At 45.0% G+C, this 224,533-nt stretch overlaps 1 protein-coding gene, 1 long non-coding RNA gene and 1 other non-coding gene across 5 annotated transcripts; all 3 read left to right on the forward strand.

Moving 5' to 3' along the window:
* The first annotated feature begins 3,106 nt into the window (after window positions 1-3,106).
* On the forward strand, window positions 3,107-24,225 carry LOC112813859 (uncharacterized). 3 transcript variants are annotated; one of them, XR_012380462.1, is made up of 5 exons: window positions 3,107-3,484; window positions 4,871-5,100; window positions 14,656-14,874; window positions 19,173-19,318; window positions 23,668-24,225. It is a non-coding gene; the product is annotated as an uncharacterized lncRNA (long non-coding RNA). The 3 variants fall into 3 exon arrangements; XR_012380461.1 differs by lacking the exon at window positions 19,173-19,318; XR_003205598.2 differs by lacking the exons at window positions 14,656-14,874; window positions 19,173-19,318.
* Window positions 24,226-44,039: 19,814 nt separating this feature from the next.
* ADCY9 (adenylate cyclase 9) lies at window positions 44,040-161,674 on the forward strand. Its single transcript, XM_025859060.2, has 11 exons — window positions 44,040-44,595; window positions 44,872-46,607; window positions 125,882-126,072; window positions 137,099-137,203; window positions 138,078-138,295; window positions 142,426-142,528; window positions 143,462-143,670; window positions 147,502-147,661; window positions 148,608-148,756; window positions 151,652-151,693; window positions 157,230-161,674. The coding sequence occupies exons 2-11, from the start codon at window positions 44,915-44,917 to the stop codon at window positions 158,416-158,418; spliced, it is 4,059 nt and encodes a 1,352-aa protein (XP_025714845.1). The 5' UTR covers window positions 44,040-44,595; window positions 44,872-44,914; the 3' UTR covers window positions 158,419-161,674.
* On the forward strand, window positions 48,818-48,981 carry LOC112813871 (U1 spliceosomal RNA). The gene has a single exon (XR_003205602.1). It is a non-coding gene; the product is annotated as a U1 spliceosomal RNA (small nuclear RNA).
* Window positions 161,675-224,533: the final 62,859 nt, after the last annotated feature.

Below are 224,533 nucleotides of genomic sequence, written 5' to 3' on the forward strand. Positions count from 1 at the left end.
GAATTGCCCCGCCCTTGTCGGTCCGGGCTAAGCAAGCTGCTCGGGTTTGATCTCAGGAGCTTTTGTTCCCTGCAAGCTCTCGGTACAGCCTTGGAGGACCAGGGCAAAAATGGTGGCCTCCCAATCTCCACCCGGAGGAGCTGAGAATTCGGGGCCCCGCTCCTCAGTGTGCCCCCAGAGAAAAGCAGTCACTCCCGTGTCCCCGGTCGCTCTCCGCGCTCACCTGGCCTGTGACCGAGCGTTGCTATCTCTGGCACCCGACCCCGTGTGGAGTCTCCAAACCCAGCAGATCCCTGCGGTGCGTTCCTGCGCCGCTCCTCCCCGGGAAGGAAGGGGAGTCTCCCCTGCTCTGCCTCTTGTTGGGTCCCTGCTGGAGGAGCAGTGGCCCGACTGGGCCGCGGATCACAGTTTATGGCAACCCCGAGCTGAGAGCCCGCACCTCAGCTCCGTCTCTGCAGCTGGCTTCCCCGCTCCAATACCTGGGAGCTCTGGCGCACTCAGGCACCCCTGGTCTTTCTGTGACCCCAAGGGTCCCGAGACCACACTCTCCCGGGAGGATTCCACCCTCTGCTTAGCCACTGCAGCGACGTCCCTCAGCAGAGCCGACTTCTAACAGTTCCGATTTTGTGCTCCGCGGCTCTAGCACTTGCCAGAAGCTGCCGACGGAGGCCCCCTCCCCCGCCGTCTATCCTCCCGAATATCGCCTCAGATTCACTTCTCCGCATGTCCTACCTTCCCGTAAGTGGTCGCTTCTCTGTTCAGATAGTTGTTGCTACTCTCCTCTTTGATCTCCTGTTGAGTTCGTAGGTGTTCAGAATGGTTTGATCCCTATTCAGCTGAATTCCTGAGACCAGACGAAATCTAGGTCTCCTACTCCTCCGCCATCTTGCTCCGCCCTAAAGGCAGATGCTTAAGCAACTGAACCACCCAGGTGCCTGCATTAGAAAATTTATTAAGGCGGGGCACCTGGCTGGTTCAGTCCGTAGAGCATACGACTCTTGATCTCAGGGTTTTAAGTTCAAGCCCCATGTTGGGTGTAGAGATTACTTAAAAAAATAAAATCTTAGGGGTCTCTGAGTGACTCAGTCAGTTAAGTATCTGCCTTCTGCTCAGGTCATGATCTCCGGGTCCCTTGTTGGGCTCCTTGCTCAGTGGGGATTCTGTTTCTCCCTCTCCCTTTGCCACTCCCCCTGCTTGTGCACTTTCTCTCTGTCAAATAAATAAAATCTAAAAAAAAAAAAAAAAGAAACCAAAATATATTTATTTTTTTAAGAATTTATTTATTTATTTGAGAGAGTGATTAAGAGGCAGAGGGAGAAGTAGACTCCCAACTGAGCAGGGAGCCTGGTGCAGGGCTCGATCCCAGAACCCTGAGATCATGACCTGAGCCAAAATCAGACACAACCCACTGAGCCACCTAGGCGCCCCTAAACCATCTTAAAAGAAAATTTATTGAGGATTATTTCCTGAACAACAAAAAAAGAAAAAAAACCAAATCCTTAACTCCATTTCACATTTGATCTTCACTCTGATCATGTTATAAATTAGATGGGGCAGGCATATTTATTATCCTTAAATCCAAATCCAGCGTGGGGAAGCTGCGTCTCCAGAGAAGTTAAGTCCAAATTCACCCAGCTAAATAAAACATGACAAACCAAACTAAAGGGCCAATTTTCTACCCATCCCACTATTCCTTCTATTACAGTCAATCACACTGATTTGTGTTAACCTGGAGCTTAGAGCAATTGGGACACTACATTTTTCTGACACATGAAAAAGAGTGATTTTGTATTTGTGATGAGTGCAAAATTATTTGTTGGTTATTTTTACATATTCTCCAAACTTCTGATTTTTTTCCCACCAAAACTTCAAAAGATTTGGAATTTACACGTTTGTTCAGGCATAATATCTGTCCTAGGGGGGCTAACCATCCAGTTAGGGACACAAGGCATGGAACTGGAGTGACCAGGCAGATCCTGGGGAATGACAAGCCCACATGTCCCAATCATACTACAAGACACATGGTCGGGCAAAGGATTTTCTTTCTCACTTGTAAATGTAATTATTTGAAAAGTTCTACCCATGCACACAGACTATTTAAACATTTAACAGATTACCTTTGGGGAGGAGAATCCCTTTACATAGTAACATCAGGACTCTCCTGGGAATACTGGGACACCCTGGGGGTTCCAAGCTTAGAAAGGGAGTGGAATTCTAGCTCCACTCTAAAGGACGGGCGGTTTGGAAGGGCAGGGACCAGGGGGGCGGATCCTGGGGAAAGACCAAGGACCCAAACTCAGAAAGGAAGACATCTGTGTATGGCTAGTGAGGAGTCAAGGTGAGATGAGGTGGGTTAGGGAAACATGGCCCTTACATGGAAGCTCAAGGAGTCTGGGCTTGAGGCCGCTACAAGTTTCTGGACAGAGGGGGGCCATGAAGAAGCAGGGAAGGTCCGGCGGGCAGCAGCACCGGGACTCACAGAGAGACCAGAGCCTTGGCACCAAGGAGTCTCTTTTGGCAACCCAGCCTATGTGGTCCACGGGCTGCTGCTTGGGGGGCATCTGGTCCCTGTCCTCCCCAGATGCTGCCTCACCGCTAGGAGGGGGGACCAGTGCTGGAGTCCCGTAAGGAGGCGGTGGAGGAAGCCCACCTCAGCAGTCCGGTCCTCCTTAGGAGCTCCTCTTGGGCCCTGGCCCCCACTGCTCCTGGCCCCGGCCTGGGGGTGCAGATCATCCAGCGGGACGGGCTTCCGGGCCCGCGTCCTCACGGCGGCGGGGTCCGCCTTCCCCGCTGCACCCCCTCGCGTTCGAGAGGAAACTGAGGCCCCGAACAGGGCGGTCTGGACGGGGGACGAGAGGATGGGGGAACCTGGCCCCTGGCCGATCTTGGCCTCGTCCCACAAGCCGGCTTCTCAGCACATACGGCTATGCCAGAGGAAGGTTAGTTACGGCAAACCTGCGGACACACCGCCGGGGGAGGAGAGGAACCCAGTCCCCGCCAAGCCCCGCCCGCGCGAGCCCGCCCCGCGCATGCGCCTCCACTAGGGGCCCGCCCCCACCTCCAGAGCTGCGCGCTCCCGAGTCACGCGCTGAGGCTCGAGCATGCGCAGGCGCACGGCGGCGCTTCCTGGGAAGAGGTGCTCCGCGAGGCGGTGTGCGCGGTGACTCAGCGCAGAGGTCCTCCTCCGCTCCCGGTCTTCGGGCTTTGCTCTCCTTGGGCCCGAGCCGTCCTGTGCGCTCTTCGGCCCCTGGAAGCCCTGAGTGTCTCGGAAGTTTTGATTTGGAACCGGGAAAGGCTTTGAAGTTGCTCAGAGTTATGGGGAGAGACCACCGGTTTCCGGAGGCCTTTGGGGGAAGTGAAGAACGTCAGAGAGATTGGTGTTGGCAGTTTTCAGGTTGCGGTTTGCACCTGCGGCCAGCCCAGGGACTGAGATTTGAAGAGATTGTCTCACCTCCCTTACCCCGCCAGAAACTCAGAGCATTTGGTATCCAAACTGCCCTTTCCTCCTGTCCTTGAGGATTAGAAACCCAGTCCTCCCTTGGCACTTTGCGCTATCTCTGGGTGAGGGTGGATTGGGGCAGGTGAAACTCCAGATTTGGTGGGGGGGGGGGGGGGCGACGCTCGGGAGGGTGATATTCTCATTGGAATGTCTTTCTCATGGATCTTGGGGTTCCCTGAGTCACTTTTAGAAGCCAAAACGGACTCCAGAGATTCTCTACTATCCCTTCAACTGGTCCTTAGCCTCTCTTTGAAACGTGTCCCGTGATTGGGATCTCAGTTCAGGGTTTTCTGACCGGATGCTGGTTTGGGTGGCTCCCTCTGCCCTAGATACCATTTGTGAGAGGCCATGTCCCTCCGCAGCCCTGTGGAGAATGCTCACGGGCAGTGTGTACCTGCTCCTCTGCTTGGCCCCCTGGGCATACCAGAACCTGGGAGGGGGCCCCTGTGGCTACATCAGGGTTGGCCAGTTGGTTACTTGTAATTTCCTGGGTTTTCTTGGCTGTTGCTTTGGAGTGGAGACCATTTGGGCACCTGGTTCCCAGGGAATCTGGGAGGAAAAGGGAAGTCCTTGGAAAGACGTGAGGTGCCCCCTGGGCAAGAATGAGTTGGGTTGGGGCTTAGCTGGCTAACCTGCCCTCCGCACCAGGAAGCCTTATTCCCTTATGTGCATCCCTTTTCTGGGTTTAACTTCACAGAGCAGCCAGTAGTGGTAGGGAATTGTAGCTCCAGAGAGCCATGTGGCCCCATCTGTTCTTTTTACAGATGAAGAAGCTGGACACCTAGTAAAGCAAAGAGCATTCAGGGTCACAGAATCAGCTGTGGCAGAGATGGGACACAGGTCTCCTGATTCCCAGGCCTGTTCTCACTCTCCTGCACCATGTATGTTAGGGGCCAGCACAAAACAAATGGCACATTTCGAATGGGTAATTTGAGGCAGGGTGTGGGAAACAACTCTGGACAGTGAAATGTTCTGGAGCTAGTAACAGTGGGGTCTTAAACACCTGGAGGCAGAGAGGCCGTGTAGAGAGTCATCTTACTAGAGTTGGGACTTCAGGTCAAGGGGCTTAGGATGGCAGTTGGGGGAATAAAACCCCCACTGATTTGTCAAGGCTCTTCATGGACCAAACCCAGTGGGAAGTCAGAGGTCAAGGGAGTGTTGATTAGCCCATGCAGATTAATTCTAGGGCACAATACAGGTGGAAAGGATGCAAAAAGGACCTGGAGGAGCAAATAAAAGACATCCAGCATAAACTGCAACCTTACTTCTACTGGTTTATTAAGAGTTTACAAGTCTTGAGTACTTAATCTGTGTGAGGTATGTCCATTATCCCGTGCATTTTCTCTAAACTCCGTTTTCTCCATTTGACAGGTAAGGAAACTGACTAGTGAAACAACTTGAGGAATGGAGATGTGAACAGCTAAGCTGCCACCTGCCTCTCCGGGATCGTATCTTGTGTATGGTGCTTCCTCTGTGGACGTTTGTGCAATGGATGGATGAATGAATGAATGAGGAGCAAACACACATAGGATTAGATGGTGCATCTCCCTGAAGATCCTTAGTGTGTCTATTCTCCATGGGACCGGAGGCTCTCTGCAAAGGTGGGTCCCGTGTCTGTTGGTATCTCTGTTGCCAGCTTGTAATGAGCCAGGTATTCAGGTTAAAAGAGCAGGTATCTAGATCTGAAAAAAACCTTGGACTTCTGGGCTTTCCTAGTGGAAGCCCTTGTAAGTAAGCAGTTTTCTCTCTCTGAAGCCATCCCGATCCAGTCCTGATTTCTGGTGCCCCCATCTGGGCAGGGGTCCAGGGTGCTGCCTCAGCTCCTACCCATTGCTCCACCCACAAGCTCAGTTCTGCTAACTGCATCGCTGGTGCTGCTCTTGGAACACGGCGTTCTTCAGGGATAAACTAGCTACCAGTGGGGTGGGGACTTTTACCAGCATCCCTAAAATGGCCTGCTGTGGAGCAGAAAGCTCAGCGTAAAGATATTGTTTCCTTTCTCTGTTGTCCCTCTTCCTGCACCATCTCCTGTCTTTACAGTCCCCTTTCCTTGGTCTCTTTCTTCCTAGAGAGCCCCACCCAGTCTTGCACTTGTCGCTCGCTCATTGTCCCAGCTCCTCAAGCACGGAGGAGGAAGCTAACATAGATTGATCACCTTCTGTGTGCCTGCCACTATGCCCCACGGGTGCTCTCCATCATCCCATTTCATTTCTTAGTGAGACACTAGGTAGGGAGTGCTAGGGAGGGGCCTTGCAGATGGAAAACCAAGACTTTGGGTGGGTAACCAAACCCAGCTGTTCAGGGTAGAGCTGGCATTTGACTTCTGGTCTGATTCCAAGGCCATCCTGGTATACTTCTCACCCAGAATAAAGCCTGCTGCTGCACTATTTGGGTTCGTGTTGACCCTTGCTCTTTGGAGACTTTTCCCTGTGCTGTGGCCTGCGTCCCTGGACTTGGGCATGTCGAATGTGCTGTTTCAGCCCACCCTGGTGGGTTTCCGTATGGATCTGACTAACGTTTGATTCCATCCACAGTCTGTGTGTCCTCCTTCAGTCCTTTGCTGATGACGCCTCCTCCACATGGTAGGCCAGTTGACCTGTTTCTGAATGGCAACATGCAACCCATTCTCTAAAGCCCACAGATGTGCCACCTCCCTGATGATGTCCCTCCAAATTCATTCACCTCTAGATTCCCAGACTCACCTTGTGAGCCTCCCCTAAAGGACTGAACGCATTATTTCCTGTATTTACAGTACTTCAGATATGCAACTTATTTACTTTGTTGAGGGCAGGGACTATCCTGCAACAGTGTTCATTTCTCCAACTTCTCACAGAGGACCTTACAGCTTAGTAAGCCACCAGGGGGTGAAGGTGTCAAGGGAGCTCTTTGTAGTGAAAGGGGTTTGTAAAATGAAGATTTATCCCTTGACTTTACATGCTGACTTTGCTTAAAACAAGAGTCAACTGCAGGATAAATGTCTGGGTTGAGTCTGGAGGATGGGCGGTGGAGGACAGCTTGTGTTTTTCTTGAGGAACTTTGAATTTGGGGAAATGAAGAGATGATGAGGGCAGGCAGTGGATAACAGGCTGGGCAGGTGGATGGCCCTACACATCTGTCTGTCCAGATGGGATCTCAAGAGTGGTTAGCTGTGTCCCTTGACCTTTATCATGGGCTGCAGCTTCTCTAAGGCCATCCCCTGTGCTCCCTGAGTCCCTTTATGTTTGCTGTCATAGATAAAGGCCGTCATGCCTGCTTTCACCACCAAGGGTGGGGGAGTCCTTGGCCAGAACAGCAGCACCCCCTCCCTGGGACTTGAGTTGGCTCAGAGCACCCATATCCCACGTGACCCAAGATAGACAGATGCTGGGGCCCTACAGCAGAGAACGGGTGTGGGCCGGCATGACTCACCTGCTCTGTCGCCGCCTACAGCTGGGTTTGAAGCACTTGGGGATCAGATCTCTTCCCTAGGAGAGGCATGCAAGGCTCTCTTTGTAGTTAGCAGCTTGGGGTCCTGCTCATGCAAATGCCTGTCGCTGTCCTGGCATCTCAAGGTCCAGATGAGTGGGGAGTCATCCAGTTGCAGGGGCACAGGAACAGGTAGAAGCAGCAGCTGAGAAAACAGTGCCTTGATCTGGGCATCAGACAACCTCGGTAGTAACCGGGCCCCGCCAGGAGCTCACTGTGCAGCTCTGAAGGAAAGGGGTTTGTTGTTTCAGGAAACATGTTTTTGACCACCTACTCCTGCTGAGTGAAGTAAGGACAAGGGGGACCACGAGAAGGCAAAACCTATCCCTACCCTTGGTGGTTTCTCAGTCTCTATAAAATCAGCTCGACTCAGGGTGATAAAGGCTGTAGGGAGGTGTTTGGGGAGGATGGAAGAGAAACTGACTCGTCTTTGCTGGGGGGATGAGCCAGTGCTGGAGGCATTTGAGCTGGGCCTTGAAATTGGGATCCTCCCTGCCGACCAGGGGGAGACTTGCATCTTTGGGGAGTGTTGTGCAGTAAATCACCGGCAGCGGGGCCACGTGGGGATGAAGTCAGGGGGACACCGAGAGGAGATTAGACTCGAAGGTCTGTCTGGGTCTCGCAGCGAAGGGCCTTCGTGGGTCATGCGGACATCAGACCTTCTAAAGGTGGAGGGGAGACACTGAACTGTTCTGTGTTGTAGATAGATCACTGTGGCAGCAATATGGAGGATGGATTGGAAGGTCAAAGTTGCAGAGAGACACTGGGTAGAACAGGGTTAGACTATCACAGGAAAGAATGTTTGAGGACCTCACCTGTGGGGTTAGAGAAGAGGGTTGGATTAGAAAGTTCCTAAAATGGAAGTTCTGTGCCTCCGAACTCACTTGGGCATTTGGGTCTTCCCCTGCCTCCTGCCCCCGGCTCCTAGTTGATTACCTTGATTGCTTACTTGTGCTCCATTCTAGGGGTGCTGTTACCCGTTTGGGTTTTGGCCCTATTCAGTCTCCCTGGTTGTCAGTTGTGTCCACCCAGCACTTTAGGGGAGACTGCAGCACCTTGGAGGCCAGCTGGTAGGAAACTGTACTGTGTCCCAGAGTCCTCCCCACTCCCACCCAGGCCTCGACTCCCCTCTCTCCTCTGGCATCGTCCTCAAGTCCCCAGATTGGAAATGTCCACTGCACCATTTCCATCACTCTTTCCAAGAGGAGGAATGAGACACTATGTCTCATGGGAAGATGTTGACAAGCGGGGGACTAGAAAAATGGATTAAAGGGACCCTGGGATGGTGGTCTCGGAGAGAACCGAAGGTGAACTACAGGGCAGTCCCACAGAGTGACCCAACACATCTGAGCCCCTTGATTTAAATTTAGATCAGTTCTGTGATCTTAAAACCAGAAGTGTGTGTCTTCTCCTAATCCCGTCCCAGGCTAGGGATACAAGCACTGCCCCTTCTCGCTCGACTTGTTCGTTCAACTGTCGTCCCATGATTCTTGGGCCGATAGATTTTGGCAGCCAGCCAGCAAACAGGTTGTTGCACCTACTCTGTTCCCACCTCATGCTGGCTTGGATAGGATACAGACAACCCCTGCTCTGTGCTCAAGGAATCAGGAGACCGGTATTTTAGTCTAGTTGGGAAGGCAAGATGCATGGGAGAAACAGCCAGAGAGCAGAAAAGGTGAGTAGTTAAGAGGGTGGTTAAGGTTTGAGTGACGTGCTGCAAGTCCACAGAGCCTGAAGAAGGACAGAGCAGATGGTGCCAGGGCAGGAACCAGCCCAGAGCTAGCTGGCGGTCTAAGCTGATCCCAGCCAGGCTCAGTCTGAGGTGGGGGGCCAAGGTGGACTTGCTGCTGCCCTCGCAGGGAGCTGTTCACGCTGTTTCCTCAGTCTGCATCTTCCTACTTGTCAAGATTCTCCATTCATCCTTCAAGGCCCAGCTTCATTTTTCATGAAGACTCTTCCCTTCCACCAGCCAGCATGGTGCTGATCTTCCACAGCCCTTTCCTGATAACTTCCATCTTGTTGTATATTTGTGGTGAGCAAGAGTTTAGCAGATTCCATTCTCCCCAGTGTACGGGTTTGATAAAATCAGTTCTTTAAAAGCAATCCTAAAACCGGAAGGGGGAAGTGGCTGCTTTCTGGGGCCAGTTTCTGGCAGGGGACACACGGTGAAATGCAGGGTCACTGTAAGCTGGACTTGTGTGGCCACACAAGAGAAGGGCATCCAGTGGTCTCTCGGTCTTGACCTTTCAGGACCAAAGGGACAACAGGAGGGTGTAAGTGGCAAGAATGCCCTCCCTTAGCTTATGGAAAGGGTCTTGGAATCAGGAGAGTTGGGGACTAGTCCTGATTCCAGTTTTGGCGACGATATACTTGCCTTATGGACCGTCTGGGATTGTTCTGTGAACCAAATGAGGTAAGAAATATGTGAGTTCTTTGGAAAGTATCAAGTGTTACTAGAATAGGAGGCATCATTGTGTTTTCTTCTTATTCCTGATTCCCTACCTCTCCTCCATTCTTTCTGTGAAGAAACTCTTAAGTCACCAGCGGCTCGGGCCAGCTGGGAGGGGCCTGGCCCGTCTCTGCTGACTTCTCATGTAGGCCCAAAGACTAGCTCCAATGCCGAAGGATGTGGTTTTTTGGCTTCCAGACCAGGTAACTCTGGGTAAGTCACTTCAGCTCTCTATGCCTCCGTATCCTCATGTGTAAACGGGAGGTGATAATGTGCTCCTCCCACCTCCTAGGGCTCCTGGGAGGATCAGCCGAGACCGTGAATGTGACAGCGCCTTGTAAACTGTAAAGGTCTATCCAAATGCTATAGATTTACTTTTTATTTATTTATTTATTTATTTAAAAAGGTTTTATTTATTTATTTGACAGAGAGAGACAGCTAGAGAGGGAACACAAGCAGGCTCCTGGCCGAGCAGGGATGCAGGGCTCGATCCCAGGACCCTGGGATTGTGACCTGAGCTGAAGGCAGTCGCTTAACAACTGAGCCACCCAGGCACCCCTGGATTTACTTTTTAATCCGTGCTTGAGGTCTCTGGATGGAACTTGCCAAGACTGTTGCACATCTAGACAGTGACATCATATGCATGTTATTGGCGCCCAGGGTGGGGCACAGAAGGCTGCCCCAGAGTCTCAGGGGCAGGGTAGAATGCAGAAAGGAGCCCCACCCCCTGCCTGCCTGTAGTCAACCTGATACCCTGGTCCCATCTAAAGAAATGCCATCTCCTGGTTTCCAAAGTATTAGAGGCTCTGCCATGACCTCTGTACTTAGGGGACACTTGGACCACAGCTCAAGAGTAGGGGCTATTGTGACTTAGTTCCCTGTCTCTGGGGTCTCAGCTTGGTGCCTGGGACATGGCAGGCCTTCAGGGCAGAGCTGTTGCTGAACAAAACACAGGTAGTATGTTTTGTGGGAGCTCGAGTCATTGTCTTCTCACTTCCTTTGTTTGCAAATTCCAGTTGTAGAAAAACATTACAGAAAAAAAAAAAAAAGCTTCAGAGAAATGGTAGCCTGATGCATGCCAGGAAACTGAGTGGCTAGTGTTAATGGAAGGTCAAGCTTCTGAGGTGGGGTGTCACCATCTCGGTGCTTTATTAATCCCAGGGGGTGGTGAAGCCCGTCTAATGGGAAAGGCTCTCCCCCCGAGTGTCTGTGTCCACCTTGGTTTTGAATCCCTTTGTTGGCCCTGCTGGTCACTGGAGCTGAAAGGAAATGGTTTAGTCACCAGATATTTGTGAGTATCTATTTGTGCTTGGCCCTGTACTGGGAGCTTTGGGGAATATGAAAAAGGTCAAGTTTTGGCTTCTGTGTTGGATGCACTTAGACCAGATTTGAGGAGACAAGGCGAGTGTGGAGGAGCAGGGGGTTCGGGCTGGCAGGCCTACGTGCGCAGGGCCAAGGGAGTGGTAGATAATTACTGACAGAGGAAGGCAGAGGCAAAGATCCTCAACGGCTCTCAGGGGCGGGTAAGCTTTCTGGAGGTGGTGAAGATATGTGAAGAAGACAGAGTCAATCACTGAGACTCATCTCTGCTCCCTTTCTGGCCCTAATTAGGAGACTGAATCCGTCTTCTATTGCTGCCTAACAAGTGCCCCAGCGTAGCAGCTCAACATGGCACCTGCTCGTTATGTCCCACTGCTGCTGGTCATGGGTCCAGGCAGGCCACGCTGGCTGCTGACTGGGGGTTGCTCTCGGCTTGGCTCCCGGAGGCCACTCAGTCTTTTCCACGTGTCCCTCCACCTTCAGTCCAGCCGTGGGACCTCACATCCCCCCGTGCTTTGAGTCTCTGACTTCCTCTTTTGTTATCAGTGGGAGAAAACCCTTTGCTTTTTTTTTTTTTTAAGATTTTATTTATTTATTTGACAGAGAGAGAGACAGCGAGAGAGAGAACACAAGCAGGGGGAGCGGGAGAGGGAGAAGCAGGCTTTCCGTGGAGCAGGGAGCCCGATGCGGGGCTCGATCCCAGGACCCTGGGATCATGACCTGAGCCGAAGGCAGACATTTAACGATTGAGCCACCCAGGCACCCCCCCTTTTTTTTTTAAGATTATTTATTTGAGAGAGAGAGAACAGAGAGCATGCGAGTAGGGGGAGGGAGAGGGAGAAAGAGAATCTCAAGTCCACTCCCCACTGAGCACAGAGCCTGACGTGGGACTTGATCTTACGACCCTAAGATCATGACCTGAGCCAAAATCACGAGTTGGATGCTTAACTCACTGAGCCACCCAGGATCCCTGGAAAACCCTTTGGTTTTTTATTTTATTTTACTTTATGTATTTATTTGAGAGAGAGTGAGAGTGAGGGCGAGAGAGATCACAGAGGGAGAAGCTGTACAACCATCACCACCATCCATCTCTAGAACTCTCCTCTTCGTGGAACACTGAAACTCTGTGTCTATTAAACACTGACTCCCCATCCCCCAACCCCAGCCCCTGGCAACCACCATTTTACTTTCTGTCTTTATGAATTTTAGTACCCTAGTACCTCACGTAAGTGGAATCATACACTATATTTGTCTTTCTGTGAGTGTCTTTTTTCACTTAGCGCAATGTCTTCAAGTTTTCTCCGTGATGTGACATGAGCCAGGATTTTCCTTTTTCAGGCAGAATAGCATCCATTGTACACATAGACCCCATTTTATTTCTCTACTCATCAGTTGTTGGGTCCTTGAGCTGCTTTCATCTTGTGGCTATGCAGAATAATTCTGCGTATATAATAATGATATGAACATGGGTGTGCAACTCTCTCTCCAAGACCCTACTTTCCATTATTTTGGGTATATACCCAGAAGTGACATTTCTGGATTATATGATAATTCTGTTTTTAATTTTGGGGGAGGACCACCGTACTATTTTCCATGGTGGCTGCACCAGGTTACATCCCCACCAACAGTGCACGAGGGTTCTGATTTCTCCACATCCTCGCCAACACTTGCTAGTTTCTGTTTTTTGGACAACAACCGTCCTAAATGGGTTTTGAGGTGGTATCTCATTGTTTTTATTTGCATTTCTCTAATGATGAGTGATGTTGAGCATCTTGTGCTTGTTGGTGATTTGTTTATGGGTCATGAGATCTTACTAAGATCTTACCACCCTCGTTGTAGGAAAAGTATGTAAAGGGGCAGAATGCTATGTGGAATAATGTTTGCCCAGGGCTGGGAGGTGGGGAGGAGCAGCATGGGCACTGAGTGTAATGGGCATGGGCTTCCTTTTCCGGGGTAATGAAATGTGCTCACCTTAGTCGTGATGGTTTCACAACTCTGCACACATACTAAAAACCGTTCAGTTGTGTGGTTTAAATGGGTAAATTTTATGCTATGTGAAGTATCTCTCCATTAAAGGTGTTCTAAAATGCTGCCTTTTGGAAGTAGAAGTAAAACAGTAAAGGTGGTAACAGCGATTGTTGCTGTTGCATTAACCAGCTCTGTTGAGCAGGAGTGAATATGACCCCCTTGAGCAGAATCCACATTCCTCCCCAGAGTTTCAGTCACCCTGTCTCCCTCTGGTTTCCCAAATCAAATTTTGTTCCTTCAAGTCTGATTCTGTCTTAGGTTCTTCTAATCCAGGAGACGTCTTTTGTCATCTATTTGGCAGAGATGGGCAGAATCAGCCAGACTGGGGTATCTCTGGGCCTCACGCCCTCATGCCGGACTTGCAGAGGCTCACGGGAGGGAGAATGTCACGGTTGGCGGAGCCCATCAGGAATGCGGGGGAGCAGTTGCCTGAGCTGTATTACATAAGGGCCCTAAAAGTGCCCCCCCCCATACCCACACCTGTCATAACCCCTTCATCGTCTGTGGTGCATGAAGTCACACTGTTTGTCCGTCTTCTTTGTCCTGTCAGTCTAAGTGAAGCTGGGTTTTGAGGGCATAAGAGTCACGGGTGTCATGAGTTGGGGAAGAGGAAAACTGAAATGGAAGGCAGCCTTGCATATGTCACTGTGGCCTGAGGCCAGACCCAAGCCGGCCTGGAAGCCTCACCAAGACCTTGTGCTTTCTCAGGCTGAGAGCCTTTGGGCTTCAATCACAGAATTGCATGAGTACGGAGAGCTTTCCTGAGGCTTCACTCTGCATGACTCCAACTTCGCACATCTCCCCTGGGTAGATCTGGAGGCCTCCTTGCACGCTTACTGGCCCAGGAAGAAAGATAAGGGGCTAAGAAAGCTAGAGAAAAGATGGCAAATATCTGAAGGTGAGAAGTGCCAGCAGCATATTTGGGTAGAATTGGGGGGAGAGGGTTGTCAAGCCCCTCTCGTCCAACGATGATGCTCCCGGAGGTCCTAGGCATTACCAAAAAGAGTGTCAGCCCTCCACCCACCATCCTTTTCAAAACGAGGTACCGGATCCAAGAGAGGAAGTGGCCAGCACAGGGCTGCATGGCCAATTAGTAATAGAGATCCTAGCTCCTCGCTCTCCTGCCTGTTCCTCTCAAGCTCCACACAGCTCCTGTAGCCCCACCAACAGCTTCTGGTTCCAGAGCCTTCATGGCAAAGGCGGAGCCGGGATCATGGACCTCAGGGCACCTCTATGCACCTGAGCTGCAAACATTCGCCCTTCCCCACGTGACTCCTGTGGCTTTCTGTGGAGCGGGCTTCTCTCCTGGTTTGCTGTCTCCCTTCTCAGCTGCAGCGCCCCCCCCCCCCCCCCCCCCCGCCCCCCCCCCCGGCACCATCTGGAATGGAAATTGTGCTGAGGAGCTCCGCAACTTTGCCCACTCCCTCCGCCATGTTCTGCCGAGTGTGGGCCCACACCAACGCAGACTCACTCAGTACAGAGAGTTCTCCTTTTTATTTATCTCTGATTGCTTAGAATAAAATGTTGCTTCTCAGACTTCAGAGTCTTTGCACTTAAGTAGTGACAATTAAAAAAAAATTATTTGCAAAATCTTCCCCTTGGTATTTAATACAGTTTCTCATGCTCTCCTGCTCTGATCTGCATGATAGATAAGGTCTGTGGCCTCAGTGGGTTAGATGCCTGAACTCTGTCCCTGTGGCCTCAGCCTGCAATGCTGCCGTGGCCCAGATTTGTTCCCTGAGGTCAGGGATCCTAAAAGGCTTTCTCTGTCTTAGAAAGTCTGAACTGCGTCCCTTGTGCAAGGGGAGATGCAGTTCCTGCTTCTCTCCACCTCTGTCCCGGTTTCCCCCCTCTCCTCCCCTTCTGCCCTTCTCTTCCTTCTTTCCATCCCCAGATTTCCTCACCCTTGGGACCAAACGTCGTCTGGTCACTCCCCAAGCGCAGTGCTGTTTCAACAGCGGGGCTGTTTTTTGCATCCAACTATGACAACCCAGTTGGCTCATTCATTGTCATCAGTGATGTCAATCATCTGGGAATGGCTCAGGTCAGAAACCCGCTGGAGAAGCTAGGCTACTCCCAGGGCAGGAATCTCCTCCTCCTTGTGTTCCTGAAGGTAAGCAGTGGTAAGATTGCGTTGCCTCTTGGTGCAAGGGGCGGCAGGGAGCCCGTGGCCCCTGAGGTCTGCGTGTTGTGGCCGTGGCCCTGCAGGGGGATGAATCCCAGGATGAGGTGTCGCGTGGGAGGAACAGGGTCAGAGGGCTTAGCCCTGGGGTCTTCCCCACCTGGACCATCTCTTTTGGGTACTGGAGCTTGGAATTTGAAGGTTCAGGTTGTGTTTGCACAGGAAGACTTTCCCTAGAACCCTTGCCCATCTCTGCCATGAATCTTCCTGAAGCTCCTGGCCCTGACACAGGGCCTGACCAACACAGGGCCTGACCAACACAGGGCCAAGAAAGCAGCCATGAAGCAGTTGTTTCCACCTTGTAACCAGGAGCCACCTATCCCGGCCTCTGGCCTCTGTTCCCCCAGGCGAGCCATATCTCCTGCTGCCTCCGTTCTGCTAAAGGCAGTCCCATCTGCCTGTCTTCCCCCTCATCCTCCCTCTGCCCAGCTGAGACCCACTGTGCTGGGTGGGCCATTCATCCTTGGGAAGCCAGGCCAGTTGACTCTCCTTTGTGCTGCTGTGTTCCCCCCTGCCTACCTCCTTGGGTGGTGACCAGCTGTTGACACGTCTGTACCCCTGACTAGACTCTGAGCTCGCTGAGGGCAGGGATATGGGTATGGATCACGGACCTTGCTCTGTTCCTGTCACTTGCTAAGTGAGTGGATGAAGGAAGCAGCAGCTAGTGGGACCACATTTGCTAACCATACTTCTGCATCCCGACTCTTTTTGGTGGCATGATGTTTTGGGAGGGAAACGTATCTGCTGAGGGTAGGGAGAGGGGATAGGCAGGGGGCTCTGTGTAAGTTGCTTTTCCACTGATTCTGCAAAGTATGAGGTTCCCGTTGCTGCTGTAACAAATTACCACACTCGGTGGCCCTAAACAACACAAATATATTAGCCTGCAGTTCTGGGGTCAGAAGTCTGAGATGAGTCCCCCTGGATGAAAACCACAGGGTCTGTAGGTCTGTGTTCCTTCGAGAGGCTTCCATCTCCTTGTCGTACAGAGTCTGGAGTCAGCTGCCTTCCTTGGCTTGCAGACCCTTCCTCATATTACCCCAACATCTGACTCCCATGGTTTCATCTACTATGCACTCTGATCTCTTGCATCCCTCTAATGAGGACCCTTGTGGTTATATTGGGCCCACCAAGTCATGCAGGGTAATCTCTCGTCTCAAGATCCTTAATCACCTCAGCAAAGTCCCTTTTTCCACGTAAGGTGACATAGCCACTGGATCTGGGGATAAGAATGTAGACATCTTTTGGGGGACATTGTTCAGCCTGCCCCATGCAGGACACCCAGCTTCTGCTGTGTGTTCCTTTTTTTTTTTTTTTTTTTAAAGATTTTATTTATTTATCTGAGAGAGCGAGCATGAGAGAGAGCATAAGGGGGAAGAGGGTCAGAGGGAGAAGCAGACTCCCTGCTGAGCAGGGGAGCCTGATGTGGGACTCGATCCCGGGACTCCAGGATCATGACCTGAGCCGAAGGCAGTTGCTTAACCAACTGAGCCACCCAGGCGCCCTGTGTGTTCCTGTTTGCACGTCTTGCTTCTTCCCTATCATTCAGGAGCTTGTGCTGGCTCTTTCAGGTGGTCTCCCCCAACCCCCTCTCCCTCCAGCTAGATGCACTTCAACCTTGGTTCCTGTTGATGAGCGTGACTACGAGCACTTCTCTGGTTAAAATGAGACCTTCCTTTGTCTGTGCATCTTTCCACTTCTGTGCTGATACTCCGAGAACCTTTTCTTTCTTCTCTCTGGAATGTCCCCAGTTTGACCCAGCCTGTCTCCCCCTTTCCCCCATGCTCCCCCCACTCTCAGGCAGAAGCCCTAGATTGGCAGATGCCCCTCCGTTTAATGACTACCCCAGTGCTTTCCAGTTCTTTGTTTGCAATTGAGTCTGTGCCCCTAGACCACGAGGGAGCATCTTGGAGCGTGGGGCCACACGTGATGAATCCCGGCATCCGGAGCCCTGGCACGGAGCACGTGTGGACAGAATGGTGGGAAGCAGCCTCTCTGCTGTTGATCCTTCACGGCGAGCACAATCTGTGGCCTGCACTGGGGCAGCGCTTGGCGTCTGCCGCCTATATCATGAGTTATTTTTTTCTGCATGTGCCCTGCTTCCCACCCCCACCCCCAAACACAATTAGAACAGAGGTCTCCAACCCTGCACAGAGTCTTGCAACCACCAGATGGTCTCAAGGTTGAGCCAAATGAAAATGCCACTGTTTGACCATTTTTGTCCAGAGTGTCCAGGTGCAAGTGGTGGCCAAGTCTTCAGGCCTCCTTCCCTGCCTCTTCCTCCCTCCCTTCTGACACGGCTGCCCTTTGGACCTAAAAAATATATATATATTTTTAAATGGCAAACTTGACATCAATTTATTGATTTACATCAAGAGACAGAACTGCCAGACTAACCAGCTACATCTCCCTTTTGCAGCAGAAACATCTCCCCATAAAGGCATCTTGGCATTACAGAGTTGCTTTGTAAGCAGCAAACTCAGATGATCTCAAAAAAGAGTGTGCTCAGACTCAGGGGCCTGTGCGGGGATGGGTCAGCCCAAAGCAGATGCCCTGCTGCCCAGCTGGGTGCCCTCTCGGGCACGCTGGCCTCACACAGTGGGTTTTCTCTGCAGGACAGGATGTGCCCTGCGAGGTGTATGCTCTGATTATCGCAGGGTCACAGGCAAGCCTGGCACAGCCTGATCCCCACTGAGAGCAATTGCTATAGCCCACAGGGAAACCAGTGCTGCTGGCTTGGGTGATTGCTCATCCCTCCCTCCCTCCTTCATTTCTTCCTTTCTTCCTGTATTCTCTCTTTCTTTATTCTTTTTTTCCTGGGGCCTCTTTTTTTTTTAAATTATTTTTTTTAAGATTTATTTATTTACTTAGAGAGCTCAGGGGGCAGGGACAGAGGGAGAGACAGTCCCAAGCAGACTCCACGCGGGGCTCGATCTCAGAACCCTGAGATCACGACCTGAGCCAAAATCAAGAGTCAGATGCTTAACTGACTGGTGGTGACTGCACCACCCGGGTGCTCCTTAATTATAGTTTATTCATTAAAATAAAATGCACAATTAAGTACACAGTTCAGTAAGTTTTGACCAATATATACACTCATGTAGCTGCTATGTTAATTACCCACGAGAGTTCATTCCCTTGTGCCTTTTCCAGTTAAGCATCTCCCCAAATGTCCATCAGCTGCAATGATAATGGATAAACAGAATGTGGTGTATTTGTACAACAGCATATTACTCAGCAGTAGGAAAGAAGTATGGACACCTGCTACAACACAATTAACTTTTTTTTTTAAAGATGTATCTATTTATGGTAGAGAGTACATGAGCTGGGGCAGGGGGAAGGGGAGAGGGAGAGAAGCAGACGCCTCACTGAGTGTGGAGCCTGATGAGGGGCTTGATGTGGGGCTCGATCTCATGACCCTGAGATAATGACCTGAGCCAAAACCAAGAGTTGGATGCTTAACCGACTGTACCACCCAGGCGCCCCTGGATGAACTTTGAAAGCATGATGCTGAGTGAAAGGAACCAGACACAGAAGGCTTCAGAATAGATGAATCCATTTCTGCACAATGTCCAGAACTGGCTGATCTATGGAGGCAGAAAGCAGATGGGTGGTGGACAGAATGGTGTGAAATGGTCTCTCTAGGGCTGGGCTGGGGGTTGGGGCTGAGCTAGTGGGTATCTGGTTTCTTCTGCAACTAGACAGTAGTGATAGTTGCATAACTATGAATATATACTAAAACCCACTGCGCTGCCCCGATTAAAAAGGTGAACTTTATGGCATATGAAATATATTTCAATAAAGCTGTTATTTAAAAAAAAAAAAGATATGGAACATTCCTGTCACACCAGAAAGCCCTTGCTGCCTCTTCCCAGTCAGTCCTGCTGTACCCTCAGAAGAGGCCACAGTGGCGTCTTCCCAGCAGAGATGAATTGTGTCTGTTCAGGAACTTCCTATAATTCGGATCATGTATCAGGTGCTCATTTGTGTAAGGCTTCTTCCAGCAGGCGTAATGTTTTTGAGATTTGCTCATGTTGTTATGACAGTAGTTTGTGTCTTTTTTAACCCCCTGAGTAGAATGAATGACTTTACCACAGTTTCTTTCAGATGGACATCTGGGCTGTTTCCAAGTTAGAGCTATTATACATAAAGCTGGTATGGATATTCTTGTAAAAGTCTTCTCCTGGACATATGTTTACTTTTTTTTTTAAGATTTTATTTATTTGACACAGAGAGAGCACACAAGCAGGGGGAGCGGCAGACGGAGAGGGAGAAGCAGGCTCCCCGCTGAGCAGGGAGCTGATGTGGGACTCGATCCCAGGACCCTGGGATCATGACCCGAGCCAAAGGCAGACGCCCAACCTACTGAGCCACCCAGGTGCCCTCATTTACCTTTTTCTTAAATACCTAGAAATGGAATTGCTCAGTCTATGGTTTTATTTTTAGTTTTATAAGAAACTGATAGACTTTTTTCCAGAGTGGTTTTACCATTTTACACTCCCATCAACAGTGTATGAGAGTTTTGGTTTCTCCATATCCTCACTAACATTTGGTGTTGTCTGTTTGTTTAATTATAGCCATTAAGGTTGGTGTGTTGAAAATTTAAAATTTTTATGAATTTCAGTTGTAAATTTTCTTTAAAAAGATTATTTATTTCTTTATTTGAGACAGAGTGCATGAGAGCATGAGTGGGGGAAGGGTCAGAGGGAGAGGAAGAAGCAGACTTCCCACTGAGCAGGGAACCCGACATGGGGTTTGATCCCAGGACTCCGAGATCATGACCCAAGCTGAAGGCATATACTTAACTGACCAAGCCACCCAGGTGCCCCTAGTTGTAAATTTTTTTAATGGTTAGTGCTTTTTGTGTTTTGCGTAAGTGATATTTGCCTACTTCAAGGTCAAGGAGATATTTTTTCATTTTTTTTTTTAAGATGCCATATTTCATTTAGGTCTAGGATCCATTTCAGCTTAGGTTTTGGTGTGATGTATGGAGTTGTGGTTCACTTTTTTTTCCCTCTTAGATAGAAAATTATCTCTATGTCTGTCCAAAAATGTTGAAGATATTTGTCTTTCCCCATTGAATATCTTGGTTCCTTTGTTGAAAATCAGTTGATCATATGTGTAGGTCTATTTCTGGACTCTGTTTGCTGTTCCATTGATCTATTTGTGTACCCTAATGCTAACGCCAAACTCTCTTTATTATTATTTATAGTAAATCTTAAAATCAGCTACGGTAAGCCCTTCAACTTTGTTCTTTATTAAGATTATTTTGGCTGTTCTAGTCCTTTTCATTTCTACTTAAATTGTTTAAATTTCTATTTAATTGACTGGTTGTTAATTTCTGAAAAGAAAGCCTTCTGGAATTTTGATTGGGATTACATTGAATCTGTTGATCAATCTGGAGGGAACTGACATCTTAACAATATTGAGTCCTGTAATCCATGAACATGGTACATCTCATTTATTTAGGTCTTCTTTTATTTCCCTTGATAACGTTTAGTAGCCTTTAGCATAGAAGTCTTATATGTCTTTGGTTAAATTTATTCCTAAGTGGCATTTTTATTTTAATAGAGGAAACTGGAAACCACAGAGTGATGAAAGGGTGATAGGTGGACAGATACTGGGGCTGATGTTTGGGGTTGAGGACCTGTTCACAGCCCCAGGTGATAACCAACAAGAAGCAGCTGGTCACACAGTGATTCTCACTGAGTCCCCTCCATCTGGATTTCAGAATCAAGCATGACAGCCAAGAAGTCTGTGTTCTCTTATTCCCCCTTGAACTGAGATGAACACCTTTTTGTTCTCCCTTTTGGACACCAGCTGTACTGTGAAGGTCAGGCACAGGCTGGTCCTGCTCACTGTCGCCTCCTGAGAGAAACTGCAGTGCCTCCAGCTCCTGATGAGCCTCCTTAGGCTGTTCCTTGAGCAACAGCGGCCAGCGACCTCCACGAGGGCCCGGCTTCGAGAGCCATGCTGTAGTGACTGGGAAATGTGGCAAAATCAACCACACACTTGGAAAAGGAGGAGAAAAGAAGAGATGGATGGGAAGAAGCAGAGTATGAGAGGGGAACTGAATGAATGACTTTGATGGCAGAGTGCTCCTGGATCAGGGGCTGTGAATGCCTGCTGCCTGGGGGTCTGCCAGATTGCCAGGAACACCCACTAACACATCTGGGACTCCGTTTGGGTCTATTGTGTTACCTCAGTTTGGAGCCCTTTGCTTTTCTCCCTGTTACTAGGATGTGTGTGTGTGTGTGTATACAAATATCATACACAGGGAGAGGTCTTACTGATAATTTGGAGTGAGTCCATCAGAGGCATCCTGGAAGGGGGGATGTGTATTGAATGTCCTGCCACAAGCATGACAGAGAGAACAGCAGTCCTCAGGAGGTGCTCGGGGCCTTGGTAGGCAGCCTTGAGGAAGCACATTTATCCTGTGCCATATAGGGAGGGGAAGAAGCTGTGGGAAAATATTTTGGCTTAATATGAAGAACTTTACAGGAGCTGTACAGCCGTGGAATAGCCTTCCTTGCCTGATTATGATTTTCATATCCCTGGGATATACAAGCAGATACTGTCAGAGATTCCTGCACTGGGCAGGATCATGTGACCTCCAAGATCCATTTGATTCTCTGCCTAACACTTTATCAGGAGTTGATTAATGTTCGCCTCCCAAGAGGACTTCTGGGGAAAGGAAGCTAAAGAAAGACTTTTTTGTTTAACTCTAACACTAGTTACTGAATAGTCCACATTTTTCCCAATATTCATAGCCACTTCTGATATTTATCAAGTTTCTATATTTGTGATCATGGTATCTCCCCTGCCAGGTAAGTATCAAGTTTCTATATTTGAATGGGTTTTTGAGTTCCCTAGTCTGTTCTCTAGTGTGTTGTCTATCCCTCTGCTATTAGAACCGTGCCGTCTTAATCATTATTTCTCATATCAGGATGTGATGTCCGGGCACCTGGGTGGCTCAGTCAGTGAAGCATCTGCCTTTGGCTCAGGTCATGATCCTGGGGTCTTGGGATTTAGCCCCGCATTGGGCTCCTGGCTCGGTGGGGAGTCTGCTTCTCCCTCTCCCTCTGCCCCTACCCCTGCTTGTGCTCTCTCTCTGGCTTGCACTGTCTCTCTCAAATAAATAAAATCTTTTTAAAAAAAGGAGTGTAAATTCTCCCCACTTGGTTCTGCTGCAAATTTTCTTAGATATTCTTTAGTCCGTGCTCTTCCATATGAATCTAGGGTGAATTATGTCATATCCCATGTTGGGACAGTGACTTTGTGATTGTTATGAGGCTGATAGCCTTCTGAGAAAGACATTTTTAAAGGTGAAATCTCAGAGGCAGTGACGTGGAGAAGTATTTCTGGCTGGGACTTGCCATTGACCCTCAGATTATCCTGTGGCCGGTGTACAAGACTAGCCACGATCCATTTCGCCATGTGGAGATGTCTTCCCCACCAACATCCCCAGCAGTTATTTAGTTGGCCAGAGCGAGCTCTCCCAAAGCTGTTGGGCTAGGCCTCCTGTTTTTTGCAGCTTCTATCCACGAGAAAGTGCCAGAAGGTGTGGCATCAGTATTGGAGGAGAGAGTGGGGGATATGGCTGCAAGAGACGCCTACTCAGGCACTTTACAGAGGGCACCCTTCTCTCAGAATCAGCTTGGAGCCAACTTTTCCTTCTTTGTATGACTCAGCCATCGTTTATTAGAAAAGCTGCCTGAGTGTTCTTCGTTTCAGTCAGAAGCCCTGCCCATGCTTAAACTTGGTGCTGTAGGAATTTTCTCCTTTCTTATTTAAGGGCTCTTAGAAATCTTGTCCTTTCCAGATAGACTTCTTTGGAGGGACCCCCCCCCAGCCCCCTTTATGATCCCTGCGGGGTGGAGGATAACAGCTTTCCTTGTGCTTTCGGCTGGTCCTACCACTGAGACATTTTCCCGAGATGTAAGTCTGGGGTCTTTGATGGAGGAGCAGCGTGGGGGCTGGAGATGAGGAACGTATTACTCCCTGTCACGGAATGAGAGGCATCATGAGTGAAAGAAAAGAGTGTTGAGGTTGACAAGCCTGAATTTGTTTGCCCAATTCTGACACGAATTAGCTGTGTGACCTTGGGTTGTCTGTTAGCTCACCTGAGCCTCCGTTTCTGCATCTGTACACTTGAGGTGATGGTGTCTCTTGGATTTGGTTGTTCAGATTATTCAATGGGATACTATGTGTGGAAGCACCTAGTGTGCTACTTGGCTTTGAGTAGGAGCTCAGTGGATCTTCAGTCCATTCAAGGCCTTCTTGGCGGCCTCCCAGCAGGTGCACCAGGGGTGGTGGGTGCCGAGGGAGCAGTCTTATTGTGTGGAAAGTCTTGGCACCTCTTAGGATTTCTGGAAAGAGCCATAGACTGTCCACTTGATGTTCTTCCAGAGCATGACCCGAGGAGTGGATAACCGAATCTATCAGTTATTTGTTTGTTTGCTACCCCAGTGTGGCCTGAAATTCCTCCCATTAGCCAATTCCGTTTTTAAATTGTCTTCTGGAATCCATGATTCACCTGGGAAATAGGCTATAGTCTGTAGGCTGGAGTGCAGAAAGCTGTTCTCGAGGGCAGAGAGGAAGGCCAGCTGTGTTGGCTGTCTCTCATTTAGTAACACGTTGGACCCTTTAAAAATGAGATGAGTTGTCTGACACCTTGGAGCAGAGACTCTATCGTTTACTTTTTTGTTCTGTTCTATTTTGTTTTAGCTAGAACACTGAGTACCAGCCCTGCTTGCAACAGAAGGTCATCAACATTTTCTGATGACCCAGTGAATGTCTGCTAAAAATTGTGTGATTCTGGGGCACCAAGCTGGCTCAGTCAGAAGACCACGCGACTCCTGATCTCGGGATCGTGAGTTTGACCCCATGCTGGGTGTAGAGATTACTAAAAAAATAAGCTTAAAAAATTTTAAAAACTGTGTGATTCTGACACATGCTGCAACATGGATGAACCTTGAAGACGTTATGCGAAGTGAAGTGAGTCACACATAGAAAGACAAATATTGTGTGATTTCACTTATATGAGGTCCCTGGAGCAGTCAGCGTCATGGAGACAGACTGTAGAATGGTGTCTACCAGGGGCTGGGGAGGGGACACGGGGAGTTCCTGTTTAATGGGGGCAGAGTTCCGGAGGTGAATGGCGGTGATGGTTGCATGACATTGTGCATATGCTTCATGTCATAGAACTTATACTTAAAAATGGCTAAAATGGTAAATTTTATGTTATGTGTATTTTACCACAATAAAAAAAATATATGCTTGTAATCCAATGTCCTAATTTTTAAAACTGTGGCGTAATCAATGATTACTCAAAGGAAAATTCTGTGAATTACCATTGCAAGATGTAAAAATATCACCTGACTTGCTCAGTTATTCACCCAGCGCCCCTCGCCTGCTGGCTCCATCCAAGCTCCTGAGCCAAGCCTGAAGATTCAAAGATTCGATCCCACTTTTACTCTTCCAGAGCTGGATTCTGAGTGTGAAGGCAGAAAGCTTCTGATTCCATGAGTGAAGCATTTGCTCCAGCCGGGAGGACTGAGGAAGAACAGGTTAATGCCCCTGGTGTTTGAGGCAGGATCCGTGGGGAGGCAGAGTATACGCACACACGATAGATGGGTCAGGGTGGGAGAACTCCGAAGGTCTGGAAACAAGTTTTGATTATTTACAGGTTTCACTTCTCTGTTTTTTGAGCAGGGTGTTTTGGCTCTGGGGAGTGGTGCAGACATTCTGGGTGTGTCGGGTGCCCGAGGTCCCCCAAGCCCAGCCTCTATGTCACAGGATAGCTGAGAGTCTGGGGCCCAGGGTGGAGAGTGCGGGTAGGGACTGCGGGTGTCTTCGGGGGGGATGTTGAGGCTGTGGGAGCCCGAGGCTGGCTCTGTCATTAGCTACCGTGTTGGGGTACAGGTCAGAAGTCCAGTCCCTTGGGTGGGCCAGTTTGCTTTGTTGCCGTGGAGACCACACTGTCTCTACATGGACACATTCCTCCTTCCTGGAGAAAGTTAGCACTTGCTGTATGCCAGGAACTGCACAAAGTATTTGTATCTATTCATCTCTTTTTTTTTTCTTTTCTTTTTTTAAGTAAGCTCCACACCCAGTGTGGAGTCCAACATGGGGCTTAAACTCATGACCCTGAGATCAAGACCTGAGCTGAGATCAAGAGTTGGACACTTAACTGACCGAGCCACCCACGTGCCCCTATAGGTATCCATCTTTATAGATTGGGTGGGAAAAATTACATCTTTATCTTTATCAGCTCCTAATGGATATTTTGTACTTCCTTCAAGTATAAGCAACAGACCACATACTATTATCAGACCACAATCTTAGTATTTGCCACCCTGAAAATCACAGATGCTGAGTCGAAGAGGACCAACACTGCAAATCGGTGAAAGGACCTGGATTGTTTTCTCTATGGTGGTATTGCAAGCTAGGTGGGTGCAAATGGAGGGGTTTCTTTTCTTCTTTCTTTTTTTTTCCCATTGCTTTATGAGCCATGTCAACATAACCACAGAGGGAAGATGCCTGGAACATTGCCAAAGAGGAGGCAGTATGAGCAAAAATTTCAGTTTATCCCCAGTGGAAATTTCCATGGATGTGTCTTTGGGCTAAGGGGTCAAAGATTAGACTGAGATGGAAGTCTGAAGGGGCTCTGAGTAAGTAGTTAGTCTCCTTTACTCTTGTTCATTTTATGTTTTTCTTCTTCATTCACTCTTTGTTAACTGAGATATAACTCACATTCCACAAAACTCATCCTTTTAAAGTGCACAGTTCGGTGGTGGTGGTTATATTCACAAAGTTGTATGGGCATCACCACCATCTTCCCAGAACATTTTCATCACCCCCAAAAGAAGTGCCCACCCCTTAGCATTAACTCCTCACCTACCTCAAGCCCTAGCCTGGGAACCACCAATCTACTTTCTAGTTTACAATGTTTTATAATTTTCATGGTGAGAGTCTTGTACTTCTTTTGTTATATTCATTTACTTTTTTTTTTTTTAAGATTTTATTTATTTATTTGACAGAGAGTGAGAGAGGGGAGCTGGAGAGGGAGAAGCAGGCTGGAGAGGGAGAAGCAGACTCCCCGCTGAGCAGGGAGCCCAGTGTTGGGCTCAATGCGGGGCTCGATGCAGGGCTCGATCCCAGGATGCCAGGATCATGACCTGAGCTGAAGGCAGACGCTTAATGACTGAGCCACCCAGGTGCCCCTATATTCGTTTACTTTTAAAGAAAAGTATTTGCCAGAGGAACTTTTTGACTGATGAGCTTCTTTGTTTTAACAATAACACTGCAGTTTTCATTGCCTGTGAAATGTATGCGGATTCTTGAATTTCTCAGAGTTCTCATGATTAATACTTTTCATCCAATCCCCAAACTTTAATTTCAAACTTTATTTTCTTTAACTGTCTCAACCAACACAATAAAAACCATATGCCAAGGCCCTATCCCATAGCTGTGCTCTGTAGGGACCAGACTTAATGTACACTAAGACAGTGTGGGGGTGCCTGGATGGCTCCCCTGGTTGAGTGTCCGACTCTTGATTTCAGCTTGAGTCATGATCTCAGGGTTGTGCCCTGCGTCGGGCTCTGTGCTCAGTGGGGAGTCTACTTCTCTCTCTCTCCCGCCATCTCTCCCTGCCCCCCCACCCTGCTTGCGTGCTCTCTCTCTCTCTCTCTGAAATAAATAGTAAAATCTTAAAAAAATATTAAGACAGTGTATCTTTGGAATGCATATGGATATAAACAACAGAAAACCCTACTTTCCAGACTGATACCAATAAAAAACTATTTTTTTCCTATGTAGCAAAAAGTTCAGGGGAAATGTCCTGGGGCTAGTATCAGTGATCACCAGGAACTCAGCTTCTTTCTACTTTTCTGTTCCTCTATCCTTAGCAGAGGCCTTTATTCTCAAGCCTCTTGCCTCATGGTTGCAAGATGGCTGCTGCACCTCCAGGCCTCACACTTATGTTCCAATCAGGAAGAAGGAGGGAGGGTGAAAGGATGCAGAGCTTTCCCTTAGCAAGTCCTTATCTTCTTATTTAGGAGGAGAAGGCCTCCCCTGGGCTTGGGAAAGCCAAGTGGTTTATATTAACTATCTTATTTAATCCCTATTTTAAACATCTGAGGTAGGTCATATTTCCCCTGCTTTACAGATGTGGAAGCTTAGAGAACTTAGTAACTTTCCCAAGGTCACACCGTCAGCGGCAGAACTAAGACTAACCATGATAACACACTGCGTTTTTCCAGCCTGTGTTTCATCATTGCACACAAAGCAATTCCCTGTTCGTTTTTTTTCATTTGGGTCTCCTGAACCTCGTGGAGATGGGCAAGGCAGGTATTAGGATAGCCTCATGTCGCGGAAGAGGAAGTGAATGATGACTTGCCCAAGGCACCCAGCCAGCAACTTTCATTGAACTGGGTTTAATCTCCGGTCTCGTGTCCTGTCTTCTGGACCCTGCGGTCTGTGTGTGGTTGAGGAGCTCTCGATTCGCTGAGGGACATGGACACACAGAAGGAAAAGGTGCAAACATTTAAGTTTGCACAGGCTCAGCTTCTAGGGGTTTTCTGCTGATTCTCCCCCTCCTTTTTTTCCCTATAGTTTTCATCCCTCTGACATATTTTATTTTCTAACTGGAAGTTTGTACCTCTTCATCCCCTTTGCCTGTCACCCAACCCCCCGCCCCCATCCCCTCTGGCAACCACTAGTTTCTTCTCGGTACTTAGGAGTCCACTTCTGTTTTGTTTGTTCATCTGCTTTGTTTTGTTTTGTTTTTGGATTCCACATATAAGCAAAATCATATGGTATTTGTCGTTTTCTGTCTGACTTATTTCACTTAGCAGAATACCCTCGAGGTCCATCCACATTGTTGTGAATGGCAAGATCTCATTTTTTTATGGCTGAGTTATATTCCATCGTGTGTATGTATGTGTGTGTGTGTGTGTGTGTATGTATATCATATATTCTTATCTGTTCATCTACTGATGGATACTTAGGTTGTTTCCATATCTTGACTATTGTAAATAATGCTGCAGTAAACATAGGGGTACATACATCTTTTTGAATGAGTGCTTCGTCTTCTTTGGGTAAATACCCGGAAGTGAATTACTGGGTTGTAGGGTAGCTCTATTTTTAATTTTTTTGAGGAACTTCCATGCTATTTTCCACAGCGGCTGTGCCAATTCACATTCCCACCAACCGTGCGCAAGGGTTCTCTTTCCCCCACATGCTCGCAACACTTGTTCTCTCTTATCTTTTTGATGGTAGCCGTTCTGACTGGTGTGGGATGACATATCACTGTGGTTTTGATTGGCGTTTCCCTGATGAGTGATGTGGAGCATCTCTTCATGTGTTTCTTGGCCCTGCCCTGCCCCTTGCAGGGATGGGAGGGTGAGTCTGGGACTACGCGGTGATGCACACCACTTTGTTTCAGAAGAGACCCTGTGCACAGAGGGGTCTGCGTTGCCTTTCTCCACCCATGGGTTCCACTCTTTTAGTGTGTGTGCTTTCCAGTTTTACTGCAAACAGGTACCTGCTGCTGGAAGGGGAGTTTCCTAGACCGAAAAGTCAGACTCTATCTTAAGTATTCTTTTCCTCTTCTTGAGCACAGGTCACAAAGGAGGGGATATTTCTTGAAAATCCAGTCTGATTACATGGTAAAAGGAAAGAAGAAAACCGATTCCAAGTGAATTTTCTGTTGGCCTCGATAGAATTAAATAAATTAATTAAATAAAACCCCCAGTAATCCATTTTTTTTTTTAAAAGCTTCTGCGTAACATGACGAATGTGGCTCTGAGCTCTGACCTCAGTGCTTGGGTCATGGGTCTTTGAGAAAAATCTGTAAATGATTTATAGAAGAGCAGACACGAAGGCTCCACCTGCAGTGAATAGATGAACATGATGGGTTGCAGCATTTGGATAAAAAGATACCCATTTTAAAATAGAAGTATGATATTTTGATGTTGTGTTAAGTAAGAAAATGGTAATCACAGGGAGCAGGTTGGTATTATGATGAAGCCTTAACTTGGTTCTCGATATGGAGGCACATAGTAGGTACTCAATAAAATATTCACTGACTACCTCTGGGAGTCAAGCCAACTTAATGAATTGATCACTGGACTTTTGACACCACAATCAGATAAACAATTTTAAAGTAGTCTGTGTATTCTGTGGTTATTCCATGACTCCAAATGATCTCTAAAATAAGCCATTATCAAACTGGTGTTGCGAATTAGAGGACAAAAGCCCAAACTTAAATCCACTTTCACGGAGGAAACCTCACGGGGTAATCATTTCTCCCCCGCTCTTGCTAGTGGTCTGAAATGTGAGCAGCATTAGCGGATGACACCAGCAAGCAGGCTGCCTGCTGGGTCCCAGTCGGCTTGGGATCAGTGCAAATCAAGGGGCTGCCCAGGAGCTAACCACACAGACAACGATGTGCTGTGGCTGGTGGTCCACTGCTGGATGCAGATGGAGCGTTTTTAAGGGTTCCTAGCTGCTCTCTCTTACGAGCACAGAAGCAGCAGCCAGGATAGAGCCCTTCTTTGGGTGTGTCTTCTCCATCCTCCTGTCCTTCCAGCTGCTCGGGCTGATGACCTTGGAGTCGTCCTGACTCCTGTTTCTCTCACATTCCTCGTCGGATCCGTGAGCAAACCCGCTGGCCCTGCTTTGAGAACATATGTGATGTGTCACCACTGTCAACTGCCTTCACTGACACTGTGCTAGACCAAGCTATGGTCATTTCACACTTGGGCTCCCGAAGCAGCCACCTTGCTGGTTTTCCTGCTTCTGCCCTGCCTTCTTACGCGTGATGTTCAACACAGTGGGCAGAGGGATCCTTTCTACAGGCTTAAGACCCATCATGTAACTCTTCTCCATTCTTCTCTGAATTCTCCGGATTCTCATCCTGCTTGGAGTAAAACCTCAAGTCCTTCCAGTGGCTTGTCACCCCCATGGTTTCTCTGAATTGATCTGCCACTCTCCCTGCTTTCTGTGCTTAGGCCACATGGGCCTCCTTCCTGTTCCTGGAGCACATCAGGTGGGCTCCTGTCTCCATGCAGTTCTTGCTACCTCGATCCCTCTGCCTGTGACATTGTTCCCCAGATATCCACATGGTCCCTTCTCTCACATTCTCCAAATCTCTGCCCAAATGTGTCCTTCTCAGTGAGACCTCATCACCCTGTTTAAAACTGCAGCTATGTATTTAAAACTATTAGGTTTGCTGTAGTTTTTTTTTGGGGGGGTAGGTATTTTTTTATTAGGTTAAGGAAGTTTCTATTCCTAGTTTGCTGAAAATTTAAAAAATGGGCAGTTACTGAATTTCATTGATTTCATTGATTTTTTTCCTCTGCCTACTGAGATCATCATGCCTCCTTTAATGTGGCAATGTGGTTAATTGCATTAATATATTTTCTAATATTAAACGAGACCTGTATTTCTGGAATACCCAAGTGGCCCAATAGGGGGAATGCAAGCAGAGCATGGCAATCTTGCTGAGTTGAGGAGACAGATATAGGCATTTGGAGAGGCTGAAGCAGCTGGAATTTGCAGAGCAGAGTCCCAGAGAGGAGGATCCTAGGCAAAGAAAGAGCTCTAAAAATCTGGAGATTGTTACTGAATTCTAAGCCACAAATACACAGGGGGAAACTCCATGAAGCTGGTCAAAGGACAACTGGAGAACTGTAAACTGAACAATACCTGGGTGATACTCGAGTTCTAAACAGCTAGCGTGGAGAGTCGTCACTGGACACATGGGCATTCATAGACACCCCAGAAGGGTCAGTGTCACTAGTTGAGCTGAAGTATTTCTACAGGAAAGGCTATTAAAGATCTGTCCAAAAAAAGCTTAAAAACATGCTTTGAGAGAATTAACCTAATCTGCAAATAACCTAACTTCCTGTTAGAACAAAGTCTGATACTCTTGAAAAGAAGGCAACAAACTCTAGCACTCAACAATGCACAATTTACAATGTCCAGCACCCAACAAAAAATTACTTGACATGAGAAGAGGTGATCAAATGTGATCCATAATCTGGAGCAAAATCAGTCAATAGAAACAGTCGGAAATGACAGAGACGAAATGACTCACAGACAAGGACTTTAAATCATCTATTTTAAGTATCCTCAAAGACTTAAAGGAAATCATGTAATATGGAGAAAAGTGTAAGATACTTAAAAAACCCCAAATGGTCCTTGTGGCACTGAAAATTTCAATGTATGAAATGAAAATTTCACCAGATGGGATTAATAGAAGATTAGACTCTGCAGAAGAACAGATCAGTGAACTCATAAACATAGTAATGGATACTACTCACACTAATGCACAGAGAAAAAAAAGAAAACCCCACCAGATCCTTTCTGACCTGTGGGACAATGTTGAGCAGCCTGTGTATGTGTGATTGTGTGTAATGGAAGTCCCAGGAAGAAGAGGGTCAAGAAAGAAATAGATTTGAAGAGGGCACCTGGTGACTCATTCGGTTAAGCATTTGCCTTCAGCTCAGGTCATGATTCCAGAATCCCAGGATTGAGTCCCGCATCGGGCTCCCTGCTCAGCAGGGAGTCTGCTTCTCCTTCTGACTCTCCCCCCTCTCAGTGCTTTCTCTCTCAAATAAATAAATAAATAAAATTTTTTAAAAAAAGAAATAGATTTGAAGAGCTAATGGCCAAAGTTTTTTCCACATTTAATGAAAACTGTAAAGATAGTTATAGACAGATCTAAGACACTCAAAGAATCCCAAACAGAATAAACATAAAACCAAACCAAGACACATGATAACCAAATTGCTGAAAACCAGTGATAATGAAAAAAATCTTGAATTTCAGAGACAAAGATACATTAAATATAGAACAAAGGTTAGAATTACTCCAGATTTCTTGTCATAAACGATGTAAGCCAGAAGACATCAAAACATCTTCAAAGCAGTGGAAGAAAAAGCAATCAATCTAGAATTTTGTATCTAGTGAAATTATTTTTCAAAAAACTCTTTAGCTAGTTGGTTGGCTGTATGACTGTTCTGGCCAGGGAGATACGAACAAAAGTGCTGTGTGCATGCCTTTCTTCTCCCTCCTCCTCCTTCCTGTCTGGAGCTCCAGAAACTATCTTACACAGAAGGGGGACCTTTAGATATAGGACAGTGACTTTTCCTTTGTTGGACAATGAAAGGGCAACAGGATCTAAGGAGTCTGGTTCTCCAACACCGTGGATTGCCAGACCAGCCCCAGACAGCCTTCAGGAGGTATCACAGTGAGAAAGGGTTAAGCTGTTATTTGGAGGTTTTCTCTAACCCTGAACCCAAGTCTAATATGATTAGCTATTTGAAAGAATAGCAGTTGGTAAGTCTCTGATGAGATCTAGAACAAAGAAGACACAAATAAATAATATGAAGATTTTAGAAGGGGACATAACCATAAATGCAGCAGAGATGACAAGAATAATAAAAGATTATGAAAAACCTACCAATAATTTTCACGTTCAGGAAAAAAATACATTTCTAGAAAAAAAATCACTAAAACTAAGTCAAGAAAAAGCAGAGACTTGAAACAGACCCTTGTTCTCTGATGTTCACAGCAGCATTATTCACAAAAGTAAAAAGGTGGAACCAATCCAGATGTCCATTGATGAATGAATGTGGTATAGACATACAATGGAATCTTCTTCAGCCTGAAAAAGGAATGAAATTCTGACACCTACTACAACACTGATGGACCTTGAGAACGTTAAGCTGAGTGAAATAAGCCAGACACAGAAGGACAAATATTGCATGATTCCTCTCCTACGAGACACTAGAATGGTCAGATTCGTAGAGACAGTAGAATAGAGGTCACGGGGGCCAGGCGGCAGAGAGGAAACGAGGAGTGAGTGTTTAACGGGGACAGAGGCTCAATTTGGGAAGAGGTAATGTTTTGGATGTAATGGATGGTGGTGATGGTTGCACAGCAGTCCAAATGTACTTACTGCCACTGAACTATATGCTTAAAAATGGTTAAAATGGTAAAGTGTATGTCGTATGTATTTTGTCAGAATAATTTTTTTTTTCTTCTTGGGTATTGTGGAGCAGGAGGATGTGTCTGTACACTCAGGCCTCCCCGTTGCTAGAAATCCAACACTGGCCCTGACATCCTAAAGCTTCTAGCTTAATGACTTCTGCTCGTACTTCTCCTTTCTTGGCATTTCCATAACTGGAAGAATGGGTGCAAATATATAATATTATAGTAACTAGCTATTAGAGATTTTTTTTTAAGATTTTACTTACTTATTTGGCAGAGAGACACAGCCAGAGAGGGAACACAAGCAGGGGGAGTAGCAGAGGGAGAAGCAGGCTCCTTGCTGAGCAGGGAGCCTGATGCGGGGCTTGATCCCAGGACCCTGGGATCATGACCTGAGCCGAAGGCAGACGCTTAACGACTGAGCTACCCAGGCACCCCGCTATTAGAGATTTTTAAAAAAAATTTTTAAGTAATCTCTACACCCAATGTGGGGCTTGAACTCACAACCCCGAAATCAAGCATTGCATGCACTACGGACTGAGCCGGCCAGGCGCCCCAGGAACCAGTCATTAGAAGGAGCAGACATAACTTCTCCTCCCAGCAGGAAGCCTGTTGATAAAGAAGAGGAGCCCCTGGAACAGCATGGCTGACCCTTGTCCCCAGACCTTTTCCTCACGTGAACTGGCAGGTGAAGTCTGCTCAGCTACCTCACGTGCTCCAGGCTTACAAAGCAAGGTCCACTTTTAGAGCTGCCGGTGGGGATGACATCTGTTTGGCACTGGGCTGTGGGCCGGGCTCCCGGGTGAAACTGGCTCCCAGTGCCTGTCTTTCAGAGCCCGTGTCTGCAGGATGCTGTTTTTCCAGGACAGCCTCTACCTTCAGAATCACCTGAGCCTCACAAATGCACCAGGAATTCACCTTGCAGCCTGGCACATTCTGAGTCCCTGTGTAGGGCGGCCGCTCCCAGATTCTTCGAGAGAGCCTCAGCAGACCCGCCTTCCACTGCACGCCTCCCCCAGCCCCTCAGGTGTTTCTGCCTCGGGATTTGGAGCTGTGGTGCCGCCAGGCAGGGATGTGTTTGCATTTGTGTGTGACATCATTGATCCTGGATGGGAGGTAGGTTTCTTCCTCACCCCAAGCACGTTTCTACAACTGTCCCGGTTCCACCTTCGTAAGCAGATACAACTGGGAGGGTCTGCTGATGGGCTCTGTGCAGGGCCTCTCCTGCAAGGGCAGCCCAGGCACCCACATGGTGCCTCACGGATCTCCCAAAGGCTTCTGAGCCTCTTCTCCACATGGTCCCACTCTGCCCATTATGCTTACGTGGCTCATATCCCCTGTGCCCTGCAGCCCAGCTGGCCTGCTCATCTCCCCCAGCACAGCCCCCTCCTCCAGAATCCCTAGACACTCCAGCCCTCCCTGAGCCCTCCTGGGACCTGCAGGTCTTCAAGGCATTTTCTCTCCCCACCCATGTCTGATCCCCTTTCCCTGCTTGCCGGGAGCAGACAGTGGGTGTGTTGAACATAACTAAAGTCCAGAACTGCATGTGACTGGTTGCATCTTGGACTTCCACTTTGAGCCTGTGAGGAAGGAGACGTGCCAGCTGCCTGCATGTCCCTGTCTTGGCAGCTGGGCACTCCTGCATCGCCACTGTCCCTGGCTGGGCACGGGTGGGGCCACACCTCCTGCAGATGGTACTGTGACCACAGCCTCAGCTGATAAGGAGTCAGAAGGAAGCCCAGCCCTGGGCTGAGTTGTCATATGAAGTTAGCCTGCTACCTGCCACCCTCGTAGGGCACTGTGGCCTGGCTGTAGCAGAGACGATTAACACAACCTCTATCTTCTTAGGGGTACTGAATCAGCCCAGGAGGGCAGTTTTAGGCTGTCCTGGCAATGCTGCCCTGGCTCTTGAGGATTTTCTTGCCCCAATCTCCCTGAATCTCAGAAGCGCTGATTCTGCCCTGCCTGGCCCTGGGCTGTGCTTGCTCTATGCTGCTCCGGGAATCAGCACACTGAACCTGCCCCCAGTTCTCAGGTGATGGGCCCCACTGCCTGCTTGTCTGAGGTCTGCCTGTCCTAGCCACGCCCCCATCCCCGCTGAAGAATGGGGTGATACTGCAGACCTAAACCAGCCTTGTATGAACCAGGAACCCAGTACAAAGGAACCGGATGGAATGGGAGGACATTGAATGCAGCTGAGTTAGAAGGTGGCATTCGGGGACACTCCTGAGTTCAAATCCCACCCCCTCCCCGGTATTTGTTGGCTAAACCTTGGTTTCGTCAAAGGGTGGTTGAGGATGGAATGAGACAGTAAGTGGACATGCCAGACACAGAGCAAGCGAGCATAGTGGTAATTATTGCTATCAGGCTGGGGCAGAGAGAAGAGTGAGCTAGACCCACTTTGTCAAGGAATGGCTCTGTGACCTCCAGGACCAACCCCAGCCTCGGTGCCTGCCTCTGTCCCGGGGCTGTTTGTCTTGTCCCCTGACCTCCCAGCACTGTTCTGAGGATCAAAGGAAGGAGTACAGAGGCAAGCCTCCTGCAAACTGTAAAGTATTTCATAAACCCAAGATGTTTGTATTACGATGTACACAGTGTCCCAGTGTGCGTATACCCTCGTGTCTTTGAATGTGCCTTTGAGTAACTCAAGATGGGGGAAAAGGTGGTTTTCTAGCTGTTAATGTTGCCAGGCTTTGAAACGTGCTTACACTTGGCTCCCACACAGGCTGAAATTAAACTGTGAACACACGTTCCCTGTTCAGTGGCCTGCGATTTTGCAGCTGGGTTGTTGCTTTGCATGGCTTCCTGTCTGTCCTCCTGTGATTACCGACTGGCTTCTGGAGGCAGGTGCAGAGAGAGGGAGACAGTTTAGACAAGGGGGACTCCAGACCCTGCAGCCTGGGTACCAGCCCTTCCTGCACCCCATTTCCTCCTCCCAGGAGTGAGAGCCTTCGAAGAGCGATCCACACATCTGATTTTAAGTTGTGGTATGGTTGATAATACAAGCAGGTTCAGGGGCGCCTGGGTGGTCAGTCGTTAAGCGTCTGCCTTCGGCTCAGGTCATGATCCCAGGGTACTGGGATCGAGCCCCGCGTCAGGCTCTCTGCTCGGCGGGAAGCCTGCCTCTCCCTCTCCCCCCCACCCCCGCTTGTGTTCCCTCTTTTGCTGTGTCTCTCTCTGTCAAATAAATAAAATCTTAAAAACAAAAACAAAAAACCCCAAGCAGGTCCAAATTGCTAGGGAAGCACAGAGATGATCAACTTCTTAGTTTTGGGGAAGGGGGCAAAAGGCCAACACTTTCCTTGGGGCCATTCCTGGGGTAGATCCCATTTCAAGAACTCGGTATTCCTGTCCCTAAATATCCTTGGCTGGAGAGGTACAAAAGGGGTCATTGCACAGGGTATATGTGGAGGGGATAAAGTCACAGAAACAACTGGGCAGAGGAAGTGGAAAATTTAAAATGGATTCATTGTTTTTTTATTCTACTTGCATATTCATAGGCTTATGAACTATTATTATTATTATTATTAATTGTGGTGGAATACTTCTAAAAAATGTACCATCTGTATTAGTTGGCTAGAGCTGCCATAACACAGTACTGAAGACCAGGCAGCTTGAACAACAGAAATTTGTTTTCTCCCGGTTCTGGAGGCTGGGAGCCTGAGATCAAGGTGTTGGCAGGATTGGTTTCTTCTGAAGGCCCCCTCCTGGGCTTGTGGATAGCTGTCTTCTTGTGCTTCTTCACATCATCTTTCTCTACATGTAAGTGTCCTAATTTCCTCTTCTTTTGAGGATGCCAGTCATCCTGGTTTAGGGCCCACCCTCATGACCTCATTTTAACTTAATCACCTCTTCCAAGAACTTATTTCCAACGCAGTCACATTCTAAGGTACTGGGGGTTTGGACTTCAACATACAAATTTGGCGGGGAGGGGGTTGGCATGATTTAGCCTGTAACTCACTAAAAACTGCCTATCACACCTAACCGCCACACAGTAGGAGGGCCAGAGAGGAACCGGCCTGCAGGTCCACTGGCTCCTCCTTCCAGGCTCCCCACCTCACAGTTCTAAGAGAGGATATGGATGTTGCCCCAAATTATAACGATATTCCTGGAAACTGTGGGCAAATGGGACTCTTAGAACCAAAGACATCTTATGTAGGTAACAAGAGTTGCAGTTAAGAGCACTCTTTGGAAATATTATAGAGTCTTCATATTTATATATTTATTTAGAGAGAGCAGGCATGTGGTGGGGGGGGGATGGGCAGAGGGCGATGAAGAGGGAGAGAAGCGGACTCCAGGCTGACCACCGAGCATGACTTAGGGCTTGATCTCATGGCCCTGAGATCATGACCTGAGCCAAAATCAAGAGTCGGACACTCAGCTGACTGAGCCACCCGGGTGCCCCTATTGTAGAATGTTCTATAGGGACTGCACACGAGAAAGGCTTGTCTCTTGCAAACAGTCCCAGCACACTATGGCATGGTGGGTTTTATCATGACTTGTGTGAGAATCTCATCATGAAGCATTGAGACATGAAGCATAAATGAGAACAGCAGAGAAATCCAGAAAAAACTGTGCTGGTTGCATACAGCCTGGACTCAACAGTGTGGAGCTTCTCAGATATTGAGTATTGTAGATGATACTGGATACTTCCTCCTGGAATGTTTCTATATTTGAAAAAAAATGTATTTATTGGCATTGTGATAATACTTGTCTAGTTCACCGACTTTCTTTCTGAGTAGCGTTAGTGGTAATTTGATATGATTGTGTGCCTAAATATACCCACATCATCCTAACAAGTATATGGGGTTCTACCATGGTGGATACCGATGGATGCGGCTAACAATTTGCAGATTCATTGTGCAAGGGACTGTCCTAGGAGGGCTCCTGGGTAAAAGCCAGCAGCAGTCCACCAGGATCAGAACCGTCCCGGATAGTGTTTTGCTTAAGCGAAGGTTTAGATCCTGAATGCTCAGCTTTCCAGCCATTTTTACTTCTCAGATGAGTGGCAGCCAGCCTGGAAGAGCCTTCTTTGGAAAACCTGATGAATGCAGGGAAAAACACTTGGAAGTACTGACATGGGAGAGGGTCTCCTGCAAAATGACCTGACCAGAATATTCTAAAGCAGTAAATGATCATAAGAATCACCTGGGGAGATTTGAAATGCCCTCTTGTACCCCTTCCTATACCCAATGATCACATCAGAATTTCTTTTTTTTTTAAGATTAATTTATTTATTTGAGAGAGAAAGAAAGAGAGAAATAAAACAAGCAGGGAGAGGGGCAGAGGGAGAGGGAGACTCCTTGAGCTGACTGCCCCCTGAGTGAGGAGCCTGGTGGATGCGGGGTTCAATCCCAGGACCCTGAGATTATGACCTGAGCTGAAATCAAGAGTCGGATGCTTAACCATTTGAGCCACCCGGGCTCCTCCCTATCAGAATTTCTGAGGATGGGGTCAGGTCATTAGTGTCCACAAGCATCCCAAATAGTTGTGGCACGTGGCCAGGCTGAGAAGCACTGTGTAAAGGGAAGCCTATGGTTGGCACGTCCCACCACCTGCTCTGAGTTTCTAATCAGCTTTTTAGTGACTCCTCTGAACTGTGAATGGACAGCCAAAGCTGACCAGACATGTAAGAAAAGCCTCTAACTTGAAAAAGGCCAAAACAATGAGAAAAGGTGAAGACTATGGAAAAAATTTAAAAAAAAAAATCTATCTTCAGTATCTTCAGAGAGATGAGAAGTTATTCCACTGGTGAAATGAGAAAAGGATGAGATTTTAAAAATTCAGAAGACAGGGTGCCTGGGTGGCTCAGTTGGTTAAGCGTTTGCGCCTTCAGCCCAAGTCATGATCCTAGGGTCCTGGGATCGAGCACCAAGTGCAGGCTCACTGCTCAGCAGGGAGTCTGCTCCTCCCTCTGCCCCTTTCACACTCTCCCCTCGAACCCCGCTCCTGTTCTCTCTCTCTCAAATAAATAGTCTTAAAAAAAATCAGAAGACAGAAAAGCCCTTGGATATTAAAACATGACAGTAGAATTATTATTGTGCAAAGTTTTTGAAGAGAAAAGGAAAAAAAGATGGAAAAATCTCTATAAAAGATTAAAAGGTAAAGTTAAGGAAATCTCCCAGAACATTGAGCAAAAAAGTCAAAGGGAGAAAAAGGAAAGTCACAGAGATGGAAAAGATAAGAAAATAAGAGGAACAGACAGGAGGTCCGCATTCCAACAATAGGCATTGCAGAAAGAGAACAGGGAAAACAGAAGAGAGAAATCATCAAAGACACAATTTCATAGAAGTTCCCAGAAATGACGAACATGAGTCTTCTGATTGCGAGGGGCCAGCCAAGACCTAACACAATGGATGAACACAGACCCATGCTTCACCAGCATGGTGAAGTTTCAGAGCTATGGGGAAACTTCCAGAGAGAAACCAGGTTTCATACTTAGGATAAAGAGTCAGAAGGTATCTGAGCTCTCAACACAACACTGGAAGCCACATGATGCTTGACGATGCCACAGCCGTGGGCAACATGCTCTCTCGGCTCACGCTCCTGGTCTGTAGAATGGGCACGGTGTTGTGTAAGCCAAGTTTCTGCAGGCGTCTCTAGAGGCTTTTTAAACAGAACTGACCCGATTCCTCCTCTTTCTCACCTGCACTGGTCAGGGCTGACATCCACCCCCCTGTGTGTCCTTGGGGTCTCCTGCAGCTCTGCAGCTCTCAAGATGCTGAAGGTTTGGTCTAGTCTGCTGTGAAGCAGAAAGAGCCCCTCCTGCCCTTCGTCTTTCATGTCTACGCGTTGGAGGGGTCACGTGCAGTGCTAATTGTACCTTCGCTTGCGGTTTGTGATGAAATAGTTTGTGGGCGTTTCCTGGGGCTGCCATAACAATGACCCCAGACTTGGTGGTTTCAAACAACAGAAATGTATTTGCTCACATTTCCAGAGGCCAGAAGTCAGAAATGAAGGTGTCAGCGAGGCCGTGCTCCCTCTGAAGGCACTGGGGGGAGGGTCTTCCCTGACTCTTTCAGCTTCTCCTGGCAACACTTGGCGTTCTCTGGCTTGTGGACACATCACTCCAATCTCTGCCCCCATCGCCTTCTCCTCCCTGTGTGTCTCCATGTCCCCCGTTGTCTTGAAAGACATCAGTCACTGGATTTAGGGCCCATCTGAATCCAGAATGACCTCATCTTCAGTAATTACATCTGCTAAGACCCTATTATGGATTCCCAATTAGGGAATGGGACCTGAGTAACAGTCCAACAGGAGCTGGGCCAGGTTGCAAATCTGAGGGACAGTCACCATGCTTTACTCAGAATCTTCACCCTCTGTCTCAGTCAAACTTGCTGGGTCAACCAACCAGCTCCTCCTTACTTCAAAATGTGATATGCCCCTGGACTGGTCCTCCCTGGCCCCCCTGGGGTCATAAATATGCCCATCACATATTTTAGCTTTAGGTTCAAGCCAGAACCTCTACTATATATGTAGGTGGAAAGAGCTTTAAACTCATAAGCATTACATTGAATATTACTTATTCTGCTTATTAAAAGCAACCAAGAGCTTAACTATTTAACACGCATCTTGTCTCTTATAATTCCCATATGCATTCATTCAATAGGCATTATTGAGCTATGCACCAGGCACAGCAGGATCAGGAATTTATATAGTTGGCTAGATCAAAGACTCCTGGGTTGTTGTGGAGCCTGCCAGGGATTTTGATGATCTTCCCTAATCAGCCTTCTTTTACTTTGCCTCAGTACCTGATCCTCTGCCAGTGTGGAGGCAGCTGCCTGAGACCTGTGACCACCACTGATGGAGGGGAAAACATGTGGGTCTATTCCTACAAACTCACCCTTACCAGGCCAGAGAAGAAGGACTCAAAGCTTGTTAACTGCAGCTTGATTGGATGAGAGCGGGGAATCCCCCTTCCAGTGGGTGGTTCTCCAAAATGATTGCCCACCCGACCACCAGAAATAACGTGGGCACTGCTGAGACCTCAAGGACCAACATGATGAGAATGGCCAAAGCTCCATCCATGTGTTTTTTATCTTGAAGCCAGTCATGTTATTACCCTGTGCGACTTCTAATAGTTTGGAGCCAAGGCCCTCACAGGTCAGGTGAACGCGCATGTGAGGGAGGGTGAGGGTGATTTGATGAAGCTGGCAACATCTGCAGAAAACTTCGGTAAAGTCTGTGTGGACACTATCTGATGCACGCTGTGTTGGGGTGGAAGTTCTGTGCATATCACAGATGGAGAGAAAACCTTACAGACCTGGAGGCAATGTGGTTGGATGGTTGGAGAAGGCAGTTGCATCTGTCCCGTATCTGCTGAGTATTAGGCAGCAGTATGCTTTCTGGGAATCAAGGAGAAGGGACCCAGGGCTTACCAGCGACTCCCCTCCAGGTCTTGGCATTAGGAGAATGCAGTTAACCTTTTTTTGTAGCATTCTTCCTCATGTACGATGATTCCATTTTCTTAACCCATTGCCTTCCCCAGTATATTTCCCAGCTAGAAGCCCCTTGAAGACACAGATGGTGCATCATTGGACACCCAGGGCTTAATGCACAGCTCCGGGCACATTATCCCCAGTCCCAAGGGTTTATGGAATGACTTACACCCTAACCTGGAAATTGAGGAGGCTTTGGCAGGTTACAGGCTTCATCAACAGGGAATGTTGTCCAACTGCTTCCAGGAGACATACGGGAGAGAAGGAGGGAGGTCGGCATGATCTAAAATCATGCTCGTGTCTAAAAATCTGACATAACTAATTAATTTACAAATGCCAAAGTCACCACAAGTGGTGAGTGGACTGAAATGATTACAGGAGGAGAAGAAAAGCACAGACAGATCTTTCCGATTACTGAAGGAAACCAGCAAGTGGGGAGTGAAGGGTTGCATTAAATTTTGGGGGGAATGTAAATTGTTGGCACTTTCTCCGAGGGCTTCAGGTCCCGGGCGGTGGGTTGGCATGTGAGACGCTGGGGTATGTGAGGGGCACCATGAGTCTTAGAGAGGGTGGTGTCAAGGCTTATCAGGGCACCATGGCCTCTGGGGTCAGACCTGGTTTTGAATCTGAGCTCAGTTCCTAGACTTTCTGTGAGTTGGGACACGTCGCTTGTCAGTCCCCAGTTTCACATCTCTAAAATAGGGACAATCACATGTACCTCAGAGGGTTGCAGTAAGGACCAAATAGGTCACAAGTGAAAGCGTCCAGTAGTTTCTGGCAGTTACGACACGTTCAGTCAGTGTAAGTTTACTATTATTATCTCTCTTACTGGCTTGTGCAATGTACTCCATCATATCTCTGTTTCTTCGTCTGTGAAAAACAGAATACATCAGTTGTTGGGCACATAGTTGATGATCAGTATAGGTTTTATTTATAACTTTTTCTGACTTTTTGTTTGGAAACAATTTTAGACTTAAAGTTGCAAAAATACTAGAGCGTTCTCCTTCACTCTACAGCAGGCTTCCCCTAATGTTAACATTGTAATCATAGTGCATTGATGAATCCAGGAAATTTACACCGGCAAGAGGCAATGCCATTCATTAAAGTGCAGACCTCTTTGAATTCTCCCAAATGCTCTTTCCTGTCCCAGTTTCCATACCAGGATCCCATGTTCCGTTTAGTCCAATTTTTGACAGCTTTTTGTCTTTCACGACCTTGACACTTTTGACGAGGACTGGCCAATTACTTGGAAGAGATATTTCTCAATTTGGGTTCGCCTGATGTTTTCTGGTGATTAGATCAAGGTTATGTACTTTTGGCAGGAATACCAGTCATGATGTTGTGTTACTTTTGTTTTTCTTTTATCTTCATCACGGTAAAATACACATAACGTACAACTTACCACTTTAAACTATTTTAAAGTGTACAATTCAGTGGCATTTAGTACATTCACAGTGTTGTGCACCCACCATGTCCATCTAGTTCCATCACCCCCAAAAGCAACGCCTTCCCAACAGCTGCAGTCCCCATTCCCAGTGCCCCCAGCCCCTGACAATCACCTGTCTGCTTTCTGTCTATGGATTTGCCTATTCTGGACATTTCATGGAAATGAAATCATACAATATGTGATCTTTCCTGCTGGCTCTTTTTCACTTAGTATCATGTTTTCAAGTTTCATCCCCCTTCCTTCATGGATTAGTACTTCATTCCTTTTTATGGCTGAATAATATTCCATTATGTGGACAGGCGACATTTTTATTTTCTAAATCAACTGTGAAACCTGGTGTGGGCCCCAGGGCTGGGCCTGGAAAGTGAGGGGAGGAGGAAGGAGATCCTTGTGACTGGCAGGAGGTACTGAGTATGCGGGGAAGGGCCAGGACTGGTGCACGGGGGAGTGGGGGAGTATATATGGGGACTGTATGACACATTGCAGACAACACTCAGGGAGGCCCCCGTGGGACTGCCCTATGGATAGCAGACTCCTGTGAAAGTTTCATTTGTGGGAAGGTAAAAGCAGTTGTAGCAGATGGCCCAGGCACGGGAAAGGCAAGTCTCTGGGGCTGCAAGAGCAGGCCTGTGGGGGCCGAGGCACCAGAGCCTGGGGCTCCGACTGCGGTGGTTGCGAAGAGCACGCTCAGGGAAGGGCTTGTGCCCCCGGGGCCCGTGCTCATTGCTTAGAGAGGAATCGGTGCCTCCCTTTTGGCAAATGCAATGGTTGCAAACTTGCATGTATTAAAAAAAAGGTGTGCTGACAGGCAAACATTTTCGTCTCCTAAACGTCGCACCCGCGCTGCTCCTTAACTAGTAGTAGCCACCGGTTTTCCTCGAGCGGGTTTGGGGGCCCGAGGCGGGAGGAAAACGGGTCTCGCAGAACCCCGTCACCTCCGCAGTCCCCGCAGCCCCGCAGCCGCCGCACGTCCCGCAGCCCCGCAGGGCCTGCGGTGGCGGTCGGGGCACCGCGCCGCCGGGGGCGGCGGGCTGAGGACTGAAGGCGGAGCCACAGCTAGCCCGCCCCGCCCCCACCCTGCAGCCGCTCCAGCCCGGCGCGCGCACCGTGCGCGCGCCCGGGGTCCGGCGGCGGCGTGCGCGGGCCACGCGTGCGCGCTGCGGTGGGGCGAGGGGCGGCGCGGGCGAGTCTGTCAGTGACAGCGGGAGGGGGAGGGGGCCGGAGATGGTGGCGGCGGCGGCGGCTGCTCTTCCGACATGAGGCAGCGGCAGCGGGAGGCACGGCGGCGGCCGCGGCCGCGGCGGCGTCGCTAGCTCGGGAGGCCGCCCCGGGCGTGGGCGGGCGGGCGTCCCGGGTCGGCGTCGCGGGAGCGGGCTCTGCGGCAGCGCCTAGCAGGGCGGCCGGCTGAGGGGCTCGCGCCCGCCGCGCCCTGAGCTCGGCGCCCGGCGTCTCCCGGGGCGCTGGACATCCCCGCCCCGCTGGGTCGGCCCCGGAGGCCGGGAGCAGGCCCCGCTAGACGGGCCGCGCCGACGGGGGTGGCCGCAGCGCCGCGGGCTCCTCAGACTCGCGCCGGCGCCGGGGCCTCGCTGCCGCCCCTCACAGCGTCCGCAGCCTCCCGCGGGGCCGCCGGCCTTTGACGCAGGGGAGGCGCCGCTCGGCGCGGTATGAGGGGCCAGCCGCCGCCGGCGGGAGAGCTGTGCCGGCGAGAGCGGCTGGCGGCGTGAGAGGGCTCGGCTGGACTTGCCTCCACGGCCGCGGCGGCCGGAGCAGGCGAGTGCGCGGGGCGGGCGGCGCGGGGGGCCGAGGGGCGCCGACGCCTCGCCGGCCCGGGGCTGCCGGGTCCGTCCCGATTGCTGCGGGTGGCCTCGGGGCGGGACGGTGGAAGTCCCGGTTAGACGTTAGCCGCAGCTTTCGGGAGCATATGGTGCCTCTCCAAGTAGACCGCCGGGGCCACCGCCGAGCAAACCGGTGGAGCTCGTGGCCTTCAGGTGTGTGTACCTGTGTAGGAATCAGTGCCAGTGTAACTCTGGTTGTCTTCGCCGATAGGTACCAGTGACCCCGGCCGGGAAGGTTCTGAGCGCTTGGCAACATGGCTTCCCCGCCCCACCAGCAGCTGCTGCAGCACCACAGCACCGAGGTGAGTTGTGACTCCAGCGGAGACAGCAACAGCGTGAGGGTCAAAATCAACCCCAAGCAGCTGTCCTCCAACAGCCACCCCAAGCACTGCAAGTACAGCATCTCCTCCAGCTGCAGCAGCTCTGGGGACTCAGGGGGCGTCCCCCGGAGAGTGGGCGTTGGAGGCCGCCTGCGCAGGCAGAAGAAGCTGCCCCAGCTGTTCGAGAGGGCCTCCAGCCGGTGGTGGGACCCCAAGTTCGACTCGGTGAACCTGGAGGAGGCTTGCATGGAGCGCTGCTTCCCGCAGACCCAACGCCGCTTCCGGTATGCGCTCTTCTACATCGGCTTCGCCTGTCTTCTGTGGAGCATCTATTTTGGGGTCCACATGCGGTCCAGACTGATTGTCATGGTAGCCCCAGCTCTGTGCATCCTCGTAGTGTGTGTGGGCTTTTTTCTGTTTACCTTCACTAAGCTGTATGCCCGTCATTACGTGTGGACCTCTTTGGTTCTCACCCTCCTGGTGTTCGCCCTGACCCTGGCCGCCCAGTTTCAGGTTTTGACGCCTCTCTCAGGACGTCTTGACAGCTCCAATCATACCCTCACAGCCAAGCCCACAGACACTTGCTTATCTCAAGTGGGGAGCTTTTCCATGTGCATCGAAGTGCTCTTTTTGCTTTACACCGTCATGCACTTACCTTTGTACTTGAGCTTGTTTCTGGGAGTGGTCTATTCTGTTCTCTTTGAGACCTTTGGCTATCATTTCCGAGACAAAGACTGCTTTCCCCCACCTGGAGCAGGGGCGCCACACTGGGAGCTGCTGAACCGAGCCCTGCTCCACGTCTGCATCCACGCCATTGGGATCCACCTATTTATCATGTCCCAGGTGAGATCTAGGAGCACCTTTCTCAAGGTGGGACAGTCAATTATGCACGGAAAGGATCTGGAAGTGGAAAAAGCCCTGAAAGAGAGGATGATTCATTCTGTAATGCCAAGAATCATAGCTGATGACCTGATGAAACAGGGGGATGAGGAGAGTGAGAATTCGGTCAAAAGACATGCCACCTCGAGCCCCAAGAACAGGAAGAAAAAGTCTTCCATACAGAAAGCCCCTATAGCATTCCGCCCTTTCAAAATGCAGCAGATCGAAGAAGTCAGTATTTTATTTGCAGATATCGTGGGCTTCACCAAGATGAGTGCCAATAAGTCTGCTCACGCGTTGGTGGGTCTTCTCAATGATCTGTTTGGTCGCTTCGACCGGCTGTGTGAAGAGACCAAGTGTGAGAAAATCAGTACCCTGGGAGACTGCTACTATTGTGTGGCAGGGTGTCCAGAGCCCCGGGCTGACCATGCTTACTGCTGCATTGAGATGGGCTTGGGCATGATCAGAGCTATCGAGCAGTTCTGCCAGGAGAAGAAAGAGATGGTGAATATGCGTGTCGGGGTTCACACGGGGACCGTCCTCTGTGGCATCTTGGGCATGAGGAGGTTCAAATTCGATGTGTGGTCCAATGATGTGAACTTGGCCAATCTCATGGAGCAGCTGGGAGTGGCGGGCAAGGTTCACATTTCTGAGGCCACAGCAAAATACTTAGATGATCGGTACGAAATGGAAGACGGGAAAGTTACTGAACGCCTTGGCCAGAGTGTTGTTGCTGATCAGTTGAAAGGTATGTGCATTTCTTTGCCTTGTCATCGCCCTCCCCAGTCCTGTTTGTGTTGAGGAAAATAAAAACCAAACAATCTTTTTCTAGTGTATCTGGAGGCAGATCAGTTGTCTCAGGACACCTCACCATGGGGGCATCTCAGGGCTGGTGAGACTTTTCCTCTGGTGAGTCAGGTATCACAGATCTGTTCACACTGTGACAATGCTGACCTAGATGAGACCTTTAGGAGGAAGGAGAACCTTGGAAATGCGTATCCTGCCAGTCAGCTGTTATTGTTTCTGAAATTCTGGGGGCAGGTCCGATGAATGTATGGGGGGGTCAGAGCCTCTTAGCGGCAGAACTTTGAAGTACTTTAACAGATTGTCCTTTGTTGCCCCTAAATCCCATCAAAACATTTCTCTATGCCTTTTTCCAGAACTGTGGAGAATAAAACCTTTCTCGCCTTGAGGCCTCACTTTGCTGGAATAAGGGAGTTGGCTTAGCCCTGCAGGACTCTTGAGAATTAGATGGAATTGTATACTCCCAAGTACACACTGCCTTTGCCTAGGTCTCTTTTTTTAAAATGTATTTTCAGCTTTCAACTTTCATTTTGATCGTGATATTTGTCTTCTATAGACCGCAGCGTTTTAGAAATACACCTGAAATACACCCAGAGCAGTGTTTAGACCCCCTATTCCCAACCCCTTGGATTTGTATCTTGTCTCTTATCTTGGTCTTAAGCTCTTACTGCTGTTCTTGATATTTTCACTGGGCTTCTTTGGTTTTTCTTATTTTCACGTAGGACAAAAATTTTTGAGGCCTGGAAAGTGATGTATAAGCAAGTGGGACCCAAAGTAAGGATTCTAAATACCTAACACCCATCCTCCCCCCTTTTTAAAAACAGTCCTTATGTTTTACTAAAATCTTCTGGGTTGGAGGGGGGACATCTATTTTGGAAGTATGTAGAGAAAATAATATTGATTCTTAAAACCAAATTTGTAAAGCTTATTGTGTTTTGTGGTGCCCACGCGTTGCATGATTACACAGTAAAAAGCTCCAGGAAAAAGAGTTTGTCGGGGGAAGGAACAGCTTAAGTCAGAGATGAGAGAAGTAATACTGTAAATCAGAGACAGTGAGTGGTTGAGTGTGGGGGCCTGAATAGGTTGTCAGGCTTGACGTCATCCTGTATGCTCAGCTGATACTTCATTTCTCTCCTTGTGATTGGAGTTCCCCATGTCATTTGCTTGTTATTCGGTGAGAGCACTTTATCCTTCTCCTGACTTTTCTTTATTAATTTTGCTAGGAGTTGAAGAATTTATAGGTGTAGTAGAAAACTATTTTCACCTGATACTTCCCTCTGTCTAGAGAGCTGTAAATGTTACATTGAGGAGGTCAGAAACTACACTTTGCAGTTCACTTGAGAGATTCTGCCGTGGCGATTGTCTTTCCCTTTAGGAGGGTGACTCTTGCTCTCAGAGTCCTCAGAGTCTAAAGATGCCGGTGGAGTGTGGGGTGGATGTAATCCCTGCTTGACACTTTGGCATCTTTAAGATCTGAGTGTTGTAGGCTCTGTCCTCAGGGGTTGTGGGACAGATTCCAGAGAATGGAGCTGTGCTGTATGACATTATGACAAGAATAGCAGTTTTGTAAGTGGTAGTTTGAACAGTATATTTCTTGAATATCAAAAATAAAAACAGATGTAATCATAAAGTAGGTCTGGAAGTCACCAAGTCTTTGACTCTTTGGCAATACCCATTTTTTTAAATTTATGCGTATTTTATTTTCAATTTCAGTTCAAGCCAAGGGTCTCAGAGACACTGACAAAGTATGCTAGAATGGGTTTATTGAGTTTTTAAACTTCAAGTAGTGTAAATTTGGTAAGTTAGCTTTTTCTTTAAATTGGTGTAGTTGTATATTTAAGGGAAAAGTTTTATTACTGGATGGGAGGTAGAGAAAGATGGAAGGGTTAGCTAAAACGGTTATATTTTTATATGGTATTCCCTCATTTAACTGTTTCCCTGAGACCATGATTTTTGCTTTATTCAGCTGATTTTGAAAACCTTTGTGGACAGGACTCCAGTAATATAGGATGTCTGCACAACTTCCTGCCTCTTTTTGAAGCTGCCCAGTTCTGTTCTCCTGTCATTGTACAAATCTGCTAAATTGGGAAGGTAGCACAGTTTGTAGAAAACCCTTTTTATACATGAGGTTAAGGTTATATATTTAAAATTTCCATACTTATCTGGCACTGGGGATACCATGATCATGAAGGCGGTTTTCCCAGGGTGATGCTTATCCATTGCACCCCAGGTGTGCTGACCCCTGTGATTTCCCCAAATGTGGGAAACTCAACTGCATAATTTGTGGTAGTGGGGGACTGCGTTTGTGCTCTCTCCTTTTTTAAAAAGATAAGTAAATAAAAAATAAATTTCTTTTAGCCTGTCTTAGGGTTTGTGGAGATATTTTCTCTCTACAATGTTGGGCATTAGCCTTTACCTTTCATCCCCTTTTCTGACAACGGGGTTAAAAATACCCAGTAGAGGACTCTGTAGAAATGAGTATCAGTAGACTGGTCACTCCAGAACTAGCCTGGCAGTGTGAAAAGTAGCTACTGCTCTGTAATTTATCAGAAAAGGTTTGTGGAAGGGTGGACTTTCATTATTTCTGCACATTCACTCACTCTTCAAAAATCATCGTGCTCCTATGATGCGCCCCATGCTGTGGATGAGCAGATGGAGTCCCGACAGTTCCTGACGTCAGTGAGCTTACAGTTCTCAAGGTGATAGCGTGTGCAGAGAGTCAGGAACGCTGTTTGGAGGTGCACATACTGAGGTGGATCTTGAGACCGGGCGGTGGCTCTCCAGGTAGATAAAAGAACATTCAGTGCAGTGGGAGGAACACGAGCAAAGGCTTGGGGTTGTTTTTCTTGGTGGGCCTTAAGTACAGTAATTCATGAGGACAAGGAAGGCTGTGGGTCACACGGGAAGGAGTTTGTATTCGATCCTGTAGTAATGGGGAGCCACTGGTAGGCTTTAGGCACGAGGCTTAGGTGATCTAATTTGCAAGTTTAGAGGGCTTACTTTTTCAATTCTAGGGAGTGTCGGTTGGAAGGGTATGAGATGGGAGATTAGGCAGGGTAAATGGCCGGACTTAACCAGGGTGACGACATGGCAATGGAGGTGGTGGGACAGATATGAGCCGTAGCAGGACAGACTTGATAAGTAGAGCCAGATTTAAAAAGACAACTTGGGGGTGAGAGGATAGATTGTCTGAATGGGAGATGGCCTTTCAAGGTTTCTGGAGTTGACCTTGGGGACAGTTTGCTGTCAGGAACGAGTGAGACCTTTGAAGTTTCTGTGGTATGAATAGAGAATGCAGGATTGAGTTGCAGAATATGAAACAGTCCAGGAACCCCTGGCTTGTTCATTCATTCATTCATTCATTCATTCAACAAGTAATTTATTTTGTGCTGGGCACAGTTCTAGGTGCTGAGGATATAGCAGTGAACAAACGAGACAAAAATTCCTGCCCTCATGGTATGTCGTCGTGCACTGAAAGTTCTCAGACACCAGTCTGAGCAGCCATGCAGGGCTGCCTCTGCAAGGGAGAGCAGCAGTGGTATTCTGTTCTAATAGGGCAGTCAGACAGTAGACAAATAAATATAAAATTTATTTTGCATTAAGCTTTAAGGAGAAAACATAAAGCAAAAAGGAGGATTTGGAGTCTGTGTGTATGTGTGTAAAATTTTAGATAGGGTGGCCAGTCACTGAGAGAGAAGGTTGAAGGAATTTTCAGCACAGGACTAGGATTTTGGAAATGATCAAAAAAGTAAGAGGCAATTATTATTAAAAATAGGGAGAAATAGTGTGATATGAGTTGATGGGAAGAAGCATCCTTTCACACCATTTGGGACAAACCACTGGGCCCAAAAGAGTACTGGCTATTCTCTTCTGCCTTGGGCCACAAGCCAAAAAGGTGAGGAGGATTGTCTGGAACTGTTGTTTTTTTTCCTGTAGTAGGTAGAGTTACAAAGACAGAAGGTTAAACTGTCAGAAGATATCTATAAGTGTCTTATATTCCCCTCTGAAACATTAGGAAGCTGAAACAGGGTGCACAGTCACTCCAAACTGACCGCAACAACCATGTCTTTACAAAGGGAATATCTGGTAGCTATTGCCAACCTTTTAGGCTCATGAGCAACTGGGGGAAAGATCTGCTGATGTGCATTGGAGCAGATCATCACCTGCTGGCCACAGCGACCAAGACCTTCCCCAAGTGCTAATAGGTGGTACTTAGAAGAGTTCCTATCTAGCCCCCTGCTGGGGCCATTCCTCAAATTGACAGTGGCCCGAGGCACTCTGAACTTTCGCCTTTACTAACGGCTGTCCCAAACTGGCAGTCTGGGCCCCCTAGTTCCCTGCCAGCTGGCAGCTAACAGCCCTACCTAAGCATGTACCCTTGCCACCCACTGGAGTGCTAGCCTACAGCTGACAGCTCAGTGCTTCCTCTAAAGTCCAGTCAAGAAATTCTGTGCTCACCTGCACCCTAGAACGGGCTGTCTCATGCACTTTGAAACATAGCCTCTTGGATGGCAAGTGGCAGAGACAAGATGAAGCAGAATTTAGCTTGACAATCAAGATTGGAGACAACAAACAGCTGTGAAGTTGATGCTCAGGCAGCCCTTGGTGACAATGTATTCAGGCTTCTTCAGGCCAAATTACATGCCTTCCAGCAAGAAGCACACAGGTGTTAATTCTGAGGACCAGCTTTTGAGCAGAATTAGCCTTTGGCAAAGAATCAAGGATATAGTTTGCAGAATGGCAGGTGGAATAAAGAAGGAAGGAAGGTAATCTTCTAGATAGAATTAACTAAGAAAGGGAAAAATTAAAAAGAAGTAAATAGCATAAGTAACGAAATTTCAGGGACTAGCCAGCCTGGTTCAAATAATGATTGTGTTTCTGCCTCCTGGTCAATGTCACCTGTGGACTTTGCTGTGGAGTAATAATCTTGAAAGAAAACATTGAATTTTCTCTCGTGTGTACATGTGCCTAAATTTTCCTCTTTTTGGTTGGTGATTTCAGTATTGGTATTTCTGTTAGGATTCTTATAAGACAGTGATCATTAATCATTAGAATGCATGTCCCCTCTCCTGGTGGTGATAGGAGGCTGCTGACCACCAGAGGAGTGGCTGAGTGGCTCCTCATTCATTTGACTCTTGGCATCATTTGTACTTTGCACATGAGACACCTGAAGACCTTTTTCCCAGAAGGAACTAGCATCCTTGGAGGGAATTTTATAAGGAGATGAGGGTTTTTGAAACAGGAAGGGCACTGCCATGTGAGGTCTAGACCGTCCACGCTAAGACGTTAATGCAGGATCGCAGTGAGGGAACTGAGTGCCTCACAGGCTGACCGGGGCTACCAGGCACGAGCAGTGGGCAAAGGGCTGGGGTAGTCTTCCTCTAGAAAGGCTGGATAAGGCCGTGACATTCATCGGTCTTGCTCATGCCCTGGTAGACTGTATTGGCCAAGCCACCCCGTTGCCAACCTTGGGTCAGGTTTGGTGAAACTGTACTTTGTAAAACTTGCTTGCTCTTGTAAATCAGGTTTTTGTTGTTTTCCCCCAGCATTTGCTGCATTGCACTTGTAGGAAAATGCCTGGCATGCGGCATGAATGCTCTGCTGAGGTTAGGAGAGAGGCTCATTTCCTTAGAATAGGCTGGAAGGTCAAGCCCCCCCAGAGACTGGTGGAGGGAGTGGCAGGTGGCAGAACCAGAACGGGAGTGAGGGACCGGAACAGCTTTGGGACGGGGTGGGACTCTGGGACTGAGATGATCAAGAACAGCTGTGACCAACCAAGAGGCTTTCCATCAGCCCGTGGTTCCGTTCTTTTAAACTTTTTGGTTTCAGGACTCCTCTACAGCCCTAAAAATTATTGGAGAAACTAAAGAGCTCTTGATTAGGTGCCTTACCTATTGATATTTATCATATTAGAAATTGAAACAAACTGAGATGTTTAAGAGAATGTTTCCTTATAATTTATTTCAAAATAATAATAAATCCATTGTACCCACTGCATGTTAATAATATAAAGAACATTTTTATAAAGATAATTATATGTTAAAAATGTAACTAATTTTTAATTATTTTAAATTTCAGTATAGTTAACCTACCGTGTTATAATACTTTCAGGTGTATAGTATAGCAAGTCAACAATTTGTATTTTCAAAGTCAAAGAAATTTGGTGAGAAGAGTGGTACCATTTTACATTTTTGCCTTTACATTTTCTCCTTCATGTCCAGATAAATAAAAACTGCTGGATTTTTAAAAAAAAATTTTAAATACACATTGACAATTTATTAATTTAACCATTTTTAAGTGTGTTAGCTGGATTTTCTTAACTGCTTTAGCATTCAGTCTGTTGCAGTATGTTGAAGAATGTGTAGAAAGTCTGGCTTTACAGAGTTACCTAGTTCGGTAATGGAGGAACATTTTAATAGCTTTTTTTAGGTAATGGTGGATATTTTTCTTTGATGCTCTATCAATACCCAGTAGTTTCTTAAGATTAGTTAAATGGAATCTGAAATCCTATTAGTCAATTTTTTGGTATGCTATTAAGATCACACCCCCTTTTTTAAGTAGGCTCCACACCCAATGTGGGGTTTGAACTCACGACTCTGAGACGGAGAGTTGCATGCTCTATTGACTGAGCCAGCCAGGTACCCCAAAACCCCATTTATTTTATTATTTTTTTAAAAGATTTTATTTATTTATTTGGCAGAGAGAGAGAGAGAGAGCACAAGCAGACAGAGCAGCAGGCAGAGGGAGAGGGAGCCTGAGCAGGGAGCCCTGGGATCATGACCCGAGCTGAAGGCAGCCACTTAACCCACTGAGCCACCCAGGCACCCCAAACCCCATTTATTTTTGAATGAATCTTTACCGAGGCATGCTTTTGTAACGTAATGCATTGGTCATTTGGAAAATATTGGCTTCTTGAGTTAATGTAGATCTTCCAAATGTTGACATAGCCGTCCTTAAATACCGGGAAGATGCCGACTTCACAGGGGCAGAAGTTTTCTCATTCTCGTTTTCACTTGAAAGTTTGAATTTTATCACTGGCGACAAATACTGTCCATTGTTTCCCTTTAAGTGATAGACTCATTTTGTTCATATTTCAGGAACAGTCTGCCAAATACGCTAGTCTGAGTGACCACAGTTTGTAGGTCGAGCATAAATGATGTTCCATCCGAAAAGCAGCTAGTTCAGCCTGCGACCCAGACAACTGTGAGGGTGCTTTTCTCAGCACCCTTGTCCTTGTGTGTGTGGTGGCCATGCTGTGGCCACGCTTCCTATTTTAACACAGTCACTCAGGGTTTGATTTAACACAATTATTCATTTTTACTGCATCATCAAAGGATCTCCTTAGGTGAAACTATTTTTTTTTCCTTCTGCAAGTGTGTGGTAGTCAAGAACACACTGACAATTAGAATGGTGCCACCACCTTGATTACTAGTGGTTTTACCCATGATTACTTTTGCACCATCAGTTCTGATGCTGACACCGAAAAAGGCAAATAATCTCCTAGTGTTATGATGAGAATAGTTTTGACCCCACAGATGGATGTTCTGCAGAGGTCTCAGGGATCCCTGAGGGTCTGCGGTAATATGTGGGGAACTGCTTCCCTAAGCTGTAAGATAGGAAGCCTGAGGGTTTTGTACATACTACCCAAACACACATTCTCATGTATCTGAAACTGTTCAGTCTGGAAGTGCGATGGACGTGGCGCATTTATTGTGGAAGCACCGAGTGACTTTAGTTCATACCTTCTTTTTTTTTTTTAAATCAAAGAAATCCTTTGTGCCTCTGCCAAATTTTTGTTGGTGGTGTTTAGGGTTCACAGTGAAGACTATCAACTTTGTTTTTTTAACTTTTTTTGCAGGGCTTACTTACCCTTTGTCAGTATAGTTTAGTGGATGATGGCATGGATTTTGGTTTCTGATACATTTGCATTCAGTTCTCAGTTGTGCAATTTCTGAACTGGGGAGCCTTGGGCAAGTATGTAGGGACTCTCCAATTTACAGGAGTGACAGTAGCTCTGTCAGAGGGTTATTGGGAGAATTGAGTGAGAGGATTGAAGGAAAGCACTTGTTAGCGTAGTGACTCTCCCATGATCAATTTATTTGCTTGCTAACAACCAACTCTTCTGCCTGGGTGAGTCACAGTTTGTCCTGTACTCAAGGGTGTTTCTTTTTCCCTACACTCTGTTTGGCGCAGTCGTGTATAATTTGGTACTGAAACCCAAAACACACCAGGGACTGTGATTGTGTCAGTTTCTCCAATTAAAAAGGGCAAGTGTCCAAAATACAAAAGACTGATAGCTCACCCTGGTTAAACTGTAGCTGCCAAGTTTGGCAACTTCTTAACTGAAAACCCCCGGGAGTTCAGGCAGTATTGTTCTTGGGCTGCGTCTAGTCCCTGGAGCTTAGGGGTACTTAAGATGATGTGGCCCTTGATAATTGAGGAATTATGGGGAAATCTTCAGCTTCGTGACTCTGGAGATCCTGGCTGAAGATTGAACTAGAACAGTTATTCAGCTTTACCGCTTTCTACGATAAACTCCTCTATTTACTCAATAAATATCAAATGATTTCCTGCTATTTGTGAGGCCGGGGCTAGGTTCTGGAGAGAGAGCCCTCTGCTCTCTTGGAGCATACAGCCTAGAAGGGGAAGTAGACATTAACCAAATTATCACCTGAACAAATACACACTAGACTTGCTTATCATATTACAAATGGGGCTGGGAGGTAGGGACACTTATCATTTCCATTTTATAGGTGAGGGTACTGAAGCACAGAGAGATTAAGTAACTCGGGGTGGCCACACAGCTAGAAAGAGCTGCTAAGTGGTAGAGCCAGTGTTTAGACCCAAAGGGGCTGTATTAGGAAATACTAGTGCCCACTTGGTAGAATTGCGGTGAGGATTAAAGGAGAAAATGATGTTAAGTACGTAGAAAAGTACTTGGCACCCAGTGACACTCAACAGAGATTAGATGCATTAGCTAGTGAAAGTGGGGACAATTTTCTTAGCACCAACGGTAGGAAAACAACCATACCTTTGTGTGGCTCTTTCCAGTTCTCAGAGCGTTTGCATGCACATTGTTATCTCAACCATTGTGAAGTCTTAGGATCACGGGAACTGTGTATGTTTAGGAGTTTATGTTTTATTTGTTTGCTTATTTCCCATTATAGGATTTTTTTGTTTTATTTAGTTTTTTGCTTTTTGGGGGGGCAGAAGGAGATGGGGAGATGCGGGGCTCGATACTACATCCCTGAGATCATGGCCTCAAGAGTCAGATGCTTAACCGACTCAGCCACTCAGGTGCACCCCCACCCCATTATAGGGTTTCCAGGCTGAGTTGGTTTCTTAACATCTTCCAAAGGTGACCAATGACTTTTTTTTTCAAGTATCTTTATAAAGTCTTAGATTTTAGCTTATTTGATGTATTTTACTCCATTACAGAGGTCACAATTTTTGATGCTCAAATTGTCCCATCTTGGGCCCATGGAAGCCCCCTCAGGTTGCCCCCAAGTCCTTTTCATACAATCCCGAAGTTTTTAATAGCTTTCTTATGCATTTAGTAACATTTTTAAGGAGTAGAGAAATAATAGTTATTAAAATCTTGTTACTTCTTTTTGTCTCATAGGTTTATTCTGAGAGACTGAGCTAAAGTTTTCCCTCTCCTTTTTTTTTTTTTTTAAAGATTTTATTATTTATTTGACAGAGAGAGACACAGCGAGAGAGTGAGAACACAAGCAGGGGGAGTGGGAGAGGGAGAAGCAGGCTTCCCGCGGAGCAGGGAGCCTGATGTGGGGCTTGATCCCAGGACCCTGGGATCATGACCTGAGCCGAAGACAGATGTTTAACGACTGAGCCACCAGGCGCCCCTCCCTCTCCTTTTTTGAAAAGAAAATTAATAGTGTATCCCTGTTTATATGAAGAAACAGCGCTGCAGAAGAAATGGTTCATGCTGCTTCAAGTTCTTTGGAAGCTTTAATTTGCGTTCTTAAAATTGAGAATTATAGAGCAATGCAGCATTTCTTTGAACTCTGTCTTCCCACTAATGCCTGTCCAGGGACAGGTGCCTGTGAATGTAGATAAGTAGAGACAAAGAAATATAAAATGAAAGGAATCCTAAACCAAAATGTAGACTGTTTGAAAATTGAAGAGTGCCCCCAGCCCAGCAAGCTCCATCCCCCAGCACAGCTGTGGAAGGCTCCAGAAGGCCCAACTCCAGGAATTCCCTTCATGGGAACTTTGTTCTGAATAGTGCTTCCTGGAATGACTGCCCTACCACTCCCCTTTCCATCTTGCATAACATGTATTTGACTTACTTATTTTTGTTTATGATCTTTCTTCATCCCAGTAGAATGTGTCTTGAGAGCAGGGATTTTCTGTATTCCTAGCGCTGGGAACATAGTCTGGCATATAGTAGATGCTCAATAATATTTGTCTTAGTGAATGAATGAATGAATGAATATTCTAACTACTTACACTCTGCATGTGGGCACTCTGTTGTTCGAGAAACCACACCCCGGACATCCACACAGAACAAACCAGGAGGCACACGGAAGGCATTGACTGGTTTTTAAGGAATGGTTGAGTGGTTTGTTAAATAGAGGCTGTAGGTAGGATCTTGCAAGGATCTGGGGAAGGAGGCAGAGAGAGAGCTGCCAATGCATAGTGCCTGGGAATGTGACCTAGGGCATGGGTGCGGGAGAGCGGGCAGCCTCAGGACTGAGGGCTCCAGGGCACTGCCAGTGAAGGCTACCAGGTGGGGGGGGCTGGGCTGTAGGGCAGGAACTCAGGTCACTGAAACCCAAGTGTTTATTTAGGGCCCAGGAAATGTGGGCTTGAATGGCTTAGTTTAGGCAATCATTTTTAAGCTTTTTAAAATGGAGATTTCAAGAAGTGTATTTATCTTTAATAATACTGTAGCTCCTTATAATTCTTATTTGATTATCATTTATGCACATGAGAAACCAGCATATCCTTTTTTTGGCAAAGCTCCAGCATAGTCTTTGTGCATAATTTCCAGGATTTTTATGTAATGCTATTAAATTCATTTTTTTTCCTTCCACAGAAAAATGTGCTACTGAAAGCAGCTTTTGAATCATTTATATTCATGTTTGAATTGTTTGGGAAATATTAACTTCAGCTTTTTGCCATTTAGTTTGTAGAGAGGAAGAAAACCCATATGCATGTGATTTATTTTTTTGTATATGGGATATTAAAATACAATAAACCATTAAGGCTTTGACATTTTAAGTAAAAGAGTCTATTGCACATTGGTTCAGTGAGTTTTACTCTGCTAAGTGTTAATATTCAAAGTGTGAATCGCATTGTATTCTGTAACTTCATACATGAGTTCTTTTCCCCATGAGAAAATGCTTCTTATGGTCATTAATGTTAATTTTTGTTTTGTCAGTGAGCTGTCTAAAATTTGGGAGAATTAGCTTTTTATCTTAAGATGTTTTCTCCACTAACTAGTGAAATACTTTCTGGTTCTCAGTTTCCTCCTATTCGTAAAACGTAAAAGTTTGAACTAGACACCCCCACTCTTCTCTAAGAGCAGCCCAGCTTCAACGTGACTGGAAATAGTACACGTTCTTAATACGAAGTAGTTTCTTCTTCATCCATCTCTTTAAACCGTGAGCCCTCATTTAGGCAGATATAACATATGGAAACTCGGATTTACAGAACTGTTACATTGCAGGGCAGGTGTGGGATTCTTCACTTTCTATAGAGGATTCTTTACTTGCTTTACGTATAAATGAATAAGATTAAGTTACAGGAGTATAATTTACATGTGATTTTTTTGGATCACATTTGTTACATAAAGCAGAGTATCATTAGAGGAACCCTGCTTGATTTTGAAAGTTTGAGGAACACTCTTGAAATGGCTTGGAGAAAATGTGAAGTGATTAATTTTTTTAAACATATGCTTTAATTCCTGTTTGAACATTATTTTGGAGAGAGATTGGAAGGTTAGTTGCCAATACAATTAATTTCACTGTTTTGGCAAATTTTTCCACTAGAAAAACAGAGCAAATACTGGATTTAATAATGTTCTTACTGATTATTCCATTAATAAAAGACTTGCTTGCTCTGGATGGTGAGTTCCTGGACCTGATGACTGGATACTTAGTGTACCAGGGTCCCATATATTTACTGTATATTTAGTGTGACTCTTGTAGTTCAAAAATTAATGTACTTGGAAAATGTCTACCTTAGACCTTGCAATTAGAAATTAGAAGTCACCAGTGATAAAAAGAAACCCTTGGATTTAATTATAAAGGATTTATAAAAGATTTTGAATGGTCTTCTTATCCTGTCTTAAGAACAGCAAAGCAACTCAGGGAAAGTAATATAGTATTTGCTGTAATGTCCATGACTGGTGAAACAAAGTGGGAAAGGAAAAACACTCTACTTTGTCCTCAAAGACAGTGTTGTCATTGGCTACATGTGTCATCTGACCTGAGAGAGAATTTCATCCCAACAAAGACCCACCTTGTGAAACTGTAGCTTCCCTTAGAGAAAGTGTTATTCGCAGCCTGTTGGAGTCACATGTTTCCAGTACTGAAGTGACTGACTCAGTGTGTAAGTAACTGCAGAAGGTCAAAACTCTTACAACTACCATGCAAACAAAAATTTTTCTTTTTTCTTTTGTCTTTGACACACATTTCACAGCGAATTTCTCAGCTGGAATAACTTCACTAACTCTGTGTTCTTTCTGGCTCCTGAAAGAAAACCGTGATTCTGAACACTTTCAGAGCTGATGATTCTCAGATACCAACTTTGTCCCTCTGCCATCTGACCGTTCACAGGGAAATGTTTGGTTTCATGGCTTCAGTCATGATGTTACTTTATTTAGTTGCTATTAAATTTCCAATTCCATATACTCCCCTGGAGGTATTCCAGTTTGCACTAAGGTTTCTGTTTCTTTCGGCAGCATTGCTATGGTGTGTGGAACTTTCCCGAATGAGGAATGTGACCAAGTTTCTCACAGTGGATGATTTTCAGTTTTTCTTTGCTTTTTTTTTTATAACAGTTTTTTTTTTTGGAGATATAATTCACATATCATACAATTCATTCATTTAAAGCATGTAATTTGTTCATTCTTAGTATATTCACAGATCTGTGCAACCATTAATACAAGCAATTTTAAAACATTTTTATCACCCTAAAAAGAAACCCTATACTCATTAGCAGTTATTCTCCATTTCCCCTAAAACCTCTACTCCCTGGCAACCACTAGTCTACTTTCTGTCTCTATAGATTGGCCTGTTCTGTCCATTTCATAAGGATGGAGTCCTGCAATATGCAGCCTTTTGGGTCTGGCTTCTTTCACTCAGCATACTGTTTTCTGGGTTCGTCCACATTGTAGTATGAGTCAGTGCTTCATTCCTTTTTATGGCCCTATAATATTCTATTGTGTGGATAGACCATATTTTACTTGTCCATTCATCAGTTGATGGAAAAGCTCTTGTTTGAAATTGATAGGTTGATGGTTTGAAAATAAGTTGAAAGGATTAAAAAAAATCTATTATTTAATAATACACCTTGATTAAAATTTACTTTGTTTTCACTGTTTATAAGTTTTCCCAGAAAGCCTGATTTAATGAAACTGAAACCGAATTATACTTTAATATAAATGTTTCACGTAATCAGTTTTGTTTTGTTTTTTTTAAACAGCTATCCTCTTTTCTAAGCTTGATCCAGGTTGATTAAATGTTAAATTCTCTGATCCTTTTCTCCTATCCGGATCCCTAAAAGACAGCTTGAGAGGAAGCATATGGTTGAATATGAAACCAGCCTCATTTAGTATGCTGTTAAATATAAATATCAATTAACGTAAGCCTTTCTGGATTTCCCAAGAGCTGAGGATTTTCCCCTTTAGTCAAGCAGACATTTTCCTCTTTTAACCTGATTAAACATTTGGTTTTATATTTCTGAAATGTATATAACACTTTTTTACCTTCATAAAAATGAAATATGTCAAATGAATTAATTTTTTCAATGACTCAGTTATTTTTACCTGTTACTCAGCTTTTACTGATATAGCAATTTCCACATGAGAATAGGATTTTTTGCTTTACTTTAGATAAACTGAGTTGCTCTGTTTTTCCATTTCTTACATTTTAAAATAGTTTTCCTACTTGCTTTCTTGCTATCAGTTTATAAAGCTATTGGTATTGCTTTTCTGTAATAGCTTTGCTTCTGGTTTTTACTTTATTCCATAAAGAAATCCAAATAAACCAAGCTTATTAACTCCGCAGATATAGTTTGATTAAAAGGACTAAAAATTAGGTCTCCAGCAAGTTTTTGGTTTCAAACAATCAAATATTCTGAATAAGTTGCCAGGTACTTGAGTTCAGGATGAGTAAGATGTTATGACAGTTATTTTTAGCATATTAAAGGGGAGGAGAAAGGGAAATTTGAATCAAATTTGTATCTTCATAAACAGAGCATGTTTTCCACAAGACCAAAGTAGATTTCTTTTGACTATGTGGAAATAGAAAATGGGAATAACAGGTTGGATGATGAATTAATTAGAATTAATTAACAATTAACTCTATAGTTACATCACAAAGCTAAAATGTGAATGTTAAAGTAGGGAAGTATTGATGTTGAAATTTACCAGACTTTTGGAAAAGTACTTTGCAGACTTTCCCAAGAAGCCTCTGGTAAGAATGACTGTATAGAGATTTTGTGTGTTCTCTGATACACCTGCCAAGGAAGAATAGGCCATATTTCTTCTTCTTTGGCTTAAACTGAAGGTGTACATTGGACTGTTATCCCAGAAATTTAGTAGTCTGGCATTCAGCAATGCTAGTTAAGTGTTGTTGCTTGTTTTGGGGAGGTTTGTTCTTCCTGAAGGGGCTGGTTGGGTGCTGGACTGCCCAGCGGGTGCCCAACCAGGTCTGAGCTCTGCCCCGCACTCCACAGGTTACTCAGACGTGCCTGTCAAGTTTGCTGAAGCATTGGCCCACCAATTTGGTAAGGCTGTTCTTTTAGATTAAAAATTAAAGTAGATTCAGGTTGCCTGGGTGGCTTAGTCGGTTAAGCATCTGGCTCTTGATCTCAGCTCAGGTCTTGGTCTCAGGGTTGTGAGTTCAAGCCCCATGTTTAAAAAAAAAAATTAAAGTAGATTCAATTCTTAGGAGTATGGATTGTCAGCTCTTGATTTTTAAAGTAATTAATATGTAATTACTTAATAAATGGCAGTCTGCGTATTGGTTTTCTCTCTGGGGGAGCAAATTGCCTAACCTGAAGGGTTTTGATTGGGATTAAGTGAGATAATGCACATAAGAGCACCTGGCACATGGTAGGTGTTTAGCAGTTGTTGGTTTTTGCCCTACTCCCTGCCTCCCCCAAACTTGTTTTCATCAGCATTGAAACCCATGTAATAGATGTTACCCCATAAGCAGCTACAAGATTCAGGGGGCACAGTGGGAGCATGAGCCCTGTAATGCCAAAACCTCATGCCCAGCAGGTGCTAGCGGCAGGAAGCTCTGCCCCCCCACCAATGTGATTCACAGGGGATATCAGCCGCCGGCTTCCCTCATAGCCAGAGAGAACTCATCTCTGGTACTCACCTGCCCTTCCTGTGTGCCTCGTGGATTCCTGAGCTTCACCTCCTCCAGGCTGTGAATATGAAGTACAGTGTGATCCCAGTACGGGAGAGTATAAAAATAGGTAGACCAGAACCCGGAGACCGTGTCCTGTGAGTGGTGGGGCTTCACAGGAAAATAAAGCCAGGTGAGAACAGCGTCACGGATACAAGTGACTTTATATCTGGTGGGTGAAAGGTGCGTTCATCTCTCTGAATAGTTGTGAGTTAATATTATGGCTGATTCAGAATGACCATGAATACAACACTTGAATTTCCTCTTCCCGCCTTCTCTGGATAAAGAAAAATGTATATTCACATATCAGATCTTTAGTTCAGGCTTCTCCGTGGGGAAGCATGAGCTGCTTGTCCAGTGCCTGGACTCTGGGGGGTGGGGGGCAACATTTCTTATGTCAGTCTTTGTAAGATTGTCTGAAAAATCCTTGGATGGGGGACTTAGAATTTATGGAAACCTACCTTGCTTCCCAGTCTAAACTGCAGGCCCAGGGGTGCCTGGGTGGCTCAGTCATTAAGCGTCTGCCTTCGGCTCAGGTCATGATCCCACGGTCCTGGGATTGAGCCCTGCATCGGGCTCTCTGCTCGGCGGGGGGCCTGCTTCTCCCTCTCCCCCTCCCCCTGCTTGTGCTCCCTCTCTCACTCTGTCTTTGTCAAATAAATAAATAAAATCTTTAAAAATAAATAAATAAACTGCAGGCCTGGTGGTGCTGTCTTGATTGCTTTCATAAACTTTCTCTGACACTGGTCCACAGATGGGCTTCTTGTGCCATATCTAGAACTTTCTAAAGCCTCATATTCTGCTCCTTCTCTCCCACTCCCACCCTTGCTGTTATCCTACAGTTTCCTGATGCTCTGTTCACTTTTTTTAATTGACATAAAATTTATATAACAAAATTAATCCAGTGGCATTTAGTACATTCACAGTGTTGCACAACCATCACCTCTGATTCTAAAACATTTTCATCACCCCAAAAAGAAAACCCTGTGTCCATTAGCAGTCACTCCCCATCCCTCGCTCCTCCCAGCACCTGACAACCACTAATCTCTCTGCCTCTATTCATTTGCCTCTGCTAGATACTTCATATGAATGAATCATACAGTGTGTCTGGCTTCTTTCACTTAGCATCATGTTTTCATGGTAAATTCACATTGCAGCATATATTGGGACTTCTTTCCTTTTTATGGCTGAAAAATATTCAATTATATGGATAGACCACATTTTGTTTATCCATTCTTCTGGTGATAGACATTTGGGCTGTTACCACCTTTCAACTGTTGTGAATAGTGCTACTCTGAATATTCATGTACTTTTTTTTTTTTTTGAGTACGTGTTTTTAATTCTCTTGGGTATATGCCTAGGAGTAGAATTGCTGGGCCTTATGGTAACTGTATGTTTTTGACAAACCTCTACCACTTTTTAAAATGAGAAACTCAAAACTTATAAGAAGAACCCTGTAAGAAGCCACATCTAGCAGTCAGATATTTCCAAAACCATCTTCCAAGTTGAGTCAAGCTGGTAATAGGTAATACTATGAATTATGTATCTTGATTGAAATAATGACTTTGTTCACTGTAACTTGCAATGGTATTGTGGTTAAGGTAAAATTATAATGTAGGTACAACATGTTTAAAGACCTTTTCTTACTGATAAACATATGGATTTTGGCTTTCCCCTTCAGGCTGGCATTGGATTTGGCAACTTTGGAATTGTGTGTTAGATAAATAGTTGGTATCTAGGGCAAGCTTTAAAAAAAATAGTACTATTTAAATATTGACCAAAAAAAAAAAAAAAAACCACCCCACCCAAAACAGCTCTAGGAACTTTCTTGTTCAAATGAATTTGAAACTAAATACAGTGTGGTAAAATTAGTCTTCTCCTCCGGTTTCTGTGGGGTCGAGTGAGCCCATTGGTCTCTTGTGCCTGTCTGGGACACACTCTGCTTGTTAGCTATCCTTAGAACATGGGGATGTGGGATCCACAGCCAGTAGTGTTCCCACAATTCGGCCTTAATATAGAACATTTTTCTAAAAAAACATTGGCTACTGAAAGAGCTCAACTCCCAAACATGGTCTTCGGTTCATAGTTCATTTTTATTTGTTTTTATGTAGTTAAAAGAAGGAAGAGTATGTAAACTTGTCAGTGTTACCAAGTGTCAGTGCTTTTTAGGGTAGAAGAGGAGAAAACTGAGTTTCTAATCAGAAAAACAGTATTCCTCCTTTAGGGCAAAGGGAAGGCAGGGTCCCTCTGTGGCTAGATGGGTGAGTTTGGAGGTCAGCCAGACTCTATCCTGCCATTTGCTGAGGAGGTGGAGTGGGTGGGAAATGTTCATGGGTGCCAAGGAGCCTGTTTTAGAGCCAACCTCAGCCCTCCCCTCTGGGGGCTGGTATGCTCCCCAATCGTGTTTATTGGTTCATCTGAAAAGTTTCCCTCATGGGGCGGCTTGGGATGTCCCATAGGACACCTGTATTATGATTGCCACAAGTAGATGATCCCCAAAACTATTAGGAAGCTCTCAGGCCAGTGGAGTCCCACCAAGTGCCCTTTGCCTTTCATTAGGATGTTATTTATTTAAGTCTGTAGGTAGGCACGTAAAACTATTCTGGGTAAGTCAGTGTAGCTTCTCCAGGGGACAGAAGGAGCACAGTGTGTATGTCAGGAGCCCATTAGGGAGGAAACCAGCCCTTGAAAAGTGCCCTGTGACTCTGCTGTTGGCTTTCCCTCTTTCTCTCTTTTTTAAGATTTTATTTATTTATTTGAGAGCGAGTGAGAGCAAGTGTGCATATGAGCATGGGGAGGGAAGAGGCAGAGGGAGAAGCAGACTCTATTTCAGGACCATCCTTGAGCTGAAGGCGGGCGCTTAACCGACTGAGCCACCCAGGTGCCCCTGGCTTTCTCTTTTAGCCACGTTTGCTAGCATACATTTGTTGAACAAGGTTTTTGAGTACCTACTGGAGATGGAGGATATGAGGGCAAGCAAACTGTAGTCCTTGTCTCAGAAATCTCCGAGACTCTCCCTAAAATGCTGGTGGAAATACAGAGTGGAGCGCCTGCAGGCTGTGGGAAGAAGCCTGGCAGCTCCTTGAAACATTAAAGTTTTCGAGTGACCCAGCAGTTTCACTTCCAGGCGTACATCCAAAAGAATGGAAAACATAGGTTCGCACAAAAACTTGTGTGTGAATGTTCACAGCAGCATCTCTCGTAATAGCCAAATAGTGGAACAACCCAAATGTCCATCCAGTGATGAACAGATAAACAAAATGTGGTCTCTCTGTACAGTGGAATATTGTTCAGCCTTAAAAAGGAAGGAAGTACTGATTCATGCTACAACACGAGTGAACCTTGCAAACTGAAGTGAAAGAAGCCAGTCACAAAAGGCCACATATGTAATGATTCTGTTTCAAGTGTCCAGAGCAGATAAATTCATAGCAACGGAAAGTAAATTAGTGGTTGCCTAGGGCTGGGGGCATTGAGGGGCCTGGAGAGCGAATGCTAATGGGTCTGGGGTTTCTTTTTGAGGTGATAAAAATGCTCTGAAATGGACCAGGGTGATGGTTGTACAGCTCAACTCTGAGTGTCCTAAGGAATCCCTGAACTGTATACTATACATGGATGGATTGTATGGTATGTGAGTTACAGCTCAGTGTTCAGAGTTGTACACATTTCGGAGGACTGATTCATGCTGATCGTGGGGCTGACTATAAACTAGGTGTCCGTGCGTTAGTTTACTTTTGGGGAGATGCTGTGCTTTTCCAGGGGCTAGAATGTTCATATCTACTACATGGGGCACTTCCTCCAAGATATCTGGGAGGGCCTAATTCATAGTAACAAGATTGCCTAAGGAGTGTAGTATCCGAGCAAAGGATCTTAAAGAATGTGGTATTGTATTTAGCCATGGGGAAATCATAGCACGTATATCTTACCAGGGACGAGAGTACTTATGTCCGCCAGATTGAGTACCTTCCCTGAACTGTGGAAGCTCTGTCAAAGCTCTTACCTTGTGCCTTCCTTAAAGAAGGTGAGTTGTTACAGAACAAACAAGGATACCAAACAAAACCTCACCATAAGACAGAAAACTCCCTGTTTTATAAGGAATGCAAACATATGTAAAAATGCTTAAGAATAAAGCCAAGATGGCTTCAAATTAAGTGTGAGAGTTAATGAAGATTTAACTAAGAGTAGCTAAAAAAAAAAAAAAAAAGAAATTTATTATCTCATATAGCAAGAAGTGCGTTAGTTCCAGGGTTGATTACGTCAGAGTTTTGATGCCATTTTCAAGGATCCAGGTGCTTTCTGCCTTTGCTCTCTGCCATTCTTGCTGTGTGGGAGATGCCTTCCCTCATGGCACAAGGTGCTGCAGCCATTCCAGGGGACACAATGACATCTAGCGAAGAAGAGTGCCTTTTCCTCTCATGCGTGTCTTATTTTATGTATCATGGGCCATGTCCTCACCCGTCACTGGCAAGGGGAGTGAGGCCCCAGCAGCCTGGACTTACCCAGCTCCATCCACTGGTACCAGGTGGAGGGCAGGGGGGTCTCCTTCCTGAACAAGTGGAAGGAAGATCCCCCGAAGAGAATCAGGCTTCTGATATAGGAAGGATGGGGGCGTGGGCATGAAGAAGGCAATGGTCCTTAGGGAGGCAAAGCATTAAAGCTGTAACTTTAGTTAAAACATGCAGTGTTTTTAAAATGAAGAATTAGGTGCTTGTTCTTAGGAGAAACTTGTGAAATTGGATCATGCAATCCATTCAACCTTTGCATTTCTCTTCCCAGTTCTCTGAGATGGTCCCCGTCCCTCACCCTTGCATAGTGGTTCTTCCCCCCTAGAATCCACACATCTACCACTTGAGTTTGCTCAAAGAGCAGCGCTGCTCTGCAGCCCTTCCCTCTACTCAGCTTCCCAAGTGGAATGAGTTGCACCCCTTCCTCCTTCCCATTAGCTCTTACCTACCCACCCCTGCAGACACAACCACCCTCCTCCCCCGCTGGACTGGGGACTCACTGCAGGTGCTCCCGTGTTGACCTCGTGGGTGTGAGTGAATGAAAAGAAGACATTTAGACTTGATGTGGTGGGTGGTAAAGCACTCTTGAAGGTTTTTGATGGTGCTTTATGAATGTCAAAATGAATGTGGTTTTAACAAGTTTTAAGGATTTATTTCTGAATATCACCTGTTAAGTGTCTTAGATTTCACTTCTGTGTCTTTTTAAAAAACCTTATAACTTTCGTGTGGAGCTCTGAATAGTGCTGGCTGTCCTGCAGGGATGATGGAGTGTCTAGAGCAGAGCCACTCTTGCGGGGTTGGGGAGCATCCCTGGTTCTCTGGACGGCAGTGGGAGGAGGAGGGACAGTTTCATGGTCTGGTGTGAGCTGTTTACAACACTTTCTTTAATGTTAAGTGAATAGAGTCCTCAAATACTCTGTAATTATTGGTCCTAATTCATATTCCATGAGAGAAAATATGTGAAGTGCCCGCGGTTCCTGGAATATAAACATGCAGTGAAAGTATTTTCTCTTCTCAAGTCTCCTATCCCTACTCTAGGCTGTTCCATCGACATACATTAGCACGCCTGTCTTCCTTTTCCATAAAGCACAGGCCTATAAATATTTCTCAGCTTAAAAATAATGTTTTCCCTACCATGAGTCAAGGTTCAGTTCATGTCTAATTTTAGTTTCTTGTTTTTATGCACTTGAAAAATGTTTTCCTTAACCAGAAAATAGAGAAAAGCACACACAGGAAGAGATGAAGGAAACTTTTTGCTTCATTTCCGTGCAGTATAGACATTTCCACCTGAAATTTTCTTCTTTTTAGAACAGGTTATTGAAAAAACAAACTTGTAAGTAGGAGTTTAGAGAAGACAGGAGGGGAACAGATTGCTAACTATGGGCCATTTGTATGTTGAATGTTTTTGGGCAGTAATGTTAGAGATCTATAGAATGCTGAGTGGTTCTGGAAAGTGTGTATTTTTTATTGCCTCTGTTAAAGTAATTTTATATGAATAAGTAATGAAAAGGTAAAAGCAAATAATTATATGAAACCTGATGCCTTAATTGACCTCTCTTTTTAGGATTATAACTTCATATTCTTAGGGATAGACAGTTATTTTTTCTTGGTTAAAATTGATGTCAGTCAAGTTGTGTTTTCATTTTCTGTTGATTTTCTGTGCATTTCCATATTTCACATATTTTTATTTATAAGGAGAATGTAATATTCCTTGGAATGAATGACCATCATTTGTTTAAGCATTTCCTTTCTGACCTTTTAGATTGTTCCAGGATTTTTTCCCCCTTGTAAATATTGCCCCTTTAAGGAATGTGTGCCTTTAAAAAAAAAAAAAGATTTATTTACTTCTTTGAGACAGGGGGAAGGGACAGAGGGAGAGGAAGAGAGAGGGTCCCAAGCAGACGTCATGCCTGGCCCAGAGCCCGACTCTGGGCTTGATCTCACAACCCTGAGATCATGATTGAGCTGAAATCAAGAGTTGGACACTTAACAGACTGAGGCCACTCAGGTGCCCCGGGAATGTGTGCCTTTTGAAGACTTACATTTATTTATTTTTTTTAAAAAAAGATTTTTATTTATTTATTTGAGAGAGCGAGAATGAGAGAGAGAGAGAGCACATGAGAGGGGGGAGGGTCAGAGGGAGAAGCACACTCCCCGCTGAGCAGGGAGCCCGATGCAGGACTCGATCCCAGGACTCCAGGATCATGACCTGAGCCGAAGGCAGTCGCTTAACCGACTGAGCCACCCAGGCGCCCTTGAAGACTTACATTTAAACAGATGACAAGGTGAGTGGGCACTTTATTTTTATTTTTTATTACAGAAGTGAAATACGTGATCTCACTTTCAGAAAAGACAGATGAGCAAAAGGAATACAAAACAAAACAAAAACAAAAACAAAAAAACCCTCTTTCCACCCAGAGATAAGCCCCTGGGATGTTTTGATACGAGGCTGTTAGACTTTTTCAATGCAGACATACATATCAATAATGATCTCTAATCACAGTGTTGTCCTTTTAAACATAGTGTTTTATAAGCTCCTTCTTCACCTAATAGATCATGAACATCTTTCCACTGTTCATTTGTATATACCTCTATATCATCATCATTTTAAATGATTGTAATGTTTTGTTATAGGGGTGTATGTTGGAAATTTAGACTGTTTCCAGTTTTGTACTACTGTATATCATGATACTAGGATGTAAATTTCCTAGACATCCCTCAAATTGGGCGGCATCATACAGTTTGATTATGGCAATGTGACAGACGTTCTTCTTGGGAATTGTCTTTGCTCACAGGAATTACGAGACAGGCCAGACCCTTTTTTCATGTATGTTGCTGTCATTGTTTCTTCTTTTATGAGTTGGCTGTGTATCGATGGATGGCTGTTGTCTTTCCCTTATTAATTTGAAAAATTAGGCTAATTTTGTCTTTGTTTTTATACGTTTATTTTTCCAGATCAAAGCTTGACTTGCTGTTTTCTCACAAACTCCCTTTGGTATTTTGATTCAGTTTCTTTTAGGTTACAGATGATTTTGACATCTATACAATTTTGGGTCGTCCAGCAAGCTGGTATATATATCTCCGTTTATACAAGGCCCTCGTATGTTGCTCAGTAAAGTTTTGTAGTTTTTCATGAGGTCTTACATATTTATTAAAATTTTTTTAAAGATTTTATTTATTTGTTTATCAGAGAGAGAGCAAGTGCACGAGCACACAAGCAGGGGGAGCGGCTGGCAGAGGCAGAGGGAGAGGGAGAAGCAGGCCCCCTGCTGAGCTGGGAGCCTGACACAGGGCTCAATCCCAGGACCCCGGGATCATGACCTGAGCCAAAGGCAGATACTTAACTGATTGAGCCACCCAGGCGTCCCTCTTAAATATATTCTTAAATTTTATTGTTTTTCATTGCTATTATGAATGGGATCTTTTTTTCATTGTATTCTGTAGGCAGCTACTGTTGGTGTATAGGAAAGTTGCCCATTTTTTATAATTTCTGTAACAGTGAAACCCCACCCATTTTAAGTGCACAGTTCAGTGAATTTAACAAATATTTACAGTTGCATAATCACTACTATACTTGATAGACAGCGCATTATTTTCACCCCAGAAGTTCCCTTGTGCCCCATTGCAGGCAGTCCTGCCCCCGTTCCCAGCTCATGGTGACCATGGATTCACTTTCTGTCACTGTAGTTCTGCCTTTTTCAGAATGCCATAGCAATAGACTCACACAGCTTGTGGCCTTTGGTGATTTGTTTCTTCCAAATAAAATAATGCTTTTGAGATTCATTCATGTTGTTGCATGTATCAGTAGCTTATCCCTTTTTATTGCTAAATAGTATTCCTTTATTTTTATTTATTTTTTAAAGATTTTATTTATTTGAGAGAGAGAATAAGAGAGAGAGAGAGCACATGAGAGGGGGGAGGGCCAGAGGGCGAAGCAGATACCCTGCCGAGCAGGGAGCCTGACTCGGTACTCGATCCAGGGACTCCAGGATCATGACCTGAGCTGAAGGCAGTCGCCTAACCAACTGAGCCACCCACGTGCCCAATAGTATTCCTTTATATGGATATCTCACCATGGGTAAAAAATCCTCTCATCAGGGAATGGATGTTTGGGTTGTTTCCAGTTCTTGGCTATGATGAATAAAGCTGCTATGAACATTCACAAGGTCTTTTATGGACATATATTTTCATTTCTGCTGGTTAAATGCATAGGAGTTGAATTACTGGGTTGTATGGTGAGTATGTGTTTAACTTTATATGAAACTATACAGCTGAAAATATTTTTCTGTGTGACTGGCTACTTTATTGAATGCTTTTTGGTTCTGATTTTTTTTTTTAAAGGTTTTATTTATTTATTTGACAGAGAAAGACACAGCAAGAGAGGGAACGCAAGCAGTGGGAGTGGGAGAGGGAGAAGCAGGCTTCCCACTGAGCAGGGAGCCCGATGTGGGGCTCGATCCCAGGACCCTGGGATCATGACCTGAGCCGAAGGCAGACGCTTAACAACTGAGCCACCCAGGCGCCCCTTGGTTCTGATTTTTAAAAGTCAGATAGTCGTAGATTTTTTTGGTAGAAAATCATATAAATTTTAAATCCTTTCCTTTTCAGTCTTTATATCTCACTTCTTCTCACTGAACTGAAGTGTGAAGGGCAAAAATAGGCCTTTTCTCTGCTTAGAGTTACAGTAACCTACGACTGTGGCCTGTGTGTGTGTGTTTGTGTGTATGTGTGCATTTTCTCTCCCTAAGAAAAGAAAGGGTGATGTAAAGTGCAGGAAATAATCATAAAGAAGGAAATGATGTCTTCTTTTTTTTTTTTTTAAGATTTATTTATTTGACACAGAGAGACACAACAAGAGAGGGAACACAAGCAGGGGGAGTGGGAGAGGGAGAGGGAGAAGCAGGCTTCCCTTGGAGCAGTGAGCCTGATGTGGGGCTCAATCCCAGGACCTTGGGATCATGACCTGAGCCGAAGGCAGATGCTTAACGACTGAGCTACTCAGGCACCCCTGATGTCTTATTTCTTAAGTGCTCATTGCTGCTAAACCAGCCATTTAATTTCTAAAGGAGTTTGGGGAAGGGCATTTGATGTCTCCATAGCCAAAAGACTTCATATGCAGACCAGAAACAAAAACTACCCTTGAGAATGTTTTCCCCCCTGTACTCAGGTATCACCAGGAATTGTCCTCGGTGCTGTTTTTCTAGAATAGAATGAGTCTGTGCTACACTGTACATTCATGATTTTGGGCCATTTCCCATGTAAGTAAGTTTGAACAAAACTATGACTCCCCTGAATAAGTCCTAAATTTTGGTCCCATTTTATACCCAGTAATCCAGTTGAAATCCAATTGTCTGCTTGCAGGCCATGGAAAGCATATATAGAAAGCAGACTCATTCTGAATTTATTGCTGTCATTTGGATCTCTTTGGGGTGTTATGAATAGATGTCTCCTTGATTGGTCAATGCGTTGCATAGCCATCAAATGGACTGAGGGCCTGTGGCGGCCATAACTGCTGATCAAGGGCACTTCTCATTTTTTGTAACCATGTGAGGTACTTTCTTCTTAAATCTCCAGTGTGCCTCACCTCTTGCTGATTAGCACCATGTCCAATTAGACCCCGGAGGTGAAAGCTGGAGCATTGCTCATCTGCAGGGGATGTCACTCATCCTCTGTGTGACCTGACAGGTGATGTCAGCCAACAGAATGGGAGGTAACAATGGAACTCTTGTCCTTTACCAGAAAAGGTGCAGTCTCCATCTCCTGTTGAATTTTTAAGTTGATAGGTTTATAGATTTGCCACTATAAATTGTGGGTTGACTTTTGAATTTCTCTTCTTAGCTCTGATTAGCTTTTCTAGCAGAGCTGTCATAGACGAACAACCATGTGTGAACCCGAGGGACTGGGCTCTAATTCTGTTCTGCATTTGATTTGTCGTCAATTAGTGCTTTTGTGCCGTACTTTTCTCCTCACTAACTGGGTATCTGTCACTGAAATGAATTAACACTGATGCATTTCAGGATGATGGGACTGAGCCAACTTTTCCAGACTCTAGAATTGGTCACTTTCTCTAAAAACCCATCTGTATTCCTTCTCAATAGGGCAGGCTCTCTCATTAGCCAAGTATTTATGTGCATTGAGCCCCTGCTCACCTTCTGAGAACCAGCTCTAATATCTTTTCCTTGGTGAAGGTTTCCTAAGCCCCAGACAGAGTGCATTATCCCTACCTCTGTGTTCACTCAGGACGAAGTCTAAACCTGTATTTAGTTCCTGTTGCTTTGGCAGGTTGTTGGAGTTGTCTCTTCCCTTAACTGGACTGTAAGCTCCTGAGACACAGTTGACAATGTGGCTGTATCCCCAGTGAATAGTGCTTCGTAGGTATTCAGTACTTAGGTTCATGGGGTTCATGCTTTCAATAAAGTGCTTTGTAAATACATCCAGTTTCCTTTTCTTCGTCACTTCTATCATAAGTTCATAATCTTCTGGGCCTTAAAATATTAATTTAGGGATTAAAAGAACAGGGTAAAAGTCAAGCATTAACAATACTCAAAATATTATCGACTTCTGTTTTTTTTTAAACTACATAAATAATAATAAAAATATGTGCCTGTGTTGCATGCTTCTCAGTATTGGAGGTGAGATCTTTTGACTCAGTTTGTCAATATTCTGCATAAAGTGACTTTTAAAAGTAATGGTTTTGCTTTAGTTTTTGTTAATTTCAAAATAACCTTTTAGATTTTTCATACAAAGAAATATTTAGTTTCTGTTTCCTCTGTCATTTTTTTTAAAGATTTTATTTGAGAGAGAGCGAGAGCAAGAGAGAGCACAAGTGGGGTGAAGGGCAGAGAGAGAAGCAGACTCTTCACTGAGCAGGGAGCCCGATGTGGGGCTCAATCCTGGGACTCCGGGATCATGACCTGAGCCGAAGGCAGATGCTTAACTGACTGAACCACCCAGGTGCCTCCCCTCTGTCATTTTTAATCCTGACTCTTTGTAGTCAGTCTGATGGTACATTTTCTTCTCATGTTGTTGGACAAGAGGGAGGAGGCAGGAGGCTGGGGATCAGTGCCCACTTCTGGTGCGGAGGGTGCCTCCCTCTGTGTCTGGGACATCAGTTGTCCAGCAACCAGGGAAGGTCTGACGACAATCACCCACGTGTGCCTACATGGACTGGTCTGTTCCCAATCTCATGTCTTGTTTGATCAACTGACAGCTGGGTGCCCCATTAGGATGACCAGCGCACCAGATGCATTGTGTTTGGCAAAGTGCTAATCACATAGGCATTCCCAATGCTAGTATCAGGGCAAATAATCATGTAAGACCCCTACCCTGTTTTATCAAGAGCCGACTCTTGAAGTGCAATTGTGACTCAGTTCATAAACATCAAATACAGAATCCTTTGGATTTAGTAGAGTGGATTTAGGGTGGACTTTGGGGTTAGATGAATCTGGGCTTAAATTGAATCCTAGGTTTACTGCTTATAAACTGTGATCACCAGCAAGGGCTACCTGTATTTGCACACTTCATGGAAATTTTGCTGTCCATGAGGCAGCCCATACTTTTCAAATACAAAATAATTCTATATGTAATAGTGAAGTAAGTATTAAGTCTTATACCTCTGTTGTCGTGCCAAATGGTGTCCTTTTATCGGAACAGAGACTCCTTCGTTATTTTTTTTCTCTGATTAAAAACAAAACTGGTTTACTGAGGCATAATTTACATACATACGCTAAAATTCAGCCTTTTTTTAGCTATATAGTCTGGCTCTTGGGAACAGATGTTATGCCTGGCCCTATGTGTTGTTTCTTTTTCTTTCTGGATTGAGTGTTTTATTTTTTATTTTTTTAACTTTCTTTTTTAAAGATTTATTTATTTTAAAGAAAGAGAGAGAGTGAGCATGAAGGGGAGGGACAGAGGGAGAGAGAGAAGCAGTCTCCCTGCTAAGTGAGGAGCCCAATATAGGGCTTGATCCACAACCCATGAGATCATGACCTGAGCCGGAACCAAGAGTTAAGATGCTTAACCAACTGTACCACCCAGGAACCCCAAGTATATTTTTTTTATGATTTCATTTTTGTATCCTCTAGTAATTTATTAGTTGTATCTACTTTTCTAACCCATTTCAGGGATTGTCCAAAGCTTACAATATACATCTTTCGTTTATCATAGTCTGCTTTCAAATATTCTACTACTTAATCTATTGTAGAAGAACCTTGTAAGAATGCTTAATGCTATTGTTGTCATAATATTGTATTTTACATGTTATAAATCCCATAATACATTGTTATTTTTGCTTTAGACACTAAATTACCTTTTAGAGGGTGTTGTCCAATTGAACTTTATGCAGCTCCAGAAATACTTGTATCTGTGAGGTACAACATGGTAGCCGCCAGCCACATGGGACTACTGAGTACCTGAAAGGTAGCTGGTTGTAACTGATGAACAGAGTTTTAAAGTTTATTTTAATTTGTTTTGTACTTTCTTCTTTTTAAATCATTTCAGGACCTCTTAGTTTCTTGTGTAGATCTAGGTTTCTTCCTCACATTATCTTTTCTTTCTTTCTTTTTGATCTATATGTGATGATGGGTATTAACTAAGCTTATTTTGGTTGTCATTTCACAGGGTATGTAAGTTTAGTCACTGTGCTCTACACCTTAAACTTTTCCAGTGCTGGATGTCAATTCTATTTCAGTAAAACTCGAAAAAAATAGAATTACCATATGATCCAGTAAATCCACGTCTAGGTATATGCCACAAAGAATGGAAAGCCAGGTGTCAGGTATATTTGCACACCCACAGTCTTAGCAGCACTGTTCACAATAGCCAAAAGGTTTGGAAGCAACCCAAGTGTCCCTGATGGATAAATGGATAAACAAGTTGTGGCATATCCATAGAGTGGATTTTTTTTAGAGCTTGCATGTGCACGCAAGCTGGGGGGAGGGGCAGAGGGAGAGAATCTTAAGCAGGCTCCATGCCCAGTATGGAACCTGACGTGAGGCTTGATCTCATGACCCTGAGCTCATGACCTGAGTTGAAATTAAGAGTCGGATGCTTAACTGACTGTGCTACTTGGGGGCCACCCGGGCGCCCCATACAGTGAAATATTATTTAGCCTTCAAAAGGAAGACAATTCTGAGGTGCATGGTGGTGATAGCTGCACTGACTAATGCCCCTGAGCTATACACTGGATGCTCACATCTACCATGGGAGTCTGGGTCACACCCGAGGCTGAAGACTGGGGGCTTATGTGGGCCCCTGTACATGGGACCCTGGCCATGGAGATGCTGTCTCCACCATCAGCAGCACACAGAACAAACTCAGCAACAGTGTGGATTCAGCTGTCTGTTGGCCCCATGGGGCCTGGCCCTTACTTTCCTCTTCCCTTTCTGTAGTGTTCTACTTCTGAACACTTGGTAGCTCCAGTGGCCTGTTAACTTTTCCCTCTTCTATTGTTTCTCAGAACTTTACCTGGCACTGATCTGGAACTGGACACTCCAGGTTTCCAATTCAGTTGCAGCCATTTACCTTTGTGGCCTTAGGGAGGTCACTTCACCTCTCTGAGCTTCTGATTCCACATCTGAGGCCAGGCCTCAAACCTGCAAACTCTGAACCTTGACCCCCAGGGGGTCTGAAGCACCTGGCATATGCTGCCCCACCCCAACCCCACTTGCGACTGTCCAGTGTGCTTCCCCTGCTCTCCCACATTATCTTTTTTTTTTAAGATTTTTATTTGTTTATTTGACAGAGAGAGAGAGACAGCGAGAGAGGGAACACAAGCAGAGGGAGAGGGAGAAGCAGACTCCCTGCTGAGCAGGGAGCCCGATGTGGGGCTCGATTCCAGGACCTTGAGATCATGACCTGAGCTGAAGGCAGACACTTAATGACTGAGCCACCGAGGCACCCCTCTCACATTATCTTTTGACTGAACAACTTCCTTTAATATTTCTTATGGTGTGGATCTTCTGGGAATGAATCCTCTCAGCTTTTGTTTGAAAAAGTCTTAATTTCATACTTGTTTTTAAAAGACATTTTTCAGGGCATAGACTTTTGCATTGAATCTTTTTCCTTCAGTATTTTAAAGATGTTGCACCATCGTCTTCTAACGTGCGTTGTTTCTGATGCAGTGTCTGCCATAATTCCCCTCTTTGTTGCGCTGAAGGTAATGTGTCTCCCCGATTCCTGCCTCTACCCCAGCAGTTTTTAAGGTTTTCTCCTTATTTTTAGTTTTCGGCAATTTGAATGTGATGTGATTTTGGTATTTATCTTGTTTGGGGTCCTCTACCAACCCTTGGGTATGTAGCTCGATGTCTTTCGTTATGCTTTGAAAAATCCTTGGCCATTATGTATTCAGATATTTCTACCTTCCCATTCTTTCTTTCTTCTGGGATTCTTTTAACTATTTGCACCTTTGTTGATTCTTACATCAGCTTGGTGAATCTGTCTCTGGTACTTACTATCTGTGATACTGTGTTTTATGTGTCTATCATTTCCATTTAAGATTCTGTCTTAGCTTTTCTGTCTCTCTGCTCTAACTTTAAATCTTTTCATCCATGTTGCCCACCTGTTCCACTAGATTAGTAGGCATGTCTTTCTTGTGGGCTATACCACTATTGGGACAGTGCATGTGTCTCTTCTCTCCTAATGTGGGAGTTATCTAGGACTTCAGGCTACTTGGTTGCCTTTGTGGCCTTAGTTCTTTGTTGGGTTCAGGAAGAGTTGTGATTTTGTAGCTTTTTTTGGCTTTAATTTTTATTAATATGGGATGATGCTCTTTCTAGCTTTCTTAAAATAACTTCTTGGTTAGTTTTAAGAAATTTGGTTAAGCTCAGACAGTGTATGAGATTTATAAGATAATATTTTAAACTTTTATTCATATCTTATTTTTTACTGGTAGAAGAAAAGTCACATATAAGAAATATGTGTGTTTATTTATAAATATATAATACTCAATTTTTTAGTTACTGCTTGTAAAAGAAATTGTTTTTTTTTCAGTTCATAAAACTTGATAGGTGGCATATTGTTGCTAGTTAATTTTTTCTCAAGAATAGAAGGAAGAACTGTAACACTTTTCAAATCCTTGGAGAATAGCCTTAGAAAATAGTCCTAAAGAGACAAAAGAGCGATTTACTCAAAGAATGTAGTGCAGTTGATAATAGCAAACATTGAACAGTGCTCGAATTACCAGCAGTGGTAATCGCTGAGGTCACTCTGGGAAGTCTGCCTGATAGAATATTATATTTGCCCCATTGTTCAACAAATCTTTGTTGTTCAATTCCTACTGTGTGCCAGGCTCTGTGCTAAGTGTCCTAGCTGCCTTATCTCATTCGATCTTCACAGTCCCCCCAGGAGGAAGACATTACTCTTATCCCCATTTGAAAAACAAGGAAACTGAGGCATGGACAGATTAAACACCTTCCCAGGATCACAGATCTGGTAACATGGAAAGCTAAATGCACAACGTCCCTAGTAATTAAAAGGACAAATTGAAATGAGCATGATGACTTTTAATCTCTTTCATTTGCAAAGGTGACAAAGATTGGTGGTGGTGGGGGACAGGGAAACCAGGTGGTCTGAGATACTACTGGTGTTTGGGAGTATAAATTAAAAAACCTATTTGGAGGGCATTTGACCATATCTGTCAGAATTTTACATGTCACACCATTTGACCAAGCCATTCCACTTTTAGGAATTTACCCTATGGAAATACTTGTAAATGTGTGCAAAGATGTATTTAGGAGGATCTTGGTTACCTTCTTACTTGTAATATCAGGAAACTGGAAATTACTTGAATATCTATCAAGTGTAGATTACAGTTAGTCTGTCCACATAGTGGAATACTTCTCAATATTTGTAAGGAGGGGGTAGATCTGTGTGTATCAATGTGTGCAAAGTAGCCATCACTAATTGTTAATTGAAAAAAGCAAGTGACTGTACTATAGGTGAAACATGATTTCACTTTCCATCAAAAGATATGTTTTAAGAGTCTGTGTACATAGAGCTGATGGCATATGCATTAAAGGGTGTACATAAATCTATAAATAGTGGTTGTCATTAAGGTGGGATTAGAGGAACTTCTAGTTTTTTCTTTTATACTTTTTTTAACATATAGGTGTTAACTTTTATTAACAAAAAGAAACTATTAATTAAAAAGAAGCATTATCTCAGTTATCCTAATTGGTGGGAATGTGTGTTAAAAGCACGAAAGTGAGGAAAAGTGAATGTAAGTTAACTCTGACAGTGTACTGGGTGCAGATTGGCTGTGAACTTGTCTTGGTGTGAGAGTATCACATTCTATACATTTTTTCTTTTTTTTTCAAAGTAGGCTCCACGCCCAGCATGGAGCCCAATGTGGGACTTAAACTCAAAACCTTAAGATCAAGACCTGAGGTGATATCAAGAGTCGGATGCTTAACTGATTGAGCCACCCAGGCGCCCCTGCAGTTTTTTAATTCCTTAAGCTGCTTAAATTATAAATCATAATATTGAAAGACTTTGTTTTCCCCACAAATAGAAAAACCCTTAAAGCCACTCAAATCCCAAAAGTGAAAGAAGAAAAAAATATTTCTGTTACCTTTCCCCCTTCTAGCCTATTTAACTGGAGAATCGATTTTTCACCAAAAGTGCAACTGTAGAGTTAGTTCAGCCACCAGAAAAAGCAGGTTCAGAGATTTGATTCTGCTGACTCAGTGATGATATACAAATTGACAAAGTAAATGTTTGCATACTTAGCTCACAGTGGGGGCGTGTGTCTAGGGGGATGACATCTCACTTGCTGGTGATAGAGACCCTGTCCTCTTGATCAGTTCCGGCTATAACTTAACCTGCTCTTGAAGGCCACCTGGAAGCTGTGTTGATTTTGGAAGTCCTCTGGGGGTCCAGTTCTGTTTAGGGCAGACCATAAAATGCAGCCATCCGGGATGTTCAGGGTTACCCCACAGCAGGCAATTAACCTTGAAATGGACTCAGCTGCCTGTGTAGGATGACTCAGTTGAGCCAGACTATCTTAATTTGATAACTATCCTAATTTGAACCAGAAGTCTTGGATTTGACCCAGAACCATTTTGGTCTGTAGTGGAGTTGTGGTGTGTATAATGCTGTCAGAATATGTTCATTGTTAGAAGCCTGGAGAGGGGAAGTGACTTGCTTGGCCAACACAAAAATAGCCAGAGTACAAGAAGAAGGATTTTAAAAATTAGTATTTTACTATACTTGTAAAATAATGTTGGTTATAAATATTATTTCAGTCTGTTTCTTAAATCCATTAAAAACAACAACAACCCTGCACTTTGAGCAGGAGCTCATGTTTCTAACTTGGAATGAATTTTTTTTTCTCATCCCCTCCCTGACATCCATTATTCTTTTTTTTTTTTTAAAGATATTATTTATTTATTTGACAGAGAGAGACACAGTGAGAGAGGGAACACAAGCAGTGGGAGTGAGAGAGGGAGAAGCAGGCTTCCTGTGGAGCATGGAGCCTGATGCGGGGCTCGATCCCAGGACCCTGGGCTCATGACCTGAGCCGAAGGCAGACGCTTAACGACTGAGCCACCCAGGCGCCCCCCGACATCCATTATTCTAATGGTTTTGAAGCCATCATTTCAGTTCTTAAAACTCTTTTTCATAAGAGCTGAGCGTCAGCAAGTTGTCTAATTCTGTCTCAGATGATGATTTGCAGTTTAATTGTATAGAAGATAAGGAAATTGAATAGTAAAGTTGCATTTGCTTTGATGTAATAAAGAATCTTTGCTGCATCTAAAGAAAATTGAAATTTATGGAAAAGTAAGTCCTTTCTTTTAATTATATGTAAATGAGAAAGCTGGGATGGACAAGATTATGTTTCACTGGGCATTTTTGAAATTCTGATTCCTCTTACAAGTGGGAATCTTTTATAGCTAAGTGTTTTGATATGAATTATTTATTATTCTAAAGAGTGATATTTGCCTTTTTCATGGATCTCATGGAAATGTTGGACATATGATCTGTCTCATTAAAAAGTAAAATTATTGCTCTAGACTAGGGAGAAGAGAGAGAAAATTAAACATAGTCAACGAGTAGAAGGACGTTTATAGTTGTAGGTCAAAATGAGAAAACCAAGTGTGCTATGGAGTATTCTATGTTAGAACTATTTAATACTTCTTAAAACTTGAGGATTGTATGTTTTTGTAAGTTATTTTTTGGGTTCCATGATGAGGTGTAGGTGGAACTCTCCACTTGCCCATCACAGACGATTCAGGCAAATTCTAACTCATTCCTAGAATAGGGCCTCTTCATCTGTTGCTGGCAAGTGACCCCCATGCTTTGAGAGGCAGCACAGGAAGTGGAATGCACATCCCATTTGTTAAAGTCATGGACTGGAGGGAGGCTGGATGCTGCTATGTGACATTGGACTTCTGCCATTATTTCAGCTTTAACACCTGCCCTACGTATGTCATGGTGGTTTGGTAAGGATCCTAAGAGGAGATGAATGATGCTTTATAAGTGTAACGTATTATTCCATTAGGGAAGGAAGGTGTAAAATTGGAAAGCACCAAATATTTGGACGGAAACTAAAATCGGCTTTGCTTTCCCTCTTGGCCAGGGCTTTATACTGTGCACTTGGGAATAGAAAGTGAAAGGAATGTGCAGGTGTTCCAGACAGGATGGGGTTGGGCAGTGAAGATGGCAACTTTGAAGATCTGGATGCTTTGATCTTAGGGTACCACTAATTTGTACTTAGCTCAGATCCAAGTAAATTACTGTGCAATTGTCATAACAATAGAGGAGCATTTTGTAACAGTTCTCTGGTAGCTTCCAGTCTGGCACGTGGATCATTAGAGATTGACATGTGCAGTTGTGGAGTTGCCGTTAGCTGCCAAAAATTTAAGCCTGGCGATGGATTAAGCCACAGGAATGGCTGTAGCAAATGCGTATGATCTTTCACTTAGGCTCCCTTTGTCAGCCTGTGTGTTTGCTCTCTTAGTTTTCCCTTTGTATGTACCCATGCATTAGCCATGTGCACAGAGCGTGGACTCTGAGCAAGGAGGAACCTGTAGCTAAGTGATGAAGGCAGAGGATGAAGAACAAGGAATATTAAGGCAGTGCTTGGAATTCTGATTGTTCCTCATTAGTTGTTAATTTTTTCTTTCCTCCAGTACTTTTTTCTTAACAAAAAAACCCCACTTTATTGTGGATAATTTCAAACATACAAAAATGAAGAGAATATCATAATGAACTGTGAAGTACCCATAACCCAGCTTCAAACAGTTATCTACTATGGCCATTCTTGTTAATTTCTTTTTTTTTTTTAAGATTTTTTAATTTATTTATTTGAGAGAGAGAGAGAACGAGAGATAGAAAGCACAAGAGGGAAGAGGGGTCAGAGGGACAGAGGGAGAAGCTGACTCCCTGCTGAGCAGGAAGCCTGATGTGGGACTCGATCCCGGGACTCCAGGATCATGACCTGAGCCGAAGGCAGTCGCTTAACCAACTGAGCCACCCAGGTGCCCGTTCTTGTTAATTTCTATAAAAAACTTCCTGGATTGTGTTGAATCTGTAGCTCTGTTTGGGGAGAAATTCCATTTTAACAATACTGAGTCCTCCAATCCAAGAACACAGTATCTATCTTCCACTTATGTAGATATTATGTAATATCTCAACAATATTTTTCAATGTATGATCATTTGATACTTCTTCTGTTATATTTATTCCTAACTATTAATTTTGATGCTGTTGTAAATGGAATTCTTAATTTTATTTTGGATTGTTCATTGCTGGTATATAGAAATACAGTTGATTTTTGGATATTGATCTTGTGTCTTGTGAACTTGAGTAACTCACTTATGCTAGATTTTTGGGGGAGTAGACTCCTTAGGGTTTTTTTTTTAAGATTTTATTTATTTATTTGAGAGAGAGAGAATGAGAGATAGAGAGCACGACAGGGAAGAGGGTCAGAGGGAGAAGCAGACTCCCTGCTGAGCAGGGAGCCCGATGTGGGACTCGATCCCGGGACTCCAGGATCATGACCTGAGCCGAAGGCAGTCGCTTAACCAACTGAGACACCCAGGCGCCCTAGGGTTTTCTATATACAGGGTCACGTCTTCTTTTTTTTAAGATTTTATTTATTTATTATTGACAGAGAGAGAGAGCGGGAGAGGGAACACAAGCAGAGGGAGTGGGAGAGGGAGAAGCAGGCTTCCTGCCAAGCAGGGAGCCCAGTGCAGGGCTCGATCCCAGGACCCTGGGTTCATGACCTGAGCTGAAGGCAGATGCTTAATGACTGAGCCACCCAGGCACCCCTACAGGGTCATGTCTTCTGTGAGTAAGGAAGTTTTGCTTCTTCCTTTCCAATCTGTACATTTAAAATTTTCTTTTCTTGCCATATTATACTGGCTAGGACCTTCACTACAGTGTTGACTAGAAGTGATAAGACATGAGTCAGAGAGTCCTTGCCTTGTTCCTGATCAGAGCATGAACTTTTGGTTTCATTGATTTTATTTTTTTCTAATTCATTAGTTTCTAGTCTAGTATTTATTATTGCCTTCTGTCTGCTTTTCTTGGGTTTAATTTACTCTTCTTTTTCTAGTTTCTTAAGGTGGAAGTTCATATTATTGACTTGAGTCTTTTCTTTGTCTTCAGCAGGCTTTTAAAGTTAAAAATTTCCTTCTCAGCACTTTCCAAAGCTGTATTCTGTAATTTTGATCTGTTTTTATTTCCATTAAGTTTGAAGAAGTTTCTAAGTTCCCTTTGATTTCCTCTTTGACTCTCAAATTATTTAGACGTGTTTTCTAATTTCCAGATATTTGAGGATCCCCAAATTTCTTTGTGTTCTTGATTTCTAATTTAATTCCATTGTGGTAGAGAATATGCTTTATATTAGTTTAATCATTTTAAATATATTGACACTTGTTTTTTGGCCTAGCCTGTTGTCTGTCCTGGAGAATGTCACATGTGTGCTTGAAAAGAATGTGTATCCTGCTGTTGCTGCTGGAAGTGTTCTCAAGATGTCAGTCAGGTCAAGTTGGTTGACAGTGTTGTTCAAGCCTGTGTATCCTTGCTGATTTTCCCCTCGGTTATTACATCATTACTGAGAGGGGGATATTCAAGTCTCCAAATACTGTTTTGAGTTGCCTATTTCTCCCTTCAGTTCTGTCAGGTTTTGCTTCATGTATTTTGGTGTTCTGTTGCTAACTGCTTATGTGTATATAATTGTCATATCTTCCTGATGAATTGACACTTTTATAATTATAAAACTTTTCTCTTTTTCTCTGGTAACTTTTTTTATCTTAAAGTTTATTTTGTCTGATATCAGTATAGCTAACTATAGTTTTCTTATGGTTAATGTTTACATAGTACATCTTTTTTTTTTTAAGATTTTATTTATTTATTTGATAGAGAGAGAGGGAGTACACAAGCAGGGGGAGTGGCAGGCAAAGGGAGAGGGAGAAGCAGGCTCCCCACTGAGCAAGGAGCCCAATGCAGGGCTTGATCCCAGGACCCTGGGATCATGACCTGAGCCGAAGGCTAGTGCTTAACTGACTTGAGCCACCGGAGGCGCCCCGGTACATCTTTTTCTTATTTGTGTTTCTTGTAGACAGCATATCGTTGGATATTGTTTTTATTTTTTATCCACTTTGACAGTCTTTGCCTTTTTTTTGGAGTGTTGAATCCACTGAGATTTAATTATTGATATGGTTGTACTACATCAACTATTTTGCTATTTGTTTTCTCTGATTCATGTCTTTTTTGGTTCATTGCTCCTCACTGTCTTCTTTTGTCTTAACTAGATGATTTCTAGTGTTCTACTGGATTTAATTCATTTGTTGAGTTATTACATTTTTTCTTGAGTTATATTTTTAGTGGTTAGAGATTGCAATATGATAGTATCTCATCGTGGTCTATTTTAGATTAATACTGACCCATTTCCAATAAAATATAGAAATTTTTCTCCATTAAAAAACAAAGAAATTTTTCTCCACTAAATCTCTCAGTTCATTCAGTGCACAGTAATATTAAACACAAAGATGCCATTTTGAACATTTTGTGTTATAACCACATTTTAACCGATAAAGTGTACTTTTCCAAAAATTGGGTATACACTGTTTTGATTCTGGCAACTCCCAACTATCAGATCTCTTCTGAAGAGTTATAACTGATGCTCTTTTGAAGTCAAGGTTAGCAGCTTTAGGACTTCAAAAAAAAAAAAAAGACATTATTTATTTTGTATAAATATCTTCCTTACCTGCCTGGAAAATTTCTTTCTTTCTTTTAGATTAGTAGCTTATACAGAGAGAATCAAATGTAAGAAATCTTCCCACTCTACACATACCATAGATAAGTGAACTCCATCCTGGCATTCCCAGGATCAGAGAATTTTGAAGAGCCAAAAAAGAACACTGCATCAAAAGATAAAAAAAGTCTCTTTTTTTGACCTCCCTTCTTTTTGGTGTTATTATCATATAATTACATCTTAATATGTTATGAGTCCCAAAATAAAGGTCTTTAGTTACTGTTTTATATGCTTTTAAATCAGTTACCTGTAGAAAAGAGAAGAAAAATATTTATAATTCTCTTTTTTTAATATTTTCCTATGTAATTACTGTTACTAGTGCTCTTTATTTCTTTGGTGGATTCAGATTACCACCCAGTGTCCTCTCCTTTAGCCTGACGGGCTTCCTTTTGTATTCCTAGTAAGGCAGTTCAGCTAGCCACAGATTATCTCAATCTCTGTTTATCTAAGGATGTCTTTATTTCTACTTACTTTTTGAAATGTAGTTTTGTTGGATATAGACTTCTTGGTTAACAGTTTTTTTTTTCTTTTAGCACTTTGAACGTGTCATGTCACTGCCTTCTGGCTCCTGTCATTTCAAATGTAAAGTCAGCTGTTAATTTTGTGGTTCCCCTTTATAAGTTGCGTCCTTTTTCTCCTGATGCTTTTAAAATTGTCTCTTTGTGTTTGGCTTTGAACAGTTTGACTACACTGAGTCCAGCTGATCTCTTTGTTCATCTTCCTTAGAGTTTGTTGAACTTACTTCCGGCTTGTTGGATGTGAAGATTAACTTTTTAAAATCAAATTTGGAAAGTTTTGGCCATTGTTTTTTTCAAATACTTTTCTGCTTTTTCTCTTCTTTTGACTTCCTTTACAGTCATATTGATATTCTTGATGGTACCCCTCATGTCTCTGAGATCTGTGCATTTTTCTTTATTTTTAATTTTTTATCAGGTTGGATAATTTCAAGTTTGCTGATTCTTCTGCCATCTCAGATCTGTTGAGCCCCTATAGTGAATTTTTCTTTAGTTATTGTACTTTTGAACTCCAGAATTTCCATTCCTTTTTATAATTTTTATCTCTTTTTCGATATTCTCTATTTGATGTGTCATTGTCATCATACTTTCCTTTTACTCTTTAAACATGGATTCTTTCAGTTCTTGACCGTATTTATAATAGCTACTTTGAATCTTTGTTAAGTCCAGTATCTGGGCCTCCTTAGAGTTTGTATTGGTGGCCCTTTTTCCTGAGTATAGTTCCCAATACTTTTTTTTCTTTGCATGTTTCACTTTTTTTTCACATTTTATTTTTTAAACTGGATATTTTAGTTCATATATTGTAGCAACTGTGGATTCTGACCACCCTTGGCAAAATCCAGGTTTGTTGTTGCTTTTTGTTTATGACTTGTCTGTATTAATTCTGGAGAGTCTGTCTTCCCAGCAGTAGGCAGGTGCTGATGATCCTGCTCATTTTCCCCCCCTGTTTTATATTTAAGCCCAGCATCCTAAGGATCATCCCTGGACCAGTATAGCTTAGTGATTAGCTAGTGATTGTTTAGAGGTCTGCTTAAACACCTTAAGCCAGTAAAGCTTCATTGTTCTGCAGTGGATCTGTGTATAGGTTGAGAAACACATTCAGAAGCTCAGGTTATTGACAGTTCTGTCTTGGCTTACTTTCTGCCAGACCTTCTTATGCTTCCTCTGTGCATGCACTAGGCCTCATTTTACCTAGGGTGAGTTGATAACCAGGGCCGTCTTCAGTCTCTCCCATATATGTGTACCCTTCCAGAACACCGGGGACATGTGGCAGCTTATCACTATGGTTCTGTTATTCTTTGCATCTGCCTGTCAATTTTTTTACTTGTCTGCTGGTTTTTTGCTTGCCTCAATCAGTATGACAACCTGAAGGTAGCTGAGATGTTGGTCTATAATTGTCCACGACCACTGTTGTTTATGACAATGCCCTTGGGCTTGTTTATTTTATGTCAAGTCAACCCCTCCAACAGAGGATCCACCAGTTTTCACAGCTTGTCATGCCCTGGTGGCTCTATCACCATAATAAGCTGGGCTGAGGGGTGGGAGCATCCCAGGCTAAAATGCCACACACTGTCACTGTTCCAGCTTGAGGCTCTCTAGTTCTTCTTGAATAAATACTCCTCAGTCTGTTGTATGACTCTGGTTCACTTCTAGTCCTGAAATGGTTGTTTTTGACAAATTTGTCCAGTTTTACCATCGCTTTTTGGGGGGAAGTTTTTGCCAAGCTTCACACTGTTCCAGAAGTTCTGCCCCTCCCCTCCAGACCTTCTTTTGTATAGATATTTTTTCAACTTTCTAAGTAATATAAGCTTGTGTAGAAATTCACCAGTATGAAATGTATAAAATGGAAATGAGAAGTACTTACTACTCCCATCCCTTAAAGATAGCTGCTGCTAATAGGTTAGTGAATTGCTCACTAGACTAAAGCCTTAACTTTAATCGTTGCATTTTTGGTTGTATCCTCTCCCCACACAATTTCCTTACACCTTACCACAACAGTTTCTAATTCCGAGGTTTCTTTTAGCTCCCCGATGCAAGGAGATAAACTTAATTAGCAATAATTAGTTTGACTGCAAGGAGCCCAGGGCCCCTCTCCTGGTGGGGATAGAACACTAAGGCTGGTATGACTCTTACCCTTGAAGTAGACCTGGTTCTGGCCATCCTCATCTAGTGTCCTATGTACAGTGTTCTCATTCCCCTGCCCTTTATCCTACTAATAGTTCATCCTTTCCCAGGCTCTCCAGACAAGTCCTTGACCAGTCATTTTCCCACACGATGTCACTCTGACTCGACTCCATTTAGAGAGTTCTCTCAAGGGAGGGGCAGTGTAGTATAGGGTTAAGAGGGCTGAGCTTGGTGTCACATTGCTTGGGGTTCAAATTTCAGCTCTCCTTCTAAGCCTTTGTGACCTTGGTTTCTGTGGGCCTCAGTTTTCTCATCTCTACAGTGGGGCTGGTAGCCGTTCTTGCTGTATCGGGTTGCAATAAGGATATAATGGGATACCCTGTGTAATGTGTACAGAACAGTGCTTGGTACTCTGGAGCACACAGTGAATGCTTTCCTCTGTTGTCATTGTCCTCATTGTCTTGATGACATCAACATTATTACCCTTAGCAGTGACATTTCACATAGGACAGAAAATTTTGAGTGGGTCCTCTTCTGTGCTCACAGAAACTTTGGTTATTAATAAACCACTGAGCGGAGTCAAGACTTTCCAACAGGGCATGGGGGTGGTGCTAGCTGGGAGACAAGCCAAGATTTGGGAGTGATCACTAAAGGGTGCAGAATGTCGTTTGAGGATGTCAAAAATTTTGTAAATTGATTGTGCCAGTGGTTGCACAACTCCTCAAATATACCAAAAATCACTGAATTGTACATTTTCAGTGGGTACACTGTGTGGTATGTGAAATCCACCTCAATAGAGCTAGCATTAAAAATTGTGGAAAGGAAATAAAGAGGAGTTGATCTCTCTGGCTGGGGTACTGATCATCTTTATTTTTTCATTATACTACACTTTTGGCTCTTTCAGATATTTCCAGCAAAAAAATATGTATTGTCTTTGAAATGAGAAAGCAAGCATCAGTTTTTGTCTTGTTTTGTTTTTTAAAAAGAATGTTATAGGGGCACCTGGGTGGCTCAGTCAGTTAAGTGTCTGCCTTCAGCTCAGGTCATGATCTCGGGGTCCTGGGATTGAGCCCCTTGTCTGGCTTCCTGCTCAGCGGGGAGCTTGCTTCTCCCTCTCCCCCCCCCCCGCTTGTGCTCTCTCTCTCTCTCTCACGCACGCTCTCAAATAAATAAATAAAATCTTAAAAAAAAAAAGACTGTTATTCTATCTGCCCAAACTCACTGCAGACATAAAATAGCAGAATAAGATCGAGGTGGGTTTCCTCAGTGCAGGTTACCTGAGAGAACGGAGTGCTTAGGTAGAGCTCTGCAGGAATAGCCACGTCAGCCCCGGGCTGGACCCTCAGAGGAGAGTCCGGTGGCTTGCACTGGTCAGGTCCCAAGGCCTGAAGCAGGAAGTGGGTGCTGTGGTGAGGCAGCTTCACACATTGCGGCAGGAGGGAATGGGTATGGTGAGTGTGACTGACTTGTCCACGGGAGCTGCTACTGGAAACACACACACACAGAAATCTGCCCATGTCTGGTCTTCGTCACCCTCAAATACACGACGGAGCGTGGTGCTGAGTGCTGTTGACGCAGAGGTGAGCGGTCTGTCCGGCTGCCTCTGCAGGTCACGTGCTGCCCCTCAGTGCTCCCAGACCAGTTTTGAAGTCAGAATTCTGCTTTTTTACAGGGAGAGCTGGCTTTGACTCGTGGCAGGACTAATAATTCCCTTTTAATTTTGCTTTGTAGCCACAGAACTTTGTGCAGGTAGGAAAACAGCTGTGCAGGAAGCAGTTGTTCTGTAAATGTTTTGAGATCTGTTGAGGAAATTTTTCAAGAATCCACAGATTCTTTCTGAAGACAACCTCTGAGGGGCCAAAAGGAAAAAAAAAAAAGTCTCTAGTGGAACTTGACCTGCTCCCTCTTAGCCGCAGACTCTCACATTCCCCAGCCCTGACTGGGAGCCCCGACTGTGCGTTTCAAACACTTCTTGCTGATGTCAGGAAGGTGGCTTCAAAACCATTTGCCAGAGGTTCTCGGTAAACGTCCCGGCCATTGTAGCTGTAGGGGCTTTCTCGCTCCTCAGGCATCTTTGATAAGGAGTGACTCACGCTTAAACGACAACTTTATTCTGCTAGTGAATTGTTCCCCTTCAAAAAGCATTACTAAAGGCTTCTTGTGAATTCTGAATAGAACCAGCTTTCTGAGTGTGGCCGTCTGTTTATGGAGCAGAAGAAAGTCTTTGCAGAGTTCCCAGGGCAGCCCTTGATCCTGTCCCCACTTGGTCTCCTGTCCCCCGCCGCCCTGTGTCCCCCCTTCCCTCGGGGCTCTGCTCTGTGCCTCTTTCCGACCTTCCAGAATTTCTGAGTGGTGGGCATACCATTGGATTTTATTTACCTAAGATAGTTAGGTTTTCATGATACACTGATGTAAAACCCTGAAAAAAACTGAAAACCTCAAAGAGTTGTACATAATACTGTATTCTTTTGTGTGACTTGATGATCTTTAAATACTTATTTAATTAAGGCCATACTTCATTAACTCAGGGGCTTTGCATGTCCAACATCTCTAGTAAGAAGGTTTATCGGATGGACACACTGTGATCTAAGAGCTCCAGGGACACAGTTTGAGTGAATATTGTTATTTCACAGTTGGGCCCCGTAAGGTCCTGGTCTTTGCCTTCTACCACAGTTTGAGAAAATCCAGTATTTTAAAAGTCCATTTCTGATTTTACATGCCTTAAATGTGTGAACAAAACCCAAATGTGTATGATAGGGGGAGAGGGCAGCATCGAATTCTGGAGTCTAGTATTACTCATCGGTGTTCCCATGTGTTTCCTGTAGCCATTGTCTCTGCTGTTTAAATTAGGTAATTCCACAAGTATGCACTCTGTAAATATTATGTGTCAGGCACGAGTCTCAGGTCTGTAGATCCATCAGTGAACAAAACAGACACAAAGCCCTGCTTTTCTGGACCACATATAATAGAATGAAGGAGTTGACAATCAACGCATATATTAGAAAAATATGTAGTGTGTCAATGGTAAGTGCTTCGAGAAAATTCACGGAAGGGCAGGGGCTTTGGGGTGGCATGGGGTGAGGGCAGCAAAGAGGCATGGTGGTAGTGGTTACAATTGTAAATAAGGCAGTCAGGGAAATCCTTGTTTTCTTGGGTATTCCCTATCAGGGAGACCCTCTGCAAACTTCTAGAATGTGGTTTTATTACAGTGGAGGAGGCGTTGCTGAGCTTTCTGAAGCTGGCATTGGCAGGATGTTGTGCAATCGAGCCTGTTGGCGGAGTCCCAGACCGCCGCATCTGAAGTGAACCACAACTTTGCAATCATTCCCCGTGCCATCCAAAAATATTTTGTGACCTTGCTGGTTGGCAGTTTTTTAAATGTTATTTTAAATCTCAAAAAAAGGGAAACATCAAAGTGCAGGCTGTCCACGGCTGCCCTTCGTGATGCACACTCACAGCCGCACAGTGCAGTCAACTATTGTGGTGATGCGTGCCTCACCATTATAAACAGATGCGAGGCTTGAACCTGAAACCTTCGAAGGGCAAGTCCTCTCTTGATGAATGTGAACTGCTGTTCCCTTCTCAGACATCAATATTTTTTGTTTCTCTGACTAAATTAAAAAAAAACTGTGTTTTCTGCAGAAGAGTGCCGTGTAATTTAACTGTTGCCAATATTGTGATCCAGATGTATTTTTTTTCTCCTTACTGTTAATCAGAGTTTTATCTTGCCCACTTCACTGCATTTCAAAATTTCCTGTGGCCCCATTTTAAATGATAGACTTATGTATAATCGTGTTGTGTATGCAGTATGATTCATGGCTGGAAACACGTACCTCTTAAATATGTTCATTCCCATATTTTTAGCTTCTATTCCAAGAAATTTTTACTGTAGTTTATTTGTAACATGTCAGAACATCTGAAGCTCTGCCATTCATATAGCAGGTTGTCAGTAATTTAAAAATCAGTGTGTCTCTTAAGAAAAAAATACAGCGTGCCCCTCTTTCTGGTTGCTGACTTTCTCCACCGGGCCAGTGCCGAGTAAGAACAGCTTAATGTTATAAAGAAACTATACTTCTGCAGTGCGTGGCTTAAGATGCTGTAAGTCAGATTCATTTAACTGAAATATGAATATGTTAACATGATTTTACCTTTAATGAAGTTAACATGTTAAGTGAGGTTTTAGTGTAGGTTGAGAAAGCCACTTTAAGTGTTCTTTGAGTAGTATATTCATTTCCTAGGGCTGCTGTAATAAAGTCCCACAAACTGGGTGGCTGCAAACAAACAGGAATTAATTCTCTCATAGTTCCGGAGGCCAGAAGTTGAAAATCAAGGTGTTGGCAGGGTTGGTTCCTTCTGGAGGCTTTGAGGGGGGATCCGCCCCCTGCCTCTGCCCTGGCTTCTGGTGGCTGCTGGCAACCCTTGGTGTTTCTTGGCTTACAGACTCATCACTATAATCTCTGCATCCACCTTTTTTACTTCACCTTCTTCTTAGTGTCTCTGTGTGTCCCCTTCTGTCTCTTGTAAAGGATTTAGGGCCCACCCTAACCCAGTACAATTTCATGTTGATCCTTAACTAATTACATCTGTAAAGACCTATTTCCTAATAAAGCCACATTCTGAGGTTCTGAGTGAACAGGAATTTTGGGGGAGACACTATTCAATCTACAATAAGTAGCTTGCATTCAACATGTATTTGTCGCGTGCTCATTATTTGAACATTTATAAGGCACTAAATATGACATGGCAGTGGGATTCAGAGACAGATGACATAGCCTTTCCCTCAGGAGTCTGTGGCGCCCTATTCCTCACCTTGGCATTGATGATCCAACGCCATTTAGTGCTGAAAGTGAGGAAGGCACCCCTAACACGCTTTTCTGTCTAGTGGTCTAGCCCAAGTACATTGTCTGAAGAGCTGTGCCTGGTGGGCATAACCACAGCTGTGTAGCTGGGGCATCTGGCTGCCAACTCTGTGCCGACCCTTCAGCCAGGTTCCCTCAATTGTTAATGTCCTGGCACACTTGTCTCTCTCCACCCTCACACACTTGCTCACACTTGTTTTTTCTTCGAACCATTTGAGAACAGATTGCAGACAATGTCCCTAAATGCTTTGTGTGTATGCCTCCCTGGGGAGCTGCCGCCTACTGTCGGGAAATGAACACTGCCATCCTACACCTCCTAATCCATAGGCCCCCTTTACATTTTGCTACTTGTCCCAGTAGTGTCCTTTATGGGCCCACAAGCCCAGCCAGGGTTGCACAGTGCATGAATTGTCTCCAGTCTGGAACAGTTCCTTTGTGTTTCATGACCTTGACATTTTTGAGGAGAAGAGGCTAGTTACTTTGTAGAATGTCCCGCACCTGGGCTCGTCTGGAGCTGGTGCTCCCCCACGATTAGATTCTGCTTGTACGTTTTTGGCAGGAGGGCCAAGAACGTGAGGCTGCGTCCTAGGTGCAGCTAACAGGCAGGCTCACAGTTTTGATTTGTCCCATTTCCAGAGATGCTAATTTTTATCATGGGTTGAATAGGTGTCTGCCAGGTTTCTTCATGGCAAAATTAATGAACAATCATTTTGCAACTATTAAGTAAGTATTTTGTGGGGAAGTATTTTGAGACTATGTAAACATCCTGTCTCTCATTAAACCCACTAGTTTTAGCACCCTGTGGTGAGTCCTACCCGAATCAATTAGCATGACGGCTGCCAAATGGTGGTTTACTGATTGCATCATTTATTTTACACTTCTTAGTTGGTAACCCACCGCAAGGCAGAGCTTTCTTTCCTCCTTCCTCCTGTCCCATCCTCCCTTCTTTCCTAGCTGCAGACTCACAGGTTCCTCTCTTATTCATTGGGTTTTAATCCATTACTATCATTAACCACTTTGATGCTCAGATTATCCCATATTTGGCCTGTGGGAGCCCTTCAATCTGGCTCTTGTGCACTTTTGACACATGTGCATCATTCTTTGAGCACTTGCTTTTTTGGCCCAACACGTGCAGTTTTATCTCGAACCTTCCTTGTCCCAGTCCTGGAATCAGCCATTTCTCCAATAAGTCCCAGTTTGTTTTAGTGAGGAATGGTTTTTAGAAACCCAGATGGGAACACTAGATGTGTCTGCTGCCCCGGGGGCATTACAGCTACTAAGCCTTCTCAGTGGGCATTGTTAGGAAACTATATGTACATGCTCCCCTCCACACACAAGTATGTGCATATACACATGGGCGCACACATACATGTATTGTTCTCTGTCCTCCCACCTAGCTGTAAGAGCTGTGACGTGTCCAATTACAGTTCAGATCCCCTGGTTCCCATTAGCTTTTCCCCTTTCCCTGCTCATACCTCTCTTCTCCCAACGATGAGAGTAACAGGTGGCTTCTGTCATCTGTGAGATCTTCTTTTATTTGATGAGCCCCCTTGAGTGTAACCAGCCTTCTCCTACACAGGCCCTCGAGGCCTTGGTGCTTACCTCTGGCCCCAGGAACATCCCCTCCCCCTAGCTGTGCCCCCAGGGGTGGGCAGACTCCCTTGAGCCTGTGCCAGCAAGCACTACATGCACTTTTAAATCTCCGTGTTTGCCTTAAAAAGGCATTCTGTTAGTCCAGGGGTAGTTCTTTATAGCAATATCCGCAGGGGAACAACATATCCAACATAAGCGGAGTAAAAGGCCTTCCTTCTCAATATTGATTTCCAAGCCAAGTCAGAAGGTGTTGACACTTGGAAGAATCAGCTAACTCTGTTGGTGTTGGGCCCATCAAGGCGAAAGTGCTTTTGGAAGAGCTGGATTGGAAGTGTGAGGTGAGCTCACCAGAGGGTCTGAAGACAAATCTATGTGCACCCAGATTGGGTTAGAAGCAGCCTAGAGAGTTGACTGCAGAGATTTAAGTTGACATTTCAGTGACTGAGTTTGAGGGCAATTTGGCAGAAAGTGTCCAGTGTCTTGTTAGCCCATATCTGTGGGTCTGATGGGGTCAGGAACACTGTGGGGAGTGTGTCCAGCATCAGTGGGGTGCCACTGCCTCCCCCCGACGTGTTCCTTCATCTCAGAGAAAGCCTGGAGCTGTATTTCCCTGGCCCCTTCCCTGACCCCAGGTTAGGTTCTGCTCAGCTGGGAGTCAGGGGAGATGTTGCTCTGTTGTTTGTGGCCTCTGAAGCAGACACATGGCAGGTGGCACATGTGAGGGTCTCTGAAGCCCCCTGCTTCCCTGTATTGAAAAACTTTCTGATCTGGGGTTACTCCTTCCTTATTCGAGTCGTGACTAGTACAGGACCCTTGGTCACCTTAAGTCCTGATGGTCCCAGGGTCTTTCTGGACACTTGTGTGAAGTTCAAGTCATGATCTGGAGACCAGAGATTTCTTTTTCTTTCTTTCTTTCTTTTTTTTTTTTAAGATTTTATTTATTTGACAGAGAGAGAGAGAGTACAAGCAGGGAGAGCAGCAGAGGGAGAGGGAGAAGTAGGCCTCCTGCTGAGCAAGGAGCCTGATGTGGGGCTCAATCCCAGGATCCTGGGATCTGACTTGAGCTAAGGCAGATGCTTAACCGACTGAGCCACCCAGGCACGCCCAGCGATTTCATATGATGGGGATGTTGTTGGGTTTTCTCCAGTGAGGCCCTGCCCAGGTGACTCCTGGGGAACCCCAGGGTTATGAGTGGTCTGGGGACTGGAGCAGCCCTGCTAGAGGGTCGTCAGTGGAAACACTTAGTAACACTGGGAATGAAACACTTCCCAACGTTACTGAACTCTCACCTGGTGCAAGACGCTGTGTCAAGCTCTGTGGAAAACAGAGTGGCGAATAATGACACATGTTCCTAACTTCGAGGAATTTCCACTTCATCTAGAAAGGGCAGAAATGGGTAACCCTTAGGAAGGTAAGGAGGTGGACATGGCCATGTTCTCTGTTTCTTGTGTGGGTCTCCCTCTGCGGGGAGAATGAGGTGCCAGTCTAAGTGGTTCTTGAGGGTGTGCCCATGTTTCTTTCCACCTCACCCATGACCTTTGGAAAACAGCAGAGTTGTAACATGTTCTTCTTGGGTAGGTTTTAATTGATCCATTTTCATACCAAACTCCATCTTGACCTTGTACCGCCATTTGATGAACAAAGAGAAGTTAAATAAACCACAGAAGGGAGAAGCGTGACAAGGGACTAGCCTGCTCTGTTTCATGGTCTGTGTGTATAACGAGCTGAGGATGGTTTATCAGTGACGAAGTAATCGAGATTTGGGCAACACGTAGTCGTTTTCTTTTAACAGAGACTTCATTTCAATGTTATTAGTGTTATCTCCTTTTTAAATGGCAAATACAACTTTAAAATGGTCTTTATGATTAATTAGATCTCTTTCACATCTGCCTATTTCTGATTGTTGAGTATTTCCTTTTCCCTGCAAAATAACGGGGAACAGAAACGATGAAAGATCTCTGTTTGGCGCCCTTCCCAGCCTCAGACCTGTTTCCATCCAGGATGAGCACACTGGAGACCTGGGTCCTTTCGTGGGGCTGAGGGGAGGATGGCATTACAAGTCCAAGTGGGTCAGGGTGGGGCCCCAGCGAGAACAGAAACCAGCTTGAGAGCCAGTGTCGCCAAGAAGCCTCATTGCTCCTGAGTAAGAAAGGTTAGGGGGATATCTGCACTTTAAACAATAGCAGCAAATATTTGAGGGGATGTTCCATCCCCAAAACAAAGATCTTTTTCTCTTGTATTCTTAGAATATACTCTGTAGTTTTCAGACACTGTAAGCAAGATCTGTGGGGTAACCTTGGACCCAACTCCCACCTTACTGTTCAGGAAAACCTGTGCCAGGCCTCGAGCCTGCTGTGTGTGCAGAATTGGAAGCAAGGAATGGAAGGTGTCCAAAATTCTATTTTTTTTTTAAAGTGTGTGTTGGAGGGGGTAGAACTGTTGTAGGGAAACGCTTCAACCAAAAGCAGCTTTATGACTACTTGCAGGCAAAGTTTTAAAGACTCATTTTAGGCCTCCACGTCACGTTGCTTTCCATTTGAAATGAACACCAGTACATGTCTCAGGCTCCACACACAAAGGGATTGGTTGCAAAGGAATCTTCTTTGTCAATCCAATTCCCCCCCCCAACTAAGAACAGAATTTTTTTACCTAATGACTTTATAACAGATACATAAATCCTCTGGTCCTTACCTGGAGAGAAATGTTACCTTGATAAGGGAGACCTGTCAGAAATCTTGGTTTAAGAAGACATACATTGATGACCAGCCTAGAATTTCTGGAGAATCTTATTTTCTTTAGAGCTCTACTGGAGAGACACACTAATAGATGTCAATGAAAGGACAGTAGAAGAGCCTTTGTGCCCTTCCATGAAGTATGCACATTTGCCTTGCCTTGGAAGTAGCTACTAGCCTCATTTAGAATTAATGATTCCTTCTGGATGAGTGGAAACATTATTGGTTTCTTCACTAGTATCATTAGTGCTCAAAACACCAACGTAGGGCACACACGCACAAGCAACAAACTTTGCTGGCCAATACAATTTTTTCCTTATTTACAAAGCTAGTAAGAATTGTAGCTGTGCTCACAGATGAATCTGCACAAAGTACATTGATTAACGTAAGTTTGGCAAAGATGAGAAAATGCATGTGTTGTTCAAGCTAAGCCCGCCCACTCACTACTTAGGTGACCATGGACAGTGACTTCAAGCTTAGGCTCACTTTCATCATTAACATGAACTGTAAATTCATAAAGATTTTCAAAGCTGGTTATTCCTTGAGTTTTTTTATGCTCTTGAATGAACCAAGAAAATTGGGAAGCAAAATTGTTGGCTCTTCCTTAATAAAACAGTTCAAACTACTTATTCGTACCTAGGTTTCACTTTTTTCCCCTCGGGAACCACTTTATTTTGGTCTTATTTTCGTCCTTAGATCCCCTCAAATATCATCAAAGGATCTAAAAACAGAACTGGGATTCAATTCAGGACTTTATCCGAAGAGTCACTTACAACACATTTGTAATTTGTACTTAAACTCATAAATTAAGAAGATTATATTAATTTATATGAGTTTATTTTAACAAATATTTATTGCATGCTTGCTCCATGAAATGCAGAGCCAGCACAGTCTCAGAATTTATAATCAGCTAGGGGAGCCAGGGGCCCATCACTGTAATGCTGGGAAGTGGAATGTTTGTCTGGGGAAAGATTTATTATTCTGGCGGCAGCAAAAGTGGGATGGAGAGAGTTCATCCGCCTGTCCAGAGTGCTAGAGTGGCCTCTGAGCTAGGTCCTGGGAAATTGGTAGGATTTACATGCAGGCTTTCACTCTGGAGACATCATTTAATTGAATGAAGGTTCAAAAGTGATACTCTCCTGCTGTGTTTCTCTTAAAATAGAACAGGCTTCTAAATTGGGATTTATGAATATCCAGAGACAAAGCTGTATCCCTTTGTTTGCAGGTTAAATGCAGTTATGTTTGCTGATGTTGCCCTGTGCTGTTACCAGTGGCTACTTTTTACACTCTGTGATTCCATAGGTTTATGATGAGACAAGTCTCTTAAGGTGTAAGTCTAACTCCTTAGGGACTCTTTCTTGGATCCCCTTTGACAGGCATTTCTTAACGTCTTGGACAAAAATGACTCCATCAAATCATAGAATTTTATTTTATAAATCCTACATTTTGGATTAGTAAATGCATTTTTGTAGTTTAGATGATTGTAGTTAAACTACCTCATTTTTTAAAAAGGGAGAAACGGAGGTCCGTGGAACTGAAGTGCCCTGCCCGAGGTCACAAAGTATTTAGTGGCATTGTTATTTGAACTTAATGTGCTCATTCTTGCAATGCACTGAGTCTAAGCAAAGAATAAAAGATTCCAAAATTATTAGAAAATAAAGGAATCTTCTTTTGAGTTTGTTCTATTGGTATACATCTCTTCTTATAATGATGCTTTATGTTTATATGTAAGAAATTCTGTGATTCTCAAAGCAACCCTGTGGGATGCAGTTTCTTCATCCTGTTTTACAAAAGGGAGAAATGAAGCCCAGAGAAGTTAAGTAACTTGCTGAAGTCAGATACTTTGTAAGTTCTCAGACCCAAACTAGATATGTCTAAAACAATTTGCCCAAATTATATTGTGTCCAGAAAGCCCAGAAGAAGCAGGCATTAACTACAGCATGGGATCACATGGCTCTCGTCTTGCCACTGGTCTGGTCCATTTTTCCAAGTTTGGGGGAGGGGAGAGGTCAGGTATTATACTCTAAAAACACTGTATGTTTATCTCCTCTCTTTCAGGTAATTAGTATTTACAGATCCTGGTAACTAGAAAATTCAGTTCATACAACAGTTGAATGCAATGCAGGTCCTCTGGGAATTTATCTAAAATTAAATCAAAACAGAATCAGCCAGATTAAGGTGCTGGTATAAAAATGGGTTTTGAAGAAAGAAAGAAATAGGGGAAGTATGCTAAGAATTCAGTTCATAAACTCTAATCAAACAATAAGGGAGGGAGGGAGTCATATTTTTTCTCCTTTTTAAAAAAATGAGTTCAGGGTCGCCTGGGTGGCTCAGTTGGTTAAGCATCCAACTCTTGGTTTCAGCTCAGGTTGTGATCTCAGGGTTGTGAGTTCAGGCCCGGCTTTGGGCTCTGCTCTGCATGTGGAGACTACTTAAAAAAATAAGAAAAAATTCAGATAAATAAAAACAAAAACTTTTAGATTCATGAACAACACTCACTTTTTCTTTACACATCATTTTCTTGTTTTGGTAGTAGCCCACCAGCAAAATGATAGTAAGCAAAGATGGAATTTGCTACTACTTTGTCATTTCAGAGTTGCACACTGTTGCGATCAAATGTTCCTTGAGTTTGACAATAAATCTGAAAACTTAGAAGAGTCTAGCCTTTTAGAAGGAAAAAATAAGGGCAGAAACAGAATTATGAGGGGGGAGCAGTTCCCATTCTGAGAGTAAGCTCCTACCCAAACTTAACTTTGTTCTAGAACTTACTGTTCTGTAGGAAGTCTTTCAACACTGCTGGTCTTTAACGCTCCATATATGACTTTCCTCTCTGGGCTTTGTTTTTCTGCCTTTATCTTGAGTGATTTTTTTTTTTTTAATTCATTTGAGAAAGAGAGCGAGTGGGGGAGTGGCAGAGGGAGAGAAAGCAGGCGGGAGGGGCAGAGGGAAAGAGAGGAGCAAGTTCCCCACTGAGCAGGGAGCCTGACGCGGGTCTCCATCCCAGGACCCCAGGATCATGACCTGAGCTGAAGGCAGACACTTAACCCACTGAGCCACCCAGGCATTCCTTGTCGGATCGTTTCCATCCTGAAGTTTTGGATGGATACTTACCTCCAGCATAAAACCAGAACCTTGTGGTAAAGCCCGTCTCCTGCCACTTTGTGTGACCATTGTCATGGGAGGCAGACTCATTTCACTGGTCTCACTGGAAAATTGAATGATGTAATGGAAATGCGAAGTACCTCACAAGCACAATAATCAAAGGCAATTCAGTCAATAGGTAAAAAGACTTGTAATACTTTATGTAACCTGGAATCAGCATCTTATACTTAGTAGACACTCCATAAATGTTTGTTTAATTGAGTGTCATTTTAAGGAGCAATCCCTTTTTAAGTAAGAAGAAGCCAGGAGATACGATAGTCCTCAACTCCTTCACTAATTGTTGTGAAAGTAGTGATATCAAGTGAAGAAGAGTTCCATAGAGTATTACTTTGCAGCTTCCCTGCTCCTACAGAAGCTTTCTCGATTAAATACAAATGCAAAAAGAAAGGGGGAAAAAAACCTTAACAGCGACACAAAAACCACCGTAGTTTGAGCTGATTTGTATAGCTTTGTGTCCTAAAGCCTAGATTCTTCAGACACTTTCAGACTCAGGGGCTCTGATTTCTATCCTGGAGCATCAGGGTGACTGTGTAATTATTAGTAAAATGTTATGTCCATGGAAGAGAAAATGTTAGACTAGATTAAAGCCATCATTGGAGTTACTTGTGTGAAAAGACATGGTAAGCTCAGTTTTATTCTTTTAGTAAAAGTAGAATTTCCACTTTCAAGTGTGAAATCTTGCAGTCAAAGCAATTTTTTGAGATTTTATTTTTAATCTCTATACCCAACGTGGAACTTGAATTTACAACCCCGAGATCGAGAGTTGCATTGTCCCACTGACGGAGCCAGCCAGACGTCCCTCAAAGCAATTTTTAAGTGTAATTGGAACACTTAAAAAGATAAAAATTGGAACATTAGTGGAACCCCTAAAAAAGGCAAGCAGGGAGCCCACACTAGGGCTGTGACGCTGTGACAGAGCACGGGGCGCTTGGGAAGTAGTGCTGTAAGTGCACAGGGAAGAGGTGACGACTGTGGGCATGGGAGCTGGGCGTGGAATGGTAGCCTGGGTCCAGGTGGTGAACAGCTTTCCACGACACACTGGAGTTTATACTTTATTCTGTTATCCATTATTTGTAACAGCACCTACTTCATAGGACTGTGTGGGCTCAGTGTGATAATCATGCATGTCAAGCACTCAGCACGGTGTTTGACACACAGTAAGTTGTTCTCTAAGTGTTATAGTAGTTGTTGCTCTTACTGTTTTTATAAGAGGACCGCTCTCAGAGGTTTTAGAGCATGGTCTGTCGGGTGACAGTGTAGGCCATGAACTGGAAGAGGAGAAACTGGGAGATGGTGTACTAGTTAGGAAGCTGTTGGCTGGTGCCCGAGGTTGAGACAGAGGGAGTGGAGAGAAGGTGGGCTCAGCAGGAGGACTGGACAGGGCTTAGAAAGAGAACAGTTACATGGAGCCCTCTGGTTGGGATGACTGGAGAATGGCGACCCCTAGGGAAAGAGGGGAAAAGCGGGTTTGTGGGGCTAGGACGCAGTGGTTCTGTTCATCCTACACAAATGGTGCCGTGCAGCCTGCATGCTGTCAGGGTTGTGCAGTTACAATGCCTAGGACTTGTGAGGGAGTGTGGCATGTCTGCGAGATATTTTTTTTTAAAGATTTTATCTATTTATTTGACAGAGAGAGCGGCAAGCAGAGGGAGACTGAGCAGGGAGCCCGATGTGGGGCTCGAACCCAGGACCCTGGGGTCATGACCTGAGCCGAAGGCAGACGCTTAACTCACTGAGCCACCCAGGCGCCCCCATGTCTGTGAGATCTTAAAGAAGCTGGAGAGGACCAGACTTTGTGTTTGATATGGACAGGGTGGCCTGGGGTCCCTTGGAATTTTTAAGGCCCAAACTGGGGAATTAGGAGACCTGGCAATTACAGTCATGAAATGAAATCAAAAGAGAGCCAGGAGATGGGAATGTCCTCCGGGGGAGGAAGGGGGAAATGAGGGTTCCGTGTGACAGGGAAGCTGCTCAGAATTCTTTTCTTTCCCTGTGTGTGTGTGACTGACTTAGCACGTACACAGGCTTGCAGGGTAACCTGAAAACGTATGTACATGTGTTTCATGGGTTTGTCTGTAATGCATGAGTGTGGCTAACTTTTGAGTGAGTGTGTGTAATCACTCAACATGTCCATTACACCTCTATCAATGTACTCATCAATTTCAGGATAATTAATACATAATATTTAATACCACACATTTTTTAAAAGATTTTATTTATTTGACAGAGAGCAGCAGAGGGAGAGGGAGAAGCAGCAGGCTCCCCATTGAACAGGGAGCCCAACATGGGGCTCCATCCCGGGACCCTGGGATCATGACCTGAGCTGAAGGCAGACGCTTAACCGACTGAGCCACCCGGGCACCCTTAACACCACACATTACTGCATATTGTATGTTAAGTAATTATTAAGGTATAATTCTGTGGTTTTTTTCCCCCCCCTCCAGTTCTGTAATGTTTAACTGAAATATACACACGTACATTGGCAGAATTCTGACATCAGTTCCCTGGAGTGTGAGCTATTATGGTGTGAAAGGCCAAGTGGAAGCCACTAGAACTACTCTACTCATCAAAATAGTGCACTGGAAGCAGTATCACATTCCTGGCAGGGTTGGCAGAGATTAGTGCCACCATCAGGACTTGAAAGATGTAAGGGTGGTGATTCCTGCCACATCTCCAGCCCACCTGCTTGGCCTGTGCAGAAGGCAGGTGGGTCTTGGAGGATGGAGGTGGGCTACTGTAAGCTCAGCCCAGTGGTGGCTCCGGTTGCAGCTGCTGAGCCAGATGTGGTTTCTTGCTGTAACAGATCCACTGTTTGCTGGCAGGTGGTATGCTGGTGAAAGCGTCTTTCTTCTGTGCCTGACAGGGCTGGCTGTGTTCCTTCACTCTTATCCCTCGGGGTCCCACCAGCACTCTCGCCTGGGTCAGAACACGATCGCACTCTTCATCCCAGGGGATATTGATCAGAGCAGCAGTAACTCCTCTAGAAGAGAAATGAACTATAAAGGTACTTGGGATCCTCTTTTGGAGAGAGAGCTAGCATGTTTTTGGCTGTGAGAGGGATAAGGGCATTATGTTAGGTGGAAGTCTGATTTTACCACTGACTTTATTTGGAAGTGAAGTATGGTTAAAGAGGTGTGTGTCTGGATCCCAGGCTGGCAAGGGGTGGACTGCAGTGGATTCATACTGAGTCAGCGTGGCTGGAAATCTGCGTGTAGCTTGGGCCACAGGAGGCAGTGTTCACAGGCTCTAGAAAGCAGAAGTGAGGCAACAGCCATATCTGTTCACACTCAGAAACTCAGCACAGAGGCAGCTGGAGCCCACGGGCTTACCTGCTGGGCTTGGGGCTGCTATAAGGCCTACAGCTCCTCCAGCACCCACGAGCCTTTGTTTGTTCCTCCCATCTGCATGTGTGATGAACAGCTTTCCTGTGTCTTCATCCAAGCTGTTGACCGGTCGACAGTACAGTTTTTTGGCCAGAATCAGATACATGGCACTGTTTATTTTATAGGGCAGTACAACACAAACACACTGGTGTAATAGCAGCAGCAAACACTTATTGAGTGCCTACTGTGTGCCAGGGACTGTTCCAAGCGTTTTTCATATCATTATTTAATTCTCCCAACAACCCTGTGAACTGGGACCTTCCACTGCTCCAGCTTTACAAATGAGCAAACGGGCACAGAGAGGGTTAAACAGTAGCTGGTTTCAAGGTAGTAAAATTGCTGCCAAAAGCCAGACCGCTTGAGACCAGGGTCCATGCTCTTAAATTCTAGGGCAGCGCTGTTCTCTGAAGTCCCTTCTTTGCAAGCTGCCTGTGATCCCTTCAACCACATTCTCTGGGGGTTCTCATGGTGTTGAGCCTGCATGTTTCTTTCATTTACTTCAGTCCTGGCTTTGAAGAAGCATTGATACCACACTTTGTGCCAGTCGCTGTTCTAAGCACCTGCTGAACACTCAGCAGGAAGTCCTTGTGACAACCCTGTACTGTAGGTGACGTCTTCCTGTCCTTTCAGATTAAGAACCAGAGCCACGAAGAGGGGAAGGGATTTGCATGAGTCACACGGGCTCCATGTAGCAGAACTGGGGTCTGAGCGCAGGCAGTGTGGTTCTGGAGTTCTTGAGCTGACATACAGCACAGACGCTGCTGTCAGCTTGTCAAGAATGACCTCAGCAAGAGACTGTCAAGGGTTTCTCCATCCTGTAAATGGAAAAATTTGTCCTCAATGTGGAGTCTTGCGTATTTAGTTCTGCAATAAGTGAGTCTACACACCAACGCATTTGGAACCAAATTCCAAGCAGCTGTAAACAGTAAATATTTTGTTTCCGTTATCTTTGTAGCAATAGCACGAGAAAAGAATTAAGGACCAAAACTATGGGAGTTTTAAATATTTTTTGTTTGGTGTTTATATGTGATTTATGGGAAAACAACTTCCTGGAAAACAACTTTGTTTCACAAAAAAATGACCATCTTGCCACACCTTTCATAAATCAATCTGCAGTATAAGTTAGGTGTGTTTTCCTAGCAACCAAATTGTGAGAACATTTGGCAGGTAAGAGGCAGCCGAGCTGTTATGATTGTGTAACGGTGCCGGAAGCTACACCACGCGGCTGGCAAGACCCATGGCAGCCCGGAGCTGAGCAGCTGAGCCGCCCTCGTCCTCTGCATCTGACTGTGACTGCCCCTCACACATGGCACACGCAGCTCTGCCTTGCTCAGTGTCGTCCTTAGTAAAACCACAGTTTCATAAAAGTAGTAAAATGTGAGAAGATACAGGAGACTGCATAAAGCTCATGTACAGCCTGATTATTCTAAAGTGAACACCCTTGTGTCTTAACTAGCCAGACTGAAAAAGAAAACACTGTCAGCCCCCCAGATGTCCCTTCCTGTCCCCTCCCTGCCAAAGGCAACCATGGTCTTGCCCTTACTTGGGGTCACTTTCCTCTCTTTATGGTTTTCTTACCCAAGTGTGCATCCTTAAACACTTGACTTCGGTTGTTTGCTTTTGCCAGATTTGGGGTTTGATTTTGCTTTTGCTGCTTTCCCGACTTTTTGTTTTGAAGAATTTCAGACTTGCAGAAAAGTTACGTGGTATAATGAACACTAATACGCCCTTCACCTAGATTCGCTAATTGTTAGCATTTTGCCAAATTTGCTTTCTCTCTCTCTCTCTATGTATGTGTGTATAAATATATATATACATGTAAATCTTTTACAGTTATATGCATATATATATGTCCTTTGTGTGTGTACGTGTGTGCTTCCTTTCTCTTTCCTGAGCTATTATTAAGTTGCAAGCATCAAGCCCTGCATCCTTAAATTCTTCAACATGTATCTCTTCAGAACAAAGATGTTCTCCTATGTAGACAAAACAAATGGTCACACTCAAGAAATTTAACGTTAACAAAATACTCTTATCAAATATTCAGTTCATATTCACACGTCCCCAGTTGTCCAGTAGTATCCTTTAGAGCTTTTCTTTTTTTTCATCCAGGATCCAATCAGAGATCACTTATTGCATTTAGTTATCACACATCTGTGTCATCTCCTTTGATCTAGAACTACTCCCAGCCTTTTTTGTCTTTAATGATACATTTTTGAAGAGTTTGGAAGCTTTTTAAAATAAATTTTTGCATTGAAGTATAATATGCATAAATAAAAATGTATTAATTATAAGTGTACGTTTGAAGAATTATCACAAAATGAACACAGCCACATAACCAGCACCTAGGTGAAAAAATCCTTCTGAGACAGGATCTCAGAAGCCCTTCTGTGTGCCTCTCAAGACTACCCACCACCAGCTCCTGCACGGAACCACATTGTGGCCCCATTAATCAGTTTTTCCAGTGCTTGGATTTCACATAAGTGGAATCTGCAATATGTATTCTTTGGGGGCTGCTCCTGTTACTCACTGTTAAACTTGGGAGATTAATCCCTGTTGTCCATAGTTGCAGTCAGTTCATTTTCATTGCTGTGTTAGTGTATCTCAGTCTGTCTATCCATCCTCCCGTTGACGGATGTGTGGCTTGTCCATCTTGGCTTCAACAGAATTCAGACCCAGCTGGATGTCCTGTACTCTGTTGTACACTTGTGTGCGTTTCTGTTGGGTAAATAAACGTCCAGGGATGGAATTGTTGGGTCCCGGAGTATGAATGTCTTCCACTCTCATAGATAATAGCAAACTGCTTTACAGACTGTGTTTGCAGTTCCTCCTCTGACCAGCTCTTGCTGCTTGGCATTCTGACCTGTCAGCCTGCCTGGTTTCAGCCGCTCTGGTGCGTGTGGTTTCTTTTGGTAGCTTTAATTTGTGATTCGCTCATTTGATTTGCGTTTGCCCTGATTGAGTGTCTTTTCTTACTTCCGTTGGCCATTTGGGTTTATTCTTTTTCCATTGGATGGTCTTTTGTGTTTTGTGTTCTTGTTGAGTGTCAGGTGTTCCTTAGTTTCAGGTTACCAGTCCTCTCCCAGTTGGATGTGAGGCAAATAACTTCACCCACCCTGGTCTTGCCTTTTGAGTATGAAATTGCCATTTGTGTAGATCAGAATGATCAGATATTGGCAATTTCATGTGGTTCTACCTACCGTGTATGACGTTTACTAGTCTTTCCTTTTGTTAGGTTAATGCTTTTTGTGTCCTATTTAGGAAATTTTCCTCTACCTCTGAGGTCATGAAATTACTCTTCTGTATTGTTGCCTAAATGTGTTATTGTTTATCTTTTTCTTTTTTTTAAAGATTTTATTTATTTATTCATGAGAGACAGAGAGAGAGAGAGAGAGGCAGAGGGAGAAGCAGGCTCCCAAGGAGCAGGGAGCCTGATACGGAACTCGAACCCAGGACCCTGGGATCATGACCTGAGCCGAAGGCAGACGCTTAACCATCTGAGCCACCCAGGCGCCCCGTTATTGTTTTTCTTTTTGGATTTATGTGTATGATCCACATAGAATTAAATTTTTTGTGTATTCTATGAGGTCAGGTCAAGTTTTCATTAAAAATATGCATATCTAATTGAGCACTATTTTTAAAGTTTTATTAAGGTATAATTTACACGCCATAAAATAACCTCTTGAAAGTGTATAGCTCACTTACTTTTAAAAAATTTACAGAATTGTATGAGCATCACCGTGATCTGGTTTTAGAACATTTCCATCACCAAAAGGCCTACTGTGCTTCCAGACCCAGCAACTGGGAATCTACTTTCTGTCCTTATAGACTTGCCTTTTCTAGACATTTCACATAATTGAAATTATGCACTATGTGGTCTTTTGCATCTGGCTTCTTTCACTTAGCATATTATTTGAGGTTCATCCATATTGTAGTGTGGATCAGTATTTAGTCCTTTTCACTGATGAGTCAGATTTCATTGTATGGATGTACCATTGTCCATTCACCAGCTGATGCACATTTGGGTTATTTCTACATCTTGCCTGTCATAAGTAAAGCTGCTCTAGACATTTGTGTACAAGTCTTGGTGGGGATAGATGTCTTAATTTCTCATGAGTAGAGACTTGGATTAGAATTGCAAGGTTGTATGGTAATTCCTTTTTGTATAATTTTATTTTTTAAATCATTGTGCATTGACTTCTTTTGGTGTACAGTTCTATGAATTTTAACACATGTGTAGATTTTGTAGCATCCAGTATAATCAGGATACAGAACAGTTCCACCCCCAGTCTTTTTCTTGTGTGGACCCTTTAGAGACCCACCTCCAACCCTCTCTCTCCCCTCAGCAACAAATAATCTGTTATCTGTCCCTATAGTTTTGCCTTTAGGAGCAGGTCATTAAAATAGAACCATAGAGTATATAAAATTTTTTTAAGATTTTATTTATTTATTTTGAGAGAGAAAGAGAGTTTATGCACGTGCAAGTGGGGGGAGAGCAGAGGCAGAGAGAGAGAGAATCTCAGGCAGACTCCCTGCTGAGCACGGAGCCCGATGCAGGGCTCTATCCCATGACCCTAAGATCATGATCTGAGCCGAAATCAAGTCTTGATGCTTAACCGACTGAGCCACCAGATGCCCCTAGAGTGTATAAACTTTTAAGACTTGTTTCCTTCACTTAGTGTAATTGAAATATTGAGCTTCATCCTGGTTGTTGCATGTATCTGTTCATTCCTTGTAATGCTGAATGGTATTCCATCCTGTAGATGCCCCCGCCAAAGGACATTTACGCTGTTTCCAGATTTTGGCAATTATGAAAAGAGTTGCTTTAAGAATTTGTGCACAACATTATGTATGAACATAATGTTTAATTTCTCTAGGGTAAAATATCTAGGTTTGGAGTTGCTGGGGCATATTATCAGTGTATGTTTAGCTTTATAAGTAACTGCTGCAGATTTTTCCAGAGTGGCTATACTTTTTTGTATTGCTGCCAGCAGTATATGAGCATTCTTGTTCGTTGTCCTCATCAGTACTTGATATTCTCAGGACTTTCATTTTAGTCATACTAACAGATGTATGGTGATGTTTATTTCCTATTTTAAATGTGCATTTCCTAAATGGCTAGTGATGTTAGTATTTTTTTTCATGTGTGTATTTACTAGCCCAGGGTCTTGGGGGGGGTGTGGCTGCAAAGGAAGCAAAAGATGTCCACCCTGAACCAAGCACTATTTTTGAAAAGGCTGTCCTTTTCCCATGCTCTGTAGTGTCTCTTTTGTCATAAATTATGTCCATATGTGTGAGAGTCTGTTTCTCAACTTTTTGTTGTTTCATCCGTTTGTCTGCCCTTATGTCGATATCCACTGCCTTAACCACTAGAGCTTTGTAAGAGCTGTTGGAGTCCTGCAGACCAGGTCTCCTCCTGGGTTTTCTTCAGGACCTTTCATAAAGATGGAATCATGCAGGGTGTGATGTTTTCGAGGTTCATCCACATTGTAGCATGAATCAAAACCTCACTCCTTTTTATCACCGAATGCTATTTCATTGTATGGATATACCATTCAGTTGATAGAACTTTGGGTGGTTCTCACTTTCTGGCAGTTATGAATAACGCCGCTGTAAACACTCACGTACAGGTTTGTGTGTGGACGTATGTTTTAATTTTATACCTAGGAGGAGAATTGCTGGTAACACATGTGGAAGCTCTGTGTTTAGCATTTTGAAGAGTTGCCAGAGTGTTTTCATTTTACATTCCTACCAGCAGTGTATGAAGATGGCAATTTCTGTTCATCCCTATCAACACCTGTTTTCTTCTTTTTCATTGTGGCCATCATGGTAGGTATGAACCGGCATCTCATTGTGGTTTTGATTTGTGTTTCCCTGATGGCTAATGATGCTGAGCAGCTTTTCAGGTGCTTGTTGGCCATTTGCATATCTTCTTTGGGAAAATGTCTATTTAGATTCTTTGCCTTTTTAAAAAATGGGGTGTCATTTTGTTGTTGGAAGAGTTCTTTATACACTCCTCTGGGTGTCTGTAGCATATCACCCCACTTTATTCTCCTGTCTCTTCTTGTTCTGCTTTCATAACAGGCTTTAATTTGTGAGTTGATTTCTTGGTGAATCAACTCATTCATCTATCCATCCATTTTGTGTTTATTCAACAGATATTTAAGTGCCTTAGTTGTGTCTTTGCTATTTCTTTGCCTTCTCAGTGCTGTTCTGAAAGAGCTAGCTGCCACTATTGTTTGTCTGGCTGGTAGCACTATCATCTGGAAGATTCTAGATAATTACCCGTGAGAGCATCTGTGCCAGTCTGAACCACACATCACTTGACGTGACATCCTGTCAGCCACAGCTATACCTCAAGAGTCTTACTTTTCTATCCCCATTCCCACCAAACCAAATGCACCAACGCCTTCCCCAAATGTCTACCAATGGGTGTGTCTTTTTTTTTTTTCTTTGCTTTACAGTAGAAGTTTGCTTTCGTCTGGTAATGCCCAGTCCCTTCACTTGAGGTAAGGTTTCTATCTTCTTTCCCCTTTTCGGCAACTTTCCTCCTTTAGCTGCCTTTCCTTTTCCTGCATCTTTAATCTGTCCCCTCTACTGGAACATTCTGTCATCCCACACCAGTCTCTAGTACTTCCACCCTGCACATATCCTCCCAGGATGCCACGTCACCTACTTCTCTGCCATACTTCATGGCCAGACTTCTCTCAAGGATTGAACGCGTGGGCTTTCTCCACTTCTCCACTTACGCTCACATGTCACCCCCCACCTCAGGCCTGGCCTGTGCCCTCCACCACTCACCTATGTCTCTACCTGTCACGGTATCAATAGTCTTCGTACCACCGAGGCCAGGATCATTTTTCTAGTCACATTGTACTCGATGCAGTTGCCCATTCCTCCTCCTTGAGACACTGTCCCCTCCTAGCTTTCTTAGAATCCTATTTGTCTGACTGTCCTCCAACCCCACTTGTCCCGCTTCAGACTTTATTGCTGGATCCCCCGCCCCACACCATTTATCGACGTTGAAGTTCCCCAGACTTACTTCCTAGCCCTTTCCTTTCTTGTCATCATTCCAGGGTGGTAGTAGAAACACCCCCCTTTAGCCTAGATCTTCCCTCTGATTGGGATGATGTGGCTGCGCCCTTGACATCTTCATTTGGCAATTTCATAGGCATCTTTTTTTTTTTTTAAAGATTTTATTTATTTGACCGAGAGAGACACAGCAAGAGAGGGAACACAAGCAGGGGGAGTGGGAGAGGGAGAAACAGGCTTCCCGTGGAGCAGGGAGCCCGATGCGGGGCTCGATCCCAGGACCCTGGGATCATGACCTGAGCCGAAGGCAGATGCTCAATGACTGAGCCACCCAGGCACCCCTTGTAGGCATCTTAAACTTAAGGGGTCCAAACTGAGCCTCTGATCTTGTTCCTAAAACCTTTACCTGCCTCAGTCTTACCCCAGGAAATACTTCATCATCATCCACTTACTATGGGCAGAACCCAGGGAGTCCTCCTCATTCCCTCTCCTCACCCCGTACATCCAGTCTGTTGGAACGTCTTAGCCATCCTGCTTGGATATCATATTGTCAGTCTGTCTGCTTCTACTCTGCTGTCACCTAAGCTGGGCCACACTTACCCTTTACCTGGGCCATAGCAACAACCTGGGAATGAGTCCCTGCTACTACTCTTTTTAATTTTTATTTTTCTTGCTACTGCTCTTGATACCTCCCAAGCCATTCATCACCTATTAGCTGAGTGGTTTTCTTAAAAAAGCAGGCCAGCCATGTGGGCTCCTGGATAGGATCCCAGAATAGAAATCAGACCAAAAATTGTTGAAATTTGAATAAAATCTGTAGTCTAGTTAATAACATTGTACAGATATTAATTTTCTTGACATATTACAATAAGATGTTAACATTAGGACAAGTTGGGCGAGGAATATAAAGGAACTCCTTGTACTATATTTGCAACTTTTCTGTATGTATAAATTAGTTCAAATTTAAAAGTTTTAAAAAGTTAAAATGCAAGAGTAGAAGGAAAGAAAATCACATTGTGCATTCACGAGCTTAAAACTCTGCTGAAGCCTTCCACAGGCCTAACACATGACTCTGAAGGCTCTTGATGGCTCCAGGGACCTGCCTGCCCTTCCAGCTTCATGGAACGATGCACTTTCTCCCTCACTTGGCTTCAGCAACTGTGGTCCTCTTTCAACGAGGAAAAGAGGTGATGATCTTTCCACACCCGTCCCCCATCCAGCGCCATCTGTCCCGGGCCCACAGTGTGACCAGCTCCTTCTCATCATCAGTGTCTCCACTTCAGTGCCATTTCTTCATAGATACCTTCCCTGCCTCCTATCTCCCAGCCAGCCTTCCTGTTCACTTGCTGTTCTCTGTGGCAGGAACCCTTCACTTTCTTCAGGGTCCTTAGTCACAGCTTGTGACTTGGGCCCTTGCTTATGCTCCCTGCTGCTGGTTCTGTGGCATCAGGCACGACGTATACCATGCTTGCAGTTGTATCGTGAGTGTTTGGCTGGCATAGAGTGGGCGAGGGGCTAGAATCAGCAGACAAGTAGCTTCCTGTTCCTCGTTGTGTAAGGAAAGTTACTCTGTAATTCAGCCTCCGGAGAAGTACGGTACTTGCAGCATTTTATTCTGCCCTTCCTTGATTTTCCCACTGTTTGCAAGTGGACTGCTGCTTTAGAGAGGTGACCCGATTCTTCACATATCTGAATGCCCTTTGTGTGAGACCTTCAGCTAGGTGCTGGAGGGGCTGAGGCACAGTCAGGTGCAAGGTAATATTGGCCTTTGTAATAGAACTAACCTCATTCTTGGCAGATCTCTGGAGCACTTTATTTGTTAAAAGAATGAGTAGGATAAGTTAAATATTTTCCTTTTTAAATAAGGCAGATACACACACACACACACACTCACGCATTATATATCCAATCATGTAATAGATGCACACATACAGGATTGTGGAATTTTTAGCCTTCAAATGTCCTTCATGCTGGCTCTGTCTTGGCAGGGAGAGTCCTGGGAAGAGAGCCACAGGACGGGAGGCTCTGCTGGTGTCCCGCCTTTGCCAGGCACTACTGCTGTACCCTAAGGCAGCTTGAGGAAAGGCTCCACAATGGGGTGTTTGGGAAATTGATAGAGGTGTTTTTTTAATGGTCTCAGTGATGAAGGGTTATAGATTGTCCATGAGTTTAATTTTATTCAGGATGGTAAAGAGGACATTACAAATTAAGTGTGTAATAAAAACATAATAAAAAGGACCATTGGGTCTGATCGGGTTGAGAACCTGTGGTTCATTGTCTGGTTTCCAGAAGGTGCTATTATGGGTCCTCAAGGAATTTAAAGTATTTCAAAGAACCCAACAGGAATGTCATGATTCATGATGATCCCAGGTGAAGCAGAGCTTTATGCTGGGAACTGCCAGTTTGGTGGGAAGCACCATCGTGCGGTGCGTTGCTGAAACTTTGCATGTTGGTGATACAAAAATTTCTGGGATACAGCCAGGCACTAGATGTTGTCATCTGCATTCAGTTCAGGAGGGCATACTGTGCAGATCAGTCAGGTGATGCCGTAGCTTATGGAAGCAGAGGTCCTCTGGCTGCTTGGCGGGTGTTCACACTGTTGGTTGGCTGGACGGAGAGGACCCTGGTGGCAGTGGGATCCTGGAGAGGCAGAAAGAAAGGGGAGGTTGCCCAAGGTGACAAGAGTTTGTTTATCTGCTTTTCAAATTTGCCTGGGGCTGAAGCCTCAGCAGAAGGGTCAGTAACTCCTGCAACATTCTCCTGGCCTGGCTCAACGGTGTGTGCCAAATCCTATTAGCACTGCGGCCGTATGCTTAGTTAAACATTCAGGCCCCATGGAGTCAGAGAGAACCCCCACGAAATAGCAGTTTGTTCAGTGGTGTGTTTTACTACATGTGTTGCTCTTAATGGGTATGAAAGATCAAAGAGCTCCCGCATTCGTTTTACAAAATGCTTTTAGGAATCATGTAGTAAAATGTAAAGTGTGTAAAACACAGAAAATGTGTCATAACTACAAATATTCACATTAAAAACATTTTTAAGGAATAATGTATATCAAGCAAATGAGCTATATATAAAGATGGGGTCTGAATTAGATTTTTGAACTAATTTTTCAACCCATTTTCATCTTCTTTGGAATATATTCAGTGTTTGCAAGCTCTGTTTTTTTTTTCATTCTTTATTTAAATTGTATTTAGTTAACATATTCTGTATTACTAGTTTCAGGGTTAGAATTCAATGATTCATCATTTGCCTATAACACCCAGTGCTCATTATATCAAGTGCCCGTCACCCAGTTATCCCTCCCCCCACCTCCAGCAACCCTCAGTTTGTTTCCTAGAGTTCAGCATCTCTTACAGTTTGCCTCCCTCTCTGTTTTCATCTTATTTTATTTTTCCTTCCCTTCCCCTATGATCCTCTGTTTTGTTTCTTAAATTCCACAAATGAGTGAAATCACATGATATTTGTCACTTAGCATAATACCCTCTAGTTCCATCCATGTCATTGCAAATGCCAAGATTTTATTCTTTTTATGGCCGAGATATTAGAAGTTATCCTACAATTTTGTTTGATGGAGTATCCCTTCCTATTCCATTTCCAATTGCTACCCTGCTATTAGTGTACAGGGTAGTTTCTCTCTTATATTTGCTACTAAATGTCATCTGTAATAAATAAAAGTTAATACTTAACTGGTTTCACATGCAGTTGTCCTCTTTATCCCACCTACTCTTCTTTCCGTAGTTCTTATACCTCTTTTCTATTTTAATAAAGTTAAGAAAAAGCTTTCTGTTGCTAGTCCATTCCTTTTCTCTAGTAAAGAAGGATCTAGATCTTCACTGTTAAGTACAGTAGCAGCTGGCCGCACGGAGCTCTTGAAAATGTAAATCACGGGGCGCCTGGGTGGTTCAGTCGGTTAAGCGGCTACCTTGGGCTCGGATCATGGTCCCAGGGTCTTAGGATCGAGCCCCGCATCAGGCTCCCTGCTCCGCGGGGGGCCTGCTCTCTCTCTCTCTCTCTCTCTCTCTATCAAGTAAATAAATAAATAAATCTTTTTTTTTTTAAGATTTTATTATTTATTTGAGAGAGAGAGGGATAGAGCACAAGCAGGGGGAGCAGCAGAGAGAGAGGGAGAAGCAGGCTCCCGCCGAGCAGGGAGCCTGACGCGGGGCTCAATCCCAGGACCCTGGGATCATGACCTGAGCCAAAGGCAGATGCTTAACCGACTGAGCCACCCAGGCGCCCCAATAAATAAATCTTAAAAAAAAATGTAAGTCACAGTGAAAAAAAAAACCATTAGAAATCCATCTCTTCACTCACACTAGCCACGTTTCATGTGCTCAGGAGCCACATGTGGCTGGTGGCCACTGCACTGAGAGCTGTCGCACATTCCCATCATGGTGGATGGTTCTTTTGGACAGCTGGGTCTAGACGCCATATACACTCCATTAGCCCACATCCTGTATTATCCCCTCACCTACAGTTGCCCTCAAGGGTTTGTTGAAAGCCTCTTCAGTTTTCTGGAACCATCTGGAACTTTCTCCTCCAGTTCCACCTCTCACACTTCTCTAAGCCCAACTGTGTGCGGCTGAAATACCAGGCCAAATTGTATTGCCGGTTAGGCTGCTCTCTGCCCCTAACCTGGTCACAAGTCACCCTGGTCCTGATTTGTTCCTTGGGGCCCTAGGTCCCTTCTTAGTTGGTGTAAGTGGCAGGCATACTGGCCTGGATCTGCAGCAGTCATGAGGACTTTCCTGACCAGGGATAATGGAGTTTTTACCTCTTAACCTCGTTAACTCGACAGTTTGAAGAGCTCTGTATTCCTTGTATTTTATTTCTCTCTTTTGTGTTTTTCCACTTCAGTGTGATTTTGTGGAGCCTAGCCCTGCCACTTTGCCTTAGTTTGATTTGGTTGACTTTTTTCCAGCAACTTTTCTTTCATCCTTGAGCTCCTCCCCTGATTTTTTTTTAAACTAGTCTCCACAAGTTCCATCTCTTCATTAAATTTGTATTTATGATGTATTCTTGGTTCAGTGGTATTTTTGTGTTATAAATAAGTTTGACCTATTTTTCATATTTCTTTCTTATTTTTGACAGAACATAGTTTGTAATTGGTGTTAATTTAATACTTTCCCATTTTCCTTTTATAAATTGCGGTATATATATTCAGTGGGAAACTTCATAGTATTGACAATAAATGAGTGCAGTTCATGCACATTGATATGAATGAATCTCGAACATAATGCTGAGCCAGAAAACGCAGCTTTGAGAAGAATACTTGTAAAATGTCATTTATTTAAATAAAAAAAACCCTGTTAATGCTGCATATTGTTTAGCATTCCACAATATTAGCAGCCTGGCACTCAGAATAGTTATGTGCTTTGTTGGGGGAGAAGGACTTGCCATGGATGAAAGTCCACAGGGCACCTGAACAGGGCAAGTGACCTTTGATTTCTTTGACTGGTGAGACCCTGAGAGCTCAGCATATTTATCCTTACGTGTTTCTGTGTCTAAAATATTGTGTAATTATTTTTAAAAATTCATGCTTATTTTAAAGATAAATAACAAAAATATCTAATATACAAAATGTTTTCCATAATCCTGTTTTCCTATTAATATTTTGGCCTATTTCGGTGTGTTTCTTTTCTTTTAAAATATTTATTTATTTGAGGGAGAGAGAGTATGAGTGGGAGAGGGGCAAAGGCAGAGGGAGAAGCAGACTCCCCCGCTGAGCAGGGAGCCCAACACAGGGCTCGATCCCAGGACCCCAAGATCATGACCTGAGCTGAAGGCAGACGCTTAACCGACTGAGCCACCCAGGTGCCCCATGTTTCTTTTAATTAATTTTTTCAGCTTTGTTGAGGTATAATTGACAAATGGAAAAATGTAGGATATTTAAAGTGTGTATTATGACTCCCTGTCGTGTATGTGGTGTAAGAACATTTAAATCCTACTCTCTCAGCACATTTCAGTTAGACTGTACAGTGTTGTGACTCTAGTCGCCACGTTTTACATTAGGTCCTCAGGCTGTGTTTCTGTGTTTTTAGTCTAGTGTTGTTCGGAATAATTCTTTCTTTCTTCCTTGTGATGTTAGCTGCTGCTCTTCCTGTCTTCCTTCTCCAAGCACTCAGTTGTGTGGTTTGGGGCCAGCACCTCTGCTGGGCAGCGAGCTGCTTGCTGAAACGTCTGGAACTTTCCTTCCTGGGGAGTCTGAATCCACTTCCCGTCTTTCCTTCAGGTTCTGTACAGACCTCCACTTTCCAGCCCCAAACAGGCGACTTCTGAAGACTCCTCCACCTGCTTTTGTGAACGAGGGGCTGTTGGTTGTCACCCCAGCTGTGCATGTCCATGTGCCCCGTTTCACATGCTCTTCTCTCATATGGGCACTCATTGCTCACTGCCTTGGTTTCGCTTTCAGTTTTGCTTTTTCAAGAGTGCACAACACCGTTGTGATTTTCTGGAGGCATAGATTGCAGTCCCACGTCATGCAGCATGAGGCTGGTGTGGGAGAGCGGAACACCCAGCCCCTGGCCTCCCAAGTGGCAGAGTGGCCCCACTCTGGCTTCGCAGCCTACACCTGGCCACACTTTCAAGGTTATTAAAAACAGACCTCACAAACACAACTATGGGTCTTCTGGAGAAGGTCTAAAAAGGAAAGACTGCCTCCAGTACTGGAATGAAATGAGAAATTGGAGATGTCAAAAATGATACAGCTTCTTGATCAGAAAATAGAGGTTTTGGGTTTCTCAGCTATTATGGCTTGAGCAAGTCTGCCATGTGCTCTGTGGGAACAAGGAAATGCAGTTTGGGAAACTTTTGGTCAGTGATCCAGCCAGCATGGAAAAAACACTCCTAAGAGGAGAGAAAACCTTCAGCCTTGATGTGAGCTGCAAACTGGCTTGAAAAGTGAGGAAAAGCACAGCAAGCTCACAGAGGTACTGGAAATGGGACTTGGGATCATGCCAGAAGCCTGCATCAACATTTCCACGGAGGAACAGGTGCCGAAGGCACCAGTGTGGCCCCTCCCAGGGAAGGCTAGTCAGGAATTGTAAGCATTGCATGTTTTTCTTTGATGGTGGGATGTTTCCAGGGTCGGTAGGGTGAGGCTGGCTGTTACCCTTCTTCCCAGCTGAAGATGCTCACAGGAAGTGTCCTGCGGGTAGTCTGCCCCTGCGGCAGAAGGAAATGCCTCTGCAAATAAGTCTACCCTGGATGAAGTCTAGCAGTGTTGAAGGTGGCCATGGAAGCCCGAGCCTTCGGCTCTGTTGTTGCCAAGCAAGTGAGCTAGCGGCAGACGAGGTGCCTGGGCAGCCACGCTGTGTCGCACCATGTAGAGTCATTGGTTGGCAGAAGACAGCCTGGGTGTGGCCCGGCTCTCTGGGATTACACTGCTGTGGTCAGGGGTGCAAATCCGATGATCCTGGGAGGTAGCTTGTGAAGGTCACACTGGTGTTTTGTTTTGTTTAATCTCTCCCAGACCTCTGAGCTCTTGCCACATCGACTTTTTGGTTCTTCAAGGTTATTCAGCCTTGTTTCTTATTTATATATTTTCCTATCCTAACTCTAGCAAGTTAGCTACTTCCAAGCCTATCTTTTTTCTTTTTTTCCTTCTACCTGCCACCACCCACTCCTTTACCTTTAATTCCCAAGGATGGTGTATTCATGACTGGCTCTGTGTCTCCTCTAAATCTCAGAACGGTTGCATCTTGAAGCTCACATATACCTTGCTTTCTTTTTTTTTTTTAAAAGAGCTTCATTGAAGTATGATTCACACCCTATACGATGCACCCCTCTGACGTACACAATTCAGCGGCTTATCATATATTCACAGAGTTGTGCAACCATCACCACTCACTGTAGAAGATTTTCAACCCCCCAGAAAGAGGCCTTGTGCCCGCCAGCGGCTGCTCCCTATTCCTCCACCCCCAGACCCCTGGTGACCACTCATCTCCTTCCCGTCTCTACGGATTTGCCTGTTGGGACCTTTCACAGATGCAGGGTCATAGGCTCTGTGGCCTTTGGTGACCGGCTTCTTTCACTGAGCATCACATAGCTTTATGTCTATTTGCAGTGTTTTCCCTTTGTTTGGTTTTCTTTGTCAGCTATTTAGTTGCCCCCAATCTCAGATGATAAATTGAGTCATTTATCTTCTTCCTGGAGTCTCTTTTCAATTGTCTTTGTTCTGTACTTAAATCTGCAACTTAGAAATTATTAACTTTTAAACTATTAGTTTAAATATTAACTATTAAAATCTTAAAATTAACGGTCATTTGTCAGTTCTCTGGGGGAAAGAATTCAGTGTGTGACTCCTCTTGTACCTGCTTCAGACGTCTGCTAACTCCCTCTGTCTGATGTCAGTCTGTGTTACCCTCTGGCGAATAACCGTCGATGAGCTGCTGCTCTGTTTTGGCTCCTGACACCTCTCCTTTTCGCCCTCTCGTTTCATAGCCTGCGATGATTTAAACTCTGTTATATTACTGTATTGCAAGGCAGTTACCATAGACCTTCATTTTTTTGGTTTGTTTTCTGAAACTCCCTGTAGAAAGCCTTTGTCCCTTGTGAACATCCCGTCAGCACAGAGACCTGAATCTGTGTAAGTCTCTCTTCCTGTAGATGTGTGTCATTACTTACTTACCTCCTGTCCTCATACTCACTGCCATCCCCCCATGCCATGATTTAATGTTTTGTGAACATTACTTCATGCCTTTCCTCGGTTTACTGAGTTACTCCTGAGTGTGCCCCTAAGGACGCTCTAAGAAAGAGCATCATCTCTCCCTTTTTATGTGCATTAACTCATGTAATCCCCACAACATCTCTGTGAAATGCTGTTATTGCTGAGTTCCTAGTGTTTGCATTTTATTGATGAGGGAACTGGAGTGGAGTGTTTATGTCACACTTTTCAACTACACTCAGTCTCTAAAACTGGAGTATGCTTTCTTCCCTCTTCATTCCCTTCAACACTCTGCCCAGTTAGTTCCTCACCCTCAGTAAGTACTCGATAAATAGTCAATTTGTTGGGTAAGTAAATGAGTGAATGAGCAGATGAATGAATAAGATAGTACCTGGCGGGTTCCTTATGGGTGTGTCAAATGTTTTCCTTCAAAGAACTTGTTTCTGTGGCCTTTGTGAAGGCCTGTGGCATGAAAGCATAATTCAAGAGTATTTTAGAGGTGGGAGGAGTGGGTCTCTGAAGTTTTCACCACCGGGCTTTCTTGTGTTAATACTTGGCACCATAGCACGTAACAGGGTAGGATTTAGTAAAGGCCAAATACAAAAGTGAAGAAGACAGAACATGGGAATGCAGTCACTAAGGGCCTGGTCACTGGCCTTTGGCTGTGATGGCAGCATATTTACTTCTTACTGGTAGAGAGAGGGACACGAGGTGCAGAAAAGCACCTGTTCCAGGAGCAGGATGTAGAGCATGTACATGTGTGTTCTAAAGTTTGTTTTGTTAGCTAAAGGTTTAGTCAGAACCAAGTTAAACAGGCACCGTGCCCACCCTTTGTTTCTTTTACCTGCTTGAGTAGCTGTTTCATATTTTATTATTTGGGACTTCATTTTTTGAAAAGAGGTTCAGTTTCACCAGCACCCATTTGCTGCCGGAACTTGTGATTTATTGTCAAGTGTAGTGACAACCAGGATGAATCAGTCCTTGTGATTAGTGGTTTTACGTAGGAGCAGAAAGGACAGAGACCCATCCAGAGTGTTTTCATGTTAACAAGCTGCAAAATGTTTTATTTTGTTTTCCCCACCAAAACTTCTGGTCTTCTTAAGCAGAAGCAACAGATAATTATGAAATATCGTATCTATAATTTTGTAGAACCTGTTTATTTGATAGATGAATCTTTCAGTATTTATTTTCCTTATTGACTGACTACATTTTATTTTGTTTATTTATTTTTAAAGATTTTATTTATTTATTTGAGAGGGAGTGAGAGAGAAAGCTTGAGCAGGGGGAGGGGCAGAGACAGAGACTCTCAAGCAAACTCCATGCTGAGCACGAGGCTCAACACAGGGCTCGATCTCCTGATCCATGAGATCACAACCTGAGCTGAAACCAAGAGTTAGATGCTTAACTGACTGAACCACACAGGTGCCCCGACTGACTACATTGTAGTTTAAATAATTCTCATGTTTCTTGGCCGTTACAGACCTGGTTATGAAGAAAAATACAATACCAAGTGGAGTAACTTTTTAGAATGTTTATGAACTAGGCCAAACTGATTGCCTCTCTTATGTTTATTGTTTCAAATCATTAGCGATGCAGACTTCTAGGCATTCGTTAGGTTATGCTGCTAACTCTCAAGGTCGCGTCTCAAAACATCCTTTCCTTCCTGAGTATTCTCCTCTTTCTGCTGAGCTGACATTCAGGTCCTTGATGCTGGGTAATGGAGGCTGTCTCACTCCAAAGCAAGCGCCATGCGGCAAAAGACCATGGTAAAGAAAAAGGCCGGAATAGTCTGTCTTTTCCAAAATGAACTTTGGCATACACTCAGATTACACTTAGTTCACCAAAACTAAGCACCAGTCTTGTGCAAGCCACAGTTTTCGTCCTCAAAGCTTAAGAATGTTAACCACATCAGTCTCCTTGGTGCACGCAGCCACCGACCAGCCCCCCCCACCCCCCCATCAGGTAGGATGGTGGTAGGAATTGTGTCTTCCTCCTGTAGCCTCTGTAAAATGAAGCTGATGAAAAAAGGCATCAGTGCTGGTGAGGTTTAAAATCAATTACCAGGAAGGAATGTAAGAAATCTTATTAATCTCCTGTTTATACTTAACAAAATAAATAATTTAGTTGCCTTATTATGACCTTCTGCTCCAAGAGGGTCATTCTGACGAACTTGGTGTGTTGTGGTTACTCATTAAATCCTTACCTCATATAAACTCCTTTGACTTGAGACTTTGAGGAGGCCAGAACTCAGTCATCCAGCCAGGATACATTTCTAGGGAATTTCACACTGTGCTGCCTTACCTTACTGGGCCACTTTAGGTTTAGCTTTCCACGTGTAAGCATGGATACCTAATTTGTTGGCCGATTTTGCTTGCTGTGGACACCTACATACATCTGACTTTTGGAACACTAGCAGCGTTGTGTTCTCAGCACATCATCAGTTGGTCATCTGGGGCTCCCTAAAGAACAGTTTGCATTAGAAGCACATTTGGAGCAATGTTGATTTAACAGTTCCACAAGTGTTTTTGTACGTGGAACATGAAGAAGACTCCCAGTGATAAGCAAGTCAGACACCCACATTGATAGTAATAGCTCACGTTACGAAGTTTCCACTGTGCCGGGCACTGTCATAAAGGCTTCACGCGTCTTCCTCATTTCATCTTTGCGTCAGCCCCATGGGGCACGTCTGTTCTTAGCCTCGTCCTACGATAACATATCTTACTCCAGGTCACCCGGTGGAGAGGTGGCGGGGCCTGAATCTGAGGGCTCCTCTGCAGAACCCATGCCCTTACCTATCTCTGCATGGCTCATTGTAGAAACACTACTTCTGCCACCATGTTTGGGGGAGAGCAGGTTCCTGTTCCCACTGTGACGTCTGGACTCCCAGATCCCCTAACTCATCACCCACTATGACTAGCATTTCCACAGCTCCCTGGCCTTTCCTAAGTCTCATGCCTCCTCCTTACCATCTCCCCCCGCACCCCCGTTGCTCCCAGCATGAAGACTCCCAGAGCTGGTGTACGTGGTGTCCTGCACAGGCCCCTGCTCATCTCTGACCATTGCCCCACATGCATTCCCTGTTCCAGCTGCACTAAATTCACTTCCGTCCCTTGACTATGCCTGCCAAAGGCTCTTTTTTTGTGGGGCCTGTTCATGAACTGTTATAGCAACACCCATGGCTTGATAGCAGCTGCTCTAGCCCCTGGCCCTGTTGGCTTTCACTGGGCTGACCTCTCTTCATCTTTCAATCCTCAGCTTGGAGGGCACTTGATCCAGGAGGCTTCCCTAACCCCCAGATCTGTTAGGGGCCACCCTCCTGTGCTTCCCAGGGCACCCTCACTTCCTAGTCCTAGGATTCTGTACTTATGCCTGCTTGCTGTCTAGATCCCTCCTCCGGCGACCGCCCCATACAGGTGGGGGTCATGGTTGACATGTTCACACCTGTCCTCTCCACACCTCTCACAGTGTGTGATAAACAGGAGGCACTTGATGAGTGATGAATGAGCAGCAACTGGGTCGTCACTGTTGAGAGTAGCAAGAACAGGCCTCAGCGATGTGCACCCTGAGGCAGCATCAGAGTTTGTGACTACAGAGCTGCGCCGCTGTCGCTCGCTCACGTCCCCTGGTGGAGGGCATGCCTCTGCTTTGAAGTTCAGCTCCATGCATGTATCTGTTGGGCTTAGTCTCTGCTCTTCTGGTCTGCTGGCTCAGCCTGTTCTCTGCTTGGTTGTCACACCTCCAGGAAAGGCCTCCTTGCTCTGGCAGGTGTGGAGCTGCATGGTCGGGGGAGAGGGGGATAAGCAATTATCTGAGCAAGGACTTCCAAGAGCAGAGCCTCTCTGGCTGCCCTGGCTTTGCCTTTCCTGGGGAGTCCTCACCCATAGGGAGCAGAAGCCTCAGGCAGGGGAGCCACCAGCATCTTGCAGGGAACGCTGTTCTGGGGTCAGGGCCAGCTGCAGACATAATGAAAACCTCTTCCTGCAGCAGCAGCTCCTCCGCACTGCCTTCCTCCTTCCTCCTTCCGCTCCCCTGGGCGGCCCTCTGCATCAGCATGGAGTGCCAGCCAGGGCCTTCCCCGCTCACTGCAGGGAGACTCATAGGCTGTCTGTTGTGCTCTCGGGAGAGCCCTTTCGAGCAGCTCCAGGGAATGGGCCTTTCCATGCACTTCTTTCACGAAGCCAAAAATAAGCCTACCAGCATGGAGACTCCAAGTTAGGTCAGAAATAGCACTTTTCTCTGGTTAGCCCACAGAGGTTGCATTCTTTGACTCTCCCAAGGCAAAATGGCAAGTGAGTTTAGTGTCTTCTGTGACGGAGTCTGAGGAATTCATACAAAGGTGCTTTTACTCCTCAGTCGTATTCCAGTTCATGCTTCCATTTCAAGTTGATACATGGACTTAGTTGTGACCGTGATTGACCCTGTATACTGTGTATTTTTGTTGGAGGAAAAAAAGACATATGGAAGTTCTGGACCTTAGTTAAGAGTGAGTATTTCATGGTCTCCTTTGGGGTGAGTTAATGTCCAAAGTTACCTATCTAAGTCTTTCGATTCCCACCTATGATTTGGCTGTCCTCTAGGATCTCTCTAGGTGACGTAAAAACACACACCATATAGTATTTTTATGAGGAGAAAGGGAGATGAGGAGAGATTGAACGAAGAAATGGTGGCGTAACCATAACATGATGAAGGATAATTAAGTAATCCCTAGGTTGTTTAATTAATTTTTTAAGGACTCTCTAATCCCAGCGTGGGGCTCGAGCTCATGATCCTGAGATTAGGAGTCACATGCTCCACCAACTAAGCCAGCCAGGCACCCTCCCTTTTTTAAGTAGTTTTTTTTTTTTTAAAAGATTTTATTTATTTATTTGACAGAGAGAGACACAGTGAGAGAGGGAACACAAGCAGGGGGAGTGGGAGAAGGAGAAGCAGGCCTCCTGCAGAGCAGGGAGCCCGATGTGGGGCTTGATCCCAGGACCCCGGGATAGTGACCTGAGCCGAAGGCAGACGCTTAAAGACTGAGCCACCCAGGTGCCCCAAGTAATTACTTTTAAAGCATTTATTGAACTGCACTGAACATAAGCACCTGTGTGGGTTTAGGAGTGTAGACCCCTCACCTCAGATGTTTCCGTGATGCCTTTTCTTTTCTTTTCTTTTTTTTTTTTTTAAGATTTTATTTATTTATTTGACAGAGAGAGACATAGCGAGAGAGGGAACACAAGCAGGGGGAGTGGGAGAGGGGAGAAGCAGGCTTCCCGCCGAGCAGAAAGCCCAATGCGGGGCTCGATCCCAGGATTCTGGGATCATGACCTGAGCCCAAGGCAGCCCCTTAATAACTGAGCCACCCAGGCGCTCCCTGTGATGCCTTTTCATTGCCACTTTCTCCTGAAGCTTAAACTCTCCAAGAGAGGGACTTTCTTTTGTTCTTGACTCTATTCTCCAGCTATAGCCGACCCCAGGCCTAAAACAAATGTTTATTGAACAAATTACATTGCCACTCCCCTCAACAGATTTGCAGCGTGGTGAAATTTCAGGAAGGACTAACAATGGATTCATTTAAATAAGATTTGCTTCCTTTTCAGAAATTGCTTGAGTTCTGCCTGGAAAAGCTGATGCTTTAGTATTTTCCCAGCAGATAGTTCTTCTGAAGACCTGGAGCAGGGACCTACCTGCATTTTAGAGCTGCGTAACAGTGTAGCATACTTTAGTGTGTTATTTCAGCCTTTAATAAGAATTGTAAAGATGTTGGTTAATTGTCCATTTAACTATTTTTTTTAAAGATCTTATTTTTATTTATTTTTTTTAAAAAAAGATTTCATTTATTGACAGAGAGAGAGAGAGTATGAGCAGTGGTGGGAGCGGCAGGCAGAGGAAGAAGCAGACTTCCTGCTGAGCAGGGAGCCCGATGCAGGACTTGATCCCGGGACTCCAGGATCATGACCTGAGCTGAAGGCAGTCGCTTAACCAACCGAGCCACCCAGGTGCCCCAAAAAGATCTTGTTTTTATTTATGAGAGAGAGAGTGGGGGGAGGAGCAGAGTAAGAGGGAGGAGCAGACTCCCATCTGAATGCAGAGCCCAACTTGGGGCTCGATCTCAGGACCCTGAGATCATGACCTGAGTCGAAACCAAGAATCAGATGCTTAACCGACTGGGCCACCCAGGTGCCTCCCCCTCCACTTTTTTAAATGAGGATTTTGTGAGAAAATAAAATTATCGTAGACTACAGCTTGACAAAAGCTGCATGTTCTTGCTATGAATGTTTAGATCCAACAGAAAACTGGTACTTGATCATCTGTATCAAGGGAGGTTTTAATTACTCCTGTGGTGCACATTATGGTCTCACTTTTCGTGGCAGTTTTGCAATCCTGACATAGGTAACATGGTCCATATTCTAGATCACCCTCGTATATAGACTGACTGAACAAAATAAACCCAAGAATGTCTAGGGTCAACCATCATTGTCTGCTGAGCTACCGGTACAAAGCAGTCATGTGACCCTTGCATAGAGGAGCTTTTTAATGCTCATTTCAGCCCCCCAAGGTAAAATGTGCAGCCAAAATTCAAAGACAACATGATATAAGTAAATGGTGTGTCTCGGAAGCAAACATTCTCCCTGAAATATGCGCGTCTCTGAAAAGATCATAGAAATCAGTAGTAAAATATGACATTCATATTTTCACTTTACTCTCCACTTTTCAGGAGCATGTCCTGCATAGAAAGCAAGATCAAGCTGCATTTCAACCAACGGTGGTTTCCATCTGTGCTGATTGTAATTTTTATCCATAGGTTTGAAGACATACCTGATAGCGGGTCAGAGAGCGAAGGAGTCTCATTGCAGCTGTTCAGAGGCCTTGCTTTCTGGCTTTGAGGTCATTGACGGCTCACAGGTGTCCTCGGGTCCTAGGGGACAGGGGACAGCATCGCCAGGGAGTGTCAGTGACTTGGCGCAGACTGTCAAAACCTTTGATAACCTTAAGGTTAGTTTTTTTTTTTCTACTTCTAAAATTTTATATTAATTCTGCAGTAGAACATGTGAAATAATAAGCAGCCTTTGGGTCTGTGGCAGACGACTTGGAATGCCCTTCACTTTGGTTTTTTGCGATTTTTAAATTTAGTATGAAGTCACCAGCATTTTGCATTTTTTAACATCTTTGCTTTTTTGACATATTATGCACCTCCATTTTCTTTCCACACTGCATCAATTTGCTTCTCACTCGAGCTGTTTTCTTTTCCTGAGAACTTTGCTGTCTTTTGGGGATCTCTGAAAGCTAATGATAAGTGATAGTAAAGGTGATTCTTCTCGCAACTTGCTTGGTGAGCTCGTTCGTATCTTATTTCAGAGACCATTTTCTCCAGTGCTCCTGTGTCTCTTGAAATCCAATGTCTCACGATTATTTTAAATTTTGTTGGTGTGGGTGAATCTTGTGGCGTAGCTCACTGAGAGAGTGCGGGCTTGCCGGGAACATTACAGCATTTCATTGTTGGGGCAGAGACCTCCTGGTGGCTGTCTCCACGTACCCATTTCTGTCATCATCAACTGCCACAGGATTAACATGGTGGACCATGGGCATAGGAAACCACACCAGTGTATGAGCTGCTCCTGTTTTCACATGTGATTTCATTTCCCCCACTGGTATCTCTTGTTTGTTTTTACTGTTGAAATATTTGCTGTTTCCATTTGAAAAAAAAAGAAAAAGAGAGATAACAGTTCTCCTTCACTGTGTTGTGCTCTCAAATAATCAAATGATATGTCGGTCCAAATGATGGCCTGTTGTTACAGCTTTAATCCAGTATGTTCCTGTTTATCCACATTCATTCACAGCTTTGAAAGCCAGCTCTGCTGCTATTTAAGTTCAACAGGATCATAACGTGGGCATCCAGGCCATTTCCCTCCACCAGAATCCATAGTCCCTGTCAGCCAGTTACGTTGTGTAATTCTCATGCTCAGGTTTATTAATAGCACTCTTGTATCATTTTTATCATATGCTTTGTTAATTTAGTGCAGGGTTTTTCAGCGTCAGGACTGGGAACGTTTTGGGCCAGGTAACTGTTTGTGGTGGGGGCTGGCCTGTGCACTGTGGGATATCGAGCAACATTCCTGGCCCCCACCCACCAGATGCCAGGAGCACCTGCTCTTCCCATTATGGTGACCAAGAATGCTTCCAGACACTGCCCAGTGACCCCTGAGGGTTGAGGGAGGGTAAAATCCCCTCTGGTTGAGAACCTGTGAGGTAGGGTAGTAGACGCGGTCCTTTCCCATGTCCTCAGCATACGTGTGACTGCTAATGTCTCTGAAATTTCCTTACTGCCTGCGCCCTTTCAAGACAGCCTCTGCTCAGGGCGATGTTTTGCAGCAGTCAGGAAGAGGAGCTCTCTGCTCTTGGGCTCACGGGCTGTCCCTGCGCGTGGGCAGGAACCGTTGTAGAGGGAGAAGTTGAAAACGTGGTTTTCCAAATACAGCTTCATTATTTAGAGAGAAATTATTTCCTCCGGGCTTCAAACTGAGCTGTATTTAAGTAGAGAAATAGAGCTCAAATCCAAAAATAAATGATGTGTTGTGTTTGCCTGCCATGTTAGATAATGTGTATGTGTGTTTCTAGCCATAGCACCTAACTTCCAATTTTAGTGACAGTGATTTGAGGCTAAGTTGACCTAAAAAGGTTTTTCTCTTATCCCAGAGAACATTTCTTGTTCTAGTTATATGTATATATAAAGATATAAATGTATTTATCTTTATTTTAAAAATCTGGATAGATAAAAACTAGCATATTCTGTTGTCATGTATGAATTTTTAAATAGTCATTGAAAGTTTTCTGAAAATCTTGTGATCTATTAAGTTAACTGTGTCTGCCAAAAAGAATTTTAGTGGGGGGGAAAGATCTTTGTGTCCCTTCCAGGGGGGAAGGACAAGCTGGATCTTGAAGTATAATTTCTGGGATATTTTCATGTGAGGACATCTGAGATGAGGACTGCCTCCGCGGTTGGAGTGGAAGGAGCACAGAGGTAAACGGCCTGATCTCCGGGCTTTGCCCCTCTGGGGAAGTCATGTGCAGTCTGGCCCCTGTGCTTCTAGTTCGTGGGGTCAGGTAAGAGCAGGCCTCTGTGCGTGCCTTGCAGATAGTATGCGCTGGGTAACTGAATGAGTTGTTAGGAGCTATCGTCAAGCCTGAAAGAAAACTGAGGTCCGCTTCAAGGAATACATACATTCTAATCTGACGTATAAGTCTTTCTTTTGGGTAAGAGTTTTCACATAACAGAAAAAATACTGGCCGCTCGCTCACCGGTTCTTGGGGTAGATTTATCCTGTGCACTCGTCCCACGTGTCATTGGTTTGTTGCCCTATGTCTGCACTACGGTTAGTTTTTCTGTTTAGCTAGAAGCGCTGAGTGGCTCCTCCTAATCATTTGCTAGGGTCTGTTGACTCTCCCTGTGAACGAGCTTCTTTCCTTTGTGGCTGCTGCCCCCTTGTCCAGCAAGAGGTGGCTCCCGTGTGGATTTCTGTCACCAACCCCTCATCTCCTTGCCCAGGGCGGGGAGCCCTGGCTCGCAGAGGGGGCCTGTGTCAGGCAGTGTTTCCCTTGAATGTACACTCTCTGAGCAGTCGTTTCTCAGGTTGGAAATAGGTGGCAAGTATGGAAAAAGCATTCTGTGGTCAAGGAAACCTGCACAGTTCTGGGCTACACACTGCAGAAAGGGTCTCTGTGCTCCAGGACCTCTCGGAGCCTTTAGTGTGCTACTGCCCACCGTTAGGCTTCCAGAGAGGGATGTGGCAGCGGCATTCTCGGGCTTCTGTGACCACACACTTCTTTCTTCAAGCCACACCTTTTGGGGGAATGATTGTCTAGTGGAAGGAGTTTCATGCAGGAACCAAGAAATTAGGGAAAGGTGTTGAGTGACTATTTCTCAGGTGAATGCATGTGTGCCTTGACCTGTCGCTCCTGTCACCTGCAGTGCACCTCACTGTCCCTTTCCCTCTGAGCTGCTCTTCCTTGCCCTGTTCAGTGTCATTGGAGTTTCCAGTGACTCCTCCAGCTAACAGTGCTGTCTCCCCATCTTCATATCCTCGGCCCATTCAGCTGTAACATACACCTTTACTTGTTTCTTACGCAGCTTCCTGTGAGCTCTTTGAATGCGGGTGGAACCCGTGTGTGAAATAACTTACATTTTTCCCAAGTGTATAGCCTGGCATAGGGTAGATAATTATAACTTTCTTTTGGTTTAAGTTTTTTTTCTTGAATGATACACAGAGAACTGTAGCTCTGCAGAGCTGGGCCACGAAGGCCCGAGTTCAGAAGCCCAGGCAGAACTGAATAGAAGCAGATAACATCGACGAAGCATTTGTTTTCCACTCCTTGTGCTCATGTCCCATGTGAGTTGTCTCTCAGTTCATAGCTGGAGGATTTTTACCTAATATTTCATTAAGTAGTATAACTACTGTGATGATCTAGTAGTGACGTCAAAGGCCAAAGAGTTTGACCCTGAGGTCATAGGTCAGAGGGACCCTTTCCCACATCCAAGTCTTGGCTTCTTGAGTGACTGGCAGTGAGAGTTTCTCATCAGGAAGGCCCTGGATAGCATAATGGTGGGGGCGGGGGAGGAGTACTACTGTGGAAAGGGCTTCTCAAAGCCTTGGTCTTAGGACTGTGAGCAAATCATTTAGTTTCTCTTGGCCACAGTGAGATGGTAATGACTATCTCCCAGGTTTGCTGTGAAGATCAGCTGAAGTAGTGTCCATGAATATTAGGTTTGGAGTAGAAGCTCTGTTAACACTGTACACTCGTGTATTCACTCCACGTGGAGAAATGGACACTGACCATGGTAGGAGTGAAGAAGGGCAGGAGGAGACAGGTAATGCTTTGATTTGCCCACAAGGAGTCACTGACTCTCTCAGGAAGGTCTTGGCTTCTCCGTTCTGATATGAGGGAGGTTCTTCAGTTTTCACTGTAGGGGATGTAACCATGTCACACATGTGGCATCAGAGCATGAACACCTTGGCCCGTTTAGTGTGACCTCAGCTCTCCAGGGGATGTCTGCTACTCCTTCTCCATGAACACTGTGGGTGATGGACAGATTGAGACTACCTCTGCCAAGGAACATAGCTGGTCAGGCATCTTCGTGAAGAACAAAGAAATGAAAACCAAACATGTGTTTTTTTTTTTTTTCTTTTAATCACATCAGTCCCAACCGGTGAACTTTGTGAGTGGTGAAAGCATCTTAGTTCATCTCCAACGGGCCTCATTGGAAAGACACTTGCTCAGCTAGTCTTTGTGAATTTAACCTTAATCTATTATTCAGAACCCTGGGTCTGTGGCTCATAGGGCAATTCTACATGTTTACAGTTAGTAATGAGGCGAATGATGTAGATTCACCCACATGGGGGCAATTTAGGGAGGATCTGTTCTGTTTTCAAAAGGGTAATACTTTCCCTTTGAGGTCAGTAGCCCCAGGGACCATCCTTCTGTGGCAGTCCCTTTGACTTTTTTAATGACTCTAAATAAATGGTTACTTCTTTTATCTCCCTGTTATTTGTATGTAAAATAATTATGACTAGGCTCCATGGGCTCAGTATGAGGAGGCAGTGGGCCTTTTAGTTCATTTCAGAAATGGAAAAGGTAGTAAATATCTATCTGTCTATCTATAGTTTAGATACTAAAGTATTTCTTATAAATGGTGGTTGAATTGGTAGTGGTGATGGTTGCACAATTCTGTGACTACAACACTAAAAGCCACAGAATTATATATTCTCTAGATGGGTCAGTTGCATGGTATGTGAATTCTATCTTGATAAAGCGGTTATAAAATAAATAGTAGTCTGATTGCTCACTCTGAAAGATGAGCATAAAGTAAGTTTTTTTTAAAAAAGACATTCAGGTTTTATCTATATTTCCAGTCGTGTGTTTCCTTCAGCTAGGAGAAAGCCTGTCCCATGAAATCAGCACCTTACAGAAGAGTTCCAGGTGATGGAGGTAGAAGGAGTGAGGGAGAGAGAACCAACACTAGAACACTACTATAGTATCTGCTGCCGGCAGGGTCCCTCAGTGAGTTCTAAAATTAGTGGGTAGAAGTTTAAGGAGAAACAGGATATTTCCACAGCCTCCAAGCACTGCCCCCCGCCCCCTGGATATTTGCTGATGACAAAGAGAAGAATAATAACTCCACAGTTGAAAACCTGGCAGGCCCTGCCTCACTGAACGATGAAGGCCGGTATCACAATGAATAAGACTTGCAGTGTCGTGTTATGTGCCCCCGCCATGTGATGTACTAACCAGGGCATGTCACCTCTGTGGGGTCCTTCTCCCAAATCACACAACACCTGACCCCTGACCAGGGCACTGCAACAGTGACAAGTTGAGAAAAGACGGAGGACCTGGCCACAGGCTGGAGGAGACGGGGAGACGCTGAATGCAGCGTGGGATCCCGGTACAGAAAAAGGCGGTTCAGGGAAAAGCGGGGAAATCTGAGCATAGTTAGTACTGTGCCAGCGCTCATGCTGTAGTCTCGATGGCTGTGCCGTGGTTGCCATGAGACGCTGACCTTTGGGAACGCCGGAGAAGGACACGTGGCAGCTCCCTGAACTGTCTTTCCTGCTCCCCATGAGTCTAAGCTGTTGCATGGTTTAAATGTCTAATATATATGTATTAACTATTTTACTCTATGTTATTTTAATCATTCTATATAATATAAATGTTAAGTGTGTAACATTGGTTGTATTTCTATTATATATTACATATGAATTGACATGAGAAGATAAGTCCAGCATCATTTAACTGGTATCATCAGGTAGGGAAGTATTACATGTAAATGAAGTTTCCCAAAATACCCAATATTTTCTTATTTGACTTGCTGATGGAATATTCCCACAGCACAGGAATGATCTTCTCACCTCATCAGCCTTAGTTATTACACTCAGTGGTTGTCTAGGGCTGGGGAGTCTGAGCAGGGTTTTATGACTCTACACTCCGTGACTCCGAGATTTTGGGTCTGATTTTTACAGGTTTTTTGTTTTATTTTATTTTATTTATTTTTTGCCTCCCGTATTCTCAGACTGTGCACTTTCTATTCTTAAAGCTTCTGGGATGCCTTTCTTTTTCTGTAATAATTCCTGCTTCTCTTTTTCTCTAGTATTTTGGTTGTAGAAATCATCTACTTGGAAGTGTTGATGCTCATGCTAACCCACTAGCTTAAACAATGTTGCACTGCCCCCCCCCCCCCGCCATTCCTGCTTCCTGGGAGATGTCACATGCACAGATGGGGTCCAGGCTGCAGCTGCCTGGGCTTAAGCTCCCCTCTGTCACTCTGACAGTGAGACTCTGGGCAAGTCATTTCTCTTCTCTGCCTCAGTTTCCTGTGTGTGGAATGGAGTGAATCATAGTGTCTGCTTCATGGGTGCTTATGAGGACTGCAGGCAGAGAGCTGAGAACCTCGGATGGGCCTCAGTAGGTCTGTTTGTTGTTACTGTTGCACGTTTCTGCCTGCCACTTTCAGCCTGAGTTTTGAGCTTGGGAGCAAGTGTTGCTTCTCTTGGTCCTAGGACAGCTTACCAAATAGTCACGTTCTGCAGCCTAAACAGGCAAAGCCAGCGCTTTTCTGATGTTTCCCCTTGTTTCTCAGAAAAGAGGTTTCCCTGCTCTCTTCCTTGACAGTTATGAAAAAGGACAGCTGTTGGCTTAGAAATGATTTATGTTGTGAAGAGAAATAGCCTTGAAGAAAAACCTATTTTATAGCTCTATGCCATATATTCTGAACAGAATGTAGGATGTGTGTATTGAAATGTGTTAAAAACAAATGCAAATGTGTTCAAGTGTGTTAGAGAAATAGTTACCATCTCCCCTCCAAAGCCCATGTCTGCGTTGGGGAAGGAGCAGAGATCATCTGGGAAAATGCGGAGTTTGCTCTTGGGTGTTCTCCAAGGGATCTTGGGTTTCCCAGGCAACAGCCAGCACAGGCCTTGACCCGTAGAGTACTCCGTTTTGGGGACCTTAGCTGGTCTTAAAGCTTCCCTTGGTGCCAGTGTGCCAGTAGTGCCACTTCGAAGCAGCAGGAGGTGGTCATAACTCCTTGGGTTACTTCAGGGTAGCGAGGCCCGGGAGGTCATAGTGCCAGGATTATTCCTGGGTCCTTCCTATGTTAGGAAAAGAACAGAGAGAGGCTGCACAGTGGTCAGGGACCAGGAGCCTGCAGGCTGACTCCCACTGCTGACAAACCTTTGTGTCCTCCAAGTGGCTTTGTGGTGTGTTACAAGGATTAACTGAGACCAGGCGCACGAGACCACAGACCCTGCACACATGAGGACCTGATTACTGTTCATGGGGAATGTGTTCAGCGCACAGGTGATTCTCCATCACAGCAGCTGCCATCATTGTAAGAGTGATTTTATCTGGCGTATTGGGCATGTCTCCCAAGATGGTAAGCTACCCCAGATAGTTCTCAAGTCCAAAGTGCTCTTCCTAGTGAGGGTTTCTCAGCAGGAGGAGAGACAGTTATTTAATGGGTAGGGAAACATCTCCCAGAGGTATTCTGGGTGCTTGGCAAAAACCAGTTTGTGAGGTGTTTTAACCCTGATTAAAATGAAGCTGGAAAATAGTTAAAGTTTTTGTGGGTAGTGGAGAGGGGAAACAGACCCACCCTCTGTTGTCTGTGGGACCTTCCTGGTGCAGAAGGGACACTCGCCACATGTCGGAAGGGAATATCGAGATGTGAGGATGTCTCCATCAGGGCAGATGGACTTCTCTAAGATTTTTTATTTCATTTGTTTTAAAGATTTAATCAATGAAATTTCCCCCAAAAAGCAAAGTAGATGAGGAAGAAATAGAAGGAAAAAAGCCACATTTTCAAAGCACAGTGAAATGATCTTCTGGATCCATGTGCTGTAAGTTTCTGGGGCTGCTTTGCTACAGGCAGGGCTGGAATCCACAGCTGGTTCTCCCCACTCCCCACCCCCACCCCTGGTGTCCCCACTCCCTGGATGAAGCTGCTGTAGGGGTGCAGAGAGAGTAGTGAGCACTGTTCAAACCGTGGGGAGTCCCAGCCACAGTGCCTGCTCTCTACTGCTTCCAGTGTGACTCTTACAAGCACCTGAACCTCCCTGAGGAGAGTCTCTGAGGCCATTTATGAACAATATGTCTGTGCCTTTGCTCCCGGAGATTCTTTTGTGGACAGTCTGCCAGACCTTACCTCTGTATTAGAACATTTTATCACTGCAGGTTTAGGCCACATAGCCTCTCTGTGTCAAAGGGATGTGGACTTGGGTTGCCCAGTTGTGAAGACCATAGTCATAGGCTCCTGGAGATCAGCCCAGTCCCCATGGACACTCCCAGTCTCCACAGGCTTCCCAGCACCTTCACAGTCAACCTCTGGAGAGAGGGCACCATGCTGAAGTTGTGTGTCTTCAGTGCGTGTGCAGGGAATCCTTCGTAGACGGTGTGTGCCCTCTGGTGTCCAGTAGGTTTGTTAGTCTCTGTTGCGTATTTATGGCTCTAAGTGCATAAAACATCTTGTATGTGTAAAGCCAGCATGCCATGGGGAGTTCCTAAGAAGCAGATGGTCTGTTTTTAAAGTACACATGGTGTACTTGAGAGAAAAGTACTTAGGAACAAACTGAGACCAAGAGATACCAAGGACGGCTGTCCTGTCTGTGATAAGGACATCATATTATAGCTGCGTGGTCTTCATAACCAGAAGTTTCACTGTTAAGGACCACATGTGTCGAGTACCCATGAGCACCTCAGGCAGAGCCCAAGGTGGTAAATGCATGTGTGCATCTGCTCGTGCAGCCTTCCCCCTGCCGGACACCCCAGTCAGCCACAGTCCTCCGCGGGGCCAGGATGCGGCGTCCTTGTCCTTGCCCGCTCTTCTACAACATCATTATGGGGGACACAGTCCTGTTGTGGAAAGGGGAAACTGAGGCTTGGAGATCCCCCTGCCCTAGTCAGTGTTCAAATCAAGATTTGGTCCATGACAGTTTGATTTTGAAACCAGCACCTCTGATTCCTGTGCTACACTACCAGTAAGGGGTAGCTTCCGGGAGCTAATTAGAATAGTGTTGTCACACTGCTCTAGTCTTCAGGTGTCAAGAGTGGCCAGAGAAATAACTCTTACTACTTTGGCATGTCTGCCTGAGACTGGGGAAAGCCCCAGACCCTAAGGTTAGGACTCAGGTTAGAGTCTCTCAGACCGTCCCCGTGCCCACCACTCTCCCTGGGCCACCAGCTGGCCCTTGCAGAGGCCAGTGTTGCCCCAGAGGAGCAACCTGCCACCACCGCCACCACCAGAGTCATTCTCGAAGCCCTCGCAGGAGGGGTGAAGTCACCGCGCTCCAGTGACAAGCCCAGCAAGACTCCTGAGGGCGCTCCCTGCGAGGGTGTTGGATTTTGTTTCTTCTTTTGAGAAAATCAGTGGCCCCATTAGCAACATGTTTTGAAGTTTAGCTCAGTCATTACCAAGGTGCATTAAAATAAATTTATATGTTATATTACTGGCAATTAGAACATTCTGCCCCTGTCAATGAAGTCAGTGTTTAAAGAGCTATAGGCATGTTTTACCTTGGTATTGCTGTTTACTCAGGCATGTTAGTTAATGATTTGGCCTGCTGCTTTGGCGTGTGTATTTTCATTTTTCGAATGAATATGAATGCTCAAACTTGCGCATTGCATTAGATTCCCAGATAACACAACTCTTTAGAATCTTCCTTTTATTTAATACAGCAGAGACCTGAAATCTAACGTAGAATGTAATATAGCTCATATCCTTGCCTGTGGGTACTAAGTGATACTTAAGTTAAATTTCTAAAATAGAGCCTAGCCTCCTATAATGTGTGTTCCAGTGTGTAACAGTGCTTATTATGCTAGAAATTGTCAGAGTCCCTCTAAATCTTTCCTGCTGCCGTTCATCTTCTCCACTGGAAGTTCTTAGTTGCTGTCTTGGTGGCGGCTGCCAGTTTACTGGATCCCATTGATAGTAAGAGTGAATTGATTAAGGATGCACTGAGTACCAGAAGCGAGGCTAGACTGTCTACACACATCTTCACTTAGCTCTTACCACACATCTGCAAGAGCTGTGGCACCACTCTCGTTTTATAGGTGAAAGAACGGAGGTGAGTAATTTGAACGGGGCATCTCCACACCCTGGTTGTGAGAAGCAAAGCCTGGCCCTTTCTGCTCTACCTGATGGCATTAGCCTAGACTTCTCTTTTCTAGGTCAGCTAATTGCTTAGGCTTCTGAGAACTCCTAGGTCTGTAAGCACGTCCCTTTGACTTTCTAGCCTGTTTTACCTGAACAGCTCACCGTCACACAGAGCTCGAGAACCTCGTGTAGGCTAGTGAGTGGTTGGTTGTCTTAATAACAGCTTTATTGAGATACAGTTCATGTTACCATAAAATTTACCCTTTTAAAGTATACATTTTGGTGATTTTTAGTATATTTGCAAGATTGCACATCCATCACCACAGTCAGTTTTGGAACATTTTCATCACCCCTCTAGACACCCATTAGATCCCTCCCCATTCCTTCGTCCCCTCAACCCTGGCACCCACTAATCGCCTTACCATCTCTATGAGTTTGCCTTTTCTGGACATTTTCTACAGTCAGAGTCATATAACATGTGGTCCTTTGTGTCTGGCTTCTGTCACCTGACAATGTTTTCAGGGTTCATCCATGTTGGAGCAGGTGTCAGTGTTTCGTTCCTTTTGACGGCTGAATCATATTCCATTCTGCAGACAGACCACATTTTGTTGATCCATTCATCCACTGATGGACATTCGAGTTGTTTCTACTTTCTGGCTGTTACGGACAGCGCTGCTCTGAGTATCCATGTGCCAGTCTTCGTGTCAACGTGTTTCTGTTTTCACTTCGCCAGTTTGTTTTTAACTCCTGTTCGAGGGGCTCAGGAACCCTTCCACGTGGTTTCCACCATTCAGCATGACAGCCGGTTGCAATGATAGACTTGAATTATGGGTTGTGGCATGCTTTCTGGGTGTGTTCCGATGGTGTATATTTTTCTTGTAGACCTGTCCTTCATGCGGCATCATGTTGGCCCCCAAATCGGAAGCTGGTGTAGAAGGAGGAGCGGTCCAAAATGGCTGTCAAGAGGAACATAAAAACAGCACTAAGGTAACAAGCTCTTGGCTGTTGTTCCTGTTGGTTCTTCCCCTGGTGCCTCCACCTGAGGTGACATTCCTGTCTTGTGGGCTTCTCAGTTCCAAGAATATCCCCTTAGGTGACACCATGCCACACCTTCTCATCCTGAGGGTTTTGAATAGATCAGTAATAGACCAGTGAAGATCAGGATGGAGAGTCAGGTCTAACCCTTGTGAAGTAGAATAATCACATGCCCAGCTGGATGGGACTCCTTTCATGGGCAGTAAGAGCTTAAAGCCACGTGGACTGCAGTACCTAGGGGAGATCTCTGGGGCCAGAACACACGGTACAGTGTGGATGTGCAGAGAGAAGAGGGGGCTCTGCCGGAGCAAAGGTGCGTTGTAAAGAGCAACGTGGAAAGCAGAACAAAGACCAAATCTGAGAGCCCTTCCAAGAATGCTTATAAAGGCTGACTCTCCAGGGAGGCCTATGTCTGTTATCCTCCATCCTTGTGTCGCCTGCCACCTTCCCCTGGATGGATTCTGGTACCACATCCATCGCCCTAGCCCCTCATATCTTCCCCCATGGCCCTCTGCAATGCTGATTCTGTGGTTAGCTCCAAGAGCCTCAATCTTCTGTGACCTTCTCTCTACCTGCTTACTGGCTCTTCCCACGATGTCACCTTCCAGGCTTCCTCAGCCCCTGGAGGTGCAGTCTGATGAAATAGGGGGATAGGGAAAAGCAAATGGGTGGAGAGGTTGAGTGTCAGGTTAGAACAGAGATGTGAAGGTGCTGGTCAAGCGTGCAGTGGGTCCCCAACATGGCAGAGGTCGGGCTGGAATAGCACTGTTGCATGCTCGCTCTGCAGCCTCTGTGTCTGCCTCCCACTACCCTTGTCTTGAGGCAGGCTCCTGGAGCACCGAATTCCAAAACTCAGAATGGACTTCTGAGCCCTCCCCAAGAGGAGAAGCTCACCAACAGTCAGACCTCCCTGTGTGAGATCTTACAGGAAAAGGGAAGGTGGGCAGGAGTGAGCTTGGACCAGTCAGCTCTCCTTCCGCTGAGATTCAAGAACATCCGGGAGAAAACAGATGCCCATTTTGTTGATGTTATCAAAGAAGACAGGTAAGAGTCAACCATTCCCAATGAAAGTAAAGATTTGTAGGTAGGAGTCTCTCCCTTTTTCTGAGTCACCTTATCCCCATGTGTTTGCTCCTCCGTTGTCAATATTTTACTTTATTTTGAAGTAATTTGAAACTTACAGAAAATTTGCATGAATAATACAAAGAACTCTCATTTTACCCTTTGCCTGATTTACCAACTTTTAACATTTTACTATTTTGTTTTATTCTCTCTCTCTCTCTTTCTTTATGAAATTTATGTGTTTTTTTTTTTTCTGGACCACTTAATAGTAAGTTGGATATATCATGCCCTTTGCCCCTAAAACACTTTATTTCCTAAATTACAAAGATGTTCTTTTACATAATCATGCTTACCAAATTCAGGAAATCTAACATGGATGCATATTTGATCTAATCTATGGTTCATATTCCAGTTTGGCTAGAAATTTTGGCCACAGAAATGACATCAGGTATCCCATCCAGAGGCACATGGTGCCCATTTGTCTTCCATCAGTGATAGTAATTTTGAGCAACCAGGCGAGTGTTGTTGACCTCGCCAATCTGTGGTTATTTTCTCCTGTGACTAGTAAGCAATACTTTTAAGATGTATTAAGATGCATGTATTCCATTCCTCAGCAAACTTCCCTAGATTTCCTCTCCATCGTGGTTCTTGCTTAAAACAGCCTTTACTATGATGGTTCAGAATGTCAGTTCTCCTACTTGAGCACCATCTGCACATTGGCAGTTGGAGCACATTGACATGGCTTCAACATTTTTTAAAAATTTAATTTATTTAATTTATTTTTATTTTTTATTTTTTTTATTTTTAAAGATTTTTTTTAATTTATTCATTTGAGAGAGAATGAAAGAGAGAGCACATGAGAGGGGGGAGGGTCAGAGGGAGAAGCAGACTCCCTGCCGAGCAGGGAGCCCGATGTGGGACTCGATCCAGGGACTCCAGGATCATGACCTGAGCTGAAGGCAGTCGCTTAACCAACTGAGCCACCCAGGCGCCCTAATTTATTTATTTTAGAGAGAGAGGGCAGGGGAGGGGCTGAGGGAGAGAGAGAATCTCAAGCAGACTCCCTGCTGGGCAGGGAGCCGACGTGGGACTTGATCTCACGACCATGAGATCACAACATGAGCCAAAACCAGGAGTAGGGCGCTTAACTGACTGAGCCACCCAGCAGCCCCTCCATCAGTTGTTTTTCATAGTTTCTGGCACCCTGTTCTAGTACAACAGGATATTCCAGGCTCGTCTTATATCCTCCCTAACCCTAGTAAGGCATCAGCCATTTGTCCAAAGAGCCTTGGCTCCTTTTAGTGAAGAATGGTATTTAGAAATGTTCGTTGTTAATGTCTGACTTAATGTTATGTAGCCAAAGACATATTCTAAATGATTTCAGTCCTTTTACATTTATTGATACTTGTTTTATGGTCTCACATGTGTCTGTTTTCGTGAACATACCACATGCACTTGGAAAGAATATATCCTACATTTGTAGGATGTTGTGATCCATAAACACAATAGGTCCAGGCAGTTGGCAGTATTAGATCATCTGTCTCTTTACTTTTTGTCTGTTGCTCTATCAGTGTTAAGAGAGGGATTTAAAAATCTTTCACTGTAATTGTGGGTTTGTCTGCGTCTCTTTTTAGTCCTGACGGTTTTTGTTTCAAGTATTTTCATGCTCTTTTTTTGAGGTACATACATGTTTATGAGTGTTATAAATTCCTGGTGAATTGGTCCTTTTGTCATTTTGAAGTATCCCTCTTTATTCCTGGTAATACTCTGTCATGAAAGCCACTTTATCTGATACTAATATAGTAACTCTAGTCTTCTTATTCTTACTCTTTGCCTGGTATATCAATTTCCATTAAAAAAAATTTCAACCTGTATCTTTATATTTGAAGTGTGTCTCTTATGAGTCTTGCTTTTTTAATCATTCTAAAAGTCCCTGCCATTTAATTCCATTTTAATATATTTACTGGCTTTTTAGCCATACCTCTTTGCATTATTATTATTTTATTTATTTATTTATTTATTGGTACTTGCTCCAGGACTTACAGATAGGCATCCTTGAATTTTTTTATAGTCTTCTTACGGTTAACATTGTATCATTTCACTTTATTTTTTTTAAGTTAACTTATTTATTTATGTAAGTAATCTCTACACCCAGCGTGGGGCCTGAACTCATGACCCCAAGGTCAAGATTCACACACTCTTCTGACTGAACCGACCAAGCAAACCTGTATTATTTCACTTGAAATATAGACATCTTGTAGCTGTGTAGATCCATTACTTTCTTCCCACCCCTTATGCTATAGTTTTCATATGTGTTACGTCTGCATACATTGTGACCTTGACCTCTAATACCACCCTCTTGGTAATTTCAGATTGGTCTCCATTGATTGCTCTTCTGTTGAGTTGAATCATATTTTCCTGTTCCTTTGTATGTTGTGTAAATTGTGCTTAGAAACTGGATTCTGTTATATTGCTCTGAAGAGTGTCAATATTTTGTTTCTTTGTTTCTTTGTTTTAGCATGCTGTTAACTTACCTACACTCAGCAAACTTTGTCTCCCCTGGGGTAGGAGGCTGCTGCTCTTTTTAAAGCCATAATTAGGCTGTTTCAAGTCCGCTGTGCACATGCAGATTTTAAAGGTCAGCCAGAGATCTGAGCAGAGCTTGTATGACGAATTTGGGGATGCCCCTTCTCTGTTTTTTTTTTTTTCTTTTTCTGGGATTTTCAACCTCATTTTCCAACTGTGGGCACCCCAAACATTATTTTCTGAATTTCCAAGCCAGCAAGATTATGGCTTTTCCATCTGAGTTTTAGCTGTCCCACACATGGCGCTGATGAATGGCTGTCTTCAGGCAAAAAAGAAAAACAGTAAAACATGGGAAATTAAGCTGGTGCTATTCCATTCCTCCAGGTGTGACTCTCCTCCATTTCCCACCTGCTTTGATCAGTCTCCACTACCTTCCAGGAGTCATTTTTGTATCTTGTCCAGAGTTTATTGTCATCTGAGAGAGGATTGGCCCAAAAGGAGCTAATCTCTGTTCCCAGAAAAGGAACTTGCTAATACTAATTTCAGAGGAGCAGCATGGCATCTAGCTACATGTGGCCACTGTACATCCTCTGTACGGCTGCTGTGCCGGTTTTCCCTCTGTCCACACTTGCTGGGTGGAAGGGAAGATGGGGGTCTGCATCCGGGGATGGAGTTTTCTCTCTTCTGAGTCTGAGAGCATAGTGAGGTATGGCACACTTGATACAGAGAGAGAGTCCACTGGGCTGCAGGGACCCTGTATTTCAGGCACATGGGAGCAAGTTTATTTATCTGATGTAATTACGGATGTTACCGTGTGAGGGAGAGAGACTACACTCCATGGCTGTATTTGTCTTCTGAAATCATGTTAACACTCTCTTAAATTTCCTGCAGTATACAAAGGATATTACTATTTGCTAGCAACCATAAAAAAATGAAAGAATCACAGAAAGCAGGTTTCATGTCTCTGCTATTAAAATCGTTGAGTGTTATTTTTCAGGTTTCACACGCAGTCTGCATATGTGACAATAGCACTCCAATTATGCTAACTCTAAACAGTTTTCTGATAACAACCTGTCAGCTCTGACGGTGGTAATTACTGTTAGTGCTCTGAACGACAGGACAGCCAGCTCTGAGTTAGGTTTTCATTGGAAGCCTTGGAATCAGCCTAAGTCCTCTCGGTACAGGCATGTCTGGTCCTCCAGAAGTGGTGGTTTCCTAGCATGGCAGAGCTGCCTTCTTCCTCGGACACTGGAAGATGTTTCCAGAAGCAGGGTGCTCATGATGTGTGCTATAATGATGGCAAATGGTCATGGTTTAGTGGAGCGGAAGCATAACATGTATTTTGAAAACACAAAGCACTTTCTAGACGTATGTTCTAAAGGAGGGGTCAAGCATTATCTGTCATGTAGTGACTCTCGGACATGGTTTTTGTGACACGCTTTGGGAATGGTGTTTGGGTAGCTGCTGATATAGATAGATAGATAGATAGATAGATAGATAGATAGATAGATAGATAATCAGTCTGCCTATAGAGTAAGTGCAATGCCTCTGCACCGTGTTGATCAACTGCATTTCATTTCTCCTAGCCTGATGAAAGATTATTTTTTCAAGCCACCTATCAATCAGTTCAGCTTGAACTTCCTGGATCAGGAGCTAGAGCGATCCTACAGGACCAGCTATCAAGAAGAGGTGTGTTTCCCCTTCTACTTCTACTGAAGAAATTTGTTGTTTGCACCAGATAGTTCACTACCAGCTTTGTGCTTTGGCAGCTTTTTCTTTCCCCCCTTGAGTGATATGAAAATGAAGGCTAGTACTGATTCCCCACAATCTGTAAGCCCCAAACTGTATCTGCATGTGAATTTACCCACACTGGGAGAAAACCCCCAATCTTTCTGTGCTCCTTTGTCTAGTGTCACTGGTATGTCATTTCCAGGCCCCTTTGCTCCATGCTGGCCTTGTCCTCATTTTCTCCCTCCTTCCTGGTGACTCCCTAACAGTAGGTGCATGGCTCTTTGTTACGTTTACCACACCACCCTGACATTTCAGATCCTGTCTGTCCCCCCCATTAGGCTGTGAGCTCCCAGAGGGCGATGTTTCATGTCTGTCCCCAGCACCCCGCACAGAGCCAGGCCCAGAGCATGCTCTTGAGTGAAGGCATGAGCATCTCTTATTATTGTTGACCCGCCCATGCTTTCATCTGCTGTTGCTTCAATCCCTGCCTGATACTTCTGTCATGAAGCCAGCTGTCACACAGCCTGAACCTGGGACCCAGCCATTCAGCGGAAGCTTCCACAGAATGGCTTTTGTGCAACGGCCTTTACAGACGCAGAGCCCATAACACAGATTTCAGGCTCAGTATGTAATGTGTTTGTGAGAACTCACTGGTTTGTAATAGCTTGCTGTGTGACCTTGTGCAAGTTTCCTAACTGCTCTGTGCCTTAGTTTCCTCACTGTTAAATGGGATGGGAGAGATGGCCCACCTGAAGCACTTACCATCTGTACTTGGTCCAGGGTGGGCAAGTGCTCAACAAATGTTGGCATGTTTTCCATGGAAATCCTACTCCGTGGCCGCCTGTTGCAGCTTCCACTCATGCCTCCCACCTCCTCTCCTACCCCAAACAGGTTATAAAGAATTCTCCTGTGAAGACTTTCGCCAGTGCCACCTTCAGCTCCCTCCTGGATGTGTTTCTGTCAACAACAGTGTTTCTGATTCTCTCCATCACCTGCTTCCTGAAGTACGGGGCTGCCACCACGCCTCCCCCGCCTGCCGCCCTGGCGGTCTTCAGCGCCGCCCTGCTGCTGGAGGTGCTGTCCCTCGTGGTCTCCATCAGGTAAAGGCCCACCTGCCCGACCCTGCTCTAGCTTTTAGCCTTTAGCTCCCTCTGCTGGCTCACCAGGTAATGGCTGCACAGTCTGGCGGCAGCCCCGCTGGTTCGCCTCCTGACCCCAGAGGCCTCTGCAAGCTCATTTCAGGTGACCAGTCCTCTTTCCTTCCCTCCCCCAGCTCTGCTGCTCAGCATCCTCCCTCATAGACCCCAGTCCTTGGCACAGGTGGGCACTTTCTTTACCAGAGGTCAGTGTCCTCTGCAGCCCCTCAGCTGCCAGCTCCCCACTCGTAGAGACTTAAAAAGAACAAGTGGGGAGAGAGGGAATGGGAAAGGGAAGAGAAACAGAACAGAAGCATACAGGAGCATACGATGGGCGGCCGCCTGCGGGTCAGCAGGTGACTCTTGTAGATGTGCAAGCGAGACTCGAAACCCTTAGAAGGATTGTGGGTATCTGTTTCCACGAGCTTGGGTCAGGCAGTGGTTTCTTAGATATGACATGAAAAGCACGAGCAGCCAGAGAAAGAAGAGATAAGTTGGACCTCATCAAAATGTAAAACTTCTCTGTTCAGAAGAGCACCCATCCCTTCTCATGCCAGAGTGAGAGGGAGCCTGTAGGACAGGGGAGTCTGCAGACTGCATCTGTGGTGAGATCTGATACCTAGAATGTAAGCTCAGGAATGAAAAGACAAGCAACTCATTTAGAAATGGACAGAAGGTCTGAATAGACAGCAGGGACCCCTGAGGGAAGGTAGGCCCTCAAGATCCACTCAGCCTAATGTCAGCGTTCAGCCCATCACCTGGGGAAACTCACAGCCGCTCTGAGTACTTCTGATAAAGTGTGAATGCATAGGGTACTCCATTCACATGCACACCCCCCCATCTGCCTCGTGGGCACCGTGCCCACCTCCTCTGTCCAGCCCTGTCCGTCTCAACAGGAGTCCTGCTGGTGATTGCCTCCAGAAGCTGGAGGTGAAACAGAAACGGGAAGAAGGGCCCTGACCTTGAGTTTCTGCCCCCTTCCCCAACACCCCGGGACAGGAAACAATAGCCCTGGGTCTGCCCTGTGGCTTCTGAACGCTAGTCCCCCCCTCTCCCTACCCCACTTTGAAGTATATGGGCTGGATTGCCCTCCCCCCCATACTCTCCCTCTCCTCATCCCCCCACCCCTGCCTCTACCCTTGTGGCTCTGGGCAGAGGGTCTTTTCTGGCTGCTAGGGGCTTCAGACTTGACCCCTGTGCCTCCTCCAGGTTGAGATAACTGCAGAGTGCGTCCTCACTGTCTACCCAAATTCCCCACCAGGATTGAGCTGCGTGGTGCATAGCAAGGGACTCCTTGTAACACAGCCCTCTCTATGGGCCTGCCCCTTGAGTCTTGGCTTTGCACCCCTTGCTGAGCTGCCTGGGATCCACTCTCAAATCAGCTCTGCTTCTGGGGAATCCAAACCAAGGTATCCTCGGACCCCTAGTTTGTCTTTTCCTTTTTAAAAACAGCTTTACTGTGATATAATCCAAATATAAGAAATTCACTCATGTAAGCGTACAATTCGGCGATTCTTAGTAAACCTACAGAGTTGTGCAAACATCACCATATAATTTTAGAACATTTCAAAGAAAACCTGGCACCCATGTGCAGTGAGTCCCCTCACACCCACACTCCCTGCCCTGGGTCCAGGTTACTGTCTGATACAGGGCCTCCAGCCAGATAAGGCTCCAGCTCTCTTAGAGGCTAGCATTGTCTCCATTCCTTTTTCAAAAGCCCTTTACACCACTTTTTCCGGTTCCTTTGGACCCACTTCTACAGAATTTGGGCTGTCCCTGGTGTGGAGACTGCAGAGGGCTGTAGGCCACAGAGATGCCAGGCTGGCTGCACCCAGGTGTGTGCTGGGCCTGTCACACCCACATGCTTGGCCAGCGCCTTCGAAATGAGGTGGCCGATGCTCCTGAATGACCACTGGTGTGACTTTAAAAGTTCACTTTACCCAAATCATCAAAGCCTGGGAGGCAGGGCTGGGAATGTGATGGAGTTCCCTCTCACCACACAGAGGGCGTATTTAGGATCCCAGGTCTACAGGAATCTGTGCTTCAGAGTATGTGGGAGCCCCAGGGAGGCTGGTTCTGCAGCTGCTTCGGGGTACAGCCCCAGTCCTGGCACCTCCTCCAGAGGCCTTCATGCGTCTTGACTTGCAGCCCATCCCTTCACTCCCCTCATTTTGTGCTGAACCCAGGCAGGCGTGAGAACAGTGGGTCTCATCCTCAGAGCTCTGCTGTCCTGGGGACCTTCGTGGGGCCTCCCAGTCCTGCCTTCTCCCTGTTGGAACTTGGCTTCCTCTGTCTCCTCATGGGGCTTATGTATTCTGCCTTTGAGCATATTTGTGGTTATTCTTGGAAATATTCCCAGGACTCCATTATCTGATAAGTGTCAGGAGGCCAGAACCATCCAGGCCCTAAAAGGGTCAGACGGCCTGGCTCCATGTGGAAAATGGCCAAGATTCGTGGTTTTCTTGTGGAGATAATGCATTTGTAGCCAGTGGTTGCTGCATGGTGGGTGTCCAGGACAGAAGGTGCAGGCACCTGGGTGTGTGGCAAAGACCCTTGAGGGGATCTTGTGCCGTTAAAGCTCAGTGGGGTTTCCTGGCACTTCCAGAGGTGAGGAGAGCGTGCCTGTCCCTTCTCCCCTCCCTGGCAGCCTGGCTTCAGAGCGCGTCTGTGTGCGTGGGTCTCCCTGCCAAGCTGAATCCCAGTGCCCCTTCTTTCATCTCCTGCTGCTGGCATGCGGGTGCTGGCCCCTGCTGGCCCCAGGGCCCCTTACTTAGCCAGACTGTTCTTCCATCTGAACAGCAGTTCTCAGCCCCATGCACTTGCTCCCCCTTCTTTATAAAAATTATTTTGTGATGTCCACATCACTTATCTGAAACACAGCCTACCTATACACCCAGTTTCAGAAGGAGTCGATGAAATGCTGTCACTCCAATATGAAAGAAAGAGCAAGGGAGCCATTTAAAAGAAAATATGTAGTGCTTCACCTCGTTCTTGCCAGGACACCACCACCTGAGAAGTCATAACAGAGTCCTCAGCTGTGTCCTCATGCGCACAGTCACACAGATGTGATGGCTCCAGATGCGGACCACTAGCAGCGTGCGGGCTTGGTGGCACAAACACTGAGTTGCCGCCTGTGACATGATTTCTGAAATGCTGAGTGAGCCTTGCTGAGGCCCCAAAGCAAAGGGCACTTCGCACAGTGGTTCATTCCTGGAAGATCCGCATGTGTTAGCAGCACAGAGACACAATGAGGCTCTGGGCTGAGGTCATTGTCAGCAGGGCTCTCTCTGTGGGTGTCTGGGGGCATGAGGCAGTCGTGTGGGATGCAGGGCAGAGCCACACTGTGTGTCTCAGTGCGCGCCCCCATCCTTGGCTCCTGCCCACCAGATGCCGGCCACATCCCTCAGTGAGAATTTGGGCCCTGCCAAATTCCCAGACACCTCCAAAGTGCCCTAGCAGCCTGTGACAGCAAGTGGTGACCTCTGAGGGGGCCAGTTAACATTTGTGTGCCCTATTCTTACATCTACTTTGAGACCCACAGAAGCTCATGCTTCGCTTTGTACAAGCACGTGTTATCAGTATGCAACAGATGACCTTAAAATAAGGTATGATGAGCTGAGCAAGTCCAATTTACTTGCTGCCGACCACAAGTGAGGGGGGGCGGGGGCTCCGCCTGCTCCCATGTGCACGGCAGCCGCATAGGTAAGAGTCAGTGGGTCTCTCATCTTCATCTTCCCCAGCAGGCTGACCCGCCCACAGACACACCATTTCTCCTTTCTCCCCTCCTCATCCCAGGATGGTGTTTTTCCTGGAGGATGTGATGGCTTGTACGAAGCGCCTGCTGGAGTGGATAGCCGGTTGGCTCCCGCGCCATTTCATTGGGGCCATCCTGGTGTCACTCCCTGCTCTTGCAGTCTATTCACACATCACCTCTGAATTTGAGACAAACATACACGTAAGTAAAGGCCCAGTGGCTTTGTTTCTGGACTCTTGGGGACTCCCTTATCTTTTTTGTTTGTTTTAATAAGCCTGATGACTTGGGACAGCAGTTTAAATACAGGCCTCTAAAGAGGTACAAAGTCTTTGTCACCACCTTGAGCTTGTCTTAAAAGACTTGCCTGGGACAGAAGAACAGGCAGGGAAGGCAGCACGCGGCCTGTCTAGATGCTCGAGCCTGTCACTGGCCACGGACAGGGAGAGGTGGGTACAATGCTGCCCTACCCTGCCCAGCTCACACGTGACCTCTCCAACCTCACCTGCTGCTCACTGAGCTCCAAATCCGTTATTTTCCTATGCATTTTACAAAGCAGCATCTGTCCCACGTTCCCAGATACAATACAGTGCTCACCTGTCAAACTGGCACAGTTAGGTGACTGGCCTCTGGGCCGGCTGCTGTCAGTCAGGGAAGGGGCTTCCGAGTTAAACCCCATGAAGACTGAATTAATGTCCTTGTGGAAAGTTCTATTTTTGGTGAAAGTATAACATGAGCTGCCAGGCGGGCTGACTGCACTTGATACTTTAACACCAAATTACATTTCCCTTCGCATGTAGCAGCATGCCTGAAGGAAGGCTTTGTAGAGGTAACCACCTACACGGTGGCGGTGTTGAGACGGGTGGCCTACCTTGCCTTTCCTCCAGAATGATGTGTGCAGTTTCCACACATCTGGAGGAGAGTTTTAGTGCCAGTGAGAGCTTGCAGCCTAAAGCTCGGGGTGATTAACCCAACTATTTTATGATCTGTCCCTGAACCTGCCAGATACTTTGCGATATTTGTGTTGTTTTTATATCGAAAGATAAGTGAGTGAATCCTTTGATGTCAGTGTGCTCAGCTGGAAGTGAGGCAAGGGGCCCACACAGTGAGGGCAGGATGGGTCACTAACTGTGCCGGCCCCTCGTTGCAGTTCACCGTGTTCATGGGCTCAGCCGTCCTGATCACCGTCGTGCACTACTGTAACTTCTGCCAGCTCAGCTCCTGGATGAGGTCCTCCTTAGCCACCATCGCTGGGGCTGGGCCCCTGCTGCTGCTCTATGTCTCCCTGTGCCCTGACAGGTAGGCCTGTCTCTGTGCTCTGCGTCTGGTGCCCTCGCCAGCTGGGGCACTTTTCCTGACCTCGCTTCTCTCACATCCACGCTGATGCCCTCTCCCTCTGCTCTACCAGATATTGTCAAAACGTGACGCAGCTTCCAACATACACAATGTCAACATCCTAATGAAATGTCCAAACACTAATACGCAAAAGAAAGAAAAAGAAAATAATTCTTCATGACATACTCTGTATTTGCATATAGACATCCTCGAGTGATCCCCGCCTGGAAGACGTAGTGCAGTAGACACGTGCTTGAACTTACTTATGATGGAGAAGTAGGACCAGAAGCCATTTCATACGAGATGATCAAGAAAGTGAAGGAGTAGAGGTATAGGGAGACACAAGAATGCAAAGAGGAGGTTGGTTCTAACCTCACTTGAGTAAGGGTAATATACCCAGTTTGCAGGTTGCTGAAGGAAAGGAAGTGAAGAGGTAAGGTGCTCTTGCAAATGGCCTGGGCCTTACTTATAAATACTGACTCACTGTTGTGACATGTATGTCATGATGTGAAACGGAATAATGCCCAGTCACTGGAAATATATCTTTTATCTTGAAGTCTTTCCACATAATGAAGAACACTTTTAGTCTCTGGTATTCAAATGGCCTTCACAACCTTATCACTGGTAGATGCCAAGGAATAGATAGGATGGCGTGGGAAAAGAAAGGATCTGTGGGAGAGACCTGGAGAGACAGGAGCGGTTCTTACCGTCGTGCCACAAAAAATGAAAATATATAGGATGGCGATGATATGGGCTATATATAAAACATCCTGTATTCATGAAATCCAGTAAGAGCCCTGTCTTTCATGTGCCCTACTAATTGAATAATGTTTGATTCTTAGTCGTTAAAAACAGGTCTCAAATTGATTGTTGCACATTTGCAACTGGTTTTGCAGCAATCAGCCTTTTTCAACTAAATATGTAGTTGGAAATACAGTGATACATAAGAGAGCAGAATGCTCACAGTGAGTGGTTCCGAAAGTTTAGGATAATGTCTTAAAATCATTAAGCTTCTGTTTCTGTAACAAACTTCTCCTAAATATTGGACTAACTGCTTATAAAAACATTGTACTATTAACATATATTTAAAAACTGCTTTTTTGTAATTACAATGGGTTTAGGCTAGCAAGATATTTCAGAGTTACACAGGGCATTCCTTCATTGTGCCTTGCAGGACATCTAACATTCCTGGCTCCTCAAATTATTATGACAACCGGAAGGAGCCCCAACATTTCCAAAATGCCCTCTAGGAATGGCATTACTGTTGCTGAGAACCATTGCTTTAATAAGTTCAGAAGTAGAAGATGATCCAATTTGTTGCAATATCACACATGAAACCACCGTAGTGTATCTTTGCGTATTACCAAAGCAGTGGTGGGTAATGGACAAAGTAAGCATCCTTCTCCTCAGTTAGATTTAATAAAATACGACGACATGAAAGGCACTCAAGTATTCTGCAAATTAAGATCAAAAGGGAATTTTAAGCAGAACTGTCTTTCAGCATTTGAAAGGAAACTTTAATGAATAGTTAAATTACTTTAAGCAGAACAAAGAGTACATTTCCCTTTCTGAAGGTATGGCCATCTGGAATTAGGGTCATTATGAAGCTCTTTCCCAAGAGCATGGGATTCATCAGTCTGCCTTTTAACCTTTTAAAAGAACCATGATAAATACCCCCCAGCCACTTGCATTGTCATTCATTCACTGGTGTGGGGCTTTTCCACTTGGATCTGGAGGGACCAGAGTGATGAGGGACCAACTCCATCACCTTTGTCCAGAATTCAAAGAGCAGATCTTGGGCTGCAGCTGAATCTCCCCTTCACCTAGTACTTCTCCCTACTTGCAGAATCCTTTGAGCCCATCCACCCGGCCATCAGCACTGAGCCTCACAGGGTAGGAAGCATGGGGAGTGGTGAACACAAATACAGACAGGCCCCCTGTGTAGGGGAGGGGATTTCTGAGAACCATGCCAGCATCGCAGGGGACATGGACGTAAAAAGGGCTGTGCACACGTGAAGAGGGACAGTGTCATAGTCGTGCCTAGGCAGGGAGAGAAGATGACATACGGCCTCAGAACGTGTCTGTGCTGTAGCTCTTGCTTTCTTTCCTTCCCGTGAAGTCATCTAACACCCCCTGTGATGATAAAAGCCACTCTAAGCCATCCCCTGGCCTCTGCTGCCCTTGGGGAGCTGCTTGCAGAAGCTTTGTAAGGTCCCCCTTTGCAGTGAGTGGGCAGGCAGATCTAGCAGACCAGGAAGTGTGGGGGTACGAGACTAATTTACTGGCCTGGGGGGATGCTGGGTGCAACAGGACTGCAGAAGAAGCTGTGAGGGGTGTGGAAAGGGTATCACATGTTGCAGGTCCTGCCCTGACACCAAGAGAGAGTTCTTTATTGTATGTGGTTTCCAAGCCCCTGGATGGGGATTTGATTGATTTGGGCACACCGGGAGCAAAGTCTGGCCTCTCAGGTCAGCCAGCGTCTCCAGCAGTTCCTTTCTAAATCAGTCCTTTGTCACTGGGCATCGCTTTTGATCATGACTGGTTTCTAGACTGTGGGACCGCGTGGAAAAGTCCTTACGTCACACGAGTGCCTTAGAGACTTCTTGTTTGGTTTTGCTCTTTGGTGATGGTACCTCCCTACCTGATGTGAAGGCCTGTCAGCTGCGTCACTGTCTCTACCTGTTGTGATTTTTAGTTCACACATGATATCAAATTATAATAAAGAATCAACTATCCTTATTGTCTGACTTCATCTTCACATTAAAAAAAGGGAAATTGTTTTTAAAACTCTTCTCTGTTTCACTTTTATAACACCTTTTTTGCTTTTTATAATAATATTTTTCTGCATTTTAATTTCAGTTCCATAGTAATTTCACACCTTGATGCAGGACGGAATTTCAGGTGAGCTTTTAACATCGTTCTTGTGTCAGAACAAACGAGGGTAACTGTATGAGTACTGTGTCTTTCTCAGCTTCCTAAAAAGCAGTCGTATCTTGAAGAAAAAGAATTATATGTAATTCTTAAAGGAATAAGTGGAAAATACCTGCTTGTTGAAATATCAGATCATAGTTGTAATATCTTATTGAGAAAACGAATGATTGTTAAGAACATACTAGATTTGGCTTAATTTTACATAAGATGTCAGCATGTTACACAGGAAATCTCTCAAGTCTAAGAAAGTACTTATTTTAATTCCCTAAAATATTTTGAAGTTACTAACTAGAAATTTGAAATAATAAATGCTAGACCCTTGCTTTACTATAAACATCAAACTAAAATCTGTATCAACTTAGAGTCAGAAATAAACATTAAATTATATAAGGCGCCTGGGTGGCTCAGATGGTTAAGCGTCTACCTTCGGCTCAGGTCATGATCCCAGGGTCCTGGGATCGAGTCCCGCATTGGGCTCCCTGCTCCTTGGGAGCCTACTTCTCCCTCTGCTTCTCTCTCTCTCTCTCTCTCCCCCTTTCTCTCTCTCCTCTGTCTCTCATGAATAAATAAAATCTTTAAAAAGAACATTAAATTATATAAAACTATATAAAAATCTAGAAAAAATAGAATTAGTTTGCAAGCCTCTAAGAGGTAATTTTCCAGTCTTACAAATAATAGATAGAACCACACAGGCACAAAAATAAAAGACTGATTGGCACATTGATGGGATCGGGGGAATCAGAGCAGGCGGAGAAAAGCATCTCTGGGCCATTATATGAAGAGCTAAGACCTGCTTAAAAGACAAAAACCAAAAAAATTTACAAGAGGAAATGTAGGGAGAAGCTAACTATGTTACTGCTGAAGTCATTGCATATTTAAATAACTACAAAATCCTTTTGGTCTTTTACATTGTACCTTCAAGATGTTAAATTGTGCATACCCAGCCCAAGGGCTGGTACATTCATACCCGGGTGGGTGTTTATTTTGTTAAGCTGCCAGGCACTTATAACATATGGTTTATTTCTCACAATAACTTGACACAGTAGGTGACTTCGTCCCCATTTTCCAGATGAGGAAGCTGAAGTTCAGAGAAGTTAAGGAACCTGTCTGTGGTCATACAGCTAGTTGTCGGCAATATTTAAACCCTGGCCTCCCTCACTACCAGGCCATGCTCTTTCTGCCAGGCCTCATTACTCCTCACAATGGTACATAGTTTTAGAAAGTACTTTGATGATCTACGAAAGCGTTCATAGCCTTTGACCTAATTAATTCTGTTTTTGCTTATCTACCAAGGGGATAATTCAGCATATGATAAACGCCACCTGCCCAAAAATATCGATCACAATGGCTGATAACACTGAAAATCTGTCAGCAACTTCAGTTGCCAATAAAAAGAATTAAATTATGACCATGTGCTCAAATATTGCTGCTGTTAAGATGTAGCAATAAGAAAAACACTTATGTGAAATTGCATATGTCATGTAGCTACAGCCAGGTATTTCATTGTATAGATGAAAAAAATGTAAAATATGTCATAGTTATGATCTGGTAATGAGTGATTTTTTTTTGTTTCTACAATTAAAAAAATCTCTGTGGACACATAGGTAGTGGGAAGGAAATTTAAAGTATGGAACAAAGGTAGGATGCAGATGCGTTTCTATGATGATCACAACTATAGCATTTAAAATAAAACACTTAGCTTTTTTAAAGCAAACTTTTTATTGACGAATATATAACATTGCACAGAAAAGTATCCAGATCATAAGAACACAGCTCAGTGAATTTTCACAAGTGAGCACACCCCATTCACTGCCACTTGGACCAAGAAATAGGACATTACCAGTACCCCAGAAGCACCCTCTGTGTCCCAGCTTGGTGACCCCCAGCCTCGCATCTGTAGGCATAGATTTTAAATGGCACTGAAATACACCAAAATGTTAACAAATTCCATGTTAAGCTGGTTAGGACCATGAGTGATCTTTGTTTTCTGTTTTTCTCTCTGTTTTAATCCCTCTTCTCCATGATAATGAATTATACTATATTTTACTCTAACTTCCAATTATGACTTAATGTCCAACTATTAGGTCATAAATTGACTCTTGCATTTAGTCCCATAAAATTCCTCTTTCTGGAACTGACCTTTGCTATTTGAATTTGGGAATCTTTGTTCCTTGTGTAGTGGAATGAGCAATACAGGTTATCGATAGGAAGTGATTGTCTTTCCTACTTGTTCCAGATCTCTGTGGCACGGCAGCCCCTTGGGCACTAAGTGTAAATCTGTGTATTAGGACGCCCCTTTTAAACAGATGGAAGCAAACATCACAGTCTGTTTCCCTTTCTCTCTGTGTTCCACAATTCCCCTCCTCTGTCCAGAGGGTCTGGCCTGGGCCCCTCCCCAGAGTCAGGCCGTGCTACAGTAAGGAAAGCAAGAGTAGCAGCCTGCTTGAGGAAAGCCAGACACATCACCCATTTCTGCCACAGGGCTACAAAATCTGATTGGACCATTAAGATGATGTTAAGCTTTGGTGATGTCTACTCATAAAGGGGGCTGTTCCTCAATGTTACCACTTTGGAGAAACAGAAAGAAAGGTCACCTCCTGGGCGCCTGGGTGGCTCAGTTGGTTGGGCGACTGCCTTCGGCTTGGGTCATGATCCTGGAGTCCCGGGATCGAGTCCCACGTCAGGCTCCCTGCTCAGCGGGGAGTCTGCTTCTCCTTCTGACCCTCCTCCTTCTCATGCTCTCTGTCTCTCATTCTCTCTCTCGCAAATAAATAAAATCTTAAAAAAAAAAAAGAAAGGTCACTTCCTAACCCAACAAGATGGACTCACCCAAGAGAAGACTTAATGCCTCCTGTTGCAGATTCTCTCCCTACTCTAAGCGAGTTAGAAGGCTTGCATGGCTGGACACAAATCTGTTTCAGTCATCTAAAATAATTCACTGTTTAGTACTTGAGATTCACGATATGTATTGCTATTTGATCAAATGACAGAAGAATAAGTGTGCTGTGTCTTATGATAGAGGCATTTTTTGGTTCCTAGCTCACAGGGGCCAAGTCATGGAACTTATGGCAGGGATCCCCAAGACCACCCCCAGAACAGGAATTCGCTAGGAGGATTCAAGACTCCATACATAGTTGTACTCGTGGCTGTGATTTATTACAGTGAAAGGACATAAAGCAAAATTAGCAGCGAGAAAAGGTACATGAGGTAGAGTCCAGAGGAAACCAGTTGCCAGCTTTCAAGAGTCCTGTCCCCGTGGCATAGTCCAGGACACTCTGAATTCCTCCAGCGGTGAGCTTGGACAGTGCAGATGAAATGTTGTCCACCACGGGAGCCCAACAGAGACTCCGTACCCTGGGTTTGTATTAGAGGCTGGCCACATAGGCATCTCTGCTGCCAGGACCAAAATTTCAGACACTCAGAAGGAAGGCACAGTCTAGGCACGGTGAGCCCCCCTTATCAAGGAGGGGTGGGAACCTCCCCAAATCCAAGATCCTGATGCTAGCCTTGGGCACTCTTGCCAGTAGGCCTTTCTATGGATGGCAGCCTCAGGCCTGCTATGTTAACTGCTTTCTGCACAGAATCTGAGGCCAGTAGGGGCTTAGCGATACTCTGGCCCATCTTCAGTTTACGTGGGAGGAAATTGAGACCTAGAAATCTTGCCCAGGGTTCCAGAACTTTGCAGTGGTCCAGCTGGGACAGAGTTCCGGGATTCTTATTCCAAGGCCAGGACTTTTGTGACTGTGTTTCGTAGGGGACCATTATGGCCAGATTGATCAAGTTCGTTATATTTTATAATGTTCTGAAGTCACAGGTAACAGTAAAACTTATTAAATGCTCTGATTACAGAATTGAGTTTTCGGTGCCATGGAGCTATTGAAACTGAGGACCCATCCATTTTATATATAATTATATTTATATGGTGACTCTACCCATTGACACATAAAATCTAGAAGCCCACTCTGTGTGCTTTAGAAGCACATCAGGGTCCAGAATTTTTATGAACAGAGCAGTCACAGTTTTGTAAACAAACAGAAGAAAGACAAGAAGGAAATGCAACCCTCATTAACAGTTGATGGCCTCTGGATTATCAATAATGGATGAATCTTCTTTCTGCGTTTTCCCCTAAATTTCTTCTGATGAGAATGTAGTATTTTTAAGTGGAAAAAGTACCTCTAAAAAAGAAGCTTTCAAAGAGATGTGTTTGCGTTAATCTTCAGTCACAGCTGTTGCTCGTCAGCACCGTCCAACTACAGAACAGCCCCCCACCCCCCAAGAATGTGGAAATTTTTAATGGAATTATAAACGTGCAGTAGTTGAAGTGACTCAGCATTTCCAACTCCAGTAGTTTATCCCTTCTATAGACTCCCTTCTGTGCACGGGGATGGCATGGTGGCAGCGTTCCCTGGGGGAAAGGGATGGGCACAGGCCAAATGCCCAGGATTGGACCCTGATTGTTACAGTACATGCATGTATTCGAATTTCTTGCAACCACAAGAAAACCACAACTTTCTCATAGGAAAGACACTTATTTTATACCACTGTTTATGCTGTTTGAGTTTTTCACAAGGTGCTACTCTTAAAGTATACATATTGGGGCACCTGGCTCAGTTGGTTAAGCATCTGACTCTTGATCTCAGCTCAGGTCTTGAGCTCAGGGTCATGAGTTCAAGCCCTGTGTGGGGCTTCACGCTGGGCGTGGAGTCTACTTAAAAAAAAAAAAGTATACCTATTATTTGTAAAAATATTAACGGTCTTAAATGACTTTGACAAAACAGAACTAAGTAGGGGGTAATGGTACATTGGCGGACTTTTATACAAGTAGGCAATAAAGAACTTACACTCATTGTAAAATTACACATCTATCAGAACTAAAGTTGGATTAGGAATCTAAAAAGTGAGTATGTCAGAGAATGTTAAATTTCTTGGGTATGTTGATGGTAGTGTGGTTACATAGGGAAATGTCCTAATTCTTAGGAGATGGGGACTAAAATGTTCAGGATCGAAGGGTCGTGATGTCTGCAGCTTACCTTCATAATGTTCAGCGGGAAAGCTGTGTGCACCACGCATGTGTGTTGACAGAGGGAAAGAGCAAAGCCTCAGAATGTCAGCAATTGTTGAATCCAGAAGAAGGGTGTACAGATGTATTATTAGTCTCTTAACTTTCCTATAGTGTTTAGAATTTTCTAAATAGAAAGTTTGCGGAAATGAAAAGATTTTTAAATCAAGGAGCTAAAGACTCCTGAAGAACAAAGCAGTCGCCAAGTAGTTACTCAGAAATCAGTTACAAAAATCAGTCTTTATCTTGGCACCTGTTCAGCCAGCCAGCTAAACAGGGTCAGGTAGCTTTTCGGCTGCAGGTCATTGACACGTTGAACTCCACAGACGTTGGTGCAGAGTGCTAGTTAGCTGGGCTGTTTCAGAACCCGCAAGTCGTGAGCAGCAACCTCTCCCTTAAAAGATGCACTTAAGAAGGTACATCCTTTCTCTTCTCTTTACTCTCCAGTTCCGAGGGAAATCCGTGCAATAGTTCCTTGCCGCGTGATGGCAGAACAGCCAGCCTGATTGGCCAGGAAGTGATTCTTGTCTTCTTCCTCCTGCTCTTGTTGGTCTGGTTCCTGAATCGAGAATTTGAGGTCAGCTACCGCCTGCACTACCACGGGGATGTGGAGGCGGACCTTCACCGCACCAAGATCCAGAGCATGAGGGACCAAGCCGACTGGCTGCTGAGAAACATCATCCCCTACCACGTGGCTGAGCAGCTGAAGGTCTCCCAGACCTACTCCAAGAACCACGACAGTGGAGGTGTCATTTTCGCCAGCATCGTCAACTTCAGTGAGTTCTACGAGGAGAACTATGAGGGGGGCAAGGAATGCTACCGGGTCCTCAATGAGCTCATCGGGGACTTCGACGAGCTCCTGAGCAGGCCAGGCTACAGTAGCATCGAGAAAATCAAGACTATCGGGGCCACGTACATGGCTGCATCGGGGCTGAACGGCGTCCAGTGCCAGGACGGCAGCCACCCGCAGGAGCACCTGCAGGTCCTGTTTGAGTTCGCCAAGGAGATGATGCGCGTGGTGGACGACTTCAACAGCAACATGCTGTGGTTCAACTTTAAACTCAGGGTCGGCTTTAACCACGGGCCGCTCACGGCGGGGGTCATCGGCACCACCAAGCTGCTGTATGACATCTGGGGCGACACTGTCAACATCGCCAGCAGGATGGACAGCACGGGGGTGGAGTGCCGCATCCAGGTGAGCGAGGAGAGCTACCGTGTCCTGAGCAAGATGGGCTATGACTTTGACTACCGGGGGACAGTGAACGTGAAGGGCAAGGGCCAGATGAAGACCTACCTGTACCCAAAGTGCATGGACAGTGGGGCCGTACCACAGCACCAGCTGTCCATCTCCCCGGACATCCGAGTCCAGGTGGACGGCAGCATCGGGCGGTCTCCCACGGACGAGATCGCCAACCTGGTGCCTTCTGTACAGAACGCGGACAAGGCGTCTCTGGGTTCCGAAAACAGCGTGCAGGCCAAGGACACTCACCTGTCCTTGAAGAGGCCATGGAAAGAGCCCCTCAAGGCTGAAGAAAGGTGTCAATTTGGCAAAGCCATAGAGAAAAGTGACTGTGAAGAAGTGGGCGTGGAAGAAGCCAGCGAGCTCACCAGGCTCAACGTTTCCAAGAGCGTGTGACGCAGCACCCGTCGCTGCCACGGTGCTCTGCTCCTCGAAACACAATCATGTTTGTACTTGCCTGTTGTGCGTCCCGAGCACCACAGCCTCCATCGCTGGATGTGGCGCTGTGTGGTCATTGCCCTGACGTCTTTGTGCGCCACACACATCCGTCTCTTTGCTTTTTGTCCTCCGGAGCCCTGTCCCCTGGGTGTGAGCGTCAGCAGCATGGAGAACAAGTGCCTTCAGGGGTGGCCCGGCCTCGCGTTTGGGAACATAGGCCGCCTGTGGAGATCGCGGCATTGGGTATTGCTGGACTTTTTAAACGAAGCTGTGGTTAAGATATCATTTTTATTGCTTTTTCTCACAAGACACTTTGGGTTTTTGTTTTGTTTTTGCTCGTACAATGTTTTTGCGGGTTTTTTCTTTTCTGTATACATACTAGTGTTTTCCAGTGACCTGACCTTTCTATGTAAACACATACACGCACACACACTTTCATTTATGAATCTGAGATCAAGTGCCAGTAACTCACTGTGAGGGGAGGTGGGGGGGCGTGGGCTGCAAGCAGCCCCCAGACAGGGTGGCCCACGCCCTCCCGACCTGCACCTTCCAGAGCACCCAGGCCCTCAGGGGCTGTGGGGCATTAGGGCTTCCTCCCTGTGCAGGCCAAGATTGCATATGCTAACCAGTAGCAGAGCTTGTGAACCCAGGCCTCAGGTATTTAAAAGCCGTGTTTCATTCTGCCCCAGACACCAAGGGGTCTTCCAGCTGGGAGCGAAGGGGTTTGTCTTTGAAGCTGAATCCTCTGAGAGGGAAACTCAAAATAAACGTCTGAGGGTTGCATTTATTTATTTATTTATTTATCAGGAAATGTGTGTTTTGGTGGAGGGGTGGCCAGGTCATTCTGGTGAAGGGACATAGGCTGGGTTGGGGGGAGGGGGCCTGTAGGGGGGACACAGAAGGATGAGAAGATGTCCATTAGTGCTTTGGCCACTCTGGGCCACTCAGGGGCTCCCCACACGGGCTGAGCAAGACCTGACCGGGCCTGGCCAGCGCTCCCTGGGATGGAGATGCTCTCAGCCACTAATGGGCACTGCCACTTCTGTCCAGAGGGCTGCAGATACATGTCCTTGGGGCCCTCCTGCTGCAGAGCCCTGCCCCGTGTGAGGCAGGAGGCCTGAGCCAAGCACAGCGGTGGGCAGGCAGTGCCAATTGCCTTGGCTTGCACATATCTGAGAAATTTCTCATCCTTTCCTGTTCTTGGCTTGTGCAGGGCCTGTGTGTGGCAGGCTTGAACCCGGTGAATCCCAGCCCTCTTTAGATGGAGTTCTCACGCTGTGTGTAGGGACAGAATCATCCACATGCACACGAGGTGTTGAGCTAGGGCAAGGAGAGGAAACCTAAGGAAAATCACTTCTGGGCCCTTTGTTGCTGATCCTGTCTGTGATGACGTTTTGCCATGTTGAGTCTGGAGCGTATGTAGAGTTGAACTGAGGCTCGTGTTGCCCTGTCATCAGCATAGTTACTTTCAAGGTGACTCTAGTGTATGGTTCACAGGATAGTTTGAGGACTAGCTCCTTCTCTGTTTAAGGTCTTCATTGTCATTTGCTGTGCATTTTCTTTTCGCTGCTAAATCTCTGTATAGACTATCAGATCTACATCAAGTCCCATTATCAGTCCCCCCCTCCCAAAATTCATCGAGAATCTGCCATTTCTGGCATCAGGAAATACTGATTCTGATGGGTCAGCTCCCCAGGGGGGACACGCGTGGGGCGGCCTCCCAGCAATGCAGCCATAGCCAGGATCTTGACGTCCCAGGGAGTCGAGAGCATTCTCGGTAACTAAGATCTTCCTTCAGGTTTTACTGTCAGTTTTTTGGTCTTCCAATGCTGGAGGAAGGATGGTGTGACAATACCTCTTGCTTCTAAAGAATGTATTCTTATAAGATACTGCAGAATTTTTATTTTTATTTTTATTTTAAAACACTACCCGACACTGTCCTTGTCCATAGGGACTGTGGGCATGTTAGGGACTCCTCCCATCAGTGTTGAGGCATGTATTTGAGTGTGGTCCTCTCCTTTTGCCTTCTGTCCTCAGGCTCTGTAGCTCTGGCAGCAGCTAAGGGGCTGGGTGTTTGCCGACGGGTCGCCTGCGTCTCTGCTGTTCCACTCAGAACATGTCCTACAAGGTTCATCTCTGCACATGCTTCCTCCCCAGCACATTCTCTTTTCCCTTCCCCTCCTGCAAAGGTGTTTGTGATTCCTGACCATGGGAAGCCGCAGACCGCAGGGAGAGGGTCTTAACATCTGGCGATCTGGTCCAGCAGCGTGTGCATTGAAGCCTTTGATGATTGGCTCACCCAGAGTTTCAAATTGTCTTTTAAAAAAACACCCCGAGCCTTCCTAAATCACCAGTACAGATGTTCTTTCTGGGCCACCAGGCGACTTGGGTCCTTCCCAGTTCCCTGCCCTGAAGCATACCTCAACGCAGGAGCACAGAATCTCTGCAACAGAAACGCCGTGTATCCAGCTCCATTGGCGTTGAACAGAGAATCACTGAGGACAGGCCCCTGAGCAGCGGTTCAAGTGCTACCAATATGACGGATGTGCTCTTCACAGAGGCAATACCTCTTACGAACTTAGGTCAGGAAGCAATATTTCAGAATTGAATGTGTGTAAATAGTTGCTTTGAGTTGCAATTGCCGTTTTCTTCTTGGCCCCAAGTCAGATCAAATTATACACACACACACACACACACACACACACAATATGTATATGTGTGTGTGTGTGTGTGTGTATATATGCATATATATATATATATATATATATAAACAAGCACACCTAATTTTATCCAGTGCAAACAAATGTAGAGCATCAGTTATGAAGCCCTTAAGTAGCTTGAAGAGTCACACCGATTATGCAACACCTGCACGCGACTCCATTAACCCTGACTCCACTCTTGGAGGCAGCACCTGCACATTTGCACATGACACTGAGAGCCAGAGGGCCGCGTGCTTCCCGCTACGTGGACTGTAATAATGTGTAGTTTCCAAAGATCTGTCTGCGTTTGCATTTCTAGATTTTTGAGGTAAGCGTTTTTTCGCTGGTTGTTTCAGAAAATCACATCATGCCTAGAACCTGAAATTAAATTAACAAGAACCAACTGTTTGCATTTTCCATCTTTCCTTCACTCTGCTCTTTTTAAATTGTTAACTCTAATTATTTCAGAATGCATCCACTCAAGAAATGGACATTAAAATATTCTAAAATCTAAATATTTGATGCCTGGTATTTCCTCGTTGAAAAGATCAGTTAACACTTCAGAAATCAAGGCACTCCTTATTCCCTGTGATTTGTGGCTAAAATAAGATTTGCTTTTCTTTCACATCATGACTTTGAAAACAAGACAGCTAAAAAAAACAACAAAACAACCCTATTTATGTATGTGGTTTCTTTCTTTTTGTTTAATGGACATATTTGCTACAGTTAACTTTGACTGAAAAATATTTTTATGTGGAAATTAAAAAAAAATAAAGCAGGTTATAGGACAAGTTTGGCTTGCAACGATATCCCTATTTTATTAGGCCTTCTAAATCGTTTTTCCTGCAAGATCTTAGGAGAAGGAATTGACTGAGAAAATGAAGTAGGTTTTCTGAAAAGACACACCTACACAGCCTGTTCCTGGGGGTGTCTATCAGGGGAAGTCACAGACCCATCTCAGAATCCATTTAAAGTCACAGTCACTATTCCCAAAAACACATACATGCCATTTGTAAGTATCTCAGAGGTTCACAACACCTCCAGGTCCGAAGCAAAACCATAGATCTGTTGGGGTGTAGAGCCTTTTCCCCTACGAAGTCTTTCCTGGTGACTACAGTATTTATCAGCAACTTCAGAGCACAGGATCCTCTTGTAGACTCAGCAGAGGAAGGTGAAGATGTGGTCCCCCAGTCCTTGTTCATCACCTCACAGGGATCAAGCTTCTAGATGGTTCTCTGCTGGAACCTGGTGCTTATGAGGGCATTACGGGTTGATGTGGGCATCCTTCCCTCCTGAGCCCTAGGAAACTTTCTGGAGGTCAGGGAGTCGTGGTCTGTGCTACACCAGAGGTCTGTGAGAGCATGGGTCTCTCTACTCGAAGGGGTGCCCCGGGGACTTTTGAGGACTTGGCAGTCACGAAAGACGGCCCCTAATTTTTTGCAGTAAGCCTCAGAACTTAGCCTTTGTGGTTTCTCTCATGCATGTGGTTGCTTTTCTCTGCTGTGGGGAATCTCCTTGTGGCCACCTGGAATAGATCCCAGGTGCCAGGAAAAGGAAACTAACTGGGGAAGAGATAAGTAAAAGGAAGTGATTAAGAAAAGTACACACTTGCACACCCTATACGTGTAAATTAAAAATCTTCCCATGTCTATTTTTATACAGTTCCTACATGAAAATTGTTTTTTTTTAATTATGTGACTCCAAAGAGTTATCACTGTATATTAGAGTAACGTCAGTTTGGGGAATTCTCCCTGTTCCCTTTGGGCCCAGATGCCAGAAGGAGAAGCAAATTAAGTGGTTGTGTGTCAGGAGCCAAGGGCCTCCTGAAATCTCAGTCATCGAAAGCAGTGACCTTAACCTTTCTTGGCTCACAGAGCCTGTGATAATCTGATGACAGTTATGGCTCTTTTCTCCAGAAACACACACACACACACACACACACACACACACACACACACACACACACCCTTTTAATGTTGCATATAATTTCATGAGTCCCCAGATTCAAATAAAGTACCCCCGATCTGCAACAACTAAGGAATGATGAGTTTTTATTATAACTATCTGCTGGTGAGGTTTCCAAGCATTTCCGGACTGCATTGGAAATTCGGTTCCCCATGTTAATGCTGCTTTGTTTGCATATGCATTCCCAAGCAAATGGTATTTTCGTGTTTTATGTTTGGATTCGCTAAATATATTCAAGGAGCCACTCAAAGGACTTTACAGTTTCACAAAGTCAGATTCTTCCCAACAGATAAGGAACACTCAGCCAGCTGAGTACCTACGACGTGCCAAATAATGCCAAACCTCCCTTTATTTGGGCTGTTGAAGTTGCCATGAGGCTTGAGAATATTCGAGCAACAGCTGTGATCAGAGATGCTGCTTTTCCTATTGCTTTCCTGCTGCGAATTCTTCAGTAGGTGGAAGGGTGGTTCCAGGTATCTAGGTTGGCACAGCGACGTCCTTTCCTTACTGACGTGTTTACACAGCGGCTTCTCAGTGTCATCTGTAAACAAAGAGATGATTTTTATATTCATGATCTTAAAGAGTATTCAGTCTTTGAGGAAAGAACAACGCATGAGAAACAGAGAAAACAACTTGTACCCGTATTGTGTTGGTCCCTCATGGGGAGAGCAGGCCACTCCACATACAACTCGTGAAATCATCTGTTTCCATTGTTAAAACCATCCTCCAGATGGTAGTTGGGGCCCCAGCATGAGGGTCTCAGAACAAGGCACTGGCTTGGACTGATTTGGCTAGTGGGAGCCACCACCCAGTAAAGAGTACCACCCAGTAAAGCGTCTCCCTGCCCTCCCAGAAAGAAGCGCCGGTGGCCGGGAGGGGTGGGGGCTGTGAGCAGAGGTCTCTGCCCGTCCTGTCTCCGCCTGTCTCTGCCCTGGGCCCTGTCACCAGGCAGGCAGCAGCTTCTGGCAGGGGGCAATCTTCTGAACAAATTGCTCTCTCATTTTCCTCTGATTTTTTTGCTCTTCTCAGCAAACAAAATTCTTGCCACATAGGTTGGAAGGGCAGTGGACGGTGTCGGAAAGGAGGAATTGTTTGGATTTGTCCACGTGATCCTGGGAAAAGGAAGAGGAATGGGAAAGGGAAGAGCTGCACACCTACACGCTTGCGGGACTGACTCCCTTGTGACACCCTTGTGCCCAAGGCAAACCTCATGGCTCACCGCGCCTTTGCTTGGGAAGATCTCCATTCACCTTCTCCCTGGCTTCCAGCCTCTTGGGTCTCCAGCCCTGACCTCTTGGGAGTCCTCCCACCAAGGACCAGCCAGCCCCACCTCACGGACAGCCATGCCTCTCCAAGGACACAGGTGCCTCCATTCTACCAGCTCCCCACCCCCCTTCCACCGCTCTCTTTGACCTCCCAAGTAGGTTTCAGTTCCATGCCAGATGCCATCCTCACTGTCTAACTTCAGGAATACGGATAAACCTGCAGAAGCACAGCAAGCTGCCATTTTATTGATTGAAAGAAAATAACCCATTCAGTTCTCACCTAGGCAAACATGTCTCATAAAGCACATAAAGCAGTTTCCCGTTACAGCTTCCACCAAAGAACTCAAGACACGGGACCCGTTGGTCTTCATAATGACTCACCTATGTGGGTAGGCAGAGGTGTTTTTTCTGTACAACAGATTGCAGAGCTGAACTTAGCGGAGGGTCTTGCCCTGGTCCAGCTGGTTGCAGCCCAGTTCCCAGCTACAGAGCTGGAACCCGGAGCATGCTGCCAAATCCACATGACTGCCTGTCATGGCCTCCCCCTTCCTTGGTCCCTCATGGGGGACTTAGTTCTTTCTTGGCAAAGAGAGAACTAAGATTCCAGGGGGTGGAGTGGGTCATCGTGCAATTAAATGGTGAAATTAGACAGTAGGTCCCTATGTGCCCAAGTACACGTAAAATACACCTCCCCTTCTTTACCTCTCCCCTTCTTTTTATAAGACTGGGTACTTGAATTCAATGTGGAATATTTAAGTGATTACCTAGTGTGTGCTTACAATGGAGATGTTTTAAAATTATTCCAGTGTCCGTATGGACTTGTGTCCGTGTGCTAACCAAGAGTGCCAGGGGAATGCAGAGTTTGCAACTCGTCAGTGCCTTCAGAAAGATCTGTGGAAAGCACAGGTTATGTTGCTGTCCTGTCCTTCCTGCAAACAGAACAGAAACAGATTGCTTACCTTTAACATAAAATCAGGTTTCTCCCCCCCAACCGTTGATTACACAATAAATTATTATGTATAATGTTGGGTCATTTTAAAAACATATATCTGGGGGCGCCTGGGTGGCTCAGTCATTAAGCATCTGCCTTCGGTGCAGGTCATGATCCCAGCATCCTGGGATCGAGCCCCGCATCAGGCTCCATGCTCTGTGGGAAGCCTGCTTCTCCCTCTCCCACTCCTCCTGCTTGTGTTCTCTGTCTCTCTCTGTCAAAAAAAAAAAAAAAATCTTAAAAACATATATCTGTACATCTCAAGTATTTCAAGGGAGTATTAGAGGGAAAACTATAACTTGGCTGTTTAACTTGAAATATCACAGAACATAATTTGCAGTTTCCACCAATTTGGGGCTCTTGGGTAAAAAATGGACCTTGTTGACTATTCACAAAGGACTGAGGAAGCCAGTAGTTTAATTTTTAGCAGCAAGTCTCGTTATGTGGTGGGTTGGTGGAACTTTTCTTTGGTACTTTTGGTTTGCCGGAATGTTATCTCTTCCTCCTCAAGAGTAAAGACTTCTGATGGCATCACAGATATGTTTGGAATGTTCATTTAGCACAGGAGAATATGGCTGAATATTGTCCCTGATCTCCTGTTTCTATTATTAATTACATGACGAGTTGTACTTTCCAAAAATTTCCGTCAAGGACTTCCATAGACTTCTAAAGATCCTAATCTACCACAATACCTGGAGAGCATTTGGATTTGTTTGTTTGTTTTTAATATTGAAAAATGTAATTTACATGAACTTTCAGGAAATTAGTTCGATTGAAACCTAACAAGATAAGGTAAAACTATTTGGAAAAAAAAAGATTTGAAAGAGTCATCCAGATAATTTAGGATAAAAGCATCCTTTTTTCCTAAAATATTGCTAATGAGACAAAGTGAATTGATTGCACAAATCACACAATGATCCAAATTCTTCCATTCACGTTTCTTGGGCAACCAATACAAGGGGTCATTTCAATGCTTTCAGTATCTCCTTTCCAAACTTCCTCATCTCCTTCTTCAGCCGCCCGTTTTGTTGGCAGAATTATAGTAGGCATAGACCTGTGTGCTTTGAGAGGAAACTTAGTGTGTTCTAGTGAACTTACCATCCCAAACTCTGCCTGTGTTCCCAACCAGTGGCTCCTGCCACCGCCTCAAACACAAGACCTCTGTCATCAGTGTCCACAGCAGCAGTCCCTCCGATGACTTCTAGCGGGAGCGTGGCCATTGCCAGCGTGAACGTCCGTGTGCCCTGAGACAGTCGGGCAGTGAGCAAGAGACTAACTCCCTTTCCCCTAGTTCCTCTGCCATGCAAGAAGACAATGTCCAAGTACCTACATGGCGCCTACTCTCCTGCTGCCTCTTTGTCTTCTTGGTGAACTGTGGTGTCCTTCATGTCGCGCTTGTCACACTTACCCCCCCCCCCGTCTATACCTCACACATGGGCCCAGCTTCAGATGCTCCAAGCCCCTCACCATAAACTGCCACCAGGTCCTAGGCGAAGGCTGTGGCACCCACCGCCCTTCAGGAAATAATCTGCAAGACTCTTCTGGTTTTAGCTCCAAGAAGCTGCTGGAGCAGCAAGCTGTGAATTGGGAATCTGAACTGAGCTCACAAAGTGGATATTCCGGAGCCATCCCAGGCAGCAGCAAGCCTGACTCTCAGAGACCCCCCCACCAATTCCCAGTATCCTGGGATCCCCAAAGCTGCTGTTGGACTTGGGGGAGGTCAGGGACAGAGCAGAGGACCATCCGGGAACGCCCAGAGAAATGGATGTCACCAAAAGCAGTTCACCAGCGTCCGTGACCGGGTGCCACAGGTCTTGGATCCCAAGCAGCCCTTTGCCACCTCTGACCCTCTCAAGTGCCATGGCTGCAGGTGCGCCATAAGCCATCAGACAGGGTGGGCCAGGCAGGGGGTCCAGGTGCCCCCTCTTCATGCTACAGCATCCAACCGAAGCACCAATCACAACACACAGATGAGCATCCAGTGAAAAACCCAAAGCCTTAACATCCTCTTGGAAATCCTGTGTCAACTTCATGACCTGTAACAGACAGCATTTTAGGATGAGACATCCCTGAGATCTCCAGTTACTAAAATCACCTTCCAACCGTCTCAGTCCATGCAGTGATCCTTACACCAAAACCAATTCTGTGAGGCACGCAAGTCCTAATGTAACCCGATGCGCCAACATCGCCCCGTCCAGCTTTGTCCTGACAGGTTCCCAGGGCGTGAACTCCCCGTTCATGGCAGTGAATCACTGTGGAGGGGCAACGGGTTTTGTTCAAGCAGCCTTTTGACCTGTGGATGGTCGTACGTTCCACCTGAAACCTGGCATTCTTTCACACACGTGCTGACAGAGAGCCTCCTATGCATGGGGCTTTGCTTCTTGCTTGTCATGAAACACAGAAAGAAACCACAGATTCTAAATGATCTTTCCATTCCCAAAGCATGGATAGCTTTCTTTTTAAATCATATTTTCTAGGAACTGCTTGTGGCTCTTTCTTTCATCTCCTCTGAACACATTCTCTTCCTTCTCTCTTCTGACAGAAGCACTCTTGGGAGGGGAACTTGAAGGTTGCTTTCAGTTAAAGGGAAGGAGCCTAACTGTAAATAAAAAAAAAAAAGATACATCAGAAATGGCTTATGCTTTGTCAACCACCAAAACCAGGAAGAATTATATCTATGAAATTTTAAGCTATATCTGTATACAGATAGGATCACAGTATCTTTAATTCATTACTACAGACCTTGTAATCTGCTGTGTACTAAACTGCTGTCCTGTATTAGAGAAAACTCCACACTAGACATCGAGAAGGCTGGGAAAATAATTCAAAATACAGTACAATTAACTCCTATTTTGTTATTTATCTATTCTGGGCTTGGCACAATTTCAAATAGAAAATGTGCTTCGTATAAATTATCAATCAGAAAATGTGTTCATCTGCAGGAATCCTGAAACCTCTCTTTAACAACACGGACTCATGTAGCTTACCCACGTGTATGCACATGCACCGTGCAGACCAAGGGTGTGGGAAGCGGGAAAAGGTGCTGCAGGCCTCCTTCCAGCCTGCCTTCTGGGGCAGGGCAGCCATCAGCTCTTCCTAGCTGGAGTCGATGTGTCAGGAACACACAGTGTGGCTGCAAGTTCCCGGGGCCTCAAATGCCAGGGTTGGCAAGTTCATTAGGCCTTCGACTCAGGCAGGAACTTTTGCAGACAAGCACATAGGGAGCTCGAAGAAGTGTGCTCTCCCTGGGGATCTCTCTCCCCACTCCCGAGTGGAAGGTGATGCCTCTCTGAATCGCAGATAGGACACACTACTGCATGTCTGGTGTGAGCTTTCTCTGTGATTTCTCTGGAGTTTGTTCGACACCGAGCTGAGCTCACAGACAGAAGTGAACCAAAACTTGTTTTCTTTGGACTGCTTGGAGCAAAAATGGAAAAAAGGGGCTCATTTTTTCCAGTGATTTTTTAAATCAATAGTACAGATCCAAAGTAAGCATTTATTCACTGGCCCAGTTTCCCAATCTTTTCGCTTAGAAGTGTGACTGCCAATTCCCTGGATTGTAAGAATACGCTGAAAACAAGCCGACAAGCTGAGGCGCCCGGGGAATCGTAGAAAGCTCTTTCCAAGTGTGGTTGGGTCACCTTCCCTGTGCAGACTGTTAGGTGTGTACTTCTTAGCTCTGAGTATGACTTTTTTTAGCTAGTGTTGGGTAAACAGGTGTGTGAAGCTGGTTGGTGAACAGGTGTGTGATGCTGGTTGGTGAACAGGTGTGTGAAGCTGGTTGGTGAACAGGTGTGTGATGCTGGTTAGCAAACACAATACCAAGAGAAGCTATGCTCCCCCGGGAGGAGACTGAACTTGTTTTCATTTTTGTTTTAAAATTCAGCCCAACTAGCTGGAAAGAGAAAAGGCTTGCTCTCCTCACCACTTAGTGATATGCAAGGGAGGTAAGGAGAAAAGTCTTTAGATGTGCTTGTTAACAAATGCCCCGTGGCAACTTTTTTTTTTTTTTTTTTTTGGTCCATGAAGGAAATGTTCACATTTTTTCCAGTTGTCAAGTTCATGTGAAAGTAAGAAAGCATCTCTTTAAATAGAATCATGCCCAGGAAGGGACCGCTTTCCAGCCCAGTGGCTCTCCTGAGACTGATATGGTCATCCCAGTGGCCCCTTAGACCTTCCCCATGAGGTTGGAGACCAGGGATTCCCCACCCATTTGTGCCTGAAGAGACACTTCACTCGATGCGTACCAAAGCTATAACGTTCTTTTGAAAAACAAGGAAGTACCTTGTCTAACAAATTCTTACAGCCAAAGGGATCTGGGAGCAACTGTTAAAACTTGGGGACATCATTCTCGATTTTTAAGCGGTATTAGTTTTAATGTATCTGTTTTTCTGGAAGGGTTTTTTTGTTTTGTTTTGTTTTTCAATTAAATTAGTCACTCTGGTATGTCGTGAGGCAGTCATTTTAATTTCAAGGTCTTCATAAGTTTACAGGAACATAAAAATGTGATGCCAATGAAATTTATTAGAGTCCTTGTTATCTTGTGGACCTAGCGTCCACCTGTCTTGCATATGTTTCCAGTGGTGGCTGACAGTGGTCCTCGCCATGTATTGGTCATATGCCTCCTTACTCTGCACACATGGAAACGTGAATGCATTGAGACCGGAGACCGGTTGGTAAAACGAGGCTGTCTCTGACTCGGATTCACACCCCCCACGGAAGAGAGTGCCCGTGAAAAGCACACATACATCGCTGTGCTCTGAAAAAAAAAGGATTAGAAACCGTCCTTCCAGCTCAGCAAATGTCATTCCGTTTCTGTCTGCTCACCCTTCCATTTGCAATAACCTGACAAAAAACTGCCAGAATGAAAACAGGAATGTTTGTATCTGAAGGAGAAGTTGGCAGGCAGCCACAGACTCAGAGGGTGAAAACGAACTCTGCTTTTGTTTCTGTCAGTAGCTCCTGGGCTCCTGCATGCTCTCGGCTCAGACAGGCTGCATGCAGACCGCCGAGGGCCCTCAACGGAGAAGCTGATGCGTAGTAACCAAGTGAAATCCCTCCGCTTCTAAGCAGACTGCTTGCCCCCTTGTCCCACCTCTCAGCCCCCACAGGTGCAGCGATCCCACCACCCTGGGGGCAGTCAGCTTGCTCAGCCTGTCTACTGTACAGGCAATGTGGACCTCAGGCCTTAAGCCAACCCCGGGTTGGTCCATGGAGTCTGGCTTCCCCGGCCCTCCTCCCCAAGGGGAGAGGACCCTCCACTGCCCAGAGGGGGTTGGGGGGGGAGGAAGAGAGGAGAAAGGAAAGAGAAGAGAGAGAAGGAGAGAGAGGAGACAGGCAAATGTCTTTCGTACTCTTAAAATGGATTTGGATTTTCAAATGCATTTCTAGATCACATCTCCTGTGGTCAAGTATCCTGCCATGCCTGGTAAGGCCAAAGGAGGGGGGAGCACCACTGTGGAATTTTTTTTTTTTTAAGATTTTATTTACTTATTTGAAAGAGAGAGAGCATGAAGGGAGGGGGCAGAGGGAGAGAGAGAAGCAGACTCCCTGCTAAGCAAGGAACCTGATGCGGGGCTCAATCCCAGGACCTTGAGATCATGACCTGAGCTGAAGGCAGATGCTTAACTGACTGAGCCACCCAGGTGTCCCTCCCCTGTGGAGTTTTAAGCTGAACAATGGAAAGCACAGGGGTTTGGTTCCTTTCGTTTCCTACACCGCTGGCCAGGTGAACAGCCAACCACCCTTCCCATTTGGGGTGGGAGTGGAAGCATCTTAGTTTTCCAAAGTGAGGAACAAGATTAACTTGGGGTCAAACAGGGCTTGGAGAGAAGATTCAAGGCTCCCAAAGGACGCTGCCCATTGGACCCCAGCGGAAGAAGGGGTGGGAGTGCCAAGCTGTCCTGGAGGGGGGTGGCCTCAGAACTGGGAACCTCCATGGGATGGGGCAGGCAGTTAAGGAATCAGCCCTGCAGGAGAGACTGCTCACCATAGCAGCATGTAGCCTAGCAGTGGGTCCTGGAATGTTCCAGAAACTTTAAAGCCTGGGGTGGGTGGGGAGAGAGGGCTCAGGAGCAGGGTCCATGGCAGGAGAAAGGAGCCATTGCATGAGGATCTTTTCATGCAGAGCCCCAATGCTATAAATAACTAGGCAGCTGTTCAACAGCTGGTGCAGAGAATGGTCTAGCAGGGGATGGCGTTGGGAAGGGTGCAGTAAGACAGTGGCCTGCCTGGGGCACCTGTGGGCACATGGGAGGAATCCTAGAGGCCCCCTCCCCTTCTAGGCACCCCCTCTTTACACCTGGAACCCACAGCTGGTTCAAGACTGGACAGAAGAGACACAGGGTCTGCTATGTGACTCTTTGTGGCTAAGGAGATTGCCTGCTACCGTGGCCGTGTGGTTAGCCCAGCAGTGTTGGCTTTTTTTTTTTTAACCTATTTACTTTTTATTGAGATATAACTTACATCAGTGAAGCACATGCAGCCCAATGAGTTTTATACACCTATGTCACAATCACGCAGATCAAAGTCTAGGACCCTTGGAGCACCTGGGGAGACTCTCTTGTGACATTGTGGTCGGTACCCCACCATCCAAGGCTAAATGCTGTGTGGATTTCCATCATCATAGATGGCTTCTTCCTTTTGCTCCATGACTGAGCCACCTCACAGGAGTCCTACAGTAAGTACTGTTTTGTGTCTGGCTTCTTTCACTCCTTGACACTCCTGTGAGACTCCTCCACATTGCGGGTAGCAGATCTTTGTTCTTATTCGTTGCCCTGTAGGGTTCCATGGTATGATGAGAACATACTGTATCTATCCACTCGCGTGTGGAGTATCTTTGGGTTGTTTCCAGTTTGGAGTTATTACGAATAACACTGGAATGAGCGTTCACATCAGTGTTGGCATATGTCAGAGTAGGTTTGGAACAAAAAATCCTAGAGGGATCTAAACAGATACACCCTCCATGGAAGGCAATTTGGCAACAGCTGTCAAAATTAGAAAAGCACACACCCTTCTGGGAATTGAGTCTATAGATCTGCTCAAACATGCAAAGTATCCTCTGTACCAGGTTCTTCAGTACAGCACTGATTTGTAAAAGCTAGAGTTTTGTCTTTTCATTGTTAAGTTATAAGCATTCTTTATATATTCTGGATACTAGACCCTTATCAGATTTGTAATTTGCAAGTATCTTCTTCTATAGGTTGTCTTTTCACTCTCTTGATGATGTCCCTTGATACACAGAAGTTTTTCATTTTGATGAGGCCCAATTTATTCTATTTGTTCTTTTCTTGCTTGTGTCTTTAGTGTTATATTTAATATTCTATTGCCAAAACCAAGGTCACAAAGATTCACCCCTGTATTTCTTCTAAGAGGTGTACAGAGTATATGGAACATGATCCCTACAATGGGACAAAATCTGTAAGTTGGGTTGCACGTCGTGACTTCTCTCCAAAGAGCACAGTATGAGAATAGGAAAGAAAGAGATAACCTTACAGTGGAGAAACCCAGCAAACACACCTCAGCTAGGTGACCGAAGTCATCATCCATAGTGATAAGTCATGTCAATAGCATGGACCCTGGATAGGATGAGAATGACACTGTTAGGGACCGGATTGTGTCCCCCACTCTGCAAGTTTATATGTTGAAGTCCTAACTCCCAGCACCTCAGAATGTGATTGTATTTGGATATAGACTCTTTAAAGAGCTCATTAATGTTACATGAGATCATGGGGGCGGGCCCTAATTGAAGCGAATGGAAGTCCCCCTAAGAAGAGGAGGTTGGGACATGGAGCGAGGACCATGTGAGGACACAGGGAGAAGAGGGTCACCTGTAAGCCAAGGGGAGAGAGAGGCCTCAGAAGAAACCGGCCCTGCCGCCACCTTGGCATTAGACTCCCAGCCTCCAAAATTAGGAGAGAATAGATTTCTGTTGGTGACGCTGCCTGGTCTGTGGTATTCGTGTGGTGGCCTGAGCCAACCCGACGCAGGCACTTTACCTCTGAAGCCTTCCTCTCAAAAACTTGTAACTCCATTTTAATCATGAGAAGAACAAGTGACAAATCCCGATTAAGGGACATTCTACAAAACAGCTGACCAGGTCTCCTCAAAACTACTAAGGTTATCAAAGGTCAAGGTAAAAAAAAAAAAAAGAAGAAGAAGAAGTAGGAGGAAGAGAAGGTGGAGGAGCAGGAGGAAGAGGAGGAGAAGAAGAAGAAGGAGAAAGAGAAAGAAGGAGGAAGAGGAGGAGGGGGAGGAGGAGGGGGAAGGGGAGGGGGAGAAGGAGAAGAAGAAGAAAAAGAGGAAGAGGAAAAAGAAGAGGAAGGAGGAGGAGGAGGAGAAGAAGAAAAGAAGAAGAAGAGGAAGAGGAAGAGGGAGAAGTCTGTCCAACTGTCATGGTTAGGGGGAGCCCGAGGTGACACGACTAAATGTAACGTGCTGTCCTGGATGGGACCCTGGCACAAAAAAAGGGCATTAGGTAAAAACTTAAAAAGAAAATCCGAACAAAATGTGGACTTCAGGGAATTGTGACAAATGTACCCAACTTGTGTCAAATGGTAACAGCAGGAGAAACTGGATGTGAGGGATGTGAAGGGTCTGTACTCTCTTCCCAATTTTTCTGTAAATCTGTAAGAAATTAAAAAGCTTATTTTTAAAACTGGACAAAAGGTTTGAATGGACATTTCCACCAAGATATACTAATGGCCAATAAGCACACAATAAGATGCTCCACATTATCATTCATTAGGAAAATGTAAGGTAAAACCACAATTAGGTGACACTCGAACCCCACCAGAATGGCTCAAATCAAAAAGAAATGACAAGTGTTGGCAAGGATGCAGAGACAGTGGAATTTTATATGTGGCTGATGGGAATTCAAAGTGGTATGTTGGAAAAACAAAAGTTTGGCACAAGAATCTTAAAACATTACACTTACCATAATATCCAGTAATTCCACTCTTAGATCCCTACCAAAGACACCGGAAAAGATGTCCACACAATGACTCGAATGTGGACGTCCAACGTGTTATTCATAATAGCCAAAAAGCAGAAATAACCCAAATGTGCCATCAACTAATAATGAATAAATAATCATGTGGTCTAAATAATAAACATGTGGTCTCTTCATACAATGGAATATCATTCCACAGTAAAAAGGAACATGGCTCTGATACATGTCATGACACGGATGAACACTGAAAACATGATGCTCAGTGAAAATAGCCAGATGCAAAAGACCACATATTCTATATTTCCACTATATGCCATGTCCAGAAACGGCAAATCAACAGAGATAGATTCATGGTTGCCTACGTCTAGGGATGAGAGCAGGAACTGACGGCAAAGAGTCACAATCAAAATTTTGGAGATAGAAATATTCTAAAATTGCATTTGGTTGATGGTTGATTTACTAAAAATCATTTTGTACATTTAGAGTGGATGCAATTTTATGGTTGGTGAGGCATAGGTGAGGCAAGATTGGCAATTTTGTAAGATGACAGGTAGACAGGATTCACTATACTCTTCCTTTTACTTTTGTTTATATTTGAAATTTTTTTGTAATACGAAGTTTAAAAAGTAATGAATTGCTCCTTTATGGTTCCCCTAAACACGTTTCCATAAAATCCCAAAGCACATCCTGTAGGCATTATTCCTATACCTCCGTCTCTCCCTGTTAGATGGGGTGGTTCCTAGGAGTATGATGGTTTTCTGTTATTTATTGGAGGGTTTGGTGGGGGAAGAGGCGTTGGAACATTTTTACCCAGAGATTGGCAAATAACTGTTAGTTGAAGGAATTGTTTCAAATAAAATGGGGAGGGAGAAAGGGGACCGGTAACGTGGGAAACACCATTTTGCAAACGCTAACTCAAGCTTCGCAAAAGGAAGTATTTTAAGTGCTCAGACCGGCAAAATGACACCTTACTTCCAAATGCTTTTTGGCTGTTGGGTTTTCTGCGACATTCGGCATCGGGGAAGGCTACCAATAGTAGCAGTCTCAGTGATGGGTCTCTGCTTCCAAAATTGTTATACTTAAAACACTTTCCATGAAAATGACGTGGAACAAAATGGGGTCATTTTGGAGTGGGGACTGTAGTGAGTCTCAGGGTCCTCACTCACTCTCCTCTCCCATCACATTAGTGCAGAAAATGTGTTCTTCGACTATTCTGATAAATTAACTGTTTTTTTTTTTTTAATGTGATTTTCTGGCCAGTTGACAGACCTCTAAGGCGTGCGCTGAGCTGGCAACCTTCGAAGAGTCTTCCAGACGTGCTACCAGAAAGGAGCGACTCACCTGTGCACACAGGCCCACGTATAGTGAGAGAAGGCACAAGGGAGGGAACAGGGACCACATCCTCTCCATGAGCCAGGCAAGGGCTAGGTTTTGAGAGGTTATTGCACGTTATCCGCCCGACAGTCTCGCGAAAGAGGCGAGGAAACAGGGCCACACGAGCGGCGAGGCTCTGCTGCCCAGCCGCGGACCCGGGGACCCCAGGACCCCCGGACCCTCCCGGGAGCAGGGTAGACCCGGCTGTCGGGCGCCACCTAGCGTTGGCCGCGCGAGGAGCCAACCCTCTGCCCACACTCCCAGCACCTGAGCCCCGGGTCCCCCAGACAGAGCAAAGCCGGAGGGACCCCTGGATTTGGGAGCCAGGCCTGGCGCGCACGCCCCAGGCCACCCGGCGTCCTGCAAGGGGATGAGGCGAGCTCCCTTCGGGGCTTCTGGAGTCGCGGTGCCTGGGAACGGGCAGGGTGCCGGACTGGGAGCCGGGACAGGGCTCTGTCCTGTCTCCATTGTCCCGGCATTGGTTTCTTCTTGTGTAACAGCAGGCGGGAGTGGCCCTGAACACATCCCAGGGTGCTTCCAGCTCTGGAAGTCCAGTCCAAGAGCACAGATCCCCCGCAGCCCCTAATCCATCTGTGGAAACGGATGGACACACCAGCACAGTCCCTGACCTTTGGTGGGTCATGGGAATCACAGGAGACCTTCTTAAAGGACAGGTATGTGGGCCCCACCCCAGATCAATTAAACGGGGTGAGGTGGGGCCTGGGTATGTGTTTTCTACTTTTGCTAGATGATTCTAATGTAAGACTAAGTGTTGAGAGCACAGCCTCACACCTGGAGTCAGTGAGCCCGCTTGCACCCCTGCATCCCCCTCCTCTGCTTCTTGAGCCCACCCTCATTTGCTGCCTTTGTCCCAAATATCACCTCTTTGAGTTCACCTATCCTGGATAGCGTAGGCTTATGTGCAACCCTGCTGGCATCCCATCCCGTGCTCTCCTCTCACCCTGGACACTGTGGGGTGGGGGTGGGGCAGAGAAGCACTAACCTGCCTTTGTGCAGACAGAACCAGGGGCAGAATCAGGACTAGAGGGTGAAGGGCAGACAAGGCAGGGGTCACCATGCAGGAGCAGAGAGGGGGAACCCAGGACGCCAGGGTCCGGCAGCAGAGAACCCATCCCAGGGAGGCAAAGAGGTGGTAGGAGGTGAGATCACAGGCATGCAGAGGCTCCGAGACCCCAGTGTCCACGGGAGAGCGCTATCACCTGCAAAACAAGAGGTCAAAGATAAAATTATCAGGAACTTGAAGCTGTCAACAGCAGAGCTTTGAACCAAGTGTGGGCCCTCTTGAGCATACAGCCCCATGTCCCTGCACAGACCAGGGGCCCCTGAAGCCGGTCCTGCCTGGGACCCTGGCTAAATATGTGGATTCCTGGGCCCTGCCCCAGACCCGGGGCATCAGAATCTCCAAGAAAGACATTTGGGAATCTCTATATTTGAAGAGTTCCCCCAGGGCAGTTTTTTTTTTTTTTTATCAGGGAGTTGGGAACCACCGCTCTGGGTTTCCAAATCTGGCTGATGTTGAGATCTGGGGGGGGGGGGGGGGCCTTTCCCCTACAGACTCACACTGAAAAACCTTTGTCTGCTTTTAGTTAATTTGTTTTTAAATACCCGTGCCTGGGTCTCACTCCAGAACAATCCAGTGAGCATCCACAGTGATTGTGATGCAGGAGAGTTGAGGCCCTCCGGCTCTGCACTGGGATTTGCTTGGGTCTTTCGGTTATAGGCCATGGAGCGTCTTCTTCACATGCAGATATCTGCAGGTCTTCTCTGTCGTTTTTTTTTTTTTTAAACTTTCTATTTTAAGATAATTACCCTATCATTTTAACAGCTGTGTGTTGGTCCGTGGCCCAGACATGGCCTGATCTGGTTCTTCCCATGTTAATGGTGTCAGTCCATGCTGCTCCCAACAGCCCTGTGAAATAAGACTGTCTCCCCTTTGAGGCATGGGGGGAGTGCTGCCAAATTCAGGGACTTTTAAGTGCATGATCCAAGGTCAAGCAGCTGGAAAGGGCAAAATAGCTCTGATCTTTCTGGTAGATTGTTCTGAGCTGCCTCTCAACCAGTCAAGGATAAAGCCTATTCTTGGACATTCTTGTCCAAGATGGGTCAAATCTGGATTCATCCCCTTTTCTGGGCTGAATTGTGTTTCCCCTCCATACTGCTCCCCAACCCCCAATTCATATGTTGAAGCCCTAACCCTCGGAACCTCAGAATGTGACTGCATTTGGAGAAAGGGTCTTAGATGGTAAATGATGGGCGCCTGCCTGGCACAGTTGTAGAGCATACGACTCTTGATCTTGGAGTCATGAGTTCAAGCCCCATGTTGGGCATGGAGTCTACTTTAAAAAAAAAAAAGAATAAAAGAGACATTAATTCAAAATGAAGGTGTTAGGTGGGTCTTAATCCAGTCTGACTGACATCCTTACAAGATAAGAGCCAAAGACACAGGGATGTACATGCACAGAGGATACAGGATATGAAGGCACAGGGAGAAGGTGCCTCTGCAAGCCAAAGGGAGAGGTCCCAGGAGAAATCAGACCTACCAGCACCGCAGTCTTGGACTTCCAGCTTCCAGAACTGTGAGAAGTAAATTTCTGTTGTATAAGGAAACCAATCTGTGGTAATTTGTTACGGCAGCCCTAGCCCACTAATACCTCCCCCACTCCCTCCCCAGCACCAGAGTTCAAGTGTGACAAGGAGCCAGGAGCCTGGCATGCACATTTCTTCCCATCCAGTCTGCTGCCCTTCTGTGCAGACTGCTCAGCATAGCGCCTGGTACAGAGCTGTTCTTAATATGCACATGACACTGGACACAACTGGGAGTGTTCCCCCTCCTGCATCTGAGTGATAGCCCCATTTTCCAGATGAGGAAATTGAGTCTTAGAACGGATATGTAACTTTTCTGGGGTCACACAGCTTTTAAACTGAGGAATCAGGATGAAACAGTCAAATCCAGGTAGTTTGATTCCAGATCCCATGCTCTTTTTTTATTTAGTCAAGTTTACTGAGGTGTAAATTATGTATATATATAATTATATAATTATAATCATATATATAATTATAATTAAAATGCATAGGTTTTTAAGTCTACAGTCTGATGAATTTTGACAGATGCAGATGTCCACATAACCACCCTCACAATCAAAATATAGAACATTTTCATCCTTCCAGAAAGTTCCCTTATTCTCCTTTATAGTCAGTTCCCCAACCACAACCACAATGCTCCAGGCAACTACTGACCTGATTTCTGTTGCTTGTTCCAGAACTTTGTATAACTACCACCATGCTGCGTGTACTGTTTGCTTTTCATCAGCACAATGTCTCCGAGACCCAGCCACATTTCTTGTCCATCAGCTCTTCTTCCCTTGTCATTGCAGTGTTGAATTCTGTTGAGTAGATATAGCGCAGTATGTGTATCCATTCCTCCGCTGATGCACATTTGGGCTGTTTCTACTTTTTAGCTATTACGAATAATGCTGCTGTGAACATGTGTGTATGAATCTTTTTTTGGACTGTGTTTTCCTATCGCTTATGTAAATACCTAGCTGTGGAAATCACAGGCGAATGTTTCATATTATAAGAAATGGTCAGACTCTTTCCAAATTTGTTGTACCATTTTATGCTTCTACTGGCGGTGTTGGAGGGTTCCCAGGGACCCCACAACTTCCTCAACACTTGGTACTGGACTTTATTTTTTTTAAGATTTTATTTATTTATTTGACAGAGAGAGAGAGCAAGAGAGCACAAGCAAGGGGGAGCAACAGAGGCAGAGGGACAAGCAGACTCCCCGCAGAGCAGGGAGCCCAATGGGGATCCCATCTCAGGACCCCAGGATCATGACCTGAGCTGAAGGCAGACACTTAACTGACTGAGCCACCCAGGGCGCCCCTGGTACTGGACTTTAAAAAACTATTTGAGTCATTCCAGTGGGTGCAGCCAGGTACGCGTTGTGGTTCTAATTGGCATGTCCCTAGCATTAATGATTAGTGCCTTTAAGCATCTTATAAAACGATGAAATATGACATGTGTATTATCTACTCACATATTTTCTTTCTTGAACAGAGGGGTCTGTTCAAGTCTTTTGTCCATTTTTAGAGCATTTTTTAAAAAGTTGAGATATACTTGGGGTACCTGGGTAGCTCAGTAGGTTGTGTGGCCAGCTCTTAGTTTTGGCTCAGGTCATGGTCTTGGGGTCCTGGGATCAGGCCCCAAGTCCAGCTCCATACTCAATGGGGAGTCCTCTTAGGGATTCTTTGTCTCCCTCTCCCTCTACCCCTCTTCCCACTGGCCTGCTCTCTCTCTCTCTCACTTGCTCTCAAATAAATAGGTAAATCTTAAAAAAAAAATAGTTGAGATACACTTCACATTACAAAATCACCATCTTAAAGTGTGCTCTTCCGTGTCTTTCAGGGTATTCACTATGTTGTTCAAGGATCACCACTAATTTCAAAGCATTTCCATCACTCCAAAAATAGCCCCTGGACCTATTAAGGTTTGCTCATTTTCTAAGCAGATGATTTGTCTTCTATTATTGGGAAAGCCAAGAGGTTTGAGTTTTGTTTGTTTGTTTGTTTTTAAGCAGGCTCCATGCCCAGCCCAACACAGGGCTTGTACTCACGACCCTGAGATCATGACCTGAGCTGAGATCAAGAGTCGGATGCTCGACCGACTGAGCCACCCGGAGAACCCCAGGAAAGCAAAGAGGTTTTTGAGTGTTCTGGACACTATTCCTCTGTCAGATATGAGTACTGGCTATATTTTCTCCCAGTTTATGGCTGGCCTGTTCATTTGCATTTTCTTTTTTTCTTTTTGTTTTTTGTTACTGAAGAACGATAGACATAAAAGTGTAAGGTGAAATGTACATCATGGTGTTCTGATATACATATACATTGTGAAAGGGCTCCCTGCATTTAGTTAATTAAGCATTTTCATTTTCTTGATGGTATCTTTGAAGAGCAGAAGATGAAAATTTTGATTAAGTCCATTTTACCTGTGTTTTTTTTTCTTTTCTTGTGAGTCCTAAGAAATCTTTGTGTCCTAAGGAATTTTTGTTAACCCCAAGATTTTCTCCTGGCAGTTTTAAGTTTAGCTTTTATATTTAGGTCTATGACCCATTTTGAATTAATTTTTGTTTCAGATTCTTTCTATACTGATATCCAGTTGATCCAGCACCATTTATTGACAAGACTATTTCCCGGGGCACCTGGGTGGCTCAGTTGGTTGTGTCCGACTCTTGATTTTGGCTCAGGTCATGATCTCAGGGTTGTGAGATGGAGCCCCATGTTGGGCTCCATGCTGGGTCTGGAGTCTGCTTAAGACTCTCTCTCCCTCTGCCCCTCCCCCTCCTCTCTCTCCCTCTTTAGAAAGAAGGAAGGAAGGAAGGAAGGGGAGGGGAAAGAGAGAGAGAGGAAAGAAAGAGGAAAGAAAGAAAAAGAAAGAAAGAAAGAAAGAAAGAAAAAAAGAAAGAAAAAGAAAGAAAGAAAGAAAGAAAGAAAGAAAGAGAAAGAAAGAAAGAAAAAGGAAGAAAGAAGAAACTATTTCCCATTGAATTGCCTTGACACTGTCTTGTCAAAAAAATCAGTTTACTGACATTGCACCAATGCCGGTTTTCTGATTTTAATGTTATGTAAGATGTCATCATTGGGGGAAACTGGGTAAAGGACAGAGGAGACCTCTCTGTTACTAGTTTTGTGATTTTCTTCCTTTCCAGTCTAAATTCATTCTATTTCTTTTTCATGCCTTATAGTGGTGGCTAGGATCATCAGTACAATGTTGACTAGAAGTAGTGAAAGTGGATGTCCTTGTTCTGCTCCCAATTTTAGGAGGAAAGGATTCAGTGTTTCACCACTAAGTTTGATGTCCATTGTAGGTTTTTGTAGATGCTCTTTATCATTTTGAGGAAGTTCTATTCTATTCTTAGTTTGCGGAGAGTCTTTCTCGTGAATGGATGATGAATTTTGTCAAGTGCTTTTCTAGGCATTTATTGAAATGAATTTTTCTCATTCTATTGTGGGGCATTGCACTGGTTGATTTTTTAAAAAGATTTTATTTATTTATTTGACAGAGAAAGAGAGCGAGAGAGGGAACACAAGCAGGGGGAGTGGGAGAAGGAGGAAACAGGCCTCCTGCGGAGCAGGACCCTGGGATCATGACCTAAGCAGAAGGCAGATGCTTAACAACTGAGCCACCCAGGCGCCCCATGCACTGGTTGCTTTTCAAATGTTGAACTAACCTTACATTCTTGAGATAAACCCCACATGGTCATGATCCTTTAAATCTATTACTAGATGTTATTTGCTGTCATTCTGTTGAGGATTTTTGTGCCTGTGTTCATAAGGTATATATTTATACACACATATATATAATGTCTTTATTACAGAGCCTTACTTCCTCCTTAAATACAATGTGAGGGCTGGGGAAGTCTTCCCCAGAGAGATTATTTCCAAGCCTGAGATTGTCCCCAGGTGGGGCCCTGTTCCCAGGTATGCCCTGAGTAATAACCTGCCAGTGTTGATGAGATAAGCAGGCTAAGAGTTCCACCTGGGTCCCTTAGCATTCACCTTTGATGGGAAAAGCTGGGACCAATGTCTGAGCTTCTACTATCCAGGTCCAAGAAGTCAATTTTATCAGATGACCCAAGGGTGACAATTTCCTAGGGAATTGTACCGTACTATAGATTCCCATAGAGGGGAACAATTAGACCAGAATGTTATTTTATTGATTTATACTCAAAGTAGACCACTCCTGAAATCTGAAAATTCATACCTTTTATTCAAGGAATGCTTTCCCTGCCTTGATCTTGGTCTTAGTCTCTAAATACTCAAGAAACCAAATTAGCCATGTGGAGGCTTCTCAGGATGCCCAGAGGCAGAGCACAGGAGGCTGGGTAATGCTGTTTGTTCTATCCAGGCTGAGGTGGGATGTGAAGTCATCCCTGTCCCTGGCTGGTGATCCGGTGCCAGGCAGAGTGTCCCTCTCCCATTGTTCGTACTGAAGAAGCAACAACAAATGCTTAGCCTTGGGGGGCAGTCTTTTTTCCTAGTCTCAGTCCTGGCCTCTACCTTCTCTTATGGACTTGGTCAGGTTATGATCATGTCATTCAACAGTTGCAGGATTTACACGTGGTTTCCTTTTGTCTCCCTGATGTAGACTTCAGGTGCCCTGATTCGGAAGCGTGGGAAAAAAATACTCTATGGCTTTTCAATATCGTTGTGAAATAAGACACCCATACGGGAAGGTGCACAAAACGATCCTAATGGTTAATCATAAAGCAAATACTTTTACAATCACCACCCAGGTCAAAAGACAGAACCCTGCCAGCAACTCAGAACCCACCGTACGCCCCTTCCTGTCACACATCTTCTCCACTCCCGGTCTAATTTTTATTTAATCACTTCCTTGATTTACCTATCATTTCCCACCTGAACATGCATTCCTAAATCCTATGGCTGCATGTGTGTGTGTATGTGTGTGTGCACGTGCGTGTGTGCATGTCTGGCTTCTTCTTGATAGTCATTCATGTCGTTACACGTTGTTAATTCATTGTCATTCCATCCTCTGAATATTCCATGAGTTATTTATCCATTCTACTGTTGGTGGACTTCAGAACAGTTTCATTATTTTGGAATCAGTGTGTCAAGTTCTATTTTTTAAACACCTTTGAGATTTTATGTAGGATTGCATTGGACCTACAGATCAGTTTGAGAAGTGACGTACTTACATTATTGGATCTTCTCGTCCATGAATGTATCACGTCTCCACTTACAGAGGTCTTTTTAAATTTCTTGTAGTAATTTTTGGGATTTTTTAAAAATTAGTTTTCCATGTCAAGTTCTTTGCGTATCTTTCTCTAGTTTTTAAAATTTTTTTTCTTTAGGCATTGGTTGTTTGTTTTTTTTAAGGCATGGTAGGTAGTATCTTTTTTTTTTTAAGATTTTATTTATTTATTTGACAGAGAGAGACATAGCAAGAGAGGGAACACAAGCAGGGGGAGTGAGAGAGGGAGAAGCAGTCTTCCCCGCGGAGCAGGGAGCCCGATGTGAGGCTCAATCCCAGGACCCTGGGATCATGACCTGAGCCAAAGGCAAACGCTTAACGACTGAGCCACCCAGGCGCTCCTAGATAGTATCTTTTAAATTTATCTTTCTGTTTACTACTGGAACACTCTTGATTTTTCCATATTGACTCTACACCCAGTAACTGTGCTAAAATCATTTATTATTTCTAATATTTATCAGTAGAGTCTTTTGGATTTGCTTGATATAGAATCCTTATCAGAGGATAATGGCTGTCTTGGGTTTTGTTTTGTTTTTTTCCCTTCCCAACCCTTATATACCTCTTCTGTCTTTTCTTGCTTAGTGCACTGGCTACAATGTGGGACAGAAATGACAGTAGTGAGCTTCCTTATGTCAAGCAGAAAGCGTTCAACTTTTTACCAAGCATGATGCTTGCCGTGGGCTTGTTATTCATGTCCTTTACTGGATTCAGAAAGTTTTCACTCTTTCCTGTGAGTTTTTATTGTATTGGGATTCCAAGTTTTAGCAACCATTTCTCCTGCAAGACTTGAGAAGATCATGAATGTTCCTTTTTTTTTTTAAAGATTTATTTATTATTTATTTTGAGAGAGTGAGAATGAGAGAGAGAGAGAGTACATGAGAGGGGGGAGGGTCAGAGGGAGAAGCATACTCCCTGCTGAGCAGGGAGCCCGATGCGGGACTCGATCTCGGGACTCCAGGATCATGACCTGGGCCGAAGGCAGTCGCTTAACCAACTGAGCCACCCAGGCGCCCTGAATGTTCCTTTTTAATCTATTAATGTGGTAAATTCCATTCATTGATTTCCTAGTGCTAAATTGATATGCATTCCTAGGGTAAGCCCAATTTGATCATGATATATTATCCTTTTTTTAAAAAGATTTATTTATCTATTTGAGAGAGAAAGCAGGGGGAAGGGCAGAGGGAGAGAGAATCTCAAGCAGACTGCACTGAGCGGAGCCCAACGTGGGCTCGATCTCACCATCCTGGCCACCCAGGCACCCCATGATGCATTATCCTTTTATATAATTCCTGATTCAGCTGGTTTTATTTCATTTGGATTTTTGCATCTATATTCATGAATGAAATTCATCTGTGCCTTCTTTCTAGTGCTATTCTTGTTGAGTGTTATTAAAAAGTTACCCTAACCTCCAAAAATTAGTTGGTGGAACTTTTTCTGCTTTCTGGCAGAGGTAGATAAGTAAGAATTTTTTCTTTCTTCAATGTTCGGTAGGATTCTCCCAGCGAAACCATTTGGGTCTTGAATTTTCATCATCAGCTGTTTGTCAATTACAGATTTAATTTATTTAATAGTTATAGGATTAAGATTTTTGATATTTCTTTGTGTCAGATATATCTGCATTTTTCTGTGTATCTGTCCTAAATTTTCTAGTTTATTGGCATAAAGTTGTTCATAATATCTTCTTATTTGTGGTGAAATCTCTTTTTCATTTCTTATACTTGCTGTTTGTGCCTTCTCTTTTCTGATTGATGCTTCTCATTGTGGATTTATCAATTTTGTTAGTTTTTTTCAATTTGGATTTTGCTCATTCTCTCTGTTGTGTGTTTTCTTTTACATTTGTTTATACTTTTAAATTATTTCCTTCTATCTACCTTTGTTGGGTTTATTTTCTGTTCTTTTCCTAACCTCTTGAAATGAATGCTCAACTCATATTTTTTTCTTCCCTAAAATATGCAATCAAGGCTATAAATTTCCCTCCAAACGCTGCTTTAGCTTTATTCCACAATTTTATTGTGTCATTTTCCCCCCATTATATGTAATTTAGTTCAAAATAATTTCTAATTTCCATTTTTATTTCTTCTGGGACCACACATTATTTAGAAGGGTATTTGGAACATATTATTCAAAAGTATAGTTTTCAAAGATACAGGGATTTTTCCAATTGTATTTTTGTTATTGATTCTTAACCTATTTACAGTGTGGTTAGAGAACATTATTTATTTTGTATCCATTCTTTGAAATTTATTAGAACTTCCATTTTGGCCCAGCATAGAGCCAAAGTTTTTAATGGATTATATCTTCTTGAAAATAAGGTATTCAGCAGTTGTTGGGTGCACTGTTCTATATATGTCTATAAAGTCAAGTTTATCACATTGTTTCAAATCTTCTACAGAGTTATTTCTTTTCTGCTTATTCCATTAATTAATGGAAAAAATATGTCATATGAATATGGACTGGTCTATCTTTCCATATAATTCCCATCTGCATTTGCTCTATGTATCATGTTACTAAGTTCATACAAATTTAGAATAATCTTTTATTATTATAGAGTGACCCTTAATTCTTAATGTGCTTTTTACCTTAAAGTGTGTTTGTTTGATATTAAAATTGCTACACCAGCTGTCTTGCCAGTATTTCAGTGGTATGAAACTTTTTATTAATTTCCTTTCAGTTTTTCTTTATCCTGATGTCTTAGATGTGTCTCTTGTACTAAGCATGTGTAGGATTTTGTTTCTATCACCTGTGATAATCTTCTGTCTGGAGTGGTTGATCCTCTTATCATTAATGTAATTATTGACCCATCATCATCTTACTGTGGATGTACTTTCTGCTCATTTCGCCTGTTCTCTGTTCCTTTATCTTGGTTTCATTTGGTTGAGTTTTTTATATTTCCTTTTGTTCCTCTGTTAGTTTATGGTGATTCAGGCTTTTACCATTGTTTTTAGTGATATTCTAGAAATTATGATATCCAACCTTGACTTATCACCATCAAATAGGAATCATTACCTTTACTCCTCTCCTAGAGAAATCAAGGAATTTAGAACATTTACATTTCTCTCATATTTTTTTTAAAGATTTTATTTATTTACCTGACAGAGAGAGACACAGCGAGAGAGGGAACACAAGCAGGGGCAGCAGGAGAGGGAGAAGCAGGCTTCCTGCGGAGCAGGGAGCCCGACATGGGGCTTGATCCCAGGACCCTGGGATCACGACCTGAGCCGAAGGTAGACGCTTAACAACTGAGCCACCCAGGTGCCCCTACATTTCTCTCATATTAGATGCTTTTATTGTTTTGAACTTTCTCTCTTTCTAGATCAAAAGTCCAATGAGACATTATTTTATAAAGTCAAGATTCAGTTGGATTTTACCTTCACATTTGACATTTCATTTTTACTTCTATCTCCAGCCTCCCTTCTGGGACAATTTTTTTTTTCCTGTTTGAAGTACAGATGAGAATTCCCTTTGGTGAAGGATTTTTTTTTCCCCAGGTAGAAGTCTAATTTAGCAAGTTTGCTATTTTTGTTTTGTTTTGTTTTCTTTCCTACATACTGAAGATATAGTTTTACTACTTCTGGCTTCTAGTTTTGCTGCTGAAAAGTCAGCAAAACTTACACTTTTGAAAGTCATCTTGTTTATCTTTGGCTACTTTTAAAATTCTTTGTTTTGGAGTTTCTGTACTAGGTATGGATTTCTCTTTATTTATCTTGCTTGAGATTTATTTGGCTCCTTGAATTTATAGATTGCTGTGTTTCATCAATTTTGGAAAATCCTCAGTTTATTCATTCAATTGCTTCTGCCTCACTCTTACTCTCCTTTCTTCCTAAAACTCCAATTAAACATATGTTAGATATTCCTTCCATATAGTTTATATCTTAGTTTACTATATTTTCTGTTCTTTAGTCTCTTCATACTTCACTCTAGATTGTTTTTTTCTGAGTATTAACTCAAGGTTAGCCATAAAAACATAAATTCAGTATGTACTGAGAGAAGCTACTGATCACACAAACACACACACACACACCCCTTTTCACCCAAGCAGGGAGCAAGTCAGTGGGAGGGAAACAGGGTAACAGGCAGGCACACATGATCTTACCAGCATTGTTCAGTCCTCTCCTTCAGCCACTGCTGACGCTCAAATGGTGCATCCTTGACCTCTGCTAGCAATACTTCCTTCCTCAAACCATGAGCTGGAGTCTCATGGTCTGTGTTTTGTGACCTACAAAACACCCAGTTCAGAGTTCTCCAGAAAGATGCAGGGAGATTGTTGCTGAGTGCCCAGTGACATTAGAGTGGGCCGCTGTTTTATGCTAAAATTTCTACTAGGAGTTTAGAGGTTATATTAACCAAGAGTATTATTTTTTTAAAGATTTTATTTATTCATTTGAGACACAGAGATACAGAGAGAGAGAGAGAGCATGAGCAGGGAGAGAGGCAGAGGGAGAAGCAGGCTCCCCACTGAGCCAGAAGCCTGATGTGGGGCTCGATCCCAGGACCCCGGGATCATGACCTGAGCCGAAGGCAGACGCTCAACCATCTGAGCCACCCAGGCACCCCTAACCAAGAGTATTATTATAGATTTTTCTTTGCCTTCTTAGGCTTTCTTTAAAATGCAAACCACTTTTTTACATTAATTTTTCTTCATGTATAAACAAACATATTTTCCTTTACTACAAAGTTTTCTTGGGACGCCTGGGTGGCTCAGTTGGTAGCATCTGACTCTTGATCTCAGCTCAGGTCTTGATCTCAGGGTCATGAGTTCAAGCCCTGCATTGGGCTCCACGCTGGGCATGGAGCCTACTTAAAAAAAAAAAAAAAAAGTTTTCTTAAGAGCATGATGTTCAGAACAAGTTTCACATGAACATAATGACATTTTTTAAAGAACAGAGTGTTTACAGTATAATAAAGTGAATGAAAGCACTGTCAAAGAATGTCACTTTTGCAGGAAAATGAAACATCCTTCACAAATTCTTATACTAACTACACACACAGAACTCAGAACTTTCATTTTACTATTCTCTCTTTAGCAGTGTCTAATTTTCTGATAGCCCCTTCTACTGAGTTTTTAATTCTGGTCATGCTATACTATTTAAGTTCTAAAATTCTTATTCGATTCTTTTTCAAAACATTTCACAGCTTTGAAAAATATAATTTCTACTTCCCTGCCAAATTTTTCAAACTTGGTTTTTATCTTCTTGAATATAGCAAGCAGAATTATTTTTATAGTCTGTGTTTGATCCTAATGTCTGGGAGCCCCATGGAGCTATATCTGTGGTTCCTGTTATTTATGATCAGGCTGCCTCATGAGCCTGATTATCTCAGTGCTGGATTTTGTATTTGAATAATTATTTGTAGGATAATCTGAGGCCTGGGATAATGGTATCTTACTCCAGACAGGATTTCTTTCTTTTTTTTTTTTTTTTAAGATTTATTTATTTGTCAGAGAGAAAGAGAGAGTGCATATGAACAGCGGGAACAGCAGGGAGAGGGAGAAGCAGGCTCCCCACCGAGCAAGGAGGAGCCCGATGTGGGACTCCATCCCAGGACCCTGGGATCATGACCTGAGCCAAAGGCAGATGTTCAACTGACTGAGCCACCCAGGGGTCCCAAGGATTTTTTTCTTTTGCCAGGTTCTTGAAGACATTAGCAATGTGGGACCCCCTTAATCCTATGTCTGGCTGGGTATTATCTGGGACACCTGGGGATGTGCAGCTGGGCTATGATCTTGCAGCAGCTGCATTACTTCTGGGTCAGCCTTCCTCCTAATGTGCTGCTCTTTGAAATCAGAGCCCAAACCAAGGGGTGGTTTCCCAGGGCCTCCACCAGTGATAGGCCCTGGATCCTGGCTTTTGCCCCGTAGCCCCACAAATTTGGAACACATGCAGCTCAGCTTCTTAACTGTCTCTTCAGATCAGCAAGTAGCCCCTGGATGAGAGCAGTGGTGATGCCAGGCTCACCTCTTGAGATCTCTGCCCTGCCTGGATGTTGGCCTAGTGATTCTCATGATTGTGCTCACTCTTCACTGTCTTCTGTATTTTTTCCAATATTTTTAGTTGTTGCCATTGGGCAGGTTGGTACCAGTTACCAAGACCACCATTATTGGAAGTAGAAGTACCACCATACTTTTTTTAAAAAAGCAAATATTTATTGTGTGCCTACTATGGGTAAATTACTATTTTAGAGACATCAAGTATTCAAAGATGAATAACCAAGAGATGCCTGTCCTAAAGGAGCTTAGAACCTTCTAGGGAAGAAACCTTGTGTTCAGTTTATCCAGAAGCCCGAGACCAGGTCGTGCAGCGATGCTATGGCGAGCGCTCAGGGAACACAGGAGTGTAGAGAGCTCCTGGAGCTCGCAGCCCACCTGAGCTCACAGAGCCCACAGGGCCCACAGAGCCTTGCAAAACAAGTCTGTGCTCTCCCACATTGCTGAAGAGTGCTGCAGTTATGTTCTGGTTAGTTCCGAATCTTTGGGGTGCCATCTTCTTTCCTGATCCTCACATTCTGTGGGTGCCTCAGGGTAGACTCTGTACCCCTTATCTTAAGCACTTATTAAATAAGAACTTTCTTCGTTGCCAGCCCTTTCTGACTCAGGTGGGTCATTTCACAGACCCCGTGGTAGCTTGCGGGATTACGGGGAATGCCCCTGACCGCCTGAGGAGAGATTCCCTGCGCCATCAGGATCCTTTTCCTTTAAGTGGCTTTATTAAGATATCATTCACATCATACAGTTCACTCACATTTATAGTGTACAGTTCAGGTGCTTTTAATATATTAACAGAGTTGTAATCTTCATCACCATCGTGTTAGGACATTTTCCACCACCCTAAGAGGAAATCCCACACCCCTTAATCATCATTCCCCACCCCCAGCCTCCAGCAACTGCTCATCTGCTTTCTGTCTTCATTGATTTGCCCATTCTGAACATTTCTTTTTTTTTATTTATTTGACAGAGGGAGAGAGGGAGCACAAGCAGGGGGAGTGGGAGAGGGAGAAGCAGGCCTCCCGCCGAGCAGGGAGCCCGATGCAGGGCTCGATCCCAAGACCTGAGATCATGACCTGAGCCGAAGGCAGACGCCCAATGACTGAGCCACCAAGGCACCCCCTGTTCTGAACATTTCATAGAAATGGAGTCACACAATATATGGTTCTGTGTGTCGGGCTCCTTGCACAGAGCATGATGTTTTCAAGGGTCATCCACATTGTAGCAGATGTCAGTGCTTCATTCTTGCTTTATGGCTGAATAATATTCCCTTTATGGAGGGACCACATTGTGTTTATCCATGTGATAGTCTATGGACACTTCAGTTTTTCCACTTTGGGCTATTATGAATAGTGTGTCTAGGAACGTTTGTGTACAAGACTTTGTGTGCATGCAAAATTTTCATTTCTCTTGGGTAGATACCTAGGAGTAGAATTGCTGGGTCATATGGTGACTCTATGTTTAACCTTTTGAGGAAACGCCAGGTTGTTTTCCAAAGTGGCTGCTTCATTTTATATTTCCACCAGCAGTGAGTGAGGGCTCCCACATCTCCACATCTGTGTCAACAGTCACTATTCCCAGGGTTTTTGACTATGGCCATCCTAGTGGGTATGAAGTGGTGTCTCATGCGGCTTTGATTGGCACATCCCTGACGATGAGTAATGCCATCAATCTTGACCTGCCTGGAACAGGAGTATTCTCTTTGGTTTTACGTCTGTTTCTGCTTTGAGCTTCCCTGCATCACCCTCATCCACCCAGATAGAGGTGAGCCCACTGAGCTTGTTCTGCAGAAGAAAGATGTCTCCAAACCTTTGTCAGCAAGACTGGCAAATGCCTAATTCCGTCTTTGTTAGAATTTTCCCTCCCTGGAAGGTTTCTCAGCTTGTCCTGTAACACTGAGAGTCTCTCATCTCATCTCTTTCCCCTCTCTCCCCATTAAAAAAGTGCATCTTACCCAATTTACCTGCAGTTTAAAAAAAAAAAATCTTCCTGCTAGAGAGATATGGGACCAATCAAGATTAGCAGAGACCATGGAAGTCTTCCATGGATGGATGTCTCCCGCTCAGCTTCTGTGAGCAGGGCTTCCTGCAGCAAAGCCTTCCCCACACCAGAACAGGTTTTCCCAGTTCTGAGGGAGGACTGCTTCCTCCCTCCTCTCTCCCAGTCCCAGGCATGAATGCAGGGGGTCTGGCCAGTGAACAGACTTCCCATGAACTGATTGACATCCTGTGGCCTTGGTGGCTCTGGTCACCGGCAGGTGGGGATCGCTCCGCTGCTATCCATTCAGGGGAGGGAGCGAGAGTGTGTACATTCCTCCTCCCACAGAATTACATTCAGCTCCCCGCAGGATCCATCCCGGGAAACATCTGACTGAAACCTTCCCAGTTTAGGCCACCGAATGACAGAAGACCTGTCATCTCTTGCTCACCCATTTCCCTTAGTATGGTGCCAAGGAAAGGATGGAATATTACAGCTTTTTTATTTAGCCCGTGCCCTTTAATTAAGGCCCCCTTTTAACCACTTTTTGTTTGTTTTACGTGTTTGTTTTTAGTTGTTGCCATTGGGCAGGTTGGTACCAGTTACCAAGACCACCATTATTGGAAGTAGAAGTACCACCATACTTTTTTTTAAAAAAAGCAAATATTTATTGTGTGCCTACTATGGGTAAGTTACTATTTTAGAGACATGGTGATGGTCATTAAGGAGCCAGTCAAGAAAGATTACATATTTCTAGAGGTGAGGGGAAAAATCTCGGCAGAATAGTCAAACAGAATGGAGAGAGAAATCAAATAGCTGGTTGTTTGGTCCATGGCAATGCCAACAATGTTTCTCACCCATGTGTTTGAGATGGGTGCTCAAAGGTGAGCCAAGGGAGTTAGATGCCTGTGCTGAAAAGGTCCCATCAGCACAGCAGCATGCATTCTGGGCAACCTTCCACTGCACTCAGTTCAGACTTCATAGGTCTGGCCTCTGGGGGCCACTTTGCCCTCATATGTTCTCTGGCAGGATCTAGCATCCCTTGCAGCCAGCCCCTATGGGCTCTCTCTGCTATAATGTTTCCAGCATCCTTACAAAAGCCACATTTTCCTGACCATAAGAGTGGTACCGCATACCCGAAGACATAGCCAAGGAAGGGGTGATGAGATCCACGGAGAGTGACCAATTTTAATCCACTCGTTCATTTGTTCGTCCATTCAGCAAATATTTAACGGGAATTTGGTAGATATCTGTTCTAGTTCTGAGCCTCTGGGCTGAGTTTAGTGGGAAACTCTCATCCCTTTGGAATTATGAACTAAAACATGCCCCAGCAGTCAGGCCCTGGGGGAGGATGAGTGTTTGGGGGACACCATGGGACCTAGACCAGCCGCAGGGTCAGGAAAACCTCCATGAGGATGGGACAGCCGAGCTGAACTTGAAAAGGTGAGGAGGGGTTTTTTGTTTGTTGTTTTTTTTTAAAGTCTATATTCTCTTTGTTTTTTAATTAAAAAAAACAATTTTTAATTTAAATTCAATTTAGTAAACATCTACTGTATTACTATATTAGTTCCAGGGGTAGAATTTAGTGATTCATGGGTTACATATGACATCCAATGCTCATCACATCAAGTGCCCTCCTTAATGACCATCACCCAGTTATCCCTTCCCCCCTGTCCACCTTGAGGAAGGATTTTGGAGAGAGCAAAGACTGGACGCCAAGGCCCCGGGGAGCATAGTGTCTTCCGGGGGCCGGTGGAAGTCTGGGTGGCTCGACAAGAAGAAGGCATGTGGCCAGTCAGGAGACAAGGCCAGACCTGCTGAGGCTGACTTCAGCTGACCTATCCTGGCACAGCTGCTCCAAGCATTAAGATCTCATTTCTTCTCCCTGCCACCCAGTTCCCCCACTCTGGGGACCCCTGGACCTCCCTGAATCCAGCAAGTGAAGGAGCATGTCTGGCCGAGGGGGAGCCTCTGGAACAGCAGGGTCCCTTCTGGCTGGTCCTGCCCACATGCTATCTGCTCTGGTCCCTCCTGCTCCCCTGGGTACAAGTGTGGCTGACCCCAAGTGTCCTGCACTCCTTGGATTGGCCCCAAATCTCCCTGGCAGGGGCAGTGACCCCGTGCCTATTAGCTGAAACTGCTGCTCTCCCCTGGGCTCCTCACCCAGAAGTGGGACACAGGATGCTCTGTGTTCCACTGCACGAAATGCACCAGAGGACCACCAATCCACTCAGCTTCACTCGGCCACTCGCCCTGGGCATCTGTCGGGTCACAGCACTTTCTCCTGACACCTTCAGTCTCTCCATCCTTGGGTACTCCCAGATCCCCTGCTTCCTGCACCACATGCTGTCTGGATGAAGGCAGTTATCTCAGCCTGGCACCATGTCCTGGGCTTCCCCAGCTGGCCCAGCCCTTCCTGCCAGCCAGAAGGACACACTGGACACAGCCTGCCCCACTGGCATTTCTGCACACATCTGCCCACCAGGAGACACAGCCAGGGTGTACCTGAATCATCACTCCACTCTCCAGACCCAACCGCCATTTTCATTGCATTTCCAGCCATGCGTCCTTGACCGTAGAGCTTCCTGGTCTTTCTTTCACTCAGTAGGTATGTTCTGAATGTCTGCTGAGTGCCAGGAAATCCCCAGGCTGTGCCTTCTGGGTGCAGTTGTGGGTAGGTCAGGCAAGTCCCTGCTGTCAAGGGACTGTGGCAGCGAGGGAGATGGGCAGTAACCAAGCACACTCACCAGAGCTAAAAGCCTGGCAGTGCTGTGCCCCCACAGGACAGCGAAGAGGGTGGGACAGGACTGGCCAGGAGGGCCTGGATGGTCTGTTTAGGAGGTGGCATGGTGGAACAGTCTTGCAGCTCAGGAACAGAGAAGGCCAAGGTTGGGAACAGAGTGAATGTGGTGAACAGGGGTTTTGGAGGTGGTGAGCGGGCAGATCTGAGTGGAAATTTAGTGTGGAGCTGGGTCTGTCTTGAGAACAGGGGGAGTATCTCAAGCCGAGGACTGATGTCATCTTCTTGGTAGAAGATGACTCTGTTGGTGTTCAGGCACTAAGACAAGCAGGGAGGCCAGTTAACGTTGAGGTTGTCTGTGAGCCTATGCAGCTCCCCAGGTCCTGGAATCAGGAACAAGCAAAGCAGAGCCCTGTGTGGTTGGCCCTGGAAGCCTCAGCCACCTCCCCCACTGGCCCTGGGCTCTGGACAACGGCCCAGTAGTCCTTCCTTCTGGCTGAGCCCCTGTCCCACTCAGCCCCCTGCTGTGTCCCACTTCCTCCTTTCTCTCTTCCCTCTTCCAACCTCCGGGGCCTCAGAACGTTCTGGCTTCTTCATGTTCTCCTTGCTCATTCCAGCCCTCCTGGCAGTTGGGGAAGAGGTTTACATCATAGGGCCATGTGGTCCTCAGATCCCTGCTCTCCGCAGAGGGACTGCTGCCTGGGTAGATCCTGTGATTTGTCTCCCGTAAGAACACTAGTATTTGTTTCAAAATCCCTAACAAGACCCTTCCTGGATTAAAATGATCATGATGCTGGTACAACTATTAGAAAGCCTGAAGGTAGTTCATTCCCTTTATGGAAGGATATTCCAGAGTGTTCTCCATGAAAAAAGCTGCCTCCAAAGCTTTCAAAAGGGACTTTGATTGATGTTTAAAAAGCCATTTGGCCTGCAAAAGTTCATCAAGCGTCTCTTGGGTGCCGGATACCGTCCTAGCCCCTGGACTCCAGAGGTGCCCTTGCCAGACTGAGCTTCAGACAAATAACAAGCCATGATAAAAGATTAAACTAAGACAATGTTGGGGTGAGGAGCTGAGGTGGGTCTGGGCTCCCAGAAAGTGACATGGACAGGAAGGAGTCAGCCTTGGGAAGGTCTGGGGGCAGAATGCTCTACATGGAAGATGCACAGTGCAGAAGCTTTGCATGGTCAAGGGGCATAAGGAAGAGGGAGTTTGGAGCGTAATGAATGGCATACAGTAGGGGTGGGGCATATCGTGAGTCTCGTGGCCACAGTATGATTTGGGATTTTTACTGAGGGCAAAGGGAAGCCACCAGAGGGTTTTTAAGCAAGAAGTGGTATGAACTGATTTACAGTTTGAACATCCTTATTGTGCTGTGTAGAAGGTGAGCCTGGGAAGAGAGCCTGATACTCAGTGTTGCCACAGGATTTGGGTAAAACTGGTTGCCAATGAATTTCTTTGATCCTTTGTATAAAGGAGAGAGTGGGCCTAACCCTGTGTGATGGTGTCTCTGGGCAAGGCCAGGAGGCACGCTGGGGGAAATGGGAAGGAAGCTGGGAACCAGGCTGGAGGGCTGGCCCCTGAGTGGGCAGAACCCACAGCCCAAGCCTTCACCCCTGGGAAGGGAGCGCTGAAACCCCAGAGAGGCAAGGAGCTACCAGACTGTGTGTGGGTGGGGCCTCTGGCCCTTCGTGTATGTTATCTCAGCAAATCCTGAGAAGTACCTTGAGATGGGGGTATGTATTTTTTACTTATTGCCGTGTAACAAATTATCCCCCCAAATGTACTGGCTTAAACAGCAAACATTCCTTATCTCATAGTCTCCATGGGTCAGGAATTTAAGAGCCACGTAACCAGAAGTTTCCCCTTCAAGGTTTTCCATGAAGTTGGGGTTGTGTGGGGCTGGAGGATCCATTCCAAGATGGTGCCCTCACATGGCTGTTGGCTGGAAGCCTCAGTTCTTCACAGGCAGGCCTCTCTTCGTGACGTGGCAGCTGGCTTCTCCAGAGCAAGTGGTCCAAGGGCCAGAGAGGGGACAGGCAGGAAGCCACAGTGCCCTTTATGACCAGGTCCCTGAGGCTGCACACTGTCACTTCTGTTTTATTCTGTTAGTTACAAGCAAGTCACTGAGTCTGGCTCATACTCAAGGGGAAGGGAACTGAGCTCCACCTCCTGAAGGGAAGAAGATCAGAGAATTTGTGGACATATTTTGAAACCCCCCATCCCAGATTGAAAGTCTTTTATTAATCACCCCAAGGCACACAACCAGGACATGGCAGGAATAGGATTAGAACCCAGGTCTCCAGAGCCTGCATCCTTCCTCCAGTGCCAGGCTGCTGAGGGAGATGCTCACAGCCCAGCCAGCGGCCACACTCGTGGAGTCCTCAGGCCTCGCTACAGCCCCCGAGGAAACGTGTGTGTCAGGGAGGATGCTCAGACAGATTGGCCGCGGTGGCTTCTCCAGGCCTTGTCTGCTCTCCCTGGGCATGGTGGCTTTTCTAACTGCCAGGACAGTGCCCGTGTCCTATTTCATAGGGTCGACCGGCTGTGTTTGTCCATATTTACAGCACACGTATCCCTCCCTCTTCCCCAGCTCTCTGCTGCCGCACAGGATTCTCCCGGCTGCCAGGCCAGTGACACAGCTGCTTGTCATGGGATCAGACCGCTGGGCCTGGCTCCCCGCTTCCTCAGGTGAGTTATCGTCCAGAAGGTCCTTGGCCTCTGCAGCCAGCTTCTGGTGGGGCTGGACCCCGTCTGCTCAAACCTATGTTCCTGGAAATGTGTGAGTCCAGCCGTGGGCCCAGCCTATGCCCAAATCTAGGGTTTCCCTACAGGGGGACAGAGATTGTATATCAGGGACCAGCGGAGTGTGTGCACAAGGTACCCCCTGGGCTCCAGACCATGGGGCAGGGTGCCGCTGGTCAGGGCTGGGGCAGAGCCTGGAGGCTGGATCTCAGGGTGCTCAGCAGAGTGGAGCTGGAAAGGTGGGGGGTGACCAGGGACCTCCTGGCCTTGCCTCTCTTCCTCTCCCTGCCCTCAGTCCATCACCAGGAGGTGTTTATGGAGTCTTCCAAGAGCCAGAGGGGACTGCAGTGATGGTATGTGATAGAACTTGTTTGATCACTCCCAGCCATGCAATTAAGGGCAGACTCACGCTCTCTCCACAGCACAGGACCAAACGCTCTGACTTCCAGGTCAGCTGAGCCTGTCCTTGAATGTGTTTCTGAGCTCAGGGCGATCCTTGTGTGAATCAGAGTTGATAGTAGCATTGACTTCCCACAACTGTGGAGAGGATTAAACAAGATCATATGTGGGAGGTGCTTGCTTCATGGTAAGCACTGGGCACATAGTAAGTCCTCTTTGGGCACCATTCGGTGGGGGGGGTGGCCCCATCTCATATACTTGGTGTCCCGGTGCCAGCCTTCCCTCCGTCTGTGCTGTGGCCAGTCGAGGGATGCTGTGACCTCATCACTGCAGACTCTCTCCTTCCAACTGGCCTCCAGTCTGCACGCTGCACGTCAGACTCCTGAGCAGGTGTAGATGGGAGCAGGGGGCTTGCTGGGGGCAGGGCAAGAGCCTCCGTGGCTCAGGCGGGAGGGCGTGCCCACTTGTGCCCCGAGAGAGCAGACAAGGCCCGGTCCACCTACATCTCCATGGCTGGCCATATGCATTTGCCGTGGAAGGGTGTGTGCCCTCCAAGGAGCATCCCACCGTCTGAGCTGTTAAAGTCTACTGTTGCCCGTGGAAGACTATGCGTGTCATGGTAGAGGAGGAACAAAGGCACCCCAAGTTTGTGGCCACACATGTGGGGCATAGAGAGAAGTGGCATGAGGACCAGGAGGACGTAAGGGGGAGAAGAGCCTACCAGGTAGCAGGAAAGGATGCCCAAAGACACAGAAGTCCTGGATCCTTGTCCCGGCCCCACCTCCAATGGGGAAGTCAAGCCCCCAGAGCATCCAACTCCCCGAGCAAGAAGGAGCCACGCAGGTCTGCTCTCTGATCCCCGCAACAAGTCGCAAGTCCACCTGCTCGTCTGCTCTCTGCCACTAAGCGTTTATCACTTCTCTCAGAGATGGGCCTGTCAGGCGGGCCATGCATCTGTGCATGGATGTGTGGCACACAAACTCACGTCCATGGCGTGTTAAGGGCTTCTGTGTGTCATGAGTCATGTGCACCAAGCACGATTGCATTCCTTCTTTAGAACCCCACGGTGGGCGGGACTCGGTGGCCTGAGCTGGGGGTGGCCTTGGGCAAGTCGTTACACTTCCGTGTGCCTCAAAGCGAGGAAAACTGAACACGCAGTGAGGTGATGATCAGGGCATCCCTTGTGGGTTCCTGGCCCGGCCTGGGCACGCTGCAGCCACCCTCGGGCCCCCCATCCCAGGGCATGGACACTCCCACAGAGTCCTCCTCTGCTACAGAGGAGCCAGTGGCCCTCGGGGAGGGAAAGAATTTGTGAGTGGAGCCCTCAATGAGGGCTGGGCACTGAGTTCATTGTTCCCATGACCACCATTCAGTGATACTCCTCTGATGCTCCCCGCATTCCAGCACTAGAAACGGGGCTCTGGGAACCCAATGTGCCCAAAGTGACCATCCTGGTGGGTGGCAAAGCCTGCGGAAGAGCCACCCAGCCCTGCCGGAGTCCAAAGCTCAGTTTCTTGCTGCTGTGCCCCAACCCCAGCTCTGTCTCCTCACCTCATCCGGGCCCCGTGACAACCCGGGGAGGGGTGGCAAGCATGGCTTCACCCAACAGGCCAGGGGCTGCAAGTCCCAGGCTGAACTCAGACTCACCCCACAGTACCTCCATGTCATGGGGAGTGCCTCACATCCTCACACCTCCAGAAACGAGTGTTAGCAGAGCCCCCCGCCCTACATGCCAGCTCACACCTCACTCTCAATGACAGTCTTGTGCTCTCTCTGAAGGGGTGTGTCCGGCTCGGGTGCTGCCTCTTGAGAACCCAGTATTTCCTCCTCCCTTGGCTGCTGTCCCAGGACACATCCTTGGCTTCCCTGGAAGGAACGGGGTCCAGAGGCCTTGGGCATCACCTCCCATCTCAGCTCCATGTTTCCCTCTGAGCATCTCAGGCTCCCTGAACCAGAGCAGAAGAGCCAGAATCCAAATGGGGACTCGCCCAAATGAGGCCTCGGTCCAGGAAATCAGAGCACAGATCGACCAGAAAACATCACAGGGACGGGGCTGACCATTCCCTTAAGGAGCACATTCCCCATGAAAAGTGGTTGGATTTACCAGAGGAACCTGGTGTCCCCAGCTGGAAATCTCAGGGCCACGTTAGCAGGGAGGGTCCCTGAGACTGGTCTGGACCCCAGCAAAGCCTTTTGAGCTTTCATCCTGACAGCTCCGCTAAAAAAAATGGTTATTCTTCCCTTCTTCCCAAGGGAAAGTTTCAAAAGATGTCCAAACTGTTGCACCCTTCCCTCTGAGCACTGGTGACGTCGCTGGGCTCACCTGTGTTGGAGGGCTATGACAGGTGGGAAATGCCTTCCCACTGGCTGCAGCTTTGGGGGTGCTAGCACGGGGGGATGGGCTGTGCCTCCCCCAAGTTCTGTGTTGCTCTCAGCACCCCCTTTACAGGGCAGTGGCCGTTGGGCTGTTCGTGCCGTTTCCTCTTCAGAAAGGCCCCTGGAGGCCGAAACAGATGCAGCAGAGATCCCTGCCCTCTTGGGAGCTCACAGTTTGCTCTTCCTGTTACCATGGAAATGGAAGCTGTCCGGATGCAGTGGGTTCAATTGTGGCCCCCAAATACACAACCACTTGGAATCTAAGAACGTGACTTGATTTGGAGTGAGGTTCTCGACAGATGTCATTAAAATAAGGGTCTCAAGATGAAGTCCTCCTGGGTTATCTGGGTGGGCCCTAAATCCAATGACAAGGGTCCGTGTAAGAGAGGAGAGGGGGAGTTGAGACACACAGGGAGGGCCACATGAAGATGTGAGGACCGAGGCCGGGATTAGGGTGACTGGCCGCAGGCCAAGGGACACCGGGAGCCACTGGGAGCTGGAGGAGGCAAGGAAGGATCCTCCCCTGGAGCCTCTGAAAGGAGCAGGGCTCTGCAGTTCCTATCTCAGGCTTCTGGCCTCCAGACTGTGAGAGAGTTAATTTCCCTTGTTTTAAGCCACCTGGTTTGTGGTCATTTGCCGGGGCAGCCCCAGGAAACTCACGTGAGTGCTGTTGTCGAGTCTGCCAGGAAGCAGCCTCTGAAATGGAGGTGAATGTGTGGGAGGCTGGGATGCTCCTGTGTGGGCCATGAGGAGCCAGCACAGGGAGGAGCCAGGCTGTAATGTCAGGGTGGCCCCTCGGAGTAGGGCTGGGTGCGTGGCTGACCTCCTGCCCCCGAAGCCACCATCTTGGAGGCAGGCAATCCCCAGAGCATTCCCAGCAGCTGGGGAACCAGGTCCTTCACTCCTGAAGGGGATGAGGGTGGGGAGACTCATGGAAGTGTCCCTGCAGCCCTGGTCACTTTTAGGCTAACAATGGGCAGGGGTCTCCCCCACTGCAGGGGACAAGGGCTGCCTCACCCTGATCCAAGTGTGATCCAGATCTCAGCATCCCCCTTGAGCCTGTCTCGCCTGTGGGGACAGAACTGTCTGTCAGCATGAGGCTTGGGGGTCACCTGCACGCAGTGGGAAGGCTGAGGCCTGAGTCTCACTGGGTTATAGTCACAGGGACTTAATAGGAGCCTCCTCACAAATTCCTGGTCTCTAACCCTCTCCCTCCCATGACTGACCATGAAAATGCCTGGTGACCTGGCAACAATATCGATAATTGTGTGTTTGCCACGGATGCCTGACGGCATGTTACACAGCAAGGATTATGCGTGGCACCAAGGATACATAGGAGCCTCTTGCTGCATGTGTGTTTGTTCACAGCGCAACTCTCCCACGTGCTCAGTCTCCGTCGTGTGTGGTATGGTCATCTGCTCTCAACGTTGGATGAGAACAAGCACTGTCCCCTGGGCTTCTGCTGATTGTTCCATGGACCCTGCTGGAGTCCCTGCGGTGGCTGAACAGAGATCAGCCCCATCTGTGTCTTTAATCAACCCACTGCAGGCTTCGCACACACAGGAGTCGTCAGTAGGTGTCTGACCCCTCCTTTGGCCCCTCCTTAATGCTGATGATGTTCTTCATGATGTCTTAATCCTTGACGACAAATGGTTTCTTTGGTCATTGAGTTTTCCTCATGAGTTTTAAAACACCTCGTTTTCTAAAATTATGCCAGTGATAACATGAATGTGTTTATTGCTAGACTTTCTCCCCCTCTATTTTCTGACCCAGGGGCAGAGGATTAAATGACTCACTCTCCTCAGTTCACGGTTCCTTCTTGGCATCGGTCTGTGCAAGGCCCCGCTTTAATTGCATAAGGATGTAGCTGACATGCAGCGCTGCCCACCTTGGAAGCTATGGTTTCCACTTTCTACGTGGCAGAAACCCACATGCAGGCGGCAGCCAACTTGGTGACACTGGCCCAGCAGACAGCATGACACTGAGGTCCTGGGGCCGAGGCCAAATTTGGAGGCCTGGAGCTAGGGAATCAGACATTCCCAGGCCACCTGTCCTATCCAGAGGCACTGTCCTGACCGTGTCTCTGGCTTCAGTTGTTCTAGCCAATGGAAGTGGTAGGAAGTCGGTAGACACAACGCTGAGCCTGACCTTCAGGGTCTCTGTACCCAGCTCAGGTGTTTCCATGATGGACCACAGAACCAGGGTCTGAGAGAGCAAAGGCTGTGGCCGATCCTCACACAGAGCAGAATGGGGGTGGTAGGGCCAGACTGACAGACCAGGGGGCCTGCTCTATGGCCCCCGGGTAAGGGCTTCTTACTATTCTGGATGCCAGAATGTATGTGCCCTGGACTGGAGACCACTCTTTCCCAATATCCCCTCTCCAGGTGAGAGTTACTTGGGGTGGTTTTACTGATGTCTTGCTAGAATACCCTATTCCTTCATGTGCTGGATGGAGCTGGTCAAATTCATCATTCAGCCATAGGTAGCTAGACCATGAGGACCCACATCGCAGATCTAACAGAAAGGTCAGCACATGTCCCAGAGATTACAGTCTTAGAGAGGGATACTGTGACCAGGTGAAACTTTGAGTTGTCTCCCCTGGGGTAGAGTAAGCACATTTTATGTATATAGACAAATGAAAAAAGGAAAGAGGGAGAGTAAGGACACAGGGTATGTGTGGCTGTCGGGCATCCAGGAAGGGAAAATGAGGGCTGTGATACTGGCTTACACTTTCTTGCTCCTCTGGTCGCTGTTGCCTGATTTCCCTCCCCCGTTCTCAGTGCAGGTGAGGCCGAGTGAATGAGTCAGGATGAAACCCACCCGGGGAACTCATCTCCCGACAGGAGTGGTGGGTTCAGGAAGAGCACAAAGGTGGTTAGACTCAAGGAATCTTTTGCTGGGGCTTCTGGGAAACAGCCTACAGCTGCTAGTGTTGGAGTTGCCACCGCTGTCCTGCCACTGGATAAGACCTGAGACCAATGAGGGCCAGGCTGAGGGGCCAAGAGAAGCCAAGTTTTGATTGTGTAATTTGAAATTTTGAAGTCCGGGGTGTCTGAAGCCAGATCTACTCATGGATTTGGACTCAGCTACGTCACCTGTGGGGCCCCTTGTTCCAAATGCAGAAGCAAAATGCCATGAAAGGTACTAAAATAGGTTTTTTTCTCTCTTCTGTGCCCTCTGTTGACTTCTCGTGGCATTTTTAAATTTGCTATTTAATGTCAGAGAGATTAAAGAAATTAATTTTCTTTAGAAAATTATAAATTTAGGGGCCCCTGGGTGGCTCTGTCATTAAGCATCTGCCTTCCACTCGGGTAGTGATCCCAGGGTCCTGGGATCGAGCCCCGCGTCGGGCTCCCTGCTCAGCGGGAAGCCTGCTTCTCCCTCTCCCACTCCCCCTGCTTGTGTTCTCTCTCTCGCTGTGTCTCTGTCAAATAAATAAATAAAAATTTAAAAAAAAGAAAATATTTTTAAAAAGAGAAAATTGAAATAAAATTTGCTATTTAATGTCAGAGAAATTAAAATCGTACATTATTAGTTTGATTTTTGCTGTCCACCTTTACATGTGCAATGAGAGTTTTAAATTCAAATATGAGAGCTTTTCACTTGTACGTGGGATTGCCGAGTTACACAGTTTCTGTTGTGTAGCGTGGCACACGCATGTACGTCTGTTCTTACCAGAACAGCAGAAATGTGCACGAAGTTAACTCAGTTGTCTCTATTTCACTTGTTGATAGGAGCACACTCTACCGACTCTTTGGGACTTCAGCTTTACTGCCATGTGAAGAAGGACTGGAAGCAAGAGAACCACGCCGGCTGTCTGTCTCCTATGACATCAGCCTCTTCTGTGTCATTGGCTGATGGATGCTGCGATAGAACACCCACGTGAGACAGGTAGGACAGAGTTCCTTGGTTGTCCTACTTCTTAGAGCACCGTTGGCTTCTTCTGCATTGGAAGCAAGTTCTGGTTCTCTTGGTGGTGTCAGCGCCTCCCAGTTACTCAGTCATAGACGTAAAATGCTCATCTTCTGCTGCCTTTGAGTCTTGCTGAACTCCTAGCCATTTTGGGTCCCCAGAATTCTGTGCTTATGGGGCATCTCCACTTGATGCGAATGAACGTCAAGGAACAGCAAACATGTATTTACGCATGCCTCCTCTACCCACACACTTCACTTACAAAACCCAAGTTCAAAGGCATTATTAAGAACTGCAAGACTGTGACAGCAGACCGTTACCCCAAGCATGGGGCCCTTCTGAGTGCAGGTCGCCAGCCGCTGAAGCCAGCCCTGCTTAGATTTTTCAGCTCACTCAAGCCCACAACTTCCCTTTGGTTAAGACAGCTTGGGTGAGCTTTGTGTCACTTGCAACTAAAAGAATCCTAATGGAAAAGGGTTTCCCAGACACAACATCTCCTCACTCATTTCTCCAGCAAGCATTTTCTGCCAGGCTTTACACCGAGGCACTTTCTCTGATTCTGAGAAGCAGCCATGAGTCTGGAGAGCTGTGAGTGAGGTGGGCCATGGCCTTGGAGGCAGGGCACAGAGGCTCCCGCCTGGCTCTCCCTGTGGGGTTTGTGCCACAGGGGTGTGGATGCCACCTTCAACCTTGGAGGAAGAGCAAGAATTTGTTGGGCACAAGGGGAGGGAGGAGGGCATTGCAGCCAATGAAACAGGAAGGAGGAATGCGTGTTTTGGGGGAGCCGGCAGCTGGGGGGTGGCGGGCAGTTCAGTCAAGACTGATGCAGAGCTTATGCACCAGGGACGAAGGTTGAGGATGACAGGAGACAGGTGGACGGGGCCTGGTGCTCTGTGCTTAAGGTCTTGGATCTTATCCTGAAGGCAACCAGAAGAGCCAGGAGGACTTTTAAACCTCAGTTTCTATTTATTTATTTCTGGTTTGAAGCATCTTTCTGGAAGTGGTACATGGCATGAGCTGGAGTGAATCAGATGAGGCAGCAGACAACCACACAGGCTAAGTGTGCAGATTAGAGCTGAGGGCTCCTGCGGGGCCATGGGGCTGCAGATGGGACTGCTTCATTGCGGGGTGGGGTGAAAGGGAGGGAGATGCTGGGGACACTGCCCTGTCACAGGCTTGAACACTTGTGTGGGTTTGGGGGCGGGGGAAGTGGCCAAGTGGGACAGGTTGAGCTGAAGGGGCTGTGGGTCAGCCAGGGGCAAATGTGTGGCTGGACAGGTGCAGGCCTCAGAGAAAGCTGAGCATTTGGGGGTCCCCGGCTTAGAAGCCACAGGTGGTAAGATTCCCCCGGGGTTAAGGAGAGGAGTGTGACTTCAGGGGCCTGGGTATGTTCATTTTCTAAAATGTTCCTTCTTTAGGTTTTTATTTTTATCAAAGATATATATAAAAGTAAAGGAATTTTGCAAGACTCGTTACCAAAAAAAAAAAAAAAAAAAAAAAAAGAAATTTTTAAAAAATTTAAAAAAAAAAAAAAAAAAAAAAACAAAGAAAGAAAAGAAAAGAAAAAAAGGAAAAAATAATTCCCTGCCCATACACCTCCATTTAACTGTTTTAGCTGATCTTTCCCCCTTACTTACCTCCCTGTCTGTAAACAGCGGGCTTCCTTTCCTTTTTCTTAGCTTTCAGAGATGGTTTGTACGGAGGAAGACGAGTGCCCCACTCTCCCTTCTTCTGTCCTCATCCTCCAGAGATAGCTGGGTTCCCGTTAGATCGATGCTCGGGTTTCACAGTGTTACGACTGTCGCACTATCCCGACCTCTGAGCCATGTGGATGCCATGGTTCCCTTTCCTTTCCTGAGCAACATTCTGTTTTCTGGGAAGATGTTCACTGTCTAGCATTTTGTTTTGTATTTGGCTTAGTTGTCTTTGGTGTTATCCATAACACAACGCAAACTCTCCCAGGTAGGAAAAACATCTCTCAATATGTTCGAACACATTTTTGAAGTCAGTTTCGTCCTGAAGCCATCTCCCTGCCCTCTGTCTGCTCTGGGGGCCTGGCTGCCCTCCTGGGGTGTCCTTCTGCTCTCCCTGTGGCAGCAAGATTCTGAGAATGACCCTGGTGAGCCTGGCCCTTGTGTAACGCCCTCTCCCGAGTACGGGCTGAAACCATAGTGATGATGAGATGTCACTTCTGTGACCGTTAGGTTACATGTCACAGGGACGTTGGTAGATGCAAACAAGGCCTCTCATCGGTGGACCTTAAAATAGGGAGATTTCCAGGTGGGCCTAATCTAATCACACACGCTCTGTTCCAAGCAGAGGGTTTTTCTCTGGCAGATGGTAGAAGAGGAAATTGGATGATTCTGAGTGAAAGGCCTCAGTGTGCTGGACTGTGAGATCGTGATGTACTGAGTAACACATATTTGGTCTTCCTGCTCAGGCCCCGGCACAGAGCTCCCAAAACCCTTATAATTTCCTGGGTGACAGGTGACAGGGGCATCTGTGGTTAGTAACCAGGCCCTTTTGACCACACCTGAGTTTGTGCTCAGGTGCTGACTCTAGGTGGGCCCCAAGGTATTTTCAGGATGGGGCTGGTCTGGTCGCCTGAGGAATCAACCATGTAGTTAGAGGGTTGGAACTGTCAGCCCCCTGCCCCATGACCTCCAGGACCGGGTGGGGCTCAGGACTGCAGACGGAGTTAATCCTCCATGGCCTCCATAAAAACCTAAACAACGGGATTCTGAGAGCTTCCAGGCTGGTGAATGCACCCATGTGCTGGGAGGTTGGTGCACCCTAGTCTCTCCACAGGGAGAAGCTCCTGTGTTCAGGGCCCTTCCAGACTTCCCTCTGTGTCCCTCCTTATCTGGCTGTCCCTTTGTATCCTTTATAATATCCTTTATAATAAACTAGTAATAGTAAAGCAGTGTTTCCCTGAGTTCAGTGAGTCATCATGGCAAATTATCTAAACCGAGGAGGGGACTTGTGGGAACCTCTCTGTAGCCAAGTTAAACAGAAGTGTACGTAAACTGGGGACCCAATACCTGTGATTGGTATTGGAATTGGGAGCACCCCTGTGGGTAGTGTCAGAACTGAGTTAAATTAGAGGATACCCAGTTGGTGTCCACAGAGAATTGGAGAATTGTTTGGTGTTGAAAACGCACGCATTTGGTATCAGAAGAGTTGCGAGTAGAGTCTCCCTTTAGGGATGTTATCTTTGCTGATTTGGAAGGGGTCATGGGACAAGGACCTAAGAGCAATCCCCAGGAACGGACAACAGCCAGCAAGACAGTGGGGTCTTCAGTCCTACAACCACAAAGAACCAGATTCCACTGATAACCTGAGTGACCTTGGAAGTGGATCCTTGCACAGACCCTTCAGGTGAGACTGTATCTCAGTGAACACCTTGGTTTCAGCCTTGAAAGACCCCAGGCAGAGAACCCAGAACCCAGCCAAGCCCCATGCTGACTTCTGACTTGTGGGGATGGGAGGTCAGTGGGCATAACTGTTACACAGCAACAAAGAATGAGGACACCCACCCTTGGGAGGCCTTCACTTCTTTCTGTAGTGGGCCTCTCATTTTACTGGATCCTCTGTCTCCCTCCTGGTTTACTCTCTGGTTTAAGTGTGACATGTGCACCAGTAGCTTCCAACGAGAGGTGCATGGGGAGTAAGTTTGCATGCCTCAAACTGCCTTTATTCAATACTCACATTTAATTGAAAGCTTGGCTGGCTATAGACTTCTAGGTGAGAAGCCACTTCCCCCAGCCACTTCTTGTCTTCTAGTTTCTAGTATTACTGTTGAGAAGTCCGTTGTCATTCTTTTTTTTTTAATTCTTTATTGTTATGTTAATCACCATACACTATATCATTAGTTTTTGATGGAGAAGTCCATTGTCATTCTGATAACAGTAGCTTTTTGTATGAAACCTATTCCCCCTCTCTCTACAAGTTTTAGAATCTTCTCTTTCTCCCAGCATTCTGAAATTGCACAGTGATGTGCCTTGGTGTGGGTATCTTTTCATCCATCAGGCAACTAAGTACCCATGCCCTGGCACTGACCTACGTACATACCTGGAATTCCTTGCCCAGATAGCCTAAAGACCACTTCTAGGACCCGTGCAGGCAACTTTCCTACATCTGTCCTGAGGACATACTACACCACAGTGATTTGCACCCCTACCCTTACAGAGTAGCCAAGTAACAGCTCTTTGTGGGAAACAAGGATGGAGCTTAGAGTCTCCACGTGCGTGCACTTGAGGCTCTTCATGGTGTGGGACAGATCCAGGAGTTAGACGAAGAAGAGAGTGGGTGAAGAATGTCAGCAGAGACCAGCTCTCCCCACACCTCCACCTTCTGGAGCAGAACTCCAAAGAACCTGAGTATTCTATATCAGAACCTGGACTTCTGGGTAGTTCTGCAGGTATATTTGTCAAGGCAGGAGGATAGAACATATTTGACTTACTGGGTTGTTAGCTTCGTTTATAACTTTAGAAATTTAGACATATGGTATATTGACCCCCACTTATACTCCTGACCCAGACCCTACAAGTGTTAGGAGTGGGCTTGGCACTAGGTAGTGGTAGGTGTCCTCCCATATGGTGATTCATGTCCATCCATTCTGGGAAATTTTCTTGAGTTATTTCTTGGATGATTTTCTCTCTGCCACTTTCTGTGTTCTTTCCTTCAGGAGCTCTGATTAGTTGTGTGTTGAATCTCCTCTGATTTTCTTAGATTTTCCTTTTGTTTCTTCCCTCCTTCCTCCCTTCCTTCCCTCTTCTCTTTCTTTCTTCTGTTTTTTCCTCCTCCAACCTTTCCCTTTAAAATTGTTCATTTGTGTTCTTTGATTATTCCTTTAAAAAATGCATTCTCCTCTTTTTAGTGAGCATGCTATTTTTCCTTCTCTCTGCATGGTCTGTATTCTCTCCAAGTTATTCTCTTTGTTTGTGTGCTTTGCTTATGGGGGTGGTGCATAATAAGATGATTTTCTCAAATGTCTGATGATCCTTGATCACCCACTGTTATTTGGGAGTGAGCTGCTAAAAGGCAGACTGGAAGCTTTGTGCATGTGGGAGGGCCTTCTCACATTTGCTGTTATTGAACTGGCTGGAGCTATTGCAAGCAGACCCAGCTGTGAACATCTTTAGGTGTGTTATCTTGGGCTGTCAGATTCCCCAGAGAACACCTTTCCATCTCCTGCCTGGGGGTCTAAGCCTGATTGCCACCATCATGGGATTTGAGTTGGGGGAGAAGGCTGGGTATCTATCTCTTCATTAGTTTGTAACCTTTCACTTAGTCCCTCCGTTTTCAATATCAGAGCTTTGTTTTTCCTGTGTTTGGTATTCTCTAGCCCAGAGACCCTCTTTTGGACCCTAACCAGCACCTGGCTTCTCTAACTTATGATGGTATTTTTGAGTTTTGTTCATGTTATAGCATGTATCAGTAGTTTGTTCTCCTTTATTGCCAAATAGTATTCCATTGTATGGATATGCCCCATTTTGTCCAGCTGATAAACCTTGAAGTAGTTTCCAGTTGGAGACTATTATGAATAATGTTGTTAAGTATTTGTGTGCAAGTCTGTGTGCAGATACTTGTTTTCATTTCATTACTATTCATCTCCAGAACTTCTTCATCATCCCAAACTGAAACTCTGTACCCATTAAACAATAATTCCCAATCCCCCCTCCCCCAGCCTGGTTACCAGTATTCTACTTTCTATCTCTATATGCTTGATGTTCTAGGTGTATCATATAAGTGGAATACTGTAACTGTCTCATTGTGTCTGGCTTAGCTCACTAAATGTAATGTTTTCAAGGTCCATCCCTGTTGTAGCATGAGTCAGAATTTACTTCCTTTTTAAGACTTAATAATATCCCATTGTATGAATGTAGTGATCTGAAGGGGCACGTGCACCCCAATGTTTATAGCAGCAATGTCCACAGTAGCCAAACTATGGAAAGAGCCCAGATGTCCATTGACAGATGAATGGATAAAGAAGATGTGGTATGTATATACTATGGAATATGATGCAGCCATAAAAAAAAATGAAATCTTGCCATTTGCAACAACATGGATAGAACTAGAGGGTATTAAGCTAAGTGAAATAAGTCAATCAGAGAAAGACAAGTATCATATGATCTCACTGATATGAGGAATTTGAGAAACAAGACAGAGGATCATAGGGGAAGGGAGGGGAAAATGAAACAAGACAAAACCAGAGAGGAAGATAAACCGTAAGGGACTCTTAATCTCAGGAAACAAACTGAAGGTTGCTGGAGTGGAGGGAGGTGGGAAGGATGGGGTGGCTAAGTAATGGACATTGGGGAGATTATGTGCTGTGGTGAGCGCTGTGAATTTTGTAAGACTGATGAATCACAGACCTGTATACCTGAAACAAATAATACATTATATGTTAATAAAAAAAATCCCATTGTATGTATATGCCACATTTTATTTATCCATTCATCTGTTAGGTATTCATCAATTAGGTATTGCAAATAATGCAACTATGAACATGGGTATACAAATATCTGTTAGAGTCTCTGCTTTCACTTCTTTTGTGTAAATACATAGAGGTGGAATGCTGGGTCATATGGTAGTTCTATGTTGAATTTTTGAAACAAACACTATACTCTTTTCCACAGTGGCTGTACCATTTTACATTCTTACCAGCAATATTGCACAAAATTTCCAATTTCTCCACATGCTCACCAACACTTGTTCTTCTGTGTGTGTGCGCACACACCATCCTAAGGGTGTGAAATGGAATCTCATTGTGGTTTTGATTTGCATTTGCCAATTCCTAGTGATATCGAGCATGTTTTCATGTGTTTATTGTCTATTTATGTAGCTTCTTTGGAGAAATGTCTATTCTAATCCTTTGCCCATTTCTTAACTGGGCTGTTTGTTTTCTAGTTGTTGAGTTTCAGGATTTCATTCTATATTCTGGATATTAATCACTTATTAGATAAATGATTTGCAAATATTTCCTCCCAACCTGTAGGTTACCTTTCACTCTATTGATCATGTCCTTTATGCATACAAGTTTTCAGTTTTGGTGAAGTACAATTTGTCGATTTTTTCTTTTTGTTGATTATACTTCAGTTAAGCATATCTAAGAATATGTTTAACTTTTACTAAAGGGCCAAACTGTTTTTCCAAAGTGGCTGCATCATTGTATATTCCCACCAGCAATACCTGTGTCCTGTTTCTCTACATTCTTGCCAGCATTTGTTATTATCTGGTTTTTGTTGTTGTTGTTCTTTATTTTTTACTGTAGCCATTCCAGTGTGTATGAATTATTATTTTGGGGGGATTTAATTTGCATTTCCATAATGGTTAATGATTTTGAGTATCTTTTCATGTGCTCATTTACTACTTGTATATTATCTTTAGTGAAATGTCTAATCAAATCTTTTCCCCATTTTAAAAATTAGATTGTTTCTCTTCCTATTCAGTTGTAGGAATTCTTTGTGTATTTTGGATACAAGTCCTTTAACAGGTATGTGTTTTGGAAATGTTTTCTCCTAGTATGACCTTGCCTTTCCATTTTCTTGAAAATGGTATCTTTGAAGAACAAAAGTTTTTTGTTTTGTTTTGTTTTTTTAGGTAGGCTCCAGGCCCAACATGGGGCTTGAACTCACCACCCTGAGATCAAGAGTTGCTCTCTACCAACTGATTCAGCCAGGGGGCCCCAAAGGATTTTTATTTTGATGAGGTCCAATCAATCAATGTTTTCATTTATGTCTTGTGCTTTTGTTGTCATATATAAGAACTTTTTTTTTTTTAAGATTTTATTTATTTATTTGAGAGAGCACCTGAGAGGGGGTAGGGTCAGAGGGAGAAGCAGACTCCCTGCCGAGCCAGGAGCCCAATGCGGGACTTGATCCAGGGACTCCAGGATCATGACCTGAGCTGAAGGCAGTCGCTTAACCAACTGAGCCACCCAGGCACCCCACATATAAGAACTTTTTGACTAACCCAAGGTCACAAATATTTTCTCCTATTTTTTTCTAAAAGTTTTATGTGCCTTTTAAATTTTTTTTTAATTCCTTCACTGGGTGAAATGCCACCACTTAAAATTTTGAAAAACTAAATTTATTTTAAGATACTTCAGGGGGAAGAAAAAGAAACAAATACATGACAGAAATAAGTGTCAAATCTAGGTGATGGGTGAGTGGAAATTCATTAGACTTTTTGTGGGTTTGGAATTTTTTATAATAAGTATGTTTTTAGTATCATTTTAGTAGAGTGTTTTGAGGGAGTGGAACTAAATGCATATGTTTGCCATCTTCAAATGGAAGTCTTAAAGGAACACGCACATATTTTTGTTTGTTATGTCTTCCTGATGAGTTGACCCTTTAATCATTATGAAATGTCCCTCCTTTTTTTCTGGTAATCATTTGTGTCTTGGAATTAATTTTATCTGCTATTAATATAACCACTGCAGCCTTATGTCTATTGCTTGTATTAACCATCTTTCTATCTACTTTCTTTTTTTTTCTTTAAAGATTTTATTTATTTATTTGACAGAAAGAGACACAGAGAGAGAGGGAACACAAGTAGGGCAAGCGGGAGAGGGAGAAGCAGGCTTCCCGCCGAGCAGGGAGCCCCATGCGGGGCTCGATTCCAGGACCCTGGGATCATGACCTGAGCCGAAGGCAGACGCTTAACGATTGAGCCACTCAGGCACCCCTCCATCTACTTTCAACCTATGTCTTTTTATATAAAATCAATCTTTCACAGACAGCATGTTGTTGGATTTTGCTTTATTTTTATTTTTTTTTAAAGATTTTTATTTATTTATTTAACAGAGAGACAGCGAGAGAGGGAACACAGCAGGGTAAGTGGGAGAGGGAGAAGCAGGCCTCCCGCCGAGCAGGGAGCCCGATGCGGGGCTCGATCCCAGGACCCTGGGATCATGACCTGAGCCGAAGGCAGACTCTCAATGACTGAGCCACCCAGGCACCCCGGATTTTGCTTTAAAAAGAAATCAAATTGGGGTGCTGGGTGGCTCAGTGATTAAGCATCCAACACTTGATCTCAGCTCGGGTCTTGATCTCAGGGTCATGAGTTCAAGCCCCACATTGTGCTCCATGCTGGGCATGGAACCTACTTTAAAAATAAAAATAAATTTAAAAAAAATCCATGTTGACCATTTTGCTTTTTAATTGGATTGTTTAGTTCACTAACATATAATGTAATTATTTCCATGGTTGGAATTAAGTTTACTATTTTACCATTTGATTTGTCTACTTTTGTTCCAGTGTTTCCCCTTTCCTGTCTCCTTCTGCATTAGTTGAATATTTTTAGCAATATCTCTGTGCAACATTTCTTTAGTAATTGTTCTAAGGATAGCAATGTACATCCTTAATTTCTTCCAAGTCTATTAGAGATAATGTCACACTACTGTGCTCGAAATGTAGAAACCTTGTGGAGCCCCATTTATTCCTTACTTGCATCCTTTATGCTGTAGCTGTCATATATATTACATCTACATCCATCGTAATCCTTACCATCCAGTCCTTTGATCTTTGCTTTAAACATACATATTTCAACAAAATTAACAGGAAAAAAATGTTCTTTTATATTTACCCACATATTTACCATTTTCAGTATTATTCATTTCTTCCTGAAAATTCAATTTTCCAAGTGGTGTAATTTCTCTTCAGTCTACAAGACTTCATTCAGCTTATCTATAGCAAAGGTTTACTGGCAAAAAGATTCTCTTATTTGTATCTGAAAATGTCCACTTCACCTTAAATATTGAAAGAGATTTTCACTGGATACGGAATTTGGGGTTGGCAGATTTTTTTTCTCTTCTCAGAACTTTGAAGATGTTGTTCCATTGTTCTCTGGCCTCCATTGTTTCTTTCTTTTTTTTTTTAAGATTTTTTCTGAGTTTCTTGAATCTCTAAGTGTATGTCTCCAAATATGGGGAAAGTCTATCCATTATTTCTTCAATTTTTTTTCTGTCCATTCTCTTTCTCTTCTCCTTCTAGGACTCTAAATCCTTATCTATTAGACCACTTAATATTGTCCCACAAGTCACTGAGGGACAACCTAGAAAGAATACAAACAGAGATGGAGTGCTCCAGGTTCTGTGTATTAACTGCCCAAATCTCTGGCTGATTCATGAACAATGTATGCATATGGAGCCAAACCAAGGCTAAAAGAACTGACCTGAGGTTTCAGCTGCTGCCCACTATGGGGAAGACAGAATTTGGAAGACAGTCTAGCCAAGCTGAATGCCTGCTAAAAAATAACCAATACTCTTAGGAGGAAGATAACAGAATTCAGAGTCTCTGCACTATACCATTCACCACTCAATATTACTAGACATACAAAGGCACAGGAAACATGACTTACCCTAAAATGAAAAGACAACCAGTGGAGACTGACCTCAAGATAAACAGGACATTGTAATTAGCAGACAGGGATGTTATAGCAATGATTATAGCTTGTATTTGTCTTCTAGAGCGACCTAGACTGGATGGCTTAAAGTACTGAAATTTATTTCTCATAGCTCTGGAGGCTGGATGTCCAAGATCAAGGTGACAGCAGAGTTGGATTCTCCTAAGGTCTCTCTTTGGCTTGTAGATGGTCACCTTCTTATTGTGTCCTCACATGGCCTTTCCTCTGTGCATGCACCTCCCTGGTGTCTCTTTCTCTTCTTGTAAAGACCCCAGTCATGTGGGATTAAAACCCCAGCTTTATGACCTCACTTAACCTTAATTACATCTTTAAAAGTCTCATCTCTAAACATAGTCACATGGGAGTTAGGGCTTTAACAAATGAATAGGGCACACATTTGAGTCCATAACATAATCATTCTCAAGGATACTACATACTTAAAATATAGATATAGACGGATAGATAGACCTATGACCTTCTGGTACTTCTAGGTCCCTTACTTTTCATATACATTCTTCATGCAGCTTATGTGTTTCTTTTAAAAAGTCCTGCTGGGATTTTGATTGGGGTGGCATGAAATCCACAAGTTAATTTGGGGAAAATGGAGATGCTAGCAATATTGAGTCTTCTAGTTCAACATGGTATCTGCCTTTGTCCATCAGGGTTGCTATCACAAAATACCACAGACTGGGTGGCTTAAAAGCAACAGAAGTTTATTTCCCACAGCTCTGGAGGCTGGAAGTCTGAGATCAAGGTGCCAAACAGAGTGAGGGCCCTCTTCCAATCACAGAATTCTTATTGTGTCCTTAGACAAAGGAAGGGGCTAAGGAGCTCTCTGGGGTCTCTTTTATAAGGCACTAATCTCATTTATGAGGTCTACCCCCCATGACCTAATCACCTCCCAGAAGCCCCACCCCCAATACCATCATATTGGGCATTAGGTTTTCAACATAGGAATTTGGGGAGGACACATTCAGACCATAGCAGCATCTCTCCTCATTTATTTATTTGGGTCTTTAATTTTTCAGAAATGTTTTGTAGTTTACAGGGTATGGGTCTTGCACATCTTTTGCTAAATTTATTCCTAAATATTTCACATTTTATGCTGTTTTAAATGTTATTGTTAATTAGTATCAATTTCCAATATTTTGTTACTAGAAATGCTGCTACAGTATAGAAATGCTACTGACTTTTATCTATTGACCTTATATCCCATAACCTTGATAAATTCACATATCAGTTCTACTACTTTTTTCTAGATTCCTTAGGATTTTATACAGAGGCAATCATGTCATCTGTGAATAAAGAGTTTTACTTTTTCCTTTGCTATTTCTATATGCATTTTATTTCCTGTCTCTGCTTTGTTGCACTGGATAGGACAACCTCTCCGATGTTAAGTAAGATGGTTAGAGTGGGGCACCTGGATGGCTCAGTTGGTTAAGCCTCTAACTCTTGAGTTCGGCTCAAGTCACGATTTCAAGGTGGTAAGATCGAGCCCGTGTTGGGCTCCAGGCTGAGAGTGGAGTCTACTTTGGATTCTCTCTCTCCCTCTCCCTCTGTGCCCCCTGACCCCTGCTCACACTCTATCTCTCTCTCTGAGGAAAAAAAGAAAAAAGATGCATGAGAGTGGATGGCATTGCCTTGCTTCTCATCTCAGGGGGAAATAATTCAATCTTTCACCACTAAATGGGATGTTTGCTGTAAGTTTTCTGTATATACCTCTTACCAGTTTGAAGCATTTCCTTCTACTTCCGTTCTACTTTGCTAAAAGTTCTTCTTTTTCTTTTTTTCCCCAGTTTTTATTTTTTTATTTTTATTTTTTAAAGATTTTAGTTATTTATTTGACAGAGAGAGACACAGTGAAAGAGGGAACACAAGCAGGGGGAGTGGGAGAGGGAGAAGCAGGGCCCCACAGAGCAGGGAGCCCAATGTGAGGGTCGATCCCAGGACCCCAGGATCATGACCTGAGCCGAAGGCAGACGTTCAATGACTGAGCCACCCAGGTGCCCCTTTCCCCCAGTTTTTAAAAGGAAGATTTATTTAACAAGTTTCACTTAGTACATCTGTTGGAAATCACCATACAAGGAAAAGATTTAAATCAAAGCCTCAGTATCTCATTCAAGCACCATGACCAAATTCCTAAAGTACTGGTATTACGTCTCAAAATCGTCCCAGATCTTTAAAAGAGAAAAGTAGAAGTGTACACTCATATGCCTTACAGGATATTAAACGAGCTAGAATTAACAAACATGCCAAATGTTGTCTCTCTGAATCGTAGACACAGCTCCTATATTCGAGTCTTACAGAAAAGCATGCTTCTCAGCACGCATCCAGAGTTTTCAGAGAATTGTGGTATAAGAGCAACAGTTAACATTACGGGCAACTGCCTTAACCTACACATGCTTGCTGCTGGGGTACACTCCTACAACATGACTAACTTGAGGAGAGCTAAAAATTGTTTTAACGGTGATGGTCCATACTGAACATCGCTATTTCATCCTAGATGAATGTTTCAGTGTTCAAAATTAGTGAGCTTGAAGTTCTAAAACAAACTTGACCTCCTCTTTACAGTAAGCATGAATCACAAGCCTATAATGCAAAACTGTTAAACCTAATTTTTATTTTCTTTAAAAAAAGAAGGAAAGAAGAAAGAGGAAGCTGATCAAGCATGATCAGAATCAATATTTCCCATTTACCAATCATACTGGGTATGCCAGATGTCCCTCCCATTCTACAATTCTCATAAATCCACAACTTTTATTTCTGTAGAAGCTGTTTTGTGTTCCTTCTTTACATAAGTGAGGTTTGACTGATAGTCACTGGAGTTTTCCTGCAGCTCTTGGTCATATCCTGTTTTCTTTTTTTTTTAATCATGAATTTTTATTGAATTTTGTTAGTTTCTTTTTAATCAAAAGGGATAATCACAAAATTCTTCCTTCCTAATCAGTGTATTAGGTTTCCTGAGGCTGCCATAACAACCACACACTTGGTGGCTTCGAACAACAGAATTTAACCTCTCCCCCTTCTGGAGGTCAGCATTGGAAATCAAGTTGTGGGCAGGGCTACCCTCCCTCTAAAGGCTCCAGGGGAGGATCCATCCATTCCTTGCTTCTTCCAGCTCCCGGTGGCCCCAGGTTTTCCTTGGCTTGTAGCTGCGTCAATCAAATCTCTGCCTTGGTCTTCACATCTCCTTCCCTTGTGTCTGTGTCTCAAATACCCTCTGCCTTTCTCTTAGAAGAACACTTGTCATTGGATGTAGGACCCATCTGGGTAACCCAGGATCATCTCCTCACCTCAAGTTCCTTAATTTAATAACATCTTCAAAGACACTTTTTCCAAATCAGGTCATCTTTACAGGTCCCAGGGATGTGACATGGATATCCTTTTAGGCTTACTGCACTCAGCTAATATGGTTCATTGCAATCATTGATTTTTCTAATGTTAAATCTGACATTCCTGGAATAAACCCCACTTGGTCGTGATATATTAAATTTGCTTTCTGTGTCCATGTTCACTAGGAATATTGGTCTGCAGGGTTTTTTGGTCATCTTTGTCTGATACTGGTAGAGAGGAATACAGGCCTCATGAAATGAAATGATAAGTGGCCCCTCCTCTTCTGTTTTCTAGAAAACCTTGTGTGGTTTTGTTTTTCCCTTAAATTCTTGGTCAAATTCATGAGTAAGGCCACCTCGGCCTGGAGTATTCTTTGTTGGAAGGTTAACAACAAATGTAATGTCTTCAACAGACATAGACATTAAATCTATCTCCTCTTAAGTGAGCTTTGATAGACTGTGTCAGGGAACTTGTCCATTTCATCTTCTTTTAATTTGTTGGCATAAAGTTGTTCATTGGATTCTTTTATTATCATTCCCAATGGGATATGTATAGTTTCTCCTCTCTAATTCCTAATACTGGAAAATTTTAATCTTTTTTTCTAGAAGTTTATCAGTTTTATTGGTATTTTCAAAGAAGCAAGCAGTTTTTGGTGTCATTGATTTTCCCCATTGTTTTTCTGTTTTCTTTCATTGATTTCCACTCTTTATTTCCTTCTTTCTGCTTATTTTGGTATTGTTTTGTTTTGTTTTGTTTTGGTATTTTGTTTCTAGTTTCTAAGCATGTAAACTTACATCATTGATTTGAGGCTTTTTGTGTTTTTTTAAAAATATAAACCCTTCATGTTAAAAATTTTCTTTTAAAAGCACTGCTGTTTGTACATCCCACACATTTTGATATGTTGTAGTTTCATTTTCACCCAGTGCAAAATATTTTCCAATATCTCTGTTGTTTCTTCTTTGAAATATAAGATTTTTAGAATAGGGCCACCTGGGTGGCTCAGTCAGTTAATACTCCACCTCTTGGTTTTGGCTCAGGTCATGGTCTCAGGGTCTTGAGATCAAGCCCAGTGTCAGGCTCCCCGCTCAGCAGGGAGTCTGCTTCCCCTCTCTCTCTGCTTCTGCTCCTCCCCCACCTCTCTAAAATAAATAAATAAATCTTTTAAAAAAAGATTTTTAGAATTGTGTTATTTAATCTCTAAACATTTGGTTATTTTCCAGCTATCTTTCTGTTATTTATTTCTAGCTTCCATTGTAGTCAAGAAACATACATTATATGATTTAAATCCTCTTATATTTATTCAAACTTGTCTTAAGACCCAAAATATGGACTGTCTTGGTGAATGTTTCATGAGTGTTTTAAAACAATGTATATTCTACAGTTGTTAGGTGCCATGTTCTAGAAATGTTAATTTAGCCATACTGGCTGACCATGTTATTCAAGGTCTGTGTCCATGGTGTGTCTCTGTCTACTTGCTCTATCAATTATCATACTGATAAAGGAATGTTGAAATCACCAACTCCACCTGTGGATTTTTCTATTTATTCTTTTAATTCTACTAGTTTTTGCTTCATAGGTTTTCAATCAGGTGCATATACTTTAGTTTTATTATGTACTTTTAATTATTTGATGTCTTCATTAGTATAAAATAGTCCTCTTTATCCCCCAATAATAATCCTGCTGCTGAAACCTGCTTTGTGTGTTATGAATATAACCATTCTAGCCTCCTTTGATTAGTGTTTGCCTGATCTTTCCCCACCCTTTTATTTTTAACTATCCTTGTCTTTAAAACTCAAGTGTAATTAGAAATTAGAAAGAAATTTAAAGTTTCTTATAGATAACATAAAGTCATATTTTGCCTTTTTTATCCAATTTGACAATTTCTTCCTTTTAATTGCGGTGTTCAGGCCACTTACATTGATATTAATATGCAGCAGGGGTTAATGAAATAGAAAACAAAGAACCAATAAAGTGGATCAAGAAAAACAAACTTGGTTTTATAAAAAGAAAATAAAATAGACAAAACTCTAGTGAGACTGATGGACACACAGACAAAAATAGAGAAATGCAAATAAACAGCATCACTCCAGGCATAGCAGAGTCTTTAAAAATCAGAGTTTTGTGGACAACGTTTTACCCAGACTTTTTTTTTTAAGATTTTATTTATTAATTTGACAGAGAGAGACACAGCGAGAGAGGGAACACAAGCAGGGGGAGTGGGAGAGGGAGAAGCAGGCTTCCCGCTGAGCAGGGAGCCCTGTGCAGGGCTCAGTCCCAGGACCCTGGGATCATGACCTGAGCCGGAGGCAGATGCTTAACGACTGAGCCACCCAGGTGCCCCTACCCAGACTTTTAAAAACAGTTAAAATAGACAGTTTTGAAAAATGGCTTAATACATGCATTAACTTATAACCATAACTCTTGAGTCAGTAGTTAATATTCATAAGAGAAACACAACAAATACAACAACACACACACACACACACACACACACACACAAACTTTATCTTATAGGTGAGTTCTACCAGGAATGATTATATTGTACCTCATACAAATTATTCCAGAGAAGAAAAAAGAAAAAGACAAAAAAGAGGGAAAGCAACTCACCTAATTCTGTAAGACAAGGACAATTTAAATAGAGAAAATCACAAGCCAACCTGATTTAAAAAAACTCAATGCAAAAATCCTAAATAAATACTAGCAGACAGGGTACCTGGGTGGCTCAGATGGTTAAGCGTCTGCTTTCGGCTCAGGTCATGATCCCAGGGTCCTGGGATCGAGTCCTGCATTGGGCTCCCTGCTCCTTGGGGGCTTGCTTCTCCCTCTGCTTCTCTCTCTCTCTCTCTCTCTGTCTCTCATGAATAAATAAATAAAATCTTAAAAAAAAATACTAGCAGACAAAGTCCAGCAATATATTAAAAATGGTAACAATCAGGAAAACAAATTCAATCGTATTATGATCCTGGAAGTTTTGTCTCCAAAAGAGAATGAAGGTTTAACTTGAGAAAATCGACTAATGTATTTCATAGCATTAACGGGAAAACAAATTCAATCGTATTATGATCCTGTAAGTTTTGTCTCCAAAAGAGAATGAGGTTTAACTTGAGAAAATCCACTAGTGTATTTCACAGCATTAACAGATTAAAGAAAAAAATATATAGGTTCATCTCAAATTCAGAAAAACTGATGAAATTCAACAGTCTTTTTGATAACTCCCCATACACAAAGGGGACAAGGGTGACCTCCTTAACCTGAAAAAGTGTATATACTAAAGCCTAGTTTGGTGTGTTAAGATCTGACTCCCAACACTCTCGCCCCAAAATGCTTGGCCTCCAGCCCCCTCCCACTTAGTCAAGGGCAACCCAGGTCCTCCATACACTCAGACTGAAGCTTGGAGTCATGCTTGACCCCTCTCTTTTCTCCACTTCATCGGGAAATCTGGTTGGCCCTTCCTTCAAAGTACATCTAGAATCTGACCACTTTCCCTATCTCCACTGTGCTAGTCCAAGCTTCCACCACCTACCTCAAGGTGTTAGGCTCCTTCCTGGAATTGTGGTTTCCAACGCTGCCCCCTACCCCATATCTATTCTCAATGCAGCAAAGACATCCTTTTTTATTTTTATTTTTTATTTTTGTATTACCTTTTTAATTTTAATTCCAGTATAGTTAACATACAGCGTTATGTTCGTTTCAGGGGTACAATATAGTGATTCAACAATTCTATACATTGCTCAGTGCTCATCATGGTAAGTGTACTCTTTTTTGTTTTTTTTAAGATTTCTGATTTTTTTTAAGATTTTATTTATTTATTTGTGAGAGACAGATAAAGCATGCGTGGGGGGAAGGGGCAGTGGGAGAGGGAGAAGCAGACTCCCTGCTGAGTGGGGAACCCAATGTGGGGCTCGATTCCCAGGAGTCTGAGATCATGACCTGAGCTGGTCAGATGCTTCACTGGCTGAGCCACCCAGGTGCCCCAGGATTTTTGGTTTTTAAGTAATCTCCTCATGCAATGTGGGGCTTGAACTCAGAACCCCAAGATCAAGAGTCTCATGCTCTGCCGACTGAGACAGCCAGGTGCCCCATGATAAGTGTGCTCTTAATCCCATCACCTGTCTCACCCATTCCCCCCCCACCTCCTCTCTGGTAACCATCAGTTTGCTCTCTATAGTTCAGAGTCTCTTTCTTGGTTTGTCTCTCTCTTTTTCCCCCTTTGCTCATTTGCTCTGTCAAAGACATCCTTTATTAAAAAACAGCTCTGTTGAGATATAATTCACTTATAATACAATTCACCCATTTAAAGTATACAATTCAGTGGCCTCTAGGGGAATCACAGAACTGTGCATCTATTACCACAATCAATTTCAAAACATTTTAATTACTCAAAAAGAAATCTGTTCCCCTAAGCACAATAACCACCAATTCCCCCACCCCCCACAGCCCTATGAAACTAATCCACTTTCTGTCTCTCTAGATTTGCCTGGACATTTCATATAAATAGAATCATATAATATGTGATCTCGTGTGACTGGCTTCTTTCACTTAGCACATGTTTTCAAGACTGATCCATGCTGTAGCCTGTATCAGTGATTCATGCCTTTTATTACTGAATCATACTACCTGGTATGAATATACTACATTTTGTTTATCCATTCATCAGTTGGCGGACATTTGGGCTGTTTCCTCTTTTTGGCTATTATGAATCATGCTGCTGTGAACATTCCTGTGCAAGTGTTTGTATAGACGTATGTTTTCATTTCTCCTGGGAACATACCTAGAAGTGCAATTGGTGGGTCGAATGTTAACTCTATGTTTAACATTTTGACAAACCGATGAACTGTTCTAAGGTGGTTGCATGATTTTACATCTCCACCGGCAATGTCTGAGAGTTCAAATTTCTCCACATCCTTACCAACACTTTGTCCTGTCTTCTTGATTATAGCTCTTCTAGTGGGTATGGAGGGGTATCTTATTGTGGTGTGATTTGAATTTCCCTGGTGACTAATGATGCTGAGCATTTTTCATGTGCTTCTTGGCCATTTGTGTATGCTCTATGAAAACCTCTTCAGATCCTTTGCCTGTTTTTAAATTGGGTTATTTATCCTTTAATATGGAGCCATAATAGCCTTTATACATTCCAGCTACAAGTTGCTTATCTGAGATGTGATTTGCAACTAAAGGGATCCTTTTAATTCAATTCAAATCACCTCATGCCTCTGCTTTGGAATCTTTCGGTGGTTCCCATCTCACTCAGACTAAAAGCCAAAGTCCTTGTGATACCCTGCACGGCCTTACAAGGTCCGCCATTATGTCTCCTACCTCCTCCTCCACCCCTGTCCCTCCTTCCCAGACACCCATGTCCTTGCTCTTCCTAGAACGCGTCTTGCCTGCTGCTGCCTTTGACCTTTGTTCTGTGAATTCCCACTGTCTGGGGGCCATCCCTCCAGGAGCCCTCCCAGCTGACCGCCTCCTAGTCTCTGTTAAATATCCCTTTCTCCATCAGGTCTACCTTGACAATTTGATTTAAAATTTAGCTGGCTAGCTCAGTTGGTGGAGCATGAGACTCTAAATCTCAGGATCATGAGTTCAAGCCCCACATTGGGCCTAGAGCCTACTTATAAATAAATAAATAAATTTAAAAATTTTACCCTGGCCTCCACATTCTCAATCTCATTTTACTCTGCTCTATCTTTTTTCTCAGTGGCAACTTATCCTCTTCTAATACACTGTAGAGTTTGTTATGTTCATGATTTATTAGCATCTCCCAATGCTAGACTCTCTCCCAATAAGGGTAGAGAATTTCTACTGATCTGTTCACTGATGTATTGTAAGTCCCTAGAACAGTGCTGGCCCATAGAAAGCTCACAATAAATATTTTTTTAAATAAATAAATGAATGATTGTCAAGCAAGAGGGCCATGGACAGTTTTGAGCAGAAGAGGGTCCTGGTTTGATTTAGACGTTCAAAAAATCGTTGTGAATATGGAGTTGGTTATAGTATGTAGTGAGGTGACATAGAAGCAAGAGACCAATTAGGAGAGTATTGTAAAAATCTAGGCAAGAGATGGTGGTGACTTGAAACAGGGTGGTAGCCGTGAAGTGATGAAGAGGGGTTAGATTCTGGATATATTTCTGAGATAGGTCCTAGAGGATTTTTTTTAATTAAAGATTTTATTTATTTGAGAGAGAGAGCACAAGTGGGGGAGGGTGGAATTGTGGGGTGGGGGAGAAGCAGGCTGAGCGTCAAGCCCGACATGGAGCTCCATCCCAGGACCCCGAGATCATGACCTGAGCCAAAAGCAGACGCTTAACGGACTGAGCCACCCAGATGTTCCTAGAGGATTTTTTTTTAATGAGTTGGATGTGGGGCAAGGGAAATGGAAGAATCAAGAATGACTCCAAGTTTTTTGAGGTAATTGGAAAAACTGAGTTTCAGTCAACCAGAAGAAGACGACATTGGGTAGAACAGGTATTGTGGAGGGAATATCAGGAAGTCAGTTTTGGAATATGTGAATTTTGAGATATGTGTTGCACCTGTGTCTGGAGTTCAAGAGAAGGTCTGGGACAGAGGTGTCCGTTGGGAAGTCATGGGCAGTTAGGTGGTATTTAAGGCCATGAGACCAGATAAAACCACCAAAGGGATGAGTGAAGACAGAGAAGACCAAGGAAAAGGACAGAGCCCTGTGGCATTCCAGCATCAAGAACTCAGAAGAGGAGGAACCAGCCAAGGAGAGCAGGGAGAGACTAGTCAAGCTAGAAAGAAAACTGGACAGTGTGATGTCCTAGGGGCTAAGAAAAGAAAGTGGATCAAGAACAAGGGAGTCATGGGTGCCTGGGTGGCTCATTCGGTTAGTGTCTGCCTTCAGCTCAGGTCATGATCCTGGAGTCCCGGGATGGAGCTCCTCATTGGACTTCCTGCTCAGTGAGGACCCTGCTTCTCCCTCTGCCACTCTCACCACTCGTTCTCTCTCTTGCTCTCTCTCAAATAAATAAATAAAATCTTTGGAAGAAAGAAAGAAAAAGAAAGAAAGAAAGAAAGAAAAAGAAAGAAAGAAAGAAAAAGAGAGAAAGAAAGAAAGAGAGAGAGAGAAGGAAGGGAGGGAGGGAGGGAGGGAGGGAGGGAGGAAGGAAGGAAGGAAGGAAGGAAGGAAGGAAGGAAGGAAGGAAGG

The sequence above is a fragment of the Callorhinus ursinus genome, unplaced genomic scaffold (genome assembly GCF_003265705.2).
Source record: "Callorhinus ursinus isolate GAN/ISIS: 27379988/994484 unplaced genomic scaffold, GSC_fseal_2.0 scaffold13, whole genome shotgun sequence".
Classification (NCBI taxonomy): Eukaryota; Metazoa; Chordata; class Mammalia; order Carnivora; family Otariidae; genus Callorhinus; species Callorhinus ursinus.

Coding starts and splice junctions, on each gene's coding strand:
- ADCY9 (XM_025859060.2), top strand. CDS start 44,915: ATGGCTTCCCCGCCCCACCAGCAGCTGCTGCAGCACCACAGCACCGAG. Junction 126,073..137,098: donor AAACCTTTGATAACCTTAAG/GTTAGTTTTTTT, acceptor TTTTTCTTGTAG/ACCTGTCCTTCATGCGGCAT. Junction 151,694..157,229: donor GATGCAGGACGGAATTTCAG/GTGAGCTTTTAA, acceptor TTTACTCTCCAG/TTCCGAGGGAAATCCGTGCA.